Raw genomic sequence first — 287,387 nt, forward strand, 5'->3', positions numbered from 1 at the left:
CACCCAGTACAGAACAGTACAAAAAGACTTTGACCAACTAGAAGACCAGGCAGAAAATAAAATAAGCTGCATCTTGTACTCTGATCCTCCTCAGAGCATCTTGAATGCCAAAGACCATTCACATTGACTAAAGCCCTGGCAGCAGCTGGCAGAGTAATCATAGCAGGTACAAGATATTTCTGAAGCCCAGCTGAGGTGTCATTCACACAAGTTACTATTTCTTTTGGAAAAAATATGCTTAGTTTAGACAGGCTGAAGTGCCTTAGTGCTATTACGTACAGCAATAGCAGTGGCTCCATTCCTTACTATACCTCAGCTCCAAGTCCAGGGAGGTTCCCATCTGGTGGATCCTCCAGGCTGCACCAGCCAGGCTGAGAGTTTGCATGACACAGGGAGGTGCTCTGGTGTACATAAACATAACAGATGAGATGAAGCCAGTTTATGTTTATTTACAGTGGAGAACAAAAGTAAATGTTTAAAATAGCTGATTTTTACAGGCAAACACCAGATAACCCTCTCAAAAGTGACTCTGAGCCAATGAGCAAGCTGTGAACTCTGTTCCAGTTGTAACATCACTATGCATCACTCATTGCTGGCTAAGTCCTGCAAGGAGGTAAGTTACATGTGTGCAAATTTTAGGTCATAGCACCTTATAGAACCAGCTGTGCTGGCAGTGGAATTTTTTTTGTTGTTTTTTAGATGATTTTTGATGTTTAAACAAATGCACCAAAAGCTAGGAGATGGACAAAACCAGATCCTACAACAGCATTTTTTTCAATGTTAAATGCATTTTGAATTTCAGCTGCGTATGTTCCTAAAATTTCAACCAATCAGATGAGCTGACAGAGGTCTGAGTGACATTCCTCTTGATCTCATACCAGGTACTATGTCAATTAGTCTAACTATATGTGGGTACCTGTGGGCTCTATTCCCACTCTCAAACACATTGTGACCTGAATCAATTCCCCTCTGTTGCACTCATACATAACTCATTAGCATTAATGGTATTTGTAACCAGAACACTTCCACAGAAGGTTAAACCTTAAGAGAATTTAGGCTCAGGCACAAAAGAGATCACTCAGGAAAGAAAAATAGGTACTCATTGACAAGAACATATGTGAAATCTTAAAATGGTACGATTCCATTTCAATATAGCTACACATATTTGAAGGATTGGGGAAAAAACCAACAATCACAATTCTTATCAGCTCTAACAAGTGCCTAGCACGGCAGAATTCTTGCGCTATGTATATTTTTAGATTACTCTTCCAGTTATAATGTTCTGTCCTTACTGTATATCTTTTGTTAGAATTAGGATATCTGCTATAGCAGCCTGGATGACCTTTAGTCTGAGCTACAAAACCTTTAACAGTTTCCAATTATAACAGCAATCTTTCATTCTATAATACAAATAAACCCAAGTGTTATCTCAACACAGAAGACTCACATGAATACCCGATGACTGCAGAATGATTTCACCATTTTTTTCTCTACAATTTCCTGCTATTATTTCACTGGAGGTGACTGCCAAGATCCAAGCAACATAATACACTTCACTGTTTACATCTACTTTATTTTTGTTGTACTGTTGACATTTTAAAATGTTGATATGCAAGACTGAAGTTTTAAAAATTTAACATCTACTCTGAATTCCATTATATTCTTGGAGCCTCAAATTATTTTTCAACTCTCCCATTTTCTCCTGATTGTATTGTCTTATCCAGTTGAGAATGTCTAAGTGCCCCACTACCTGCCAATTTTAGAAAAGTCTCAACTCCTACAGCTTGTGCCATGGAAGAGGAGTTTCTATTGTTCAAAAAGGTATAAGACACATTAATAAGAGTACCTTTTCAGATATATGGAAATGTTTCCCCATAAATATAATCTTCATCTACTGTAACAATGTGGATTGAGCACCATTTTAGAGAAAGAGGTCATTCCATTGGGTGGTATAGCAAGAAACTAAGCAAAGACATTGTTAAAACAGTTGTCCTGCAACAACAGATGTTGGATTTTCCCAGAAGCCAATATCATCCTAAGAGTGTAGGGGTAAAATGCTGTTTGTTTGGATAATATGGAAAAAAAGACCTCTTGTCTACTTGGGGTTATTAATGACCACAACTATTCAAGACATCCATATCATCATTATAGTGTCCCTCCTAAAAGGAAAGCTATTATCCATGGCATCCTGCCCAGATTCCTCCAGAGCTGATTACATTCTTTATAACCTGCACTTTCAGTTCAGTAAAGCAATCTTGACTTCATACCTGGATGGCTGTGTGGGCTCATTTCATGCTCTGAAGCATTTACTGCCATCTGTCCTAAAGGCTGATCATTAGTGGTGGGAAGAACAATCCCGTTGTCTCCTGCCTCTCTTGCAGGATTATAGATTTTACTTGCTTGCTGTCTGTCTGCAAAATGTATTCATAGCCTTGCAGAAATGGCCCTTTGGGAGATTGCAATGCTAGTACTGAGCTCCAATGGTGTGTAGAAAACAAGTCCACATCAAAGGCAGGGTGGGAGGAGGCAGTAAATTGTAAGACGAAGTTTCTTCCCCTTAATAGACTTACTGAACTCTGAGCCATGTCACAACATGCAATTGAGAATTTTAGTTTTAGTATCTGTTGCTACACAGGAATTTGTATTATGAAGAAAAAGGCAAACTGCAATCCTTCTCCTGAACCAAAGTGTCTTACACCTGTCCTGACATGACACTGCATTTTGTCTCTCCTATAAGGAAAGGATGGGGATGGGCATATCAGACACACGTGCAGACCAGGGACCTCAACAACCCTGGAAAAATCTAGGAGCACAACAATGAAGAAAGCTCCAGACAGAACTGAAGCACAATCATCTCAGAAAAGACGTAACAGCAAGCAAAGCACACAAAGGATGAAACCCAATGGAAGGGGTATTTTAGAGATCAGTCATCGATCAGCCATGTGGTTCAGTCCCCTCCCTTGCACTGGCAGACATGGTGTGAGGAGTGGACTGGTTAAGGAGACTGAGCTAGATGAGAGCAAACCCAGCAGAAAAATAAGCAATGGTTTTCTTTGTCTAGCCGCCATCTCACTACTCCACACAGTAACATGGGCAGGCAGGACGCAGGAGCATTTAAACTGTGGTGAAACTTCACTATTTGACCTTGCAAGTGAGTTTGAATCAAACAGAAGGGTCTTAACTCTGATGAATAAAAAGTAAAAGGAAAGACATCATGAAAGTGCTTTATAATGAGCAAAGGTAGGGTAAGATACCACCTTGCTATAGGCACCAAACTGAGTGAAACCTTCCCCTGAGGTGTCAGTGAAAATACAGACATTGTACACTGACAAACGGTCAACAGAAATGAGGGTCTGGAAACAGAAATGAACACATCCAGGACAGAAGGAAAACCTAAAGAGCTCAATTAACTTAAAATATAAGTGTAGGACTAAAATTAATCTGTTTCAGAAAGCCTAGAATTCCCCAAGTTGAATGTAAAATAGAAGGTGCAAGTTTTTAACAAATAGACTAGAAAATAGCATACATAACACCTGTGTATCTAAGTTGGTGAGTGTCTTGGACAGCTAGAAGGCTCTAAGACTGATCTCAGCAACGTACAAGATTTTTGTTCTAAAAACAAAAGGATACAACTGAGTGATTGGACACTGGATAAAAACTAGCACAAGTTATTAACTATAGATTGCATCTGATGAGACTTGATACTGCTTACCTAATAACTAATTGACCTGTCACAGTAATGTCCTTTTGGATCTCCCTGTCCATTTGAATCAGAGGCACTCTCTCTAACATCCACCCTGCTGAAGGGAGAAGGTGAGGCAAGGAGAAATAAAAACAGTTTGAGGTTTAATGAAATAAAAGACCACAAAAATGTGCTGAATAACAAAAAAATGAGGGGTCACCACATTTTTTTCCTAAGGGCTCTAATCAGGGAGGAGGAGGAGGAGTGATTCTTAAGTAGTTTCTGCCAAGTCAATGCAGTACTCCTGGAGCCACATATAGTATTGCTATCTTTGAAAGGCTGAGACAAGATACCCTTTTCTAAAAAGGAAACATTTATTGGTTATTTGGAGATAGTGGAACAGATGAGTAAGCAGATACATACGTACATGGAGACTAGTCAAAATGGGACATCGGCCAAGAACACAAACAATATCTACGTTCACTGGCAAAAAGTCTCCATGAAGAAGCATAGAGTTGAGAGTTCATTAGATAATATGAGAAAAAAAAAAAGGACAGGTTATGAAGACAAACAATGCTGGCATCAGCTCCTAACCATTCCAAAAAGAAACATCTCTTCCAAAAAGATCTTGTTGGCTCCTATCATCCATTTGTGCAAAGAGATAAGGATTTTCAGACTGGGTAGATGGCCCCTGTGCAGCTGTGCTACATTTCATTCCCTCTTTTGTTGCAGAGACAGTTTAGTGGGACACACTCCCATATCCTATTCCCTTTCCTTCGCTATTCACAGCAGAACCTTTTCACTTAGCATTTCTAATAGCACCATGTAGTGCTGTCGTTTCAGGAAATGCCTGGCTGTATTCACTGCTAAATCAAGCAGGAGTCGTGCTGGCAATTCAAGGAACACCTCATCAGAGGAAGAAAAGCAATCGCTGCTGAGCTATTGTTTTCCATTTCATTTCACACACTCAAAAGAGCTCTGGTGACCACCCAGTGGGTGCCCTGAAATACAGATTCCAAGACACCTTCCTGAGCTAGAAAGGCACACGGGATTTACTGCCTACCCTCTATTGTTACTAGTTTCTCTTTTCCTGTTAGTTCTTTATTTTCTATTTTTGTACTTTACCCTGTCATTTTCAGTCCTTTTCAGGTTCCCTTCTGAGTTTTGTATGCAACAGTTAGAAAGCTTGTCTTCGGCAGAGCATGCTATGCTCAGAGAGTTTGCTCAGGGATATTCTACAATAGGAGCCAGCAAGACTGAGTCAGAATTCCGCAGCTGTAGCGAGAAAAAAGTCTCATATAAAGGATATGTTCATTAAGTTATTGTTCTAACTACTCTGTCCTTAACACTGATATCAGCTAATCTACTTACACAGCTACATTGCAAGTGGAAGCAGCTGAAACAACAATACTCTTCCCCTTCTTCATGTTTATGAAGCAGCACACGCTGGATTTGCAAAGCAGGTAACCATATACCAACACCCATGCATGAGCAAATGCTGGTTTTGTGGGTGTGAACAAACTACAGCCAAATAACAGGATAAAGAAACCTAAACACTGGAGATAGATCCAGACCTCTAGTAGGAAGAATGGGAGGCAGTTTAGCTTAACATTAGAGACAGATAACACGTAGGTAGAAAAATCTCACAAGAAGAGAAAACAGGCAGGCAGAGAAAACTGCAGGACGGTTTGGCTTTTCTCTTCCTTGGACTGTTTTAGGGGGACAGTATTTCCCTCCCTAGAACAGACGTGTCTGGGAAATTCCACCAGTGCTTTACGTGTGCATAGGTCTTTAAATGATTGTGCTTAATTTTTCAAAATGTAACTTTTACACAGTCCAGAAATGGTGCTGTTCTAATAGCATACACTCGCAGAGTGCCATTAACCCTAAAGGGTAATGAATTTTACTGACAACAAGTATAAATAAAGAAGAACCTAGTGGATTGTATTTTTAAAAGTAGAAATCTTTTCAGCCATGAAGATTTTGGCAAGTGAGAAAGTGAAGCTAGAAATGACGGATACAGCCTTTAAAATCTTAAACTTCCTAAGCAAGATACCACTCTCAGTATTGTGCTGAACTGGTCTAGTACTAAGTAGTTACCTGAATCCTCAATTATAGATAAAATTAAACCTGGATATTGATTTAATCTAGTAAGTAATGAACATCTAATTGAGGCAGTCAAACATGGACAGTGTAAATGCACTAAACAACCTCCAGATCTGTTTAGGAGGCAATTATTCGAGACAGTAGAGTATGGCACATACCAGATTGCACACCGTAAAACACCACAGTTCTCACCTAAAGTATGAAGTTACAGAATTATATTACAGCACAAGTTCTGCAACTGTTAAGGTTGATATCTTGTTTCCATTAATTTATGAATTTTTCTAAATGCTCTAAGATTTGCAGGACACCCTAAATAGCCTGGATAGCAGGCTTGCATCACGAGACTGTATGGCAAGAGTTTTTCAATTTTGAGATCACGTAAACAAAAGCTCCGAAGATGTAGTCTGCCCCACAAAGAGGGATTAGCTAGAAGTAGCCAAATGCCCTTTTGAGTTTCTTTGAACTGGACAGTTACCACTGGAAAAACCCAGAAGAAAACTGTTTGGAGAGCATTTTTTTTTTTTTTTTTAAACAGCTTCCATATAATGGAACAAGGCCGCTTCCAGTTAAAGATGATTGTCACCCTGTACAATAGGGAGAGGAAATTGTGGTCAGTGCATGTGTCTGAGGAGAGGAACGTAGCAGGGACTTTTAGAGCAAGCTACCCTAGCTCTAATTCTGTGACCTCCTCACAGGTGACCTATTTCTGATAACTGTAACAGCAAATACAAAACAGTATCTTAAAAGCACCAATGGTTTCTTGGCATCATCCTTTGAAGCAGAATAATTGAAAATATCCATAAAGTAGGCAGACATTATAAGATAACTTGCTACCTCCTAACAAAGATGATCAGAGGGCTGGAGCACCTCTCCTCTGAAGACAGGCTGAGAGAGTTGGGGTCGTTCAGCCTGGAGAAGAGAAGGGTCCAGGGAGACCTTATAGCAGCCTTCCAGTATGTAAACGGGGCCTACAAGAAAGCCAGAGAGGGACTTTTTACAAGGGCATGTAGTGATAGAGCAAGGGGTAACGGTTTTAAACTGAAAGAGGGTAGATTTAGATTAGATATTAGGAAGAAGTTCTTTATTGTAAGGGTGGTGAGGCACTGGAACACATTGCCTACAGAAGTTGTGGATACCCCATCCCTGGAAGAGTTCAAGGTCAGGTTGGATGGGGCTTTGAGCAACCTGGTCTAGCAGAAGGTGTCCCTGCCCATGGCAGGGGGGTTGGAACTAGATGATCTATCTTTAAGGTCCCTTCCACCCAAACCATTCTATGATTAAAAATACTCACTGCTGATTAGACCTATTTAGGCAGTGTTTTAAAAACACAGACCAGGTCTCTTAGAGAAATGACTAGAGCAAGATCTTTGCATCTTTAAATGTAAAGTCCTGTTTATTCTCCACTCTCCTGAAATGCTTTATTGTAACAGCCTCACTCACCTAAAAGATTTTCCCAAGCCACAGAAGGGAGTTCTGTCCCTCTCTCCACCTCCATTTATTCTAGTCTGTATCAATTTGAAAATGAATTTATTTGAAGCCAAAAGTCATTGTTCCTTCCAGTTCTGCAATGCCATGTGTGAAATAATATACAAATATTCGGGAACGCAACAATCCCTTAAAAAGAGCTACAACTTCAAATATTCAGGCAGATGGCTAACAGCAAACAGTTGCCACAAGACAGCATAAAAACCTGACGTGTATTCTACAGTCCTGTTAGAGTCCTGAATTACTACACTGACAACAGTGTTTAAAGAAAATACCATTTTGTATGCCCATTCCTTATAGGCTACTGATCCAGCTAGGCTTTCAGATCAGACAGGAGATAATTATTAATAGCATACTTATTTTGGGAGCCCCTTGGTGACTTCTTTCAGCAAATAAAAAAGTACCAAGAGCTGAGTGTCCCAGTGAATTCTTTCCAATTCAATGGCAGGTGCCTCCGATTTTCCACTGACATGCTGCAAATGAATGATTAAATGAAAGTAAATTCCACTGAGCTAAACAGTGGAAAGAGACACCAACACCACAGGGACTGAAAAAACAGACAAGCTGTATCAACGAGAAGAGGTGACTCTAAGTGCTTCATCCAGTTAAAAAGACAGCATCTCTTTTTGTAAGGGAGCATTACCTTTTTGCAAGGGCCAGGAAAGTATCATCTCAATTAAAACTGGTTTTGAAAAGAAAACAAAGGACTTGGAACATCACAGTACTTGTCTAACACAAGTAACCTAGTTAACATCAAGGAATACCCAGAGAAGTCATCTACAGTTCTTAAACAAGTGGCAGAGACTTCAGAGAGGAATGTTGTTGAACTGGGGAATACAAAAAAACCCCAGATCTCTTAATAAAATAAACCCAGATCCAGCACTGGAAGGAACTATGCTGTGATATGGCTTGCATATACATTTTACCTTAGTTTAGTTAATGATGTATGATTAAGCTTGCCCACAAATTTCTATATGGAAGCTCTCTACAGAGAGCTTGATTTTAATTCTAATTTAGGTATGTCTTCTGAGCCTTCAGCTCATTGAGAATAGCATGCAGCAGCGACTCTGCTAAATGCTTGTTTGTGGTAACAAATCACTAGACAACTCTTTATCTCTCATTATTGAGATCTTAATATATTGTCCAGATACATGACTCAGTAACAGGTAGCAAGTCAAAGTAAGGGTAGCTACCCAGCAGACACAACTGCCTTGAGGGGGCAGAGGAAATAAAAGTTATTCTATCACACAACAGCAGTGACTGGGAAACATGCATTCTGCGCTCTGTCAGACCCAGGACTGTCATGAAGTTGCATACAATTGAGTAAAAGATCTCTTGCCTACTTTGAATGTGTCTGACCTTTGTCTTGCTTCTCTAATTCTGCCACCTTCTGAATGACAAAAATCAAAACTCAAATGCTTGAAGAGAATGGGAGTCCAATCTGAAATAAAAGCTCATATAATTTTCTTTCCCTAGTGAAAGTTTTGTAATATTTCCTGCTAAGAAAGTGTTTATAACCCAAATGCTTGTGCATAAAGGTGGCACTGCACTTTACAGCTCCACCCTGGGCAGAATTTTTTCCTTAGTCCTTGAATCTGATCCAAAGGGAACTTCCAGTACCACCTTGAAGCCAACAATGGTACATGAGAGCCAAGAGGGACTTCAATTTTTCCATTTAAAGAAACAAGCATTTCACTTTCTTTCCCTCTGACAAGCCAGACTTCCAAAGTAACTTTCAGAGGAATGTTTTCAAGAATATTCCTTCTATGAGGGAATCAAAACCATCGTGACTGACATATGTACACATAGAACCAACAATCAAATGATGATGTTCTTGTTTACTGTCCTGAGAACAGTCCTGAGTGTTTTACATTTTGTTTCTTCCTCTGTTGTGATACTTTATTGATTACTCCACTTCCCTTTTAGTAAGTACTGTTCTCTACTACTCTCATCTTTGCAAGTTAGCATACCTTGAGTGGCCAATTCAACTCAACAAAGCCATCTTCAAAGAACTCCTGTACAAAAGAGACTGATTTTAAAACTTCCCTTTTTCAGACCTTAAAACTGGGGTACTCCAGGCTAGTGATAAGAGTCATCTCTCCTAGAAAGAAGTAATATTTTATTTCTCTTGTATTTATGTACAACTGAGGACTGGAAATGCTGTCCTGAAAATGGGAGTGGAAAAAGTGAAACTGAAGTATGAAAGATGTCTTGAAATATTTCAGAGTTAGCTTTCCCTTTGTAGTCTAAGACATTGAGATCACAGATTCTAAACATGACAATTCTAAGGTACTTTCCTCCCCACCCCCGTTTAATTACTTCTTTCCACAGGAAACCTCATGACTGTAGAAGAACAAATATATACCTTTGTAATAACACTTTCGATTGGATAATTTCAGAAAACAAGATAGATTAAACCTTGCTGTATATTCTACCTTTCACTTTCAAAACAAATGGCAGAATGCAATGTACAAACTCAAGATTTCCAGCATTTCTATTATGCTTCCCAGGACTTACCTACTTACAGTTCTGGTCCCATTGAATTCCACTTGTCAGGAAAGGAGTTGCCTATAATCTCTCTCTAGTGTATATTGGATTTTACTAAACAAACAAAGTTCTGAATAGCTTGTGGGAGAGCTGTTAAGACTGCAATGGCTCTTCCAGATCCTGCCACGTTTAAAAGTGATGATTGCTATCTACCAACATAGACTCAAAGTGATGATAGAACAGATAAAAACATCATACTCTGAAATATCTCTGATTTACTGCTTCTGCCATAAAAGCAGCAGGCTCTAAGAGAGTAGTCAGGGTGACTAATGGGAAGAAATAGCAGATACTGTAGCTATATTTGATATGGCTCATGAACTCGAGCCCATACTGTCATAGTATCAACCATATTTTCATATAAGTACCAAAGCATAAAAGACAGTCTGAGGATATACATACATAGTAGTCTAGATCAAGGCAAAACCCCCTAATATCTCCAAATATTCAACCCAGGAATATTTTCTCTCCTTCATATAACAAGTTTTACAATAGCAAGTAAAAATAGTTAATATTTGCAAAAGAATTTGCTTAGAAATCATTGTAGAGACTTTAACTTCCATTAACAAGAACAGAGAAAATATAAACAATAATCTTCCCCCCAAAATTCAGTTCTAAACTTGTAAACAGAGTTTATTAATTTTTATTTTACCATTAAGCTCTTTCACTGGTTTTGCCACCTTATGTTACCAAATGATCAGAATTTATTCTTCTTTCCATCCACTTATGCATCATTCAGTGATGCAGTCTGGATTTTTTTTTTTCTTGTATTTTTTCCTTACTACCATTTTTTTAGTGCAGCAGACTAATTATGCTCTTGCTTCGACTTAGAAAAATAACCACCAGTAAACAGATTACTTTCTGTATTTATAAGTGTAAAGTAATTCATATGGCAAAAAACCAACGATAATTTGGACCATTAACAGTCATGACTGAGATACTGGTGTTACACCAGCTAGATCAATTAAATCATCAGATAGGTACACAGTAGCAATCAAAAGGGCAAAATGAATGTTAAGAATTATTAAATAGAGGGACAGAGAAAAGTCAACATTATTATACTGTTCCATAGACTTGTGCACCCACACCTTGAATATTGTGTGCAGTTTTTGTTCTCCCCTGTCTGAAAATGACTTAGAGAAGAGCAACAACAGTAATCAAGATATAGAATAGCTCCTGTAAATGGAAAAATTAGGCTGCAGTTCTTCAGACTGGGAAGAGATGACTGTGGGGAATATAACAAAAATTTACAAAATGATGAATACACAGAAGGGTAAGGACTACAGAGCATCATATAAGCTAGCAATTGGCAAGTTGAAAAAAATACTAAAAAGTTGTAGTTTTTCATACAATATCTAGCTAGGTTACAGACCTACTAACTACAGAATATTGCACAGGCTAGAATTTTACAACGATTCAGGAGGAAGTTATCCAGGTTCACAGATGGCTACTGACAAGTTACCAAATACACAGAAACCACGCCTCGTTCAGGATGTCCTTGAGTACAAGGACTGGGAGAATATCTGTGTTTGTATCTGGAAGGAAGCATCATATGCAATTGCTTTGTTTCTATACTCTTCCCTAGCACCTGCTTTTGACATTGTAGAGGTCAAGATACTGATTAAATGGCCCGTTGGTCTCCTCCCATGGCTATTATTACTATGTTTAAAGTGGCGTAGACCCAGTAGCTCATTCATACAAGAAAGTTGTAGTATTTTTTCATTTTCATTTTTTTCTTAAGAGAAACAGTAAAGGAAGTAAGAATTAATTCTTACCCACTGCAACCTTGATGTTGGTAAGTACAAGGCTATTAAGTCACTATAATTCTTCTGGGAAAAGGGATTCACTTTAATTCCAATCAAATGAGGTCCTTACTGTGCAATTTCAATTATGTCCAAATTTATCACCCCAGAAAGAAAATGGCCATGAATCACTGTGCAGGAATGGTATAAATTTAGTCAGCTTGTTCAGCTACTTCAGTACTTTGGTTTTCAAGGATTTTCATTATTTTATTTTCTTAAAAAAACTAAAACATTTTAAAGGATTTGTTTCATACTTTTATTGTTCTCTAAAACAGATTAGCAGCAGCAGAAATAATTTAAAGAGCTCATTACGAGGCTACTATTACAGCAAGCAAACACAGCGGAAGAAAAAGAGTTACTGCAGCTCAAATATAATCCTTAGGGAATGTTTCTATTTGTATTCAGACATGGTTAGATGGAATGTCACCATACATCTAAGAGGTTAAGCCGATTTTTTAGTGCTCTAACTATTTATTTAAAAATGACTCGTTAGAGCCACATTTTCTGTTTGGGCAAATAAATCAAAAGCATAATAATCTCTTCACAAAGAGTTGTCAAGAGTTCTTGGCATGGAGTCTCTGTCCAACACTTAACTGTAAGAAGTGACCATTTTAACTAACCTACACAAAAGTTTCAATAAGCCATTCAAACAACCAATTTGCTGCTGCTGAATTGAGCTATTTTTATGTCTACACACTGGGGACTCCACAATTTTGGATCTTCCCATACAATGATTCTGCAAGTAATAGTAACATATTAATTGACAAACTCTAGCACAGAATAAACTACATATGGAGTATCTGATAACTATTTTACATATCGTAAAATGTTGACATGCAAGTTTTATCTATTGGCAGAGACTTCTTCAGGTTTCCACATAGATTTAGTAACTTTTCTACATAGCATTCCTGACTGATTTTGGGCCACATTTGGATGGCCTTGGGATCAGTTCAACAGCTGATCAATTCTAAAATTTGCAAAAGCATTCTTGGCACCCCCAGTAGATCTTGGGAAAACTAGAATCTTAAACCTACCCCCCCCAAACCAAAAAGCAATAAAAGAGGGACAAGGAAAACTTTTTCTCCATGTAATAGATCCACAGCTTCAAGCTTACACATCTGTTTGGAGGTTAAAGAACCTGCCAGTAAAGCAATTACCAACACATCCCAGCAAAAAAACCTAGCTCCCACTTCTCATCCTCCCAGCACGACCAAATATGCTTAAGCTAAAGGGTGCATATGCCTGAGAATTTGTCCATTTTTCAAGACATGACAAGTCACCTACTAAAACAAACACACAAACACTCCACCCCCCCCCCCCCCACCTCCTTCTTCATTGCAAGGCAGTATCTGTATTTATCATAACAGCAGGAGAACCCAAACATGCCCTGAAAGGGGAATGGAGTAAAAACATGAAGTTCCAGGAGAGTGACAGAGGATACAACAGCAATAAGAGAATTGATGAGATGAGACAAAGGGGTTCACACAGAGCTTCTACTGAGAGGATGGAGAAAAAAACCAGGAAAACAAAGAGCCCAAACAAGAAGATAAAAGTAATAGCTTGCTAAGGTACCCATCAAAACTATTCCAGGTATTGAAAACATAGCACTAAATGCAATTAAAGACAGAGATAGTAAGTAAACCGAGATGTTACATGCCCATGCTTTTTGATGCCTTCCTCACATTTCTTTTTCCCTGTCTAAAGGTTTTGTACAGGGAGAAAATGAGGAATTTAGTTGTTTGTTTAGGATTTCCTGATAGATGGCCACTGAACCACAAGTCAGAGATCCTGGATGTACAAGACCTCTTATGCATTTACTGAGCAAGCAGACTGTGCAAGTAAAAACTCAATTTTACACAGCACATATTATTCATTCCATGTACATGAAGGTGGTATCACACATTGAAGCACATTGTATTTACTGCTGCACATACCCATGTTTTCCTCTCATATTTACACTAGAAGCATGAAAGCCCTAAATATACGATATGGCTGAACTAAAGTTACAGTCATTTAGCGCTGTGGAAAAGGCAGGAATTCTTTTGTGACAGATAAGTTTAAGATAAATTTAAGAAATTCACTTAATCCACTCAGCAGTCTGCAACTGAAAGATAAAGTGAAAACATTTAGAAGTGTGCTTAAGTGTCACATAGACTCCTAACTCTTGCATTGTAATCATGGCTTGGCACTGGTATCAGTGTTCAAAAACCAACGTAAACTTCTGTGTTTCCATTTCCAGAGACTTAAAGCACAGTAATCTGCTATAGAAGTGTAATAAAATTACTGTATGCTGTGTACAGGCAAAACCCAGGGTACGCTGGTAAGGGGAATATCATTTATTGCCAATACTACATAGTAAACATGCAAAACCAAAAGGTGGCAGGCATTATGTTTTATCTTAGGAAGCACAATTTTTTGGCCATTGCAGCTTGGCACAGGGATTTTACTCAGATAAGATGACAACATTTAAAAAATAACTTTTTTTTTGGAATAAAAATACATAGTTTAATTAGCTTTCTGTTCGGTACATTTAAATCACATTTAGTATTAAATTAACCAGTATTAAAAATCTGTACAAAGTATGATGTAATGATATATAACCTTTACATATTAATTATAATACATGAAAACATTGAAGTCACATAGAATTCAAGGAAACACTGTAAGAAGAAAAGAATTCCAAACATACACATATACATACCCACCCAATGCACAGCAGGTTAAGTCTAACAAGCCATACCATTTCATATGACCAAAGTGAAATGAAATCTCTGTTATGGAACAGGATTGAGCTAGTCTGTCAATATTTATAATGCTACAGTCTACACATAATTATCATAGTATTTTAGACTCTTTCCAGGAAAATTATTCCCAAAGCCAAGCTACAAGTGACAATACAGTATCACAATGCATGACTAAAAATGCTTTACTGACATCAGAATTCCCCAGATTTTTCATTCGGTATTTGGCAGTTACTCAGTACTTGGATTTTAAAAGCCCTAAAGTCTTAAAACTTGTCTCACAAAACAGTTACTTCAATTAAAGCATAAGACCTCAACGGGACAGTACTAAAAACCAGTTTCAACATTCTAGAAATTCAAGGACAGTTTCAAAAAGTTTCTTACAAAAAAAAAAACCAAAAAAACCCAACCCAAACAAAAAAAAAGAAAAACATTCAAGACAATTTTAAAAGAACATGTGAATGGTAATATAATAGTAATATAAATATGGAACTTCTTAAAAACCTATTTTTTTGTTATTGGCCAACAACTAAACATCACAGGAGCATGTCTACTAATAAAAGCAGGTTTGACAAATAGAAGTCCGATTTGCAAATACTCCTAGTTGACACCTTTTGCCATTATGCGGATGGAATGCTTACAAAGAAGCAGCGTTCAATATCTGTGTGCTAAGGTTAAAATCCTTTTGACCTCCCAAGAGGCATAAAAACAACAGTCCAGGCCTGTACCAGTACATTTAAGGCAAAGCAAGACGATACATCACAATTGCAGCACCATGAGCTTTGGAACATCCAAAATAATTTCAGGGCATCTGATCCTCAGCTTCCAGCACAAGGAGCCAAAAAGCACCACTGTGTAACAAGGACAGAAGACAAACTGAAACAATCAGTAGTCAGAGTGTAAAGAAAGAAACAAACAGATGTAGAAATCTTGGAAGCCATGCATGACTATGCTGTCTAACAAACAACAATTGCAGTCATTGACCCACTGCTTCAAACTTTTGAGTAAATGGAAGAAGAAATTGTAGCTTTGACACCCACTGAAAAAAGGTAAGTCATATTGTCATTTGGCTAGGACTACCAACATTCACAGACTGTTGCCAAAGTCTTCACCTTACTCCTTTGCTTTTTTATATATACCATAAAGATAATCTTGTGAGATTACTTCACCCGTTAATACTAAAGACCAAATCTTTATGTAGGCATGAAAAAGCCATGAAGTACTTTATATACTTTCAAACAGTCTTACAGGTTATCTGAACAGACTTTACAAAACAATTTAGAGTTTGGCTGCTTCTCTGGTAGGAGGCAAGCTATCCCCACCCATCACTGCAGAATAGACGCACACAGAGACCAATAAAAATAGTTCATAATTGAAAAGCAGGGAATATCTGAAGACAATTGCAACAATTTGAGTGTCATCAAACTACAGTAGAATCTGGCTTGCCTTAAAGTAGCTTTAAAACAGACTTTGAACTAGCGTGAAGCTAATAGTCACAACTACAAACAGTCTTATATCCCCATCTTTATTCCAGATAAACACTACACACTAATGTAGGCTACAACCTTAACACTGTGAAAGAAAAATGCAAATTCTACATTAACATCAAAGCCAAGAATGGTACTGCTATGGCCAAAATTCCATCGTGAGCTCAAACAAGCCATCATAATTAAAAGTCAGTAACAGAGTATAAACTACAATTAGCCAATATCTCCATTTCTCTCAAAACAAACAGCTGCTCCTTTTCCAGCCAAAGTTAAAAAGCCACAAGTTAAGAACAATGGAAGAGAGGCTTAAGGATGACAAAACTTAAATAAATCTCTTGAGGAGAAAAAAAAAAAAAAAACGTTGGTAGGAGGCAGACAATGTACAAGCAAAAAGAAAAACAATTGTCTTTGTAAGAAACTCTTATCTTCAATTTATATTTTCACTAGAAGTTGTAATGTTTTCTTAGAACATTCTACAGATACTAACAGGTCACTAACTTTATTTGTAATTAATTTTTTAATTAATCCTCCTTACCATTAGGACAAGAGAGAAATAAGTGCATCCAGAAATTTGCTCCGGTCTTCTGTTTTCAGTTCAATTACTAAAATATGAAATATTTTATTGCAGGATACAAATAACTGAAGGATATACTAGATGTCACACTTGAAGAATAATAATTCTGAGTACACTTATTTACATTCTTAATCAACTTTAAGAAGGAAAAAAAGAAACTATTTGAACAAAATACAAAACACATCGTTTATTTTGCTCTTAGATTTCAGCAAACTGATTTCTAGGTGCTCACTACATGATATAGCAGCCATTTTTTAAATCTAGGAATGTTTCTGTGTATGTTCAACATGCATACATAAGTATGTATTGTTAAAAACTGCCTCTTTTGTAAGCATGTACAAAGATAGGCAAATCTCGTTCCATCAGTATCTCATTTTTCAAACAGACAATAAAAAAATGCATCTCATAACATCAATACCATGCTTGGTTTGGCTGCTAAATATAAAAAGCCTCACAGATAACCTCACAGATTTTAAACTGAAGTGCAGAAAATCATTACTCCATGCAAAATGTAGATTGTATCAAAAAAGATATGCAGGCCTCTGCTTAGTAGTTTATAATTTCTGTGCAAGACAGCACTTAGAAAAAAGGCTGACAAATAATGTAGCTTGTGTTTATACTAGACTCAGGAACAGCGTATCACATACACACTGTTGACGTCTGCATCTAAGGTGTACACAAATGAGTATATTGTCTACAGCCATGCTTTATGGAGGCTGCGTAAACACTGACCCCTAAAGGACTATTTGGTGAATGAAATAAGTGATAGGCAGCGTTACTCACTTGACATGTCAAAATGGTTGTGTAAAGTCCTAGAATTGGTACTGTCTGCAGCTTTCTCAAACGCTCTTCCAAAAAAGCTAGAAAATGAACAGAAATACAAATGAGCATTACAGAAAAGGATATATTTACTAAGGTAGAAGTATGGAACTTTTTTCCTTGCTGAGAGTTGAAAATGCCTTCCAGATGTTTTTCATGTGCCACGTATTCAACATACACATCACTTACTCAAGTGCAAAAATCTTAACATTGCAAGCTTTAAGAAATGAAGTCATGGGTCATATAGTGAACTATTTCCCTCTTTTTAAGATAAAAAAATAGTTAAGAGGGAGGGAAAAACAAAACTTGCAAGGAAGCTGTGGAACATCTGTATCCTCTCTCAAAGTATCTCATGGATACCATATACAAAAAGCGTGTTTTTAAGAAGGATACAATTCAAGTCACCATATTCAGTGTTAAATAGGTACAGGAAAGATATATTTGCTTCAGAGACAGGAAAAGTCTATAGATAACCTTTAGTAAGGACTTTTAAACAATATGCTTACTTCTTTTTGTCAGAGCTTTCTGTCTCTGGAGGAATCCCCACCATGATCACAGTTCCCTGTTCAACATCCATTGGTGCAGCCATTATCAGTGGCAGCAGTTTACAACGCTTATTTTTTGTCTGGAAGTCAGAAAGCTTCTTTGTTAGACAAAACTTAGGAAACAATTCAGTTTCAGCTCTCCATGTGAGATAGTATTGCAAATATTCATGTACGGATACAGCTATAATACAGTTCAACGGAATCCCCTTCTTTCTTACAGTAAAAGTCACTTTAAAGACCAACAGAAATTTCAATTCTTCTCCAATCTTGCATTCCGTTTTAACACAGAAATGATGTAGACAGACAAGATACAACTTACAGTAAAGAAAAAAGATCTTAAAAAAAAAAAACAAACCTGCAGGTATGGGTATCTAAAAACTTGGACTGGGCTTAATTTTTTGCAATAATCATTTTACATTGAAATATCACAGATAAAACATTGACAAATACAGTCTTCACTAGCAATTATTTTCCCGTCATATTGTTTTACAGCACTAAGCTGTAACTTTAACAAATTTTGTAATTTAATTAAATTAAAAAATAATTATGAAGATTTTAACATTTTTAGACACTTAAGTAAAAGAAGCAGAAGTTTGTTTCAAGTGTTCTGTTCTTAAGACAAATGTTTTGCAGTGAGTTTTAAAAATGCTGTCCTGCTCCTAGTGGCAGATGATTTATTCCCCATGTTTAACTTTCAAAATGAGGACAGACAGATGCAATCTGACAAGGATGGACCACGATAAGTTTCATTTACAAATTAAGAAGTGTTCACTGTGAGGACAGTTCTCAATCTTAAAACCTCATTTTTATCTGAATTGTGTAATAGCTCAAAAGATAAATGCAATTTAATTTCAGTTACATTAGTTGTAAAGATCAGAGGATTTTATTTAAACAGGCACAAAAATCTTTAAACAACAACTACAAGTCCTGCAATATTGCTTTTTTTTGTGTGTCAGGTTAACTTTTCAAAGTACATATTTAGTGATATGCTCCCTCAAAACTTATAAAACTACACAAAGATTTTAGATTGTAAGTATCTTATTAATGAAAACCCTTTCTAATGCTACAAAGTCTCGTACATCTCTTCCCTAGAGCAGCATTCACAGATGTGCTATTATCCAACCAATTAGCAGAAAAACATTATTAAGATTTTCATATAATGTTTTTAATAATCAACTGCAAGTATCCAACAAAACAATACTATGCAGGCCAGAAGTTATTTAGTCAAAAGCTTTTGATTTACTTACAGAGCAAACAAAAGATTTGAGTAAGTATTTACTAAGCAGGCACAGAGACACTGGTTTGGAAAACAGTTTCACGTCTGGCGTGCCCTAGGAAAAGAATAATTATTTCAATTACAATCCAAGATTATTCTTCTGCTTACTTAATTTTAGTATCTACTGACAAGTCTAAAAGTTTTGTGTGGCTCAAAGAACACTAACAAGAACCTTTACAATACAGGAGTTTAAGCTCACCCACTTGACTTTGAAATTAAGCCTTCCCCCCTTTAAAAGGACTGATTCTTCCTTTGGGAAGTTCAGAGTAGATGCCAGTTTTGACCCATCAGAGGACAGCTCAATATAGATAAATAGGTTCTTTCTGATGGAGTCATTCTTATTGAGTCAAGCAGTTAGGAAAACAGTGTTATTAAGTTATGATATAGCCAAAGATGAGAGTCAAATGAGACAGCCAAAAACTAGAATTCTGACCTCCATGAGAGAGCAATAGAGAAAAGGCCCCTGAGAAATTACAAGGTTGGTGCAAATACAGCTGGCTACTGTCTGCTGAATGGCACGTAACTGCTTTTTGGCTAGGTCCAGTCCTTGGTGCAGTTTGTCCAGGTTACCCCTGCAACAGAAAGAACAAAAATAGATACTTCTATTAAAAAAATAAAGCTTTTCACACAAAAGCAAGATCTAAACACTATTCACAGGGATATTTTGATTTTTCTTCAATGGCTTATACAGCATCAATGCATCTTTTAGATATGTAATCCATGTTCCCCAAATAAACTTGTAAAAGAATGAAGAGACATATTTTCAGTACCTGGAGAGACTGTCCAAAGCTTTAATGAAATTTGTTGTTTCAGGCCCCTCTTTCTCTATATTCTCCATGAGAGAAGCTGTTGCATAAACTATGTCACTTGCTGAGAACTTGTTCTTAAAGCCAAAGTGAATGCTGAAGGTCTGAACTCTTAAATCTTTCATTCTGCAAAACAAAATAAAACCAGTAAAGGTTATTAACATTATCAACATTATTATCAACATTGACCAGCAATCTCCTCAGTATGTTAATGTTAAGAACATGAAGAGAAATTATACCCTAACATTTGCAACAAGCCTAGTATTACTTTGTCAATTTAAAATGCATATTTTTTAAAACAAGACGTTACATCCTCTTCATACAGAAATATTTGAACTTAATTGAAAAGTATTTTCAGATAAAGTATTTGTATTTAAAACAATATACCCAAACTTGTTTGCAGATTCTTCAATCATTTCCCTAAGATTTTCTTTCAAAGACATGTCCATGGAATTAAACTTCTGTTTCACTTGCTTCAAAGGCAAACTAAAAGCAGAAGGAAAAAAATGCACTGACAGGTATTCCAGAAGAAACAAATATTTTGCCTTCCTTTCATAAGACTTTCTTAATATTAGATAATTTAGCAAGTTAAGTCTGACTAAGCTTGTTTGCATTCTTTTTTCTTTAGTCATTGAAGAGTGGATGTGAGAAAGTGTGGGTTACTTACTAATCTACTTTTCCATAAAGGTATACAGCTGAATTATTCCTCATACACCAAGACACAAGTTGTGTAACTCAGCTCAAAGAGACACTGCAACCTACTCAGAGCCACACACTCATATTTAAAAACAAGTTGAGTACTCACAAGCTATATTCTCAACAATTTAGAATCATAGAATGGTTTGGGTTGGAAGGGACCTTAAAGATAGATCATCTAGTTCCAACCCCCCTGCTATGGACAGGGACACCTTCCGCTAGACCAGGTTGCTCCAAGCCCCATCCAACCTGGCCTTGAACAGTTCCAGGGATGGGGTATCCACAACTTCTCTGGGCAACCTGTGCCAGTGCCTCACCACCCTTACAATAAAGAACTTCTTCCTAATATCTAATCTAAATCTACCCTCTTTCAGTTTAAAACTGTTACCCCTTGCCCTATCACTACATGCCCTTGTAAAAAGTCCCTCTCTGGCTTTCTTGTAGGCCCCGTTTACATACTGGAAGGATGCTATAAGGTCTCCCTGGAGCCTTCTCTTCTCCAGACTCAACAACCCCAACTCTCTCTCCTCCTAGGGGAGGTGCTCCAGCCCCCTCATCATCTTCGTGGCCCTCCTCTGGACTCGCTCCAACAGGTCCATGTCTTATTTTGGGGGCCCCAGTGCTGAACACAGTACTCCAGATGGGGTGTCACCAGAGCAGAGTAGAGGGGGGAGAATCACCTCCCTCAACCTGCTAGCCACACTTCTTTTGATGCAGCCCAGGATGCTACTGGCTTATCAGCCACATTGCTGGTTGATACTTAGTTTTTCATCCACTAATACCCCCAAGTCCTTCTCCTCACTTTCCCATAATTCATTGAAAAAAGACCCAGATTTTTATAACTCACCCCATGTCAGCCAAAAACTCCTGGAGCCTCTTCTGCCCTTGTACGGACCAAAGCTTAAGGCTAGCAGAGGTATATGAAGTGTTACAGAGACTTTCATATAGAGACCAGTGCTGATAAAGTGCCAGGCGCAGACTGAACATGAATTATGGCAAATAATAAACGCATGTATCGTTTGAAGTTACAAACAGTAACAAAATTCCACAACTAGTAGGTAAGTCTTCAGTTGCCCTTATATATTGCATCTCCGTGCTACATAAGATAGGTAGAAGCTGCAGGTGCACATAACACAAGACAAGCAACATTGACATGTAACTAATTCTGAAAGGTTAAGCTGAACTGAAGCTACATGAGCTGTTGAAAGAGGGATTCATGTTCAACAAAACATTCAAATTTCCATTTCTTTTAATTCTGTTCTCAGCAGCAGAGATGGTGCTGTGATTTTTTTCCCTAGATAAAAACTCAAATGGGGTTCACCAAGTGGGTAGGGTTCATTTTCCCCAGATCTTATGCAAGGATACTCATATTCAAACGCTATGCGCATGCAATCAATTGACAGAGAATTTTCTTCATCCTCATTGCGGTGGTTATGGCGAGACACATGACGCTGTAGGATTCCAATATCAGTCACATACTTCATTCTTGAACAAAAACAAATTTGTCACTTCACTTTCTTCCTGTGTATTTTTGTTCTTGATTATGAGAACACAAAAATTTTTCTTAAAGTTTACACACTGGCAGTCAGCAGCATGAAAATTGTAGATACATCTTTAAAAAAACCCAACTTGTCAAATAATGTTCTTTCAATATTCAGCCATACACCCAGGCAATTAAAGCTAAAATACAACCAATACAGAGACAGATAGACTGACCAATGAAATTAGGTACTTATTACATTTATCTCCTTAAAAACATCAGTGTATTAGTAACAATAGAACACCAGAATTAAAGTCTACACATGTACTACTAGAATTCTGAGGGTATCTAGTGGGAAATAAGAAACAAGGAAAAAAAAAAAAAGGAGAAAATCTGAAACTCGTTAACTAAAACTGCAAAGGAAGCTGGAGGATACAGAACATCCAAAATCTTTTTCTTTTAATAAAACTGTATCAAGTTCATATTTACATAAACTACTATTAAACACCATTTCTTCCTGGATCAGAAGTGATTTGTTTTATAAGTTTGTGAAAAATAAAGCTAGTTTAAATATTCTAAATAGTAGAAAAGGAAAATACATTTTTTTTTCTGATATCTATTCCCATTTTTGGAAGACATCGGATCACATTCAGTCATTAAGATGTTTAATGTCACTGTTTATTAATTTTCTTGTGTTATATTAATTCCCATATGTTTCCTGATCTGTATTAATTGCTATTAGTTACTCCTGAAAAAAACTTAAAAGATAAATAATAAAAAAAATAATAAAGGTAAATTTAAAAATCTTTCTTACTGAGTGATTTTATCTTGGACCCATTGGTCTGTTAGGCCAACAATAGCCCACCTAAAATTGGGGGGAGAAAAAGAAAAGAAAAAAAAAGTTAAAACAAAAAATATTCCAGTACAGTATATTATATTTAACCCTCTTAAGTATGTAACAAGTCAGAAACACTGTTTACCAACTGTACATAGAAGTTAATAACAAAGCTCTATACTATTATTCCCTCTTTAGCAGGGATACACATGTAGTACCATCCTCCCTTTTTCTATGCAAAATCTATTGGTTGCTTGTAATTAATTTACACAGATGTGTCCTCCAATTCAAGACATACATCCATTCATGAAATAAACCGGAACCTCATACTGAAATCAAACAGCTTTGGGAAATCTTGCCTCTCTTTACTATGGGTTTAAGCTTCTAGCCTCTATGAAAAATGATAATGGAAACATACCACAACATGTCATTCAAGTCTTTAGACATTATCCATGCCAGATCAAACATCACCATCGCAGACTTTATGAGGGAAAAGCAAAAAGACAGGATAAATGAACACAAAACTCTCACTTCATTAAACAAATAGAACAGTTACATTTGCCAAGTACTAGCATGTTACTAAAGCTCTAGAAATCACAGCTGAGTCTGACAGTCTGCCAGTGTCTTATTTTCCAAGACACTAAGTAGAAAGAAAAATATTTTATACAGGTCTGCAAACCTGCGTTATATAGAAAGCAGCACTTAACAAAATATAAATAGAATAAGACGAGGCCAAATAACAGAAGGAACAGTTTGATGTCCTAAGTGTTATGTTTGAAAGCTTTGAAAGGCAAACATGCTCCCTACATGCTAAAGTTTTTTTGTGAGAGTATTTTTTGCATAGATAGATACTTTTGTCAAGAGCTAAAAAAATTACACTATCATTTTTTTATATCAGCATTAAAGATATCAAACAACAAAAATGTTAATAGTTCTTGTTTATCATTTTCCCCCACTGTTAACCTTACATTAGCCTGTGACTCAGTTGGCTGTTGTCTGCCAGTCTACCAGTATTGTTTATGATGTATCTAATTCATCAGCAGTAAAACTGGATGTACACAACCAGAAAACATTAAACTGCTAAGTCAAACTACTTGTACATATATGATGTACCTTATATATAACAATAACATACAAAAATAACAAGCTATAATAATATTATAATGTATAGTATTATTAGATAATTATAACATTGTATTAGGTGATTATAACATTGGATATTGTCCAATTACCTTTACATTGGCACCTCGTGTTTTTATGGCAAAGAAGTTTGTACTTACTGAGGTCCCATGGTATTCATATTGCTCATAATCAAAAAGAATTTCTCGTCTAAAAAGGGAAAAAACCCACACATTTGACTAAGTGGTGAACTAGTCATTGGATCCAATTAAAAATATAAGCCTGGAATTGTGAAATATTTAAATTTCATTTTAGCAATTAAAAAAAATTAAACTTGGGCTAGAAATTGTTTTTCTGCAAGACAATTAGGTTTTAGTAGCAATGTGGAAACCACACTGAAACGTACTCATAAAATAAAAAGGAAAAATTTATTAAATCATTAGTCCTCAAATCACTTTTTCTTATCTGATTTGTTCCTGCTCATTCCTATTGACAATAGTGGGATTGTAAAGGAAAAAACCAGAGGCATAAATTTCACCATAAGAGAGACAAGTATACTACAGCTATTTAAAAGTGAAGCAATGCACCTATTACTACTCTAACTTATAAATTACTGTTTACAACTATCCTCCATTTAAACATTTTATTTTTATATAGTAAATATCTTTCTCCACTTTCTGAATAAAGTTAGCCCTAAAGCATCTTGCAAATCAAGCAGCATGGTATCATGTTTTTGTATTCTCAACAAGATTTTAATTAAAAAATAAGAGAAAGAGATACATGCAACAAAGTTACACACACCTGCGTGCCTCCCATTCTCGTCTTTGTCGCCTTTTCATTGTTCTCTCTATTACATCCTGTAAATTAATTTGGATGTTAAAAAGTTAGAAAAAATACTCTAGTAGATTAGCACCTACCCAGATACTTTAATGACTAAGTTTTCATTAAAAAGACTTAAAGTTTTCATTAAAAAGAATTATTCCTATTAACAACATCTAATGAGAAAAGTATTAGTATCAAATATTTTTCCAAGGCATACACTTTTATAAAGTTATGGCATCTTTCTCTGCTAGCGTTTATTTAGCTTGTCTTCACAAATAAGAGCCCCAGTACATAGTATTTTCTAGCAACTAGCAACATTGCATCCTACCATTTTTATAACACAAAGATGACACTGGTGAAAAATAAAGACGGGATAATTAGTGAAGCTCAGCAAAAGAGACACCCACTGTATATTTAAACTCCATAAATAGCACCATCAGCTTGAAAACTCAAAGAAATAAAAATGAACTCTGTGAAATATTCAACAGATTAGAGAATAACTTTTGTGTATACTAGTTATAGATTTTTCCTTTGAATTTCTGGCATCTGCTTTTGCTGAGTTAGTGCCCTTCATAGATTAGGAGGAAAAAATGTACAATGTTAATAGAAAAATAATATGAAATATATATTAAATCTGAGAATGTCTTTACATTTAATTGTCTCTTAATACTGCTAGCCTCATGCCTTTGCTTCCTTGTATGGTGTAAATAGAAAATATGCTACAAATAACATCTGGCAAATTTAATTTTTTGTCTACCATAATACACTTTTGTTAGTTTACTGCTACAAAGACAGATAAAATTTATTGCTAAATTATCTGTGACCTTCTCTCTTCTCAAACAATTATTTAAAAAAACCCCTTTGTATCTAAATAAGTTGTTTTGCTAGACTGAGAGCACATAGAGACAGATCTCTTCAGTTCACTGATTACACAAAGACAGCATTATGCAAAATCAAGTTCAAAACATTTTTTTATGTGGAGAAAATATTTCTGTGCAGTTCAGATAAATAAACATTTTGCCTATGTGAAACTCTGCTGGTCGTAGATTATATTTAAATCCTACTCTTGAATTTGTGATCTAATGGAACATAATTTTTAAACTCAAATGTCATTGTTATGATGATGTAAACTATATGTAATAACTGTTTTGTTTTCCTTCTTTTCACAATAAAGTAGCAGAAACACACCTCCTCAAAACGTCTACGTTTCTCTGAAGGTTCTGATGCATCACTTTCATTCTCTGAGTCCTCTTCTTCATCCTCTTCATCTCTGAAGATGTCATCATAAGCAGGAACATCGAGATCATCATCTTGTTTAACTAACAGCTTAATCTAGCAAGAAAAAAAAAGAAGTATTTCAAATAAAGTATCTTATTTGGTGATTAAAAAACATTTCAAATGACAAATGAGAATACTTCAGATAATAAGAGAAAGTAAAAATTCATTTTGGCTGTGATCAATTCCTGGCATAACAAAAGTAATGCTTTTTAATACAAAGACCATACTTGTTTATACAAAATAAGAGTAAAAAACAGTATTCCTCGATTACAGCATTAGCAAGCATAAAAATGATAATTCTTTCAGTAAAGTCATTTGTCAAATAATTTGTGCTTAATACTCAAATTCTCAGTGTTGCTAGATACCGAGACATTATACACGTTACATTCTGGAGGATGTTTATCCTCTGATTTGTAGCAGTTTTATTTATAGCAATAGGATTAACAGGTGCTTACCACTGACAACTATCACACTAACAGTATATATTTTATTACTGAAAAATTTTTTTTTTCTGATCATGTACATTATTACTGCAAATATCCATTAATACTGCTTCCTGACCTACTAGCTAACACTGTAAGCAGTTTTGCAAAATGCAGAAAAGCACTACACCATCTACCACCACATTGCGCGAAGATTTTTTATTATGAACAAGAAGTATTTACCTGTGTGTCATTGTAAACATTCACTACATTGATAGGTCTGTGGCTGTCACATACAAAAAAAAGAGTGTCTTCTTCAGGCTGCAAGATCTCCAGAAGGTCAACATTGGCACCACAATTAATAAGAACAAAATATTTGAACTGCAAACAAAAGAAAAATCAAACAACAACAAATGCTTTTTACTTCAATTAGCAGCAAACACAGAAGACTGAAAACACCTTTACAAAACCTCCAAAGCACTCATCATTGCCAAAACTTGTATTTACTTTCTGATATTTGATATTCGACGGACGAAAAAAATTTGTAAGGCCAAACACCAAATTCAGGGATGCTAGACATCCAATACTACCTTTTATATCTCAAAATGTGTGCAAACTTAATTTGAATCTATCAAAATTATAGCACGTTAGTTTGAGCTGATGTAAAAAGCTTGAGAAGTTTGTTACTGGTATGTTAAAATTTAACCACTGTTTTGAGGTAACCAATAATAATAATTAGTCTGAGAGATGACACTTCAAGTTGAGGAAAAGGAAGAAGTGCATGCCTATATAAGATCAGCTGCAACTTAAAATATTTCCAGTATTTCTTCACCTGATCTTTATGCTCGAGAAAGGCAGTTTCAAGTTCTTGCCATCCAGATACTGGGACAAGTGTATATTGCACATGATCACATTGAAACAAAGCCTGAAATGAAGCAAACAGCTGTTAGCAAAGGTGAGGGGAAACAACCTCTTCTACAGTGCTATACCAGGTTATAATTCTATTTCATACAAGTCTTTAACTTGAAGACGTCCCAAATGACAAATCTACAGGAACTTTGGGAGTATGACTTACCAGTTTTCAGTGTCATAACTCATGTAAAACATAAGTTACAAAAGCAGATTAAACTTTCACCCTTTCCCCAGTTCAAATCTATTAAAAGGATCCCAGGACATTCTTTTCTCTTACTGTTAGCCTACAGTGATAATGAACAAAGACTTACTTGGAGTATTTTACAAGCACATAATGCGTCAACATCTGAAGCAACAAGAAGAAGAACACGCTGCAAAAATAATGGAATAACAGTATTAAATATATTAACATAGGTACCAAATCTAATGTGCTGGTACATGAAACGCATAGATCACTGTGAGACCAGAAAGTCAGAAATTTAGGTAGAGATCATCATAATCATAAACCAGGATTGCTTCTGAATGGACACTGCAACCAAAATTAGCCTATTTGGATCCTTGTAAATGTAAACAATAACCCCACATACCCAAAATACATCAGCTGCTTTGAGGAAACGTAATTATTCAGACTCTTATAAACAGCACATAGTTTTCAAGGTTCAATGGTAGTCAGCTCTACAACTATTTTCATCATGTCTAGAAAGGCCTAAGTTTTCAGCCCAAGTTTTCACATAGGATCTGGCACAGTTTTGACTAAAGAAAATCTGTAGCAAAAATAGGAGAGCAAGGCAACTCCTGAAAAAAATTTGATTTAGGCAAAACAATTTATCTGGTGGGGGTTTGAGAGTTTTTTTTTTTTTTTTTTTTAGATTTAGCTCATAGTTGGAGAAGTTGAGGGAAATGCTTTCATTTGCACAATCCATAATATAGTTTCTCAGGTAGAAATACTAAAAGACTGTCGAACAAAAGCTTTACCACTGCAGCGTACACATCCAGTCTGAACAAAGTTAAGCAAACTGTGGGTTAAAAATGAAAGTAGACAACCAGACCTGCTACAAGAAAGACTGCAAGAGAAACCTCAAAGAAGACAGAATACAAGATTTAGCGCCTGGGCAAACAACGTCAAAACGGTTAAAAAGCTATAAAGAAAAAAAAAAGATCTAGAGATGTCTTTGTTTAACAACAAAAGATCCACAAGAACACGCAAAGCACTCGCGAGAAAGGAGGCGAACTGTAAGTAAAACCTCTGGCGAGACCTCGTCGCGGTGGCAGCAGCTTTGGCTCGGCTTTCCAAAGCCGTAGACAGGCTCGGGAAAGATATTTTTACACTCTGGGCTGACTGGCTGGCCCGCCGCCCGCAGCGCGGCCCGGGGCGTTACGTCCGCCTGGCAGCGGCGCTCCCCGCCGCCGACCCCCAGGGACGCGGGCACCCCCGCTTCCCACACCCCCCACGGCCCCAGGAGGACCAGAGCACCTCAGCCGCCGCAGACTGAGCCGGGGACGCCTCGGCACCGTCCCCGCTCCGTGAGGCGGCGGGAACGGCCGCAGCCCCGCGGGGAGCGGCCCGAGGGGAGACAGCTCCGCCCGCCGCCGGGACGCCTGAGGTGACACCACCCCCTCCCCGGTCGCAGTCCGCCGCTCGCACCTGGCTGACAATCACGTCGTAAAACTCCCGGCGGCAGTCGGAGATGAACATGGCGGCAGCGCGGGAGCGGCGGCGAAACGGCAGCAGCCACGGGCCGCCCCCACTCAAGCTAGGCGCCAAATCAGCGCCGCTTCTTATTGGTCATATCGTCACGGCGCGCTGGCCAGTAGAAAAGCGGCCGTCCCTCTTTCTCAGAGCGGATTCGACGAGCCGCCCAAACCATTCCGGGTCTTTGCCAATGGGATTGGTAAAAGGCAGTCGCGATACGTGCGGCTGGCCAACCCCAGGTGTCTCTTAAAGCGGAAGCACCGTGCCGCCTTTTGTTGCCATGTCTGCCATCTTTGCCGCGGGCGAATTGTTCGCTTTGCCATTTAAGTGAGGCCGACGAAGAGGCGGCAGGGACCGCACCAACACTCAGTGACTGAAGAAGCGCCAAGCGGCCAGAAAAGCCTTCCACAATGGCCGCGTCAGCAGGTGCGAGATCCCGCCTTCCGCCCTCACACGAAATGGCCGCCCGCCAGGCGGGCGCCGCGCGGCACGCTGGGAGGGGCGGCGCGGCGGGGGAGGGCCGTGGGGGTGGGGCCCGCGGCGGCGGCGGCCAGAGCCCCGTCAGGCGAGTGAGCGGCCCGGCCCGCCCCGGCCCGCCTTCCCGCGCCCCGCCGAGCCCTGTGGGGAACTCGAGGGCTACCGCTCTGCGCCTCAGCGCCGCCGCCGCCGCCATGGTGAGCCGGGGGTGGGGAAGTTGCCGAGTCACGGCGGGTGGGCGGCTGGGCCCCGCGTTCCTTCGCCGGTTGCGGCGATTCCGCCGCCGGTGGCCGCCCGCTCGCGAAACCCGTTTTCGAAGCCAGCGATTAGCGACGCTGGTGTGGAGTGCCGGCTGAGGGCGAGCGGCCGGCGGCGGCCGGCGGGTGTCGGGGTCTCCTCCGCGAAGGGCCGCCCGTGCTCTCTCCCGGGGGTGGGTTGGCCAGCCGAGCCTTACTTTAAGCGTAATCTGGAAGTGCGCTGCTTCCATTTTCTGTCTTCCCCGGGCAGCGCTTGACGCACAAATCCTTCCCCGGGCAGCGCGTAATCTGTATGAAAAAAGAAGGGCGCCTCAGCCGACAGGGAAATCAGCCCTACGGCTCCTCAGCGTAGTTTTAGCTAAACTTCAGGAGACTTCAGGGCAGTGCTGTAACACTTCAGTATGCTGTAGATACCTATTAATACAGTCTTCTCTTTGTGTTTTTTTCTCCCCCCCCCTAGTTTTCTTTTAATATGTTTGATCACCCCATCCCTCGGGTTTTCCAGAACCGCTTCTCAACCCAATACCGCTGCTTCTCGGTATCCATGCTTGCTGGACCTAATGACAGGTCAGATGTGGAGAAAGGCGGGAAGAGTATGTGCATGTTTTATTTTGACTAATAACCTGTTGGAAGAGTGTTTGTGAATAATATCAAGTAATACAGCTTTTGGCCAAGACTGCCGAAACATTGTTGAACACATGGAGACATACTGTTGGCTTTGTGGCTGGAGCTAGAAGAGCACCCTGGGTGGGGCTTTAAGAAGGAAGGAGGAGGGGTTTATCGTATTAGTATGTAATTAAAAAAACTTACCAAGTGAGTCCTGGTTTATGAGTATTAGAAGAAGACATTCTTCTTTTTTAATGTCTCTTGTTAAAATCCTAGGCCCATTATGAGCCATGGAAATTTATGATTAAGGACTTTTTCCCCCTCCTTGTTGTACCTCACTTAGCTTGAACAAAGAGAATAGATCAGCCAACTTAATTTTCAGGCTGTCAGACTAATGCTATGTTGTTTTGAGTTGGCATCGATTTAAGAGCACCTCAAAGCCCAAACAAATAAAATTACCTTTAGGAAACATTTTAAGTACTAGGTATTGTAAAACCTTGTCTTTTCATTTTTTCTGATTAAATTCTGAACTCTCTATGCTAGCAGGTGTATTTGTCACAACTGATTCTGCTGAAATCTCTGGCTCAAAAATGAATTTGCAGGAAATTTTAGGACCTCCTTTTTTTAGAAGAGATTTTGGAGAAAGGAATGATAAAACTGATGTTATATACTCTTTGTATAGTCATACTTTTCCTGATCTTACTTTCTTATTAATTTCTGCAGTAATTATGCCACCATCAGCTTTGGATCAACTCAGTAAGTGAATATTTTATTCTGTAATAACAACATTAGAAATATGAGCTAATGCATAAGCAAATGCCACAGTATTTATCTATTAAAATCTCACTTAAATAGAGAATATGAGACTAATTAGTTCAAAAATGTACTTTGGAAGTATTTTGTCCGTCAGAATTAATGGGGCTTGTCTGTCTTCAAGTACAGACATCTGAAGTGTTGGGCTACTTGAGGCATGAATCAATATTTATTAACTATTAATAGCGTACTCGGTATAATGGTTACAGTTGATCTAGTAAACTCTTAATCTCAACCTGCTTGTTCTGGACGCTGTTGTCTGGAGTAAAATTTAAAGTGATGATTAACTTTGAAATGGGGAAAAAGATAACTCAATCAATATTATTGGCCTTTTTAACTAAGGGGTTTTTTTCTCCCCCTCTGAGTTTTAGCCTTAATAGAATTTCTTTGAGAAATTAGTTTGGTCAGGATTTAATTTTAAAATAGGCAGGGCCTGTTAAAATTCATTAGGTAGGACCTAACTGATAATAGCACAAGGACATAACAGTAATAGATTCCTCTGCTAATACTCTCTGCTTGCTCATCTCTGAACTTGTGGAAATGTTGGAGAGGCATTTAAAGTTCTAAGTGTGATGGCAATACAGTATTCATGTATCTGGATTCTCTCCTGGATTTGTAGTTTTGAGCAATTGGAATAATGGTGTGAGGATAATCCTCTCCTATAGTCCAGCCCATGCTCTTGCTAATATTCGATCTCTGAAACCTTCAGAAATGTGTTAGTGGTTTTTAACAAAATTTTTTCTCCTTTCTCACCAGGCCGACTTAATATTACTTACCCGATGCTGTTTAAGCTGACCAATAAAAATTCAGACCGAATGACGCACTGTGGAGTGCTTGAATTTGTGGCTGATGAGGGCATATGTTACCTTCCGCACTGGGTGAGTTGTCTCATGCTGAACTGTGAAAACCTGAAGGGTAGGATTATTGAGTTGCCAGTTTAATATTAAAGAGGCAGAATGTTTCCTGAAAGTGTGTGCCTTTGCTAGTCATGTTCCTGCAACAGCTTTCAGTCACAGCTCAGGTTTCCCTCCATGAGAGTTTAACTAAGTAAGCAAAGCAGACTGGTTTTTGAGATGCACCTGACTATTTTTCCTGAAATTAGAACATGGTAAACTGGTGCATTTCAGGGAAAATGGTGGCTCCAGTGAAAATAAGCATATGCAAGGAAAGAGAATTAGAAACATTGGTCTTGCTGATAGTGGTTTGTTTCTTTGTTTTCATTCTTGCAGATGATGCAGAACTTGCTGCTTGAAGAGGGAGGCCTGGTGCAAGTGGAGAGTGTTAATCTTCAAGTTGCTACTTACTCAAAATTTCAGCCACAGAGTCCAGATTTTCTTGACATCACCAATCCCAAAGCTGTGTATCCTTCCTGTCAATTATGGAGCAGGGGACAAAAGTTTTCTCCCGAATTGGAGTGATGAAGCAGAGCTAGCTTTTCAGGTGTGGCTCATACCCTTCCAGTAGTAGGTAACTAGTACTGCTCCTTCTGAAAACGGAAAGGATGGGGAGCTTATGTACAGAGAAGTTGCAAGCTGCTGGCACAAAGTGTAGCCTGGAGTGAAGAAGCGTGAATCTTGGCTTAAAGTCCAATGAGTGTGAGTGTCCTTTAAAAGAACTTGTACACCCTAATGTTTACTAAAAGGCTGTCTACAGTACTGATGACTTTTAAACCACCTTTGAGAGACCAAGGATCAGAGTTTTATAGCATAGTAACTAAAGTTTTCATGTTGCGTTGAAAACAAAAGTTTCATCTTAACATACTCCAAAGACTAGAAAATGCATTGAGAAACTTCGCTTGTCTAACTACTGGGGATGTTATTGCCATCAACTACAATGAAAAGGTACAGTATACAGCACCAGTCCATGCAAGTTTTGTTTTGATACCATTAATTTGAGGAAATAAATTCTGCCCCATGTAAAAAAATACACTGTATTTCAGTAGATTTTGACCACATAAGTACTTTGACTAAATCTTGTGAGTAGATTTTATAGATGAGTATTTTTGGCAACATGAGCACATTTGATCACTTGGGGTTGTAGACTAAGCTCAGTTGTTGGGTGTTGGTGCTAAAACGATCAACACAGAGCTGTTGAAGCTCTGTGACAAGCTCTGTCTTGTTGACAAGTAATTCCAGATGGTATATTTCACAACTGATTTTCTATTGGAGAAATGGGGTCAGTTAAGTCTTCTCCTGAGCTGCTGTTTAGACTGTTTTTTGACTCATGAGAAAATAAATTTTTGTGCTGCTGATGTTCTTGCAAGTTCTTTTTCAGTTTTACCCTAAATTTGTAATTTGCTTTCAAAAATGCAGGTTAAGGTACAGTAAGAGTGCAGCAAGGTACAGTAAAAGGTAGGTTCTCTAGCTCCAGCATATAGCAATCTTCTGGGTTAAAAATCTTTGCTCTCATGTTCTGTAGAGACCCTGCAGTATCCAGTTCTCAACCTGAGGAGCACTTATTTCAACTTTCTTGAAGCCATCTGAAGGGAAAGGTTTCACTGTACTTTTCTTATACATAACTTGAGCTCTTTCATGTGCAATCTTAAAATACTCATTACTGTTTCAGATCTATGAGCTTCGGGTAATGGAGACCAAACCGGATAAGGCTGTGTCCATCATAGAATGCGATATGAATGTAAGTTAAAGCTGACATGGAAAGTCTGCTTTTACTGTGTCCTCCCAGAAGGAGAGGGTGTCTCGTTCAGTGATAGCACTGTACACCAAGCACCTCTGATGCTGCCGGAAAGGTAAAATCAGATGGGATAGGGAAGATGACTCATTTGAGAGTACCCCATGTACCTTTGTAACCACATCTGTGGTCTCGAGCTGCACTTCATGTACCATCAGGTGACAGTAGTGCCTAGAATTTAATGTTTAGATGTAACCTGTTTTATAATCTGAGTTTTATTTAACAGGCTTGTCTTGATTCAAACTCCAGTGATATTGTGGGGTGCTGTTTTACTGCTCTGTTTCAATTACATGCTAAGACTTGTTCCTGGGAGGCTTAGTCTTTTTAGTTCTGAGTTAAAATGTTTAACAAGCAAACCTCAGTTTTTTCTTGATCAAAATGGGAGTGATAGTTTGTGGGGTTTTGAGGAATAGTAGTATAAGGCTTATGATTAAAAGAAAAAATACCTATTGTGCTTATTTGCATGCTTCTTATGTAAATAGGTGGATTTTGATGCTCCTTTGGGGTACAAAGAACCAGAAAGAAGTGCACAGCATGAGGAGACCACAGTAAGTTAAGCTTCTGTTCTTCAATAATGCATTCTCTAGAAATCAGCCTGCCTTGTGGTGGAGCAGTGAGCTCCAACATAAGTTTTTTTTTCCTGAAACAATTTCTTAAGACCGAACTGTATTTACCAAATGCTTTTGCTTGTGTTACTTAGGAGATGGATGTTTACCAACTGTTTATTTCAGAAATAGATTATTCTAAAGTTTTGTTTGGTCAGAAATATGTGGAACTTTTTTCATGTGTTCTGTGTATCACAACATGAACACAATGAAGTGGTTTTTTCCCTCACAGGATGTTGAAGCAGACCATAGTGGATATGTGAGTGACATAGGATTTCGTGTAAGTCCCCTGTTTCTGCTGGTTTCTGAATGTTGTAAAATGCTGAGGGAAAGTTGTTCCAAACAACTGCAAAATACTAGTACCTGTTCTTAGAGGTGCTCCTCCTTTAACTGCGAATGTTTTGTGGTGCTTACAAACCAGTAAGCCAGTAACAGTATGACTTGCTGACCTTAAAGGGGCAGTCTATAAACAGGAGGCTGAAACATACTGACACAACCCACTGTACTAAAAAGAAACACGCTGAATCAAAGAAATAAATAAAAATTGTAGTAAGATATTACAGAATATAGTATCCCTGTGCAGTGTGCTTTCAAATAAAAGATATGGTTAAATTAAAACTCGTTATGTATACATAGGCATTCTCTGGTTCTGGGAACAGATTGGATGGCAAGAAGAAAGGTGTTGAGCCTAGTCCATCGCCAATTAAACCAGGAGACATTCGAAGGTATGTCTGTTTCATTCAGTTGTCAGCAAGTGAAGGATCAGTGTTTTAGCAGAGTGTTTTGTTGTTTTTTTTTCTGCTCCTGCAATATAAACAAGTTAATTTCCTCATAAGTTTGCATTTAGAAAATAAAGTCTAATCTTCTAGACTGACTGTGACGTCCCTGACGTCACAGTCCCTGCACTTAAGGTGCAGATCCTAAGTTAATGTTGCCAAAACTTGCTCAATCAACTCTGGTTCTATAGAACACAAGCGGGAAGAGGCAGCAGGTTTAGTCTGGGCTGGATCGAGTGACTCACAGAACCCTGCCAATTTTCTAAAGTGAAATTTGATGTAGAGTGAAATCTTTTTTGAGTTGTGTGGATAACCAAAGCCAAGCCATGTGTGAGCTTGGGGGTTTGTGTTTCTGTGTGGTGGTGTTTTTTTCTTAGAAGGAAACTTCTAAGACTTAGTGGAAGTGTGCAGGGATGTGGTTCCTGTGGTGTTCTGTCATCTATGCCTGTCACAGTAAAACTTGAACCCTTTCGAAAAGCGTGTCCTTGGCCCTGTGGGAACCACAGGCTACGTGGAAATGTACCCATAGCCAAGCTTCTGCAGCAGCTCCAGTATCTGATTGTTTACTTCATGCTGTGTATGCCTACCTTCAGAAAATAATTGAGTGGTTCAACTCTGGAATTATTTGGTAATGAAAATTTGCAGCCAGCGTTGGTACAATACTGATAGACATAGAATAGGTCTCACTGTGTTCAGTTGCATGGTAGGTATAAAATGTTTTCTTTCATATTTTTATGCTTCTTTTCCAGAGGAATACCCAACTATGACTTCAAGATCGGTAGAATCACATTCATGAGAAACTCACGTCCACTAGTTAAGAAAGTTGAAGAGGTAAATAAAGTTGGATCCTTCCCAATTTTGCACAGAATTAGAACATTAGAACTACTGTCCAAGTTTGTGGTTCCTCTCTCCATACTTGATTTTTCACAGCGCACTTCTGTTAAGTGGTAGTAGTTAAAAAGTGGTTTGAGTTAGGTGAAAGCAACCTCCCATGTCCTTGCTTGCAGATGTAAAAAAATTGGCCTGATGTAAGTTTGATAAGCCAGTGCATACTAGTTTCAGTTGGCTGAAAGGTCACTGAAATGCTCGTATTTTATTTTCAGGAAGAAAGTGGTTGTTATGTAGATTAAGGATGTGACATGTCTACAGTCAGTTGCTGCTCTGATGGAATGTTCTTTCTAACGGTCGTTCAGCTTTCATCACACACAAGCAGTGAGCACAGGGGTAACAACCTATTTTTTCCCTCTTTCCTTTTTCCAGGATGAATCTGGAAGCCGGTTTATTGCCTTTTCAGGAGAAGGCCAGTCTCTGCGCAAAAAGGGAAGAAAACCCTAAGTTGTGGTACCTTTAGTCAGTTAGGAGGAAAATAAAATAACAATTGCAGCATATTGGATCTTAGTTATTGCAGTTGAGAGGAGAGATCGTTTTGCAACACAGGAACGCTTTTACTGGTTTTCGTTTCGTGTTTAAAACCGGGGCTGTCAGACTGTCTTTAATTTTCAGTTGAAAATTAAGTTCTAGGAATTCTGAGGGAGTTTTCTGTATGTGTTGTAAAGAGGGAAGGTGTATCTCAGATAAACCTGAGAAGTAAACCCAACAAGGTCTACTTTCCTAAAAGGTCTGGTTCTTAGACTACATCCTCCCCTCTTACATCCTGAGTGATGATGGTCTTGTGTTGCTCTGTGCTTGATATTCTCCTCCCTTTATATATATTTTGCCACAATTTCAGGTAAGCTTTTTGGTGTGGTGCAAGTGAAGGCTAACACTTGGGTGTTTAGGACTCTTGTGCAGGGAGCCTCTTTGCTCTTAGCTTCGGGTGTTGGGTTATAAATCATCCTAAGCAATCCCCTTGTAATTGCTTTTTATATTTATAATTAATAACATGCCTTTTAATAGTTCAGATACAATAACCTACTGTAGCAATCTAATGGCATGTGTAGGGAGAGGCGAGGCCCAGCGTCTCAGCCTGGTGCCGGATGTACAAAGTACAAAGCCCCGGCGTCCTGCGCCGTCGGTAATTACCGGTGGGTGCCTCCTCTCGGGTACCGGCGGGTCGGTCGTTGCTGAGCCGTTAGATGGGGAACGCCGGGGGCAGCCCCCGTGCTCCCTCCGAAAGGCCGAGTAAAGGTTCCTTGGTTACCAGCGTGCGTCCCTGGTGTGGTGATTTCGGGGAAAAAAAAAACAAAACCCAAAGCAGCCGGGGCTGCCTCCCGCCCGCGGCGGGAGGTTTCACGGGAGATCCGCCGGTTTTGGGTGGGTTGGAGTTCGGGTTTTTGTGGGGGAGGGAGGTTGGGGCGATGGGGGTCACGTGCTGTCCAGGGAGCTCCGCCCCACAGGCAGCCATTGGCCTGGGGGCGGGGCGACTAGGCAGCCGGTTTGTGTCGCCTCTCGCCGTTGGCCGGACCCGGGGGTCTCCCCGCAAAGCGCGGCGGGGATTGGTGGCGGGGCGGTGGCCCTCAGGCGGGGGCAGCATGGCGGGCGGCGAGAGCTGGAGGGTGAGCGGGGCGGGGGACGGCGGCGGGGGCTGAGGGCCGGGCCGGGGCGGCGCGGCTCGGCTCAGCCCGGTCTCTCTGTCCCCCCGCAGCCGCCGCGGTTGTGCGAGGACTACTGGTGGGAGTGGAAGCACTGCCGCGGGCTGCGGCACGCCTTCCACCACTACTACGCGCACGGGGAGCTGCCGGCCTGCGGCCGCTGGCGGGACGACTACGAGGCCTGCCGCGCCTGGGAGAGGGGCCGAGCCGCCGCCGCGCAGGTACCGCCCGGACCCTGCGGGCTCTCTAGGCCGGTGCTGGTGGGGGAGAAACGCCGCAGCCGCCTGCGGGCGAGCGGTGTCGGCGGTCACCTCGGCGGGTGGGGCTGGGAAAGCAGGCGTCTGCTCGGGGTGAGGGGGGTAAGATGGTCTTAACGTGCAGCGGGAGGATTGTCAGCGTGCTGCTGTAAAAGCTCTTGATTTCAGTTACTGTAGCACTGCTTAATACGAAAAGCTGCCGCGTTACAGGCAAAAAGTATTCCTGGGTGTCCAGAAATGCTTCTGGCTACAGCCCTGTGAACATGGGAAGACGAGAGCCCTTCAGCACATCCTTTCGGCCACCTAGGACAACTTCTGGCGCGGAGGGTAGCACATAAGCGGTAGTTTTCTTCATAGTGGAGGAGTCAGAGGCAAAATATAAATGTGACATAGTTAAAAGCTTGTATCCTGGCTTACTTACGTAGGTAGCATTTGGCACTTCTATTTAAGCATGATAAATTCCTGTTCTTCACTTTATCTCAAATAGTCACAGCAGGAAATAAGCTCTGTAAGACTGAACATCCAACACTAATATTTTTTTCCTGTATTTCAGGAAGCTTTGTGCAAGAGTGAAAGAGCTCGAGTTATGGAAAAACAGAAATATGCTCCAGTGTGGACGCTCAGGAAGAGTCCACCACCAGAGTGGTATCTTCCACTTGACCAAGACAAACCAAATTAGCAAGACTGTTTTGCTGTGTTTGGTCAGTAATGTAATGCACAGTGCAGAACTATGCTGGTTTTTTTTAATTCCATGTCATCTTGAAATTACATACCTGTAGCTCTGTCCTGCAATACTTTAGTACTCATTCAAAAATACTGGGTGTTTATTTAAACACTCGGCATTTTTAAAGGGAGAATTGAGGTGCTCAGTTTGATTCTCATCTCTTACTGCTGTCTTACACTTTAGGATTTCATCTTGGCAGGCAACTCCCAAATCAGTGCATACATGACCTAGCTCCTCTTGTTAGACAAGGACCTCTTCCCCTACCAGCCAGTGTTGCGTGCTTTTGGAACAAGGTACCCACCCCACGCCTCCCAGATGGGAAGACAAAAGCAAGCTGGGACTCCTCCTTGCCAGTTCAGGACAATCACAACCACTGGCACTTAAAGGCAGTTCCCAGATTCATGATGGGTTAAGAGCTTTTTCGCACCTGGTGGGCTGATGTTGCAGACCCTGAAACTGCAGCCCTGCCCCTTTGTGGAACTGCTCTCGAATGGTGGTGTACGTTAATGGCAGTATTCAAAATTACTGAAAAATAAAGGTTTAAACGAATGGAGAGAGATCTGTTTTGTTATAGGGCAAACCCTTAGAAACTTAGTTATAAGTTAGAACATTTACATGGCCTATAAAAAAACCCCAACTTAATTTTGGCTTTGTCACAGTATGTTTTCCATCTGTTTTCCCTCTTAGATGCAAAAGTACTTCACTGAAGTCTGAAAAGAAAGGCAGTAAATGGTCAGCTGCTACCTCCCTTATAGTACAGACTGATGTGATGACTGTGACGTTCTTTCCTCATAGGATAGGAATCTTCCAAGTTACGGTTTATGCAGAACAAAAAAATGCTGCTCAGGAGTGTGTGGAGTGGTAAGAGATATAAGCCCAGAAAGATAAAATACTGTGTGAAATACTACTTCTTTGTCTTGTTCTAGCATGGCGCAAGTGTAAGGTAGTGTAGTTTCCTTGGGTGTCTCGCTACCTGGATAGCTGTTTAAAAGACCCAAACAAACAGATACTTCATTAATATGGTTTTTTTTACAGTCACACACCTACAGTATTTTAACCTGCAGAAGGAATTGTTTGGTTTTATTCCATTTTTTCCTCCTTCAGTCGGGTGAGTAGCTCATGCCAGATGAACAACAAACTCCTCCATCACTGCGTATACACTTTGGTGATATCAATGCATTTTCCTTCAGGGGGATCGTAACCAGGAAGTGGTGGGGTATAATTAGGTCCATCTCTCTCAAAGGGGAAAAGCCCCTCATCTCGTCTGATTGCTGCCTGATACAACTCCTCAGATTCAAGGCGCAGTTCCTTTAGTGCCTCTTGCTGAGCTTCTACAAGGGTCTGAATTGCTTTCTTTTCTGCCTTATCTTGTTTCTGCTTAAACAAACACCACTTTTTCAGAAGTAAAACTCTTCTTTCAGTCTCCTCAAACGACAGAGGGGGAAGACTTCGCACCCTGATAAAGAATAAGATAACAATGTAATAGAGAAATAGCCTGCATCCCAAAGAGCAAATTTAAAAAACCAAAACAACAGAAAACACCCCCACCAACAACCAAAAAAACCCTACCAAACCCACAGAATACATTTCATTCATGCAATGTCTGTGAGATTTTCCACGGTCATTCTAACAGGAAATTCATGTTACTATTTTTTCACTACTTTTAGCAGGAGCAAATAAAATTTGCTTTCCAAATTTTTGTCCTGGTCGAAGTTGGTAAGGTTTTGCACCAAGGCTGGCACTATATTGCAGTTTTGAAGAGAAAGAAATTGTGTTTCTAACATGAATGCAAGTGCATGGTGAAAGACAGTCTTACTTACCTGTTACTGTCTGAGTACTTAAGTGGTGTTATAAAATCCTCAATTGGAATCATTTCTGGGGGAGCTTTTTCCAACTTTTTAATCTTCTTTTTCATACGATCCTTCTGTGCTTGCTCTCTCTTTACGTCCACTTTCTTCTTCTTCTTCATTGGTTGTGCTCTATGAAGGAAATAATTATGTGAATGAAAGAAGATGCTTTGTCATTTAATTCAACACCAGCAACCTCCACTTTACTTTTCTAAGGACTGTTCCTTCCCATTGCTTAATTTGGTCCCTAATAGAAGTTCCAGCCATTAGCTTTATTCACGTAACGTAATTTCCAGGAGACAGTAATACGTCTTGAGATTTTCTGCAGAGAGAACTGTACTTGCCTGAGAACAGCACCCTCCAGTTTTGTGCTGAATATCAGAACGACCTGAGGAAGTTCCACAAAAACTGAGTTGGAATTGTTTTGTACTAGCTCAGAGTGCAGCAGAGCAGGTGACAGGTTTATCTGCAAATATTCCTGTCATCTCGTGTTAAAGAAGTGAGTGAGTGGTTTTACATGTGCTTTTAAAATTTCCACATTTGGAACCAAATTCAAGGTGCAAATGTTACTCTCCTGTTGTACTTCTCCACACAGATCCAGTATACCCTAGACAACATATGCCATGCTCCACAAACACTAATCCTCACAGTGGACCTGTGGGATATTCCTGCCTTGCAGACTGAACAAACAATCTTTATGGTATGAAACAGTACCTAACAGCTACCAGGATATGTTAAATCTAGTTGCATCAAAACAAAACATGGATACCAAGATGTAACATATATGTAAATGCGGCTGTCTAGTATACCACTTTATAGTAAAGTATTTTCAGTTCAGCTGGGCTGTCATTTCCGTTGTTGCTCAAAAGGGAATTCTGGAGCACAGCATAAATCCAAACATCTCCAACCACATTCTGTGGTTGAGGAAGCAAATACAACTACACACAAGGATAAAGCCATAATTATATAGGTTACCATTAAACTCTCCTCAAGAGGCCAACAGTTCTTAACTACTTTTACATATAGTGACTTAAAAGCAAACATCTATAGTTAAAATTTAATTTGGACTTGGGAAAACCTGTGTTCCCCTAACGATGAAAACACTGCTATGTAACTCCATGGAAGCTGCGCTCACCTCATGGGGAGAGATGCCCTGAACGCCAGCAGCGAAGTCTGCCAGTGACTTCCTCGGAACGGAACTGTCTGAGGCAGCCAAGAACTGAAGAAGGAAAAGGAACATCAAGCATGAGGAGCAACTGACTTGGATTACATTGATTCTGCACAACACAAGAGCTACTTATTAGTCATAAATTACAACGGTGAGATTTGAATAGTCTTTGGCTACTTAATTCATGACAGTGTACAGCGTTTGCCCAGAGCCGACAACCTCAAGCTCTTCAGCAAGGTAACTAAACCCAAAATTTGTTCAGCATTGTGAATCCACAGGGTACCGAAGGGTGAAGCGGATAAGTTTTTAAAATCTATGAGTAGGTTAGAGTAATTTTATTTTTAAGCTCTGATAATGGCTTCTTTGAAGTCCTGATTTTGGAGAAGTAAAACCAGCTCCGTTCAAGTTGGGAGGAGAGAGATGCCGTTTCTCCAATCTCGGCGGATGTCACGGGAGGCAGAACCGGCCCAGGTGCGGAACCAGGCCCGCGCAGACCACATCCCGACTCCGCAGCGCAGTCCCCGGCCGCCGAGGGAGCCCCGGGAGAGCGAGGCCCGCCCCGGGGAGGGGACCGGGACCAGAGCTCGCCGGGAGAGGGCGAGGCGGGAGCCCCGAGCAGGGCGCGCTTCGTTGGGCTCCCTCCCCGCGGGCCCGGGGCAAGGTAGCCGCCACGGAGGGACCCGGAAAGCCGCTCGCACCCTACCTCAGCCGGGCTCCGCGGAGCCCCCGGGCCGCTGCCGCCAACATGGCTCCCCGCCGGTGCCAGCGGTGCGCCCACAGTCCCCACCGGCCACGCTCCGACTCCCGCGTCCCCTGTTCCGGCTCACAAAGGTTCCGCTCAGGCTCGCCGCCCTGCTGCGGCCCGGCCTGAGGGAAGGCCCCGCCCCGCCCCGCCCCGCCCCGCCCCGCCCCGCCCCGCCGCCATAGCCCCGCTCCGCCCGGCAGGGGGCGCTCGCCCCTCCCGCCCGCCCTGGAGGCGGGGCGGCGGCGGTGCCTCGCGGGATCTCGCCCCCCGCCGGCCGAGGCGGGGGAACGCCGGGGTTCGGGGGCGGCTGTTTCCCGCCGGGCCGGTTAGGCGGTTGCCAGGCGCCGAGTTCCGGCGTTGCCGGGAGCCGCCGGGAGCCGAGCGGGGGATGCGGTCGGGCGGCGGGGGCTGCGGCACGGGCGGCGCCGGGGCATGGAGCGGCGCTGAGGCGGCTCCGGCCGGCGGAGGGGGCGGGCAGAGCGGCGCGCGGCGGGGGCCCATGGTGGCCGGCGGCCGCTGAGCTCCTGCCGCTCGCTCGGCCGCGGAGGCAGCCCGGGCGGAGCCGCCCTGGGGTCCCGAGGGCGGAGGCCGGCGGGGGCCCCGGGCGGGAAACAATGAAGCTCCTGAAGCCGACCTGGGTCAACCACAATGGTGAGGGCCGGCCGGGCAGCAGGTGCCGCGGGGGCCGGGCGGGCAGGTGCGGCGGGGCGCCGGGGGGGGGGGGGGAAGCGGGGAGGGAGGTGGGGGCCGGGGCGCGGCACACGCGTGAGGCGAGTTTGAACGGGGGCGTGGGGCGGTCGGGGCCGGCGGAGCCGGTGGTAGCTGCCGCCTCGCCGTCTGCGGGGCGGCCGCGGCGTGCTCGGGGCCCCGCCGCGCTGGGGAACTGCAGGTGCCTCGGGGCGGGCGGCGGCGGCGGTGGGAGCGGGGAGCAACAAGTTCTCCCCCACCGCCCCGGGTGTCCTGGTGGGCCTGTGCGGAGGCAGCGGGCTGGCAGGCTCGCAGGGGGATGGAGGTGCGATTTGTAGGGAAGGGCGGTTTCCAAAATGCGGAGTTTGGCTGCGTTTCGGCCGGAGCCCGTCCTCCAGAAGATGGCTGAAGGGTGCCGCGCCAGCGGCCGTCGGAGCTGTGCTGGCTGGTGCCGCCGTTGGGACCGTTTTCGCCTGTGTGCTGGGGGAGAGCCGCGGCGCGGCTCCCGGGCTCTGCAGGGAGGGGTGAAGTGCTCTTGGCTGAAGACCGAGCAGCTTTTAGCTTTTACCTGCCGGGCACGAACGCTGAGCAGCTTCATGCTTGTGAAAGTGGAGGGGGGTAGTTCGAATCGAGAGTAGTCTGGGCGAAAGAGAGAGGAGGTACCCTTTGGGATGTACCGATGTCCTGTGCCAACGCCCAAGACTGACAGAGCTTCAGCACTGGTCGTCTGTGCTGCTGTTGGCCATGCGGGACAAAGATTCTTCCGACAGAACTTTCCAAACAACTCCCTGAATTTACGCAGTATCCCGCCTGCCACTCCTCTAGTGATCTTTGCAGAGATCTTGTGAGCTAAAGCACTTTCAGAATGAAGTGTAGATATTGGCAGAAAGCTCTATACTTCCCTAGTGTGGCAAGTACAGGATAGCATCAGTGTTAACGTATTTACACCGCTTACGATAAATATCCAGAGTAACATCTGTACTGTTCCTGGCAAAGCAGTGAGGAGAAATCTAACGTGAAGAGCTCCCTTCTGTTTATGCAGGTTTTGTCCTCAAATTCACGGGTACAGCTTTATTTCAACTGCAAATTTCATACCCTGGTGTAAATGTCAATAGTTGGACTCTTCTAGCTGATTGGTATCTAGAACAAAACCAAGCTGGAGACCAGCTTATTCAAGCTGGAAAAGCGTGCTTTGGGTTAAAAAGCGCAGATGCAACTTTACAGTTGCCTTTCTGCATGCCTTGTTGTCTTTGTAATCATGCTGCAGATTTTAAGAACGGTAACTTAAGCCTTGAGTTGCAAGTCACATGCATCTTTACTTGAACTACTCTCCAGGGGCCATATAGTCAGCAGATGGACCTAGCCTTTTAACGAAAGGCTGAAAAAACTGAACTGAAAAAATGTGAAAGTGCTTTATTTGAGATGGTTTTTTTACATTTCTGGTTGGTTAATCTAAACAAATGTAGCATTTACATCTTAATCTCTGGCTGTCTGTGGGCAGACTGTCCTGTGCCATTCTGGATCTTTAGTGGGAAGACACTTATGAGCAGCTGAATAAAAACTTTTGGCCTAAATCTTTGCAGATCATAGAGATTAGATCTGTAACTTCTTCCCTTATTTCTTTAATGAGCGCACCTTTTGGTATGGGTTTCTATTTGAAATCTACAGCAATTTAAAATACGTCTCACCATTGCAGAAAACAGTCTTCAGCCAAGCGGTTTGCAGCAAGGCTCCATTTATAAAGCCCTGCGATACCTTGTCTAGTTGCTAGTGCACTACACAGGACCTCGATAGTCCCAAAGTTTATTCCCATTTCTGCTGCTGTCCTGCCGGGATGAGTTTGGGCAAGTCACTTTGTCATAGTTTCACCACCTGCAAAACAGACATTCATCACTGGCTTCATTTGTAAAATGCTTTAAGGTCTGCTAATGCATACAGGACTATATAACATTCATGTGTTCTTATCCTTGGGGCAAGGAGTGCAGGATGAAAACCGGTGAGTTTAGTTGGCCTCTTTTAACGTACCCAGGTTCCGGATCCTGCAGGCATTGGTGCATGCAAGTAGTCTTCATCACTCTTAATGGGCCTACCTATTTGCTCTGAAACCTCTCCAGAAACAGGGTAAAGGTAATTTATACTGTGTGTATTGGAGGGTCATTGTGATAATTTTTACTCCTTTTTATTTTCTCCACGGGCACAAGAGGCCGCTTCGCTGTTGTTGGTTTGTGAGCAAGAGTCCTGATAGCAAGACTGGCTCTTCCATACACCAGATCAAGGTGCTGTCATTCCAGCCTTTCCCTCTCCTCACTCAATTTTGGGGTTTGTACTTTACTGAATGGACTAGAATGAGTTTAATGATGCTTACAGGCATACGTTCTCCATGAGATAATAGACATTAGAAGTCAGTGTTGTAGCAGGGAAATTCAGTACACCTGGGAATCATATGCTGCTCAGCCGAGATGCTGTGCATTTACGGTAAAAGCACTTTAACACATTTTGGCTCTACAGGTTTTTGTCTTGGAGTTCTTAATGTCACTTTTTCTGAGTACTTATTGGAAATATTTCTTCCTCAGATGCATTTTCCGTAAGCTTTTCACACTCTTGATGTGGGTTTATTAGATTTTGCATGAAGTTCTCATTATTGTTGTGTTCTTCTCTCCCATGTTTATTTGACTTGGAGCAAGGAAGAATATTGAAAAGTGCAATCTAATGGTGGGGGCAGGAACGGATGACTGTAAGATACAGATGATGTGGTTTGCTTCTCTTTCGCGGTTTTCCATTCAGTACCTCTATAAAGATGCATCACACATCCAACAGTTGTATATGCATATTCAGCACACAAGGTTTTGAGAGCCCTGATGCTTAACGATGGCTAATGCGGGCAAATGCTGAGCCCCGCGGGAATGGAGGTCCCTTGCCATTCCAAGAAACCTGTGCAAACCCCAAGGTGCTGTTCGCGTATAACAACTTGTAGAAATTGGAGCCTGTTTTTGTTAAATGTAGGCACAGAGTTTATTATCTCTCCAAGCTGTAATGGTGGAATGTAAATATTTGAATTGATTTGTAAGTCATGTTAGATGTTGCGTATCAGATGGGCTGGAGGCAAAATTAGTAGAAACTCATTCGTATTGTGGTAGAAATTAACGTAAAATTGTCTTTATATTTCATTGATTATTGCCTAAAGTTAAATAACAAACAAAAATTACACAATATTTAAAGTTGCTTTTTTTCTTCAGCCGCTGTATTTTTTTAAAGATGGGACTTTCTTTTTGGGTTTGAATTATCTTACTCAGAACTTTTTGTTCCAACCTTGTTGCATTATCAGGTACATAATGTATATTTAGGTTCTTTAAACAAATAATCCAACAAGACATCTGGTCTGTCATAAGGTGTTCTGTATTTAATGAACCTGGTTTGCTTCTGTATGCCATGTGATGCTGGGAGCTTCAATAATTTAAACTCTTTTTTTTTTTTAGAAATTATTACAAGAGGGCAAAATGTCCTAAAACGCACTGTTAGATTTTTAATGTTACTGCTTAAGTATCACATTTTGGTTTGATGCATGATTACTGTTAGGAAATTCAACACATCTCCAGGTAGGAGCATGGGAAAGCATTCAGTCACTTTGAATCAGGGACCTTGTGCCTTTTGGCTCGCTTCAACAGGATCTAACAACGTAATCAGATAAAGACATGGGCCCGGGGAAGGAAGCAGTTGCTATCAAATAATGGCAGCTCCTCCATTTTTTTGAGAAAATGAAGGAAGTAAGGAAAAACCTGGTATCCGTGATCAGTTGATAAACCACAAGTAGTATGGAACAAGTCTTACAGCTTTAACCTGTGACAGTTATCCACCACTGTAAATGATATTCCCTTGATAATGGTACCCTGGAGGAAAGAGCCCCCTGGTAATGACTTTGTCTTGCTAAATTTCTGTCTTGTGATCACTTAATCTGCTCTCTCTCTTTCCTTTTAAATCATTTGACATCTCTAGATTGATAAAACTGGAAACCAATACAAGTCTTGGCTTACTTGGGCAAACAATCTAATGATTATTGAACTTGTTCTGTATTTTAAGGGATAGACATAAAAGTGTAGAGAGCAAACTTATTCAAAATGTAAAGAAATTCCTTCTAGATTTTGAAAGAGCTAATACACGTTCATAATATGTAGCTTTACTAGTGATTCCTTTTTTTAAATCTAAGTAATCTAATTTAATCGTGACAAGCCCTGTGTTTCTCAATAGCCAAGAAAAGCACATGCAGCTCTGGAGCAGGACACTGGGAAGATTTTCCTTTCCAAGTCGGTGCATTGGCGTTCTAATGCCTCTTACCCCTAATGCTGAAACTTTGAATGTGCCACTGTGAACTCCATGTGCGTTTCACCTGTTTCTGTACTCCTCAATATGAGTATGTAACAAAACTGGCTTGAAACTTTATGCAGTTTGTGCTGGATAGGAACTGAATGGTTTGTGACATTGATGTGCTGCTTTCTAATAAATAGTAAAGCTACAACTCCTTTCTGAGCATTGGCCAAAGGGTCCAGATTAGGTGCTCTCTAGTCTGGATTACACCACCGTGAGTCTCTATGCTTTCTGGTCCTGAAACATGCAGTAGCTCTACTACTGCCTGAAATATGGATATGAATGATCTTTTTAGCTGAAGTGGTAGAAGCTTAGGTTCCTATATCCAGTAGTTACTGTTTCCCACAGGCATCCAAACAGGGGTGCTGCTACACTTGGCTTCACCAACAGGTCATTGCAGCTAGAGCCACAAATGAAATCCTGGTGCCCTGTGGTCCTGAGCTAGTTCATAAGTAGTTGCTTTCCCTCTTTGGTTTGCTTGTCAGCTTAAGTTTATGCTTTCCTCCACTAATACAATGACTTCAATTTACAGTTGAAGTAGAAGAGCACAGTGAAAGTGTTGTGAACTGAAAACTGTGGGCTCTAAGCAACTGAACAGTCCATGTTTAATTTCATTACACCCGGATCTTGGAATAATATCCAAAGCCATTTGAAATAAAATCCAGACTGACCTGTAAATAGTGTTTCATCCAGGTGGACTTTTAAGTATTCTGTTGTGCCAGTATATGACATGGCATTTTGCAGTTGCTGTTTGTATTTTGATTAATGCAGAATGTCTATTAAGAAAAGGGTGTGACAGGTTGAGTCTGGGTGTAGTTTGACAGATTTCCTGTTTATGGAAAATGGAAGACTCTTATCTATACAAACTCCTAGAAGTTTGGAACTTGATTTAGTAAACTAATGTTTCTAGGGAGAAAAAGCATGTCTTTAAAGATTAACCACTGGATGCATCTGGACATTGCTGGTGAGATTGAGATGCATGAAACTAGTCCAATGTATTAGAAGTTATCCATCAGATGGAAACAATATTTACCTGGCTCTTACAGGAGATTAATTTGATGGGCCTCATGTTCGCAAGTCATTGTGCTTTAAGCTTATTGGCAAATTCTTGGGAAAAGCCCAAGTTTACTGGGTAGATCATTGTGTATGATTAGTTACCTGTGGAATAAGATCCCTTCCTGGATCACAGTTGAGCCATGTAGGAAACTTGATTTGTTGTTGAGGGCTTCGTTTATTACCGCCGCCTTTCCTGAGTGCAAAGTACATACCCTTTTTAAACTTCACATATAAAATAATGCCCTGTGACCTGACAATTTCCACTGAGGTCTGAGTTTTTAGGATTATAATAATTTATGAAAATATCTGCTCAGTGCTCATTAGATCAAAACCCAAAATTATGCTAGGAAAAGAACTAAAAAGAAAACGTTATCCTACTATATAAATACATGGATCATTTGCTTCTGAACACTGTCTTCAATGCCAGTTTCCCTCCGTGTCATAAAATACAGGAGAACTGAAAGAGGCTCGTAGTGGAGTGACCAGAATGATCAAAAGTGTGAGATGGCTTTTGTACAAGGAATGACTGAGTAGGACTCCTTGGGCTAGGAGTGGGAGGACTGAGCTGGAGACCTGATGAATGTGTGTAGAGTTGTGAGTAGCAGAAAAGCGGTGAATGTCAAGTGATTTTTGTTCACTGTTCTCCTGTACGAGAATTAAGGGGTGTTGAAGTAACAGGTAGCAGGTGCAGGATCCACGAAGTAGGTGGCTTTTCAGAGAATCCATGGCTGAGCAGTGGATCTCTTCATGTTAGGGGCTGTCGATGTTAATTATGGATCTGAGAAATGGCTGATTGAATTTATAGAAGAAAAGTCTGTTGAGGGCCTCTGATTCAAGAAGTCAGAGTTGGAAATTTTTTGGAGCTGGAAGATTATCCTAGGAAGAAGCATTGTGTGCTTACCACTGTTCAGATCCCTAGGGAGGTATCTAGTGCTGGTTTCTGAACAGTACTGGGCTAGGTGGACGTTTTCCCTGGTGTGGTGTGGCTAATTTTAAGCTTTTATGGTGAATTTGTAGCTAAGTTACCTCTGGCTCCGTAAGTAAAATAATTCCATCAACCCCATTTGTGGATCTGTGCAAAAACTTTGCCCAGAAGGAGGAAGAAAGCTGATGTTACTGCTCTTGTAGAGTTGTGCTCTTAAGATAAGGCAGAAATTGGAGAGGCTATGCTAGTTTTAAACACCTAGTAAAGGAAAGGAAAATGCAATGACTTCACAATTTTTCAGAATGTATAGCATATCTGTTTTGCCTGAAAAATGAGAAGCCAATGTGTCTGTCAGATAAATTTAGCAGTATGTGCTTTGGTCATGGCCACTTTTTAATGCAGACTTTTGAGAAGGAAGAGTGGTGGAATCGGAGCAGAGGAGGAACGAGTCTTCCTGTATGAGATGGCTGCATCTATTAAACCAATTTTAAATACAGGTTTGTTCAACTACAAACCACCTGAACTCTAAAGCCTTGTTCATAGGTGCTGTGCTGGCTCTGGAAGCCATAATTTCTCCTGATTATTGATGCCCCTGTGTTAGAGGTTACTGCTCCTTCTGATTTGCTGGGGAACTGTTTCCTGTTGGCGTGAATGATACATAAACAAAATGAGACAGGTTAGTACAATTACAAGGTCTTTGATAACTGGCTTCCTACAAGGAGCACTCTCCTCTTCATGTCTAATGGCAAATTTGAGAGTATAGTAAGTTGTCTTGCCCAAGACTGTTGATGCAGATTGAAAAGGTAGCCTCTTTCACCTATAAGGTTTATAGAATGACCTGTTTCCGTAAGTGTCGGTGGGTTAAACTATTTCAGATGATGTGCTGGGTTAATTAAAGGGAACTTCCACATCCTGGGAAGGGAAAAAAAATGTTTGTTTCTTGCCTGTGCATCTCCAAATATTCAGCTTAGCCCTGTATGTTGCATTCAAATTAATAGAATAAAAGATAGAATCAGGCACAACAAACTGAAGAAAAGCCACAGCTAAGTCTCAGCTTATGGCAGTCTAAAGGACTTGGAAGGAATGTGAATTGAGTGCCATCTTACTGTACTTAAGGTCTTTGCTTGGCTGCGTGTAAAAATTTTAAGGGGAATCACATGTCAGAGTTGCAATATAAATCCAAATAAAATAAACCTTAAAACAAGTCAACATAAAGAAAATAAAAATTGACGTGAAGCAAAATGCATATCCCTCAAAAAGTAAGAAATACTGGATATTTGGATGAGGGTTTTGTTAGCAGTTTAGCGTCAAATTCAGATGCTACAGTTGCAATATAAAACCTGTCGCTGCATAAATTCTCCAGGTTTTATCGTTTATGTCTTAATATATCATGAAGATACAGTGCAAGAATTGACATAGATGGGAAATTTATCGAGTAATCTTGGTACGTGGGTACTAGTTTGTTTGGCTGTTTGATAAATTGCCTTATTTTATACTGACATGTGTGTGATCTTGCTTGCAGAAGCATTCCAGTTTGAAAGGGTTGGGACTGCTGCCCAAAATTATTTGAATGTGGAAATCACATGCGTGTTCCTTCAAGTAATCCGTAGTGGTAGCTCTTTCAGCATCACTGAAAGGCAGTAAGCTTACTTCTCCCTTCTTCCTTCTCCTGCAAAGGTTAAAAGGAATGTGAACATATCGGAGAGTGTTTGTGATCCAGTGGTCAGAGCAGAATAGGCTGAGAGTGAGAGTTGTCTGGTTTCCAAACCTGTTTCCCAACTATGTTAGTTATTTGTTACAGAGTTTATGTTTTCATAAAATTACTAGTTTTCTTCTGAAAGATGTAGCATATGGAGAACTGAAGGATCTAAGAGTAATACTAGAGTTGGTTAGTCTTCCTCTATGGAAGTCTATCTAGTCTATATGGAAGCCCTAAAAATAAAAGCTAGTCTTTGGGTAGAAGAGTTTCATAACAACCGAATTTAAATTTGAGACAGGTAATTGTGTGACCAACAGATGCAGTCTGAGATTGGGGAGGATTTAAAAAAAAACAAAACAAAACCAAAAACAGAAACCAAAACAAAGCTTGCTTCGGGTCATCAGCTAATGAACTGTAGAAACCTGGAAGAAATTCCTTACTCAAATACAGTTTTGCCTCATTGGCGCTTGCTTTGTGGTATTATTTTGCTTTGAGGCATTTGGCATATCCTGCTGGATCAAGTGTCCTTGGTTATCACTGGTTTGTTATGGCACGATAACATCCATAACGCTTTTAATAGGCTGTCGTTTCTGTCATCAAGTTGCTTTCTACTCTTGTAGTCAACTGTAATTCTTACAACTATAGCTTTTAGAAGAAGAAAGTTATTTGCCAACCAGAAGAGTTATGGTTCTTTTGGTGTTACTGCATTCTCTTGACTGTAAAACAACTCAATACATTGCTGCTTGTTCTCTAATTTCAGGAAAGCCAATATTTTCAGTGGACATTCACCCAGATGGGACCAAGTTTGCGACAGGAGGACAGGGTATGCCTGCGTACTGATAGAAGGCAGAATTTTGGGCTATAATAATAATCTTGTGCCTTCACAACACTTTAATTGGTTTGACCCTTTTAAAAACACATCACTTCTAAGAAAGATAATTATGTAAGTCATTAAAATATATTGAAAAGTGCTGCTGTTACTGCAGAAGGCAGGGTCACATTTTCTGATGTACTCATCCTCTTGGACATCATTGAGATGGTACTTGCAATAATTGTGTTGTGGCCATACTGGCCAAATTTCTTTTTTATTTGAAGAGAAACTGAATGTGAAGTTGGGCTTTTTGACCTGCAAAATAGTAGAGCTATTTGGACAAAAAACCCCAATTATATAAATGGAATAGCTCAAGAAATATATGCAAAAATATTGTTTGGATCACAATAGTGAATAATTTTATGTTGGCTACAATAGTTACAATTTAGAATTTGAATATATCCCTTCTCTTTTAAAATACAGTCTTACTATAAGTAGTTTGTCCCTATAGTTGGTTATCAGTTATGTGCAGTATGATTTTTGAACAATGCTGTATGACTTTATTTTTAATAGCTTCAAGAAAAAGAAAACACTTCTGACTCAATGTAATTATATCACAATGGTATCTGTATTCAAATGTTTCCAAAGTTCCCACTGCAGTATTGCCTAAATTTTAGCATCTGTTCTGGAACTGAGATTAAGTTGAAAAGCTTTTTTTTGTGTATATTTGAAGCGGGGGTGGCTTTTTGTTCTCTTACAGGTCAGGATTCTGGGAAAGTTGTGATCTGGAATATGGCTCCTGTCCTGAAAGAGGAAGATGAAAAGAATGAAAATATTCCCAAGATGCTTTGTCAGATGGACAATCACTTAGGTAACAAAGCTGGAGTTTTTTTACTTTTCTTTTTTACTGACTGTTGGTAATTTGCCAAAGCTTAAGCGTTCCATGTTCATAATTACAAAAATCATGTCCTGTCCAGTGGTGAAGAATCAATAAAATGCAGCAGAGTGGTCTCATACTTTGGCTATACGCTTCTTTAGATATTCAGCAGAAAACATTGTTAAAATGTGGGAAAATGTACAGAGAAATATAGATACCTTTGGAAACCTCATCCCTATGAACTACTTCTAGCTGTGGCCTCAAAGTAATTGATAATGCACATTCTGAGAAACTGGGGAGCTCTGAAGGAAAGGGCAAGAGAAGAAATGAGTATAATGGCTGCCTGAACAGGCTGTCCCTTCTTTTCTTCAAGATGCATCTTTTCTTCAAGATATGTCTTTCCTTCTTTGCCCTCTTAATCCTTCCTCATTTACCACAAGCAGTTTCCTTTGTTAGATCAATATTAACTTTCTTCTTTTGAGCTACTTTTGGTGAAGCTTTTTTAAATAAAGAATAGGGTTTTTTTAAGTAAGAAGTTCCTCAACTGCTACTGAAAGATAAGTACCAATTCATTTATCTAAAGCAGACAGAATAACTGCTTTGAGTGGAAAAAGCACACTTAAATCCGAAATGTCTCCTGTCAAGTTTGCTTATTATAAACTCTGTCCCCAGTCCAGAACCACTTATTCTCATATTTCATCTTACAAACTTTCTTTTCTCCATTTCAGCTTGTGTGAACTGTGTGCGATGGTCAAACAATGGAGTTTACTTGGCTTCAGGGGGAGACGACAAGTTGATCATGGTGTGGAAACGAGCTGCGTAAGCATGTTTCTTCCTTTTTGATTTTATATTTTATTTCAAGTAGGTTAACTCTGTCACATCTCTTAGTGTTTCTTCCCTGTGCTGGCCTTTTGTAAGCTCACTGCTTCACCTGGTGTGTAAAGAGCTGAAACCTGTGACACCATATCACTGGTATTGGAGATTTGGTCTCTTCTGTCTCTTGGGCTGGAGACATGGGCAGTCTCTCTCCTCTCGAGGAGCTGAGGCATTTTCTTCCATCCTTGAAGAAAGCTTCCTGATGAGATTTGAAGAATTACCTTAAATGCGATCATTTTTTGCTAACTCTAGAAATGGTACATTTTATTAAAGCTGATTTTTTAATAACTGGAATTACTTTCTCTACAAAAATACTTTTTTTTTTTTGCTTCAGTTTTCATTGCAGAAGTAACTGACTATAAAATAGAAGTGTACCGTGCAGCTGATTTTCTTTAGAAAGAAGGTTTGAAGAACTTGAGGTGGTTCTGTTGGTAACTGTTTCTATTTTAATTAGGTACATTGGACCTAGCACTGTGTTTGGTTCCAGTAGCAAACTTACTAATGTTGAGCAGTGGAGGTGTGTATCGATTCTCAGAAGCCATTCAGGGGGTAAGTTAAAAGGTGCTGAATGAAGATCATGTGCATGTATTTTGAAAAAAAAAAAATTGTTTTTCAGGGTCACATTTTCTTGCTCAAAACATATATATTTGGTGGCAATTGAGAATTACTTTTAAGAGCAACAATGAAAACCTTAAAGAAAATGTCATTTTTAATCAAATGCTGATTTTCGTACAAGTAACTTCCAGCAACTATGTAGTAGAAAAATTAGCAACTAAGAAACTTATATTTTGCTATTTGCTGGCTTAAAAATGAATCCGAATAAAGGAAGCTAAACTGTATTTTTATTTAAATAAATGTTCACACTTGCAGTGAATAATCTCCTCATTGGCAAAAGTGAAAGTTTTTGTAAATCAAAGAATACTAATGTTTATTTAGAAAAAATAACTGAAGAGCAATGTGAAAGATGAATAAAATAGATAATTTCAAATGCAATTTGCACCTGCTGACATGAGCTATGATTAAAATCAAGATTGAAATCACTTTGATCACTCCACCTGTGTTGGAATAAAACGAGTGCATTGCAATAGCTGCTGTTGCTTTTTCATTCAAAACAAGACAAAGTACTTTATACAGGCATTAGTACTTGTATAATCACTAAACATTGCATTCTCTGCCTTGGATTTTTTTTTTTTTTTTTGTTCCCCATTGAACATTTTAAGTTGGAGAGCCTTACTCCCACTGGGTCTTGCTATGTTCTGTCTTACCTTCCACTCTAGCGAGATGATAATAATTTCTTGGTGATAGGAAAAATGTGCCATGCAAGTTCTTTTTAAAAAGATTTTTGGATTCTCTGATTGCCATCAACATCTTAAATGGAAACTTTTTTTAAACAGATGTCATGGATGTAGCGTGGTCTCCACATGATGCCTGGCTGGCATCCTGTAGTGTGGATAACACTGTTGTCATCTGGAATGCTGTCAAATTTCCAGGTGAGAATTCTTACATTTCAGATGTGCAAGTATGTAAAGCTTTGTGGCAAACTCTTCCCTCCATGGGTGTGTTTCACTGACTGTGAAAATCTCTCTGTGAGAATGGGTTGTCTGTCTTTTGAGATGACACGCTTGCAATCTGGTGAGTCAGTCCTTCCAAGTTTGGATGGCAATGAGCAGTGGATTCCACTCTGCTGTAGACAACAGCTACATTCAGCTTGTGCTGCTGGTTTTACATGAATGTTATTATTACATGTATTTTCTTTTTCACCTTCTCTGCAAAATCCCAAATAGATAGAACTTCAGCTTGATATTACATCTATACATGCATATATTTTTTACCTGTTGCCTTTGTATGTACAGGACTTTCCATTCATTTGCCTTTGGGGGGGGGCATTATCTTACCCCATTTTAAATGCTGCTGCTTAATAAGCAGTGTGACTTTACATGATGAAAGGGAGGAAGGACGGACTAGGGGAGCCTCGTGGCAGCAGAAGTTCTCAAGTCTTACATTTGATGGCCATTTTCCTTCTTCCATTGCTGCAGTGCTGGCAATTCACACAGTGCCGAGGCCTCTTGTTTCTCAAGGACCATGGTGCCAGGTGCAGCCGGTGCGCTGGACAGCTTTAGCTGACCTGCGAGGGTCTGTGGCAGTTAGGGAGCACGTGCCTTTATTTGGCTGCTTCTCACCACACAACTTGATGCAGGCTAAAACTCCCAATGTGTGGTGCCTAGTCACTACCACTTATTTTAGGGTTGTTTCCAGTCCTGATATCAGAGGGTTTAGGCTTTCAATCTAGCTGTGTAGCCTGTGCAGTACTTACTCTCAGCCTCTTCTCTCACAGTCTGAAAAGCAAGAGATTGACTGAAAGTAGGTTACCAGGTCTGCCAGGCTTGTGTGTCTGTTCAGTCACAACTTTGACGTAGTTCACATTGGTGCACAAAGCTGAATTTGTTGTGATAATCTTTGGGTGCAGAAGAAACGGTGAATGTTTAACTGAAGTTCCAGTTAAATTGCTGCTTTCCATAGCTTGAAAGTGCTATTCTGAAGTGCCTGGGCTCTGCTGGTCTTCCTGCTCTGATCTGTTTCTTATAAAGTTCTGCACCCCTTATTCTGGCCAGAGTTGTCTTTACCACTTTTTTATATCATTCTTAGCTTAAGTACAGGTTCCAGTTTGGTCAATAGGTGGTTGTTTATACTTTAAAGGAAGTTATATTTAATGTGCTGTTTCAAAAAGATCTTGTAAATCTCCTCAACAGTCTGTCCTATAAGAGATATCAGTAGCTACTCTGTATTCTCAATTTTTGCGTGCACAGAAATTCTTGCGACTTTGAAGGGGCATTCTGGCTTGGTGAAAGGACTGACCTGGGATCCTGTTGGGAAATACATTGCCTCTCAGGCTGATGATCGAAGTTTGAAGGTGTGGCGGACCATGGACTGGCAGTTGGAAACCAGCATCACAAAACCCTTTGATGAGGTACTTCAGAATGTGTGACTATTCAAAATGAATTCCTGTAGAATGAACAAAAATTATAAGAATAACTCTGATTCTGCACAAATATTAGTTAATTTAACAGTGCTGAATCAAAGGAAACTATCAGATGGCAGGTTCAAAAGGGGAAAAAAAAGAGCTACTTTCTCACACAACACGTGATTAAATTGAGATTTTCATTGCCATTGGATGTTGTGGATGCCAAAGGTTTACATGGGTTATGTAAACAATTAAGTAAATTCCTGGAAATGGAGAGGTTATTCCAAGGGAGTATTGACACTAATTACATTGTTCTTACATTCTTCCCTATGCATCTTCTATTGGCCGCTATCAGAAACAAGATAAGTACTTAGGAGGGATCTTTGGTCTGGCATCATAGGGCTGTTATGTGATGACTTTGGTCAAGAGATCAAATTTCTGGGGACAGAAGCTGGTGCTTAGTGAGTGGAGTGTATTGCACTGATCTTATGGTATTGTGATTAGTGCAATTACTCTTTGTAGTAGACTGTAAATGCCTAAATTCATGTGTGAGCTGGTGTTGCAAGCTGAAGTCTCAGTATTATTATAGGTATGCTGAAGCCCTGTCACTAAGACTGTGATGAATACTGAGTGTACAGTATCCAAAAAGACTTAAATTTTGTTTCCTTTAAAACAGTTCTCTGGGCTCCTTTTTCCCCCTTTTGGTAGGGCTTCATAAGTTACACTAGATCACTTGTAATGTGGCTGAAGTGCTGAGAATTGCATGTAATGTCATTCTTTTATATGCACAAAAACCTTACTTTGTAGTCCTATTCCCTAAATCTAAAATTTAAATACTTTGTATTAAAAATCCTTTGTTCACCAAACACTTTTAAAGCTCTAGTATGTTGGGTTTTTCTTGTCAGTGTGGAGGGACAACTCATGTGTTGCGTCTTAGCTGGTCACCTGATGGTCACTATCTTGTTTCTGCTCATGCCATGAATAATTCTGGACCTACGGCTCAGATCATTGAGAGAGATGGATGGAAAACCAACATGGATTTTGTAGGGCATCGGAAGGCAGTTACAGTAGTGGTGAGTGAGTGATAGTAATTTATGCCTGAAGTAAAACTTCTAATATGTGCTTTTTGGTGATTTTATGCATAAATGGGACGAGGTAAAGGTAGGTGTCAAGATTAGTAAAGCAAACGCATGGTGGTGATTAAAAGATGTCAACTTCACATGTTGGAAGCAATCAGCTTGCTCTTGTGAGAAAAGAACTGGACGTAGATGAACAAGATAAGGGAAAATACAGGAGCATGTTAGGAATGCCAAACACTAGCTTTGTTAGCTGTTCAGTGACTTGATTAAAGTGACTAGGTTTCTAGTGGGTTCCTGATCACTAATAAAATTAATAGTATTTGCTATTCCTGTTAAGGCATTCAGAAAGCCCCTTCAGAAAGCATATGTGGCTTTTGTCACTGCTCTTATAGTCTGGTTAGGGACTTTGTTTCTATGAAATGTTTCTTTTTCACTCCTAAGTGGGAAACTTGCTTTTAAAGCAGATCTCCTACTAAAATGTAATTACTGTAATAAAATTTGGGGCATCTCATTTGTTCAGAAATTCAATCCAAAAATCTTCAAGAAGAAACAAAAGAATGGGAGCTCCACCAAGTCAAGTTGTCCCTACTGCTGTTGTGCTGTTGGTAGTAAGGATCGATCTCTCTCTGTCTGGGTAAGTGGTTTTTTTGCTACCTTTGAACTAATGTGGTCATTTGGATAACTTGGGGGTTTAGCACAAAGGTCACATGTACAGCATTAGGTCTTATATTTAGTTTAATGTTTAGTTTTTTTCCTCATTGTTGTTACAGGATTAGCTGGGGGGAAGGAAGTGGATTGGTATTAGTTCATTTCTCTAAAGCCAAGAGCAGCTAGAAGCCAGTGGCAGAGTATGTTGCTCTGGTAAGGGGGAGGAACCGTTAAAGGAAATAATGTGTTACCACAGTTAATAAACAATTCAGCCCTCTTTTCTTCCTATGTCTTTTACTTGCTCTCCATGTGAGTGTCTTAAGAAAATGACTTTACTGTTTTTCCATGTTTAGCCCACCTATCCATTAATCACTCTCAGAGTCCAGCTTTGTTAGTCTTGCTTTTATGGGTATGAGGAGAATGTAGCAGGCACAGGATTGCTGTTTCTGAGCATATATACAACTCATCTTTCTGCTTTGTTCTGGCTTCAATCCCTGGCTTCTGTCTTTGCTATGGAAAGGAATGTGGAAGTGAATGAGCTTTTTAAGTATACTTTCAAGTTTTCAATATCTAGTTTGGGTTTTACTTTGAAATCTACACTAAAATTTTTACTCTGGCTAAGAGAAGAGTAGCTATTCTCACATTTATAAATGCAAGGCGGGTTGTTTGGCAACTGCAAAGGGCAAGGAATAAATTTAACTGGTTTGTAAAGCTTTGTGATGAGAACATGTGCCAGAACACACCAATTGCTGACTGCAATCTACTATTTATAGATTCCAGTGTGGTATTTATCCATCAATCGCTAAATGCATAACACTAAATCTGTTTCTGGCAATGCTACCAGTGCATACCCATATCAAAGTATCACTCTCAGTATGTTTTACTTTCTATTTATACTATGATTTCATTTAGGGTGCCTGTTGAGGTTATACTAGGTATTATAGAGATGCAAAGTTATAGGCAGTCTTTGCCTTGAAGAGCTTCGTAGACATGTATACAACACAGACCTATGGAAACATAAAAGAAATAACTACTGAATATGACTACTACACTACATCTGTGAACCTATGAGCGTGTAACATCCTAGACCACATTGACTTCTCCTGCTTCATTTCAGTTGTACTGTATACTATAAATATTAAGTCCATTGATTTAACATTAAAGAGCTTAGAATGTCTGATTTGGAACAGGTTAGTGGGAATTTTAATATTCAGTTCTTTATTACTAAGCTGATTTATAAGCGTAGAGGAATCCTCTTTAAGAAGAATTCTGTGTCAAGTTCCCTTTGCTCTTGATAGGCTTCACCTAGACAAGTAGTCTGAGCTAGGGCATGGAAACCTAATCTGTTTTGCATCTTCCTCTTGTGCTGGCAGTTTGCAACATCCTTATCTCAGTAAAGCTTAGCATAGAAGCTGTCTTTAGCATCTGCAGAATTATGTTTTGAGAGGTGGAGAGTATTCTGTGACTGCGATGTAAAGGCAAAGTTAGTTAAGAAATTCAGTCTGTGTTTCTGAAAGCAGGGGAGGGTTGAATGTCAGCTATTCTTCCCCAAAGCTTTTCTGTGCCAGTAGTGGAATGGGTAACCACGTATTTCAGATATACCACCAGGCATACAGCTGTATCCTGGCCAGATCTTTTTTTGGTGAATATTGATAGACTCTGGGAGAGTGTTGATGTGGCAATATCTGTGGTAGCGTAGAACTTCTAAATTTCTGAGCGTTCTTTCTTCTGTTTTAAGCTCACGTGTCTGAAACGACCTTTAGTTGTCATACATGAGCTGTTTGACAAGTCTATCATGGACATATCCTGGTAAGTTGATTTCTGCTGTTTGTTACAAAAGTCAAAGTGTTGCTATCAACTTTAGGTATACACATTAACTGGAAATTCCTTTAAACAGTACAGATTGTAGCTGTTGGAACACAAGTAATTGGTTCCTGAAGGTTTTGGTTCTGCTGCAACATCTTTGGTAGTAACATTAGCAACTAGCACGTGGTCACTTGAGGTTGTGTAACATTAAAACTGAATAAAACCTGATGTATCTAGAATGATGCAGTAAAATACCCGTGGAATGAGTTCCTACTTGTGATTCTCTGAAATTTTTTCATAGACTATGTATCTTATAACATGACATGGTGGACTTGGTGAGTTTTATGTGCATTATGTCTATGACAAGTTACTGCATTGTACAGTTACGACATTCAGGCAAACCTTCTAGGCCAATCATTCCTTCATGCCTAAAGACACAATATACCAAAAGAAAAAGTCCTTTTTCTTTTTTTTTAATGTTTTATACATACACTGTCATGGTTTAACCCCAGCCAGCAACTAAGCACCACGCAGCCGCTCACTCACTCCTCCCCCACCCAGTGGGATGGGGGAGAAAATCAGGAAAAGTAGTAAAACTCGTGGGTTGAGATAAAAATGGTTTAATAGAACAGAAAAGAAGAAACTAATAATGGTGATGATAACACTAATAAAATGACAACAGTAATAATAGAAGGATTGGAATGTACAAATGATGCACAGTGCAATTGCTCACCACCTGCCGATCGACACCCAGTTAGTCCCTGAGCGGCGATTCCCCCACCCCCACTCCCCCAGTTTATATACTGGGCATGACATCACATGGTAGGGAATACCCCTTTGGCCAGTTTGGGTCAGCTGCCCTGGCTGTGTCCCCTCCCAACTTCTTGTGCCCCTCCAGCTTTCTCGCTGGCTGGGCATGAGAAGCTGAAAAATCCTTGACTTCAGACTAAACATTACTTAGCAACAACTGAAAACATCAGTATGTTATCAACATTCTTCTCATACCTAGCTCAAAAACATAGCACTATACCAGCTACTAGGAAGACAATTAACTCTACCCCAGCTGAAACCAGGACATACACTCATTTATACACACATATGCACTACTCACTCATCATTTGAATTGCCTGAAGGATTTTCACGTATTAAAAAAAAGTAAATGCAATAGCTTTTGGTTTTAGTAAAAACGTAGTTATACCGTGTTGTTGCAGCACCATGTGAAGGGTGTAAATTGCTCTGTGTTGAAGAGTCGCAGAGACTGATCATGTAGCAAGTCTCAGAGAAAGGATAATGAACCTACTACACCCAACCACACTCCATCCACCCAACCACAGGACATAGTAGAGGACATAGTAGAAGGGCAAGTGCTGAGCTTTCCCAAGAGACTGCAGGACATATCTAGTGATTTGGGTTGGGTTGGACAACCCACTTTCCCAGCAGTCTACTGTCCCACATCTTGTTTTCCTCTTTCCGCATGCAGTTAGTGGTACTCTCTCCTCTCCTGCTTTCTTCCTAAGGCCTGTCATAAAAATGCAGAAGTTAGTAGTTCTTTAGTCACTGCAAGACTTGCATAATAGGGAGAAATAACCATGAGACCACTCAGTAAATGGTATTAAAAAAAATACTCTGCACCTATGCATCAGGTGGTTTACAGAGTTAAGGGTTCTGTACAAGAAAAGACTAATATTTTTTTCATGATAGGCATACAGCTGATTACATAGGTTGTCTTAATTCTAGCACTTCCTAACTTTTGAAATTCTACCTTAATAGCTGTAACAGTCTTGGTGGTTTTATGGTGTAAATTTTAAAGCTTACAGTTTTATAATTTCCTGTTTTCTGTGTGCCATGTGGATTTTGCCATGAAGCTCAATGAAGCACGATAAAAAGTTTTCAAAACCAAAATATTTTTCTTTCATTAATAGACTGAGGCTAGAAAGCCAATAAATGGAATATTTCATGAGAAGTGCTGCTATTGTTGTCGTACAATAGCTTTGAATAGTTTTGTTTTCCTGTAGTGTGTTTTATTTCTCCATCTGCAGTTTTCACATTTTTCATGGCATAAAGTCATTGGGAGTAATAGCTGGTTAACATTTTACAGTTTCTGAGGAAATGGTTTTGTGGGATATTTGAGAGACAAAGGATCATCAGGAAGCTTGTTATTTTATATCCTGTTTACAAATTGAAATGTATGGCTAAAATGTCAATAATATGGAATGTTCCCAGAAACATGCTCCATTCTGAAAACAGACTTGAGTAAATTCAGAGAAATCTGATACTATTATATTGTTATAGCTGTCTCATTTCTATTTTAGAGTTTTAGACTTGGATGCATCATCATAATATCTGAACATGATTATGTTTTCATGGAATAATTGCTCGGACCCAGAGGTCAATAGGGGCTCAGCGATTTTGTCTGCCAAGCAAGCAGAAAGCTCTCAACAAGACTTTATAATTTTCTAACTTGGAGTAGTGTTGGTTAATGTAGTTACATTGTGCTGAGGTTAACTTCTCTGGATGTGATGCTATCAGGACACCAGCCACCATGAAAAAAGACATTTTATACCTATAGCCATGATACATGTAATATATTAAGTCTTGCTGGACTAATTTGGATAGGACTTCAGAGTTCTGCCTGCTTCCCTTTCCTCTTCTGTTCTCTGTAACAAGTCATCTGTAAACCACTATGTTGCTGTCTCTGTGAGCTCTATAATTGGAAGTTACTGGGTTAGCAGTCAAAACTCATCAAATATTATTTTTTTCAAATGTGCAATAATAGGTTATATATGGAAGGTTATCATTCCATTAAGACTAGAATGTATAGCTTCTCCTCTTCTACCAAGAAAACCTTTTGAGACCTCCAGAAGAGGGTTACAATATATCCCCACATACAAGAACATGTGCAGTTTGCTTCAAAACCCAAATAACAAACAACAACAAAATCAAACATATGTTCTTGCCTAGTACAGAGATTTTTGGACTGCTCAGATGCACAGCCTGCTTTCTTTTTATTGCTGTCGCTTCAGGTGATGATAAAGAGGCATTACCCAACATAGAGCTTCTCTCTTAAGAGTCTCATCCCTTCTCTGTCCTATCTTGTTTATTTGGACTGTAAGGTCTTTATAGGAATGGACTGTTACTTGTTTCCCATGTGTGATGAAGCTTCATCTTCCATGGCCCCCAAAAAGCAGTTAATAGGTCCTTAAAAGCGTATCGATTGCTTATCTCCTGAAGGTCCCTTTCTTCACCCAGTTCTATTAGCACACAGATTTTGTACATCTTTTGAAGCAAATACATTTATAATTTTCTCTCATTGTTCATTGTGAACACTATACTGTTTTACCCCTACAGAAAGGTTTTCATGGTGTTGACCATGCCATGGGTAGGTGTATTGTTTTAATGCCACCTTCCTGTGTGCAGTCTCCAAAGGAATATCGGCACACGGAATCCTGCTGTCCATCACCCTGTCTCCTTGCTGTCCCACTTCTTTGGTTCCATCAAGAGTTGCAGTGATAATAATCTTATGCTAAGATTTTTATTGAGCAATTTATTGTATTGCCCCTTTGCATCAATGAAAGAGATTGAAAACAAAGATGGGCCTTTGTTTTCTTCAGGACCCTTAATGGACTCGGTATCCTGGTGTGTTCCATGGATGGATCAGTGGCGTTTTTGGACTTTTCCCAGGATGAACTTGGAGATCCACTCAGCGAGGAGGAAAAGGTACAGTAAGCACTCAGAGAATCTGTGATCATATTTAAGGGATGTATTGATTCAATTAAAATATTGGACTGTTTGTAGACTTATGTAGTGACTGATTTCCATATTACAGAAAAATGGGTTCTTGTCTACTTTACAAATCGTTAAAAAAGAGTAGTCAAGAAATGAGTTTGTGAAATTAGTTTCTATTCTGGAAGAAAGTCTATTTGGAAAACATCCACTTGCTTACACATCATTATACATTTGAAGTAATTATTTGGCCAAGGAAACAAGGAGTGGGTGCGTCAAAACACTTTAAAATTACTCTTTGACTTGCATATATGCAAGTCTTTTTAAACTGATTGCTGTTGGCTGTTTTTAATTCTCATTGCTATTAGCAACTAAAGCTTTGAATTCCAATTATTTTATGTATTGATTTAGTGCTAGCTGAAAATATAAAGAAAGAAAAAAAACTGTAGTGTATAAATGATACAGAGGGCATTTGCATTTTATGGATTCCATTAGATTCATGTGATTCCATTACATTATAATTAGTGATGTCATGTTAGCAGTTGTAGTCAGTCTTTTTGTGTGATACATTTTTAACGCCCACAGAGCAACATTCATCAGTCCACCTATGGTAAAAGCCTAGCTATAATGACTGAGGCTCAGTTGTCTACAACCATTATTGAGAATCCAGAGATGCTCAAGTATCAACAGAGACAGCAACAGCAGCAGGTGGAGCAGAAGAATGCGTCAATTAGGGAAGCATCTGGGACTGTGACAGCGGCTCCCAAAGTGGCAAGCATGGTTAATGGGGAGAGTTTGGAGGACATTAGAAAGGTAGGTGTTCTTGGATAGTCACTTTATAGTGTCAAGTACTAAGCTGATAAATATGAAACTGCTTATGATAAAACCAATTTCTGCTTGCTTATTTGTGTTGAATGGCACCTTTCAACCCATGAATGGTCCAGTTGATATTACTGGGACTCGCTGAAAAGTTAAAATGCTTTTAAGCAGAAGTAAGACTATGTGGAAAAAGGCTCGTGGATATTTCTATGATGGGTGCTAGATTTTTGGTGTGCAGAAGGGAAACTAAAAGTAGCTAATAACAGCCAAACTGTAGAACTGTGCTTCAGTTTCTCAGTGAAGGTAGTTGAAAGCATTATTTAATTCTCTCCTAAACATAGAACACAACTTTTAATGAAGGATTCAATGCGCACAGATGAGAATGTTTCAGACTTGATTCTAATGTGGAGAGCGGATTACATTCTCCACAGATGCCTTTTTCTACAGATGGATAGATCCAGAATTGCAAATGCGTGTGCTTAAATTAAAAAGAATGTTCAGAATCAGAATTCTATTGTACTTTGTACTGTATGAACTTCTACTTAAAAAACACCTACTATTGGTCAAAAAAAAAGTTGTGATATTAAAATACACTCGTGTTAATAAAAATGTGGATTGATTCTATTATGCAATAACAGCATGGTTCAAAGGCAATACGGAAAAAATATTTAACAACAGATTTTTAACTGAGGAGCATCTTTTATCTAATACACTTATTCTTGTCAGCTGGAAAAAAAAAAAAAGAAAAAAAGTGTTTCCTATTTATCAGAAATTATGATGAAATATATTTCCCAACAGAATCTCTTAAAAAAACAAGTTGAAACACGAACAGCAGATGGTCGGAGAAGGATCACGCCTCTCTGCATAGCTCAGCTGGACACTGGGTATGTTTGGAAGTAGTCTTTAAAATCCTTCTTTACCTTTTTATCTTTCTTTTTTTTTTTTTCCTGATACAAACTCAGAATTCTGACTTATTTTAATCTTATGGCATCTTAAAGCACTTGCTGGAAATACCTTGTGTCTACTTATGGAATATAGTTTCAACCTGTGTTCTCTTAGCTATAAGATCTCATTTCTAATAGATAAAGCTAATTCTTATTATCTACCATTATAGATGAGTGAACAATACCCTCATGTACTGCAGGTTCATATCTACATTAATACTGACTTTAGTGTCCTTTGTATATGAGAAATGACTCTGGAAAGTTAGGTGTTGGTGGTTTATTTATGTTGTATATGAGTATCCACATGTGGAAAAGGGAAGAATGGAATAAATAGTTCAGTTAAAGTTATTCTTTTTCAATTATTTTTAAAGTGTTTTTGAGAAATATATTTTTTGTCTTTTTGCTTAGGGATTTTTCTACAGCATTTTTCAATAGCATCCCAATATCTGGATCCCTATCTGGCTCAATGATGTCTTCTCAAAGTAACCAGCAGCTCATGTCATTAGATTCTAATGCAGCAAATTCCCTTAATACTTCAAAGCCTTCTGTAGAGCCAACAGCAGCCAGTATAAAACCAACAGATGATGCAGCCAATAAAGATGGGTCAGTATTTGCAGTTTTGTTTTTCATTTACATGACTGTTAAGTTTTTAATTCTTGTTTACAGTTCTGTAATCAAGCAATTATTAAAGTAGGGTCCTTACGACAAAACTTCAAGAATTCCTGAAAACATCGAGATTTTATTAGTCTTTAGTTACTTTAAATATGAATAAATCCATATGCATAGTTCTGGAAATGAACTTCAATGCAATGAGGTACACAGTTGATTGCTAATGCTCTAACAAATTGGCTTGCTTATAGATTACTGGGTTGCTATTAGTAAATAATAGAAGGTTTTCCAGCAGTGGAAGTAATGAAGCTTGTTTTCTGTCAAATTCTGTCCTGTGTCCTGTAGATCTCCTCACTTCAAACATGGTCATGCTTCTACCCTGTATAACAACCCCATCAGAGCACAGTGACATTGATGTGTCAATGAGCACATATGCTGATTGGCCAGTGTGTCTTTCGAATTATGGAACAACTAAATTTTACTTGCTTTTTCCTCAGTGGTAACACTGACTTGGCGGCTTCTCCTCAATGTGTTTTTATAGCATTTGGAAGACCGCAATGTCATTGGAACCTCTACCACTCCATCAAATTTAGTTGAAATTGGCCACAGATTAAAAAATGAGTGGGTAGACTATGAGAAATGATTGACAGATGAAACTATTAAGTCTCCTTTTCTTTGGAAATTGGACTTCTAACAGCTTTTTAGTACAAACATCAGTTATTTAGAGCTGTTCTTTCTTTCAATTCATTCTCTGAATGAATTGAAAAATCTCTGAAGTAAACAGCTATCCAAATAACAGATCCCTGGAATGCTTTAGTGTGGGGAAAACACATTCCTTTGCCTTAGAGTTATGCTTGGAAAGGCCTAATAATTAGTTTGGATTCTTCAACAACAAAATCAAAACCTGGCATGAATTTTTTCAGCCCAAATTGTTGGATTGATAAACAGTGGAATATAATCTTGTAATGGAAAATATTTGGTAACCTGATCAAGGGGTAAAACCAGGAGCCCCAGTCGTCATTTAAAATAGTGATCCTTTCCCTTTGGGTATGTAAGTACCAGCTGAAAGTATAATTTCATTCCTGAATTAAAAATACATAATGAATGAATTAGGGTCTTTTAATCTAGATATATCTATGCGGCCACATGAAGCTCTTAGCTCTGAGATGTATCATAAACAGCTTTTGAGAGTAGGCAAAGCTTGCAACATACTGATGCATGAAAGGGGAAAAAGCATATCATAATTCATGTATGTACTTGAGTGAAAGGTTTTCAATATGCTTTCTAGCCAGTATAATGAATGCTAGCTAGTTGTTATGAGCAATGCAGGTTACCAGTACTAAATTTCTTTCAATACTTGTTTTCCTGTCTGTTTTACTGACAGTGTAAATGCTACCTCTGCCTCAACTGCTCCTCCTGCATCATCTTCCTCTGTGTTGACAACTCCATCCAAGATTGAACCTATGAAAGCATTTGATTCCAGATTTACAGAACGATCCAAAGCCACCTCAGGGACTGCTGTTGTAACAAATACAAATCAGACTGTTGTGGACAGGTAAGACATAGCCTGGAGCGGAGGTGGGGCAGAAAAGTAATGTAGGGAGTTAAAACACTGATTCTCTGTGGTGTGGATGCCATGGTGCTGGCACTCTAGAAATTGTCTTGGGTCTCTTCCGCAGTTAGAAGGAAGGGGAGAGCTGCAAATAGCTAGATTATTTGCTGGCATTATCCCTTTGTACCTTTGTCTCTGGCGTTTGGGATCAAGCAGACTCTTCAAAATATTCTGAGTTAAAACTATTGTTGCAAGAGGCTATGTGTGCACGTGCCCCCATGTGTGGCTGCATGCATCTGTGCTCCTTGGAAGACAAAAATAGCCAGCCTGCATCTCTGTACAAGAGTGAGACTTACTTCAAGATAAATTACCATACATGTCTGCAGACAGCCTATCATCATAATAGCTGCAGTTGTATTTCAGTTTTATGCCTTGAAGGCACGCAGAGAAGACGCTTTGATTTTAAGGGTTTTTGGCTCTGGATCCACATGATTTAAAAAAAAAAAAAAAAAAAAAAAAGAAGAAAGCCTTTGGTTTTGTGATATAGCGTGTTATGGCATAAGTATTCCTGCTTCACCAAAACAAACAATAGAAAAAATAGCAGTCTTGAGAAAGATGTAGTTCCCCAACTTATTATCAATAAAACGTGTTTTTGCTGAATACCAGTACCTCAGAATTTTTATGTCAAAGGGTTTAACCATATGATGTGGAAGAAAGATGTATTAAATTACTCTCATAATTGCTTCTAATATGTCAGTAAAGTATGGATAAAAGTGTATTGTTTGGCATAATTCAGATGCCAAAGAAAAAAGGTCTGGGTTATGGAAGATATTTCTAGGTTATGGAATAAGTGGCAAAACATTGTTGTGAGTTAATAACCAGCTATTGGAGGGAATAGGAAGAGTATGATTAAATGACCTATTTTAGTGTATAATGGTTAACAAAAGAGTTCACAGGGAATTGTACTTTGTCATCTTTAGTTATACTGTATTCCTGAAATGGAAAATGGAGCAGTGAGGTCATTTGTGTAGTTTGCAAATATGTCTCTTACAGTAGTCAGAACTGAATAGGACAACTTTTGGGGATAGACAACAGAATGACAAATGAAGTTCTGCATGAGTAAGCAGAAAGTGTAATGTCCATTGGAGGGTAAAAGATGAACTACTCTTGCATCTTACATAGTGCTGAACTATTTGTATCAACCCAGGGGAAGAGATCTGATTGTAATTGGAACTGAATGCTAAAATAAAGTTGTTATTTACAGCTTTATCCAGTTTGATTAATTTTTTTAAAGGAGAGAATATGTCTGATCAGCTTACATATGTATTGCACATTGTATTTCTGCAGAGGATTTGCCATACCTCTTCAGCTTCCTCCTCTTGCCTTTGTGCATTTTGAAATACACTCAGATAAGCCTAAGAATGTATTTTCTTACCTACAAGAATGCAATGTGTAGGATATATGGCAGCTTTTGGAATCAGTTTATGTAAAACATGAAATATATTTTTTTTACTTGCTCAGACTGAAGGATCAGAATTTAATTAAAGACAATAAGCCCAAGGATATTCTGGAGAGCAGCAGTGACAGTGAAGAGAAGATTCCAGCTGCTAAGCCACTCAGTGCACCCAAACGGAAACTGGAACTTGAGGGAGAAACGGTAGAAAAGAAGAAAAAAGGAAGGCCTCGAAAAGACTCCAGACTTGTACCAGTAACTTTAACTGTTCAGGTGAAATAAATAAGATTCATTGTGGCTTTCAATGTTCATTTAATAAAGTCAGTCCCATGTTGACTTGTTCTATCAAGTCAGGGAAACACAAGTAGATCAGTCCCTCAGAATTGTTAGCCATCCTTCTTCCTTGCCTTTAAACTTATTCTTTTTAAAATTTAAGATTATAAAAAGTAGATGCATATGGTGTGGCAAATGTGTCCATCCTTTATATAAATATGTAGCTACTTACTAAATGGTACCAGCATGCTAAGTATTGATAGCCTGCCAAACGACTGTATAGAATAAAATGAAATGCCATCAGTTTTTGGTGTTCTTTCATGGAGAGTGGCCCGAGCACAAGAGAGTGGCTTGGATATGATGACTTAAATGGTTATGAATTTCCTAGGAACCATGAAGATGTAAGTTGCATTAGAGTTTCAGTCATTTTAGGCCATGTAGATCCCTCTGTTTTCAGTAGTCAGAGCTTAGCTTTTCCATGCAATATACCAGAATTTCCATTAATTACTTGCAGCTGAAAAGGGGTGGGCTATAAAAAAAAAAGACCACATCTAGTTTGTTTGGTTTTTTTAATTCTTAGAAGCTATATTAAAAAACTTGAATTTATACAACTAATTGGAAAAATATTAATATTTGTAATTGGCATTATTTGGAATTAAAAAAAAAATCTTTCAAATCAATCTGTATTATAGAATATCTTTAGGTTTAACTTTTACTAATGGAGAAATTTAACTACTTTTGCAATTTATTTTTTTTTCCAGTCCCCAGCTACACTGGCCTCTGAGAAGGATGCTGCTTGCATCTCTGCACCAGCATTAGCACTTAAACTGCCAACCCCAATCCCACAGAAATCGTTTACTTTACAAGTAAGTGAACTATAAGGGAAAAAAAGCTTAATACTTAAAAAAAAAATCCTGCCTTTTTTTTATATTCTTAGATTATCCAGATCCTTTGATAAATTAACATTTGAATACATGTATCTGTTCAAGCAAGCAAGGTGGTATACTTCAGCTTCTAAGAATATGTCTGTATGAGAAAAGTTAATGCCAAATCAGCTAAAAATAGGACACTTCTGAACTAGCTAAACTTCAAAGAGAATACCTCTGCTTCATCAGTCCCTCCTCCTGGTTAACCAAAGAGTGTTGTAAAGATAAGAGTCTCCAACGGGAGTAACTGCTGCATTGTTATTAGTTGTGTTCGTAGTACACTGCTGAAGAGAAAAAACAAATGTTTTCTGAGAGCTCTCTGGAGGTGCTCTATATCTGAAGAGACTGGCAAATAGTATTACTTCAGATATTTATGAAATAATTTTTCTGCGTGTTTAGGCTGTGGTAGTCTGGTTCTAATTGCAAGATTGTAGGGAGACTGGGCACATCTAGACTTGATCTGATGCCCTTAATTAGGAAGCACAGACTAGCACAACCTTTCTTTATTCCTATGCTCCAAATACAAAGAAATTATGTGTTCTAGCCAAGACTGATTTTCAGAGGTCTGCTTCTTTTGAAGTACCACAATATATTTTGAAGCTACTTTAAACAGAATGCCATACTTAAATCCATTCTTAAAGATGGATTTGTTTTAGATCTAATAGTAGTTGCTGCTTTTTTGAGTAGTTCTTTTCCTCTTCCAAAAAGTATCTTATTTTTTGTATTTCAGGTAAGTTCAGATCCATCAATGTATCTGGAAGTGGAGAATGAAATGACCACAGTGGGAGGTTCAAAGCTGAGCAGGTTAAAGTGTAATCGAGAAGGAAAGGAATGGGAGACAGTCCTCACCAGTCGAATTCTCACTGCAGCAGGAAGCTGGTAAGAGAGTAGTATATTTTGGAGGAAGAGGGTCCTGAAGGCCAGAAAACATTTTTAGGGATACAAAAGTACACTTTACAGAAAGTTAATTACATCTAAACCCACATATTTACAAATAAGTAGAGGCTTTAAAGGTATTTTTGTCTACTTATTTAGAAAAGTTGATTAACTGGATCACTTCTATTGGGGATTTTTGTGATTCTTTGTGCTTGGCTTAAGATGTCCTGTTTCTCTTCCAGCTAACTTGGTCTAATGCACTGATGCTTTTAAACTCTTATCCTGTGGAGTTTTTTGTAGGGATTCTGACTTCTGTTGACTACTGCTGTTTGCTTGTTTTATCACCCCCCTTTGTAATTTTTATATAATCTTTTATAATAAATGTTTTGTGGATAAAAAATACGTACTGCTCTTAGTCTTAAGACCAGTTTCACTCCAAGTATTAGCTCTATGCAGTCTTAAAGCATCACAAATTCTCATTAGCCCGTTACAGCTATTTTCCTGTCTAATTACATTTGTCCTTTAAATTTCTTCATTAACGTTGACTAAATCATGGTAACTGACAGTTGTTCAAGTGCTAACTACTAAAGAATGAAAAATTTTAAACAGGATGTTATCTGATGTGGAAGTATTTTCCTGAGTCTTTTACTATTTTTTTCTCTTTATTTTTCTCAACTTTGCTTAGTTCCAACCTCAGAGTTTAAACTGAAAGTATATTTCTGAAGCCTGAGCCATGTCCAGGTCTGAGAAAGAAGCAGCGGATTTTAAAGCTAAATGCAAGTACAGGCCTGAAGAAGAGCTTGTGTATGCCCAAAAGCTTTACTGATATTTCCGACTATGCCCCTGGTCTAATAAAAGATACTATCTCTGCTTGCAAACCTTCACTTGCCCATCTCCTTAGACCATCATAGTTATAATCAAATGAAAGAGGCATGGAATGCACATATACTTATATATAAAATCTGTCTAGTTTTTTACTCTAATTTTTGTTATGCAGGATTTTTTTAAAAGCTGTAATAGTTACCTTTTGGGGAATTAGCCCAAGTTGTATGATAACTTAAGAAATCAGTCTGGTTCTATGCTACTCGCATTTGACAAAATGTAAATGTTTCTATTTGATTTTTTTTTTTTTTTTTTTTAGTGAGATTGTAAGTGTAGCCTGTGAGAAACGAACATTGTCGGTATTTTCAGCTTGTGGTCGTCGCCTTCTTCCTCCTATAATATTGAATACACCCATTTCCACCCTACATTGCACAGGTTCTTACATCATGGCTCTCACCACTGCTGCTACGCTCTCTGTTTGGTAAGTACCATGTTAGGCTGCAGCAGCTGTTTTTTATAGGTAACTCTGTTCAATTGTGTCGATGCATTGCTGTTGAAATTTAGGCTTAAACCACATCAGCTCTGAACACAAGTCCACTTTTGGATATAATATGAAGAGTTAACTGGGCAGGACTTGAATCCTGTTTCTTTTCTGTTCTAGGACAGTCCGTAATATCAACTTTGATTCTAGAAGGAAGATAAAAGATCAGCTAGAAGTTACTAGTTTAAACAGTCTCCCTAGGATAGACTTGACATGCATATGGAATGAATTGAGGGGAGGAGGGGAAGGAGAAATATGGACGCTTCCAACTTCCATCATACTTAGCCAATAAAGTACATGAGTTTCAGGGTTAGAAGTACTCTAGCCATCTTCAAGATACCAGGATAAAAACTGCAGTAAATTGTTTAGTTGTTTAATTTAATCTAATGTCTCATGCCAAGTCAGAGCTCCTAAAGGAGTTATTTGGATCCTTAGTGTTTGTTTAGCTGTAATGAGGTTTCCTGATAAAGAGCCATAAAAGTTGTTTTCTGCTATTGACTTCTGTCTTGCTGTAAGGGGTTTGAGTTTGTCAAAATAATTTTGTCGAAGCAATGAACAAAATGTCAAAAAAAACTCCCAAACAACCAAACTCCCAAAAAACCCCACTTTGTCATGAATATTGAAGTGCATTTGTTAAATGATTTTGGAACTTTCAGTTGTTTGTAAACTGCAGATTTGTCCTTTTGTCTTTTTCAGGGATGTTCACAAGCAGACAGCGATTGTTAGAGATGAGTCTTTGCAAACAATATTTTCAGGTAATAAAAAGGGTCATTTAGTCACCAACCTTTGAGCCCACCTGTACTATTTAGTGCCATTTCTGAATAAGCTGAAATTTTACAAAACCTGAAAAGCCTAAGCAAATAATTTTCCTTTGTTATTGTGTAATAAAGGGAAGTCGTTGGCAGTGTTGAAATACTGTAGAAATAACTGGATGAGAATATCAGCGGGTAACAGACTTGTACAAGATTCTGTAGCTTATTATATTCTGGCTTGCTTCTGAGTGTGAAAACTCAGTGTTGTGAAGATCACAAAATATTTAATGCAAATCTGCTATTACAGCAATTTGTGTGTATTTTGCATATTTGTTATCTTAACGATGAACAACAATTTATTATTTTCCAATTTGTTATTTCAAAATCTTCAGTTTCTTCATTGCCAATATCTGGCACAAAGCAAATTATCAAAAAGGCAGTGTCTCAGAGTATGCTGGCTTCTATTTTAGCTTTAATCCATACTAGTACTATTCAAAATTGCCTAGAGATGTAGTTGTACTAGCAGTTTCCAAATGTCTTCGTTAGAAGTTATATGCACAAACCCTGGGCCTGGAATATGCTGGGGAATGAGAGACTCCAGCTATGCCACTTATACTACGTTCTTAGAGAGCACACTTTTCTAAATATGCTGGGTTTTAGAACTTAATGGGAAAAAGGAAGATAAAGCTTCTCAGGTTACAGAAGACATGGCAGAATTGCTGAAGTTTGCCCCTAGATATGGAGAACGTTTCCAATTAAGCCCATGTTCTGGATAAATTCCAGCATCAAGATTGATAATGTATTTTGTAAGAGAGTGATTTTAATGTTACTGTGCTGAGCCTGGTGCTTACCATCATTATCTTGTGTCTTGACCTTCCTATCTGTGCTTGAGAATAACATTGACTGAAACTTCTTCTGTTGGTTCCTATGATAATTAATGGTGGCTAGTATTTTTTACCATTATGGAACATTATGGAAGATTCCAAAAGAAATACTTTCATCTGATTTGACTTGTAGGAAGTGATGCAACTGTCTCTCAGATCTTGCTGACTCAGCATGGTATACCTGTAATGAGCATGTCTGATGGAAAGGCATACTGTTTTAATCCTTCTCTTTCTACATGGTAAGTTATATATTATTTCCTGCTTTTACAACTTAGCTGAACTGACGTGTATTCTGATTTACTGTTTCACTCCATATTTTGACGGTTAGTCTGAATAGGATTACACACCAGGCTTAGTTTTGCTTTGGTTCACTGTTGTATGTGTAGGCTTTACTCTATTATATTCTTATGATTTGTTATGTTTAAAATAAATTAAAAAAAATAAAAAAGTTAAACTACAGCTCACTTTATCACTCTTTCCTACACGGTGCATACACCTATATATACTTTTGCTTATGTACATCAGTTGAATCTGTCAAGTAGTTGGCAATGATTAAAGATAATCCAGCCTTCACATTTTATGTAAAAGAATGCAGTTCTGTAAAATTTGTCAAAACAATTTTCAGAGTTCTGTTGGGAGTTTAGACATGTTAAAATTATTTTGCTCAGTTTCCAGAGAAAATAAGACCTATGCGCTCCAATCCTGAGCGTGTATGTGCCTGACTTTGTCAGTCCCCATCACCCCTTAATTTTTTTTTGGATCTGATGACCAGTCAAGTTTGAAGAGAGCTCTTTGTCTCCAAGATTTAAAAGTTTAATGAAGGTAGTAAGTCAGGTAGGGGAGGAGGGAAGAAATCATTATACCTCGGAGAATTCCCATGGCAGAGTCATTACTGATGACCTGAACACAAGGAAAGGCTACATAAGAGTCTGTGTACTAATGGGTATCAGATAGGCTTTTCCCCTGGATTCTCTTACTTCTGTCAAGGCATGAGTTCCCATAAAAAAATTTCCATGGTTAAATTATTTACAGTGTCTTTCCAAAACAGATTCTTTGTTGTCTAAGTTGTTTCCTTCTAAGAGGAAAAGACACATTGCTGTCTTAATATAATTGTTGTACTTAAGTGTAATAAGCATGCTTGATGAAAGGGCTTATTGTTTTAAGTCCTCCTTAGAATAATTATTGTTAGTTAACTACTTGATGTGAATCCTTTGGAAAAGAAAAAACACCTTATTTGTTCTTTAGATAAACTGAGAAATTATGCAGAAATTTTCCCAGACAATAAGGAGCAGAGGACAGGCTCTCAGCCATAATTCTGAATTGGCTGTCATTTCTTAGTTTGTACCCCAGCCTTGGAAATATATAAAAGAGCAATCCTTGTAGTCATCATAAAAATGTAAACATGATAAAGTAGTAAAGAGTATTTTAAATATTTGTGCCATTTTACCTCCGAGCTGTCTGGAGGTCTAAACTTAGCATTGGTTTGAGCCAGTGATTCCCTTGGCATCTCAAACCAGTGAAAATTATATCCTTGATTAGGTGTGGAAATGCCAGCTGTAACTGTCAACTCCCTTCATATGAAGGAATAGCTGTAATGTATGCGAAAGATTGTCAATGTGTGTGATCTGTGATGACTTGTCTGGTGCGTGGGGGGACCTGACATGAGGTGAAATCAAGTTCTTAATGAGGTAGTCATTACCTGTGTTCACTCCAGTCTTCGTTCTGGGGCATGACTTCTTATTAGATGTAAAATGACAAGTAGAAAGTTCATTTCCTTCAAAACTAATGCTAAATCGTATTATACAATTAATGTTGTGAACTTTGGGGGTGGGAGGGACATTTCCATGACAGCACAAACAGAATTTGGGCATGGAGTGGGAACAGTTGGGGTCTGTGGAATTTCTGAGCACCTCAGTGATATTTTTTTGGTTATCTGTGAAAATACAAGTTGGGCTTTGAGGCAGAACAGAGCTGGATCCCTTGATATCACTGCCTACTCTCCTCAAACTTGGTTTTTATTTGTTTGCCTTTTTTCAGGAATCTTATTTCTGACAAACAGGACTCTCTAGCACAATGTGCAGACTTCAGGAATAGTTTACCATCCCAAGAAGCCATGCTGTGTTCTGGGCCCTTAGCTGTAATACAGGGACGAACATCAAAGTACGCACTTACTTGCTTCATTTAATCGGCATGCTTGTCTTTTTTTTTTTTCTTTTCCCCTATTATTTATTCATGTGCTTGAATCAGTGAGTTAATTCTTAAGATGCTAATGGGTCTGAAATTATCAGTAGCTCATAAAGTGTTTTTTTTAAACCTTTGCATATCTATAGACTGTACCTTAACGTTATTTTGAGATTGCTTGAGGGGGCAGGAAAGCATGCTCTAAACTTAATCTTTTTGAGGCTCTTCTTTATTGGGTGGGTAAAGTATTTGACAATTCTTTACATGTAATATTTTGATTAGCTAAACTGAGTTTCTTACATTTTACATTTTAATTTTTAATTTACCAGCTTTCTGGAGTAGGCCTACAAATTTTGAGTAGTTCAGTTGTCCTCAAGGGATTTATTTAATTAAGTCTTTGAGAAAGTTGAGTGATTAGTCATCTAATGCATATTTTTAACATCTGAAAATATCACCAGGGAATTGCGTGAGCCAGAACAGACTCCTGTAGGTAATTTTTAATAGCCCTTCCTCACCTGGATTTGAATTAGATTTCCCAGGCAGATTTCTGTGCTATTTCTGTCCTTCACATCTGAGTTTAATTTTTTTTGGTGAGAGAAACTGTATAGAGTTGTATGATTTTATTGCTGTCCTCTTGGGGTGGGGGGGAGAGGGGGTGTGTGGAATTAATTGGGAAAATATTTGACATCCAAAGAAACAACACTTTCTTTTTGAGAGAGAGAGAATACCAGACTGAAAAATTAGCGGTTTTTTTCAAAAAGGAAATAATTGGTTACTTTTTTCAAATTAGCCTTCTTACGACAATACATTTATTTGCAAGAAATCCTGTAAATGCTTTAGGAGCACTTGCTCACTGATAAGCATGTGTTTTTAAAGAGAAGACAGATGAAAGGAAGAGAAAAAGAACAGGAGGCAGAAAACCTTCCTTGATACTTGTAAATTGTCCAGTGGTGGGGAAGGCAGTTTGCTATGAAGTGCTGCCTTTGTCATTAAAAGTTTGAACTCTGGAAGCACTAGGTGCCTGTGAAATATAAGTGTAGAATAGCTTGTACTACAAAAATATATATTCCTTAAACTAGTATCTGATTTTATGGCTGGTATGTTAATTTTTTGGTTTTGTAGTTCAGGAAGGCAAGCTGCAAGATTGTTCTCCATGCCTCACTTAGTGCAACAAGAAACAACACTTGCATACCTGGAGAACCAGATAGCAGCAGCACTTATGTTACAGTCCAGTCATGAATATCGCCACTGGCTCCTTATCTATGCACGGTACCTGGTTAATGAAGGTGAGACCTGCCATGCTGTGTTACTTCTTTGCAGCTCTGATGGACTTTTAAGAAACACTTTATTCACATCATGTGTATGTATGATTGCACTTAACATTCTCGTTTTAGCACCTGGCTTCTGGACTCAGTGTTTACTTAAAACCAAAACAAACTGCTGAAGTGCATTTGCTTCCTGTAGTGCTCAGTACTCAGGAATCCTGTTTTGACACACTGACTGTGAACAGATCATGGTCTGGGGAAACAGTGCCATCTGCGGACTTCAATATAGGAATTGCATTGTAAAAAAGTCCAGTGGTCCGTCAGGCGTATCGTATGTATTATCTGGCAGCAACTACAGATGTTTCAGAGGAACCAGCAGCACCTTGTAAAATACGTAACATTCCTCAGCCAACTGATGATCGCTGCCTGATGTGAAATGGAAGAGTTGCTTGGTTTTTGACATTTTGTACCACAGCACATAAAACTGCAGAGAATTTGCATGTGTTACTTGCACTTTATACTTTTTTTACATTCTAAAATTTCAACAGCCTGTACTGTGAGCTCCACAGGTTAAATTCTGTGAGGAAAGAAACCCACAAGAAAGGTTGCTTCTGTCTATTTTATATTTGAATACACTGTATCTCTGTGCTATTATGTTAAATAAGGTTAACCAACTGACTTTATGCTTCTTGGATTCTAAAGATCTCTGTCATATCTCTGCTTGTCTGCATTCCAAATTTAGTAGTTCCCATTGTATTAATTCAGCCTTATTCCTCACCATGCGTAATCATTTTACACAGAGGGAAGCGAAATGGTTCGTGTTAGGCCACCTAATAGGTGTTGGCAAAATTAAAATTGAGCTCATTAATTCTTGTCTTTTGACCCCTACCTTATTTAACAAGAGCTTGCTGAACTGCATATGATTCTCTCTGTCCTTCCGCAGTTGAAATTAAAATGTTCATCTTGGGTCATATGTTAAAGAGATGGTTATACTTTCAAGAGTCTTCAGTAATTAAGAACCTCTCTGTTGTGTGTGCAGGGTTCATCTTGCACTGCACAAATGTCACTGCCTTGCATGTGTGTATACACTGGATGTCACTGCAAATTCTGCTTTGCCATACGTGTATTACTGTTTCACTAGTTTTATAGCTCTGCTAAATTTTGAAAATTGCACATCCTATTATTGACCCTTTATTCCTATGATGGTTTCAACATTTAATGAATTCTAATCCATTAAAATATTCAATCTATTATATACCTTGATTGGCAAGTTACTCTTGAACAGATGACTTTGTTGCTTGCAAAGGAATTCCCCCCTCTGATTTTTTTGGGTGAATAAAGCTGGCCTGGAAACTGTGTGTGGTTTTATTAAAGGTTTTCTTTTACTTTTTTTTTTAACTCTTGTGTATATTAATTGGATCCATTTTAATTTTGTTATAAGCTCGTTTGCTAAGGGTTTAAGAGATCTCTTCCAGTTAGTAATATTTTAATGTTTCAGAAGGATGTCTGATTTACTTTTTTTTTACTCCTGATTCCATTTTTCCAAATTCATATATTGCCATTAAATGCAACCTGACACTTTTCCCCTTCACTGGTTTTTCATCTTGTGGCTTTCCAACTCTTGTGATGTCTCTTTTGTATTAGTTCTCTGGCTGTTGAAGTGTGTCAGTTTTCCAGTGTTTTTTGTTTTGTTTTGTTTTAAAGCTGGTATATTTACGTGGGAGGGGGGAGTGAGGTTGAGATCAGGGCAGCTCTTAAAACAAACTGGAGTAACTACTTCAGTTTTTCTCCTTATTGTAGATCATCTTTAGTAGTGGTTTTGGTTTTGAGAACTTAAAATAAACCCCTTGGGAACTCTAAAATAAATCCTTTACAAATCATCTTAACTTTCCAAAGATTTGCTGTTAGAAGAAGAATATACTTTTTGAGAAACCAATGTTTTTGGCTTTATTTTATTCTAGATACTTGTAACTCTTTCCTGAATGTTGTCAGTTACATTGTGGAGTGGTTATATATAGTGAAATGCTTATGAATGTGATTTTATTTTCTGATAATATTCAGGGTTTGAATATCGTTTGCGAGAATTATGCAAGGATTTACTGGGTCCAGTCCATTACTCAGCTGGAAGTCAGTGGGAATCAACAGTTATGGTAAGTCCTGGTAATAGTTTAACAAAGAACGAGGAAGAGCTTCCCATGAAACTTACAGAACATGGATAGATAATAGAACTTAAAATATGATTAAACTTGGTGGCAAAAAGCAATCACAAATGATTTTTGCTGACCCTGGAACCCTTTCCGTACTCTGTTCTAATCTCATAAGCAGGCTTCCTCCTATGGCACTTGTATTTATTTCATGTCAAACTGTAGACAAATGCTTAGTGCCACAGTCTCAGCTCTGGTACTGTCTTGAGTATCACGCAGATGGAGCAGAGTTGCATGTTCAGGTCTCCACATTCTTCAGACAGCAACTTTGAAATAGCGACATACCAATGAAGTGCCTTCCCTTCTCAGAGCACGCCTGGAGTCTGTAACTGCAGAGGCTGCACCAGCTTCATGAGTGTGTATAAATATAAAGACAGTTTTTTATTCTGGGAGTCATGGAAGCAGAGTAAGAACATAAAATATACAGCCCTCTCCAGGCAGGAAAAAAGGCATGAATCTTAAGCAGCTCTATCAAATATATTCATGATGGCAAGTAATACATTCTGAGAATGCTTTTGTGTTTTTTGTGCAGGGTTTACGAAAGAGAGAACTATTGAAAGAGCTTCTTCCTGTTATTGGACAGAACCTCCGCTTCCAGAGGCTTTTCACAGAATATCAAGAGCAGCTAGACATCTTGAGAGACAAGTAGCATTTCCCCAGATTTTCCCTGCGGGGCCTGGTCCGAGAGAAACTGCTGAACAGCATTAACCAGAGACAGAAGAGGAGCAAGAGCCCGGCCAGTAGGGACACTCCTGAAGAGGGCAGTGCTGTAAGGGTCTCAGATGCTTCAGGAGTGACCTGCTTTAGTTTTTAAAGAAGCTCAAAAGTGGATTCATGAAAATGAGTGGATGAGCTAGACCGTTTCCCAAGTGAAACTTAACCATCGAAGCTGTGGCCTCTGTTTCTATGGAAAGTCGCGGATATGTACTTCAGGGGGGTCCTTTTGGATCTGGATCTCATTTTAATATCGAAACTAGCTGAGAACTGTTTGTGAGGTTTCTTGGATGTCCTGTGAAAAGCACAGTACTTCAGAGTACACTGAACAGCATATTTAACCCTGTTTAGGGTTTTTTTGCCTGAGGATTTATTGAGGCTCAACACTATATTAAATTAGATGAATGAGCCACGTAAAAAGAAATTTCATAAATATTAAGGTATTATGCAGCCAATAGACTCTTTCCTGTGAATATAATAATAATAAGAGGCTGTTCTAACACATGGACTATTTTTGTACTAGAATTTGCTAACTTGTAATATGGAATTTTATTTGGCCGATAATCAGGCTATCTCTACAAAGTCATCTTGTAGGAAATTTAACTCTAATTACAAAAGCTATGTTTCAAAATAATTCCACCAAATTAACATGTCATCATCTGGTTTTTAATTTTTAAATGTTTGTAAAAGGCATTTTGGGGGGAGGGGGAGGGATACAATGGGGTGGCTCTTTTTTGTAAGTACAAAAATAAATGAACATTGCATTGGTTTAAAAAACAAAAAGCAAAAACATGGTCTGGAATTATTACAAAGGGCACAGGCATCTCCAGAAATGTCAACACAGGCTGAATCTTGTTAACATGTCTAGAAATAAATAATACCATCTGGGTGATCTTTGAAAGCGTGATCAGACAAGTACTTGTGATCTCCCTAGACCAGGTATGTTTTCTTCTGGAGCCACATCTCAGCTGAGGGAGCAGGAGCTGTGTGGGAATGCTCATTATCTCAGGCAACACAAAGCAAAATGGGCTCCCCTGACCACTGCCAAAAGTGGTCAGCACTGCAACAAGAAATGAGCTTCATGCAGTTATGGCCATGTTCCTTGTGTGGCATTTCATAATAACAAAATAGTGCTGGTGGCCAGCCAGCAGTTCACTTGTGGAGTGGCTTTGGAATTCCACTGAAACCAAATCAATCAACTTGTTTTCTTCCCCAAGGTATGCCTGGTGCTGGGAAAGAAAAAAGCACGTGTGTTGTTTCTTTCCAGGACCTAATTCAGGTGTGCTTCAATTTATTGCCTTTGAGATCTTTTTGAGTAAGAAAGTTAGTATTGAAATGAGTAAGTGTATTTATACCCTTGTAAAAGGGCAGTTTCTCCCCTAAACTTCTAGTAGAAACAAGCAATAGCCTTTGCCCTTGGCCAGGACAAGGACTAGCTGTGCTACTGTGGACTTTGGCTGCAGGGGACTGACCCTCTTCAGAGAGGCAGCTCTGCAGTTACATGGTTGTCTGGATCCTAGAGGGAGGGATGTGTTCTTTAAGGCAACAAACCCCCTCATTTGGAGGGTTTTGTTGCCTCCTGTATGAAACTGCCAGACCTGATGGACACCATATTACTTCTTTGTACAGCAGTCTCATGTGCACGCTGGCTGAAGTGTCTTGAAGAGCAATAAAAACAACTGATTCAGCAGCTATTCCTCAGTATGGCATCAGGGAGTTTTCAACAAGCAGTGGGAAATGTAGTGACAGCACAGCTTGATTCTGCGTATACCTGGTGGGGAAAGTGAACGTGTTCGAAGTTCCCTTGACCTCTAGTCCAAAAAGTTTAATAGTACTGTGACAACCAGTCATAGTAGTGCTGCGAGTGATTCATATGCTGTTGCCCATTAGTCTGTACTCCTGGGAGCAGGCATTATATTCCTCATAGAGTAGAATACAATCATAGAATGTTTGGGTTAAAGGTCATCTAGTCCAACCCCAGTGAGCAGGGACATCTGCAGCTAGAGCAGGTTCTGCTCATTTTGTGCTCATGTATGCAGGCAAGCAACCCACTGAAATTATTAAAACAGGAGATAGACACCATGTTCTGGGGAAAAGGTAGGTCCAGTCCAAAGCCTGGTGCAGTCCATGGGAGTCTGGCTATCAGCTTCCGTGGATTTTGACTCTTGACTGTTCTGTGTAGGCAGGTGCCAGGTTGATGGTTTACTGAGGAAAGAACAAATGACCATGGATAGTTTTGGAGGTATTTGATATGTGAAAGCTCTGAGAGAGATGGCTGATTCCTCCCGCTAAAGGCAAGACGTTTGGATTCTGGCCATCTTCTATTCAGCCTTGTGCTGTTCATACCAGTCTTGTAATGAATGCTGTTTAATACGATTTAAAGGTAATTAGCTAAGGGAAAGTACATTCTTTGTCATTAAATCTCTGAAGAGATGCTGAAATACTTTTTATGAAGAGCTGTCTCCATATTAGACATGGTGTAGGTTTTTCTACCCATTTTTTCTTGGGAGGTTCTGTCACTGCCTGACAGTCCAGGAATAATATGATTTCAAATTCCAGGCAACAAAATATATTTAAATGAATGTGAACGTTTTTCTTAAACTGGGTATTTTAGCTTTTTCTGCTTACATTCAGCACTTTCTTTTTTCAGATGAGGGCTATGAAAACTCTGTTTAAGGCTGTATTACGCTATCAAAGGAAGCCTGCCGCTAAATCAAGGAGGAACACTTTTAGTGCGGGAGCAGGGGCACGTTGTTTTGAACAACCGAGGAGCTTTTATTAATTAATGGTTTGGACGGGGAAATGGGGAAGGTCACAGGGACGATTCGACGTTCTGGCTAGGTGACCCGGGAGGAAAACACCCGCCAAAACTCCCTCAGGGCTCCCCCGGCGTCCCTGCCCCGGCGCCGGTGAGGGTGGACCCAACAGGAGCTACCGCAAAAACTGAAATAAAACCAGATTTAGCTGGGCGCCAAGTACTGGGGAACGGTCTCGTCTTCAGACAGTGGAAAGGCCACGCGTACGTTTGATGCGTGCGCTTTATCCTGCCGGCGGGCAGCGGCTGGGCACCCACCGCCCTCCTCCCCTCAGGGTTTCCCGCCCACCGCAGGCCGGCCCGGCCCCGGAACGCCGCCCGCCGCTCCTGTTTCCGCACCGCGGCCTTTCGCCGCCGCACCCACACCGGAAGGGCGCAGCGGCCGCAGCCGTCCGGGCGAAAGGCGGCTCGGCGGGGCCCAGGGAATCGCGTCCCCGAGGGCCCGAGGGCTGAGCCGCCGCCGCCGCCATGGGGAAAAGGCAGCACCAGAAGGACAAGATGTGAGCGGGGACGGGGACGGGGACGGGGAGGGCGGCTCGGGGCCTCGCGGTGGTGCGCGGGGTGTGGGGAGGCCGTGGGTGTGCTGCGGCTGCCTGTGAGTGACCCCGCTGTCTCGGCAGGTACATTACGTGCGCGGAGTACACGCAGTTCTACGGAGGCAAGAAAGCAGGTAAAGGGGTGAAGGGTGCCGTCGTCCACCCCCATTCACTCGGGTGGGGGGGCTGCTGAAGTGACCTCCCCGAGCGGAGCATCCTCTGGGAGCAGCAGGGCTGTCCGAGCTCCTCCCGAGCCCCGGCCTCTGAACCGCTGGGCTGTGCGGCTGGGGATCCCCAAATCCGGGGTGCTGGTCGGCGTGAAAACGGCAGAAATTCGAGGTTTAACGCCCGGGTGAGCTGTTCCTGCCTTCAGCAAGTTCTGGGAGGGCAGAGCTTGAAGGTAGTTACAGTGTTCATCATACAATTTAAACTCAGTGCTGTCTGTCTGTCAGAGCTCTGTTTTGATTTTTTTTCTGATTGTGAAATTTCAGTTGAGGAGTGTACTTGCGCTCTGCAGGAGAGGTCCGGTTTTAGTTACAGTTTTGCAAGGTTTAGCATATTTATCCTTGTCATCAGTAAATTGCCACCATGTATATAGCAAAATGTAACTTTCAAGTGTTTCTTTGTTACCTAGAATACTATGCATTTATTAAAGTTCTGTTGTGGTTTTTGTTCATAAACAGACCTTCCACGGACTAATTTTAGACGTTTATCATTTGATCACTGCAGGTAAGACAAATTTACATTATTATTATTGAATGACACATGTTTTTATCAGGCTGTTCACATTGAACCATTACTGAAGCCATGTTTTTCCGAGGCAGTTATTTTCATTGACTTGTGCCTGCTATGATAGTAATGCAGCAAGAAAAAATTCAATAAGAATGGAAACAATATCTATACTTTCCATGATTAGTGTCTGCAGAGATTGGAGCTGATGGCTAAAAGAACAGTGATAAAATAATTCAGAACAATTATCGTGTACGTTCCAGTCTTTCAAATCTGTGTAATCGGGGCTTGGATCTACTTTTCCCTGCTCAAAATATGCTTGGTCAATCACTCATCTTTCTGAGGCAGTGATTAGGTAAATCGGAGGAATATTTATGCTAATTTTCTTGTGTTTAGAGTGTACTGCCTGAAGTGCTGGAGTGAAAGAGGGGAGTTAGTAGAGGTGGGTTAGAAATCCTCTTGTAAATTGAATAGTTCAAGAAGTTACCATGCACATCTACGAACTACTGCTGCTTGGCTAAAAGCTGGCTGGATTATGGAAGCATCCCTAACAGGGGATGCTGAATGTGATTGCCAGTTACTCCCTAGCCCATCTCAGTGCAAAGACAGTGAGTGTTTTTGCTTGAACCATCTTCTGTGCTGGTGCGGCCCAACATGGCAATGGGAGCAGGCTGGGGAGTATTACAGCATCCTGTAGCTCTATGGCTGTGAGTGCTGGCAGCTACACATTACTGAACTGCACCAGTTCCTTTCATGGATTTTGTTATTAACCTAATTTATGTAGCATCAGGTAGTGGGTATTGGCAGCCACTCAGTATTTTCATTGGTATAAGCCTTGCTTTAATGTGCAAGTGAATCAGCAAAATGTTATTTGCTTCTGTCATCATGATTTCTGGCTGATTTTGCTAAAAAGAATGTGTACTTTTTTTCCTAGTTTGTCTCTGCAGCCATTTGAATACCCAGTTTGCACACCAGATGGGACAGTCTTTGACATACTGTAAGTTACTGTCTGTACTTGCTTTACTTTTGTGTTGCTGAAGTGGTTACAGCAGTGTAATCATCATTTCATCTTAGCAAGTTGGCAAAAATAATCATGCCCATCAGTAGAGATTTCTGATGGTGCTTGTCACTTATTACTTGATTCTTTCTCTTTTCAGGAGCATTGTTCCTTGGATAAAGAAGTATGGAACCAACCCAATCACAGGAGAAGTAAGTAATGATGGGTGCATTCACATGATGTCTTTGCTTTCCTTATGCTCAGTTTCCTATTTAATGTGTGGGAGAAACAAAAATGCCTTAACGAAAGCAAAAGAAGTAGAATGGGAGTGCTATTTTGAAGTATGATATTTGTGAGATCAGCTTTGCTGAAAATAATGTAGACATTTACTAGAGATCTCTTTTTAGCTAAAAAAAAAGGGGGGGGGGGCTTCTGGATTTGAGATTTGAGACCTGATATCCCCTCACTGTCATCTTGCTAATGATTTTTGTAGTAGAAAATAATCAGCCTCGGACTGTGTGTGTGGAAGAAAGAGGAGAGCTTTTTTTTTTTTTTTTTCCATTGGATTGTAAATAGTATGGCAGAGGAAACGTGCAGTTCGTTTATATAAACACCCAGGGTATCTAGCCTTTCTTACAGGTGTGGCATAATTAAAATCTGTATAGATGGAAATACGAGCTCTTTTGTTACTGCTAGTGATGCCCAGAAAGCCTGACGGAAAAGACTCTGTACTGCTGCCTCATATAAGCAGAAATCTAGTCCGTACAGGGCAAGAGGCTGGCAAGCTCACCTCTGCATCTGTGATTAAACTTGCAGTGATGCTTCCTAACTAAAAAGATATTTGGCTTTATGCAGATTAAAGAGATTAATAGATAATATTATGAATGATAAGCTTAAGCTGCAAAATCTTTTGAGTTATCTTGACAATATATTTCAGAAAGCTGCTGACCTGCCTCTGTCATGATAGTTCACTGTGAGACTGGGATTTCACACTATGCTCAGTGCCTTGGTGGTTTTTCTCCCCCCTTTTTCTGCATAAATTATAATTACGAAGGGATTACTTTCTGTAGTAGCGTGAAGTTGTAAAGCACCAGATAAATATGAAGTACTGGAAATATTTCCTTGCTGGATTTTTTTTTTTTTTTTGGTGTTTAAAAGAGAGTGCATTGTTTGTGAGGGCATAGAGGAAAATTTTAAACAGAAATTGTTGCTTGAGCTACTGGAACTTGTCTTTTCCTTCAGTAAGTGCAGTTACTTTCCCGAGCATTAGGTGGCAGCCATTGCACAAGATTGTTGTTGGTTTGCAGATGGCTGTGTGGCATGAGATTACCTTTGAAACATCTTGTGTTTGATTAAAGATTTTCCCAGCAGACAGATACGAGAAGAAGCTAAATACAGATGCAGCATTCCAAACTCTAAACATGAACAGGCTGCCTGAGACTCAATATCTTCAGTCATAGCAAACTGCAGGTGTGTTTGTGCGATGGAGAGATGATTGAAGGTCTTTTTTCACACATGAAGAGGCCAATGTATTGTTGAGAAGGAATGGAATTACAGCTATTTCTTTGTTTTCGCCAGCCTCTTACTGCCTTGCTGCTCTGTGCATCAGTTGGGAGTTTTGGGGTGTTGCCAGATCAATTTTTTTTCTGCTTGGAGCAGCTCCATGACACGTGTTCTCATTTCAGACTGTGAGCCGTGATGTGGTTTAAAATTACTTCGGGTAAATGCTAAGCAAGAGGTGTAATGTGTCCAGTGGTTTTGTGTAATATCGAGAAAGGGAGATTGTGCAGAATATACTTGGTGAACCATAAATGCTCAAATGAAGTCAGACTTTGACATCTGCTAGTTTACCCAGACTTGTGCTTCTGTAGTTGATCTGCAGTGCACCTCCAGCTCTCCTCAACATTTGTCCCCTTTTCCTCTATGTCACTCTGGGGAGCCCTTTCTTTTTCCCTTTTATTCCCTTTATGGACTTGTGCTGTACAGCTCTGTCCTCCACAGGACCAAGGTGTTCCAGACCACTTTGAAGAAAAAGGAATGCTTGCTCTCCAGAACAGCACACAGCCCTGCTGAATCCAGCCCTGTGGAGCTATAAGTTGAAGAGTGGGATCGAAGGAAGTGTTGTAATTTAGCCTTTGTTTCCCAGAGGGCCAGCTCTGGTTTTCTGAAGGGGAGGATGGCCTTGGGCAGGAAGGGGATGGGAGTGCTGGGACGAGGCAGGGTAGGTGGTGGAGGAAGTCAGTGAGTTGAGCTTGTGCATCTCTAGACTGTATTCCCCTCTATATACTCTACCACTGTGTGTGCAACTTCTTTTACTTGTACAGCTTGCTCATTGTGGAAACCAGAAAATATTTTCTGTAATGAGTTGACTTACAGAAACTCAAGACTCTGAGTTTGTTTAAAAAGGAATTGAGCCAGAATAGCTGCAATGCCATGTTTTGTACAGGGACTTAGGAAGTTACTTTGCACAGATTGATGATTCCATCATTGGTGATGAGGCTCTGGAGAATTTTTCCATTTTTTTGTCCTAAAGTTAAAAATTATGATGAAATCCTTTGTGGCTTGTACTTCTGTTGTTATGGTTTGCTACAGGCCAAACATTTTAGGGAACTCAATAGGCTACTTGGAAACAGCATTGTTAATGGCGCGTTCTTGGTACTCACTAATTCTGCCTAGCTGTCTTATTTCTGAAGTGGACCCCTCAATGGAAAATTGGAGAGCCTTGCAATCATTAATATATTTATCTTCACAGTGGTCCTAGGGGGTAGGACTGTGCTAGTCTTTTATTAATTGAATGTTTGTGAACTGATCTACAAGTGACTTCTCTGATTCTTCCAAGTCCTAAACTATTGGACCAGCCTTCCTTTCTGAAGAAATTTTGCAATGCCAAGATCAGAGTTGTTCTTTGATATGTTTAAAATATTTTAAATTTTTTTGCTTTCCTTCCCTATAGTTTCTCATGGTTTATGGTTTATTTCTTCTTGCTTTTCCAAACATTCTCCTGAGGTGCAGTATGAACACCAATATCCATTTAGGAGAAACAAATCACGATTGGCCTTTGTCTAAAGTTTCCCATGAGCTATTCCAGAAAGTGGATTTAGATATTTTTTTTCCCCTTTTAAATAATGCATTGCAGTAAAAAATACTTCTGTTACTACACCAATAGTTTTCAAAGAAACAGTGCATCTTTTGCAGCTGAACTACAGCCTGTCAGATGGGATTGGCTCACTTACTTTTTTTGTCAGCTTTGTCAAGATGCTGCCCTAGCTTATGTCTACACTACAATTGCATAAAGTGAAGAGAAAAGTCATAGTTAGCTCATTCCTTTTTACTGAGAACAGCACTTGGCTTCTTGGGCTTGCAGATAGTTGCAAGCTTGCCAGAACGTTTCGTGTAGCGGAGATATGACAGCAGTGACCAGCATGCCCACACAAGTCAGCCAGCTGGGCTCAGGAGTACCTTTTTCCAAGAAATGAGATTGGTCAGAGTGCGTCTGGTTTGTTGGAATCTCAAATACGAACAGATGATAGATCTGCATGAAGGTAGCAGCATGCCTTTTGACAGGAATTTCAAGGAAATTGTTCTTTGTTGCATTGATATGTTATATGTGGGCTGAGCTATTTTTCTCCTTTGCATTGTAATGTTTCTGATATAAATACCTATTTTCTCAGTCTGGTTCAATAACATTCTAACTGCATGTGGGCAGGCCAGATTACTGTGGTGTACTTCAGCTCCATTCAAGACTGGCTCTCTATCCTTGGGCTAATATCTCTCTTCCCCTGTCTCAGAAATAGCTATGGTCTTTGTCCCTTGTTTCCCCTTTTCTGTGGGAATTCAGTTCTTTTGGACAGTTGAAAGTCAGTTCATCTCTGGTGTTTGCTTCTAAGGCTTTGGTCCAAAGTCGATTTTGTGACTGTTTTAAGTGCATCTGCTTTTAAACTCATACAGAGGGCTCACTTGTGTGAATTGTTTCTGCACTGCTCAGAGCAAACTAAAATCTGTGTGTCTGCTGATACCGCATAACCCAGAGAGGCAATCCTCATGTTAAGGGCCACGTGCAGCTGTGTGGTTGTTACCTATGTATGTCTTGAAGGGCAAACAGGATTCAGTCGAGTTAATTTAGCTTGGGCTTAATATATGCCTAAGAGTCAGGTTAAGAGACCTGAAGATGCTGTGTGGTGGATGTATGAGACTTGGAGTGACATTTCTGGTCCAAATGAGGCAGAGCACAACTTGTGTTGTGCTCTGTCTCATGCAAGGTTAGGATCCAGACCTACAGGCCAGAGAGAGCTTTTTCTTAAGTGTCACAAGATTTTAGCTTCTTACTAGGTTAAATAGCAAAATTTTTATAAATTCTGAGGATTTTTTTTTTAGGGTTGGGAAAGCCTTTTGCTTGGGCTGCCTCTGAAGATAACAGTAAAAAGGAGTCTGGGGCATATAAAGAAGTAGTAGAAAGCAGAGCTACTGACATGGAAAATGAGGACTAACTTTGGAGTCAGAAGGCTGAAAATCTCTGATTTTTCCCAGTAGGACATCTGCCTTCTTAAAAGAGAGTGCTATACCCAAAGTTTTGCTCTGTGTACAAGATAAATATTTGCTATTTTTCTCCCACACTCTTAATCCTGTATTTACCAAACAAAAATGACTTGGGGTGAGATTATGACTAATATGATCAAATAATTGCGGCATTACAGGTGCCTGCCTCATGCAGTAAGCCTGTCTGATCCACTCTTTGAAAGCACCCAGAGATGCACATCTTGTACCTGCAATGCCCTGCAGCAATGACAGAGCCTGTAGCGGACACCTCCTCCCTCCAGCACTGCTCATGTAGGAATGTAAGCAGTGCCCTTTTTTTTTAATCATTTGTTTGAAATAAGGTTGGTAGGATGATGCTTGCCTGAATAATTACAGGCACTTTCAAAACCAGTAACTTCTTACCTTCAAAAGAAAAAATTGCAACCAAGTCTGTTATTTCAAAACTTTGGAAAGTCATTCTCAAATACATTCCTTAAATATGCTTATTAGCTAATTCCTCTCCCAAATGCTGGTGGCTATTGTTACTTCATTTTATTGTGAAAGCATCATTTCTTTTCAATTTGATCAACTAGATTTCAGTCAGTCTCATAGAAATCAGTTGCTAGTCTTGCAGTGAGAGAAGCTTTCTGACCAGGTTAATGGAGAGGCTATGGATAAAATTACTTTGTTACTGCTGAATTTATTAATCCCACTTTAAAAATGAGCAAACAACCTTACAGCACTTTTTTTTTATGCACTAAAAAAGTCTTTGGCTGTCTAAATAAGGGAAATCCTGCCTGAAAAGGATGCAGAAATTAGAGCAAAGGTAAGACTTCCTTAAACTTAAAAGTGTTTTTACTGTGTACGTATTTTGAAAGCACAGAACAGAAATAGAAAGCACTGATAATTGTTTCTTCACCTGAGAAGTGAATGTAGTGACAAAGAGGGCTTAGGTATTTTTTTCTTCTTTTGCAATATTCTGAATAAACAAACTGCAGCATGTCAGGAGTGTGGGAAATAACAAATACTGTAGAAACAGGTGTTAAAGTACAGGTTAAGTTCCAGCCAAGGCTTTATAGTTCACTACAAATTGCTCTCCACCTCTATCAAATAATCAGCACAGGGCCTGTGTGTTTCAGGAATGGATTCCTGTAAGTGGGTTGCATGAGCTTCACACATTGCTGAGTCAGAGGTGTCAAGATCAAGATCACAAACAAAACTCATCCAATGCTGAGTTGAGTGGGACGGGTTTGCAGCCTGAACGGAGGAGAGGACAAGTTCAAGTTTCACGTGACCCATATTGGCTAAATCAACAGTGACTATGGCTTTTAACTTGGTTCAGACAGTCTGTGTGGTAATTTGCTGCAGATTACTGCTTTAATTGTGTTATTCCAGGTGTGTTTCTAGATAACGAGCAGCAAATAATGGATGTCATCAGACAAGGATCTGTGGTTTGAAGGTGACCTCTTTCATGCCAGCATAGCAGTAGCTGCTGTTGGAATACATTGTCAGGAAAATGTAATAGCTGTAGATAATGTTCAATGTGATGCATTTTCAGAGTGCTTGTCTAGACCTTTCTGCAACATAGTGGTAATACTACCTTAGGATTTTGAGGTCTTCTAAAGATGGCACACTGCGGCAGGAGTCAGATTTTCCTTGTGACTTTTCATCTTTTTCTCTTGGAAAGTTTTCTTCATTCTTACTATTTCCAGAGAGATTATGCTTACTCTGAGCATTTTCATTCTTTGTCTAGATACAAAATATGAGAGGAAAATGCTGTGCAGCCCTCCATAGGCAGGCTATCTACACATCCATTTTCCATATCTTAGAGTGCTGGGACTATCTAATTAAGAGCAAAATAGTTTGACCAATTGAGATATTTTTCATTATGTAGAAAAATTCAGGAGTGAGACATATCCCCTTTCACTGTTTTTTTTCCTCAACATCAGAGCACAGCACCTGAAATCCAAGTAGTCTGCTATGTTTTCTCCTTGGGGCTTTGGAAATGAGTGATCATTTAGGTGGATCAGTAACTTCAGGTCTCATTTGGCTGTAGCATAACTGATGTATAAATGAGAATTCTAATTCCTCTCTAAAGAACGCTTTTCACATACATGTCAGAAGTCGGCACATCTTCATCTTTGAAATTCAAAGTATATTTCTTAATTTGTCTGATGCAACTCAGTCAAGTCTTCAGATATTGCATAGGTTTAAATGCCAATTACCCCCTTTTTTTCTCTTTTGTTAAACTTAACCATATTTTTTCCTGTACATTTGAAGTGAAGGAGGGAGGTTTTTTCTTGTTTATTTGTAAGAAAAGTTTCAGTGGGAGGTGGGAATACAGTTTTGTTCTGGGTGAATAATAGCTTATTACAGAGCAGAGAACAAAGCTTACAGAAATAAAACCAAGGGAAGCTTTGTTGTTGAAAAATGATTCAGACAAATCCAGCTTAGTTGGTTTTTCATGTGTTGCAGAAAGAAGGGTGGAATGATCAGGAACAGAAAACTGGAAGACTCTCTGAGGTCCTCGGCTCTCTCACAGTCTGCTTTGGAAACTGCGTGCTCTGTCTTGAACCAGTGTTTGCTTTCTTCCTGCTATGACTGCCGAGAGGTTCTTCTGATGGTTTTTCATCTGATAGATATCTTCTGTAAATTTTGGGTTTGACCAGCTTAGTCTCGTTTGTATTTGTGCCAAAACTGTGCTTGTCTCTGTTAGTGTTTACAGCTGTGTATTTGGTACAGAGGAGTTTAATGCTTTCTTGACATTTTCTTGTTGAGACTTGTATTTTCCTGTTAGATGTTCTTCTTGCCTTTAAGTTGTCTATATCCTAAATGGTCACAATTGTCCTTCTCCGCATCTGTTTAATTTATCTTCTTTGAACAGAGTTAATCTTAATTGTATGCAGTAAATGCTGGGTGAATGCCTGCTACAGTGGTGGGAATATTTTCTAATCTCTTCCTGAAATACTTTTCTAATACTTTGATATATTACACATGATAGTGTAAGACAGAAAACAGTTTCGGTGTATGTGTTGAGACAAGAAAGGTGCTTTCAGAATATGATAATTTGTTGCATTTTCTCTTGATAGCTTGGGTCATTTCAGAAGCAGATACTTACTTATAAATAAGAGTTAGCCAGGATGAGCAGTGGTTCTTCCTTTTCTCCTTTTGTTGTTGTTGTTGTTGTTTTGTTTCTGGTTGAATGTTGCTGCCTATATTTCTGTGGCCTGTAGCAGTCTTTCAGGCACAGGTGGTTACAGCCATCATCATCCAGCATCTCTCTCTAGGTGCATTTTTGTCTGGGGGCAGCAGGCACAAGCTGCTGCTCAAATGCCTAGAATCTACTTTGAACAAGATGAACTCTTCAATATGCAGCAACTGAACCATGTCGTCTTACCTCATTTGCTTCAGAAATTATTAGCTTTTAGTCAACAGTCTAAATGAGTTAATATTTGACTAGTGACCATAAATTTTCAAGGCCCCTGGATAGAAACATATGAGGACATGATTACTGCCTAGAGGAATGACCAGAAAGTCATGTGTCATAGCTGGCAATAGTCATAAAACACAGGGGGGTCAAGGGGATGAAGGTCCCGGTGAGGCTGATGACCTGGAAGATGACTCCTTTTTTGTTGCATTTTCTGAAACTTTCCCACTCTCCTTTGTTAGTGGCGAACACGTGGATAGTTGGTTGTTTCTCTTCCAAAGTTGTATTGGTGTGTTTTACAGTAGTGCACCCAGCACCACCAAGAGATAGCCTTTATCTGTCCTAAAAGGGGGATTTATTTTTCAATTCCCTGTATCTTTGGGCAACAGTTAGAGCAAAGAAGATGAGATTTGCCTAGACTTACTGTTCAAGTGCTTTATCAAAAGGAGATGTTTAAAACCCTCCAGTGTCATGAGTCACTGGCCAAGCTGCTGTGCCTCCTTCACACCTTGCTGATGGGGATTGTGGTGGTGGTGATGGGCAGTGTTTTATCCAGTAAGCCAGCTCTGGATGCAGGCAGATAATGTGTCTAGCATTATTCCTAATGTATTATTTCCCTTACAGCAAAAACGTATTTACATCTAGGTTTTACAGACTGGACAGATGGTCTCTTTTTTTTCCTTTTCTGTGTTTTGTGGAATTGTGCACATTGGATGGGGTTTTGTGATTGTGACACTTGAAAAACTAGCAGCTGTGAAACGCTCTAGCCTTAAATGAGATGCAGCATGAGGTTTCCTACAGATCCTTACTTGCCTGTTTTTCACTAAAATTGGAGACTAGCTTTTTGATGCTTCTGCAAAGCTTTATTTTCCATGAACCGTGTTGTATCTGGCTGTGGGTCTCTGGATTGATAGGCTTCTGACTGCATTAAGACTACAGGTTTAATCTTGTAGATGAAACTACGCATCTTCTTCTCATGGTAATTTCTGTTAACGTGCTCTTTGATAGAGCAACATTACTGCTAGTATCTGTAAGCCATGTGTGTGTTATCAAGCATATCTTTATGATTCTCTGGACAAGGCTTTGGTGACCATATGGTGTCAGTTTAATTAAAATCTAAATATGGAAATACAGTGGTCTGGAAATGCGTAATGAAGGATCTTTTGTGTCCATTTCCATACCAGTTCAGTAGTAGATGAAAGCTGCAGTTGAACAGCAGCTTCATCCAAGAATGTGCATTGAGGATATCTTTTTAGCATTTGGTAGACCATTGCCCACATGATAAATATCTAGCATTTTTGCTGTTGAACTGAACATAGAAACAATACCTTGAATCATGAGACTATTCTGGCCTCTTGGCTGCTGACCCCAAATTTTTCGTGAAATACGAAACTACATGAAGATGGCTTATCTTGTTAAAACAGTGCTGCTTTTTCCAATCGCGCTCCCATAGTGTAGACTTCCTAAGGATTTCCAATGCCTTTTATCATCATTCAATCGAATTACAAGATCTGAAATAAGTAACATTATACATGGAGTTATTCCAATACTATTCATTCAATTCATATTCCCATATTTCTTGAAGGTTTTATAGCAGAGAAAATTGTAAGAGGGCTTCTTAAAATATGAAGCTGTATGCAAAGAGCAACAGGTCTCATCTTTAAAGCAACCAAAGAAATTGATACAAAATTCATTTGCTGCTAAGCTAAATTTGGTACTTGGTAGGCAATGTTGTGTTTTAATATTAGTATTTGGTTTGGCTTTCTCTTCTATTTGAGGTAACTCTGTGTTGCTTGTTTTGGTGAGATGAGAACCCACCAAATGGCCACGGCAGCACTGGATGATTTTGTCCTTGTGTTGTCAACCAGTTCAGATGTGACACACAAATTTTTCCCCACAATAGCTTCACTGGATTATTTTGCATTCCTGCCAGAGGCCATTCAGATGTGTGTCCGATCCCCAAGTGTTGAATATTTTAATGCTAACTCAATTACTGTTGATAGAGTGAGAAAGTCTGTATTTACTAAATACAACTCTTGCCGCACATCACCAGCTCTACCCATGTGTGGGTAGAAAATCAAATGAGCCCATTTTGATTGCTTTTCAGGCTGGTGCGTATCCAGCAGGGTCAGAGCCTCATTAAAAAGAAGAACATGCAGCCACAGACCAAAGAGATTCAGAAAGTGTAACTAATTGATGCGCGGGGATTGTAGGTCATATCTTCATGAGACACACAGCGATGACAGAGAATGATTTAATTTGAAATAATCGGCATGCTTCATCCGTGAGCTGCCACAGTGCCCCACTAACCTACGCATCGTAATAACCTCTGCTTTGGGTATCAATAAAGGATGCTGCCCTTTGGGATCCCACAGGAGCGAGTGCTGTCAGCTGACAGATGAGACCGTGCAGGGCGGTGGGGCTTCTTGCTGCTGCAAGAAAGTAGGTCATGGCCAAAAGTAGCCTTGGCTGCCTTTGTGGAAGTGCGCCTGTGAAAGAGGAGTCAGTGAGAAAAGAGCTTGCATGGTTTTGCATTTGGTTTTTTTAGCCCTTCCTTGCTGTGGAGCAGCTGGCATTACGCGCCGTGAAATGTGTCTGCTTTCCAGTATTCTTGCATTAAATATTTTTAGAAGTGAATATGCAGCTCTTATTTCTGCTTAGGGGAAGTGGCGGATGCTTGTGGCCTTTCATTTTCGTTAAGAATTTAGAATTTTAATTAGATCAAGTGTTTTTAATAAACATTGGTTTTTCCTTGCTTTTTTCACTGGAGATTGGCTGAAACTGGATGGTAGGTGTGTGTCAGGGCAACTCAGGTTGGAAATAGTTTTGAACTTGAGCTGTGTATGCAATATTTGAGCTCTCTTATGCTTTATTAATAATAAGAAATGCATGAAAACAAGTACTTTAACTCATTTTAGGACTCATTCACTCCTGGTGTCTCTTCCTGTGAAGGCTGGCACCTGTTTGTGGCATAATGGTCATTTCCATGGCAACAAACTGTGTGATGATGCTTGGAAAGCTTTGACTTTTGATGGAGAATAAATAAAAGCAGACTCACCGACATGCAAGATAACCCAGTTTTCATGTGAAATGAAAAACTTGAGAGGGAAAAAAAATATGATACAGGTTTCCTATGTCATGTCCTTTTGTAGTTTCCTGTGTAACATGTAGGTCTTTCAAAACTGGACCAACTGGAAGTCCTGGTGTGTGGGCTGGACTCCCTCCTCTGTGGCTGCTCCATGTGCAGTTGCCCAATCCTGCAGCCTGGTCTTGGGCACTGAGCTGCCTTTGTAGGCCATGGCAGTCCTTTGTAGCAGATCATTGCCTGGTTTTGCCATTCTGGTGCTCCAAAGATTTCCTTTGACAAAACACTAAATCCCCCTCTTGTCTTGACGTGCGTTAAGACATGTCAATCAACTTCTCAAAATATTTTTGAGGTGTTGCCCTAATTATATTTCCCCCACATATTTTCTCATATACAACTCTTGGTCCATTTCCATCCCTTTTCATAAATACATTGCACAAACAACATCCTTTATCAGTAGTGGGAAGTTCCCTCGTGATACGGTGTGGGAGTGCTTGGGCATGAAGCTGTTGCCAGCTCAGCTGAAGTGCAGAGCTGCTCCAGAGGGTGTGAGCTGACATGCCAAGGTCACTTCTTCAATGCAAGCTTGATAGGGCGCTAGTCTGTGGCAATAGAAGTTTATAATGTTCATACAGCACTTCAGGATACAGTTCTCATCCTGGAAGAAGAATCCAGGCAGTGCATGTATTTCAACTCCTATATGAGAATCACTATTTTTTTATTTACTGTTGACATACAAGACTGTATAAGTCTGGTCTCAGTGGGGAACAGATGCCAGCACAAGCAGCTGATGCACCATGAGTAACTGATGCTGAAAACTAACCTTTTTCCATATTATGGAACAATGTGACCTGAAATACCATACTATTTCCCTGGGTACAGAGTAGGAGTCTGAGGATTTGGCAGCACTTCTAACAATACATAGAATCGCAGAATGGTTTGGGTTGGAAGGGACCTTAAAGATCATCTAGTTCCAACCCCCCTGCCATGGGCAGGGACACCTTCCGTTAGACCAGGTTGCTCAAAGCCCCATCCAACCTGGCCTTGAACACTGCCAGGGATGGGGCATCTGCAACTTCTCTGGACAACCTGTGCCAGTGCCTCACCACCCTTACAGTAAAGAACTTCTTCCTAACATCTAATCTAAATCTACCCTCTTTCAGTTTAAAACTGTTACCCCTTGCCCTATCACTACACTCCCTTTTAAAGGGTCCCTCCCCATCTTTCCTGCAGGCCCCCTTTAAGTACTGGAAGGCTGCTATAAGGTCTCCCTGGAGCCTTTTCTTCTCCAGGCTCAACAACCCCAAGTGTCTCATCTTGTCCTCATAGGGGAGGTGCTCCAACCCCCTGATCATCATACGTTGACAGATGAAACAGTGTAGTGCAGCTTTTGCTACCTTTAAAGTCTGTATAGCAGTTTAGTCTGTCTTTTCCACTGAATTTCTGTCAAGGTATAAATCTGAATCTTCAGTCATGCTAAACTGTTTCTTAGGGAACTGTTTCCATTTTTGTTTAAAGATGATCTGCTCATATGTTTAGGGGATAGCTCAAGTCTGCCAGGAAGATAATTTAAAGGCCTTCCTTCAAATTATCAATGTTTCCAGTGGTTGTATTTCTAAAGAAGCTTTTTCTGGAACATAATTTTTGGGCTGTTGCACAGCATGTGCACAGATGGATGCTGCTTTGTGTTAATAAGTTGTTTAGGTTGATCAGATCTGTCCAGGATCATATGTTCATTTTGGCAACTCTGCTGTTCCCATACTACTTCTGTGACAATTTTGTTCTTGTAAGAAGGTAAATAAATGAATAAAGCTCTGCATTCAGTTAGTCATTTCAGAAGATGCTGTTGCCTTTGCTGTCTGTCTTTGTGCCCCAGCAGTGTGCAGTTGTTGGGGTTTGGGGCTTATTTTTGAGAATCCACTTAAGGAAAAACAGCGGCACTGGTCTTTGATTGCCTAACTAAATATAACCTAACCTGGCCTCTTTTTCCCCTTCTCATCTTATTCCTACTAGCCCTCGTTGCTCTTCTTGCTAATAAATTAGAGAGATGGCTACCTTTCCGGCAGCATATGAGCCTGCCAGTTGGCTGAAAAGAATTTGAGATGTGCCTTTCTATAAACGAATGAGTCCAGCTGTCATAATGTGTACTCTCTGAACCAAGAATATGAATTTTGATTAGCCAGAAAAAGCCCACTGACTTAGTTTCACATGATTTTGTTATCACTCTTTGCCATAATGATTGAACTCACAGCATCGGCACCGTGGCTGGCAGAGCTCCACTCGTAGCTGTTTATAAAGAGCTGTCTAGGTTATAAAAACCTCCCTAATCTGCTCAGGTGCATGTTTTGAGAAGAGAACCGATTGTTTCTTTTATAAAGGCCTGTGCTGTGTGTGCTTTTAACGATCAATTTGGCAGTGAAACTGTCTCTGGCAGCTGATAACAATCAAAAGGTTTGTTGGTTTTTTAATGTATCTGAGATCCTGACTCAGCCTTGCAGCTTACTGGGCTGGACTTTGTCTGCAGCTGGGTGCCCCAGTTGAGCACTACCTGACCGTCCTGGCGGGGTGACCTCGGTCGTGGTATGCCCTGTCATGTCATGCCAGCGATACTGACCCTGTGAAATGACTGGCGTATGTGGGCCTGTCCTGTCGTGTTACTGAAGGCTCACTGTTATTTTGGGTGTGTTTGCAGCTTTCATGTCTTAGGGAAGGGTGCGGGGAGGGAGCAGCCTGATCGTCCAGAAGTGTTTGCCAGCCCGATAGCTCTTCCCTCCCGATGTCAGAAAGCCCCTCCGGAGAGAGGGCAGCAGAAAAATGCCATAGACATTCTTCTGATGAAGGATGGGAGAGCAGGAACTAGCTTAGTTTGCGGTGTCCTCTCTGGAGTCAGAGAACATTACCCCAGCCTCGGCTGCTATCTTAGTTCCCTGTTCTGTGGAATTGCTACCTGGGGATTAAGTAGCCGAAGATCCCTCCTGGGACTCCCTTCATCACCTGAAGTGCCTCTCTAGAGAATTTGTACCTCCGTGTCTGCTAGTTATCATTTGGGCTCTGCTACACGTTTCCTGAAGTAAAAGAAAAATGACAGTTATTTCAGAAAAGGTAGCAAGCTTGATTGCCAAAAAGGTTTGCTGGCTTTATGACTTCCATCAGAGGTCCCTTCTGAATTGTCATTTCTGATCAGCAGCAATGATCTTTGCCTCTTAGCTTTTCATGCAGACTCCCTTTTCAGTTTGTGCTAAGACAATTGTGTGCAACTTCTTGAGCTTATTCACTCTGGTTAGCACTGTACTGTGTCAAACTACAACACTGTAAATCAATGTACCCCAGTTCTCAGCCTCGGTGAGCCTTGTTTTTGTGGGCTGTCTGTGACTTAAATTCCCAGGGTTCTGGTGATTCAGAAGACTTGCAATATATTATTAATAAATTATGTACTATTAAAATCCTAACACTGATGTTACACTTTCCTTTTATTTCCATGGTTAAGTTCTGTTGTGATTAATTTTTTTAATGCTTCATTTTCTTTAGAAACTAGATGCCAAATCGCTTATAAAGCTGAATTTTGCTAAAAACAGTGAAGGTAAGTGTGGTAATTCTCTGTGGTTTGTGTTTTGTTTGTTTTTTTTTTCTTAATGAGTGCTTTAATAAATCCTGGTTTGTCTTACTCATGGTAAAGTTATGTAGTTTGTGTTCTCTATCATGGTTTTTGTTTTTTGAGTAGAATAACTGCTTCTTGTGAGTGACATGTTTACCTTTAAAGTTCCATTTCTGTTTTTCTTTACACCGGGGAGCTGTAAATTATTCAGCAATTTCACTTTACTATAGCTGCTACTGCAGTAAGGTACTGTTTACTTTAAGGAGAAATTTAAGAAATGGCTAAATTTCTATGATATGTTATCTTTTTCTAACTTGCCTGGGGCAATATTTGCCGTTCACTTGATTTTGAACAACTTTTTGTTTATAAAATGAATTAGACTTAAATGAACATGTGGGATTTTATGAATAGCAGAACACAAGACAGCAGTCTCAAGCTTTATTTCTGCAGGGTTAAAGATATAAAATCTGCCATCTAAGAGAGGATGCTAAGAATAAAAGAGAAAAGCGGAGATGAATTCATCTTTTACAAGGCAGATAATGATTTCTTTGAAATTAGAGTGGCAGGGATTAGGTGGCAATAAAATTCTGGAGTGTCTGTCTCCTTACCAAAGTCCATGGACTACAAGGTCTTATCACTAGCTGATGGATTTCTTCTGCATTTTGTGTTCCATCTGTCTCAAGAGCAGGGTGTTAAAAAATGATCAATAGTCACTGTGGCCAAGGTTTTTGAAAGGTACTGTGATATTGTGCTTTCCTTAAAGAAGTCTAGTTCATAGTGCTGGGTTGGAATGATGGCAGCCACACAGTCTTAGAAGCCTTTTCCTTAAAAAGGTGCATGCTATGTCATTAACTGATCAAGGGAAAATGCAACAAAAGGGGAAAATGTTGCATTTCTGTCTATCAGCAGACTTTTCTTCAAATCTTAACATGTAGAATGGTTGCTACATATGTAGGATCTTCTCGGTTCACACCTGTATGATAAAAAGGTCTTCAGATATTGCAGTTTATTCCATTTAATGATCCCTCCTTAGCTGAGTTCCTTCTATCCAGATCAACAAGTGTGCGCACTCAGCAGCTCTGCTTTTGCTAGGACTGAAAACATGGTGATTGGCTCTTTTTTATGCAGCTGGAGTGAGGCCTCACATTTTACCAGCATGTTTCTGTATCCATTAGTTGGGCCATACCCTGATACCTTTTCGAAAAATCCCTTTCTAAACTTCCTCTTGAATTCCAGTCCCTTGTGGCAATGGCTTTTCTTCAGCTCTGGTGGTATTAATAGAAACAGTCCTCAGCTTTTACTTGCATCTGCGTGCTGGAGGTCAGAGTTCTTCCTCTGGCTTATCAGTTAACAGTAAATACTCTGTAGGTGCTTGCCTCTCCTGCCTTTGCAGGTGCTGTGAGCAGTCTCTGTTATGGTCTTACTGCTGGTTTTGATTTTCAGATGGTAATTAGGAAAAAAAGAACCAAATAGGGCCAACCTATTTAAAAAATCTCACTCAAATCCCCAGGTCTAGCAAACTGATCAAGTATTAATAACCTTCTTCTAATTGCTTTCTGCTGAGATCATCCAGACATTTTTCTTTTTCCTCGTACATTGCCTTCCATCAGTTTGCTTGTTGTTGACATGCTTAATATTTATGCTGACCCTCCTGGGAAAATTCACAGCTTGATTAGAGCAGAAGCTGGGTTCCTTATTGAATAACGTGTTCAGATTTAATGGCATTCTGCTTGCCACATTTGAATACAAAATACTCTCCTCTCCTAAAAGCACAACAGCTGCTGTGAACTTTTTTGTAGGACATAAGCTAAACTTTTATTTCTGGGAACAACACTGAAAATAGGGCACTGGGCATGTTACAAGGTACAGGCTCATGCTATCAATAGAGCTTTGATTACAAAAATAACAATTGTATTGTGGTACTTCATAGATATCAAGCAAGTTGGACAAAGTTCTGTGTTGAGGGATTGAAGGCAGTAGATTTCAAAACTGCATTTTCATTGCTTGCTTTATAATTCTCGTGTTAGTTTTTCTATTTGGCACTGAAGAATCATACTGTAGTTAAAACACCGTTAAATACACACTGAAGTTACATTTTATGTTAAAAATTAATGTAAATATCCTTCACAGAGATAACAGAAATTAACTATTTCAAAACAGTTGCAGGACTTCATGCCAAATTTAAGCTTTTTCCCCTCCATCAGGTAAATACCACTGTCCAGTGCTGTTTACTGTATTCACCAATAACTCCCATATTGTGGCCATCAAGACAACTGGAAATGTGTTTGCCTATGAGGTAGGTTCTCTGTTGCATTTCATTATTAAAATTTTATACTTGATGCATTTCATTCAAGATCACAAAATGCTTTAACAAGATAGGTAAGTTTTATTCTTGTTTTACAGCCAGGGAAATTGAAGTATGAGGAGAAAAGAGTATTTTAACTGAAGCTGGGGAAAGAGCAGAGAGACTGCCTTAATGGACACTTGAACTGCATTTTTATTTGTGTTTTGTGAACGTTTGTGTTAACCCAGGTGGAATTTTAGTTTTGACTTGTTTGCATAATCCTTATTGCAAAAGCAAGGTTTGTTTATTTTTCAGTAGCAAATAAATCCTTCAATTAATGGATCCATATCCAGAGTTGTAAAAAGTCTGAACACTGAAACATCTGCTTTTTGAAATCTGTTGATGGGAAATTCCAGTAGGACTTTCAGATACTGAGAGAGGAGTAAGCTGAAACCATTGCAATCAAGGAAAAGGCTGGATTCATCACATTTTTGAAACTTGCTCTGTTGTAGTTGAACTGTCTTCATTCCAGCTGTGAAAGCAGTCAAGATTAAGTTAAAATAGAAAGTATTTTCTGTTCCTTCTGGAAGCATGATCCTCTGATTGCTGTGGTTAAAAGGCAAGAATGAGTTTAAGAGTAGTCTTTGTTAAATGCTTGTTGATATTGTAAAACTATTGCTCAGTTTACTACAAGTTATAATACCGGGCTTCCTAAACAAGCTGCGCCAAGAGGGTCTGTTTCTCTTGTGGTATACCAGTTGAAGCAATAGCATTTATTGGTTTTTTTTAAGTATGGAATTAATTTATGGACTCTTGGAGGTACTAGAAAAATATTATCACTTTCATCTAAGGAGAATAGAGGACATTTGGGTGAATAAGACAGATTCAGTTTTTTTTCAGGTAGACCTCCATAATCATCACTCTGTATGATGTATATGTTCGTAATGACAAAGCATTTATTCCACATTGATTCTCACTATGAAATGACACACTGCTGCTTTGTTGAGCATCGTTTAATTTTCTCAGGTGAACAGAAGTGTTGCTGCAGGCTAGGTGCAGCAGTCAGGGTGGACAGAATGTGAGGGGCTAATGCAACTCTGCTGCGGTATGAGCTGGCCTGGGACACGCGTGTCTCCCTGAGGGGTGCTGACAGTGGGGGAGATAGTGACCCCTTGTTAAAGCTGCCTGTCTTATACCATCTGTAAATACTTAACTTAGAAAACTGCAAGCAAGTTTTTTTATTTTGGCAATATTTTTATGATGAATTTGGATAAAATTATATGCATAACTATGGAATGGAGACTGCAAGGTTCTTTCTTTTTTTTAAAAAAGCAAACAACACAAAACTGTCGAGTTTTGTAGGGATGAAAGACAAAAGCTTCTCATCTGTTAAAGCACATAATGAAAATACTGCAGCTGTGAGTTGAGAATGAAGGCTAAAATTGTTTTCATCATTTGTACCTTAAGGTTTTATTGGTATCACATATTTACTTGTACTATTTACGCATTAGAATCCAATTTTTAGTATCTATGTCTTTTGCCTGGCTGTTAGGCAGTTGAGCAGCTGAACATAAAACCAAAGAGCTACAAGGATCTTTTGACAGATGAGCCCTTCACTCGGCAAGACATTGTGACACTGCAGGTAAACTTTTGTCTCTGTACATGTCTTACTATACAGCTTTTTTGCAGAGGATGAAATGTTGCTATGTACACTGTTATAGCAGGAATTTAGAATAATTGAACAGAGAAACATTGTCTGTATGTGTGTCTTGGAGGTGGGTAGAAAGGGAACTGCTGTATTTTCTTTGTTATCCAGATGAACCACAAAGATTTCATATAACTTAGAGCCTGACAAATCTCTAGAGTGATTATTGTGTGCCTTGTAGATAAGCAGATTGTTCAACTTTGTAAACTGAAGGAAGAAAAAAAAAAAAAAGGTACCCAGAAAAAGTCAAGGATGCCATGTAAAAATGTGAATTTTTACGAATGTATTTGCGGTTGCTCACTATGTCACTGTATCTGACTAAATATAAGACCTTGTGCATAATTGTAAGTTTTAGATATCAAACTACACATAAGATTTTTGGGGTTTTTTGGTTAATCTTACCTGAAAAATTGCGGTGACACCCCTGATTTATTGTGAGACTTAAGAAGTGCATTGGGAAAAGACTGGGTAGAGGAAAGGTAAAGATATGTCTGGAATCGTCTTCAGCTCTAGACAGCCAACAGTACTTGGTCTATGTTATCAAAAGAAACATGTTTTAGAATGTAAAGTCTATAAACTTTTAGGAAGTCAACATGTTACATTAAGACTGAAGTTGATTGTCCATCTTACTCTTTTGATGATGCCTAAAAAAGTCAAAGCTTCAGAAAAGCATTTTTTATAGAAAGTTTCTCTAAATGTAGAGTAAAATAAGCAGCAAAACAGAGGATTTTCTTTAAGTGCTTGCTTAGAATGGTTTTATTCTGAATAGATACCAATATTGGCCTTTTACTGATTTTAGCAGAATTAAAACCTAAATTAAAACAGCACTGTAAATTTCACAGTGTAAAAGATAGTTATTTACAGATGATGTTTAGTATCAAAAGATCTAAAAAATTTGTTTAAAAGTAGGCATTTTTAAGCTTGCATGATTTCAAAATAGGGGAAAAAAGATTCAAAGATCATTGTTATTGGAGTCACGAGTTAGTGTGCATCTCATGAACAGTTAATTGCCACTAACCAAGACTAATACAGTCTAATTTGAATAGAAAAATATTTTTCATTTATGTCTAAATTTAAATGAAATATATCCCCTCTTTCCTACTCCCCAGTGCTGAACAGCATGTTTATAAATATTTTTCCTCTATTCCTTTGGGCTTGTGGCAGTTCAAGCTAATGCAACAAAGTAAAATGTTTTTAATCCAATGGAGGCAAAAAACATAGCTTTTTCAGATTGAAAGCTCCCAACAGAATGTTATTTGAATGTAACTGCATGGTTGCTAATGGATTTGGAACGGTAAAAAAAGACAACATGAGTGACTAAAAATGTTTCTGTGCATCAGTGTGGAAAACCAAATTATTTTGAACAAATAATTGAAATGTGCAGTCATTTAAAAATATTTCGGTATGTTTTGTAGGTTTGGAATTGAATGTATGTATAAAGAGTGTGTTCCTGTTACATGCCTAGCTTTGATTTTTCATAAGAGCAAACAGATGCTATAGTCCCCTAAATCTAGCAATAGCTAGCAATTTAGATGTTCCCTATGTGGATTTTTATCAATATTTTTCATCTTCATTCTGTTCTTGACATGTTTGGTTTCTTTCTTGCTTGGACGAATATGTCTGGTAACAGAAACTAAGTAGATTATGATAGTTGTCCAGTCACTGGTACAGTCATCCTGCAAGCTACATGAAGGTCACAGCCTTGCATTGCCTGTACCTCTCTCACCTCCGTTTAGGATGATGTTGGTAATGCGTTGAGTAGATTTGTTCCTCTTAAGTAAACAACTTGTTGTGGGTTGGTGTTAACTTCTGTAGTGTACAATCCTGTGGTATACTCTTCTCAAGTAAGTTTAGAAATAGCAAAGGTACTCTCACCTTGGGATTGGACTGGAAGAGATTTTGACCATCTGAATGCTGTTAGCCAGCTAAAGTTTGACCCTTCACCCAATTAGCTTTTAAATATTTTTTTTCAAAAAAGGATTTTCAACAAACAGGCTAAAATGGCTTCAGGGTGTTGAATGAGAAGTAAGCCATTTAATATACTGCACAACACCCACTGCAAACGTGCAAGTATACCTTGATTTCTCCTAATCAAATGGTGCCCTACCCTGACTTGCTTTGTTGAGGCCAGAATGCAACCTAAAGTGGTATGACCAGCCTGGGTATTAAAATTGCTTATGTATATGTGGTATAGGAATCTGTCGTTATTTTCTCATCATATTTTCTTCATGTAAATTGTTGAAAGGCAGACCAATGTCTCCTCCGCAAGCTCTCTTGTTGACAACACTGCAGGCAGCATGGTGGCTTCCTACTGCCAAGCTCTACCACCTGTGGCTTTGTTTCTTAGCCAGAGTTCATGACTGCAATCTGTTGTGTTTCAATTTGTGGCTCTAGAGCTCTATCCCAAATCCCGCTTCTCTTAAAAACCTTTCAATTCTGTGTTGAAATTTATCACTTTGTTGTTTTCCCATTCCCCCATGTAAATTGAGTACTGTCGTATCTGAGAGAGCTGGAATAGAGTGAGTTGGTAACACTGATCCTCCTGTTTGGCAAAAAGGTAGATATAAAGGAAGTTGCTATAAAAAACATTCTTTGCTTTGCAAATAACAGCTGAATAGGACTGTCTGTAATAGCTGTGTTTATCAATAGGAAATCGCGTTTCCAGAGGCTGACTCTGAATGTCCTAGGAAGCAGATAGGGTACCTGTGTTTGCTAGTGAAATACAACATGATAAATGGAAAATTTGAATAATGTATGTTTACAGATTATTTGTATGATCACTTTTTTCCTTGTTGATACATAAAGGGCAATCCTACAGCTGCTAGGGATGTTCTACCAGAATAGCTATTGACCTCAAACTTGACCTCTCTCTCCTAATGTATATAATTAAAAACAAAACCAGAAAATTTTGCTCTTTCCAGAAGAGAGAGAATTGCATGAAATTTTTTGTTCTGGTCTTGCTGCTAAACATTATTCAAACAGTAATCATAATCCATCCCTGTTATCTTTTCTGGTGAGCACCATCTCAGCTGGTCGCTTTGCTTTTAGTGATGGTTAATTGTGTCCTATTAAGTTTACTTGTTAAAAAGGACAAATTATTTTGGATATGGAACTAAAAAAAGGAAAATCACAACTTTACTTGTTAATAACACTATCTTAGATCTATGATGTACTTCTCTTTGTAAAGGAATCCACAGTGCTTCCTGCACTTACATATACAGAAATTGCTTTTTTCTCTGTTGAAATGCAAATGTCCTGGGGTAGAGCATGGCAGTTTTTCATCAGCATATGGTGATATTATCCAGCCCCTCAGGGCAGGAGGTAAAGAATAATACTATATCCTGGTGTGCAAGGTACATTACCAGAACTGGAATGTAGTTATTCAGGCAAAAGATGTCATGGATTCTGGTTTAATATCTTGCTGATAACAACAGAAATACACGTGGCATTATTCCATATTAAACTCTTCCTAGACACTAGCAGTCTTAATATGACTGGATTTTTTAGACTGTAGCTCTCTACCCTCAAGTTGAAATTTCGTTTTCTTAGCTGTGTGGTCTTGCCACAAACTCAAGTCAAGCTTTCCATTTGTAGTGCTGGTGTTACTTTTTTCCAAGTTTCTCTCTCCTTATGGTTTATTATTATTTCAGATAATTTTTGTCTCAGCTGTACTGGTTCATATCTCTTCTAAATGGAATATTTCTGTTGTATTTTGTCTGTGTTTCCTATAACTCTAAACCCACTTGTATTCTTTTACCTTGAAAGATGATCAGCTCAGCCTAACTTAGCATCCCTTGCAAATGTCATGAATGTGCTACCAGCTGACAGACAGCTAAAGTACTTCAAGATTTATTAGTTACACTTAATGTGTAAGGTATGATGTAAAGCACTTAGAGACCTGTGGGGACAGGGTTATCTGTAATAGGAAGGCTGGTATTGTTGAAGCTTATTTGCAGTGTTCTTACTCCCCTCTTCTGCTTCCCATTCTGGTACAGTGCTGTTCATCATTTCACTTTGCAACTGTTTTAAAGGTAGGATTCAGTATAGCTTTGAAAGAGTTTTGACAAAATAAGATTGCATTAGAGTGCGATTCAGAAGTAGGTGATTGTTTCAGTCCCATGTTTTACAGGTTTTCAGCTAGTTTTCAATCTAAATGTTTAATCTAATTTGAAGTTATCTTCCAAGTAAATTTTTTTGGTGGTATAATTCAGGGTTAGATCTCAAGGTCTGCTGTCCACCATTTAATCTTTGTGACAAAATCTGGTCAACAGTCTGGTAGAAATTATTATTAATTACTGTTACTGTAAATTCTTTGTGTGTTTCAATCATATATTTTGCAAATTATTCTTTGTGTAATGATGTGGAACTTATTAGCAAGCACATAAATAAGTATAATCTGTATTCCCTTGTGTAAGAGTGGGCAGGCTGAAGCACGTGCTTGCCCCAGCTCAAGATGCACAGAGAGAAACAGCGTGAGCTAGTGCTTTGCTGGACACGGTGGTGGGCTCTGAGAGTCCTGTGGACTTCTTCCCATCGCAACAAGTGTGAGAGGATCCTGAGGAGAGAATACTTAAGAATGCTGCAATACCCTACTTTCACATCCCATTTGGTAGGAAGCGTTCAGAACAACTTCCCCTTTAGCCCCCTGTCAATTCTTCATCCTCCACTGTGTCTCTGTTCACAAACCAGAAACCACGGCTCTCAAATTTGTGAAGATACAGCAGAAATTATTCCTGCTCTGGAAACTCTTAGAAGCTATAGCTGGGCTGTATGCTGGCAGGGGAGGGGAGTTGGTGAGAAGTGTGGCTCTGCTCAACCGCAGTCCTTGCAGGTAAAGCAGAAGCAGATGTGGTCTGTCCCTCTTCACCAGAAGAATTGCAGTAAACCCCCCCGACCCTGTTGTGCCAGTGGTAATAGGCACAGTCCTCTGATGGCACCCTGCTGAGAGCCTTCCCTGATAGATGCACGCTCACAAATGCATCCACTTTGCACCACAGAAATGGAGGGTGGTTCCTGGGAGAAATAGGGAAAAAAAAAAAAAATCTGGGTAGAATGCAAACAGGTTTGCTGCCATTAAAGGAAAAAAAAGGCTCATACTGTTACGTGCTTCCTTATGTCAATTTTATTGTTTCTGTATAACCTAATCAGCAATGGATAAGACATGGTTCCCAACAAGCTGTTAAACACCATTGGCATTTGTGGCAGGAAGCATAACTAATGAGCTAAGTTGGAGGTAGCTGAGCTGCACACTGTTAATTGATATTTCACTCCTCAGCTATTTCTTGTTTGCTCTTTGTGTGACAGAAGGTCAGAGCAGATTTCCTCTCGGTTGTGGATGAGGGCTCTCTGAGAGTGAATCCTGCCCCAATGCATGTGCAGAGTGGCTGGTAAAGAAGTGACGTGTTGGGACATGGTCAGCGTATGAAAGTAACAGTCCTGAAGATAATTAGGGGTGCAGCATGGCCGAGCAAATAGTAAGAGAGGAATCAGGCCTCAAAGAAATCACACAGTCTAAAACTGCACTGGTTTTAACCTGCTTTTCTGGGGGGTTGTGTGTATGGTGCTTAAAATTAACAGAGTTTAAGCTGTTGCCCTAAGTAGGTGAAAGTGGAAAATGATAGGAAAAAACCAAGTGGAATAAAACTTGAGATTACTTGTTTTCAGAGCTCAGCTTTCACGAAAACGTCAAATATGAGATTTTTAATAGTCATGATAGTTAGCAACCCTTTGAAGTCTGTGTCTGTGCTAGTAATTTGCTAAACTGAAGTTTATGGTTTGTAACCTTAATAAGAAAAACCCTGAGACTGCTACCCATAGTAATTTGAATACATACTTTTAAACATGCTAAGACAAACAAAAGTAGGCCAATTTACTCTTCATGGTTCATCCTCCTTTCTGGTTTCTGCACACTTACACAGAACTTATTTCTTTAGGCCTTTGGGCTCTAGGCCTTAATCTTAACAGGATTGGGAGCATCCCCGTGCTTTTTCTGGCCTTTTCTGACCAGGAGAGGCCATTAATTCATTAAAGCTCAAGGCTTTGACAATGCGGGTACGTCCGCCTGCCCGTCCCTGCGGTGTTTTGGTTAGACTGCTCTGAGTTTGTGCCCAGTAACTGTCATGGATGCAATGAGAGGAACTTGGCAGGCTAATTATTAGTGTTTAGACAGTTTTCTTCCTGAAGTGATATGTCTAAAGACCATGTGCACTTTTAAAATTTGCATAGACCTACATTTTAAAAATGTGTATCTTGTGTTGTAGGACTACGTACCATCAGTAGGGAAATGGTTTGTGTCTTCTGTTGCACAGGTTGGACTGGTCAGATGTGTTTCTGCTCTTGGGGATGGTAGAAGCAAATGGTGTCTTGTGTTTAACTTAATATTCATCACAGTGCTGTCACACATGGTATGCACATTTGTCTAATTCTAATCAAACTAATTCTAATCAAACTTCTAGTGCATCATGATGCAGTATTTTAGAGGGAGGAATCAATATATCAACTGCTTGTCCTAGGTGTCCTATGTAAGATGACACTCAAATTTCAACTTAAGGAACCATTTTTGAGAGTTTTTTCCACTGACAGAGGGAAACTGGTTTTGGAGTAGGCGCGTGGGTTGTCTGCCTTCTCAATGCGTGTTGAGGTTCCTGCTTTGCAGAATCAGGAACACAGGGGACAACACTGTAAATCAAACCTGTGTCGAGGTTTCCATTTGAACAAATGGCCCACCTGAATGTGATGAAGGACCTTGTGCAGAGGACCTTTGTCTCAGTTCTGGGGCTTGGGGTTGTCTCGGGTCTCTCAGAAAGCAGATGGATGGCTGTGGTCTGCAAGGAGAGGGAGCTGCCCTGTGGCCTCTGCTGTCCTTCATACCATAATGGATACGTTGCCTACGGGGAGGTTAGCAGCGATTTGGAGAGCCCTGAGCAATCCCTTGCAGGGAAGGAGACACTAAACATTTTTGCCGGAGTTAACGGCATTGCTCAATGCCTGCAATTAGGCTGGTTAAGCCAGGTAAACAATTGAATGAACTGTGGCTGTGAAACAGTTTGAAGTAATCTGATTCTTGGTACCCTGAGCACAAAACACATGGTTTCATAAGGCACTGGCAGTTGTTATATCCTTTTATTTCTTTTTAAACAATCAATGAATCAGTAAATCAAGAAGCTTCATTTAGAGGAATATAGTGAAGGTGTTTTCGGGTTCATCTTTACTGCTGTCTCCTGCCCTCCCTCCTCTCCATGAAAAGTCAGCTTCAGGAGTCAGTCTTGCCCTTCAGCTTTGCCATGAATGGCAGACATGTGGATTGTTATAAATCCATCTGTCTCTATTAATATTAATACACAGATTTTTTTTTTTTTTTCTTTCCTGGAAAGGTAAGCAGTCTTACTTCCTTCACCTTTTGAGGTGGTACATTTACGTGCAAGGCAATGATTTCTGTCTGGGAAAGCTACAGCTCACGATTACTAAAGAGTATTTGGAAGGAGGCAACCTGTGTCTTCTGGCAACACACTGAGCCCTTTCTCCAGACTTTCTCCATGCATCTTGTTGACTGTCAGAGAGCAAGGCTGAAATTATCTCTATTCATACATACATAAATATGTATGCGAGGTAATAAATAATAAATACACCTAAGTGCTGGTGTCAGAGGATACAAAAATGGTTAAAAAACAGGTCCAAATTTCCTATTCCTTAGTAGTTTTATTTAAAGATTATCTGTTTCTAATGCAAGATCTTAAAGATAAAATATCTGGGGGTTTTGGCAGTCCATGTCTTGATGAAGATCTATTGGAAGGGTAGAGTGGGGCAGGAAACAGCAGAAAATTATTATATAGTGGTTGGGAAAGGGGACAGCAGAAAGACAGGAGGTCATCTTTAGGGTACAGAATCACACAGCTTGATTTCATAAATGTGTTTTGGTTTTACTACCCGCAGTAAAACTAAAAATGCACTTTCTGGTGGAAGCGTACCATTTCAGGGATGAATAAAAAGCATAATTAGATCATTTAATAAGTGATGGAGCTACCAGCTCTGCTTGTATTAATCGTTACTTTTACCAGAGATGGAATTGTCAGAACGTCTTACTAACAGTGGTGGTCTGAGAAGCTTTGTTAAATTAATTTAGGATAATAGTATTCATGTCAGTGTTATGGTTCTTTGGATAATATGTTGCATTATTTTTATCCTGAACTTGAAACTATTGCATATTATTAAGATATTTTGGTATTTTAGATTTTGAATTGTTTCTGTAAGATAGAATTTCCAGAAATGACTGGGTGTCCTGGGCTGATGTTTTGACCTTTCAGTTCTTCAGAGGAGCTTGAGGAAAAAACCTTGAAGTCATTGTAAGAAGAGGATTAAGGACTGTTTAATAATGGTATAATGTAACCTAGATCACCAGTAGGCATTCCTTGTCTCACTCTAACAGAAGGTCAAAGTTATGCAGAAAGTTGCCTAGAGATAGTATAAAGACTTACAGTTAATGGACTGTATTTTTGCTGTTTTCCTTGAGTGGTCACTCAATAAAGTTTTCATAATGCCACTTTTTGTTGCTTTTTATTTTATTTTTTTTATTTTTACATGTAATTCTGTAAGCACAGGTTTCACTAGTAAAAAAAACAAATCGAACCAGTTCTGACTGCGAAGACTTACTTGCTCTGAGGTTTATTTGTATTTTGAAATGCATTACAAAAGTTCATAGAGCACGTGCAAATCAGGCACACTGTTATAAATAGAAGGAGATAGCTAATGTGAATTTGCATAGATCTTAGACCAAACGACAGAATGAAGCAAAGAATCAGGCGGTTGCAGCTTCTCATTGTTTCTTCTCACTGGGAAAGGGTAGACTCAGCTTAGTTCTGTTAGTAACTTTTGTAGGCAAAATATGTGTAATATGTTTGGAACTAAGTTCCAGATCCCTAAGGAGCCTACTGTGAACAGGCTCGTTGCTGATGTCAGTTGGGGTTGATTGCTTTATATTTTTTTTTTGTCTTTCTGTGATTTGGGGAGTATGGAAATTATTCTGTCTCTCCCTATTCATTTATTTTGGTGGTGTCTGCCCTTCAAACTAGTCTGTTGCATGGAATGGGTGCGTACCAAGCTCTCTGATATTTGTTTTTTTAATTATTATTTTCAGGATCCAACAAACCTGGATAAGTTCAATGTCTCAAACTTCTTTCATGTTAAGAACAACATAAAAGTAATTGATCCAGGTAAGGATGAACTGAAGGTAGGCTGAGAAAATACCAACCCAAATATGCAAATTCGAAAGACGTTATGGAATTGACATTGTTTTCTGGATGGACATCCCTCAGTGGCTAGTGGTAACTTTGAAAGCTTCTTGGAAACATGAATAGCTTGTTGAAACTGTCCTTTATGCATCAAAAGGTGTTAAAAAATTTTGAAGCAAAGACATGATTCTTTGAGAAATCATTAACTGTCTCTATTGAGTGCTGTGCGAACACAGAAAGCGTTCCATATCCTTTAAGAGTAGGTAGATGAGAGAGAAGTCAGGAGGAAGAATAATTTGCAAAAGGTCCCTTAGCCTTGTACCAGAACCAAGACAAGGAAACCTACATCTTCCATACCTGTCTGCTAGGCTCTCTTTCATGTGTATCAACAATGTATTACCCATCCTTCTGTCTGGATAATAATGGACATCTTCCAAGTTAAACATTGATATAGATTTTTCTAAAACAGTATCAAAATAATTTTAATAATAAAAAATAAAATGTTCTTTTTTTTCTCTGTTCTAGATTTCTAAGAAATTTACTTCTCAATTCTTTTGTGATTTTTGGATAGCTAAATGCTTAGTAATATCTGCTAATATTAAATTGCTGAAGATAAAAAATCTCCTTTGCCCTTGTGGTTTCCATTAGAAATGTTTCTAATGAGGTCTAATTGCTGATTCTAAGCATGGTGTGTTTTTCTGGGTCTTATTATGCTCATCTCATCTCATCTCTTTTTTTTTTTTTTTTTAAAACTACTAATTCTGCAAGCAAGCATCTCTCTTTCTGTTTACCTGCTAAAAATAAGTGGGTATTATCTCAGAGATGGAATATTTAATATCCAGCAGATAGTAGGCATACCAAGACAGAGAACAAGTGAAACTTGTAAAAATAAAAAAATTAAATAAATTAAAAAAATCAATTTCTACAGTCCAGTCCACCAGCCTTGTCCCCCTGGTATCACATTAAAGAACTGATCTTGGGATTTTTGCATCACAGGCCTGGCCATTCAGTGACGAGACAAAGGACAGAAGTTTATATCGTACCCAACTATATCTTGTCTTTATTATTCTATGAAAATTTTACAAGACTTGCATGGACTTAGATACTTTCTAGTGGTTTCAAAGGAATTTTTGCAGTAGTTGATTTGAAATTGTTTTTTTCTTTTATTATACTTCATCATATTGGCATTTATTGTGCTATATTTCAAGTTATACTGTCATTAGTGTTATGCATTGCTATTTGTTACTGTTTCTGCAGGAATAAATATAGTTACTAGACCTTTTTATTTAAAAAAAAAGTAGAGATAATATCAGGAAGATTTTTGTGTAACTAGATATGTAATAAACTGAAGGAGAACAAAATAGAATTCTTCTTTTAACTCTGAATGATTTAACTTTGTCTTATCTAGATGAAGAAAAAGCAAAATTAGATCCATCTTACTATTTAAAAAATACAAATACAGAGACCCGAGAGACTTTACTGGAGCTTTATAAGGAATTCAAAGGTGATGATATTCTAGCAGCTACTATGAAGGCTCCTGAAAAGAAGAAAGTGGATAAACTGAATGCAGTAAGTTGACTTAATTTGTAGTTTGGCGCTGACTGACTTCTTCAGAAATGGTAATAGATGTTTTTCAGCTTAGAGGCCATATTGCAGTATAAACAGACACTACTCCTTCTGGTTTCTGTTACATGGAAATTTGTCATAGATGAGAATATAAGAATCATTGGGATTCCTTAGAAATACATTGTATGTGTCAGTGAGTTTCTCTTTGTTAAATCATTGTACATGACCAAACATTTTAGAAATGGAGCACAATAAGAAGGAAGAATCTTTATGATGTGGTTATGATGTATATGTTGGCAGAACCTTTTTTCCCAGGTTGTAATCTCTTGCTTTGAATTTGTGTTATTATTGCTTCCTGCAGTTATTGGCAGAGAGAACACACCTTAAGGGCTGTGCAAGTGAATCACTTCTGGTGTGGTCAAATATATAAATCATCCACAGCTGCTTCTCCATCTTTTTCCACTAGAATGCAGGATTTTTAGTGGAATATTTTAAAGGATGTTCTTCCAGGTGCATGTTACTGTGTGTTCGTGGCTGTCAAGAGAAACAATTCATCTGCATCTAGATTTCCTACATCAAAGGCTGTTTTTAATGGGCAAGACACAGTATTCTTCTTTCCTTTAATAATTCTGGGATGTTTGTGTCTTCATGCTTTGATTACACTTACACGAAAAAGAATAGCAATGCAGCATATGGCTTTTAATGAGGAGGCTTAGTGACAGATAAGGGAGTATATGTGACCATGGAGTAGGATCACATTTGCCCCTTTTTCAGGGCATCTTAGTGTTATAAGAAAACAAAAGATGTAGGGAGAAAAAAAGAGGTGAGAGACAACGATGAGCTCTACACATGTTGGAGAGTCAGATTGTCAGGTAATGATGTGGATGGGCATAATTATAAACTTGCATAGGATGCAGTGTAACCTTATTGACAAAGCATTGGCCTGACCTGTATTCTTTACTAATTCTTTATTAGATCTTTGTAATTTACTACAAAATCCATGTGTGACGTTCACATTTCCTTTCTGCAGGAGAATTACAAAGCTCAAAATAGACATTGGGAACCATGGGACAGTGCCTCTGCATGCAGAAGGGCTGTGTGTGGGAGGGGGGTGGGTGGTTTGCTTTCCTCCACCGTACCTCTGCGGTTCACTCGATTTTCCTTCCACTTACTCAGCAACGTTGGAGAATTTTACAGATGTCTTGCCAGCAGTACTCCTTTCATATCTCCACCTGTGGACATACAAATAAATTCTGATAATAGAATCTTTGCGTAATGATGTATTAAACTGTAGTGGAAGCAATAAGCCCCTTCAGCTCAGCACATGGGCAGCCTTAACTAGAGTTTCATCAGAGCAAATATTACGGGTAACAGATAGAGAGTTATCGCTGCATCATGCATTTGTTTGTTTCTATAGGAGCTAGAGCAGAAGTCTGCCTTCAGAAGGATGACATTTATGTGTTTCTAGTATATAGTATCTTTAGTAGATAAATTCTAAGATCTAATGTCTTTTTCTCCTGCTTTTTCCTCTGTGAACAGGCTCACTATTCCACTGGAGCAGTAAGTGCTTCCTTTACCTCCACTGCAATGGTGCCTGAAACTACCCACGAAGCAGGTACCAGAACTACCTAGCTACAAGTTGTTTATTTACTTTCCAGTTTTAAATGTGTTTCCTAGCACACATACATTTATGAGGACTGAAGGAATGCATTGATAATTGGTCAGTACTGATGCCACGGAAATGTGTTCCCTGAGTAGATATATCCTTACTTTCCAGTGAGCTCATTCTGAAAATAATGGAGCAATTATAAATTAGCTTTGTCTTTGAATGGCAGTTACTTATGTTGGACTGAAATGAACGAGGTATTTTCTATGCCTGGGGACCACAAAATGGGATATCCACTTATGTAAGTTAGGAATTAAGTATAATCTCTCCTCAAATAGCACACAAAATCTTTACCCCCTTCCTGGCCTAACCCAGTATTGGTTAGAATGACAGCAAATTTTGTGGTGATAACTTTTGATTGACGGCTATTCAAGGTTACACAAAAATGCACTTTAGTACAATAAAGTTTTTCTTTCATTCTCCAGCCTAAACACAAATGTATAGAATTTATTTAATTTGAATATTGATTACATAGCTGAGTGATTAGTATTCCCAGTTGAAAAGAAGGGTCTGGCTTTTGGCACTAAAATGTAGGAAGTATGTCATACACTTAGGCAAAGATTGAATACATTGCTAAAACTACTTTTACCAAGTTCAGTTCCTTTACTTAGTGGCTTACAGTGATTTGCAGGTGACTCTTTGAGTGTTGAAAATATCTGACTAACTGGACATTTTGACAAAATGGAAGTGGAAACATCCTAGATTAATCCTTTGGTTTGACTTTCCAGTAATGTTTCCAGTAACAGCTTCATTTGTTTTCAGAACTGGGTAGGTCCTCATATGTCAGCAATTTGTGGTTGACTGATGACTACCTGCTTGGCTTCCAACTTTGACAAGAAACAATTTGGTTTCAAAGTAACTTTCGTGATTGGTAGACATTACTTGAAAATTATAGTTTGTAATATTGAATGCTTCTGTGACTTAAAAATATAGATGATATTGTTGGCTCTCGAGGAGTTGGTGGTTTTCTATAATGGAAAGTGTTTTGCACAGAGATTAATATGAGGTTATCATAGATAAATTGCAGACTACAATCCCTGAAGACCTAGTACCCCAGGGGAAGAGGTCAGACAGTAGAATCTAGCAATTTGTTTTCTCATGATTTCTAAAGATCAGTGAGTAAGCTTCCAGAGAGCTAATTATTGTCTTTTGCTTTGATACAGCTGCCATTGAAGAAGATGTTGTAAGATACAAATACGTGAAGAAGAAGGGCTATGTGCGACTTCACACTAATAAAGGAGACTTAAACTTGGAGCTGCACTGTGATATGGTACTGTGTGCCCCATAAGATGAATGTCTCTAGATAATGAACAGAATGTGAGCTGGCAATGGAAATGTCCAAAGAAAGGAATAGTGTGTAGTTGTAATAGATATGGACAAATAACTAGCTTTCAGTTGTTTTGGTGTGTTTTCATACATACACAAAACTCCATTGTAAAATGTATATACATTATTTTATATATTATACTACTATATGTATAAATGTTCTCTGTAAGTAGTCCCATACATTTTAGTGGACTACTTACAACATGTCAAGGTACATGTTTAGAGCTTCAAAGGGTCAGGATTATAGTGACCCAAACAGTGACAAGGAAGGTAGATAGAAAAAAGAAGAGCACACAGAAGAGAGAATAACCCGAGGTTACACACCAGGTTACTGGCAGAACCAGGAAAAGAACCTCAGTGAAACTGAGAGCAGTCTGTCTGCCTGAGTACATGTAGTTAAGATCCCCAGAAATGGTTAGATTTACTTCTAAATCCTGAGCTTTACAGAACAAACCTAAATGAAAATCTTAGAATATGTTTTTTGCTTCCTGCTGTCTCAGTTTTGAAGGTCCCTGTTTTCAAACATCTTCCCTTTGCCATTAAGAGGTAAACATTCATTTAAAAAAAAATGGACTAGAGTTTTTTACAGTCAATACAGTCTGCTTCTCGTGGAAATCTGTGGCTCTTAAAATAATAAACATGGCAAAACTTATGATAGACGGATGAGTTGTGGCGACAGTGATGTCTCAGACGTCACTGCTTGCTAGTGTGCTTGCTTATTTATGTGTACAACCACATCTATAAAAGGAAAAGAAGTTTTCAATGTAAAAAGCCCAAACCTTCCTTTGTTTACTGAGATTTTCATCTCAGGGGATTATAGGCCTGAAAATAGATGGTTTAGGAAGTTGAAGGATGTGAATAGGAGTTTAAATGGTAAAACTTCTGCTTGTTGTGACTCTCACAGAATTTAAGGACAGTGGTGCTGGCTAGGAGCTGGGGTGCCTGGTGCGAAATCCAGAGATGCACTGGGAGAGTGCATTCTTTTTTGCCTGGGAGAAAGAAAAAGGACAAGCCTGCTAGCTTTCCCTTCTTTTCCTTGCTCTTGCGTGAGTAAGGAGCAGGATAATGTGTAAACATCTCAAGCTGATCTATGGAAACAGTATGAGAATCTCCACAGCAGCCTATCATGCTACTAATTCTGTAGGTCTCTGTCATCCCTACAGGTGTTTTCCATGCTCTTAAATAGTAACACTATGTAATAAGGCAAAAAGCAGAGGATGTTAGTACAGCAATATTTGGGGGAAGCAGCAGAATGAGCAGATTGCATTGAATCATTTGTTTTGCCATATGTTCTCAAACTGGCTCCTGGCTAATGCAGGCTGACAGCAGCTATTCTTATCAGCGTGGGTTTTTTGGCCACATGAGTGACCAGTGTCACTCAGTCCCAAGGACCCAGTCTCAATTGCCCATTATAAACTTCCTGTATGATATCCATTGTGTTTCCTTTTTTCCAAATGAATTCCTATTCATCTCCCTTTCACACACACTGCTTCCTCATATACACATTGGAAGTGTGCACTGTTTTACACAAACAGACATGCTTGAACATTGGCCTCTACCCATCTGTTTCTTTCATTTCTTTGTGTCGATTAAATCTGTGTGAATTAAGCAGACCTTTGGCACTGCAGAGGGGAAAAAGATATATATTTAGAATAAGTAGGAAAAACTTGCTGCTTTAAGGAGATTTTCACAACATCCACTTTAGGTCATCATCCTAGGTCTATTAAATCAGTTCTTCCGGGAGGCACTTGTTTTTCTCCCTTTACTATATAAGGAGTTTGTGCTTCTAACTTTGGTTTTCCTGAATCACACTGAGGTTAGGCACATAAGGTAGCTTAGTGCAGATAGTGCAGACATCTTACAAACATATACACAGGTCAGCTACAATGGATCTATTGAGATTGCAAAGACAGACATAGAAAATGGGGAAATGCCAAAATCAAACCTTTCTAAACACATCCAGTTCACTCTGCTTGTGAATATGCATGGTAATAGTCTTAATTAATCATATGCTGAGTTTTTTTATCAGCTCTCCTGGCTTATTCAGTGCGCAAGCTGAACCAGTTCTGGGAGCTATTTGGAACTATGTAGTGAAATGGTTTATATGCAGGATTTGGTTTTCCTGCAAAAGTGTAGAATGTGGGTAAGGTCCTTGAATGCAGTCAGGGGGAACTGCATTGTATCATAATGCTCGCCCAAATTAATGTTGCACAGGCTTTTTGGTGCCTGACTTTTCAGCCTTCATGATTTTTTAACATAGTCGGCATGGGTAGTACCCCAGCTTTTCAGAAAGAAGTGGAGAAAAAAATTTCAGCCCAGAGTACTGTATTGATACACACTGAGATCACCAGCAGATTTGGGACCCCTGGATTTGGCACGCAGAACTGTGCTACTTGACTGAGTGAGAGAGCCAATAACAGTATTAGGTTGTCATTGCTGTTTGAATTCAGACAAACTGTGTGTGATTTGGGGAATTCATACATCTATTCTCTCAAGCAGTACAACTGCAGGAGCAAGTATATGATTTATAAGCCATATTACAGTGGTGCTTAGCTTTGCTTTTTAAAGAGTGAACACTGCCTGCCTGGTTGTTGTCTTGACCTGACGACAGGCTCCTTTTTTTAATTGCTGACTGATATCCTGTGTTCTAGTTATTATGGAAGCCACCCTAGCAGTGGTTGTATTTGCACAGTACTGCAAATACATGATCGTGAAATGCTTTAGGAAGCTTGAGGATGAAGTTGCTATATAAATATCACAAATGAATACCTGTGTCTGGAGGTAGAACTTGCAAAATTCAAATTACATTTTAAAATAGTCTTACAGGTTAGATTTCAATATACACTTTGAGGTGAAGTCTTCTTGCTGAAATAGAGAACAGCAAGTGACATACTTGCTGTCTTAAAGTTTATGTCAACTGAGTCTTCGATTGTATTTTCATGCCTATGGGCTATATTTAAGCAAAATATTCTTGCAGTTGTGCTCTCAGCAGTCTGCACTGCTTCTGAAGTCTACCCAGTATCTCTTTGTCTTCAGTACGCTGCTTGGGTTCTTACTCTCTCTCCCTTCACAGCTGTTCTGTCTCCTGTTCTTTCTTTCCCCTATTTTCTGTGAGCTATCTGGCAGTATGAATTGTTTGGAGTTCAGTCCATATGTACACGTGGAAGCTTTTGTTTAAAAATAAATCTAGGGATCTTCATATACTTGTACTTTAAGGTGCCAATCAATAAGATTGATAGTGATGGGATTCGTCCTAGCACCAAAAACCTAATCAAGAAATGTTTTGTATTGATCCAAGGGAGGAAATCAGTGCTGCAGTGTGATTGAAGTCATCAGTTACTTTGTGACAGGATTTAGAAAGAGAGCATGAAATAGGGCTAGAATCCAGGTATTTTCTGTGTTTGAAATTACTTCTTCAGAGCATCAGAAAACTTCACTTAGGTTCCAGAAAGATGATCTGTGGTTTAAGTCATTGACCTGAGAAAAGGCAATAAAAAGGCTTTGGAAGATAAGCTGGATTTTTTTCCATCCTTTTGAATTTGTGCCTCAAATGAGCAAAGGTACACTACTGTTCTCTCTTTGCATTGTAGTGGTGTGCCTAGTACTCTTTGTTGCCATTTGTTTTTCTCTCAGTCTTCTTATTCAGATACAGTATGTTCCTCCTGATGGGGACTAATCTGATGGCCATTTGTTAGGGCCATTTTCCAGGAAGCCGAGTTCAGCTGGGCATAAGCAACATTTGTTGTATACACTAATTGGAAACAAATTTACAAAAATTGTACTTGCCAGAAGTAATTCTGGCAAGTACAGAAGATTTAACAGCATCCAACAAGTGTTATTCTTTCAGCTCTAGTCTTATGCATTGCCAGACAAATAAATGATGCAAGGCAATGAATGTTGCTGGATTTCTTGTATTTTATTTACTGTGATTTTTCTAGTCTCCTCAAGTCCTTTTAGCTGCTTTAATCAGGATGCTGCTGGGAACAAATGTCTATATCATCCATGTGTATTCTGCTGTATTAGTCACTATAGTGATGCAGTTATATCTTGTAGGTGGTGGAGCAGCCTCCTAAGGCAGGGTGGAGGCTTTACCCTGTGCAAAGTCAAATTGACTTGGATGAGGGAGTAGAAAAGTAGTGTGTTGTAATAGCTAGAGTGGAGAACTAGGAGCTAGTAAACCCTGAATTCTGTGCCTTTGCCACAGACTTGCTGCATGATGTGGCTATGTCATTTGGTTACGGATTTTAAATCAGTGGCATCCCATTTTTTATTTCACAATGAGCAATAAATATGGGCAGTAACATGTATCACAGATGCCTGATTGCTGGAGTGGAGCTGCACAAATAACCTGGGCTGCCTGTTGGAATCAGCAGCCCTGCATAAGAATAGACAGAGTAGCAGACTCCTAGTCTCTGTACCTGCCTTTGCCTCTAGGTTGCTTTGAGGCTTTCTTGTTCAGGGCTTGTACTTTTTTATTTTCCTTGCCATGGAAATATATATATGTAAAAAAATTTAACACTCCAGAAGACCCTGTCAAAATGATGAACAAGAGATTTTGTGTACTATCTCCCTTCTCTCTTTTTTGAGTTCTCCTCATACAAGTGGTCACTCTGGGATAATGATCTGGTGGTTAAACACAAGCCGATAGCAGTAATTGAATACTAATCCGTAACTGCCACAACAGTTTTTGTAAATTCGCCTGTCTCTCTCAGGCTTAATACTTTAAGGTTTAAGGGCAAGTTGGCATAACAAAGAAGAACACGAGATGGATTTCAAAGCTCCATCCAGCACTCCACAAATGCTTTTTGAGGTTTTAGGACCTGGCAAACTCTGCTTAATGATGATGTCTTGGCATAACTATCTGAAGAAGCCATTATTCTACAACCACTGATGTTTTAATCTTTTGAGGCCCTCTGACCTGTTAAATATGCCTGTGATCTATAAATGTGTAATCCAGCCCATGTTCTTTGAAATCATCTCTCCTTTTGTGTGAGGGACTGCTCTGAAGATCAGAAGCCTGTGAACTTATCCATTTCCAGTGGGAAACAAGCGAGTTGCTGAAAAAACCCTTTGACCTCCTGGCATGACGAGGTTCCCGTCTTCCCAAATATCTTATTTTCTTTCTGATTTAAACATCCATTCTACTCACTTTCTGTCAGCATCATCGTGGCACTGTCTGGCAAATAACTGGCTGATGTTTTACCAGTGTCTGTTCATTCAGTAGTATGTTTGTAGGGATGAAGTTCAGTGGTCTTGGCATGGTTGTAAATTACTTATTTCTTTTTTTTTTTCATCAGAATAGGTCATTGTAGGAAGAGCTGCAACTTCCAACTTTGAAAGTTCTTGTCAACAGAAACTAAAAACAAACAAAACTGTTCTTTTCCAGTAGGAGAACAGCTGGATAAAAATGTTTGTTAGAGAGGATGTTGTTATTTTTCCTCAAAGTGCTACAATGGCAGACAGTTCTATTGCTCTTCTGTGTGATTGTGAGTAGAATGGCTCTGCACAGCCATATTGATTAACAGGTTGCTTATAGGTTGTTCTTAAGTGACTAGAAGCTAATATTTTAAATATTTTTAACTTCGGGGGCATAACAGCCATGCTTGAGAAAGGAGAAACATTTTCATGTGAGATATTAGTAGGAAATGCCTTATCTGGATGCTGCTATCGTGCGCTTGTCCTCAGTGCTGTTTTGCAGCAGTGAAGAGGCAGTGAGAGTCCCTGATGTCCCTCCCTGCCCATGCCTGAATGGGACATTCAACATGGAGTTGAGGAAGGTGCTCAGCCACCTCCCTGTGAACCTGTCCCTGCACCATGGGGCTTGCTGCCCTTGGCTGTCTCTGCATAGTTTCCTGGCAGCCTTTGGCGTTGGGTAATCAGTGGGAAAGCATTTTGCACGTTTGGACCTTTCTACCTCCCCAGCCCCCCTGACAAGCTGTATGTGGGGAGGGAATCGATTGTTATTGGATTCTGTTGCTTGTTTTTTGACATTTGACGGTGCAGGCATCCCATACCAGCTGTGTCTGCCACTTAGTGATCCCGAACCCGAGGATGAGGTGGGCGGTTTGGAGTTACACAGCTGCTGCTCTTCATCTTTCTCTGACATGTTTCTTGTTTGTACCTTCGCTCCTCTGATGAGAGCAGGGTGACCTTGGGAGGCTGACAGCTACCAGAGCTTCACTGTCTAGTGTGGAAGTGGTTACAGGTTGCGTCTTCTGAAAAGGTGGAATTTATGTGCAGTCAGTTGCAGACTGACGAAATGCCAAGGAGCTGCCACGGAACCTGTGATACTCCCAAGTTTTACAGCTGCTGGAGGTTGCTCAAGCAATTAAAATTGCATCCTCGTTTAGACTTTACCTATCAGTGCTATGTCATGCTTGTCAGCCCCATCCTTATCAGCACCCAGCCCTGCATCGCACTGTCTGACAAGCTCTTCAACCATCATGTGACTGACAAATTTGAGCAGGGGGAGAGGATTGTTTTCTTTTCTACCACTGCAATAAATAAAAGTTAGAGGAAAAGTAATGACCGTGGCTAAGGATGATGACTGTGCCTCTGGAGAGCTAGTAGTTAACATTGACAAATCAGATGAGTGAATTAGATGCCTTGTTTAACTTGAGTTGTGCTCAGCTAAACAGATTGATTGTCCCTGTATTTGCAAAAAAGTGAAAAATAAAACTGGAGTATGTAATTTTTTTATTGGCATCTTGTCTAAGCTGAGCATCTTGCTCAGACTTTGAAAGTTCTCGGTAGCATCATTAATGTCAGTACTGTGGAAGAAATGCCTTTGAAAAATGAAATTTAGCTATCTGCTGGAATCTTTGCTAAATAGCTAATTAAATTATAGTGGGTTTCTGTGTAATGAGAATGCAATAATTCTGCTCTTTGTTCTAAGCAAACTTTGAGGCTTTGAGGTAGCAAAATAGGCAAATATTTGCTATCAAGTCAGCAATCTATTACCTGAGGCATAGTTTGCTTGTTCTGATTCTTTTTTAATATGAGTCTGGCCAATTGTTTTACCCCACAATGCCCTAATGCTTTCATCTCTCCCAGTGCTCTCTCACTGGAACTGTGCTCTTCTTATCATAGATCACAAATTGACCCAAACACATTTGCTCACTGTATGACCAGATTGAGAATGGTGTCCCTTATATGAACTGTGTCTTTTTTGAACTGAACCACCGTAGGCAGCTGTTGTTTGCCACCATAACCTGTCACCGGCTCAACCCCTCTCGCACGTAGGGGAACTGTTAGCAGGAAAGTGGAGCTGGCAGGGGGTGATGTTTAGGTCTATAGTAAATGTTCTCCTGCAGGAAATGTCATGGGCTTCCCGCACTGAAATTCTCCCCATGCTTTTGCAATGGGCTTTGTGGAGTTTGGGATTTTCTTGTCCCTCTTGCTCTGAAACAAATGGAGTGTACTCCTAGTCCATTGGTGCAAAGTAGGGTAGCTTAAATTGCCTTCCAGTACAGTATTATGCATTGAAATGCACTGACAACATTTGTATGTCTAGTTTGTTTCCATGATTTAGTGGGAGGAAACAGACACTTGCACCTGATAGATGGCAATTCCTGAAACTGCTCCATTACAGTTGCCTCTGACTAAGCCCTAAATAAAGCCAAGCTTTTATTAGGGCAGGTTCTTTCCTGTGGGATGGGTAGGCTGTGAGGATTGGAGATTGAAAGGGATAGGGAGAACTGAGTTTAAACCTTACCAAATCAGCTTTTTATGGGCTCACGCATTAAAAGAGTTGCTAGAATCAATAATTACAAGAGTGAAAATGCTCTATGTAAAAAAAAAAAAAAAGGTGTGTAAATGGACTAAAGCAAAACAAAATCCACCTTGCATTTTAAAGGAGATCTATGTTCAAAAAATTGCAGGCTGCTTTTGAAGCTTTAGAAATTTCCATCACTAGTTCATGCCTCTTAGTAGTGGGATTCTGGCATTTGTGTGATAAGATGAAGGCTGTAGAATGCAATTTTAATTTGTGAGGAATGAGCTTTTCATTATTTCAGATTATTTCTGCTTTGAAACATAGGGTTAATGAGCATATATCAAGGCTCTGTAGTTTAGTGAAAGTGCTACAGTTCATCCAATTTAGAGAGACAAAAAGAAATAAAAGGGAAGTGGAATTAGCACAAGGAAATTACACAGATGTGCGAATGACAGCTTCTGAATCCTTAGTGTGAAATTTCTCTTCAAGGTTCATGCAGATCCTCAAGGGATGAAGCATTTTGAAATTATTAGCTCTTCCCATAGTAAAGCCTTCTTCCTTGCAGTCATGGCAACGACTCAGAAGCTCTTCTCTTTCCCATCTCCTGTACCTTGGCAACAGGAGCGCTGCAGGTTTTGAATCTACTTCTGGTTGGCTCTTCAGCTGCCTAATACAAATTCTGAGTTAAGGTAAATTTTACAAATGTAATGACCCATTTTAAGTGATGAGAAAGGACAGCTGCAAACTGAGAAATCAGATTGTGACCTGGCTTGGTTAGTCTTACCCCTCAGGTCTCGGGGTGCAGCAAGAGAGATGAATTTTACCTGGATTGGAGCCACCCTTGCTGGCAAAAAGGAAACTAAAATTGGCTCGGTTAATACTTAAAAGTGGAACCAAATTAAATCTGCACTTCTCCTAGAACTTTACAGTCAGGGTTTTTTTCTGTTTTTCTTTGGGTTTCTAAATTGTATATTCTTTTCGTCAGTGTTTCCCCAGTATCCGTGATTTCACAATCAGTCTCTTGTCACTGTTGTGCTTGCATGGTCATTCTTAGTAGCAATCTGTCTTTAATTCTGAAGTTTGTCTGGGCCTAGTAACTGGTAGAGTGCTGGTATTTCCATGTAGAGTTACCTGCTAAGTGTGTTAGCTACATGGAGACTTAAACATAATTAGAAAACCATTGGGCTGTTGCCCCATTTAATATACATGTCTGTTAGCCAAGAAAAGCATTTGTGTCATCTTCTGGAATAAGTATTCTTCTGGATTTCTGTCTCAAACCGTTTATTAAAATTTTACCACTTGTCTTTGGTGTGAATTTTCAACAGTTGAAAGGCAGTTATCTGGCATCTACAAAATAAATAAGGAGCATAGTTAGAGCGGGAGACTAATTTTCGGTATTAATAAGGGGGTTTTTCTTACTGTCATTTGGAGAGAGAAGTGTCTTTAAGTTGATGGACATCATACAGAGACACTGCGTTCACTTACATGATCTCAGCTTGACTGAAGTAAGGGAGGATTTCTCAGGGCTGTCCTACTACACTTTTTGGAGAGAAAAGTCTTCCACAATTTTTAAATTTGACTTCTTAGGACTGTCACTGCATCCTTCTGAGAAGATACTGCAGCAGATTTAAAACATAACCTTTTTTCTGTCGGTGTCTTTCAGATCAACAGGTTAACAAATTAAGGTAGCATTTGTCCCTTGTCTTTCTTACATATAAGCCTAAGTCATAGTCAGCAGATTAAAATAATTTAAATCATTTCCTGCTTAATGTAAAAGGAATAAAGAGGGGAAAGTTAGCTGCTGCTGTTGAGGTCAATTTGGGACAAGAACAGCCAGAAGTAAAAGGAGAACCTGGAGCCCATTGTCAATAATGAGGCAACAAGAAACCAGCATTGCCCCTGCACTTCTGCATTTCCAGGTGCCTTGACCATCTCTTCCTCCTTCAGAAATGGTGTGAGGCAAGTGGTGTGGAGGAAGTTTCTGAAAAAGTAGATAGTTTTGCATTCCAAGACTGTGAGTCTGACATCTTCTACAAGATCTTACACTCAAATAACAATGTCAGGTTTGTTTATATATATTTCTCATCAGTCTTTGTAGTTGGAACAAAGACTTCAAAGTCTGGCCTTGTTTATATGGTCAGTGCAGAATGCAACTTCATTACTGACGATCTACACCTTCCCCATAAACCTCAAGCCTTCTCCTGCTTTGGACAGGACGCTGCTTAAAAAAGTGTCTGAAATGTGCTTGGCAGTGTGAGATTTGGCAAGAACATTAACTGCTTTGAATAAATCAGATAATCTGAGCCAGATATTGTAGACCAACTGAAACTGGGATTTATTACTGATTGAATGCAAACCTTTTTATTTGTGTCTACTAAAAAGCACCATAAAAGGTAATGGTAACGTTGCTAAGGAACAGTTTACCTGCCAAATGTATCTGTATGATGCATGAGGTGACCATGGGAACCAATTTGGTGGCAATTATTTAAAGAAAACCTTGCAGTGAAATGATTATTGCATGTATACTAAATATTTCTGCAGTTGCATTTGAAAAGCTTGTTTCTGGGAAAAGGTATATAACTAGAAATCCATTCAGAGAGAAGGGTCAGCATAGGTCCTGCATAAAAAAATACATTACTAGAGCCAGTTTTTCTGATGTATATTTTATAAATCATGTTTTGAAAATAAATAGGAAATCTGTATTTGGTTATCAACTTTGTGCAAATTTAAAACGGTTTGGTATGTATTCCTAGGGGACTCAGTCTTTTGCCTGATTTCATTTTTCTTAAAAAATTAATTACAGGTTGCTGTATTCCCCCCAGAGAACTTATTAACTATGTCTCTCCAAAGAGTGCTTGGTTCTCATGAGATAAAGTGCCTTAGGCTAAAAGCTGCTGATTCCATTTCTGATTCATAAAGAAATTTTTTAAACTTATTTTTATCCTTAGTGACATTTTTCATGAGTTATAACTAATAGCACTACATTAGGATCAAGGTTGGTATGATATTGTCTTATAAACGAAGCATAGACTGCACAAGTGATTCTTCAGGGGTTGAATTTTACTTGAAAGGTTATGTACAAAGATTATTTTCAAGCATATATGTCCAATTCAAAGAAAAAATTTCAAATGTGCTATAAACATTGAAACTGTAGGAAAAACTCCTATTGCTTGAAACAATTTTTATGGAATATGTTTACTTAGGAGTTGCCCTCTGGATGCTACTGAAATACATGTCCTAGTGGCATTCTACCATAAACCCATTATGGTACCATTATCATTTTAACCCAGTAATGAATTATATAGGAAATCTGAGATAATAGCTGATGTAAGATTGCATTAGAATTTGTTCATTTTTCCAGTTATGGCCAAGCTGACAACTGTCGTCTATATCTGTGTAGAGTAATTAAGAAGGAATCATTGTGAAGAATTTATAATGGCAGGTAGAGTTTGTTTGGATAATTAAGAGACAGTGTCAATAAAGAGGGGTGAGAGTGATTGTGTTTCAGATGAGAAAATACAGAAAATTGAAGTTCTGTATGGTTCCAGATGAATACCTTTATGGATCTGCTTTTAAAAAGATAGAGGTTATTTCATCCTTAAATGATTGTAATTGGGCTTGCCCTATTTTTTTGCTTTTAAGTCACTTCAGGTTGCGTGGTTCAGTCTCACCCTGTCTCTCTGCAGCTCTCAGGCCAAGAATGATGTAATACCAATGCCAAGTGAATCAGTGTCTTTCAGAAAGAGGCTTCAAGTCTTGTGTGTGTTCATTTACAGACATTGCAATTCATGCTGGGGCTTTACTTGCAAGCACATACAACAATAAGGATATTTTCAAGGCCTGTAACAACTGAAAATTATTTAGATGTATTCTTTTGTAAAACTGGAATATATTTATGCACATAATCCACAGTGGGGTCTGGAAAACATGTCCAAGTATAGAAAACAGGCTGTTTCTGTACTAGTATTTGTACATCTGAAAGTATTTTAGTATTGCAGAGGAAAGAATCCATACAATTACAGTGGAAGGATAATTAGGTAGACAGTAAAGGTTTTCAGAAGGTACTGTTTGTATGCCATGGCTCATAAATTCAAATAAATAGCTTTAATTTGCACTGTAAAAGCAAATGAGAAGTTGGCAATATATTTAGCATCTTTTTTTTTTTTAGATTTTTGAAAACAATTTGTCTGTTTTATTTTTCCTGTGGTCCAGTGAGTTGTGGGTTCAGTCCCATTTTTAGTTCCAAATGGTGAAGAGGACCAAATGCTTCTCTCCCAGTTAGCTTCAGTGTGCTCACTTTGAAACAGTGGAGCAGAAAAGTCAGATTCTTTCTTACTCTGGGAAATTAACTTTTTTCAGTGCTAGAAGTCCCCCTTTAGAACAGGAGTATGATACAGTGCTGGAACTAAGTTACTTGAAAGTCTCTGACATTACCTGCTTTCACCATTATTATGTCCACTGGGAGCTCATGTTACCTGAGCTAGTGTTCAACACTTCTTTGTGCTAATTGGAAGGTCTGGGTTTAATTTATTTAACACAGTATGTGTCTCTCCAGTATACTTTAAAAGAGCATATATTACTTTTTTTTTTCTGTAGACATAGACTTACTCCTCTTCAAGTCCTGCATGATTGTTTCTTTGTACGGCACGAATGAAAAGTGATTCTTGTAAACAATGTAATGACCAATTTCATTGTCTAAAGGTATTACTTAATTAAAACTTAAGTTTGTCTTTCAGACACCTCGAACATGTGAAAACTTTATCAAATTGTGCAAGAACAACTATTATGATGGAACAATCTTTCACAGATCAATTCGTAATTTTGTGGTAAGTATTGAACAAATCCTGTGTAATGCACAATATGTGATGTCCTCAAAATATTTATTTAGCTTAATTCAGTCTTAGTTTCTTCCATGCATGACAACTTGCAATAGATGTATATCAAATATACCATCAGAACTAGGATTGTCCTAACTTACTAAATTTGTACTTACTAGTCTTACTAACAACTGTCTCTGACTAATACTGTCACTTGGAGCATCACTGCAGTAGTAGTGCTTTTGCTGACATTCCAGACAAAGCCTTTGAGAGTCATTGCCTTGGCAAGGCTCTTGTTATCTTCCCCAAGCTGTGGGTGGGTGGTTAATGAACAGAAGGAGAGAGAGGGAAATGCTAATTTGGATAAGTAATACTGTGGCCTGTTGAAATCCCATTCAGATGAAACTTTAGAAAGCAGCTGAATTTCTGTTTCAGGTTGTGGTACTTGGATACTGTCAGATCATCCTTTCCTGAGTGTGCTCCAGGACTAGGTGCCCAGCCTTTCTTTGTGAAGGAGTTAGATCACCTGGTGAACCAGAAAGTTGACTTTGGTAGTCAAAGATCTTTATTTACATAGGTACAGTCTAGGCAGCTTAGGATATTGTAGCTGTCCTGTAACTTCCTTTCAGACAAATTAACAACCTGATCCTGAAGGCAGAGCACATCTTTTAGGGGACATCATTGAATGTCACATTGCATCCTGTCATCCTAAAAAAAGCTTTTTTTCTTTTGACAGCACTGTGTACCTCAGTTCATAGTTAAACTCACAATTAAAATTGTGCTTGTGTGCTATTACTGTGAAACTAGTCATGTCACACTCCCTCTACTGGCATTATAATACATAGAATATTATTTCTGTAGATCCTGCACGTATCTACAGTGATTAATTTTGTTGCTGAAAGATTGATTTCACATGAGGATTTTCCCTACTGCAGATAGTGAGCGGGATACTGGGAAATACAGGTTCAGATACAGAAAATATTCCATATTACCTCATTTCTTGCCTTCCCATCATGTAGAGGATTGGTAGCAAAATGCCTTTTCAGTTCCAAAAGCAATGCATCATCAGTTAAAAAGCAGGTTGTGACTCAGCACATAACAGAAAGGATGATCTGGTTAACCCATTTGAGACTGTTTATTTTCCCTATTTACCCACAAGAGACCTATTATTTTTATAAAACTGTCGTTCTGCTCTTGGATAAGTAATGTAGGAGATGACAGCCAGCTGATAAAAGAAGCTCCAAATAAGTAGTAATGGTTTCCTTGTTGCTAACTTGTCAACATGACATGATACAGAAGGAAGAAAATTGAGCAGAATTGTTTTTTATGGCTTGTATTTAATGTCTTTCACACAGATATATATGTAACCTATTGATTTAATTTTAATTCTGCAGATCCAAGGAGGTGATCCAACTGGAACAGGAACAGGTAAGGTTGAGTTTGAATCAAGTAAACTGTTTTCACTTCATGCACTGTTGTTACATTTATTTCCAGACACCTTGTAGATTAAAATTCTCTAAATGATGATATGTAGTACATTGTGAGTATTTCTACTTTAAAGCAGAGGTTTTATCGCTATATTTTATGACTATTTTAACTGTGCTCAAAATTTCATCCAATATATTCTCAGTCTAAAACTTGGGCACTCTTCCATGCAGAATTCTTGTTGGGTCTTTGCTTCCTTTTTCTTCCAGAAAATAAATAAATGAAAATTGTAATGATTTTACAGCTGGTCTTCCAGGGCAAAGAACAAAGGAAGAAACACATTCATGCAAAGTTGCTTTCAAATTCAGCATTAATGAAATACTTGAGACCTGCCTTGGAATTGGTGAATAGCCAGATACCATCTGTTCTCCCAGCTAGCTGCCTTGTAAAGCCCAAGCTGCTCTTTTTCTAACTTTTAGGGGTCACTGTTACTAAATTCTTCTGCCCATTCTTTCTCCCTTAGCTGGTTAGTTGGAGATCTGCATTAATGCTCATATCAGAAATGGTGAGGAGACATAGCAGCTGAAGGGTGCTCAGAGCATTGCCCACCACAGTAGATATGTCATGTGATATCTCTAGATACTGCTGTAAATTTGCTCATTTTCCACCTGCACCTTTTATCTACCCACTTGTAGATGTCACCAGCCTCCACAGCTCCTCACCTGGTCCTGTGGGGTTCTGTGCATTTTTATTCTAGTTCATACATGTGTCACTTGTATGTGCAAGCACTATAACCTTCTGTGTGTGCTCACAGGTCATCCAAAAAAGATGTCTTTGTAGTTGTTAAATACTTTAGCTCTATTGACTTTGTAAATGATGTTAGTGTGAGTTGTCCAACAGCTTTTCTTCTACTGCCTGCGATAATCAACAGTTGCATACTCTAAGATTTGAGACTAGTTAAAGGTTCTGTGTTTTGATGGCAAAAGCCCATTAACAAGATTTGTTGCCATATATGCTTGGACTGTCAAAAGAAATGTGAATTGATTTTGTTATAAGGAAAGTTTCAGTTCAAATCCCAAAAGACGTAATTAGGAACATCTTTTAAAATGAGAAATTAAAGAGGTGTCAGGAGACAGGAGAAATTTAATGGGTTGACTCAGACACCTTTCACCCTTGTAGGGTGGAGTTCAGATCCTGCAGTGGAATGAAAATTAACTTCCTGGTGTCATTCTTGTCTCTATTTGTGCAAATGGTAGAAGTATTGTAAGACAGCACAATTAATAGTTGGCAGAAGACTGGCAGTGCAGCTGCATTGAAGGTCAAGACTCAGCTCTACTGGCAAAGCAAGTAGGAAGTAAAATGCAAATAAGTCCGTAGGAGAAAAAAACTCCTATGTGTATTCTTTTATTTAAAAAAAGGAGTCTAATGACCTCTAGTCTTTTCCATGTTGTTTTCCTCCTTGTCATTCTTAATTAAATATGAATATATTGCAGGCGAGATGTCTTGCAAACATCTGTCAAGACTATTAAAGTTCTAATAAAAGGGACAGTGTACACTCAAATAGATATGAGTGTTGCAGATTTTGAGAGACTATTTGCAGTTATTGTAGAGTCCAAACGATACAACTATCTTCTTTGCAACGGAATGTTTTTTATTCTTGTGAAGACAGCTGCATTTTAGATATCCTTATTTAATCACTTATTGAATATGATAATGTCACCAGAAAATGTTGTAAATGGACAGCCTGGTGGGCTACCAGATTTCTCTTGAACTGTCATGTCTGTGTGTTTAATACTTACTTAAATGAAGCCGCTTAGACTGTTCACAGAGGGCAAGTAGTCAGGATTTGTTCCTGACTACCTGATAGATCCTGGGCACTTGAATGTGAGGCAGAAATTTCACTTGCGTATCTTGAGCTACATGCTGTAAGAAGATGGCCAGACCTAAGGTGTCTGCCTGGCTTTACGTTCTCTCCACAGCAGCGTGGCCAGAGGAAGGTGCAGCTTGATAGCAGTGTAAGAACATGGCAAATGTAGTGATGCTCTCCTAGGCTCCTGTGGTGTAAAAATTTTGGTCCATTGGTTCGCACCTTATTAATGTGATCACAAGCATTCGTGTTAGGAAAGCTTTGGAGTAAAGCACTGAGATTCAGTACTTTGTACCTTTTTCACCTTGGTTTTGTATGTTATTTGCAGTATAAATTCCCCTTTTTATTTCTTCTGCCAGCTGGAATGAATTTCAACATTTCTTTGACTCACTGCTTCTTAGAAAAAAAAGAAGAATATGCATCTTTGAAAGCTAAAAAGTCTGTAAGATTTAATGGTCTTTAGAGGTTTACTGGGGGTATAAATAACTTGGCTTCTGTAATATCAGAGAAGCATATGAGAGTAGAACAGGGCTTTCTTCCCAGATATTCCAACTGGCAATAGGGAAGACTATTTGGAGGCTACCTTTTAAACGTCAATATTTTAAACTGCCACAATTGTTTCTGTTAGAGCCTTTTGTAGGAAGACTTCAGAAAAAAAGAACATCCTTTGTTTCCTCTTCCAAATAGAACCTTCTGCTTTAACTGAAATTTTCTGGCTAAGAGGTTTGGGATAGTTTTTTGCTTGCTTTTTTGTTTGTTTAAAAAAAGAAACCACCACCTTTTCCAAACTGATACATGGAAGGTGCATTAAGCCTGTATATATTTTTGTTTTGTTATATTTATTTAATTATTCCTGTTGATCAGCTCAGGAACTAGAACAGACTTGTTCAAAAATCTTCCCACCATGTGGTTTCTGTCATCTGACATTCATCCTATGTTCAGCAACAGGTGTCAGGTTTATGGTTGCATCATCCAAATGCTTCGATGATCACCCACTCCATTGCTAACTAAGCCCAGGACTGTTTGGCTTCTGGGTGTATTTGGGCACATTCAGTACAACATGACGTAAGGTTACATGTCATACGTACATAGACTGCAACTGTGCTCTTGGCTCACCTAGATAAATGTGCTTGTGTTTTGGAAACATTTCACAGATGTAAAATGCCAATCTGGTTGTCACTGGCTGTCCACTTCCATGGCCACTCTGGCTGAACAGTTCTATCCGTAAGCAGCACTGATCCTTATTTCTTTTTCATTTGTTAGCACCCCAGTGTGTCCTTTTTGAGTCTCTTGTTAGCCTGTCATAAAAGTAACCGTGACCCAGCAGACACATGAAGGACAGCTGATTCCTGGTACTCCGCAGTTAACCTTGAGATGGAGGAGGGTGGAAATTAGCATTATGGCATCTAGAAGTTGAGATACCACACTGGGAAAAGAGTGGGGAATAGAGTTTTACCTTAGCTTAGCTGGCAGACTTGCATTGCCAAAGCAGTTAGATATAGTCCTGTAAGGTTGACACTGATTTAGAGGACCAAACTAATTTTCTACAGCCTTCAACTTAACATTTCATAAGACTACTGGGAGAAATTTTGTTGTGCTGCAGCAGCTTATTTTTTTTCTAACAAAATAACCACCCATAGAGGCAGTATTCAGAGTAATAAGCCGAGTCATGGTCATTCGTTGTAATGATTAATTATTTGAATATGAATTTTAGATTTGTAATGTATCTTTTCCTGCTGTTCGTAACAACTAAGTGGTTGAACATTGTGAGTAATTCTGTCTAACTTATGCTAGTGCAAGTGGAGCAGCTGCTCTGTATTTTCAGTGTTCCAAATAATAGAAGAAAATTTGCATGTAGGAAAAACAGGTTTAATATCCTAAACCCTTTGTATGAAAAAGGGAAAACTATACGCAAAGCATTAAATTTTCAAAGTGGCACAGGCATTTTTCAGCTACTCTTACTTGCAACCTGTTGGAAGGTCTCGTGAATCGACTTGTGTGTGCCTCTATCCATTTATGAATGTAGGAGGGCACAAAGGTGGCATATAATAGCTGTAAAAAGTCCAAGGTAAAATACCGCTGGTAGATGGGAATTACATTTTGGATGGCAACAAGCAGAGCAAAGCACTTTTTTTTCCCTTCCTCTGAACTGGCAGTAGGAAAGGGACTGTGGACAAACTTGGTCAGTTCTGCAATGTGATTTCCTAACAAGGCAAGTTCCTAAAATGTAACCAGTTTTAGAGCCCCTTTTCTTGCATGATTCAAGCTCAGCAAAAGGACAAGAGTAAGTCCTTTTTATCTAGCAATATACTCCTTTTAGATTGCAGCTTCTCTGAAAATCTAACCCTTGGTATGTAGGGTTAAAAGTACTGTGTCCTCTTATCTGAAGGGAGAGAAGCACTTACTGGCTGAGCTAAGACTTTCATATTTGCAAAATGATTTCAAGAATCTCACTTGGAAAGCTCTATAGAAGTGTCAGATGTTATTATGTACCTCGTTGTTCCAAATGACAAGAAGAAAATTACTGAAAGTAAGCCATCATTTTTGTGAATCAGAGCCCTCCCACTTCCTTACCACTGCTTAGCAATTTTTACGCCAGAAAAAGGAAGGATTTCTTTAAAATCACAACTGTCATGAATGATGATTCCCAGCCCACACCTGGCTTTTGGAATGCTACATTTCTGAAGCTTTAGGTGCATCTTTCAGCTCTTTGCAAGAAGGTTGTACAACTTCTGTAATCTTACCCAAAAAATTACTTTCTGAAAAAAATGCCTTTAGAAGGAACAAAGACTACCAAAGAGTAACCTGTTTAAGTTCAAAAGACAATCTGAAAATGTGGCTTTTTTCTGTGTAGTTGCTAATGTGTCATTGCTTCAGGTGTCAGTTTAGCTCTATTCACCTTTTCACTATCAGCACAAGATGCAGATATGAGACTGAATAACTAACTGTGCTTCAGTTACAAGCTAAATATATCTTGCCACTCTGGATAGCCATGGAAATGATGAATACGCTCTAATTTTTTCTATGAGCTGTGAGGTCTGTTTGGTTTCATCTCTGTGTGAGAATTGGGTAAACACCTCTTTAATTTAAGAGAATTTTTCTCTTTTATTAAAAATGTGGGGAAGTGGCTCCCAGCTGCCTTCAGCTTTGAATCTTGGGTGTCTGGGTAGGCATGTGATTTTTATTTTACAGAATTGTGCAAAAACTGTTTCTGGCTCCTGGAGGCTTTGATGTTGTACAGGTTAAATGCTGTTAGAAGACCAGTGTATTTCCGTGGCCAATCCCAAGTACATTTCCAGCTTTGTGGAAACAGGAGACCCCCATATGCAGGTTTATAAATACTGCTCCCTTTTGCACTCCCAGCACCAATCCAGGCAGTGGCAGCACCCGCATGGGGCCATGTCTGCTGCCATGCGAACCCCTCTGATTTTTAGCACAGGATTTTTTTCCAGCACTTTTTCTAATAGGATCTCAGAAGCATTTGCAAGTCCAGTGGGCACACAGCTCCACTGTGACAGAAGATAATCTTATCAGGGAGTAAGCTGAGAGGAAGGTGAAGTGACAGGCAGTGCTGCCCGCTGTGAATCTAACACCCAGAGTCAATTCTTGTTTTCCATGGGCTTTGCTTGTAGGCTGGTACATCAGCTTCAGGGTGAGGTTTTTGCATCATCCTGACTCCATATATAGTCAGCGGTGATTTGTGTGCTCTCAGAGGACAATTCGTGGAATATAAGGAGGAGCCTTCTCTCTTTATGGCATATATGGGGAGTGTAACGAGAGAGGGCTAGAGCTAGACAGTGCAACAGTCCCACCTTCTCTGTCTGTCTGCATCCATTCTGCTTTTAGAAAATGAGAAAGATGGCACAGCCACACCTCCCAACTGTGTTGAGAATAAACACAGTAATATCTGCTAGGTACTTCCAAATGCCTCCTAATTATTAGCAGTAGGTTTGGAGCCTGTGAGTTATTTTTCCAAGTTTACAATGAGCTCTACCATAGAGAGCAAAATGTAGGGATCTAAAATCCCTGTTCCAGACCCCCCCGGCTGAGCATTGTGCTGTCATGGCAGTAGACTAACAAGGGATCTGTACTTAATCTTCAGAGAGAAGGCGATTGTGGTTTTCAGTAATTAAAAAAATGTATACATTTAACTCGCCATCTTCTGGCTTGCTCTGTCTGGTCCTGCTTCAAGCAGCTACTTGAAGCCTGGAACGATTCCAGGGGTTAGCAGGAATTTGACAAACAGCACATTCAGGCTATTTTTAATTTAAGGAGAATACATTTGGGTTTTTCTTTTTTTTTTTTTTTTTTTTTCTTTTTTTCTAAAAGTATTCTTAAATTAAAAATCGGGGGTTTTTTTCTTTAAAAAAAACAACAAAACCCCCCAAATTGTTCTTGTACTGCTGTCTTGGTGCCTTTGCAGTGTCTCCACCACCCCTTGCCAGTCCGTGCTGCCAGGCCTCCGCAGACACTTCAGCTATGTCCTTTATAGGACGTCTGGCCTTTCAGGCGAATGTTGCACAGGCCATTCTCTGTTCTTGCTGCAGCTCCCGGGCAGACAGAATTAGCCTTGGAAACAGCTGTATGGCAGACAGAGAGGGAGGCAGGGACTGGATGTCATGCTGTAACTATCTACTATTTCCAGAGAACTGGAATGAACTGAAGTTAGCCTTCGTACATGCAAGATTATTCTGACCTGCAGTGCAAGATCTGAAATGAAATCATACAAAAATAAATATTCCAAAACCTAAAGACAATGGCTCATTGCTCCTGTCTGCAAGCTCTTGGGTCTGGTTGCTTGTTGTGCCAGAAAGAGAGAGTCTTTCTGTCATTTACAATTTTTCTCTTTCCTTTTGCATTGTTTTTCTGACCAGCGAAGGCTTCAGGGTTGATTCCACCCTCCTTCAGCAGCTTGACAATGCTGTAATTCCAGCATCAGCTGAAAGCATGTGAAGGGTCTAACGGTCTCAAGGGTTTGGCCACTTGCTGCTGTGTACTATCTCAATAGGATGTGTTCATGTTTGCATATCATCTGAAAATTTCTAGACAGCAAACAGTCCTCGAGGTTAGGACTCATAGCAAGTGCATCTGCTTTACAAATAATTAGGAGTTCCTTCAAGAGGTCCTTTGAAGCAAAATTATGTATTTCTCTAAGGGAAGTCCAAGTGAAGTTTGTTACTCCAGCCATGGCAGAGAACAGAAATGCAGGGCGTGAAGCAATGGCACCGCAGCGGCGTGGTGCTGCAGGCAGGCAGCCCGTCCCCGGTGCTGCTCTACCAGGCCAGATCGAAGCGGAAAGGTGAAAATTGTAAAAGGCAAAGAGGGAAAGAGAAGTAGTGCACAGAGCATAATGCTGTTGATGGGCAGTGGGTCTGCTGGCTTTGCAGGTGTGTTTCTAGTTTCGGGCAGCACCTGTTGGCGTGGAGCCTTGCTATATTCTAAGCGTAACTTGTTTATTTACTAACCTACAAGAACTTTGTTTTTCTGAACAAGGCAGGTAACTAAGGCACTGCACAAGTAACCTGTCTTAGCAAATAGGAACACACAGGGAGATTCATTAGCAAAGAAAATTACTGGCTTCTGGTAAGACATTTTCTAATAGGTTGAACAGTTTGGATTTGGCTAGAATAGCTGGGGTTTGGATCCATCTTCAAGACAGTAGAGCTGGCTGCAGCTGTACCATATCCCTTTCACCCACTACTGGAAGAGATTGGCATATGAGATCAAGCTGATGTAATTTAGCGCATCTTAAAATATTCAATAGCCGAAGATTGCTGAAGTAATCACTCCTCCTCTACTGATTACAGAAAATCCCTACAGGGTTTGTCCCCTTTTGCTGCCTCTTGTCAAACTGCAGAGCAGGCAACACTCAACTCTATTAATAGGTCTTTTGAACATGATTAATTGGGTTTTTATGTGGGTCAGTTTCTTCCAAAATTTCTCTCTTAGTTCCACTTGCACTTGCAGCCATCCACCTGTGATGCTTTGTTTTCGTGGTATCATCTGAAAGTCTTTTCTCATTTGATGCACTATTCTGATTTTCTGCATAAGGTTTTCAGTGGAGCATTGTTTTACTCCTCAATTTTATTTGCTGCTTGCCTGTGCAGCTGTATCATCAAATTGCTTTGCTGTATTAGATGTGCAAATAGCCGTTGAGCACTACAGATCCTTTACTGACCTCCTGCTTTGCAAGTGATAAAGTTACTCTAGAGGATTCTTGAGCCAGTTGTGCAGATGGCCCAGTCTTGCTGCCTGTTTGGCTAGTTTTGTTTGGTTTATTTTTAATACTATCCTAAGGTGAAATATTTTTTCATGGTTTGTCAAACCAGATTATGGATTTGACTGTAAAACTATGACTCATCTCAGCCTTCGTTTTTCTTATTAAGAATGATCCTGGAGGAAAAGTGCACATGAAAATGTCAGATCTGTCATAAGTAATGTAAAAATGACAGCCAGGAGGAGAGGTCTCCCGGACCCTCTTTCTATCCACAGACACAGAAAAGAAATCAGTTTTGGAGGGCTGGGTCTGCAGCTTGTGCAAAGTTTTGTCATCCTTTTGACTTCATTGCATTTAAGTGTTTACATCATCCAGGTATCTAGTCCAAATACCTAATTTTTGCCTTTTATTTTGCAGGAATATATGTCATCGTTATTCATCGTTTAGCCAGGAATTAAGCATTTGAGCTTATAACTCCTATTCTTAGTTGATTCTATGAACATATTTTATCTCCCTGATATTTTATTTCCAAAAGCAATGCTATATCCAGAGTGCAATTAAACTAGTAATTCTTTGCTCTCTGTTTTGTCAGGAAGCCACTTTTAAAGATTTAATGTCTCAAAAAAGAAAAATTACGGTGGACCAGCAGTAAAAAATGAAATCCTTGACAGTTCTTCAGCACACAATATATAATGCTGTTGATAAACAGTCTGGTCTGTTGTAGTTGATAGTGTGGGGGCACAGAATTGTGTTGCCAGTTACAAACATCTGATTTCAAGGGCATGCTCAAATACTAGCCTAGTGACAGGGATGAGGTAAAAATGTGTTATAGTGATCAGAAGTGCCAGAAACCTTGAATTTAACGTCAGTGCCTGTTATAAAATGTATTGGGAAACAAATGAAAACAAACATTTCTTCTGTCATCTTTTCTTTTTTAAGGAGGAGAATCTTACTGGGGAAAACCTTTCAAAGATGAATTCAAGCCCAATTTGTCCCACACGGGACGTGGTGTTCTTAGCATGGCCAATTCGGGACCCAACACAAACAAATCGCAGTTGTAAGTAGTCACTTGCTTTTTGTGTTTTATTGTTTCCCTCTAGACATTGTGTCTTACTCTGTTAAGAAAACAAATGACATTTTACGAGCTACTCTTTAAAGTTCAGTCAAGTGAAATATTCCATTGAGTGCTGCATATTGAAATCAGGGTAGCTACAGCTGCTGTTACCCAACCTAAGAGCAAAGTGAAGCATGGCAAGAAGATCTGTAGGTTTATTATATCATCATTAATTTGTCTTTTCTGTTTTTATGATTTGAAGTTTTTGTTAATTTTTGTCAGTGTCCCCCCAGTGTTATCCCTGTAAGATCATTACACCTCTCCACTCTGTTTAAATTTAGTCCTGTATTGAACTTTTTGAAAGGGCTTAATGAAATTAAACATATACTCTATGGAAATGTTGTTTCTTTTTACTCGCCTGATTTTAAATTAAAGAGAAGAGTGTTGAAATGTGTACAACCCAGACACAGCAGAGTGCAGAATCTGGCATTCAGAATGACTTGTTTTTCAATGTACGAAAGCAAAATGAGGACTAACATGAAGAAAAAATGAATGAAGAAGCAGGAAGAAAAACGAATGAAATTTAAAGATACTGAAGTTGTAATAACCTTCTTTATGTGTAACATTAATACAGGTATTTGCCTGCAGTCTTTTGAAAATGTTCTGTGTCACTTTGAGCCAACTATTTCTTGGTTGCTCTCTACGTACTGCAATAGAAAAAAGTTGTACTTTCATTGGGAGCCCCAGGAAAGACAGTGTGTGTGGTGTGTGTACAGTACTGTGTGTTGGGACTGGGGAGGGAGGGATGGGGTTCTTGGTGTTGGTCTTCATGATGCTAAGTATTATTATGGCTTGTAAACTATGCAGTAGTGTGGTTAGCTTTAATTAAACTCAAGTGCTTGTCTCAGGGCCTTTAATAGGCTTACTCACATATTTAAGACTAAGCACATGTTGGGCAGTTTGCAGGATCGAGTTGCTGTAGAGCTTATTTTGGATTTGAATGTTATTGCCAGCACTCAGGTGCTAAATTAGTGGAGAGTAGAGGCTTTTTTTTTGGAAAAAAAAAAGGATTTAGAAACAGACGTTATAGAGGCAGTTCATGAGTGATGTACCATATTGAGTCACATCATCTGCGGCTGTAAATGTGATCATATGTTTCCCTAAAGTTTGCAAATGAAATATGAAATTCCTTTGTATGTGAAGTCCTTGAGAGATTCCAGCTGCCCATATTTATAAAGCTTCCTAGGCACTGTTTAGGCACTTCTGGCAACTGTTGTGACCTTAGGAACTGGGTGAGTAGCTCTCCCCATAGGTGATAGGCACTGCAGTGCAGAGTGAGCTGGGTCCCCTGTGTAAGGTGATGCTCAAATAATGCTCAGGACATTTCCTCTGGGATCATCCTGAGTTATGTTAATTCCATTGTCCTTAATTTTATTTTGACTGCAGCGATGGATGAGAAGCTTTCTCTGTATATTTGCTACTGCTCAGATTTTTTTTATTACAATGCTATGTAACTGACTACTTGATAATCTTAAGTATTGGATATCTGGGAATGAAGTGGTGGAAAGTACCCATGCACAAAGCTGAGTTGTAATGATTGCCCTGTGTAGGAGTTTGCATTCTGCACAGCATCTCAAAACTTTCCTAGGGCAAGCTACGTCTTAATAGATTGTCTGGCAGATTGCAGCCCCTCCTATTTGCAATCATATAATTTCCTGAGGCAGTTGCTTATATGGAAAAGTGCTTTTGGAATGCTTATATATTTTTAGCTGTCTCTAATGTAGCGTAACAGATGGAGACAGGGAGGAGAGCCAGCACTGCATGTCCAGCCAAGATGGTCCATCGTGGTCTGCAGATCACAGTGTGGAAACCTCTGTCTCATATGCTTGTAGTCCAAGTCTTCTAAAGAAGCATTAAGCTTTAGAGAAAAGGTTTAGTAGTAAAGGTTGCTTTGGATTTGGTATTTCAGTTCCCACGTTTAAGTTTAAAAATACAACCCCCAAAATTAAAAGTCCAGTTAATTAAAAATTAAAAATCCAAGTTTCACAGGTTTTAATTACTTTTGACACTTTGAAGTACTCTTCTGCCATGTTTGTATCTGAAGCACAAATTTGCTCTGTCCAGAGGAGAAATGGATCACCGACAGGCCAATTTAATGGAAGAGAAATGCAAAAAGTAAATATCCTAAAAGACAGAAGGTTACATTGGCAGAGACTGTTGTGTTATATAACTGTATATGCTGGATACAAGCTCCCAATCATGCACAAGAAGTGCACTTCTCAAGCAGGATGCACGTCTCCCTGTCCTGCATGAGCTTCCCAGAGTCTGCATGGCCAAGGAGGCAGATGCTCAGATTAATTTTGGACTTTGTGCAAGTCACCATGCTTGGAGTACTGTTTAGGGACGTTAGTAAGGTGTAAAAATGAGAAGGCAAAACTCCAGAAATCCAAGACAAAACCCACAGAACAGAGGAGTTAAAGGATGTTTGGCCAGCGGGCCTCCCAGAGAGGAGCCAGAGAGGGAGAGGGGCTTGTCTTCTCTCAGAGAGCTTTTGCATACACTTTCCGTTTTTAAGCATTACTGGCTGTTGTTGAGTGTCAATGAGATAATATGCTAACTGTTATGTCTTTATTCCTTCCAGCTTCATCACATTCCGCTCTTGTGCATATCTGGACAAGAAGCATACGGTTTTTGGAAGGTAAGTGAAAGATATTACGGGCAGCAGTATAGCAGACATGCTCTCCTGTGTGTCTGAAGCCTAAAGAGAAGAATCTAGTGACTGTTGCAGTTGGACTGGAGCAAAATCCTAGCTCACAATCCAGTTTTCCTGGTCATGAGTAGGTGGCCAACATCACATCAGTGCCAGTCATCAGGCTCTGCCTTTTTTTCTCCTTCCATCACTGTAAGTTGCCTTACTTCCTTTCTGTGGGTGGCCCTCCAGGGAGTCATGAACAAAGTAATCATGATCCTGTAACCAACCATGTTAATATTTGTGCATGCTAATTTCTGGGACACAAGAGATTACCTCTTCAACACTGCTTTCATCCTCTTATGAGCTGTCAACCGGGAAATTAGTCATGACAGGGCTGCTCTTCATCATGCCATGGAACATAGAGCTTCTGCACAGGTTAGGTCTTTTGGCCCTTTTATTCTTTTTTATTCTGTTCTTCTTTTCTTTTATTCCTGACAATTATCATCTGTATAAAATCTGTATGTTTGTGTGCGTATGTGTGTGTACATACATACATGTTTATGTGTGTATATATAAAGATATTACCAATGCCAAGACAGCAAGCGAACTTCTTTATAAAGAAGTCTCTTCCAAAAGTCTTTTCCAGTCAAGCCCTCACATGATAAAGATCAAGGTATTTCTTACAGAAGATATTACAAAATCTTTATGTTACGGTTTGTTCTTTGCTTTCTCTGCTGCAGGTACATGGTATTTACCAAGTCTTGCATAGCTGTTCTGACAAATGCCTCGGTGCAAATGGCAGGAAGGGGAATTTTACTAGCCTGCTTCACTGGTAGCTCCTGAGGATTTTACAGTCTTTTTTAAATGAAGATCTGTTTTTTATTCTTTTCATAGTTTTATCTGTTTGAAAGGCAACAATTGAAAATAAATGCATGCACTGTTTACTTTGATTGGATGTCATACAATTGTGCTGTACAATGAAAGTGATATATTTAATCCATCTTTTCTGCCTGTGAGTTCTTGAGGCAGAAACTGGCTTCATTTTAAACAATTATTTTAGTGCCGTTAGTTCCAGTACTGATTCTGCAATAATTGCACCCTTTGAAATATATTTCTTTTTCTTTTCTCAGGTTTGTCCTAGAAAAATTTAAAAGTTCCCTTGTCATTTGGTGAAAGCAGATAAATAAAGCAAATTCTAATACTGAAAGCTGAGAGCAAGTATATTCTTGGAGGAGTTACATTACCCATATCTTAAGACTATTTCACTTAAGCTGCAATTTGAGTCTTCCTTGCAAAAATCCCATTAAATCCCATACAGTAATACTGTTAACCTGAGCTTGCCACCTCATCAAATAGTATTTGGGTTAGGACAGCTCAGCTGAAAATGTGACTGTTCTTCAGTTCTGGATGCAACCTGGCTGCAGTGACCATCCTGTATAGTCCTCTAGTGTCTTTACTGTGTTTCCCCAGTGTGTTCCAGTTTTACCATAATTCACCAGGAATTTAGAGAGTAGCTGAGCTTACTGCAGTGGAGGGACTGTGCTCCCAAAAGCCTTCACACCCTGTGTAATATCTCAAGTACCTTATGAGCAAAATAGCTCAAATGATGTTTTACAGTGTACCTTGCCCTTTAGAGAGGAATTATTTCAGTCCAAGTAAATCTGGTTAAGTGTATATAGCAGAGATTTATAGCAGTTTTAGCAGAGACTGTCTTAATTTTTGAATTGTTCCTGCTACTACAGAAATCTGAACTCAGTTGCCAGAGTAAAGAAGTGGTGCTGCTTTCTCAGCACTGCAAATATTCTTAGCTGAAATACAAAGGAAAAACTTTATTAAAAATGTTGGTTTAGAATCATATTTGGCTCCCTGCATGAAAACTGTGTGACATCTTCATATGAACACAGAGCAGGTGAATTTTACTCTGGACTCTCTTGCATGTAAATGAAGATTAATTCAAAGAATGTAAAAAATGAAGATGCTGGGATAAATGCCTTCCAGTTACTCTATATTAATCTACAAATTGAATACCTGAATAATTGAATTTACCTACAAGTTTAATGTAAAAGGCTGATGTGTGCAGCTCTTAAGATCTATATTCTCTCATCAAAATCCTTCAGCTGGTTTTACCTGCATTTGTTTTTAAAAGCCATAAAAGCCAAAAGATTCCAGACATTGTATCTCTAGTGAAACTCCAGCTTCAGTTTGATATTTTAGATCCTGGGTGTTTCCAGGATTTGGTGACTGTATCTGATCTCAAACTGTATAGCACAATAATATCTGGGAAGCATATCTAGTAATAATATCTAGGTTTAAGAATAGAATGAACCGATTACATCAGAATTCTTTGTTTCCATGAATGTTAAACTGGATTGTCTTAATTGGATGCTTACTGGCCTGTTGTGACTTTCATATAGATTTGAGGATTACTTATTTCAGTTAATATAAAAACCTAAATACTCTGATCTCAACTGTACCCTCAGCTTTCTGTGTGGCTCTGTTTCATGTTAGTGAGTGTCACATATGTATCTTTGAGAGCAGGATTTGACCTGTTTGTAATTCGTATAGAACTTTTCAGCAGGCTTTCCATACTTGGAGAACAAAAAAGAGTGAAAGAGCAATCATTCCCCACCCCTTTCTTTATTTTTGGTCCTGTGTGGGATGGAACATTGAAAAGTTCCTTCTCTGGAGCTGCATCTTATTCATGTCCTCACTGGTTTGAAACACAGTTTTTGCATAGTAGCCGCTATTAATGTTTGATGTTTGGCTGCTAAGTATGTTTGGAAAACACACCAGCTGCAGGCAGTGGGACTGTGAAGAGCTGGCACGTGTCTGGCTTGGTGCACTGGAATTTTCAAGTCTCAGGAGAAGGCTGTGGCTGGAGGACAGGGAAGGCATCTTGTCATGATTGTGCTGCCCACCATGGCAATAATGAGGATGGATGTTACTGAAAATAAAGGAGATAATTTGGCATGGATGGGGAGCAAAAACAAAGGCAGAGAGTGAGAGAATGATGCCTTCCCTTGGAGGTGTGTTGCACGCTGCATGGATTTCCTGCTCCAGCAGAGCTGCCTAGATTAAATTAGTAATTACCATTTCTAGTAATTACCATTTCTCCAGACTTAGAGAATGCTGTAATTAATGTGAAAACTAACTGGTGGCTTTTGTTGGCTTCTAGCTTGCTGGTAAGATGTTTAATTTAGAAAAAAAATGTAAACCAACCAACACGCATTTGCTCTGCACAGAGTGGATGAGAAGCATTTACAGGGGACTGCTGCATGGGGAAGGTCCAGTCTGCTGCTGTTGTGGGCTGTGTGCCTGGGGACTCCCTCTTACCTATGCTAAAACTGGGAGTTCAACTGTTGTGTGAGCTGCATGAATTACAGGGATGTTACAGCCAAAACACCAGTATAGGTTTACATTCCTGTCTGGTGCAGTGTATGAAATTTAGATGCAAGCACATCCCATCCATGTTGTTATTATATTTTCTATTACTCCAATGGTTCACAGCTCCTGTGGATCAAAGACCTGGTACTTTTGCTTTTTATAAGCAGAAATAGAAACATAATCTCTGTCCCAGAGAGCTGTGTAAATAGAAAAGAGACTGCGTATAGATACAGGAAAGTTGCGACAGTGACCTGTTTCAGCCTACCTTTCACTGACAGTTTGCACTTTCTTCAGAACCAAGGAAAAAGAAAGCCCCAGGAAAAAATTAAATGGCTTTGTGGATGTTTTTGGGGAGCTTGTTCTGAAGCTAAAGGGACACATGAAAAAGTGCATGTTTAAAATGATAGTGGAAGGTGATCAAGCCATGCTGATCAACAGGAGAGAAATGCTGTCTTGGAATTTTGGGTGAGATTTAGGACAAGCAGAGCATGGTGGGTTTGAAAGTGGGGGCAGGTTGCAGGTATGTGATGTGATAAAAAGAAGGGCAATAGAGGGACCAGAGAGAAAACTGTTGTGGTCAGAGTGGCAAAGCTGGAAATGATCTGTGCAGCAGTTCTGTGTGTTTATTAGAGCATCACTTGTATTTGTCAAGAACTGAGAAAAAGATGTGGCAACTGAGACAGGAGATGAGTATACGGAGGACAGTTTTCCCCTTTGTATGTGGCTGTGCGTATCTGCTTATGCAGATAACTTTTAACTGTCTCTCGAGGTTTCTGCTGCTCATTCTTCAATTCTCTTGTTCCTGGAAATAATGAACAAGGTGGTTTGGGAAACCTCAGACTTGGTCAAATTGGAGGGACCAGTCAGTAGCTGACATGCACTCAGCTTAGTCTTCTCTTTTCTTCCCTCCTCCCCTTGCCAGATGCTTTTGTGGAAGAAAGTTTTCTTTCCTTGGATAAGTATCACGCTGTATTAAGTATTCCTTAACCTGTTTAATGCTTTCTACTGCAATTCTCTAGAATGGGACAATGAAGGTAACTCTTGTCCTCTAAAGTAGTTAGCTACATAAAACAACTACCAGGTGTTATTCAGTTACCCAGGTACAGTTAAATAATGCACAGTGTCTGTTTCCACTTGCAGCATTTTCTGTATGATTTGAATCAGTGAACCCCAGTGGCTTCTAAGCTGGGAAACTCATGTTCTTGTTGCTCTTCTGCTTTAGTACATCTGAAGAACAGAATTGTGTGATAGCAGAAGAGCTGATTCTGTTGTTGAATCTGTGTAGGGAGCCTGACCTAATTTTGCACTGCAGAATCTGCTCCCCAGACACCAGGATAGGAGTGAAGAGCAAGGTGGGAAAATAAACCAGGCCGCCCTGTGGAAGCCGTGGCTGTGGTATCCTGTAGCACATGAGGACTGGGCTGTCAGAGCTGCATGAGGGCTGCTATCATTTCCAAAACAGTTGTGTGATCTCTGAAGAGGAACCTGTGCCAAAGCAGAGAAGTCCTTACATGCCAGGTTCATCTGCTGAGTCTAGTTTCAAAATGCTTTTTTCCAAGTTGTTTTATTTTTTCAGCACCCTTCATTACTGCGTCTTGCCTGCTAGATTAAGCCCTTATGAGAGATTGAGATGTTTCGACTACGTCCTTGTTGCAAGTTCAGATTGCTTGCTCCATTTCAGATGGGGTGTATACATAGAAAACATTTTGTTCTGAGTGTACGTGTTTGTGCATGTATATATTGTTCTCTCTGTGTGTGTATATAAATGTATGTACTCCTTTTTATAAAAATAACCTTGAGGGCAGAATGTGTTTACAAAACAACAAGTTTCTTTCTGGTTTCTGTTTCTAGTTTAAAGCATTTTTTTTTAAAAGTCCAGACATTGTTCTTGTATCATCTACTGACCAGGAAACTATCATCTTGGACCGTTGCCATCCCCAGCATTACATAAGGCTTAATTCCTCTAATTCTTCTAAACAAAAATATGAGAAATAGGAAGTCCATGTGTGAATATCTGTGAGACTGCTAGGGAGCTGCAGTTTTCTTTGGGAGCAGCACTAACTAATGTACAGCGAGACTTTCATTGACATATCGCAAATGGGTAGAGCTTGCTCCAGATATTTCACCTACACTTCATGCAAAGACATTGGCAGTGGTTATGAAGCAAGGTTACTAGTTTGCATAAAGGAGCCTTAACAGGAAGTAAGATTTTAAATAACATCTCTAAATTTGAAATGCAAAGATTTCCAGTGCTAACTTAGCTTAGTTTTCAAGAAAACAGAATTGCATGAGTAAGGGCACATTTTTGTTTTCATTACTATGCTAACAGAAAAAAACCCTAAGTGTACCTACCTTGTCGTCCATGCTTAAATGTAATGCAACATTTATCAAGCTCCTCTAAAAATACAACAAGCTGTCTCAGGGATGCTGAGCTAAATATATAGTTGAGATCATCATTTCTCTGTTCAACGTCTCCTGGAAGTACACAGCAAACCCTTGGTTTCACTGGTTGTTCTAATGTAAATGGTGTCTTGAAAGTATCATCCTCTCCACTGTAGGATGTCAGCTGAACGTCTGTTTAAAACTCACTTGGTCAATTTAGGACAAAGCATGCGTGGCACCTTATAAAAGGAATAGAGCCAGGAACAGTGGAAAAGGTTAAACTTGTTTCTGCCCTTCTCCCTTCCCTTCCCTGCTGTCCTCCCAACTTAGCACAAGTGAGAGTGCGTGAGAAAGGCTAACTTGTGTGCTCTGTCACTGTGTAACGTACTTAGCACACGTAAAGAGTATAAAGGGGTATTAGTCTGAACTTCTAGAGTTTGCATTTTCATTTAATGAAAATGATGTACAGAGTTCCTTATGCCGAGACTCATATTTATTCATAGAACAGATTTTATCTCTTTTTGTGCAAAGTTAGTGAATATTAGAATAATATTAGGTAGTAGCACTTTCTTTAGAGGGTTTTTTTTTAATGCTTTAATGTACTGATCTGATGGTCTTTTCTACATATAACTTGTATGGGCTTTTTTCTTGGCAACATGTCTGTGAGCTTTTCTTCTTACACCCAGAATATGTGTTGTGGGACAGGCAAAGAATCCCCAAAACTACTCTGGCGTGTTGGTTTCCTCATTCATTGAGCAGCAATTGCTGTAATGGATGCCAGCGCATGGGCTAAGACACATTGTATCTCATCAAACTGATTTTAGTGCTGCAATGTAACATTGTGAGATTTGATGATAACAGCATGTAATGTTTCGAGAGCCTGCACGTACATCGTTTCTCTACTTAGACAAATCAGAGGAAAGTTTGCAAAATCCTTTATGGTTTGAGACCTTAAGTTGGAATATTCCATTTTTTAGCATCCAGCCATGACTGCCCTGATTAGTGTGTAGTTCAGTTTTTACTGGCTGGGTGATGTTTGCAATCAGATCTTGTCCTTTTTGGATTTTAATTTTTACTGATGAAGCACCAGCCTCAGCTGTGCCTGATCCTTGACAAAGCTTCCAAGTGCTCCCTGAACAAAAGTGACTAGTAAATTATTTCCAGTTCCTCTGGTCAGAGCTCTCTTCTCTGAGCTGCTGGTTTGTATTCAAATTCTTTTTTATTTTTTATTGGTATTATGGCAGTGTCTAAAGACATAAACCTCTATTGAGGGCTTACTGTGCTGACACTGTAATATGCATAGAGATACTCTCTGTCCAAAATGTTAGAGAATGCAGGGGTGTAAAAGAAAGCAATTTTCCATTTTAGAGACAAGAAGCTAAGAAGAAAAGAGAATTACATGGTCTGCAGGCATAACAACTTTGTCTTCTTCCCCCTTAGCCCTTTATAATCATGTCAAAATAGACTATTTGGGTCATTTACCGATGACCTGTGAATGCCGTGTCTATCACAGCCTTTTAAAATGTACAAGTGACAAAGTATTCCCAATGAAGTTTAATTAGCATAGCGACTGAAGATTCGTGAGCATCGCCAAAATGCATTAGGGCTAATATTGTAGGAGGTCTAGCTATGGGCTAAGGGATTACTCAGTTGAGATTGCCAGTGCATAGCTGATCTGGCTATTTCAAATTATCAGAACCTAATTAAATGAAAACATACGAGCAGATAATGAGTGGAGCTGTTGGCTAGAAAATCCTCCAATGTTAAATCAGAAGTTTCCTTTAGGGGCAATTAAAATACAATGAATATATCTTAGGCTGTGTGTTAATCATCAGTATTATAAGTGAATCTGATACTGGCCTGGAGGAGGATTTTAAAATTGAGTTTTTCTTATGAACTTTCCAAAGTTCATGCAAGGTCTTCAAGCCCTCTGCAGCTTTCCCCAGTGTGCTACTTCCAGTTGCAAATGAATGAGGCTGTTCTAGCCTGCGTATGTGTTTTTCATTTGTTCTTAAAAGTCACAGCCTGATTACAGAATATCGTCAGGCCCTTGGGCAGTAAAGGGGAGAAGTTTGGAGCAGTGCAGCAGCAACGAAATGTTAGCAAGGATGGCTCTGCTTGGGGCAGGTGCTGAGCAGCACCCTCTCTGACTTGCTTCATTTTATTTTCTGTGATGGGGTCTGTCTTTTTGGTCGTGTTTAGTGTCTGTCCCAGCCCATGGGGCGGCAGTGAGGGGCAGTGGTGCTGCACTAAGCACAAGGGGTATCAAATGAGAAGGACCCACTCGCCTCTCAAACCATGGTGGTCAGCCTGTTTCGCTTGGTTAACGTGGCTCTTGGGAGGAGTGCGTGAGGCATGTAGTGTGGTGCGGAGTGGTAGTAGACAGTGTATTTCTCCATTGGATCAGCTGAGACCATTGCAGGTGATAGCCAGGGGCCTCTACTGGCGCTGGCTGGGCAGACTGTCATGCCGGGACTGGAGAGGGCTGCCTGGCTGTGAAACACCTGCAAGAGTGAGATAGCCTAGTAGAAGTATATAATGGTGAATGTGAATATGATGTGTGTTTTGGTTGAGGTATTGCTTATTTCTTTGATGTGAAAGCAGAGTTAGGTGATAAAACACTCTACATATTCCACCAGTTTGATTTTTTTTTTTTTTTTTTCCCCACCAGTTTCATTTAATTTGATTTTCCTCCATTTCATCTGCCCAGCCCTTGACAGCCTACTTGTGCTGGTACCGGAGTCCCAGTAATCCCAGCAATCAGGGGGATTCAAAAAGTTGCCACAGTTGCCATTCAAAGCAGTTGCCACCCCATGAAGGCTGGAGGATTGCTGGCTCTCGGATTGCCCTGTCCCATGGGCTCCTCAATGGCTGGCTCCTGCCCTTGCTGCTGAGCTCCCAGCCCCAAACTCCTCTGGCTCCAGGAGCAGTTTTTTGAGAATTATGGCTGCTTCTCATTGTTCCACAGCCATTAATATGGGCTGTATTTTTGGTTCCTGGCCACATGGCTTGGCTCTATTAAAACAGATGTTGTCCAGCTACAGCCTGCTTTTCTAAGGGATCTGGATCCCTCGGCATCAACGGCCTGTCTTCATTTTTATTTACTGCTCTTCTAAGTATAGCTGTTTTCAAATTTAATTGGGGATGATGATGTGGATAAAAGTGTTAAATACCTTGGGACCAAGATCTGATCCCAGCGGGACCCCGCTGGAAACTCAGTGGTTCTATTTAAAATTAGATTTTGACACCTGTCAGCCAATTTTTTATTTAATGTGTGCTGTGTTCACTTAATATCATTCTGGTTTATCAATCAAAATATCAGCCGCCTTCCAGAAGTCTGTTCCACGGACACTGTTATCCCTGTTAACCACATCTGTTGTCTCAAAGATAGAAGGCTGTTTGACAGACTCTGTTTTCCACAAAACCTTGTTGATTGCCGTTACTTATTTCCTTTCTTTCTTAATCATGTCCTGTCTCTGCTATTCCATTATTTTGCTGGGATAGATGCCAGGATGACAGTCTTATAATTATCTGGGTCACCCTATTAATCCTTTCTAAATATCCTTTTCTGGAACTTTCCCATTGTTCCACGCTTTTTGAAAATGAACATGCAACAGTCCAGAAAGCCTTCAGCCTTTCTTAAACATTTTCAAGCAAGTATTTGGACACGCTGACTTGAAAAATGAGAGGCCAGGGATCTAACATCCTCGTAAATAAAAACTGCAGTGAAAAGCGTCCCAGCATTATCTTGTGGCTGTGACTTGATGCTCTGCTGCTTTCCCAGAGCCCTCACAAGCTCACGGTTGTGATGTGCTTTCGGAGCAGTCCTGCACTTTCTGCATTATTGGTGTTATTATGGACAACTCTGTCACTGCTCTCCAGTAGTGCTGTAGTTATGATTCCCTTTCTTCCTAATATCACTCTTTGGTCTGATATACAATTTAGAAAAAAAAAGTAAAAAATCAGAATTTAATTAAAACATTTGCTTTCTTGACCAAGTCTGTTAGGTTATTTTTCAAAGCTCATGGGAGTAACAAATGATCTCCAAATTTATGGATGTAGCATTAGCAAGTGAACCCATTTTGAAATGGGTTTGTGTCTTCTTGCACAGACGGCTGTCCACAATCGCTCGTTCTCCATCTTGCTTATTTGTGTGGCTACTGAGTTTTTGGACAAACAGCTTTGCTTTGCCTCTGAGTGTTTGACTTTTCCAGGTTCTGTTTAATTTTAAATTCAAATCCCAGACTTGAGAAAAAATTCTTACCTTCCACACTGAATGACATTATCTTAGGTATTCCAAATACAGTTGCTGATTCCCCTTCCCCAAACACAATGGTTTAAAAATTTGCTAGAGTAATGGCCATAAATTAGATATATTAGATGTAAGGGTGCAGGAATATTTTGAGTGTGTTGTGACAGCTGGAAATCGTGTCCTTCCTCTTTTAGGGTGGTTGGTGGCTTTGAGACTCTGACTGCTATGGAGAATGTGGAAAGTGACCCAAAAACAGACCGTCCCAAAGTACGTGTAAAGCACCTGGGGCTGTGCAGGAGGGAGCGAACGCATATGGCCTCACATGGCACTGTGGTTCACCCCACTGACGCTTCTCTGAAAGCCAAACTTGGGGGAGATGGCGCAACTTAATCAGCAGATTGATTTGCTCTTCTTCTTCTGCTCCCAGGAGGAAATACGAATTCAGACAACAACCGTTTTTGTTGATCCATATGAAGAGGCAGATGCCCAGGTGAGGATAGTTGGTTGGTTGGTTGGTTTTTTTTGAAAGGCCAAAGCTCTTCTCTGGAGAACTTTGTAACTTAATGCCTTTTCTGTGAACATGGGCAGCCCCTGGCCCATATGGTTGCAAGCTAAGATTAAACAGCTGCCATTCAGCATTGCCTTGTGTGCCAGGATCATTGCCGCTCTTTCAGCGGAGAGGTCTTGTAACTGAGTCTGGCACAGCTCCCAGTCCATCACACTTACAATGGCTTCCTTTCCAAATGCCCACAGTAGTTTCGGATAGCTGCAGGTGGGAAGAGAGGAGTTTTGTTATAATGGCTGCAGAAAGCCTGTTTGTAGTGGCCCTTGAGGTCTGTCTCCTAAAGCCTGCCCTGTAATCATAGTGGTGCTGATTGCTGTTTTAGAGTGCTTTAAAGCTTCAAAGAATTGTATACATTTTCTCCTTACTCTGGACTAGCTCTTGCAACAGATTGCACTCTCTGCTTCCCACAGGTTGCTGCAGAAAGAGAGAAGGTCCAGCTAGAAGAAGAAGCAGCCAAAACAAAAGCTGAGGCAGTCCCACCAAAGAAAGAGGTCCAGACTCCTAAAACTTACCGGCAGGGGATTGGAAAATACATTAACATGGCTGCAACGTGAGTTCCCTGCCCATCTGAACTTTGAGTGTTTTAGTTGCCTTTCCTGCTGGACACTGACCGTGGCCAGTACCATTGCTCAGGTGTTTGGTTTGTACCAGCAGACTTTGCAAAGACACCTTCATGCAGTCCTAACAGTCAAGAGTTCCCTCTACTTCTGTAGTTTTTCGAGATTACAAGTTAACTGAGCTTTTCTTTCAGCACTTGAATGTGACCGAGTTGGTCTTTAACAGCACGTGCTGACTTCAGAACTGTGGATACGTTTCCACAACTCAGAAGTCCTTAAGGAACTGTATTGTGTCACTTCCTATATCATCTTTTATTCTCTTCCTCTTCTGCAGCTATTTCTGAAGGCCACAGTCCCACAGATGTTTCTCTTTTAGCAGCTTCTCCCCTGCACAAAGTAGTTGCCTTAAGCCCATATCAGTCTGCTGATCTGGTTCCCTGTTCAGCCACATGAACAGTTGTAGCAGCACAACTGAAATGGCCGGAAAGGGGAGCAGGTTCCCAGGCTTGCCATGGGAGCACAGGGCGTCTGGCGAGTAGCTCCAGGGTGCCTGGCTGGTTGTACAGGCTTGTCCTAAAGTATCCCCTCCCAGACACCCTTTGTACACCCGTTGGGATTGGCAGCATCACTTGCTTTCCTAAGGACAGTACAGAATCCCACCTGAGTGGCAGCTTTGCATGAGTTTTGGACAAATTAAAATAGATGCCTTCCACTTGATTTTTTTCAGACTTCTCTAAAAGCATTTGCAAAAATGCTGTTGTCTGTCTGCTGCATAAAGGCGTGTATTTATGCATCCACAGATCTGGACAGCTATTTAATCAGCTTGTATGTGCCTGCGTGATTTACAGGCATTTGCATAACTGTGAGAACAAAACTATGTTAGCCCGTGTAGGTCAGTTTGGTGTGTCAGTTAAGTGTTTTGGTTACAAAATATTGCTTGTCCCTTAAAATACTATGTTTAGCTTAAAATTGCTGCCATTCTGCACTGTATTTAGAGAGGAAACCCAGGCAGAGTTTGCAGCTCTGTGGAAAGGGCCAAGTAGCACAGAAAGGACTTTTCTTTCCTAGTCCTTCACTCATTGCAGCCTGCCTTGAAACTGGGAGTTTGGGCTGTAGCAGCCCTTTGGCAGGTTCAGGGCTCTCCCTATCAGCTACTGATATCGGTCAATAAAACCACAGCACGTGAGCTGGCTGAGTAGTGTTTCCATGGGGTTGCAAACTCTGCTCAAGAGAGGCTGTGAACAGCAGCAGCGACTGCAACAGGCTGTGCTCAGGAAACAGGAAAGGATCTGAAAAACTTGCCCAGCCGCTTTACACCTAATTCCCCATAAATCCTTTTGCTGCCACAAATGCAGGTGAGGATGCAGGGAGAGAACTTGTGGCTCACATTGTCATCGTGACTGCTAAAAATGTACAGCTGTTAAATCTTCAGCTCTGACCTGGAGAACTTGTTGGGTTTTGAACACACTCCTGGAAGTGTTCAAAGCCTGACCCAAACCATCCCCGCAGACTGACACACTCTCCCTCTTTTTGGGTATACCAAAGGCCCCCATCCCCACCCCCCTTGCAGTCCCCATGCTGGCATGGAGCTTGCACTCCTCTCTAATTGATAAGGGATGGGCTGGCTCCGATATAGCCGTTGCTGGGAGAGGAAAGGCATCCAGCTGCCCTGATCCCACCGAACAGTAAATAGTCCCTGAGAGTTGTTTTCATTTCGCCTCCAGGAAGCGCAGCGTGGAAGATGACGGGCCCTCAACCAGCACAGCTGCGAAGAAAGAGAAAAAGAGCACAGGCTTTGGGGACTTCAGCTCCTGGTAGCAGCACGGGGAGCCTAGCACTGGAGCAGCACAGCAAAAAAAGAAAAGGCGGCCTCCCACATGTCCCCGAAGAGCCCAAAAGACAGTCTGTCCTGGGGAGGGAAGGCACCAGCCTGCCCTTCCACTGGGAAAGAAAACTGTTGCTTTGTTAAGGCTGGTTAATGTGGCTTTGTTTTCTAGAGAGCTGTGTTCCCCCCACTGCATCTTCCTCGAAGGCCTTTTTGTTGTTGTTTTGCTAAGCGGGGAGCAGGCAGCCCAGCTCCGCTGGGGATTAGCTGGAGCCTTTCTCTGCTTGGCTGGCAGCAGACCAGGCAGAGCCCAGCCTCACAGGACGCTACTTCAGTGAACAGCTACATTGGTGAAAGAGCTCCTTTTACAGGTAATCGTTTCCAGACAAGCCAACTCTGCCAAATGAAGGAATGAATTAATGTGCTGGGGAAGCGCCTGTGCTGCTGTAGCGCTTTCCGGAGGGGAGGAGAGGGCTCCAGCCTGTCCTGCCCTTCCCTTCCAGCTGCCTTTTGCTAGTTCTCAACAAGGACCAATTCTGTCTCTTGCTCATTGTGGGCCTGCCTCCTGGCTGGACTGACTGCTCCAAAATGAGCTCTCTCTCTCTACCCGTTTAAGTCTCTGACAGCCTGAGAAGCAGCGAATCTAGATAAGGAGGCTGGGGTGGCTGCACCACTTGTTCCTCCCAGTGGCTGGCCTTCCCTGAGCCACTGGGCAGTCAGGTGGGCCAGGACACACCAGCTCAAACCTGCCCTTGGGTGCCGGAAAGACAGCCTGGAGCAACTGAGCGGGAATAGAAACAACTTTTTTTTTTTTTTTTTTTTAACCGTCCCTAAAGCCTGCTCTTTGCAGGGGAACACACACTGTAGACTGCCCTGACATCAGTCCTCCCATCATTAGGGAAAACCATATAATATAGCTGACAGGCATCTCGGATATTTCCGTTGCATACCCACAAATTATTAGGAAGCTTAGTAAAGGCCTTATGAGGTAGAGATATATCAGCCTGTGAAGTTTTAATCCAAAAACGTAAGTGTGTTACCATCACTTAGATGTAGCAGGCTAGATCCTGAACATTACTTTTCAGTTCATCTTGGGTGTTTTCAGATGACAGAAATACCCTTCCTACCTCTCTGTGTGGCTGAGGAGATAGTTTTGTAATCAGCTTTGTAACAATACATTTATATTGGTGGTTTCACATTTTAAGAGAAGACTCCATTTATATGAAATTGCTGTAAAAACTTTTGGTAAAATGTTTTGCATTAAATGATTTTATTTTCTTTTGAGTGCTTGCCTTTGACTCTTCAACTGTCATTTCCAAGATCATGGTATTGCAAAGCTGATTGTCGTAGAAGGAAATGATTCATTCCTACTTTTTAAGATGCTCATAAGGAACTCTGGGATCTTTGCGGATATGATTACATCTTTGTTATATCATAGGAAGTTCAAACTAGTTTGAAAGAATAATAGGGGGTTTTTGTTTTGCAGCATTTTGCAGCGTGTAAGTTTGAAAGAATGTGTTTGATTCCTGGAACAGGGGATATGATGGTACTTTCCTCAAGCTGAGTTTCTTGTGTCTTATTGAAACCTTTTGCTTCTCCTGGATTGGCCTTTTCCTGATAAATTGTTATTGATCCCTTCTACCTAACTTCTACTTCAGCACACTTTGAGTCGTCAAGTTCAGTGTTGCTTGAGCTGGAATGGGCAGTTTAATGAAATCCATGAGAGTAAAATGCTTTTTTGTACTTGATTAAAATGGAGATTATGAAAGAAAGGAGCTTTTGATTACAAGGAAGGCAACAGAGGTGTGGCAAGGACTCCTGTTTCAGCAAGAGTCCTTGTTACAGATTGATATAAGGGACAGTTTCCTTTCGAGGCAGCAGGCTGCAGAGATAACTACACGCTTTCCCTTTCTACTTGTTTTTTGGCAGAGCTCACTGCAGCCCATGAAGGACCACTCCCGTGCAAAGTGCAGACAGGACTGCTGCCCTTCCAAGCACTGCCTTTGCGCTGCCCGTTTTGTTACAATTTCCCACCATAACATCAGACACAAAAGAAAGAGCAATTTCCTGGCTTCTAGGAAGGGCTGAGCGTAACCGTTTTAGTTTTGCTCTAAGCAGGGGTGAAGCTCTTCAGCCTCCGTTCACCGCTCAGCCTGAATTTGGGCTGGTCTGCCGGTGCTCCCTGCTGTTGTTGGTGGGACCCAAGCTGGGAGATGCTGGCTCTGGCTCATCCCCAGGGTGCTGCAGTGGTGCGCGGAGGTCGAGCAGTTTGGCCGAGGCTGTGTGCTGAGTCAGCAGCTGGGCTGGGGTTTGTACCAAGAGCAAGGCAGGGCAGCAAGCACATCGGTGCTCAGGCAGCCAGACCCTGCAGCAAATTTTTGTTCTGAATTCCCACCTCTCTGCTCCCTCCCACACCTGTACTTTCGCATACTTGGTCAATTTTTTTTTTAACTTCAGCTTTTCTTCTGATCAGCAGAATCCACAGGGACAACGTGACACAAGCTCTTCTCTAAAAGATGAGGGAAAATGTTGAGCCATATTGACAGGGGCACAAGGTGGGTGCCCAGAGAGCAAGGCAGTGTGGTGTAGCCCTTGATTTTACAAAACCTGGCTCTCTGCAGGGTGACAGGCAAACTTTCCACTACGTGAGTCAGGAAAGGGGAGAAAGGAGGCTTTGCTGAAACCTAACCTTTTCTGCCCCTTTCATCGCTTGGTTCTCCAGCAAGGGTGGTGTGTTAAGAGGAATACCCAAAGCAGCTCCTGCCGTGTCTGGAGGGATAGGCAGGAATTGTGCAGCCTTACTACAGAAACTCACTCCTGGGAACCACTGTGCTATTTGTAAGCACATTTTTACATTCTTTGGCTTTGACACTTTTCCAGTAAATGTGCTTAGAGAGAAAAAGTAGGATTTTAACCAGAGGCTGAAATAGTTTTTGTCTGGCCTTGGCTAGAATAATACCAGCACTCTCTTACTTTGCATTGCTCCATACCTGGGTCATTTTGCTGAAAGGCAGAGGCACTGGGTGACCAGTAAATTCATCGTTTCCTGAGATCTGGCACTGTAGCAGGGAACACCACGAGCACAAAACACCCTCAAGAAGGTGGTGGCATGTGGTGGGGCTGGCAGCCGTGACCATACAGCCGCACAAAGACGTGGGGCTTGCGGGAGACTCAGTTCTTCACCTTTGCTTTTTTTGGCATGAATTCAGCCTGGCCCCTCAAGGACCATTGTATTGTCTGTGTGGGAAACGGCACTAAATGAATGGTTTTCCAGCTAAATAGCTGCAACTCTGTTTCCATATTTACCAAGAGAAAAAGCCCAAAATATTGTTGTTCAGTTTAATTTTGCCTGTTCCCCACTGACTGGAATTGCTACAGCCCACTCTTCTTGGAAGCGAGAGCTCATACAAGCAATTGCTCTGCTTCAGCATCACGTGGTAGATCATAGAGGTACCCATCTCACATGGGGCCATGAATTGTGAGTAGTCAAACTGTGTTTCAAGGTCTCCAAGAAAATCCTGCTTCTCCCTCCAGCTCCTTTCAAGAAAGGGACCAGGCAATGACCATTCCCCAGAGCCCAAACCACCCTCAGCCGTATGGGCGAGGGGCTCAATGGGGTGGAGCAGAGAGGTGCATGCAGAGTTCAGTCCAGCACGGCTTGGCTCACTTCCCATCTGTGCTAAATTTACTACTTCTTACTGTGAATTAAAAACCACACGGAACATACTTCTACCAGGTACTGCTCCAGGATTTGTCTGTCGTGTTCTCTTGACCCTGAATGGTGGGCACGTGGAAGATGTTCGGGCCCTGGACCGGCTGCTGTTGGGATGCCGTTGGTACCAGAAGCAGAGCAGAGCACGGGTAGAGAGGAACGGACAGAGACAACCTGGAGGAGCCTGTGATGGTGGGTAGGACGGGGATGGGGACAGGAAGGGCTGCTGGCTGTGCCAGGACTCCTCAACGGAGCCTGACATGTGAGTTGTAGCTACCAGACCCTTGAGGTGGCTGCCATACCTGTGGGGTGAAGGAGCTGAAGCAGAGGAGGTGAGAAGCACCCGGGACTGCCTCCTGGGGCACTCCTCGCCTCACAGGTTTGGGAACCCCGTAGGGCACATCACAGAGGTGGCACGTCCCTGTCCCCAGGCAGCCACCCGTGCTGTTGCCTCCACCTTGCACAGGCATCCTTGGGAACCTTGCAGAGGGGGACCAAATACTTGAAGAGATCCATTTTGCTCTCCGGGTCCTTCCTGACCAATTCCTGGCAGTTTTTCGCAGAGGTTTCTCAACGTTTAGTGCTTCTGTGTGCCCCTGCCACAGGGCTGTGCCTGTCCCTGTGGGCCATGGGGTGGCATGTGTCTGTGTGTTGGCTCCAAGACAGACCTACTGACCCCAGCCTCTGCTGGGGCTGCTGAGCTCCGTTTCTGCATTTTCCAACCCGACTTGGCCCCAGAAACCTCAGGGTGAGAGGCCAGGATGAGCACTCGCTTCCTTGCCCAGGCGAGGGGGCATTTGTGCCCCTTTGGTCCCCTTGGCTTTGTCCCAGTCTCCACGATCTGAGCTTCAACGCAGCTTCGGTTCAAGGGCAGTAGTCAACCCCCCTCACTGGCTGCAAAACTTCCAGCAGAAAACAAAAATCCACTTCTCAGGTCGTTGCGGGGTTCCTGCAGGTGCTGCGTGTCCCCCCCGGGGTGAGCTGCTCGCCAGTGGCTCTGGGGCAGCTGCGTCCCTGCTGCCCTGGCACGCGGGTCTGCACCAAAGGCCATCTTGTTGAAACCAAGGGAGCATGCTGAGGCTTTGCGTCCCTCAGCTAGCAGGAAAAGCATAATTAATAGCAGAAATAAGCAGCAGCAAAAGCTGCTGTTCATCTGCCCGATTCCCTTTGGAAGAGCCCGTGGTCCCGTAGGACACATGCAGCAGCAATGCTGCATCCGGCATGGCTGTGTAGTGTGGCTGCCTGGGAGATCTGCTCTGAGTTGATGCGGTTTGTGCCACTGGCCTTGAGGCTTTAAGGACAGTGAGGTAAAGGTTGTCTTTAGAGAGAGAGAAATAGTTTAGGGCAGCTGCAGGTTTTATGGTTGCGTGTAGATGGGCTTGCAGAGAAGTATGGGGTTTTGGTTCAAAAGCAGCAGTGTGTTGGTTTAACACTGTCTACGCTGGCACGTCGAGGGCTGGTCTCCACTGCCCAAATCCTGCACGCGGGTGGCAGATGCCCGTACCACTACCAGGGCTTAAGCAAAAGCAGTGAAGGGCTGAAGTGCTAAATGCAGCCAAGTCAAGGCCAAGCCCTTCAAAGGAAGGGGGAGGCTGAGCACACTGGAGCCGACGGGTGCCGGAGGGTCAGTGCCGCTGGCTCCACGCTGTTGCACACGCAGCCAGGCGGGCACAGCATCGGTGGGGGCAGAGGGCTCTCACAACCCCCCACCGGGCACAGGTGACCCCGGCATGGGCAGTGTCGGTCCCCTCAGCCGGCGGCGGAGCCACAGGCATGGCCACGGCCACGGCCACCCTGCAGCTGGTAGGAGCAGCTGGCAGATAAACCTAGCGCTCGGACGCTGGGTTATAAGTATCAAATATTTCTGGGATCCCCCCACCACCCCTCACCGGCGGTGTTTGGAAGGAACAGCATGCCGGAAACCTTGCGCCAGGAAGCAGCTTTTATAAGCAAGGGAGGGGATTGCCAAACACCCCCCTCCAAGTTTCAACACTGCTTTGGAAAAGGCAAACAAACTAAATCGGACTGCACAGGAAGGAGGCGGGCAGCTGCCTGCCCTGGCCGGCAATGGTTTACACCGCACAGCGCAGCCGGGGATTTCTCGCTTCCTCTCTTTCTTCGGAAAGTATATTTGTTATCACGGCCGTGGTGGAGGATTTAACCACCCTGTGCTGTGACTGCAGAGAAGGGACTGGAGCCGAGGCTGTGCTCAGAGCTTGGGGAGCACAGCCCTTCCGCTCCAGGACACCCACCTCCATGGCAGTGACATCCAACCCCATCAGCTTAGACCTGGTGTCCCCCATTCCTGCCACCCACAGGGACCGGGATCCCCGCTGCAGTGCAAGGCTGTGACCAGGCTGCAGGAGTGGGGGGGGGACAACGGGGTGGCATCACACCCTTCTGCCCTGCCGTGCAGCCACCCGCTCATCCCGTGCACTGCTTTAGCTCACCGATCTGGCACAAGCTGCCAGCAACGGGTTTGCTTCTTGGGCCTTAAACCCCGCAGCAGAAAACACCTCTAAAAAAGCAAAAGGAGCTCGATGGGTGGATCGGAGAGGAGAGGGGCTCCCAGTGTCATCAGTCCTGCTGGTGTGAAAGCTGCTGTGGCAGCTCAGTCCCTTCCCCGCTCCCACAGCCCCCACCTCCCGCACATCCTTTGGGCAGCCCGGATGGGTTTTGGGAGACTCCAGCCGTGGCTGCTGGTGCCCAGCGAGCAGCAGTCGTGGCCATGCAGTCTTGTGGCCGACCGCAGTGTGTGTGTCCCACGCTGGATGCCTTCGTCGGGAAGCAGTGGTAGCTGGTGAGCTGCGGTGCTGCGTTGGGCCCGACGGCCACAACACGGCTGTTCGCAGCCGAGAGCGTGTATGAAAGTGTGCATAGGGATTTTTAAACAAAAAGCACATTGTGACCACGGGCTGGGGCACCCTGTGGTGCTGGGAGGGACGTTCCCACTGAAGGGACATGTGGCCTTTTGGGACAAATGCTGAGATGGCTCTGAAAAGCAGCTCCTCGCTGCTGCCTGGAGCTGGTGGCAGTGGGACCGTGGGGGGAAAGCTGACCCCGGGGGGCATCCTGCAGCGAAGCTGCTGTGGGGCTGGGGGGCCTGACACCACTTTGCTGCAAAGCCTGAACCCCGCTGAGCTCGGTCCTTGTGCATGGCAGCACTGCCACGTTAGCATGGGGCACGGCGGGGGCCGCGCACGGCACCTCCGCAAGGCCGGCACTGACTCACCCTCCGCTGAGCTCAGGCGCTGCAGCCCAGTGACTTCATCCGCTGGAAATAGCAACCGAGGAGGAACCGTCTTTCTGTCACCACCATCCATACCCATATAGACACACAGGCGCTCGCTGCTGCCTGTGCTGCTGCCTGCACCCCAGTCCCAGCAGCGGGAGCTGGTTGAGCCCCAAGGCAGGGGCAGCCCTGCGGTCTCCCCCCCAGCGCGGACACATGCTGGAGCTGCTCCGCGCGGGATGGGACAGGATGGGGTCCTGTGGCTGCGCGGGGCTGATAGCATTTGACAGCCAAGGTGCTGCCAGCCCCGCGAGGGACAGTACGGAATGCTGCTGCGTGAGTCAGTGAAGGGTTTCAAGGCCAGAGAGATCACGGCTTTATCTACTCCACCTGCTTGTACAGCACAGACGGTACAATTTGCACTCAAGCCAGTAATGGTTTCTTGGCTAAAATGTGTTTTCCAGAAAGGCACCGGGCTCTCTGTGAAGCCTACAAGGGAAGATTAATCCCACAGTTCCCCTGGTAGCAAAGCAAAGGCATCGCAGCAGCCTGCAATGACTGTAGCAGATAACGGGGCCCCTGTGCCTGCTCCCTGCCTGCGCTGGGTTCTTGCTCTTATCACGGATGAGCAGAGCTGTCCTGGGGTTTGTACAGGCACAGCACTGCAGGGGCTGCTCGCAGCAATCCCTGAACAGCTCAACTCTGGTTCTGCCACAAAGGCCAGGGGTGTTTGAGATCCCACGGGGACACCCTGTGGGTCTGCACCCTGCTCTTTCCCAAGGGGACGGTGCAGGGACAGGGCTTATGGAGCCAGGGCCAGGGTGGAGGGCTGATGTGGGCACAAGGCAGATGTCCTACAGGCACCAGTCCCTGCGTCCGGGACAGGGCTGTGCCAACTGCCTCAACGGCTCTGCCACAGGACACGCAGGAGGGTGCATACGGGCACGACGAGTGTCCGTCCATCTCTTGCTCGGGGCGTGAACAAGAGTTTTGCAAAGTCTCGGGGCTGCTACAATGCCAGTGCCAACTTTGCTCCCGCTGGTCGCCGTTTAAAGGTCAGTGGGGCTGAGGCAAGCGAGCTCGGTGCTCGCTGTCACTCGTCCCTCATGTACTTGTTCATCCAGGTTTGCTTTTGTAAAAAGGAAGGAAAACCAACCACCTCTCCCAGACCCCTCTGCTCCCTCCACTGGGGCTCTTCCCACGTCGCTGGCCCGGGGGGTTGCATCTCTGCTGGGTTTTCTTCTACGCATGACTCCAGGCTGGTTGCTTTGATATTTTCCAGAGATGAGGAGGGTGCAGGGACATCACATCTTGCTGACCACGCAGTTCCCTGGGCTGGCTCTGTAGGATGTAGCCCGCTGCAGCAGCCCTTCGCTGGCCGCTGCCGGACAGGCTGGCAGGAGCTGCCGCTGCCAGCACGATGCCTTAACCGTGGTGAGACCAAACCTCCCGTGTCCCCGGACTGGGGCATGGCTGTGGCGAGGGGCCAGCACCTGCCTCCACCCCTCCCAGCATTGCTGGGAAGCTTTGGGGATTAAAGCATCCCTCCAGACAGGCTTGGTCCCTGCCAGGGTTGTGAAGGGCAGAGCGGGCACAGAGGGCTCCAGGAAGGGCTGGCATCGATCGATCTGCCCGAGGGCGGAGGAAGCACTGGGGATCGGGGTTGTACCCGTGGGGCTATGCACGGGGCAGCTTCCCAGGCCCCTCTGTGGTTCCTGACGTCACGGAGAGGCCAAATCTTCCCTTTTACACAGAAAAAAAGGCTCATCTGCAGTCACAGCGGGCCACATTTGACAGCTCATAACTTAATGGCTTTTAAAAAATAGCCACAGCCTGTTTTAAACACTGGTCGAGGTCTCCTCTACCTTTCCCCCGGGAAAGCCTTCTGAGCTCTCACTTTTCTGATATTAGACACTTTCTCTAATCTTTGGCCTTCATTTATTAATGGCTAATTATATCTATTTGCTTTTGCGCCAACATTGTCCTTTAGCTTGAATAGCTTTTTTCCCTCCCTAATGCTTGCTTCCCGGTGCTATTTATAGGCAGCAATTGTATCCCCCCCGCAGCCTCTGTTTTGCTTGGCTACACAAGCTGCGTGCCTTCAGCCTCCTCAAAACGGCCCCGTCGCCCTCCTGCCTCCCTCCGCGTCCCTTCCTCGAGCCGAGGGGGTTCAGACGGGTGCCCAGCTGGTGCCGGCGTCTGGCAGAAACCAGTTGGGTGCCAGCACTGGCCGTGATGCTTTGGGGCAGAAAGCTGGGGGGCAGAGCCACGTGCCACCGGAGAGCCCCATGGGGTTATGTTTTTTAGGCAGCCCCATGGGGTTATTTTTTAGGCAAAGGCAGGGACGGCTCCAGGCTCCCGTTTGCCTTCCCTGTCCCTCCTAGCCCATTTCTTTGGAGGGAGAGCGAGCGCCCGGCAACACCTGGCAGCGTGGCCCACCAAGGCAGTGCACGGAGTTGCGTGATTTCTATCGGCGCTTTCATCCCGGGATGAAACGGATGATAGAAAACATTTGTTTTTATGATAAAAGCAATTGACCCTGGAGGAATCTGCCTCCTCAGGGCGGCCTGCAGCAAATCATGGAGATAAGGCACCGACATGTAGCAAACGCCAAGTGCTTCCAAGCTTCTGAGCGGCTGCAGAGCAAATCCCTTCCCACGTGGAAGGAAACCTGCGCTGGGTTTCCACAGCTGCTCCCGAGCCCGGACAACGCAGCCGGTGACGATTTTAGTCGATTTTGTTGGGGCCGGGAAGGTCTGCAGAGGAGGACACTATTTATTTTTTTTTAATGAACGGCCAGATTTTTTTGTTACAGATATCTTCGCCACAGATCTCAGTCGAGATTTTAATAGATGGGTTCCTCGCCAGCGGCAATTGCAAATTGATTGCAGCAGAAATGGCAAGTGAAGACAAATATAGTGCAGGCTGCCTGCAGGGAGAGCGCACGGAGGAAACTTCAGATGCTATTTTTGGTGCTTTGTCTCCACTGCTTACAGTATTTCTAATCGTTGTTTCTCCTTAAAAAACATGCTTAGGGTTGGGATTTTTTTTTTTTTTTGGTTAAAAAAAATTCCTTTCTCCAGAGAAAGGGTCGGATGCCATGTCCGTGCCTAGCTCCGCAGAGCTGGTGGGTACCGCAGCCCTGGTCGGCTGGTGGTGGGAGGGCAAAGGCATGCTGGTGATGCTGCCTCCATCCCCTCCACTGGGACCAGAACCGGGCCCATCTCTCCCAGGCACTGCGCAGGGGCCAACACGGAGCCAAACCCTGATTTCACCCCGATCCATGGGAACATCGTGGGGAGTACGGGAAAGTTCAGCGTGCTCGCTAATAAAAGAAGGCAACTCTCCCACGCTGCCGAGCCATCGCTGCACCATGGGGGGCCGGCAGCGGATGCCCCAGCCCTGCGGCGAGCTCCTCCGCTCGGCACCAATGCACTGAGTTTTGCATGGTCCCAGCCAGCACCAGGAGCCGCAGCGGCCGGACGCTCCTGGAACGCAGTGGGATCCAGCTGGGTGCTGTGGGCGAAGACTCGCCCTGGAGGGGAGCAGCTCCGGGCTGCAAAATCATAAAATCCAGGCACGACCGACAGCATGTACACCGGAGCCCAACTGCAGGGAGACGGGGAGGAGAGCGCTGGAAATCTCTCAGATTACTTGGCAGAGTGGAAAAACACTCCGAGTTATTGCCGTGTTTGGGGAGCCACGGCTAGATGACACTGGAGTGATGTTAAAGGCTTTATGGCACTGATGCCCTAAACTTCTCGGTCCCGGGGGATGATCGGGGACACGGTGGCAGATTGAGGCACATCCCCAGGACGATCAGCCCCCGGGCGCAGAGGCGTCTTGCTGACACGTGTGTCCGTGGGTGTGAGAGACGAGGCTGCAGTTATAAATAAAGGAGCAGAAACGCTAATAAAAGTGACAAGCAAGATCAGGGAAAATCTGGGTTTAACCACAGAATGGCAAAATAAAAGCAGCTCACGGCAGGGCTGGCCGTGACCGCAGGAGCCTTGGTCCTGCACTTTCTGTGTCCGCCTGGAAACCTGCGATGTCTGCAGCAGCAGCTCGGGGGGGGGTCTGTCACCTTCTCTGAGGATCTGGCAGTGCTTGGACTGTGGGGTAGGGTTTGTGTTTGCCTCATTAGGAGGCTTATTGGTATGAGAAGCCCCGGATGCTCTTCTGCCGTCTTTTTACACATCCATGTTTGTGCAGACCCCATTTTGCCTTGATTTGATCAAGCTGCAATCTGGTGTTCACAAAAAAAATTCCCTGTTTCCTATGTTTGCTTCCAAATAACATAAAAGGCCCTGCTCTGCCAGCATGCTGGATGGTGCTGGAGTTAAAATAAAGGTAACAAAAATGGGAAGAAGAAATTGTTCATCAGTGGCTTATTGAGCCCTTTAGCAGAGAGGACCTGTGGCCCTTTCATACCTGGCCACGTTGATATTGCATGTCCAGCACAGCGCAAGGCTCACACCCAACAGCTCAGGGTTGCCCACCCCAAGCTGGGGTGGGCTGCAGCTGCTGAGCACCCCCTGGAAAGAGAAAAAAAAAAATTAAAAAAAAAATTAAAACCCCCTTTTTTAAGGTTTCTAAGGCAGACACTAACGTCTCCTTCTGATAACTCTGATATAACCCATGTCCCCGGCCCCAGGGTGTGCAGCACTGCCTGTCCTGTCCCGCCAGGCATCTCCAGAAGAAGGGGCTGGGTGCCACACCAGGCACATGCTCTCTGCTTGGTGTTTCCCAACTGGGAAGGTTTTCAGCTGGCCTTGCCACGGCTGGGATGTGCAGATGCACCGGGGAGGAGCGCAGGAGTGCTTGGGAGCAGTCCAAGGTAAATGCATGTATTCGGTGCAACACGCGTCTGCCCGGCACCGGCATTGGCACCGCACCGCTACGGGACGAGGCTGCAGGCGATCCCATCGCTTACTAGTCAAACCCCCTTTTCTGGGGCCGCAAAGGCGGCGGGGGCAGCACGCGTCAGCTCAGCCCCCCCCTCCCCAGGAGGTTATTTCGCAAGAGAAGTCAGCTTGTGGAGGAGGTTTTTATGGCTGGGGATCAAAGTCCTTGGCGCTCGCCCAGTTTCCCAGTATTTAGCTGTTGCACAGCCCAGGGTTTGCAGCTGGGTTTGTGGGCCAGCGTCACGGCGGGGAGGGAGGGAGCCCAGGGCTTGTGGGGGGAGGAAGGTTTAGCCCGCTGGCCTCTCCCACAGCCGCTCTCACCGCCGGACACCCTGGGTGGCACAGAAATGGGGGTCAGGCCCTCCGGCCACCCCCGGCGAGGGCAGGGGGAGGCAGGGCTGCTGGGGAAAGGGGCTGGTGGTGGTGAAGGGGACTCCCAAGCTTCAATGGTCAAAGGGAAGCTGCTTTTCTTTGCCCAGATACGGACGCATCGTGTCCGGGTCCTGCAGGCATCCCGGCTAGCGGGAGTGTGGCTGGGTGCCGTCCCTTCCCTGCCCCGATTTGGGCAACACCAGCCTCACCCCGGGCGATAATCCTGCTTTCTCCATCCTGCTCCACTGCCACCAATCCTGGGCTGTCTCTCGGTCCCCAGCATTCCCAGGTCCTCAGCTGAATAAGCTCATTTTTCGCTGTGCTTTATGGCTATGGACCTTGCGGAGATCTGCAAGGAGGCAGGCAGAGACACAAGGAAGACGTTAACCAACTTTTACAGCTTTGATTATTTAAGAGCATATATTTACATCATGAATAACCTGGAGGGTCACATTTTAAGACACTGATGTATTCCCCCCCACCCCGCCCATAAGGCAAAGACCGTGCTTATCCACGCCAGGTCTGTGGGGATGCTGGGCGGCACTGGCCACGGGGTGGGGACCATCCAGGCAGAGCTCGGCTCCCTCGCCAGACCCGCACCCAGTGCAAACAAGGAAACCAGTTAACACAAATCAACTCCACCTCGCCAGGGCTGAGTCAAACTTTCCCGGCTCCTCCTCTGCCCATCACGGCGGGGATTTTCCCAGGTCTGGTCTTGCAGGGGTGCAGTAGGTGCTGCCCCACCAACACCCTCATCCCATGGGACCAGAAAGGCTGGGAACCATCATCTTCTTTCCAGAATAAATGTATTCCCGGAAAATTCCCATCCTGAAGCACTGGCCTATAAGCCCTATCTTGTCTGTGTTGTTTTTGCCTTTCATCTGGCCATATTTCCATAAACAGCTATTTTGGGATGGGGGAGGCAGCTGTCACATCCCAATGACTGCAAAAGGCAGCAAAGGGCCGGGTGTCACCCACCGTCCCCATCACCATCTGGGGCTGAGGGACCATGGCTCGTTCCTACCATTGCTAATCCCTGGCTGCATCGCTGCTGGACTCTTTGTCAGCAGACATTGGGCTGGCAAGAAACCAGGCTGGCACTTGCCCCAAAAAAAGGGTAGAAAACTGACGGTTATGGGGCCAGGAGCTGTTCCTGCTGTATTGTTATTGGCAACCTCTGTTATAAGAAAAAAAAAAACAAAATTAAGAATAGATGTAAAGAGCAACATGTTTTTTTCCTCCGCACAGCTGAGCTGTCGTGAATAAATCATTGGGGTTTTTTTTTGCAAACACTCGGTGAGGCTGGGGAAATCTGCTGGGAGCCGGAGCGCTCAGGTCAGGGCTGTCCTGCCAAGAGACGATTACAGCCTGTCCTGGGGATGGAGGAGCAGGGATCGGAGCCAAGAGCGGCTTCGGGAGGTGTCTAAAGTCCAGGAGTAAGATTACAGGCTGCAGGGTCAGCAAAACCCTCTCACGCTCCGGGCAGCACCCGAAACCTTTCCGGAAAGGAAAGCACCCGGCTCAGCACCGCTGCACCCGGCAAAGGGCTCTCCTGGCAGGGGGGCAGAGAGGCTCCAGCAGCCCCTGCGAGGAGGCGGCAGATGCTCGGGGAAGAATTAATCAGTCGGTAATGTGGCATTTCTACTCAGCACTGAAATGAAGGGTGTTGGCTCCTGGCCATCACATGTACCCTGTGGCAGGGTGCTCCCCAGACCTGTGCCTGGGCTGTGTCCCACAGCCGTGGGGCTGGGGTGCTTAGATGTGGACCCCCCCACACACACTCCCAGCCTCCTGCCTGGAGATGTGCAGAGGCAAGACAAACATCTTTGCAGTCTGTGACCTCCCCATAAAAGCACAGACGGCAATTTGTGGCGTGCCCATCTTTTAGAAAAAAAAAAAAGGATCGGAAGAGTAGGTTAAATGGCCAGTTCAGCAAAGTGCCTGGGGTGTATTGCAGCAGTTAATCTATAACAAAACAAGTTACACATTGCTAGAGCTTGGCCTGATTTATTTTTTTTTTAGCACTGTGTATGTGTTTTTTTCCAAGGGTAAGGGCTTGCAAGCGCCCCGCTCACAGCGGCAGGGCTGCTCGCTCTGTCGAGGAATCGGCGCCAGCCTGAGCTTCATTCAGCATGGGGCCGGCTCTGCCGCCACCGCGCCCCTGCCACGCTTTCATCTTCCATTAAAATCAACGCAACGAGGCCGCGGGGAGCAACAGCGAAGCCAAACCAGATGCCACTCAGAGCTCGTACCAAGGAGACATCATTCGGGGCCATGCAGAGGCGGTGGCAGGGTGCTGAGCGATGGGGAGCAGAGGGGATGGTCCTCAGGTCCGCATCCCTACCCGTCGGGTGGCTTCAGCATCCGTCCCGTAACCTGCCCGCGTACAGGCAGGTCCCTGCCCAGCACCCCGCACCCCAACGGGGCTGCAGTAAATCCAGGCACAGACATTTTCAGGCAGCGTTGGAGCCAGGCGGTGCTGACTGCGGGGAGATTTCCCTGGGAGTTCAGCACCCACCTCCACATTTTGGTCCAGCGTCTCAGGGGATGAAACATTTGTGCAGCTCGGCTTCATGTAAAAATGGGAAAAAGGGGGAAAAAATGGGAAAGAGGGGTAACCAACAGCTCTACTGATACTGCTGCTGGCTGCTGGTGCCCGGGAAACCCAGCTGGGCCAGCCCAGGGGCACATTTCACTGACCCTTGAGGTGAAGGCTGGAGACGCTTGCACAGCCTGGCTGCTGCTCTCGCCTCTTGTACATAATTCAAATTAGGGACCTACTGCGTGGCTCAGAGGAGGTAAGCTTGGCTTTCAGAGCAGACATGCACAGAAACCAGAGAAGTTTCCATGAAGCCCTTCACACTGACAGCGTTGGGTAAAGCTCCAGCTCTTGTTACAAGTCTTGGGATTTTTGAGTGGCAAAACCGCAGCGTGTTAATGCTCGCTAACAGGCGCCAGACCAACAACTCGTACCGTCAAAGGGCTCGGATGTTGCACCTTGAACCGGCCGGGCTCCCTCCCAGGCAGACACAGGCATCAGCGCTGCTCCTTCCCCCGGGAAGGGGTCGTGTCCCAGCCAGCAAAGTCAGGCCATGGTATTGCTGGACACCAACATCTCACAAAGCCAATAACTGCTCCCAGGTGTCAAGCTTTGTCTGATTGTGGCAGAGCAGAAAGGGAGAAAGAGCCAAGGAGACAAAAGGGAAAAAGAAAAAAGAGAGAAGAGAGAAAAAAAAAAGGCAAAGGGAAAAGAGAAGCCAAGAGACGGAAAGAAAAGCAATGGCAAGGCGCAGCGTTGCTGCGAGGTCAGGGGTGCAGCCACAGCTGGAGAGAAGGGCTCTGGGGGCTCCCACCTCCAAGGACAGCTGGGCACGCTGCCCGCAGCCCATTGCTGCAGCTGCATCTCAGGTTATGTTCATTGCACTGAAACAGTTTTTCTTTCAATGCCACTAGCCTGAGCATCTAACGGCCCCAGCGCAGTGCCTGGCGGCTTGTTTCCCTGGGTCGGGGCTGGTTTCCAGCAGGAGCTCCCAACGCCTTCCCCTGCCGCCCCGGGCTGCCCGGCAGCCTGCCCCACACCAGGGCTGGCAGCGGAGGAGCCGTGCCCAGGCGCTGCAGGACACAGGCAGGGTGTCCTCCTGGGCTCCAGTGGGCAGACACAGCTCAAACACCCGATTTGCCCGCTTGTGCGTGCAGGCTGTGTCCCTCTGTGCCGTTTTGAAGGGCTGCTTTGCCTCAATAGCTCAAATGGAAAAAAGCAAAGATTAAAAAACATCCCCCCCACCCTCTGGCACAGCTGCAAACACTTCGTCATGCAAATCTCCGTGTAATGGTCACTGCTGTGTTGATTTAACAAGCCCTGTGGACTGGGTTTCTGCTTGCCAAGCTGGCCACTGGATTTCTAGGAAACCAAGGGATGAGGCAGGTAGTTTTGCTCCAAGTTTGTGGCCTGATGCGATCAGACACTGTGCAGTGGACAAAGACCACGACCGCCAGCCACCCTGCGCTGTGCCGGGCGAGGAGCAAAAGCCCTTGATCAAGCGAAGCCGCTGCTGCCAAGGCGAGAAACGAGCAAGACATCCACACCCAGAGCCCCGAGCGGCAAAATGAGTCACTGCGCTGTGCTGGCAGCATCCAGCACCGGGGACACACCAGCCCTGCACCCCTGTGGGCTGTTCTCGGGATAGGGACGGGCAGCTGAGCAAGGTGGGGGCTTTCGTTTTGGCTACACTACGCAGGGCTCCAGCCGGCAGGACCCACGGTGTAGGGCAAGAGCATGATGCCAACCCTACACCCGGCCTGCTCAGGGCCCCGTGTTAACCTTCAGATAACATTTTTTTTCCCTGGACAGGCACGGACAGGCACAGGTTGATGTTGGGAGATGGGGCACGGAGCCATCCAGATATGGAAAGCATGGGAAAACAGCAGGGGCTCTGGGCTTCACGGGGCATGGGAGAGTTCCCGGGCACCGGCTAAACGATGTTAATAAGGGCAGGGGGATGGGACGAAAAAAGGAACGGCAAAATGAGGCTAAAATGTATGGACAAACGTCAACAGCGCAAGGTGACAGCAAAACCCAGGGGAAGGCCAGCTGATCTGGGCGCAGTGTGGGCGCAGTTGGGTGCTGGCCGAGGGCTGATGGGGCGCAGAGGCTGCTGCAGTCTTTGCTGACAGGCCGTCAGCTGCAGGACGGGGCTGCTCTGGACCCCTCGGCCCCCGCGAGCTCGGAGGAAACCACTGCCACCAAAGCGGTGTGTCCCCCCCCCGCGCACGGACATGCGCACATAGGCCCAGGCGGGTAAACAGCAAGCTCAGTAAAACCCAGAGTTCAAGACCTTGGAGCCTCTCGGGAGGAACATGCTAAATAAAGAAACGAAACATGCTGTGTTTATCGTCTTCCCCATGAATGTGTGTTGCAGCCGGGCTGCTGCAGCATGCATGGCTGTGCTCCAGGACGGTGAGGGGAGAGGAGGCTGGGAGGCGGCGGGGGCTTTTCCTGGAGAGGAACATGGTTGTGCACATCCCAATGATCTTAGCGGTGCTTGGTTATCTGGGGGTCTCACACATCTCAATTCATTTCCAATGTTTTATTAAACTCTTTTTGCCGTCTGGGTTTGGTGTTAGGGAGGTATCTCGGTGCAGCACACTGCTGCTCACCACCATGGTCTCAGCGCACGGTGTCTTTAAAGCTTCCCGTTGGTTACTGTATACCCAAGACTGGTGGTAGTTCTACTTAAAATGGCTTCGCAGAGTGGGATGTGTGAGTGGGATGACAAGCCCTGAGGCACAGAAAACACTGCCCACCCGCCCGATCTCCCTGCCACCTCCCCATCCTGCTGCACCCTCTCCCAGCTGGGCAGGGACACCAGGCTGCACGGCACAGCCATACGGACCGGGAACCACCAAGGCAAATCCCCAGATGGGGCTCGGCCATGGCATCCCCGCCACGAGCAGCCAAGACACAGCTGAGCACCAGGACAGCCCCCGGTCACAGTGTGCCCACCGTCCCTGCAGCATCCGCCAGCTGAGCCCCTTTGGGAGCCTGTATCTCCTCAACCAGAGCCTCAAAGTTTAAATACCCTGGGATGCAGGGAGTCTCTTAAAGCTCCTCTAGCAGGAGGCGATTTAACAGCCCATTGCCTCACTAATACCACCTGCTTGTGTACAGCCGTGCACGAGGATTTTGACTCACTCTGTGAGTGATGAGTTTACATTTATATGCTGTCCTTTGCTGGAGGGATCCCCATTAATACTGCAAATACTTGTGTGCAAGCTATCCACATCAGTCACATCACCCCACCTCCGCAACTCATCAGGGCCTCTGAGACAGTCAGAACCACCCAGGGAAAGAGGGGCAAGAGGCAAATACAATTACCCCAGCTGGAATTTAGCCAAGATACAGGGGCAAAACCTCCACCCCGGTGAAGCTGCCTAGAAAGCTTTGACTGTCGCATGTGTTTAGGCCATTTCTATCCAATTCAAAAGCGATCGGACAGGACCAGCTATTGTGTTTGTCTCCAGAAAAGCAGAGATTGCTTTCAGTCCTCAGAAAATACCAAATTAGGAGCTGGTGTTGTGTTGTATTTCTACACAGACAAGTCTTCGGTAACATCCAGCACCCACAGGTAAGGTGCAGCCAGGCCATGGCATCAACCACTCACTCAGATCTGTCTCACAAAACATTTGCAGCTATTTCTGCCCAGGCAAGGGTTGCCATCAGTCCCCTGACCCAGTAAATGCTGTAACGGAGAGGGGTTTCTAATAAAGGCCTGGGAATCGCAGCACGTTACAGTATGGACAGCTTTGCTGGATTAGAAACCTGATTAATGGCCTCGGGGGAGATTAGAAATTGCTATTTTGAGAGGGGGTTTTCATAGCAGGCTCCCTGTAATCGCCAGCCCAAGCAGGACGGTGTTATCCTGCGCTGGCTGTTTTCTGGGCAAACGGACACTTCTGGGAGCCTGGGGAGGCCAGGCAAGGGAGTAACATTTCTCTCTGCTAATAGATGTGTTTATGTTTTCCGCAGTGCTCGTTGCTGGCTGACCACAGCAATTACACGGGGGAGTCATATTTACATGTTTTAACTCTGAAACACTGAGCAAACAACAAAAGATAATCATTAACTTCGGGAGCTGTTAACCTTCAGCATGAGTTTTGGCCGGTGAAGGAGAGGTCTGCCAGAGCAAAGTCTCTGTTTTAGTAAACATTGAAAGAATGACGTGAGAAACCCTTTGGTTTTGTATATTACGGGTAGGTGATTAAAGGGCATTAATTTGCATCTCCATCCTTTATGCTGCGAGAAACTTTTCATTATAGAATAGAGGGCGAAAGGGGAAAAAATTGCTGCTAAAACAAAATCCATTGACTTCGTCAGCCTGAGGGAGCAGGAGGAGCAGAGGCGATAAAGCACAGCATTGCTGGAGGGCTGTGGGGCTGCAGTTCATCCATGCTCATTTTCTGTTGGCCTCAAACCTGCTGCGGGATTTCAATCAGTAAAGCAGTGATAGGTTAGTAGCAAAAAGCAGCACCTTGTCCTCTGCCCCCGCGGTTTGAGGACTGGCTGTGCTGGCTCCCCGGCTGCACGTCCCGCCGGGGCAGGGTGGAAACACGGTAGCTCCCTCTGATTCAGCAGTGAATCAACCACCATGAAATATCAGTCTCGTGCCTGGCCACAAATTGTTAATGCTGCCCCTGGGTTAATGCGTTCCAGAGGGGAAAGAAGAAGAACAACAAAATGCTGCGGACTTTGAACTGTTACGGGTATCATAAAAAAAAGTGGGCAACTGAGGATGAAAGGAGATAAAGAGGAAGAAAGGCAGGGAAGATAATTTAAGTAGACAAGCAAAAGCAGATTTACAGTCTTACCAGTTACACTAGGTAACAAAGTGGAGCGTGCCATCCAGCGCAATAGTGCTTATTTGACCATCAGTGGGAAACAGACGATCAATTCAGGCCTATAAGGAGATTATGGCCAGCAAGAGCCTCTTGCCCCAAAGAACAGCTGTTTGTTAGGAGAGCTGTGGGTTTCCCAGGTGAGCCTGGCTTGGGGCAGCGCGCTACGCAGCGCGGTGAGCTGCAGGAGGCATTGCCTCGCGCCCAGCCCAGGTGATGTTTAGCCAGTGAGCGGGGTGTTGGGCAGGGCACACAAAAAGCACTTTCATTTGCCATTTAACACAAGGCATGGAGATGAATGGCTTTTGGGGGACCCGAATAGTCACAAAATTTCATCTTTTCCCATTGATTTGCACTTGCACTCTTTCTGCAGGGCAGGCTGTAAGAGATTTCTCTTTTACAGACTCAGCTTTTTCCCAGGCGGCAGGGCCACCCTCCCAGCACTGCAGAGATCCGTACCAACCCCTCCTGTCCCAGTGCCCTACATACCTTTCCAACCCTGGCTATAGGGCACTTTGCACGTGCCTCTCGAAATGGTTTCACAGTGTACAGCAGCTCCGGATCAACGGATCAAAGGGTCGCTGCGATAATATCCACAGGTTTCCCCTGCACAAGGCAAAGGATCTAGTTATATATTTGTTTAGGAAAGCCCCCAGCCCTCAAAAAGCACGTTTCGCATCTGCAACCCAGCTCCCAGATGTAGCAATCTTCCCGGGCCCAATTGCAAAACAAGCTCCTCTCGCCCTTGGCAGCCCTGCTCCCTGTCACAAGATCCCTGACTTCTAGAGGGCTTTTAAAGAAAGTTTTGGAAAAAAGTTTGTTTGCACAGACAATGCACAGAGCTCCTGGAGTTGGGTTTTGGGGGTTTTTTCACTTCTAGTGTTGCACCTGTGTGAGAGTGGCTTTATATGATTCAGTATTAAAACATTTTAAATAACCTTTCCTGCAGAATAAAGCTTATTTGATTTTGTTTTTAAATGGACAAATAACTTGAATCACAATTCAAACACAGCTGACTATCAATGCCACTCAACTCAAAGCTCAAAAAAATTAAAACTTCTACCACATTCAGTAACATGCCTTCCCTGCTCTCATACCAACAAGGTGAGCCTTCAGCCTGAACATCCACGGACTGAAGGTGCCTGTGCAGGTGAGCTCTTGCTTCTAAGGACAAAGAAACTTGAAGAAATCCAATGTGTGATCAGAAATGGATGTAGCCAAACTCAAAGATGTTATTGGTTGTAATCTTGTATGACCTAATAATCTGCCTTATGCAATAAAGTACAAGGCTACCAGTTTTGACATACATATTGTACAGACATGCGCAGAATAGAAAGCTTAGCAAAATCAGTAGCAATCAGGCTGCTGTTTAATTCACTGAAGTTTTAACTCTACAACACTTGAAATGTAAGAGCAAGAAATCTTTTTTCAGACACCCATACACCATTGCTTCACTGTAATCAGCTCCAGGTCTCAAACTGGAGGCTTTTGCTCATAAATGATTTTGTAAAACTAACTTAACTTTCATCAGGTGTAAAATAAAGCAGGTGATCATTGCTAATCATGTCATAAAGGTGTTCTGAAGATTAAATAACATTCACAACCCTTCTTGCAGGTAAAGGGTGAGCTGTGATGTTCCATGCCATGATGGAATTTGCATACATGTATATATTTTAACGTGAGGATCCATTTTGAATAAAGGGCTAGTTTAGTCCTACCATTGCCTTTGCTTGAGCTAGAAACCTGTGAAGGCTATTTGGGCAAGAAGGGAAGTTAAACTATGCTATTTACTACTGACATACAAAAAATCAGACCATGCAAAACCTGCCCATTATTTCGTTAAGTACTGAAAAACCTGTATTGTCTGCTTTTTAGAGCAATCTTTACTAAGTAAAATCTTCGGGCAATCAGTTTTTTTACATAATGCAAGTATAGATTAAACTGCTACCAGGATCATAGAGCACCTCAGATCCTCAGCTCTGCCGTTAGCGACCTCAGTTCGAATCTTATTCAGCAACACTATAGAAATGAATGAGCCGAACCCTCAGATTAACTCAGCCTTTACTAGAGGAGAACCAGTTAATGCTCATCAATTACATGGCTCAGCAGAGCTGCTTCACAGCCAAGGAATTACTTTGTCCAGCCTCAGTTAATCCACCGCTGCTTTGCTTGTCAGAGGCGTGAGTGCCGGCAGCAGCGCAGGTGCTCCGCTCCGCTCCGCTCCGCCCGATGGAACCATCCAGGGAAGAGCCAAGGGGAGGGTGCAGAGGAAGAGACAAAAATGGAAAGAAAACCTCACGTGGGCAGATCAACCTAACCGGAGCCCGTTTCAGAGGTTAAACTGAGCTTTCGTCACGATTGTTTCCCTGGTTAGGCTAACTGGATTTTGTAAATACAGACCTACTGCTGTCCCACTGCAGCTTAACCTTACCGCTATGATGTTTCACGCATGGGGGAAGAACCCTCAACCGAGACCACTATCTAGTTATTTAACAGGGGGAAAAAGACATCTAATTAAAGGTTCCCAACTTTTAGATGAGGCATCTGCCCATCTCCATCTATCTGGAAGTCAGAGATCCTCCAGGTATTTTCCAGCTGGTAAGACACAACACTGGAGTTCACATTTCCAGAATTATTCTGGTAATCCAACTGCTGACGGTTGGTGTTTTTACAATCCCTTTGCTACACCAAAATTTAATAGGAAGTTACTATGAACATCTTGATTATGAAAGATACTTCTGTGTTATTTGAGTCGTCATTACTTTGATTAAATCCATGTCAAAACCCAGGTTTTTATTCAATGAATACCATACATCTCTCATAAAATGCCATTTTTGTCCTTAAAATTTTTTCAGATCTGGAAAGATCCCTTTTTCATGCCCTAAGACAGTAAAGCCAAAAAAAGGTTAAAAAGGAAAAAAAAGGAGTCTATCTGAGATGACAGCTTATAAGTGCATGATTAAAACAAAGTGTAGCAGGTTATCTTCCATTTTTTCTCAGGATGGAAGTATCATATTTGATCTCATATGTAGAACATCCCCATCCCTTTGTGAGATGAAATGATGGATTATTGAAGAAACACTGAATAACATTCTCAGCCTCAGGCAATCTAAAGGGGTCATATTTGATGCACTGTTGCCAATGTTCAATAATTGAACATTCAACTAAACCAAATAAAAACCAAACTCCACCCCAAATCCTGCATGAGTCCTTGCTACCAATTTCCTAATTCAAAGTGTTCAAATGCAAACAACTGATGTTTTGTATCTGAATTCTACATGCCCTACTGGTTTATCATGCTAAAAATAACTGAATGATCACAATGACATAATTTAGCCTACCTTGGAGTTAGGAGAATTTCCAGGAAAATTTCATTAACACTTTAATACTACCTAGCACACACCTACATCTTGTACTAGCAAGCAAGTCTGATGTGAAGCACTTCCTTGAAAATTATTTCATATGGTTTAATGTGATTAAGGATAATCCTATACCTGTTATTATACAGAAGAGTAAACTAAATCACTGCAATAGTCCCTTGCTACAATCTTAAGAAATTTTAAAGGGTATTTTTACTATCAGTAGAGAGCGCTTTTGGGGGGGATTTGTTTAAACTGAGGTATTGGTTGAAATCTTTCAAATTAATATGAAGTCTTTCAAATATGAAGCCTTCCATAATGAAGTCCCAGTTTACCTTTGCTCTTGTAATCACAACCATTAAGATCAATATGACCATTTTCAGCTTAATCTTCAGGAGAAAACATCACTTTGCTTGGCCTACCAATTTACTAAACCATCGATGAGTGCCATAGACTGGATTTTCAAACTGAGGAGGACCTGGGGGTTACAGTGGATGCCAGGCTGAACATGAGGCAAGCGTCCCCTCACTGTAAAGGAGCAAACTACATACTGGGGTACAGTAGGAAAGTAGCCAGCCTATCACAGAAATCATCTCCCTCCTACTTAATCATCCCTTCTTATCCAAACTTGCTGGTTTGGACATTTTATTTTCTGCTGGAGAACCTGAGAGCCACTGTCATGCCTGCTGCTACATACAGCTGGTGATGAACTGACATAATCTTTAGGGAAAAGTTCCTGTTTGAATGTTGGTGGGAGCCCCTCAGTTACACATGCAGCACATTGTGCCTCCTGCAAATACACAGGTGGAATAAATGGGTCAATATGAAGCCCACTATGACCTGGGCTCTTGGATAGAGAAGACCCATCTTCATCACAGCCTTGTTACTGACTCACAGTGGGGACTTTAACTCCACTAACACATGAGAAGACCCTTAATCTGATTAAAAGGAACTACAGAAGTTCCTCCCAACTAAACCAGAAACAACAGATTGAGTGCCTGTGCTCAGAGTGCTCCTCTGGTCTACAGATGACCAAGGTAACGCAACAGAAAGCATACCCAGACTTCCCACAATTTCTCTGAAAGTTAGTTTTGGGGTGTGCACAGACTGACTCTCTCTTTGAAAGCACTTTGCAGAGGTTCCACAATTGGCTCAAAATGGACAAAAGCCCTAAAAGTAGCAAACACAACTTTCTGTATTTTGGAAAGATTAGTGAAAGGAAAAAAATGTTTAGTGGCAGTCTTAAAGCCACGTAAAAATCAGATTCAACCCACATTCAGAAGTTTTTAAGAGCAACTAGGAGCACTGTCTTTTCTCTTGGGCTTTATCAGAGAATAAAGCATAAGAATTTATTTAGGAAGAAAAGCTAGCACAAAACCAACAAGTAACTCAACAAAACAATCGAAAGCTTTTATTGTGATACCTCAAGTAGATACAATATAGTGAAACAACAAATGATGTACAGTATTGCTAGGACAAAACAGCAACACAGCCATGTCACCTGTAAAAGAAAGCATTGTAAAGAGTTTAAGAAACTATGAGGCACAACTCAACTGCCATTTATGACTCATGCTTTAGGCCTTAAACCATTTGTAACAGTCCTTTTAAAAGAAACCTCTGAAGTGTCTGTTCCTTTTCCAGTAAGCGTTTATACTGCTGGTTGGCTTAACATGAGTCTCAATGAAGTACAATAAAGTGTCCAAAAAGTTTAACAATAATTTGACAGCTTCTTCCACTCATCGCCATTATCACAGAACGGAGATGTTTGAAATTTGGCCTGAGAGACTGTAGGTCACTACTGTTGCAATCTGACTGCTGAGATGAGCATGCAGAAAAAGCTCTACAAGCGTTACTCAGAGGGAAGCGTAAGTCCACCAAAAATGGTACACAGCGTTCATGAACTCTTGCACTAACTTGATACACCAATAAGAAATACAGATGACCATTTGGTTATGGGCACAGTGATGACTATTTGTCAGAATCTCTGAGGCCAGATCTTAATTCAAAGAAATTTCATAAACTGTATTCCCCCTCCTCTCCCACGGAGTGTGAAAGACAGCAAGCATGCAGGGCATACCACTCAGAATGGCCATTATACTCGGCCTTGCTAGTGGGAAATTAAGATGGAATTATAATAAACTTCATTAATACAGTTTGTCATCATATAGCTTACAATGAACGAGGGAAATTCATATTCTGGCCCTTTTTACTGGCAGATAAAATTGAGATTACTACACTGCTAAAAAGCATACAGCAAGAGTGGTTAGGTTGATGTGTCAGCAATCCCTCCCCCAAATTCTGCAGCTTATTTCACAGCAAGTTTGCAACTTAACAGAGTTTTTATAGATGGCAGCATTGCCTTTTATTAATCAAAAAGGTACTTAGAGTGACCAGCCAAAGAATAAAACTCTAGTGTTTGGAGGCAGACTCAGTCCTGGAACACCATTGTTACAGCCATTATTTTGGACCTAGACAGAGAATGTGTGGTCAGATTACTGAAGTCACATCAAATTATGATTAATTATTTTAGGACAGGCATGGCTTTAGAGGTTCAGAGGAAAAAACTTTCAATACATGTACGTTTTTGCTAGCAAATTCCTATGCATCCCAATGAACATTTCTTCTAAGCCAGCTCATAGTCAGTTCATTTGGTCCAAGAAAGAGCCAGCAAGAAACAAAGGTTCACAAAAGCTTTTTGTTACAGTTTATAAAAAACAAAATACAAAATAAATGTTAAGACCAACAATAAAAATAACCAGTACAAGTAACAAAAGTGCTCAAGTTGGAGGGGAAGTAAACTTGCCCAGAGCAAACACATACAAACTTTAAATATAATCTTTAATATATTACAAAAATTGGTTAGAGGGAAAATCCTTTAGTAAATTTTTTTCAAGTAAGTTTATTTTTCTTTCAAATGACTGCTGGAGGGTTCAGTGACCAGACTGACCTCTTCACATCAGCCAGCAGCCATTGCTATCTGGATTCTACTTTCACCAAAACCAATAACAAGAACTCTCTACATCTTTACAAGGGGAGAAAATAATCATTGATGCTGCCAAGCAACACAGGAAGAAAATTCATGTATTCCCTCAATAGAATGAGCCTCAAGAATTGTTACATGGCAGCATGAAATAGCAATTCTGTACTAGTTCTACTCTTTACTCCTAAGCGTCCACTCTTAAAAGACCAAAAAGAATATTGCTTTGTTTGGTTCTCTTAAAAGCCATAAACATCACATATAGATCATTAACTCTTTATGCCAGTAGTCTGAAGCTCTAGGTGCTAAGCACTTGATGAAGTCCCAACCTTTGGCATCAAAGTTAATTAAGGTTTTGGTGAAAATGTCCAGTTTGAAATACAAATAATGCACTGAAGAAAGAGGTTGAATTTAAGTAAGAATCAGACTGTGTTACAGGCAGCATTAACTTACTAACAGAAGATAGCCAAACCCCCAATTTTAGAGAAAAATCTTTAATACTTTACATATTTTCTTTAATTTCAACTCTCTACTGAAAAGCAGCCATTACTTTTGTCTTCAGTCCAGTGTACTGCTTCAACAAGCCCATAGCCAGGAAATAAGAAAAGCCCAAAGATACACAAACTTCACATAAGCCTGTTCACAAGTATCAACGTTGCAACTGGACTTTGAAGCCAACACAAAATTTTTGCTGATAGAAGTTTTAGTGCCTTCTTTGTTGGCAACATACATTACAATGGAGGAAAATAAAATCCCAAGAATTCCAGGTCAAAAAAGATCAAGAGACAGGCAACACCAAAGCCCATCTTGCATCAATGACATTGTTAAAAGGAGACTTTGAAGCCTGATGATGTGAACATGAAGTAGTAACATGTAAGCCACAAAATCCAGATTGAACACAACTGTACTACCTTAGGTCTCTGGACTGAAACCCAAGAGCTTTAACTACTTCTCTAATTCTTACATTTTTAATTCATAGGTATAGATCACTACAACATCTTGAATGCAGTTTAACCAGCCTGCATCAGAGAACGCATACACATGGGTGAACTCTCTTCTCTCTCTTCCTCTCCACAAAGACACCGGAAAGCTGGTTTTAAAGGATTTGTATTGCCCCTACCCATTGGCATAGTTTTTCATGTATGACAAAATTTCTAAAGTGCAGCAGAGTTCAGAAAGCCTATCGGATTCCCAAAAACGTTACAGCAGCAACAGCACCTATGACTAATTTTGCAGGTGCCATATTAGAATTGTTATTGAGAGAAAATGATTTTGTATTGCAAGGCTTCCATATTGTTCAGTTATAGTACTTACGTAGTGTTAAAGGGTTTTTTCCAAACATTTTGTCCTCAAGCATTAAAAGGATTAAAATACAAAAAGTCTTCAGAGACTGTTTAATTTGCAAATAAAGTTAGCAAATTTACGTAGAGCATTTCTTTCACAGTTGCTCAGAATTTGCACGCACAGATACCAACAGCTAATATTGTGCATACACTGTCCAGAATTTTCTCTCATTGACTCATTCCATTTCAGAAACAGCATGAGAACAAAAGAGAAGGTGAGTTTCATATAAATTTTTATTATAAAAAAGGTACTTGGGGATGATTTAGCCAGCAAACCAAGAAACCCTTTCCCCACCCCCAAGTTTTAAAAACTATCTTGTTATTTTATGAAAAACCGAGTCAAACTTCCCTTCCCTCTTATTACCCCTCCTTTTCCTACAGGTACTATATTAATTTTCATGTCATAGGCTCTGGCCATTTCTCACAAAAATAAATATTTTTGTTCAAATGTAGCAGAAGCAGAATACTTCAACAAGTTTCCTTGATATCAACCTCTTTGTCCAGTGCATTAGGACTATACAGTTACATGGAACCAGCCATAAAACTTTACCGATGCACAAGTCCCTGTTACTGGCAAAGGTACAGTACCAAAACTTTTTTTTTAATACACTGACTAATTTTTTTTTCCAAAATAGAAGATGCATATATTTTTCTGCCTTTTTAATCTTGCAAGCTATAGTTTTATAGTTTTTATTTCTTATCCAGCAAACTCCTTAGGGAATATGTTGGTCTTAAATGAACATATTCTATAGCATTACTGATTTAAAATCCTTCTAAGGTATTTCATTAAGATACCAAACCTCTAGCATAACATTTCCTAGCAACTTGAGGCTGCTAACTTCAGTCAGTGCAATTGAAATATTTTTTTTAAAGTGAGCACTGTACCTTTAACCGATTCACCTACAAGATGTACATAGGTTGTGGTACACTCAAATTTAAAAAAAGAAATTAACTACAATACTGCATCCTCTTCACTGCCAAACACATCAGAAATTGCTACATATAAAAAAGCACCCCATCCCATACATTCTTTCGGACTGCTCAGATATAGAACTTCTACAGGACTGGAGTGTAGGTGTTTAGGCAAGAAGCATGCACAGCAGAAGGTAGCATTAAAGGCATAGGTCAGAGATAGATGCTAACCAGTAAAATCCGTTTTCAATTAGTGGACTGTTTCTCTAGTTTGAGAGAGTTTAGAAAAAGGTCATCCAAAATGTTCCAAAACAACTGTTCACACAATAATACACGTACAAAAAGAGGGAACTTACACAAGGAGAAAAGGCAAACATGGCCTGAAATAGCCACTTACACTACACTACTCATTTGTGAGGTTTCAGAGTTCAGTGATATTCTCAGGGCCACTCTAGCCAAGCTCTTCCTTTACTTTGCGTTAGTCTTTGTAAAGCATGTTCCACAGAATATTGTCCAAACAGAAGGAAAAAGGTTATGATTCACTCCCAGCCATTGTCTTTTATCATGTGGGCAAGTTCAATGATAAATTTTCCTTCTTTGTATTTCTGACTGCTCTCAAAAGCATGTTCCTGGAAAGAAGAAAAATCAAGACACTGAATTAAGCTGGGGAAATTAAGTCTTTTAAACATCAAACTTGCATTAGAAATACAAACCAGGAGACGTTCCAGTTAACATCCCATATCTGTTACACCAAATCAAGGGCGGGAGGGAGGAAAGAGAGGATAAAGAGGGTTGAGAAGGAAATAGGAGTAAACTTCTCATCGGCAGATCGACTGCAGAACAGATCTTGTTCTCTCACTGCTTAGGGAATTGTAACGCTTTTTTTAAGTGAAGGTTAGGAAACAGCGTTATTGCATTCAGTTTCCTCATTCACAGAAGAAATGTAAAGAGAAAATGGAAGCCTTTTCAAAAGCTCTCCTCTATATTCATCATCAGAGGGAATGCATTAGGACAACTTCTTTCTAGAAGATCTGAAGCTATACTGAATCAATGAAAATCCTACATGCAACACCCAAAATCTAACATTTTCAAAACATCAAACTTGCAACACAGCTGCAAGTGTTACAGTTAACAGTGCAAGTGCACAGATAACTTTGCAAACAACAGAATCAAGTTCACATTAGTTGTAAACAGTGTAAACATGCTCAGTACCATTTATCGTAATTCATATTTCTGCTATATGAACCAACTTTTGCAACACAAGAAATTAAAGACCCACTTTGACAATTTCTTCCATCCAGTTTAGTGTATGTCATTGGTAATCTTGCAAAAAGATATTACAGAAGTATTAGATAACTGTAATAGCACCTATAGCTCATGCTTGTTTTGCAGTCCAGAATAAAGTTCTTATCTACTACAGCATTCCAGCGGACGTAAGGAAGCAAAACTATATTACAGTCTGATATATACAAAAGCACTAGAGCTAACTCACCTAAACTATCAGTACAGGTGCTACTCAATGGCCTAACTCAAGTATCTGTCCTTCAACTTATAAACATTTATTGAAAACTTAAGTATATTGCTTACATATTTCCATCCAAGAGTGGTTTTACAGTTTTCACAATAGATATCTGCTACAGCATGTAAACCTGTCAGAAGAACTCTCTCCTCTGCTGGACCACAGCCCACATTTACCCTGGGGGGGGGGAAAAAAAAAAAAAAAAAGAGCAATTATATTTCTTACCTGTTACCCACCTTTTCTCCAGAAGACAAAAAATAGTTTAAAAAAAGTGCCTAACTTATTCAATGCCGTCAAAGTAACTTCCTCTGTTACACTGAGCTGAAGGACAGGAAGAAAAAAGGGGTTTTTGTTTTTCAAGTGGCTAGTCTAAACAGCAAACTGTTGGTGATGCCCACTTACTCCCATCAACAAAGACAGGCTAAATAGTTAAACTTGCAGAGAACAGAACACTAAGCAGTAACTGGATGCCTCTGCAGTTTGGGGCTTTTCTTCAAAAACAATTTGAGACCTCTATAATGGAAGTCTGTACCAGTAAATGAGCACCAACAGCTGAATTCAGAACCAACTCCAAAATAGCAGCAAGGAAAAAGCCTCATAAATATTTCTTTGCTACAGATCAGCAGACTAAGTCATGATGAATAAACAGAAATATCAAAACAAAACATCCCATGAAATATTGCATCAAGCTAGTTTTTTCATGAGTAAGATTCTATGCAGAAAACGAGGCAAGACTAAACCAAGTTTTTAGACAGTGTTACACAAGAACAAAATTTTGCCATTTTTGCTGTTGTATTACCAGATTCTTACTACTACTGTTATACTAGAAGTCCCAAGTCACCACTAAATGACTACATATAAAAAGAATTTCAAGGATCTACAATCAAATCCTTTGCAGTTATAGTTCCATTATCTTGGTCTAAAATAGACTAAGACGCTTAACTGCATTCTTTTCCCAAAATGCTGCAACACAAAGAACTGCTGAAAAATAAATACATCCATTAGCAAATTCAAAGAGCCTTATATCATGGGTAGGACATGCCTAAAATTGCAAATACTAGGCTTGATAAAATCACCTTTTGCCTCTAGCACATTTGCATTATTCAAGGTCATTTAAGATGCACCAAGTTTACTGAAACATTAACCTGTAAATGTATCTAACTATCACACCGGAAAATTCTTCTTTAGACTACAGCAGAGTTGTCCAGCATGACTTTACAGTCACACAATATATTTTGACTTCTGGAATATCTCAGAACGGCAACTCTTACTCAAGACAGTTACCATTCCATACACAAATGGAATTTCACATTAACACCCACCCCTAAACTTTCATCTATTAGCAGAATTACTTAAAATATAAGATAGACTAATATGTGCAAAGGGATACTTGCTGATCACCTCAGTAGTCTTTAGTAACTATTGCTGGTCAGTAAAGCCAGCGTTAAAAAGAAAAGGGCAAAGTGCAGTTACGTTAATTCCTACTGTTTTCCACTTATGAAGCATACCAAAAAAATTACACTCTGTAGGTAGTGTGCATAACCATAACAACATACTTACACAGAATTAAAGAGGTAGGCTCGTCCCTGGCTTCCCTGGAAGGACTGCATTAAAAAAAAAAAAAAATTGCACTTGTTAAAAAACACAAAAAAACCCACCAAACAAAAAAATAGTTCCAGAAGGGTGCGTTAGTAAGCATATATACATAATACAGATATAAACTATTTCAGATTAATTACTTTATACCAATTCTTTACAGGAAAGCCTGGTCAAAGTTTTCACCCTTATTAGATTTTCAGCAACTATTTTAAGTTGTAACAACTGTATTGCTGTTCAAAATAAGTCTTCCGTAATGCAAACAAAACATATTTTTTTCCTACCCCTCTGCAAGATATCAATGCTTATTTTCCTAGACATCATGCTAATTAAAATAACTTGCTTTTAACTCAAAGGGAATTATTTCCATCTCCTCTGTCCCTTCCCGGTGCACCCAAAAGTTGATTTATTTCAACTTCACTCCATCATTTGGTGAAAGACCAGTGAAATTCTGGACCAAGCATAAAACCAGTATACTGTTATTCAGGAAATGCATCTGATCAGTTTATAAGCTCAGCTTTATTTTAGTAAAACAACTGTTATCATCAAATGCCCAAGCACAGCCATATGCTTTCCCATCTCTCACATTCCTGATAGACTATGGACAAAAGATGACTGTTAGACTTTCTTGGCTGAATCTAAATTAATGTTTTAGTTCAGAGCAGTAGCACAGTTCTGAAGTAAAACCCCTAATCAACCACACTTACTGGGGGTTGGTTTGGCTTGCAGAGCAGTTTCAGTGTCTGTGAACTACATCTTTGTTCCTTCTGTACTGAACTAAGCCAGAAGCTCTTCTACTGTGCACTCCACAAATGCTAATGAAGACATAAAGGCCTGCACCTATGACCAGACAGCCTTGAGCTACAAACATCCTGGCAAAACTTGTGAGCAGACTAGATTCAGCCATAGGTAAAACATTCCAAATGTATGTAAGACACATCACTGCTTTCATCTGTTGATTTGTTCCTTCTCTGTTGAACTACTTGATAATTTAGACATAGCCATTATTTCCCATTCAAGCAGGATCATACTGAAATGTTTTAATTTTTTCTCTTCCACACTGAATTCCATTTAAAAAGATCCCAAAACTGTCTTAATTTCTTTTTTTCCAGAATTTCCCTTCCCTGACCTACTTTCAAAGAAAGTTAACAATTTTATCCAAGCGGCAGAGAAAGTACCATTGTTTTTAAGAATCTTTGCAGTTCTAATATTGAAGATCAAAGACCAACTTTTCTGAAACCTACATTAGATCAACATGGAAGGTTTTTGGAAGGAAAATCTCACCTTGAGTATTTTTTAATTGTTTTAGTAACATTAGGCATGGAACCATAGGTAGAAGGACCCTTCTGCAACGGATTCTTCTTCTGACATGTATTTAGCTATATAATTAGAAGTCACTTAACACCAAAATAGAAATTTTGCCAGTCGAATGATTAGCAACACAACACCAATAACTGTTGTAGCTTAGCTACTTACTCAGAACAGTTTGCAAAAAAAGATGTAAAAGGGAAATGTATAAAAATGAACACTTTGATTAACATTAACCAGATTATATACTGCAACAAAGAATGTTAAAAGAAATCCATGACTCTGGACTACTGTAAGTAGCAATGGTGGCAGCGTAGTTACATACAGCCTTTAGCTACTCATAAAACCTCACCTTAAGATGAGAAGTTCTACTTAACAGTTTATAATGTTAATATTTTAGTATTATTTTAGCAACCACTTAAAAGAATTATTAAACAGATTTTTATCGACAGAATGTATTTCTTCATCTATAGCAAAGACAAAAGAAAAAGTACTCTCTGCATTAGCCAGAACTGCAAGTCTTATTTTTCACAAGGCAAGGAAAAAAAGATAGACTATGCAGTACAGTGAAAGCTAAAACTCCAGGTAGGACTGACCCTGAAAGGAGAGACTCAGTTGAGTACAGAGTCTGAACAGCTCTGCCAGAAAGTAATCCTTACACCTACCTTTAAAACAAACAAAAAAACCCCACCACCACTAGTTCAGTTCTCCCAAGATACTTAAACACGCATCACAAAACTGGCAGAATGTACAGAAGCTACAGTCTGTAGTTTCTATAGACTAAACACTGCTCTCTAAATTAAAGCCAGTGTCTCACAATCAATAACAAAGCAGAGAATGCTTACTGCAGATGAAAACAAAAACTATTCATGCATATGCTCTCAAAAACTGCCCATTAACAAATGAGTAACTAGCCTGAGTCAACTACACATGAATTTAGTGACAACTACAGTTGTGCAACCCCAACATTTAAGAAAAAGCAAAGGAAACACTTTAAAGGTCCTCTTATTCATTAGAAGTAAACTTAAACTAGCACTTCCTTGTTCCATGTACCCGAAATGAAGAAAGAGAACTTTCAAAGCCATGATAACCATTATTTTTGGTTAAGCTATTGTAAAAATTCTTAAATAAGTTGCAGCCATTTTTCCCTGCTTTAGAAACTGTTGTGAACTAGAATTCACAAATCCTTTTTCAAACTCCACCAAGAAATACTCTCTCCTATTAAATTAATCATGTGCTAGTTTCTCTATTTACATGTAATTACACATGCCAATTGCATACAAATTGATGGGGGGGGGGGGTGTCAGGTCCTACACAGTCACTTTTTAAACAACTTACATGCCATACTTGAAGCTCCCCAGCTAGCTGAGAAGATGACTCCAGAACAAATCAACATTCAGAAGACCTTTTGAACTATGTTATGCAATTATTTCTGCCAAGTTTATGTTTAGTCTTGACTTAATATCACCTCATAAAAGTTCTCCGTTGACCCTACATTTCTCAAAATTAAGCAGAGGGCAGTAACAGGATGCCAGGAATAGCAGAAAAAGCAGCTCTTCCCCCCTCTTGTTCCATAGGCTGAAAAAAAATTCTAGCTAAATGTAATACACAGGTTGGAAAGTACTGCTTTAGTTGTTCTTTTTTCCCCAATCTATTTTTAAAGATTACTTTTCTTCTCTTGCATCCTTTGCTTTGTTGCCCTCAATAGGCTGTACTCTCCTAGGTTTTTTTCCCCCTCAGAAATGGCCATCTTCATTACCTTCTAATTTTCAGGATTATCAGGGTAGAGTGGAGGGAGAAGCAACACAAAACAGAACCTTTTCCTGGGACAGTGGTTTTAGAAAGAAAATCTGTTCGCAAACATCCCACTGTGAAAAGCCCCTCCATTCCCACCTTCTTTAGCTTCCAGTTAGTGGAGTTTGGCCAATTCATATCATACCATCTTTCTTAGCTACATACATGTTTAGAGGCTAAATATTATATTTACATGCCATAGAACAATCACTTCTTTGCCCAGCTGTGAAGGGCAAGTTCCTCCACGTTTACATCACTCACAGATAACGTGACAGCAACCTGTAGGAACTTGTGTTCTTGCCTTCTCAAATACAGAACCTGGGTCTAGGCAACTCAGACTTTCCTTTAAATTCAGTGTCCAACCACTACATCAACATGTCATTGAGCATTTAATGGTCTGCAATCCACCCATGTGGAACTCTTATACACTGACTGAAGTGAAAGCACTGTAAAGATATCAATTTTTAAATTCCCATACCTTTTAATTTTTCTTATGAATTTCTTAACTTGTCAGAGCTTGGCAGTCATTGTTTCTTATTCACATGAATAGCTAAGGAGATTTTTTTTTTCTCCAAAAAAACCTGTATTCAGACAACACAAAAAGGTATACATCTGTCCCATATGCATTCTCTTGATCACAGAATGTTGATTAGGTATAAGAAAGATTTACTATCAGAGCTCTACTTCCTGATGCATCCTATTACTAGAAATAAAAAGAAGACAACTCATTTTGGCACTTGAACTGCTTGCTAAGCTTGTAACTTAGCTATAAACAGTATTTTGCATAACCAGAAAAAAAATAATACTGAACAAACATTTGTTTTTACCAGCACTAAGTTTCTCACACTCTGCACTGTATGATTCAGTTATACTGATAGGAATTTTAAGAGACTGACAGGTTAAACGCCTTGTGTGTCAACTCCTCAAAGGAAATGAAAGAGGAGAGAGTATTTTAAATGGCAATGTCAAGGACTAACAGGCATAACTGTTCAAACCAGTCTCCAGACAAACTGCTCTTCTACAAAATAAACATCACCTATGCAAATGCAAACTTTTACTTTGCAAGATTTCTTTAGCACTTCCAAGATTGCTAGCACTGTACATAAATCATAAATAAAACAGAACATTCTATTAAAACTGAGTCTTAAATATGCGCCTCACCCAGTAGAGAGGAACTGGAAGATGGTGGCAAGCGTGACCAACTGTCATCAGTAATGACTCCCATCAACCACTATATTTCCTTAGAAGCTGGGCAACTTATCAGTTCAACTAATATTTGCAGTTAAATTAAACTTGAAGTCTGCTTTTCATAGTACTCAATTAATAACATTACATTGATTTATGAGCTAACTTTTTCCCTAGAAAATCCACATCTTTGACTAGCTGCCCATTCCTACAGGAAGATCTAAAAGATCTGTAACTTTTTCCTGTTTAAGCACAGTTCAAAAGTATCTCGAATGTCTGATAGCATAAGCAAAACTGTACAATGGAGCTTAGGAACTATACTAAGGTTGACTGCAAGAATAGTTTCGTATTATGATCTTTCCAAGCCATCTGACAGACCTCTGTCATCAATACATTTTGTAGTAAAGAAACTTCATAAATGTTTCACTTACACACTAGTACATACCTGCAGAATTTGATATGATCTATACTTCTAAGCTAAACCCATCATTACCTCTAACACCAGGATTAGCTATTTTACCCAGGAGAAAAGGAAGTATCAGTTAAGCAGAACATGTATTTACTGCCCTAAGGCATACCTAAGGGCATGGGTGGGGGAAGGGAAGCTACTAAAAAGCTTATGTAATTAATTATTCCTCACAGATGGAATTAAGATTGCATGGCTAGAGATCATGCTCCACAGAAAACATCCAGAGAAACCGCCATTTTAGCATGTATTAAAGGTATGGCAGGCATTATTATCAGCAAGTCAGAATGGCATTAACAGTATCTTCCTTAAGCACAGCTTGCAAGATACTCATAACATGGAAAAATAATTTTAAAGAATGGAAATGAAAGAAGTCCATAGGGGGTTTTTTGCTTCACTTTGCATTTCCTTTCATTTGCTAGAGTCCACTTTACAAGCTAAGATAGGTCAACCTGAATTAGTATTCTGAACAAATATGCAATTCAAAGAAATATTACTGCATGATTCAGAAGACAGCATTCTTAGGGGCAGTATTCTTAAGGTAAATCAGAAACACATACAAGTCCTCTGATGTCTGAAATTATCTTCTCAGTAAGATGCATCGGAGACTAAGGATATCCTGTCACTTCAAGATTTACAAAAATAAATTCAGAAAATTGAATTCAACATAAGCTACAGACAAAGAAATGTATCAGGGAAAAAAAAGATTTGTTCCATCTGATATTACTCTCAGATCCAACTCCTCAATACTGCAGACTACTAGAGATAATGCTGCTCAGCTGCTTACTACGCAAGTTCTAGATGACTCCATGGTAAGTATTAAAAATTTTTTTTGAAAGTACATTTTCATTCAATTATTTACTGATTTTAATAAAGCAAGTTATAAAGTTCAATATGCAGAGAATAACCTTAAAAAAATTCTATCCCAAAAACTGCAAGCCTGAAGATTTGGCAAATGTTATCTCCTGAAGTGAAGACTTTGTCAGGCTGGACAAGTTATCTTGAGCTATACAGCATCTTGAACGTATTTCAGAAATAATTATGCCAAAACACCCATAGAGTAGAACACTTCCCTTGCCCACTTTCCAGTTCCTTTAAGCCTTCAAATCTATTCTTGGATGTTTTCCAAAGATTGCTTCTCTTCCAAAAACTAGATTATTCCCCCAAGAGGAAAAAAACAGAACCGAAAAAACTAGAAGCCTCTTAGAGAAAAAAAATTACCACCAGAACATTTATGAAATTCAGCCCGTTCTCCAACTTTTTCAGCAGGGAACAAAAAAGGCCTTCAAGCATACAACAGGCCCAACTATCTTTCCAAGTACTTCTTCTACCATAAGCAAAGGGGGATTACCAAATTGAATCAAGCTAAGAACAGCACATTTATTTAATGACAATAAACCCTTAAAAAAATTCCTCTTGAACTCATCAGTTAGAGGAGGGCAAAACCACAGATTGCTAAGCAAAGCTAAAAACATTCTGGCATCTATTTAAGCAGAAGACTTTTCCTTCTTGTCAATAACATAACAGCAGGCATACTGAATGCCTTGGAGAACTAAATTTAACTACCAAGATTGTTCTTTTACCCATAAGGTGCAAGGATTTCCCAGTGAAGTCAATGACAGTTAGTTACGTATATATACCTTTATGCAGAACTTGTTCTTGGAAATATTGACACATCTAGTCTTGTCTGTGACTTCATATGACTTTTTCCCCCTCTGGTCAGATATGCTTTGCAATGAATGAGACAGAAGAAAGTGACAGTATTTATACAGGCATCTATACAAAGTAATCCAAATTTTCTTCCATCCCCAGCATTAAGGCACACTGCAAGACAATTCAACGGTCTTTCAAGCAGTTGAGTAACAAAGCATTATCCTTTGCAATATATCCACTAGGTTCCAAGATTTCTATTACGTATTTATATTTCTTTGTAATTTCTTGGACCATGCCTGAATTTCTGAACAATTACTGGAACTTAGTGGGTACAAGCCATTCTCAAGTGCTCTGGAACTTATGCTCTTCAAGCAACATTTGCCTCCTATAAAATCAACTACTGCTAATAATCACTGCACATTCTCTACCATTTCCAAAGAAAACAGAAGAAAGCTCTTTGAGTTAAGCCTTTCACAAAACTTACTGTAGAATTGCTTTAAGAGCGGCATACATATAACATTTTGTACAGGCCACACAAGTGGCAACCTCCCCTGGACTTCAAAGAGTCTTGTAGAAGTTTTCCCTCAAAACTTAATTATGTCAATTTTTTAAATTGTTGTGATTTTTAAAATTATTATTATTATTAACAACATATATTATTCGGTTGCTTTTTATGTGCCATTTGAACATTTTAAATCCAACAAGCACCTCCTATGGCATCAATTTTTTGCCTTGCTCTTTATTAAGGCCTTTCGTTGCTTGCTGATACAGGTTACTTCTCATCTGTGCCTGTAGTCAGTAGTAGGATACGATTCTAAAAATATCCATTTGCTTCTTTAAAGAAATAAAGCTGCAGGTTCTTCCCCTGTCCTCTGAACGTCCACCAGTGTAGTGAAGACCTGTATACTCCTTCTAATAGCACTTTTTAAAAAAAATGTTAAACATTCACTTCAAAGTCTTCACCAAAAGAAACAGAATCCAGTACTTGCAGACTTGTTAACAATGCCAACCAGTAGTGTCCAAGACATGCCTAACACCACTTCAAAGTTACACTTATTTCAATTAGAACTCATCTACAGTTTGTTAGTTCTCTTATTATGTATCCTTCAAATCAGCGTTTCCCCCAAGATGGCCGAGTTCTAAATTATGGCAACTGTTCATACGTGTGTTCAGCTGTACAGACTAGTGTTTGTCAACAACTCTACTGCTGATGACCTCCTAGTTTGGGACTCCTATTCTCAACCAGCTTTCTTCTTATTGCTCCCCTTTCTCCAAGTTCCTCCCTAGATGCAGAAAACACAAGGTTACAGAGTGACAATACCTAGAAATGTATGCCCTAATCACTAACATCCAAGCCGATTTCAACACTAGGCAACACATGGAGTCCTTTCATAGCTGCAGAGACAACTAAAACTACAGCTAACAATGAATTCACTTGTGCAGGTAGCACATTTTTATACTGTCTTATCAGTCTGCATTCTTATTTCAAAGTCATTGCCAAGACTCCTGGTTGCCATTTTATCACCAGCAAGGGCACAAGAAAAAGAGCTTCATGATTAATTCTACGGCAAGAAAGAGATCCTTCTGCTCAAACAGAACAGAAATAAAATGAAAAGGTGATTCGTGTATGCTGCCATCCTTGTCAGACAATTGGCATCAACAGTTCTCAAAAGCAGAACTGCGAATCTATATTGAAGTCTGGTATTCTGAGGACCAGAATCAAAGGGATGATTGGCAGAAATACACAGCGCTCTTTGCTTTTCCATGACAGACCAACTTTTAAGAGAAACACCACTCATTTCACAGCATAGCTTATCTTTTCATCTTAAAGCTGGAAACATTATAGTGTTCAAGTATAACAAATGCTTATACCTCAAAGCACATTAAAAAGCTAGTTGTAGCTGCTTTAAATTAAGAGTGCACCATGTATTTTGGCTCTCTTTCCCTGACCACATGTAAGAAAGCAACAATCACTACACACCAGGAAATGCAGGGTAGGGGACACAATACCCAAATGAAGCACTTACAGCTAGGTATCAAATACTGTTTGCCTTTATCTGCTGAAGAGTATTTGTGGCACTTGGGTTCTAGAGTGAGGTTGTATAGCAAGCATTTGGAAAAAAAGCGATACAATGTGTAACCAAAAATTGTATTTAGTAAGTGTTACACAGAGCTTTAGCTTCCAACTAGACCCTCAAAGTAAGGCAGGGGGAGAAAAAAAAAAAAAAACCAAAACCAAGAACCAACAAAAATCAGGTTGAGCAGTCCAATTCTCTGCTCCATCAATAGATCAAAACCAGCACAGGAACTGCACTGTTCTTAGTTAACTTTAGATTGTATAGAATCAACTTGCTACACTTCAGGTTATTTTAAGTATTTTTGCTGCAGCTGGGTAGTTACAGTAACTAGGGTTCTAGATATTGTTAGTATAAATAAAAAAATACCTCTCTCATTGTACATAATGTGCATCAATGAAAGGACTTTGAGAAATTCAGAAAAAAAGATCCATATAAAAAACAGTACTGAGGTACACTCATCTGTTAGTCCTTTCACAGTTCCAAGTTATGTCTACACATGTTGTCTAGGATATTTCTTCAGTTTTTATTTCACAAGTTAACCTGTGTTTTCATTGAAAACAAATCAAATCTTATTTCCTCCCACCACTCCCCCTGCCACCCCCCAGGCCAGCACTACTTATTTTTAATGATCCAAGTGTTATCTCACTATTGCTTTGCAGTTGTTTCCATCAGAAGATCTTCTCCAATGTTGGAATATATACAAGTTAAGCTTAAAGGAAGGTGGGTTTTTTGAAGCTATGTTCCAAATACAAGTACAATAGATGAGAAACATTCTTTTTATTTTACAAACATACAAATGGATACACCTCACATTTAAATGTATTTCTTATTATCACACAGATTTAGACAATAAAATATGTCAAGAAATCTTAAGTTGACAGAATACGCATCAGCTGTCAAATAAGCATACGGTCAACCTGCAAGTACAGAAACTTCTGTAAGATGTCTTCACAGAAGACTACGGAAGCCAGAAATAAAGCAGAATCCATATCTAACACCCTTCCCAACACCACTAGAAACAACCTGGAAGTATCTGTATTTACTATATAGGGTTTTTTTGAGTTCTCCACATTCTTTGAATTGAAAATTTGATTTTTTTTAATGTTTGAAATTATTTATGAAGCTGTAATATGAACACATTACTTGCTTAATAACATATTCAAAATATTCTGCTGACCAAAACTCCCAAGACCTTGGAGAACAACTGGCTCCGATGGTAACTGTGGCAGTTTAGTCAACATGCAAAAAAAAAAAAAACCAAAAAACCAACAAACCAAAAAACCCCAAGTCCACTAAAAGAAGAGCTTCTTACTAAGTAATGTGTGCTTGAATTGCATTTTCTCAATGAAGTTATACATCTCAAGAGACACAGCTAGCAAAGTTTCATTCTTCCTGTAGGCAGCTACAACCTGAAGTTCAGGAAAGATTAACCACTCCCACTAGCTTTTGGCCCAGGACACGCAGTGAATAATGAAGCTATGATTGCTTGTAATTTAGAATCCAGTGTTGCCAAAAAGACCCCTTATACTCAAATTCTGAAATCAGCATGGAAACAAATGAAATTCAGATGCATTCACATTACTATTTTAATATTTCTCTTGGTTTTGCTGACCTTAAAATGAAATAAGATCAATCACTATAACAAAAGTGAGGAACTTTTTTCAGGTTAATACAAGTATTTTCTTCACATCATTTTATATATGTTGCTAGCTCACTGTTTCAGATTTGACGTGTCACATTTGCAGTTCCATGCCTCAATACATGTACCAAGGTGAGGGAAAGAATCGTTTTGGGGAAGAGACTGCAGGCAGAGCAGAAGTAAGCAACCAATAAGCAACACTGCCAAGAACTGTCACCAATTTTACTATTTGAATCAAAAAGTTGTCTTGAGATCTAAGCAAAGATCAAAAAGATTAGTAACACGAGAAAAACTGTATAGGGAAAACCCATTATCTCCTGATAACCCTCTAAGGGATAAGCAAGGATGTGTACTTTCTTCTCGCCCAAAGAAAACCTCCATTCAGAAGTAGAAGCATTCTCAACCCCCCCATCTCTTCAGCACTCAAGAGCAGCATCACCTTAGTGCTGCTGAACACACAAACAGGCAGGAGCAACAGATAAAGTTAGTTATAAAGGGTTTGTCACTAAAAATTTTATTTGACAAAATAGTTATATAGAAAGCAGTTTGTATTAAGAGGTTTGAAAAGCAACTGAAGTGTTTTCTCCAGGACACGATTAAGAGCAAATTCATCAGGAGCTTATTTGAAGCAAAGAATGAACCAGTCTGTCAAGTAATCATCCCAAACTTCACGTTTTCCTACATATTTCATACATCACAAATCTTGGTTTCTTCAAGCAACAGATAAGAAGGACAAGCCTAGCCTGTTTCAAGGATCCACACATCCTCTATGTTTAGACAGTCCAACTATTTTGAACATCTCTGGCTAACCATATTCCTTAGGAACTGGTATACAGCAGAAGTAAACATCTTTACAGATTCCATAATAGAAGTGGAACATTCTGGAAACACCCAGTTTTGTGACCATCAAATAGAGTCAAAAATAATCTTTATCTGGAATAACCATAAACAGAATCGTTTCCCTACCCAGAGATACCCAGAGATCCACGTTTTTCTTCTGACAGTTTTCCTTAGCAGACTTTTCAGGTATGACAGTTCACAAGTAGTACCTACCTGACAGTAGACAGAGGTTGTTAATATGGGGAATATAGTAGATCAGCCTTTATGTCACATTCAGAAGTTTCCAGAATATATCCAGTCCTCAGTACACAACATATATGACCCAAGAGTGAACCCAGGGAAGATACTTTGAAGTATGCATCAATTTGCATCCCTTATCTACTGGAAGCAGTGATACAGTAATAACCATTTTGGTTAAGAAATAATTCATGAGGTCTCTAAACAAACCACTTGCCTTGGAGATCAATTCATCATGATTGGCTAGATGGGCTCTGCAGTGGATACAGCTGTAGGTTCGATGACAGTTTGGCAGGTAAGCCTGGAACGTTTTTGATTTTGTCATTTTTACCATCTCTGCTGGTGGCTCCTCACTCAGCTCAGGGCTGGCACTTGAAGAACTACAACTTTGCTGAACTCGCTGACAAAAGAAACACTGGAATATGCAAGCAAAAGCCGTTGTTGTTCTGGAGTGTGTGTGGCACTTTCCACACAAGTGACAGAAGAGAAACAGTCACAACCTGTAGGTGGAAAGAGCAGAACAATTAGCAGCTTACAACAAGGCCAGAATAAACTTGTTATTCAACAATTTTAGACATAAAGCAAAGCGTTATTTAGAGCAAATGCCTGGCTGCACTACAGGCCCCTTTCTTCCATGAAGCTGTGCAATTCAAGTTCCATTCAACCCAGCAACAAGCAGTTCTGTTCCACTAGTGGCTTCTATTCCATCACACTTCTAATGAAGGAGGAGATTCAAACAGTTCTCCACAAAACACAAGCACCTTCTACAATATACCAGGTACACTCTTTAAGACATCCATGCAGAAAATGACAGCAAAAAGGCATGGGATTAGAGAAGGCGAGTTGTCTTTGAAGTTCCCGTGGTCAGTTCCAATATAGCAAGTGACAAGGCATCTTGGAGAACACTTGCCTTGTCCAACAATAAACATACAACAGATATCTGCACTTCAGCTGTCAGCAAAAATCTTGCTGTATCACATCTGGCTGTAAGTCAAATACCAAGTAAGATGCTGCCACCCTGTTCAGGGATCTGTGCCTCCTCTTTCAAGCTCAGCAGAATTATGCCTTTAGGCAAAGGCCTTTTTGACTAGTATCCTGATCAAAGTTAATTAGATACTTCCCCACTCTACCAGAATAGCCTTAATGGATTCTACCAAAAAATCACAGTCAGATAATAAAAGCTAAATTCTACACAGAGAATACCCAATTGCATTCTTCATTCTCAGAGTGCCTTTAAGAGACATTATATGCACTGAGAAGGCCAGACCATCCTGCTATGCTGGAAAGCAAGCCTTTTTTAGAGTTTGCCCCAAAACTTCAGATTCTAAATATTCCTAATAACATCTACTGATCTCTCAAAGGCCATCAGTCACCACACTATATGCATCAAGCTAATGAGTAATCCAAACACGAACACTGCACAGTCACTTATGTCATTAGCTATCAGATGACTGACAGAGTAGGTCAATAGCACAAACACAGAAATGAGAGCCAATATAAAGAATTTATAGTATCTTGATCCAGCTATTAAAACGAGCATGCAAAACACTTATCACAGTTGTAACTACACAACTACACAGCTACCCCACACACAGTTTAACCACTCTTCTAGCAGTAGGATACTAGTAATACAAATAGAACAGATAATGAAAGCCACATACATTAAAGATTGTTTATAGGAAGCAGTCACTGTGCTTCAATAGGTCTTGAGAGAGTAATCTGTACAGCAGGCCTAGCACAAGAGACAACCACAGCAAAATTTAAAGGGTTTTGGTTTGTTTGTTTTTTTTAATCTTCAGCTAATGATAGCAGCAGAAGAACAGACTCAAGAACTACTGAAGGACTTCCTACAAGAAAATTTCTTACACAAAGAATTGCAAAGGCAGAGATAAGTCACAAACAAGACACGTAGCAAAATATATGCAATCCAAAAAATAAAGCAACAATGGGAACAAGTTGCCATCCAAAGCACATATCTACACATCAGAATGATTGGACTTTTGTTAGTCACTGAAAAGGAAAACAGATTCGATAAGGGATACATTAATACATTTGAAATATTAACCCAGTTAGCACGAAGAGCAGAACTTATAATACACTCATCTAAACAAATATTATATACCTGTTGTCCCAAGATAACTTAATTATAACTGCAAAGGGAAGAATGATTACAGTGTTTGGAGAAAACAGCTTGCTGTAGAACAGCTAGATATTAAGCCACATTTATTAGAGTTAAGAAATTATAGGAAAAAGATGACACAAGAAACACAATCCTGGAAGTTAAACGTGCGGTTCCCTTTAAATTCCCTGCTTGAACTCTTAATGCTAGAAAGATACAGATCCTATTTAGGTTCACAGGAATGGGGGGAAAAAAACCCCCAAGGTTTCAGAATGAAAGGCACCACAAGCAAAGATGTTTTGACTTTACTTTAGACACTTTCGATCAGTAATTGAAACATCAGTTCAATGCTTGCAGAAGTTCAGCAAGTTGAACGCAAGGGGAAAATATTTTTCTTCATGCCATTCCTAGAAGGTCCTTTAATTCACACTTCTAAAGGCAATCTGGACTCTTTCAGACTCAATATACTGAGTCCTTCAACTACAGAAATCAAAGAATTCCAGAGCTTTTTTGACAAAACTGTATTTGATATTGCTCTCTTCAAAAAGAAAGCAATCCTAAGTGTTTGATATACATCGTAAGAACCACAGAATTCGTTGCTTTGTGATGTTAAGGCAAGATTCAAAACAAACCATTTCGTCATTGCTTTAGTAATGGTGAATAAATCCAGTCTTACTCCACTGTGATAGTTATGAGCGGTAGCAGGTTCCACAGCTGCTGTTCAGTATTCTGTGGAGACCCGTGTAAAAACCTGAGGCAGCTATTTCGTTCTTACTCTTAGACAACAGCACAGTCCGTGCTTTGGTCACGCACATGACAGGTAGGTTTCCTCAAGATCTAAGCAATTCAAAAGAAATGGCAAAAATTACATGCAGAAGCGATCGTACAGGTTGCTGTCTCTCCCTTTCCAAATGGCTGCCCAAACCCTCTGTCGGGTGACTTGTATTCGTACCTACCGGTCTAGAACCAAGAGGAACCTCTCTGGAAGCCCTCACTGTATTCGCCACCGGCAGCAGGAACCAGAACCAACAGATCTCTTCGCCTTCCTCGCAGGGGCTGCAGCGGGCGAGGGGGCTGCCCCGGGCACGGTCACGAAGCAGCCTGCCCTCGGGGACGCCCCCTCGCCCCGAGGGGGACGCGCATCCCGACGGACGCCCCAAAAGCCGAAGGCCGGAGCTGGGGGGGCGGGGGGGGAGAATGAATGATTAACAGCCCCGTCCCGCCACCCCGCACCTGTGACGTCACCGGGGAGGGGCGCCGGGCGGCCAATGGGCCGAGGCGACGGCCCCGCCCCCCCGGCTCCCGGATGTGTAAACAAACACCCCGAGAAGCGTGGCGGGGGGGGGGGGGGGGGGGGTCGGTACGCGGGCCTGCGGGATCCGCTCCGGTGAATGAGCTGCCTGCCGGGCACCAGCAAGGAACAACAGGGGGGAAAAAAAGAAACAAAAAATAAAAAAAAGGGGGGGGGGGAGGCAAACATCTTCCTTATCTGCTCGGGGGTGTTCGCACCGCTGCTCGGAACCACGCACAAGCGTTCAGGGAAATAAAATGTGTAAGAAATTAGCCTTTCCGTCATTCCTTCTGGGCTCAACAAAAAGAAAAGTAGTGACACAAAATAAGCTTCAGAGTCTCTGACTGGCTGCACAAAGCCGGACAAAGCCTACGCGCGCACTCTTGGTAAGCTGCGATTTGATTACTCCAGCAGGGAAAAACCTCTCAAAGTTAAAAGATTCGAGACGCAGCAGCCGCATTTTCACTTTAGATACAGAGAAATAACGGGAAAAAAAAGATGCGAGGAGAAAGTTACCGGCAGAGACAGAGCTCGGTTTCCCCGCCGGGAGGGAGCAGCTGCTCCGTGCACGTTGAAGCCTCCTCCTCCTCCTCCTCCTCTCTCACCGAGAGAGCACAAAGCCGCCGCGGCGGGTGACGCCGTTCCCTTTTCTCTCCCACTCGCAGCGATCCCCGCAGGACAACGGCTCATTTCCCCCAGACGGCCAGCACCCTGCCAGGCTACAACCGTGCGCGCCCCCCCCCCCCCCCCCCCCAAACACGGACCAGCTCTCTTCCAGCCCGCCGGCTCCGTCCCCGGCGGACCCCGGCCCAGGGACGCGCCGCACGGCTCCTGGGGCCCTCGCAGGGCGGGAGCGAGCGAGGGGGGGAACCCACCGGACCCCAGCTCGCCGAGCTCAGCCTCGTCGTCCCCGTCCGTCCCCCCCCCCCAATTATGTAAACCATCACCACCCGCCCTGTAACGAGGAGGCTACAAGGCAGCCAGCGCTGCCGTCATTTCCAGGCGCTATAAATAGCGCCCGAGCCCTCCTCCCGCCAGCAAAGTTGCCTCGGCGGCCCCCAGCCCCGCGCACACGGGAAACGGCGGCCCCCCCCCCGGCCGGACGTGCAAGACGGGGCTCCTTTCGCAGCCGCCTGTCCGTCCGTCCACCCCCCCCCCAAAAAAAAAAAAAAAAAAATCCCTGCGAAAGGGAGAGGGGCCGGCTTCTCGCACGCTCCGGTACTCACCGCTGCGCCGTGCCGGCTGCGCTCCCCAGCCCGGACCCCGAGCAGCAGCGAGCCCCCGGGACACCTTTCCCTCCGGGTGTGTGGGGGGGGAGGCAATGGCAGGAGGGGAGGCGGCACCCCCGGTCCTCACACGGCGGCCAGCGAGGGCTCAGCGCCGGTCCCTCACCGAAAAACAAAGGGGGGGGGGGGGGTGGCTCCCCTCGCCTCGAAGCTACCTTCTCGGCGGCGGCGGCCAGGGGTCATAAGCGGGGGCTGGGCGTGCGTCTCCCGCGCTGAGGGCCGAGGGGCGGCCGAGGCATCCTGCCGCCGACCGCGCTGCAGCTCCCGCCCGCCGCCGCCTTTGTTTTGTGTTTTCTTCTCTCTCCCCCCCCCCCGCCCTCCCCGGGCGCCGGGGGTGCTGCGGCCGCTAAACCCGCTCCCACCGCCGCCGGTAGCCAATCACCAGCGCGCGCGCGCGCGCGCCCTCGCGCCCGCCCCGCCCCCTACGGGCGGGAAGAAAGGAGCGGCGGCGAGGGGGGGCGGGGCGGGGCGGCGCGCGCGAGCTGGGGGCGCGCGGCGCTCCTCCTTCCCCCCTTCCCCTCCCCTCCTCTCCTCCCCCGGCTTCCTAAGGGAGGGTGGGCGGGGCGAGCGCGCCGGCTTGGCTCCACCCCCCTCCTTTCGCTCTGCCCCCTGTGCTCACGGAGGGGCGGGCGGGTGTGGGGTGCCGGGCGCGTGCAGCGAGCGCCCCCCCACCGCCCCCCCCCCACCGCCTCGGGCGCGCGGCGGTGCGAGGCGGGAAGCGGCGCCCGCGCGCGCGGAGGGCTGTCGCCCGCCCGGCCCCTGCTGAGGGACGGCGGGGCCTACCTCTGTGGCGGCGAGGAGCCGAGGAGAAAAGGTGCACGGGGTGGGGGGGAATAAAACGGAACACGAGGTAAATTCCCAGCCGAAGCAGCCTGCTCGGTTATGGTTTCATCCCGGGGTATTTTCTGAGAGGTTTTCATACGAAGGCACTGTAATAAGCAGTGTAGGATTGCTCACACTTTTTTTTTCTCACCAGAGCGTATTTGTCTTCCACGTTTCTGCTGAAAGTAGGTAAAACTCTGGAAGATGACACAGGTCTGTTAAAAGTTCAGGGCTGTAGGAAAGCCATTAAGAAAAAAAGCCCGGTTGGAGATTGGAAGATAAGTAGGATAGGTCAGACCACTTGTTTCCGGAAAGGCAGTTTTGCGAAGACCTCATTGCTTAAAAATATAAAAATACACAGGTTTTAAGGTACAAAAGAACAATTTTGAAGATGAAGGAAACCGAAATACAACTCACATAAAAGTAGTTTCCAAAGCATCTGAGGTCTGTTGGCAATGACCATGTTTTCCTTAAAAGAGTAAAAACTAGCTCCTCGTTTATTTTGGCTGGACTCTTCTATTTCTACAGGCAAAGAGTATAGAGATACAAACTGACAAAGCCTGTGGCGAAGCTGTCATTTGTACCCCAAGGCAGGGCTCCTTTGTCATGCTACACAAATGCAGCATCAATAAAATTTTCTTCGCCTCCTTTTCTTGTCAGTACTGACATCTTTCTTTTTCAAATCTTTATCAAGTGGGGTTTTTTTACCCAAGGGGCCTTGGTACTTTGCAGAATATTAGAGACATAATCCATTACAATTCAGCTAGTGGCTGTAATCAATAAACCGTGTGCTAGTTGATTTTGTTCTGCCTATCCATTTTTTAATATAATTCATATGTTTATACATTTATTGTCATATGCATCTTCCTTCTTAATGGCAAATTAATGGCCATTCTTGAAGAATAGTACAAAAAAGTCACGCTTGCACAATAAAGAAGAAATATGTTTTGGCAAAACAGCAGGAAACAAACATCTGTGAGAGTATTTCCATTAGGGCTTTTATTGCAATTTTCCCATCATCTCTCTAGCTCCAGTGCTGGTAGTTGTAGTCTTGTAAAAAGGAGAAAGGTGATAATCTTTTTGACTGGCTTAGCTACACTTCAGAGTGCACCAAATCAAGCTTCTTAAACCAGTTCCCTCAGATGAGTTAGATGAGGTGTATGATAAAGACATACAACAAGATAATAACTGGAATGGAGAAAGAGGCAGGGATATAGCATAGTTTAGCAGAGAAATTACATTAAATCTGATACACTGCAGGGAGTATGTAAATCTTGAGATGCTTCTTGAAAAACAGCTCCAGCCTGTTAAAAATATCCCATAAAGGGCTTTTACAAATTTGTAATAAGCTGGTTCTTTTACTTCATTTTGAGGGGTCCGTTACTACTCTCCCTTAACAAGATAGACTTCTTAGTCTGTTCTTCTTTATCTAGTCAAAAGATATCTGACTAGGGACAGCTGTTGTCATCTGGTATGGCTGATCCTATACCCTATTTACGCAGCTGCCACACAGTTGCCTATAAAAAATACTCCTGTACGTATGCTTTAGAAGTAATTGCTTCCACCTTTTAATAACGGTTAATACTTACATTGTATTTTACAGGTTCTAAGTCCTATACCACAGTATGTTTACCATAGTTCCAACTTTTATCCTCTTTTTAAGGACTAGGACCAAGGAATATTAAGCAATGAGCAGAAAGTCACGATAAAAACAACATTGATCTTTGCAGGTAGTCCTCCCAACCCATGCAGTGAGGTGTCAGTCCATGTAAGTCATGACTGACACCTCATGACTGACTGAAACCAGTGAGGTATCAATCATGACATACATGGAATGACACCTCACTGCTTCACTGAAACTGGTGGCAAAGCTCTCACCATAATACACAACCCCTGAACCTCAAAGGCAATGATACCACACGTGCACAGTCTTCTTCAGGGATCATAGCTGCACAGGGTCCTGATGTTGAAATGCGGCAAATGCTGCAATACCTCTCGCACTCTCTGAAGTCTTGCTGATGCTCTGATTCAGTACCGACTCGAAGAAGTGCAAACTTGGAATTACTAGTGCTGCTGTATATGCTTTTCTACAGATACAAATGCAACATCGGGTTTCTCTCTTCTATGTACCTTGAGAGACATGCTGTGATGTTGGTTTAGGTGTTAGGAACTGACCAGGTTACATGGAAACAGGAATTAAACTCTACATGAGGAATAAAAAAATAACCAGCAGTCCAATCCTGAATATAGAAGTGACTCTCCTTTTCAGAGATGACAAGATGGACAAGGAGGAGAAAGAAGTGTCTGTCATTCAGCGAGGACAGCAAAGGATTCCGAAAGCTGAACAATGTTTCCATTGTTTTAACACAAGCTCTGCTTCTCCACTGAAAGATCTAAACGACAAGGACACTGAGTGTTTCTTTCTCTTTGCTGTTTGTTTCCCTAGTAACAAATACACAAGCTGCACTGTTAGAATACCATCCTTTTCTCTTTTTTTTTTTTTTTTTTAAGATAAAGACATGTCAAGGATGTATTCAGTGCTTTCAGTAGCAGGTTAAGGTTGCTTGTATGAATGAACCTCTGATACAGCATGATGTACTTGAAAGTACTGCCTGTAGTCCACTGAGACAGTGAAATAAAACAAAAAGCATGGAAGAAATTAAATGCTTGCATCTCGATTTCTATACTGTTTAGATTGTGAACTCTTAGGGCGAAATCTGCCTTTCACAGTGGGGCTCTGATCTTGATTAGCAAAGCAGATGGCATACTACTACTACTACTAAATCCTGTGTAGTGTCCTAATTATATCACAATCATATTGTCATCAATAATATAATGCGCACCATTTTAATGGGACTGATTTTGACACTGACAACTCTTGCCTATGTTTTTGTTGTGAGCTCTGCATAATGAGACTTCTTTTTAAATATAATTCTGTAATAGGAGGGTAGGGTCTTGCTGTTTCTCGTTAGGATTCTAATCAAGGTTATGGTCTGTAGTTCTGGAATTCACTGAGTTACAGGAATTGGAGAGATGGCATGCAGTCATTGTCCATGTGGCTTAGCACATTAGAAATAGAACTGGGAGGTGAATTGTATCCAAAAATATTAAAAGGCCTTCTGAGAACAGGTCAGGCATCTAAAGGCATCTAAACTGAGAAAGAATGTCAGGATCGTTCCTTCCTTTGCTTCTTCAGGGTATATTAAGCCTCAAAAGTTTGGAGACTTTAACAAAATTAAAAAAAAAAATTGATTGGTCTTAGAATTGTCAAGCTCCATGTTCTCTGTTTTAGCTGAGAGAAGACTACTGAAAGAAGGAAAAAACATTTTTTTAAACAAAAATAACTTATTTCCTATATGTTTGCCATAAATGTGAGCTTAGTAATTAAAAAAAAAGTTTGCTCTTCTCTTCCCAGTTACTCATGTTTATCACATTTTGTTCTCTGAAGTTCTCTAAGGAAAAGAAATATGCATCTCTTTCTTGGGACATGGCAGCAGCTGGCCTAAAGAGTATAATATAGAAATAACTGACAAAATTAATATCAAACTCCTGATTATATAATATAAAAATATAACATTATGCATTAATTGCAAAACAGCTTGTTGCTACGTCATAAATTATACTGGTATTTGTCACAGCATATTTTAGTTACTTGTCTGGAACTGTGTGTGTAGGGAGGTATTTCAGGTGAACAAATAGATTAGTATCTTTTCATTTGGGATGATTTTTGAAACCAGTAGAAGTATTAAATTGTACTACATACGCCAATGTAAAACCTGGAAACCCAGAAAAGATGCAGTGAAGCTATTGCTTCAGTGGATCACGAAATACCAAGTGATATGATCAGCTGTCCTGAAATACTTTGATGTCTCAAGCTATCCTCAAGTGGGAAACAGGCAGAGGAATTTGTTTGGGGGCTATGGATCAAACAAATTTGTATCATGATTTTTATAGGAGGTAGACATCTGCTCATATACATCTAAATGGATGTGGGGTAGAAAAAAGTCTGTATCACCCAACTCTAGATATCTGATTCAGGAGTATGTATATTCTCTCTAATCAGAGCACTGAAATATACACCACTAGAGGGTGATTTGTCATCTGCAAAATCTGAATTGCTCTTTTTATCCCCACCATCACTGTGGAAGATCTACTTTTATCTCTTGTGTGACTTTTGAAATAGCAAAACCAGATGTTAACTAAACTTTTCTAATATTCAGACTGACAGATATACAAGTGTCCTACCTAAAGCAGAGAAGCTCACCAGGGAATTAGCCAGCATACAAGCACTTCAAGCTTCAGCATGCCTTAGTAGCTAGGGTAATTTTTTTTTTTTCCCCAGAATTTGGTTTTATAATACTTAAATATCTACTTTTGCTAGAAAATCTAGACTTTTCACTGCAGGATAACTGTAGTAGGAGCTTATAAGCGTTCAGGTTTTGTTATATACTCCTTTTGGTCTTTAAACAAAAATATAAGGTCAACAAAAGGAATCCTCTTGATATAAGCACAGTAATGAAAATGGTGATCATAAGAACAAGTGACAGTCATATTTATTACTGAAAATTGTTTCTTGTACTAGCCAAGCTGTGGAGAGAAAAAGATACTGGATCCATGGAGTTCTGACTGTCTTCAAAAGCAGAGGCAGCTGAAGGGACTGCGAGCAGCTGCTTGCCTAGTTTGGTAAGTGGGGAAGCCCTGCAACTGGTTGTTTCTGCTTTTCCTGCTAGCTGTTGTTGGATTTGCAGAAAGTCTTTCAAGAGACTGAAGAGCAGAACAGACAATCGTAGTGTGTGAATACACGTGTATATCTCTCTCTATGAAATTAACAACAGTGTTTTTCTAGTGGGAGAATTTATAACTGTTCCATTTATGTATATATCTGGCACAGTCAATCAATTACAGCCTCTGGAACTGTAGGATTCACAGATCAGGAGCCACAGGTGAGATACAGTAGAAATGAAGTCCTAAAATTGGGGACACAAGTGTTTCAACTTATTCTAATATGCTTTAGACTACTACAAAAGAAGATTCAGGACCAAAAAGCAGTACCAAAAATATACATTAGAAGGTCTTTCTATTTTATTTAAAACGGTAGATTTAGGCAGTGGTGTGAGCTGTACATTATATCTCTCAGTCCTAACTCTCAAATTCCAAATCCTACTGTCTATGGGCAATCTACCTCAGGTTTCTCTTTATGGGAAATAAGCATAAGCATTTTATCTATTGAATACAGACTCGTTTTGATAGTTAATGTTGTGAAAGCACACTAGAGATGGAAAACAGGATTAAAATGGCAGGCAGTCTTAACTTTAGTCTGCAACCTGTTTCAGAATTCAGTATTTGGATTTAATTTCCAATAATGGAACTGCATGGGTATAAATTACTGGACTGGACAAAAATCTGTCAGTGAACTAGAGCCTAACCCAGTAGTTCTATAACTTCTCCCTCATCTCTGAAAGAGTAGTAGTTAATTTAAACTATCCCAAACTCCTTTGGGAGGGGGGTGTCTACATCATATCCAAAGACTGAAAAGACACAACTATTTTGAACCCCTGATAGTGGCTGGGTAATTCTGAATGCAGAGAGGCCTAGGTTGTGCCTCCAGCAAGATACAGAGACTGTAGACAAGAACCAGGCTGCACTTTACCATGAGACTGGAAATGATATCATCAGTTTTGCAGCTATTCCCTCCTCGTAAGTAAATTACACAGTACGGTGGAACATTTGAATCTCAATTTAGCATGCAAGCTGGAGTGGCAACACAATAAACCAGCACAACACCACATACAAACTAATTGCACTTTATGAGGACCACAGCATTTTAAAGGCACAAAAGCAGATGCTTGCATGTATTGTCTGTATTTAGCAGTAAAGAAAGCAGAATACACATTTCTCTAAGGCAAAAGGAAAAGGTAGTAGAATAAAAAGAAGTACATAAGCTGTTCAATGTACACATACATATTATAAAATCCACCTTTATATAGGATTGTCATCTGCTTCATGCAGCTACAGACTCCTTGGCTAATGTTGGCCAGCTATTACTTACCGGAGAAGTTAAACCTGTGTTTTGTGAGCCATAGAAAAACAGAGATTAATTTTCTGTTGTTACATGTTTTGTATAAACACACTCTGCATACACTTGCCTATATATGCAAAACAATTGGCTAAAACCAGGGATTCAAGCTTTTTCTGGTTTAGGTTTCTTTGGTTTCTTTTTTTTTTTTTTTCCTTCCTCCAAGAGGTGTGTTTCTCATCTTAAAACCTAGACTTACATATCCATCCTCATTTTATATCCTGTCCAGATTAGGGCATCCAGCACAAACATATTCTATCATTTCACAGATAAATAGGGCCAAGGAGATTACTGTAATCGTGTAGTACAACTCACTGTAAGATAGAAGCCATGTGACTGGTGATTTTACTTGTCATTTAAACCAGAACATCCCTTAGGAAAACATCCTAGAACATCCTGTCTCTACAAATTGTTAATTCCTTGTTCCAGTCATTAATTACTCTCATTGACAAATATATACATCTTATTTCTCCCTTGAATGTATTTGGTTTTATCCTTCAGCTGTTTTTTCCTTCATCTGTAAGACTGAGGAGACAGTAAGACTCACTATAGATATAAGACCAAGTCATCCTTTTGAGTAATAGCATTTTATAAAGCACATTTTTCAATTTCTAAGTTGTTTCTATACCTCTTCTCAGATCCTTCTCCAAGTTATCAAATGATTTCTTGAACTGTGGATTCCAGCAGTGATTTTTGTTGCTGTCAAGCACAGGACCATTCTTTTCTATTTAGACAGTCTGATGATCATATCTATCTGTTTGGTTAATTGCTGGGCATTCAACTGATTCTTCATTAACATCCCCAAGGGCACTTCAGAATTGCTGTTCCCACTTCAAGAACATAAATATCTGCCTATTCCCACCTTTCTTTCTAGGCAAGGAGATCTGCAAAGTTTAAAGCCCAGAGAAGCCTTATAGAGAGGGAGACAAAATCTTGATGAGTCTATTACCTTCCCTGAATTACAAATAGCATTTCAGATACCTCAGAGACACCGAGTTGAATTTTTTTTTTTAAGTTGTAACACCACTTTCAATAACTTACTAGAAACATATAGTAAAGTTTCTCTAACAGCTTAAATGCAAATTAGATTTGAAAATCACTGATGTTTAAGAGAATGTAAGCAAAATGGATTTCTGGGAAGAAATTACATAGTAATTGGTCTAGTAAAAATGTTAGGCCACCCCACAGACTCCATCTTACAGATGTTTTTAGACAATGATAGCTTATACAATGCTAAGAAAATATATTTCTGTTACTGGAAATATTAATCCATCAGCCTCACAGCAACTATTTTAATAAATTTAGTTGTTTGAATAAACAATATATGAAAGATAAAATGAGTGCTACAGATGTTTAACTTCTGTCTTTTCTACAAGCAGTACCATTGCGCAGATCATATATTATACAAACATATCCTTTCTGAAGTTGAAAGAAGTGGGGATGTGACTGGCCTGTTCATGAATGCACTGACACTCTAATGAAGACTTCTGCTACTGAGAATCTTATTATAAGGGAAAAGCAAACAAAAAAGTTAGCTAGTTGATTGTAAAAACGTTTTCAGCTTGTTAGTGTTTTCTCCTGAATTGGTCCAGACATACTGTAAAAGTTAAAAGCTTGGCTACATTCAGGAGGCATCTCTTGTCAAGAATGACCAGCAGGTCGCCTGAATTTTTTTCAGAGGTGAATCAGAACATAGGTTTCCTCAGTAAAGCTACACTCTCGGAAAAAAAAATAGATACCCATTTTGATTAGGAGGATTGACTTCCTCTGGTAGCCAGCCCATTGTTTACAGGGCAAAATGCAACAGGGTAGGGCAAAACTTCAAGACATCACACTACTCTCTAGAATTATATGAAGACATATTATTAGAGAGCTTATTCTTTCTTGCAATGTTGAGGTGACTATACAAAGTAAAAAGTAATGTTGGCCACGGAGATTTTCTATCAGAGAAGGACAAAAATAAAAGCTTTTTTTGTAATTGGTATGAGTTTAGTGTAACTTTGACACTGAATGAGAAGGAGACTGAAGAGAGCAGCAGTAACACGAAGAAAATATAGATGCTCTGTAACTGTCAGAACACAGTTATTGTACACTATAACTTGACACTGCAGGCAAGCCTGACTGATGAATTTCTTTTTAATAACTTATCTAACAACTAAAAAGATTGCTGGAAGGAGAATGTACAGAGCAGCCCCTGTGTTCCTGTCCTGCTCACTGGGATTTTTACTGTATTAAATTCACTGTGGTAGCTGCTAGAGCTGCCTCTGCTGTTTTATTACTTATATTGATACACCTGATTGTGTAAGATTAAACCAAGGGGCTTATTTGCCAGCCTTTCATTTTTCCCTCCTCTTAATCTTTCCTTCTTTCTTTTCCTCAAGTCACTTAATTCCTTAAACCCCAGAGAATGCAACTGAGTCTAAAGACTAGTTTTATTTAGAGTCAAGAAAGAAGCATCACTGATTTTTATTTTTCTTGATCAAATTAGCTGTAAGAGTTTCATTTGTGGGTTGGAATGATTTATATACGAATTCTGTACCCTAACTACTAGATATTTCTGGGGTTTGTTTTCTCCTATGCTCTCTCAGTAACTAAAGTGAGAAGCGAACAATCCTCTTAAAGCTGCTGAAGGATTTAGGGACAAAATAGCATGTAACATTTTCTTCATCTGGGAAGATGTGCCTGGTACTGTACTGGCTCCATCTTGTGGCTGAAACTCTACTGATTTTTTTTATAAAACAGGTTGAATCTTCTTACCATCATCCCTATATGAATATTGACAAATAAAGGTGTGAACTTCCTTTATAACTTTTAGAACAAATGGGTCGAATGTTTCTGGTAATAGGGAAATAGGCAGAGTGGTTAAAGACAAGACTAGCTCAAGCAAGCATTGCCTGTTTCCTTGTGTAACACTATCAATCATAGCATTTGATTACATCCTCCTCGTTACTGTTAGAGAAGCCTCAGCCAGGCATAGTGAGAACAAGTGCCTATCAGCACTTTTTAACTCCAGCCTGCAATCATGTTGCTGTTCACTATTAATTTGGTGTGACAAGTGAAGTAACTTGCCACTTACCTTCAAGAACTGCCTAGAATTTCTACCAAAACATAAGCACAGATGAATGTTGCTTATTTTAGCAGCATTTTTTTCTTCTCTAAAACAAATATTTTTCAGCTGGCTGTCATTAAATAAAATGCTTGCATTTGAATGGAAGAAAAAAGCAGATACCTTTCAATTAACATCTTCCTGCCTTCCCTGAACTAGAAGTATATTCAGTAACTGCCCCGATTTGACTGCTTGACCACCCAAACCATGAACTCAGCATAGGAAAGGACAAAACACACAGCAGAAATTACAGGTGGCCACCAACACCTGGACTCACTGACCACATAGCTCAGCAAGTCCCTTGTTCATATCCCAGTTATGTAAGTTCATACGTTGGTGTATAGCACAACTATATATTTTCTTCAGACTGCAAAAAAAGTAAGTAGTTCACTTTTAGCACCCTCGGTCTTGGCAGCAGGAAGGCAGTGAGCTGACAGGGTGTGCTGGATTTTCTGTTCTGTTGTATATCAGCTTGTATATTACTGGATAGAGCTTCTAACTGCCACATTAGAAATTGCATTCACCTATCTAAAAATATTGCCAGAGATGCAAGATTGCAGAGATCAAGAGAATACAAATTATGTTTCCAGAAACTGGTAGAGTTGGTTACTGGGTACATGACAGGATGTGGCTAGCTGCACATGTATTTTGGCAGTCTTAGCATGAAAGACATATCCCTTGATCCATATGACGTGGAAACAAAGAAAGTGCCTGTTTCCAAGGAGTTGCAGGCCCCAGCAGAATATGCCTGGCAAGAACAGTCTCTCTTGCTGTGTCATACAGAGCATCCATGATATCCAACAGTGAGGGACTGTTGTGGTTTAACCCCAGCTGGCAACTAAGCACCACGCAGCCGCTCCCTCCCTCCCTCCCCCCTCCAGTGGGATGGGGGAGAGAATTGGGAAAAAAGCAAAACTCGTGGGTTGAGATAAAGACAGTTTAATAGGACAGAAAAGGAATATGATGATGATGATGATGATGATGATAATAATAATAAAATAATGATGATAATAAAGGCATTAGAATATACAAAACAAGTGATGCACAATGCAATTGCTCACCACTCGCCAAATGATGCCCAGCCAGTTCCCGAGCAGTGGCCCCCAGCCAGCCTTCCCCCCAGTTTATATACTGGCCATGATGTCATATGGTATGGAATACCCCTTTGGCCAGTTGGGGTCAGGTGTCCTGGCTGTGTCCCCTCCCAACTTCTTGTGCCCCTCCAGCCTTCTCACTGGCAGGGCATGAGAAGCTGAAAAGTCCTTGGCTTAGTATAAACACTACTTAGCAACAACTGAAAACATCAGTGTGTTATCAGCATTATTCTCATACTAAATCCAAAACACAACACTATACCAGCTACTAGGAAGAAAATTAACTCCATCCCAGCCGAAACCAGGACAGTGACAAGCCTTACCTTGTAATGTAAGTGCCCAGCTGGAGCACATTCCATATCCAGAATTCCATTTTATATCCCCTGCAGACGTGCTCAGAAATCCGACAATAGTGCAGGTTTGCAAGACTGACATATAGTGAGTTAACAGTATCAAAGTCTTAGTCTTTCTGCTGTCCATCATATGCGTTTCATTGCTCATAGCTGCACTACGGTTTTATATGAAGAATTCCTTGCTAGATTTTGTACCAAGAAAAGATATTTGCATTAAATAAGTGTGTCACTTGGTCAGAAGGCACTATGCACACAGTACATACACACTGTGCTATGTACTGTGCCGTACAGCTCCTGAATATTCTCTTCTGCTCTGGTACTTACATGTTAAAATGTTTTCTGAGCCTGGCACAGTCACCAGCTTAGCTTGTAGCCCAGTGAGGCAGCACAGGGAATAGGACAGGAGAGGAATGGGGTGGCCAGGCTGTTGCAACCACAGCATGGTTAGCATTTTAAATGACTGGAACAAGGGTGGGAGGAAGCTATAAAAGACTATCTTACATCTACTCAAGACAGCAGCATCCAGCACTAAGCATAAAATTTACCAGGCGTATATCATAGTATGCAATAACAATTACTTAAAATAAAGACAGAGGTAATGCTGCTGCTGCTTCACGTTTTGCAGTGCGCTAGGGTAGAAGATTGACTGGTAATACAGGGATGAAATGCAAATATTGCAGTGCTATCTCAATCAGTATCTAAGTTTTGGAGAAGACTGCACTCAGGTGTATCTTATCCACACTGCATATGGTCACAGACTTAAGCATCTTTTTCTGCATCAGTGTATTTAAAAAAAGTTGCGTCGATGTTGGCATACCATGCAAAATAACTGTCAAAGGTGCACTTGCCCTTTGCTTTTTTGAAACCCATTTTGCATGCTGAGTTTTGTTTTTGTACTCCCTGGTATCATTGTCAAGACCCTGTTCAGCCATCCTTTTTTGCAAGAGCTTCAAAAATACCCACATTCCAGTGCCTCATTTCTGGGGTATCTCAAACATTTAGGCTCTAAAAAAAATGCCACCTGAGACCTCTGCATGGCTCAGGAAGGCACAGGACAGGACCAAACCAGCTGCTCTGGCAGGACCACACAAGCACAAGTCAACGTAACTCACATTTAATCAGAAAAGCGGTATCTGCTCTTTTGTCAGCTCAAAGAATTACAGAGCAGGTAGAGTACCTATGTGAGCAGGGTGCAAAGCAATGCATGGAAAGCATTGCAAAGCCTTCAGAATAACTGTCATAACCAGCAAGATCCCCTGAGCGTTGGTATCCAGAAACTTCCTGCAAGACACTTTGCTGCTGCTACAAACAAGATTCTGCAATCCCTTGGATATTATCACAAGAGAGAAACAGAGTCACATATAGGCAGGGGTTTTAAAACACAGCAACAGTTTAGTAAAGTTAATTTTTCATGTTATCAAGCTACCATACTGTTTTCTCTCAGTCCTTTATCCTGAATTCTCTTTTGATACTTATGTCAGTATGTATGAAGAGGGGTGGATAGGTATGGAGACATGAAGAACAGATTGTACAAAGTTTGACAATCGTCACTAGCATAATAATCATCATTAATATTTACATTAAGAAAGCACCTGATGCTTCACCTTGCTTCTCTGCTTCATTCCCTAACATGGTGGTGTGCTTTATTTATAGGTGGTTGGAATTGCTTGGACCCACACCAGAAATTGGGGAACAAAGAGAAGAATGATCAAATCAGTCCACATGCAACTAAATTTTCTTTTAATCCTCATTTGTACAGCCTTGACCAGTCATACTGCACACCCACTGTGAGCCTCAGCTTGCTTAAAAAAAAAAAAAAGAAAACCACACACACACACAAAAAACAAAACAAAAAACCAAACCCAAACCAAAAGAACCCCAAAACCTACCATGTAACAACATGAATCATTCACTAATAGTTTGAGAGGTACGTTCCTGCTCTAAACTGTCGCTAGGTTAGCCTTTGATAAACATTGGAGCTATAATTCTAGAGGATTTATATGATATTTTTCAGAACGCTCTAGGTAGTATTATTATAAATTTTGCTCTTTAATGATCATGTTTAACTATCGTTCAGCAAGGTTTTTATTTATATAAGCGATATTCATGGCAACTATCTACCAGCAGATGGCACGACTACAGACCATAACCATTCCAACAGTTCTACAATTAGAACAGGCAGGAGAGTTTGAAGCACATAGGTCTAAGCTGCAGTTGTGCTTTTCCATTTCCTTTAACAGCTTTTTATTTGGATTTTCATGGAGGCAAGCTCTCTAGTGGGAGGCTGAATAAGTAGTATTATTACATCTTTTCCAGGACCAATTTTGTCTCTGTTCTTTTTCCTCTCTGGAGACTATATAGCCCTGTTGCTGAAAAATTTGATCTGTGGACAAAATTAATAGCGAATGTTACTCAAAATGGCTTTTGATTTCTAGAATATAGGTTGTCTTTATGTGTAAAATCCAGTGCTTGAAACGTGCAAACAGGTAGCACAAGAAGAATGAATGCTTAGCGCGAGAGCAGGAACAGCACAAACTATGGTGCTGGCCAGGAAGGGCAGCCTGTACAGCAAGGAGGGGTTCACTGTTTGCATCTCTGTGGTAGCTAAATGCTCTGTACAAAAGTGAATTACATTCTTTGCAATATCTTCCAGTCAAAACAGAAAAAAGGATGTTGTGAGGGGTAGCACCCTGTATAGCCTACAGGCAACGTGACTGAAATATGGGTGAAAATAAAAGTGCAAGGGTAAATTCCATGCCTAAATGTCTGACTTTATCACTGTATTTCTTAAAACCTGCAAAAATTAGCATTGTAAGGTATAATCAAGTAAGAACTAAAGATATACATTCTCCTTCTCGTCCTTGAGTAGGTCTTCTTCAGCCCCATGCAGTCCAGAGGTAGTCCAGGTCACCACATCTTCATTGCTGTCAGCAGGGGTTGGACCAGGTAACCTTCAGAGGTTCCTTCCAACCTGAGTTTTTCTATGGTTACTTTCATTAGCTTGGCATACATTTGACAAAAGCTAGAATATAATTGCAAAGAATTTCAGAAAGTTCTCATGATGGGCTGCCTGTTCTCCAGCTAAGGCTGGGCATTAACCTGACCTTAGGACAACCTTTAAGTCTGAAAGGACTAAAGAAAAAGACAAAACAACAAGAAAATAACTGATTACAGGAGACAACAAATGGAAAAGGGGAAAATCATTGAAGAGGATACCAGGTAGAGCACCTCTGACTGTGCCCATTACTTCCTGAAGGAGACAGGGCACTGGGTTAATCCAGCTTTTGGGCTGATATAATAAAACCAACACGGCATCGGAAAAACCACGCAGTAGCATTGTAACTTCTGCTAACTACCAAGCCCTGGAAGCTGACAGCCCATGGTTTAGTCACCAGTAGGATGTAGGAATTGTGTTTATAGGAGAGCATGAGCTGGGTTTACATTATCTATTTTCCTCAAGCTTTTTAGATATTAGCTAGCTTTTCACTGCCTAAGTAGGTGCAAAGGGTATCCCTGAACAGACCATACAGAGAGTTTGCAATTTTTACTAGTTTACCTGAAGATTATTTTATTCTAAAGACATTCCAGGGCATGGAAGGGTGCACTCCAAAAGAAAAGCAAATACAGTTTCCCCCTGCACCAAATTCAAGTACAGTTAGCAGGCAACAGCAAGGCAGGATCCCTGAAATGCAGCTACACTTCTTTTCACAGTGAAAATTACTAGGTGTTCAAGTGATTCATGCATCCAAGTAAAACCAAAATATACACATGCAGAATTTCAATCATTTAACACAAAAATGTCATCATGAATCCATTCTCAGTGCAAGTGAATGCCAAGGCAATACTTGAATACCCTGAATAAGCACCTTAAGAGCTGAAATGGACTCTCCTGGTTAATTAATTGCTATCTTTGTTTGAGAAGGTGTGTGGCAATTTGTGGATAGAAATGTTTATACAAGAAATTCCATAGGCTTCATTGTTGCTGCCCACCTCTCTACCCACAAAAAAATGCCTGGTTTATAATCACCACCTTCAGACAATCTCTGTTGCAAGCATGAATTTCATTCATTCAAGCACATTGCTTCTGAGACATTTTTGTTTTCTAGTACCTGTTTTTTGGTTTGGCTTTTTGTTGTTGTTGTTGTCAGAGGTTCCGTTCAATAGCTATTATGGACGTGACATTTTATTCTGAAAAGGGTTGTATTTGTTTGGAGTATGTTTATTCTTTGAACTGTTTAGTTTAATATGCTTGCTGTAAATAAACTCAGCTACCCCTTACGGTAAAAGGCCACAAGCTCCTGCTTTGAGAAACTGTTTGATCCATGTTAAGTGAAACTGTTTCCAGGTAAATGTTTCCATGTGGTATTTGCCTCTTAATTCACTTAACTACCTTTAAAAGAATCAGGGTCCCAAAGACTGTATGTAACAGTTGCAGGGAAGGAGATTTAAAGGGAAGAATAAGGTGAATTACAGGAGCAATTGAAAGCTGAGAAGCAGAAATATCCAGTCATTGTAAGTCATGAGCAACACTGAAAGGTCATTTCTTTCTTCCCCAGCTTTAAAGGATTGATCTGAATGGAACACAATTTTCTTAATTACTTAATAAAAGTATGAAGGGAAGTTATAGTCAAAAATACATGCGTTAATACAGCCACTTTCAACAAACTATGACTGGCAGTAACTAGAGTGATGGAGTCCGGCCCAAGTGTTGGTTGTCCGCATCTTAAAAGCGGAGAACAAATTATTTGTTCTTTGCTTATTTATTTGGCACTGTTTAAACTCTGAACATAGCTAACATTATTAGACAGCACCACGTAGCATTTTTTGGCTCACCAGTGGCTTTTAAAAGAGCTACAACTTCTTATTTGCTTTTCCCCTCCTGGGCAGTTTCAGGAGAACTCCAAACTACATGTTGTGCAAGTGCTGCATGCCTGTCACTGGACCTCTGTAGCCTGTCCCTTCAAATAACTGTACTTGCACTGCAGATCATTACGACAATTATTTTTAAAAATGAGCACACAAAATGTTTGCTAAACCTGAGCAGTTTTCTAAAAACAATTGCTTCCAAATTAGCATGCTCTTGATGACTGTCACCACAATACACAAGGAAAGCAAAAAATCTGATTTATCTGTCAACTCCATTGTACAAAACCAAGTAAGCATAGGCAAAGGTGCTTGCCAAGGTTTTCATTACTAGGCTCACAAGGAAGTCTCATTTGCCTAGCAAAACACTCAACTCTGTAATAACTACCAAGAGTTTCCCCCCAACGAAAAAAAAAAAAAAAAGGAGAAAATAACTGATTTCAGAATTAGAGTGAATTCTGCTTCCAGATGAACTTGAAGAGTGGAAGAGGGACGAAAACCTAATCAGTCACAGACAAGGCATTGACAAGCAACATCATTTAGTCTGCACCAACAGGAAAAAACAGGGGATGAAGCCAGAGGGCCAGGGAAGAGAGAACTGCAGAGGATGATTCCATAGAGGTATCCCAACAGGAGGAACAGCGTTAAGGACGGCGTATTTCGAACAGCCTCTCCTGCTTCCCCGTCCCACCCACCCCTGCTCAGGCATGCTTTTCAAAAAGATCCTGTTGCCATGGTATGGAGTAGAATGTGGGTTTTACCTGCATACACAAAAGACAGCTGACTGGAGCCTCAGGTAGCTGGGAACGACAAATTGCTTACCGCTCCAGCACTGCAGAAAATTCAGCCGTTTGAATATTTTCTTCAAGTGTTCCATAGGACTAAAACATTCATCCCCCAGAGAAAAGGCATGAAAACCCTTAAACAATTAAATTTTATCTACTGCTACACCAACAAATGATAGGCTGTCCACAACACATGCATACACGAAGGCAAATTGTTCTGAAGAGCTTAACATCTGACTGCTAATTAGATCTCCTCAGGACTGTTTTCTAGAAGAGAAAGGCACTATTGTTCATAAACACGTCCCCACCAGCTCCTGGCAGTGCCCGCCATACCTTTTCTCCTGCCTGCACACCCCTGGAGCCAGCCACACAGCGTTTGTTGCTCCATTTCTGACAGCATGCCAGCCATGAAGGGAACGCAGCAGAGCAGTGTGTCTGTTTTTTTAACTAAAACATAGCACTTCGTGTTTTCTACACAGGTCAGACCTCTTCCACTTTTTTCCACCACCATCTCAACTGGATAGGAAACAGACAGTCCTTTGCTAGAGCTGATAGGCTCCAAGGACAAAAACGCCACCACAGCAGCAGTTTCCTATCAGCTTCCAACTGTAAATAATCTTGCGTTCTCTACTTGCTATACAAATTGTTAGAGATATTTACATAAAAATGTATTATTGCTCCACTGACAATCAGTTTGACGTAAATGTTGATTTGCTGTCATCTAGCAAATTATGTTGCAAAGTTACTGCCTAGAAAGAATTACTGTCAATGCTATAGTTGTCTGGAACTTGTTACTAAGACCAGATTGCTGTGGAGGCTAGTCACCGAAAGGTTTTTTGTAAAAGGCACAGACGCTGGCTTTATAATCACTAAGTGCAATGTATAGGTCCTTCAGGAAAGCGCAGTTAAGATTTACAGCTAAGGTAATGTCACACATTTACAGAGCAGCACCACAAATAACTTGACCATGTGTTTACAGTAATTTTATTTACAAGTTACCACATGACACCTGTAGTACTACAGTTTTTATAACACCATTAGCAGTAAAGTAAGTCACATCTAAGAAGAGTAGGAGGCAGCAGAGAAAAATGTGCACAGAGAACGCAGAAAAGCTATTCAGTTATAACTGAAAGTAGGTATTTTTCTACAGACTTTGAAAGTGAGGAGGAATATACACATTAAGAAAAGCAAGTTCTTCAGCCCTGTTATTTCTACAGCATTAAATTTTTTTTACAGTGACATTTTAGTATGATGAATACTACACACTAGCAGTCAAATGCAAGTGGTGGGGAGATAACTGTCTCAGTATCTTGCCCTTTTGAGCACCCAGAAAGGAAAAACAAAGCTTCCCTCTTTGAAGGGAAAGTTATCTAGGGGTGGTTTACTTGCAGAGCCAGTAGTGCAGAATTGCTACTGGGGGGGCAGGAGGGACAGAACTTAAGACTAGAGAGTTCCCATGCATTGCATATTGCCTGCGCGGTCTTATCTGGTCTCGAGTTAAGTAGTTGGTGAGCAAAACCAGTTGCAGCATTCCGCAAGTCTTTTTACAGTGCCGTGATCTAATAAGGCTGAGCATAGCTTAGCAGAATCCCAAAATCAAGCAGAGAAAAAAAAGCGCTTCCGCTCTCTTATAATCCTTGGCTCTAACGATGCTGGTGTTGAGCCTGGGCCTTTCTCAAGAGGAAAAATGTGGAGGAGCAATTCCGGAGAAACACTCTAGATCTAGATGTATTCTGATGATAAGACTCAGAAGAAAATAAGCTTAATGCAGCATCAGATGCAACCCTTTTCTGCTTCAAAGTACAGCAGCAGCTTCCAGAAAGCAAACAAGTGTTATTTGGGACCCTTTTATTCCCCCCAGACATCTTTAATAGCCTGGAGCAACTGTCAATGCGCACGATCCATGTTAGTGGCTGGAAAAACAATGAAAATAAAAGCTGCACAGTAATAATTATTTCCACTACTAACTACACACAGGATATATTGCTTTTGGTACAATGCCATTTATTGTCACAAGAAGAAAACCAGTGATTAAGTTGAGCACACATGAATTATGCAGACCTTTGCCATGCTGGAACAACAGCATATTATACTTACAGAAATGTCACCAAGTCAGCTGTAAAAACAGCTTAATACAGTTCTCCCAAAATACCAAACATACTCTCAAGAACAAGCTTATAAATTAAGTTTAGCTACAAAAGAATGCTTAAGAAATGGGCACGGTTTTTTACCTTAGTCCCTACACTTTTTTCTGGAGTGCTGCGCTTATGCTGCATGTGAGAGCAAACACAGAATTAGAACATGTAGCTATAGTGATATCAACAATATTCATTATAAGTATTTTTGAGTGTGTAAGGTGGCCTGCAAAAGTTTGTGTTCCTTCCACATCTGTGGCATACCTATTCAAAAAGCCTGCAAAAGTATATACCTGTACAAAAACTAACGAAAAGCTTTTTAAAACCACAGAATGCATTAAAAAGTCTAAAGTTTGAACTCTCGAGTCTATGATGTCTCAACTACAAGTTAGAATATTTGTGAGTTTTAACACTTCCAGGAATATAGAAAGGGTTTTCTTTGTCAAAATTTCCTTTTAAGTACTAGCTATTGAAATTAAAGGTGAACTAGGAGAAAGGCTTGACTAAAAACCTTTCGGCTCACTTGTGATATAATCAGTACAGCAAGTCTCAAGCCAAAATTCTGAATATTCAGCATTTTTGCATTTGCAGTTTTAAGGCAGAAAAACATCTTCAGAACAAGCCATTTAGTCTTGCATCTAACAAACAAAAAAAAACACCAAAAAACCCTACAAGGTACGTCTCAAGTCTTTTAGTAATAGCAAATTTAAAAAATTCCTATGGCATTCTCTTACAGCTTTGGGTTTTATTATTTTTTTGCTAGAAAAGCCTGAATTTTGAAATCAATTTTCAGACATGCTGAAGCATACATCATGGTTAGCGAGACTAAAATTGTTATTTCTGGGTTGTGTATTCAAGGTCAGCATTAAAATGATAAGGTGGAATTAACAGATCATGACACCGCACAACGCCTTAGTTGGTGCCATCCCGGGCACTGCAAGGACTGACTGCAGGAGAGGAGCTGCTCTGCGCTACGCAAGTTTTCTCCCCAAAGCCAGCCGCTGTAACCAGCGGCCCAGGAGTCAGCTGCCTGTAACCAGAGCCCAGCTTTGTGACAGCTGTGTCCTCGGCTCAGCTTTACAGAAGAAAAAAAATTTAAAAAGCAAACAAAAGTTGAGCTGTGAGACTGTAGGTAATCTACAGCCATACAAGAAAAAGAAAAGCAAGAACAAAGCAATGAAGTCATCAAGTCAGTCATAGCAGACAAAGGACTTTGGAGAAAAATACCAACATGGAAAGTGTAAAACCCTGAGGAAGAGACATGTCGCTGGAAGACAGTAACTCAGCAAGATCAAAGGTCAGCCCAGTCCAAGCAACAATGGAAAGAGACATGGAGAAGTAGTATTTTAGTCGACAGCTAATACAGTTGAGCATCGCACAAAGTCACAGAAAGACTCACAAGATAAGTGAAAGTATTTCTTAACTCCATATTTTTAGATGAGAAAATGCTGCAAACCCAACATGCTGTCAAGGTATTTCTTGCTCTTTTCTGGGAAATCAGAAATAGAATACTTCAGGGTTCCTTTTTTCAGCCTTCATGTACAAACATAAGCTACTTCTGTACCAAGTAAAATGAAAAGCTAGAAGGATCACACATTTCTCTAACATGCTAATTAGGAAAGGGAAGGAACTTAAGGAAAATGGGCTCACTATGCGTGTGTGTGTATTGAGATGCTGAGAGGCAATTTTAGAGAAGTAGCAGGAAGCTTTCTGTATTCAGAAGGTATCTTTAGAGTCAAAAAGAGGAAAGTTTGAAGCAGGCACTGTTGGACTTCAGGCAGAAGTTCCCAAGAGCAACAAAGAAACCCAGTAGAACTGGGTTTCATGCCACATCTTAGCCAAATGCCTTGTTCCTTTCTGTTCTTTATGCCTATTTTCATACTGCCTTCCCAGAAATCCACACACAGTTACCAGATCCCCTGCTGTGCTTCCAACAGAAAGAGTCTCAGGAGACCTTCCAACTTTCTTGCTTACCTCTTCACTGGATTTACATCAGTTTAACTAAGGGGATCAATAATCTATTATCACCAGAAATCTCACGAATCCTATAGCAGAAAGATTTCTGGAACAAATGGACTTGTTTAGACTCAGTTTGCTAATAGGAAGACAAAAAGAAAAGTAAATTGTCAATAGCAAGACATACTGAAAAAACAGGCAGGTTCTGGAACACACCTGAAGGAAAGTCATCAGCGTGAGTAATTTATAAAGGGGAAAGACAGAGGGGTTACAGAACAATTCTCATTTCTAACTTCCAACATTAGCCTTCACATGAACACTGCATGAGTGGGGCCACATTTCTGACATGGGATGTGAACACTGGCCACCTCTTGCACCTGGCAGAGCACCAGGACATTGTTTTGCAGACTCACCAGAGCCACCTTCAGAACCAGAGTTCAAGCTCTAGAACTCTCCTGAAGCTAGCTGAAGAGTTTCTTTTGTGGTGAAAAGACACATCAGAGCAAGATAACCATCAGCAGACATGGCAGGTATTGATGCGATGAAGTTTGTAAGTCTTCTACACGCCTCAAATGCTTTTCTTACTTTCCAAGCTTGTCAAGTGTTACGTATATGCAATTTAGCAGAAAGAATAACTGAAAATGAAATGTGCACAACACAGAAGCTGGCATCTTCGGACTGCAGAGAAAGTCCTGGGATCAGAGCTCTGCAAAGCTTGATGCCATCAAACCTACACTAGTATCTCTTCCAATGAACAGGGCTCGTACTCAGAAGCAGTTCTTCACGAGCCTTCGTGAGTATTTGAGTGCACCACCTCCCCCGGCGCAGGCCGCTCAGCTTCCGGAGCACCCAGAGGGCTCTCACTGAAACAGGCCAGCCCACACCCCGACCCAAGCGCCCACCTCTACCCTCTTTGACTCCAACAGTTTAAGAGTGCCCACTATACTTGAAGCTTACAGATGGAGAAGATTCAGTGTCCAATTCTGGTGAAATACAGGAAATATGCATGATATTTCAAACCAACCCTACTTAAACAAGGATTCCAAGACTGTTAAGTTGATCAGTAGCTTGTCAAAACCTCCACTGAGACAAGCTGCAGTGTAGTTACACCTTGAAGTAACTCACTGAAGTACATGCTACTGTAAATACAGTGTTCTGCTGGGGGAACAAAGAAAGCGAGAGGCAGCTACAGTCAACAAAAAAGTAAGAACGCTCACAAACCTATCTATGGCAAAAATTAAATTATATAACATACTGGGGAAAAAATTACTTACTCTGCTGTGAAAGCCAAAGAGGGAATGGAGAGATGAATTTTGACAAGCCAGTTCTTGGAGTTGTTACAGACCTGTCAGTTACAGCTAAGCTCTCTTTAGTTTCAGGTCACATTTTGTGTGTTTTCATATCAAGAGAAGTTTCTAGCTGCCATTATCCAACTACACCTTCTAAGGGTTCGGTTCTTTGGCACAGCCTGATTTTAGGCTAAAGAAAAATTTTTTCAAAATTCATTAAAAGCCCATTACAGTGATGTAAGCTTACTTGCATTGCTCCCAGCAATCACGTTTCAAACCCTTGGCCTGAGAAGAACCTTTTCATAGTAAAATGAAAACATTTGGTCTCTAAGGATTGCTTGAGTAATTGTTTTCAAGATTTCATGGGAAGAGTGCAATAGCTATATGAATACCAATATAAAGAGCATCAAAAAAGCCTGTGAATCATCAGATACACTGGAATCTATTTGCATTACTCTCTGCTCAACAGTTCAAAATACTGATGATTTCGTAACTTTCTTGCACCAAAGATAAAACATTTCTGCCTGTCTATAAAGAAACTTCACTTGTGGTTTTTTGGATGGCTTCCTTAATTTAATTTCAAGCTGGTGTAGTCATACAGCGGAACTAACACACTTGAGTATTTACAAATACTAAATGTAGGCTACTCATTACCGCAGTGTTCAAGTGACAGTCATTTTTTTAGATAAGCTAATGTAATACACATCAGTGTATTTATGGTTTATAAAACAGCAGTTCATTTTAAAGCAAAATTCCAGTCATTCTACATACGCACAGTACTATGCTGATTTGGTGATACAGGGACACAATTTAATGTTTTTCTTTGCATTTGTTTTTACAAGATTCAGATGCCAAAAACAAAACAGAACATTAAGTTACCTGATTTAAAAAAGAAAATCACATACGTTTACAACATCAAAAGAATAAGACGAAATATAAACCTTTGCTACTTACAACTGATCTATACAGATTAACCAAATCACAAATCTGTCACAATATAAACGTTTAATTGTTACAATGAGTAAGAACATACAGAAAATGATTTTTTTTTTTTTTATAAAATCTTCCTTTGCTTTTTTATTTTAAACTTACCATTAACTAAATTAGCTATGCAGGACTTGTGGGGTACATGACTAAGAAGGCACCAACAGTACAAAGCAAAGACAAAGCAGTTCGAGTATTTTTAAGAGTGCTCTACACTGATACAACACAAGAAAAGGCAACAATAGTAAGTAAACCAGCTGCAACCTTTAGAAATTTGTTCTAGATTTACAAAGGTAGTCCAACTTTTACATTTCCTCCAATGTTTCACTTAGTTTGATCACAGCACATGCTACAAAAACCACTGTAAGCTTCACTTTACTAATGTGCACTTTTCACTAATTTAGTGTCTTGATTTCAATCGTTAACTAAACCATTTTGAACCACAAATGTATTTAAAACTTAGTAAAAGGATTGTTTGGACTTTTTTGTTTAAACCACTGCATTTACAAAAATATTTCCCCTAAAATCTGGGATTGCTTGAAGACATTGCTGTACAAATATAAAAGTACTATGCAAGGGACCAAATTCGTGGTATATGGTGTGTATGTATAGACCTATATTTATACCATATCACTGTGCTGTAACAACACAATAAATTTATCAATAACCAAGGACTATATAAACTACACTAACATAAGCAAATATATATTAATAAAGTTTAAATCTATAGTACAGTTGCTCAGCAAACAACTTCGACATGGTATAAATATATCATAGCATATTACAGTGGGCAGCAACAACAGGTTTTTCTTTTTCTCATTCTGTAAGGAAAACCATGCTCAACTCCTTGGGTTTCATTTGGCCACTGCCGCATTACGTCATCACTGCTACTCCTGAAAGCTCCTAGTGCACCACACCGCTCAGCCCATGTAGTGTGTTGTACACTTCAGATTTGATATAACGTGCGATATTGATGAGGAAGAGTCTGGCGACAGTCAGGGCAGCAGAGTAAGATGCTTGTTTGCCAAAGCATCCATGAAAATTTTATGTTTGCATATTTTTCTTCAGCTGTAAGGTTGGAATGTTTTTGACAGTGAACCGTTTACATTCCTTATTCCCAAAACATCTTTACCATGAAATATGCATGTTACTTTGATTAAGAGTTGCTGTTCTCCGCTCTAAAATATAAAAACTACATGAAGGAAAAAAAAAAAAATCAATGTAAAATGATGAAATAACCAACCTAACACAGTGTTGTTATAGGCACCTTCTTTTAAACTATTTCCAAAATCTGATAAAGAAAAAAAATCACGCTTCTGCATTTGACGCATCAACAAATTCAACCCAACAACGTTTACTGAATTCAGTAGAAGATTGGTGAATGCGGTTACTGATAGTGATGGATGCCAACTGGATTCAGCAAGAATAGCTAAGGAAGAAAGCCCCAAAGCACCAGATGTTAGGTAAAGCAAACCCTCGGCTTCTCACTTGGAGAAACAGAACGGAAGGTAAGTCTACACCTCCCCCAAAATCCAAAATTAACGAAAGTATTAAAAAAAGAATCAGGAAAGAGAAGGATGAAGTAAGCTGCCAAAGTTCTCCCTTAATAAATTAAAACTGAGGTGTTACAAACTAATTTCAGTAACAGTCGTCTTTCCAACTATGCCAAAAATGACTCCTGTAGTAATGATGATCGTACAAGTAGCAGAGATTCTAGAAATATTTCAACTTTTCAAAACTGAGTGAGAAAAGTGTTTTGGTAAAGATGTGTAGAAATGTCAAGAGAAATTTCTACACTAGTATCAACAGTCAAGTGCATATTTCTATAGAAATGTTTTTCGCATAGGTTCCATACCACGATTCCATGATCACTTGTGCAGTGTCCTGACAATGCTCTTAATATGCTCCCCGCAACAGAGATTTATGTACCACAGGAACTTCCTAAGAGAAAATGCCCTTTAATGATGAACCCTTGCTTATTAAAAATTAGTTTTGGCAGACTAACACTTAAACTAGAGGAAAAAGAAAATTTTGAAATGGAATCTTGTAAGCACCCTTATCTATTGAAGTCTAAGTTAATGGCTTTCTAGATTTCTTTGAAGAGCAGACTAAATGGTATGAGGAAGCCTGGAGTTATTAACCAGCAAGCATCCTTATATACTACAGTAGCAATTGAACCTGATTTCCATTCAAACACATTACCCAAGATGAAACCAAAAATTAATTCTTAATGTTAACGTGAAGATATAAGATTTAAATTTATTTCCAGGAATTACAAGTGCATTTTGTTCATATTAGCAAGCAGTCTTTATACAATCCATTCTTCACTGCTGCCAAAATAAAATGAGAAAAAGACAGCAGAGATATGAAAAGCTAAAAATAGAACTATTTTTCCTAAGTTATTTGTTGAATAGCATTTCAGTTGAACACAACTCAGAGGTAACAATAGATTATTTTTTTCTCAATCATAGGCATGTGGCACTTAGACAATCATCTTTGCACAGAAAGCTTTAACAGTCATGCGAGGGCACAGTAATTATTTTAAACAAGGCAAATTTCTCACCACAGAGAGCAGTGGGGAAAGAAAAGGAGGCACTGCACTGGAACATAACACCTAGTAAACTCCACATTATACAATTTCAGTAACAAATACTTGAAAAGATCATTAAAAGGTATACAATTTTAAACATTATTTAGTGCTAGCTTTGTTTGGTTGTCCTAACTCAGCATTATCAGAAAAGTTTGATAGTACTTGACAACAGAACAGTACTTCATGTCACGAGCTCATGGAGGCTTGATTACAAATCACCAAAGTGTAGGTTGCAAGAAATGAACTTGAGATGCTGACATGCTGTAGGAGCAAAAGTAAAATCAAACTTTCTCATTTAAAGATGCAGTGTTCCTCTCTGCAAGAATTCTGAATGTCAGTGATTAGATTCAAATGTAAAAACTATCAATCCTCATTTGAAGCATTTCATTGGTATGCAGGATGCAGACTGAGTTTATTATCATCATATTTTGGTTTCTCGCTTGCCACCACATATGGATGCCTTCCACAGAGAAAAGCATTCACCATTAGATCATCATGCCATTATGTTCTTTGTTAATCTTCCACCACACGGTGAGTAAATATAAGTTGGCGAGCTGCCACTCATTCTCTTTGCACAAGTCTTCTAAACACTACTACGTGGTATGAACTTTGGAAGTACTATGCCTCCAACATGGTTAAACTTTAAATGATCTCTTTTAGAAAAGGCAGGGAGAAAAAGGTACAAATTTTGTCAATACATGGAAAAAATGTGTCTTAGATGAATTCAATTAAGTTGGGTTCCTATGTGGCTCTTATGCTGTATAGAATACCTGTATGTACAGCACAGGACACCCAAACAAGTGCATAAGCAAGATTAACATGAACACGACTTATGCTGTAATCCATAGCATAATGGTATAAACTCCGCTGGATGCTAACCATTTCTATTTAAAAAGGAAGTGCAAAAAAAATCTGGGATGTCACTGACTTAAAGTGCCCTGAATAGTAGCTTTTCTAAAAAAATGCCAGCGACTTCAGTAAAGTCAGAAAAACATAGTTCATGGTGTAAACTTCTTACAGGTTAATGAATGATCTTCTTGGATATTGATCCAGGAGTGAAAGGAACCACTGCATCTTTCAAACCAGAAAGCAAGCAGTTAAAATACGGCCAGCAGTAGGTGCACTTACAGTACAGTACTGCAACAGGTCAACAATGGGCATTACGCATAGGAGTGTCAATTACAATTCTTCAGGCTTAAAAGATTCATTGAAAGCATGAAAAGCCAAAACTACCAGGAACTGCCCTCCTGAATGGCTCAAAGGAGTTAGTGGATAAGCTGAGAGAGGCCACAAGACATGACCAACAATAAAGAACTGGGAAGAGGAACAGCAACGTTTGAGCATGCCCAGTCCTTTAAGTCCTTGCCCTACAAAAAAGAGCAGAGACATATTTTAGTGAAGGAAGTTTTAACATTGCCTTTTAAAACAAGCATACTTTCCTATTTCTGCGCTTTAGGTACACTATGTTTACCATAGACAGCAGTACCAATATATGTTTTAAAAAAAAAAAAAGTGAGTATCAGTACATTACATTTTAAACTAAAATTTTACTTCTTCAAAAGATTAGGAAGATTAATCGTAACTAATGAATAAAGTACATTATTTGGTTATCTGAAGAATCTGTTATTTCCACATTGCCTCTCAATTCCAAAAACTACAGCCAAGGGGGAAGTTTTGAATCTCAAGAAATAAACACACCAAGAAGGGCTAGCTGATAAAGTACAGGGGGTGGTGGGGGTGGTGTAGGGGGTACAGAAATGCACAGGAAGAGACCATTACTGTCCATTTTAAGCCAACTCCTGGGGACTAGCCTTCCCTAGGATGTCAGCTACTTATGTTTAAACTGTTGTGATGTGGAACAGCTAATAATTCTAACCACAAATGACTAGGACAAATTACCAGCATATCATTATCAAGCTGAGTACAATATTTAAACTTCAGAGTCGCATCAGCCAAATCAACTCTTCACAGTAGCATTTAAAGGTAACATTTTTAGCAAACCAGAAATTTCCATTAGCACCAGATCACTGATATCTTTATCCCTAATCCCTTTATCCTTTAATCCCTAATACAACCTAGGTAAGTATGGTCTGTGGGCAAAGAGGCAAGCAGGAGAGATCATAAACTATGATTTACCACAATGTTAGCTATTTGCTCTCCCCTCCTTCACACTATGGCCTATTAGTAACAGGTTTCATTTTACTCCTCAAAGTTTATGTCATTTTCTTCCAGAACATGTACATGTACTGCTAGCGCCTCTGGTACAGAATTAGCTTTAGAAAACACGGATGGGAAATAAGCACCATGCATGTTACCGTGTCCCAGGGTCTAATTCTATTGGTAATGCCCAGCTAATAATAAGAGCCAGATTTACCTAACTTTTAATTATTAAAATAGTTTCAAATGTTAGCTAGTAAGCTTAAATAAACAAAATACAATATTTCTAAAGATCAAAATGACTTCATTTGTGAACGTCTATACATTTGAATATTCAAACCAGTGGCAACAGAAGTTACCCTATCCAAGTAAAAACTGTATTTTCAAAAGTTTCCTCCACTTTTTTTTTTCCCCCCTTTCTTTCACAGATTTCTTGCAGTGAGGAAGTTCACTGGCTCAAAACTTAACCTTTCTGCTGGAACCGCCAACCAAAAAACCAGTGATTGCAGAATGCTGCTGTTGACGGAGAATAGCACAGAAACTACTTTTAAGACCATAAAACAGGCAACCCAGATTAGGCTGTCTTCTTTTGTTTGTTTTTCTTTTCCAGTCACAAAACTTTAATACCTCAAACTATTAGTATCACAGAAGTTTCACAAGACCAGATATAAGGGAGAAGTTTTCTACGATGAGGGTGGTGAAACACTGGCACAGGTTGCCCAGAGAGGTGATAGATGCCCCATCCCTGAAAACATTCCAGGCCAGGTTGGACGGGGCTCTGAGCAACCTGCTCTAGTTGCAGATGTCCTTGCTCGTGGCAGGGGTCTTGGACTGGATGACCTTTAAAGGTCCCTTCCAACCCATACCAGTCTATGATTCTAAGTATTACAAAAATTATTCAAGTCAGTATTTGACCAATCTTGTATGAAACTACTGAGACTTCCAAGTGTCATGGTATATGAAGACCAGTTAAGTTCATTGATTAAAAAAAGAAAAAAGAAAGAAAAATAAAAAGTCAGAGACAGTAAATATCAGTACATTACATTTTAAATTAAAATTTTAAATCTTCAAAAGATTAGGAAGATTAACCATAACTAATTTATGAATATTTAGATACCTATTTCTATTTACTCTCACTATTTCAGAGGTACTTAAAACTGAAGTTAAATCATACTGAAGGTTCAGAGGGGTTTTTTTCCCCTTTAAAATAACTTAAGAGATTTCTCCTCTGTATGTTACATTTAAGGAAGAATTTTTTTTAAAGCATTTGAAGCCATATGACAAAATAGTCTGTAACATATGAAGAACATTGCCCCCTTAAAATGTTTTTTGAATAAAATTTGCATTTCAAGGTGTTGACACAGCTTTTATTCTAAGAAGCACTATTTAAATGTAATTCTTATTCCTTAAATGTAACCTAAAAACTAGGTAAACATCTCAGGCAATTGCCTGGATTCCCCGTAAACACTTCAGTGTTGCAAGCAAAACTAAACGCTTTCTTCAACAACAGAACAGGACTGAGGTCAAATGAATAAGCATAAAGCTATCCTTTAACAGGTAGTTATCCTATCAATAGAAAAGGTAAGTTCTACATTTCACTAGTGGTAAGAAAGTTCCAAAATTCTTCCCCCTGCCCAAGTGGTTTCGCATTGCTGTGACTTTACCTATGCACAATTTAAGATCGATATCCTGGCTGGAATCTAGCAGTTTCCTCAAAAATCAGTTCTTTCAGCTTTTCCTTCGGCAAGTCATCCAACTCCATATCAAACTTGAAGGGTGCTTCAGCTACAGGCTTAATAATATAAAGAAATATTATTACTTTTTTTAATATTACTGTTCTGTTGAATTTCATATAGTTCTTGTATGGGGGAAAAAAATCTGAAAATGCGCTTCACAAAAATATCTAATACTGTGCAGTCTTCAAGGAAGAACTCACTCTGTTAATCCTTTGTGTGCATTATATATTAGTTTACCAAATTTTAAATCAAACCATAGTAAGTAGCTACTCAAATCTAAACCACAAGTTAAAATAGTTGTTAAAGGCTCATAACTTAGTATCTACCTAAAGAAAAATTTATCTGAAACATTTGTATTTCTTGGAATAAACATATCTTCCTTAAGGAAAACTAGCTTATTTCCTCCTCCCCTACTTCTTCACTAAAAGTAACCCGAAATCTCATCAGAATTGCATACTAAACTTACAGTGAGTTCAGATTCAGGGGTTTTAAATGTGTAATCTGATGGCAAACTCAGTTATTCTTCTCCTTTATCTCAGACATTATGAAACAAGACCATAGCAAGCCAAGAAGTTCCATTTTCAGGAGAGTACACCTTAGCATCTATTTATTGTGTTACGCCTCCAAAATGTTGTACTAGAATAAGAACTACAAAATTTTGGTAAATTGATGCAATTCATTCCTCAACTCCATTAGAGCTGAAGAAACACTGTCCTTAAACTAATGAAGAAAATAACCTCTTGCATCATTTAATCAACATTTACATTTTAACAATGTCTTTACCTCATCACTTGGATCATAATACTGCTCCAGATACGGATGGGCTAAAGCTTGCTCCACTTCAATCCGCTTATGAGGATTAAAGGTCAACATTTTATCCAACAAATCAAGTGCTAAGAGGAAAAAGTGAGCAAGAGTTTAATACACACTCCAAAGTACAAAAGTGTTGTGAACACTGGTATTACACAGAAAATACATGCTACCCTAAGTTTTGCACTAATTCCAGTGTATATCTGGAATTCCCCAGCTGTGGTAGCAGTAACAGAAACAGCAGATTGCTTCTTACAACTTGGGCAGAGTATCTTCTCCTGCCCATCTTATCGACATTCCCTGGTTATGGTTTCCTTTGGCACGATCTGGTCTAATGGAGGCATACCCTTTCAAAGGCTGTTCAGCATCAGAATGAATGTCGAGGGAAGAAATGCATAGAACCCTATGGTATAATCTGTTTTTAACTACAGCAGAAATGGAATAGGTAAGGCTTTTTCTTCACTCAAATAGATGCTTTGGATTTTTGTGCCAAAAATCCAAACCAAGATACAGCTTTTCTGAAATGAAAAAGTAATCAAGAATATGTTCTTATTCTGAAAAGAAAACTTGGCTGTTTACTGACAAAAATGTCATCCAGAAGTCATTAGGAGTTCTAGACCATCACAGTGAACTATTCTAGCGTAACTAGCAGCCCAGAAGGTACTCTCCACCTAAGATGCAAATATATTCATGTTGATGAGATTCAGGCAAAATCTGTTGAAGACAACTCGTAAAGAATCCATAGAGAACTTGAAGATCCAGTAAGACAGAGAGTGAGGTCTGATGAAATTCTGGACAAATGTTACAAGTCAGAGTTACTGCAATTGTTCAGTTACTTTGATTGTAACACATTTTCCTTTTCCAAGACAAGGAAACAGAATGATTATAGCAACAAGAAGCCCAAAGATATCTGCAGCATCCTAAATTCCACTCCATTTCTTCTCCTCACCACATCATTTATGACACAGAACTTACATAGAGGCTTCTTACTGCGGCAAAGTAGTTGTAGCTTTGCATCAGAATGAGATGCATACCAAGCATTGCAGAAGAGACAGACCTTACCACTGCATACAATGGCAGCTTGGAAAAGCTGCAAACTGGCACAGCAATTAACGTTAAATATTCTGATGAGGTTTTCTCAACACTGGAAACTCACATGCTCACTCCATGCTAAAGCATGTCCCGCACAATGCTTTTTACTGAAATGATTGACAAACAGCTTTTTGAAAAACTGCTCTGTCAAAGCTACTCTGAAGATCTAGATGAAAAGGTGTTGCAGAAGTCATGCAAACGGCATGTTCCCCCAGCAGCTAAGTGTATCAGCATTGCTACAATTTCAGCTGTCAGAAGCCCACGGTAAAAATTCTCACATTGATGAGCACTATTATAAAAGCAGAATAAATCACTGCTGTTTCTCTCAATGACAAGGATAATCAGCTCTACTCAGTTCCATCTGCAAAAATCAGCTTTTACATGGTAGTTCAGTACCTGATCGTATTCACTAAGAATTATCTAAAATTATCAGTTTAAAAAAAGGTGGCTTATGAATTGTGTCAGAGCAGGTAAAAGAGCACTGTACTGTGAAGACAACCACCCTTAAACTGTGTGAAGTAGAATTTAAAAGGCAAGTCAATAGCTATCTAGCAAAACAAAATCATATTTACCCTCTAATCAAGCCTTGCTAAGGCAGGCAACAATTATTACATTCCTTGCTTTTATAACTTTTGCTCCACTTATCATAACTGAATTTTTTAACCCATTAAATTTTAACCTTTCATACTGCCTAAGGACCCACACTTCGATTGATATTATCCAGTTTGATCTAGAACTGACATGCAGTCTGCACAAACTATACTGAGTTCAGCAATAAGCAGCTATCTCATATCTGATTTTAGAAACAAAGTTCAAGATTTGTTTGATGCCTCTCTCAAAATCCAATACCTATGTTCAGTACTTGAGTAATGTATCATGCTTTCAAAGACAGTAACAAGAGTTAGGATTTATGTTTTACATGTAAGTTAATGATCAAACACCACAACATGTAATCTTAGAGTTACTAAAAATTGCTTTAAAAAGATACGCTAGTATGAGGGTTTCGTGCTGGTTTATGACTTTATATTAGATTTATACTGCCATTTTAAGGGACCTACATGTTCTATTTCCAGTATAGATAAATTCTTAGGGTGGTTTTAAAAATCCCATCCTGCCATTACTTTCTGATACAATGTAATAGAGCATAAAATACCTTTGGGGTCAGCATTTGGGAACAGCCTGTTCCATGGTACCTTGTTTTTGTGTGGTAGGGAAAGCAAGTAGTTTCTGGCCTTTAAATTTATTATACAATTCAAATCTTCTTGGGAAGGGGATCCAAGTATACCTAAAAAAAAAAAAAAAAAAAAAAGGCAAAACCCACAAACAGTAATGCATTCTGTGAAAAGCATATTAAAACAGTTATATGGCATTTGCTAAAACTCAATATTAAAACTGCTGGTAAGAAGATTTCAGACTAAATGTTTTAAGAGTACAGGATACTTTAGCATTCTTTTAGAAACCTTTACTAAAGAGGTTTAAGTTATTTTTTTCTTGTAAATAAACAAATGCATTTGATTTTTTTTTTTTATTTTAAAAACCTCTCTGCTGATGTAGTAAATAAATTGCTAAGTATCCTCTAGTTGCCCCCCAAATCAATGATTTGTTGTAGAAATCACTGCAGAAATAACTACAGGGAACAGATGATACACCTACAGAGCCATACGTTATATACTGACCAACAAGAGAAAGAAATGAGCAACCAAGACCACTCTAGCTGGTAGAAAAGGTGGAGAGAGACAGACGGATGTGGAAATGTTACTTTTCTATAAAGCTTACCAAGGATATGGTTAAGTTGGTCAAGGTAGTGTTTTCCTGGAAAGATGGGTCTGTTGGAGAGCATCTCTGCCAGAATACAGCCTACTGACCAGATGTCAATAGACTTGGTGTAACCCTGCAAGTAAAGGGAAAACACATTTTTGCCAAAGAAATTTTTGCATAATTGCAGCAACATGTTACTTTAGTACATGTTACTTTAGTAAATTGTGAAAGTGCACGCAAATAAATATTTTTTTTCTTAGATGAGTAATGCTTGTTCATGCTCTTTGGTTTTTCTGTACAGAATGAAATAATTAAGAATTGTATATCAAAAACACTACTTGGAAGGGGTAGCAAGAACTGAAGTATGCAAGATATGCTTTTCCAAAAGGATTCTCTAAGTTTAGCTAAACATAGTACCAACCGCAAATTTTTGAGACTCCCTAATTTTATAGCAAATTTAAACTAACAAATTTTGGAAACAAGCTATTCTTCTTAATTCCATAGCTCCTAACAGTATGCTAAATGTGGAAAAAAAGCCATCCTTCTTCCTAATAGGATCTAAATATCACACAAGTAAGCAGCCTTCAGCAAAGGAGCGAAAGTGCAAAATAGATTGCTGGTTAGCTGATTTGTAAAACATGACAGGCAAGTAAGTAGTAAAGATGATGTGAGAAGGCCAACAACAGTAAATGGGATATATATAAGAAGAATGGAACAAATGGCCATATTTTCATGCGTATGGATAACCTGTGTTATCTGTAAGAAAAGGCTCTCATTCAGAGGCACACTAGTTACGCTAGTGCCTGGGTAGCGCAGGGACGAGTTTACCTCAAGAGCCCCTGGCCGCATGAGCTCCCTTGCCTTACTCTCCCATAGCCCGCTGCCTGCTACTCCCTCTCCCATTAGTAAGGAGCTTCCAACAAAAGCTAGTAACTTTGCTGAATCCACAGCCACCTTGGCTCCAGCTTCTCAGGACATGATCACTTGACTATTTATTTTCAAGGCACTGTAATTCTAAAAGGAATCGGGCTATATGCCAGGAAAATTGTAAGTTGACCACCTCTTACACACAGAATATTTTCTTGTAAAAGCTGCTGATAAAGGATATCCAGAAATAAGGTTAAGTTGCCCTATATTTATGGCCTCAATGTGAGTTTAAAATACAAGAAGTTGGGAAAAAACCTCCTCAATTGGTCAGATGACTATTTTCTAAAAGCACATTAGACACACTATTGCCACAACAAATCAAATCCAACAACCAATGAAGCAGTAATCCTACAGAAACAACAAAGTCTTCAAGGAATATAAAATACAGACCCAGATGTCACATAGGTATTTTGCTAATGAGCATACGGCTGTAGAAACTAATGCAAAGGTTATGAAGGATACCCATTACTCACACCATACAGGGACTGGATACACCTTAAAACAGCCACAAGAGAACATAAGAATAATTCCAAGTATAAAAAAAAAAACCAAAGGGATGATTTCATTAAGACTACAGGAATGCAATTAAGATTGACACACAACAAAGATCACATGCCTTCAGAATCAGTTTCACCCTCATTATACATTCTAAACCTAAATTAAGATGTCAAGATAACATTAAGGCAACATTTGCAAGCCTTGATGAAAGCAGCAGTAAAATGCTCTCATTACTAGCACTTCTGTCCTGCTCTGTGGAAGAGCATTTTATGGAAAGAAGCCTCATGATTGGCAAGGAACTAGACGCACATGGGAACTCACGCACATGATTATTCAGTTATAGCATCCAATAATTGTATCTGGAATCACAAATTTATTGCAAACCAGTAGCTGTACTGCAAATCCATTACCACATTTCCTCAAGACTATGCACGCGTTCTGATCCTAAAAAGATGGGGCGGGGTGGGGAAGCAAAACTGGTACTCGCAAACGAATAACCACCAACAGAAGCCTCATAGCAGTGCACTATGGTTCTTACCTTAGAATTCAGCATGATTTCAGGAGCCCTGTACCAACGTGTGGCCACGTATTCTGTCAAGAATCCTGTGTGATCATGATCTGGATCTGCAACACGAGCCAGTCCAAAGTCACAAATCTGGATTTAAAGAAATTAAAAAAAAAAAAAAAAAGCAGCATATTAGACATACAGCTTCCAATACTACAACATTACTAATTCACCTTTCCCTAACCCATGATGTAATACCTACAAATACAGTGATCGTAACCTGTATTTTTAAAAACAAATTATTGCACTAAGGTTAAGAAAAATGTTTTGGATTAAGTACAAAGAGTATCCGATTAGGCCATGCAGGGGCCAGGAAGAATAAATGGTTTAGGAAAAAAAGATGTTCCTTGTGCACAATTTATGTTGCACTACTTAACACTTTCTCTGCCAGATAGGTGGCAAGATACACTTCTCCAACCTGTTATTAGAAATTTACCAGAAAATGAAATGAGATTAAGATTTCCAGAAAACAAAATTACCAACCAACACGTTTGTAGCAAAGTTCAATACCCTTTTATAAAAAAAGCTAGCATCATAACTACATCTTTGCACAAGAAACATCCTATCCAATCATGAGATAATGCTAGACTGGAAACATTATAGGTTGCTGAAGGAAGCATGATCCTAAAAAAAAAAAAAAACCACAAAAAAAAACCAAACCAACCCACAAGAAAATATTTCTCAACCTCTATCAGGAAAATAGTTGTATCTAACCATGAAAAGAAAAATAAACTCTGATCTAGACTAGTGAGTTCAGCAAAAAGGAAGTGTTTTTATCTATACACTAGTAAGGAGGCTCCATGGCTTTCAGAGCTATTCAGTTCTCCAGAGAGAAATTAACAGAACTGAAAATGTGAAGAAAGACAGTGTTCCTTTCTTACCTTCCAAAAGGCAAATGGCAAGCTTGTTGAGCGGCACATTAGACACATTCATATGCTTTTGCTACCACCAAACAAATACCAGTTTATGATAATGATCAATTTCCACAGAAAGTGTATTTGCATGAAAGAATAAGCACTCTCAGAAAAACAAGGCATCAAACGTAGGAGTGCCAAACAGTTAGGAGGTTGCTCTGATGCATACCTTTTATAATAGTTTACTCTTTGATAGTTAATTGTGTACACTAATTATATTAAAAATGTGAAGTAATAATATGTTGTAGTCAATAAATACTGTAATTGATAATCCCACCAAAACCACAGAAACCTCATTGTACCCTGGCAACCTACTCCTTTATTCTCCTGGAGGGACAGCCTGTGAAACAATTGATAGATCAGTCATGGAAGAAGTGATTCAGATGACTAAAAGCTACATCTGAAAGACAAGATTCAGCAGCTGACTGTTAAACAGAGGGACTGAAGAAAAGGCAATGATGAAATTCATAAGCCAGGCTGCATGGGATGACTCCTCTGACTTTAGCTACATAATAAAACAACCCCAAACCCTGAATCCTTAGAAAACAAAACCAAAAAGAACCCTTTTAACCAGGTCAAGGTTCTCCCAGGCTACAGAAACAGAGCAGCTGCCTTGTGTGCAATTAGCAGCTTACATAAAGAGAATCAGTACAAATAATCAGAGGAGTCTCCTATAAAGACAGAAGCGAAGAAACTGTAGAGAACAGCTTTATGGACTTCAGAAAACAATTATGCGGGCAGACAAAATTGTTGCAATCTCTCCCTCCTAACCTCAGAAGAAAAAGCTAGATAAGACTATAGGCAAGGAGACTTGTGCAGAATTATACTATTACACATGAGCAAAGTGCTAGGATTTGTTATTACTAAGACAAAAGACGACAGACATTCGTGAAGAGAACGAACTGAATTACAGAAGGTGTCTGTGAATCTCTCAACTCAAGTAGAAAAATGCACATGGGATGGAAAGTAAGATTAATGACAAAGAGAGCTCATTAAAATGACAAAAAGCCCCTGCTGACTAGAGCAGAAACAGGTTAAGCAGAAAAGAAGAAGCACCATTAGTGAGAAAGGCATCAAGGTTGAAGCTGCAAGAAAGAGGCTTTTGGCTGTTAGCAGTGTTTTCACCAGCTGCAGAGCTGACCAGGAGCATTAGCAGGGCAGAATAAAAGAGAAGGTGGAGAGGCCAGCATTCTGCCTGAAGTCCTGGGTGCAAGGGACAGAGCACAGAGACTGACTGTACCCTGGTGAGGGCAGACGGTTCTTGCCCTGCGGCAACAGAACACATTTAACAAAGCAGCTACCCTATTTATGGGAGGGAAAAAAAGATTGCGAGTCCACTATGCCTGTTCAAATAATAATTGGTAAAGGTCAAGGGACCAGAAGAAGGTAGGCTTCTCAATCAGAACTAAAACAAAAAAAGAAAGAATCTGTGACAGCAACATAACGACAGGCAAAATATTCTTGGCATTTTGACTAAGTCACAGCAGATAATAAAAAACTGCATAATGAAAGACCCAGGTATGTCTGTCAGTGCTTCATGCCTTGGAGAGACAGAACAGATGCTACTGAGAGAGATGGAATAACCTCCCCACTAAATAAAGAAATTTTAAAAATGCCAGCATCCTATTTATACATTTAGCTTCCATTTCTTGAAAACAATGTTCTTGTAATCAGTATCAGGTATGCTTTTTTTTTTTTTAAAAGAGATGGCTTAAAATTGGATGAAGCTATCAAACAGATGGGAAGATTTATGAGGATCATGTACATATGAGCACTTACTAAGCAAATGAAATGACATCCAACAGTGCTACTAATATACTGAAATATCTGAAGTTGTATTGTTGAGTAGTCTGTGTGTATGTATATATTTATATAAAAGGAAAAGGAGAGGCTTCCATTAAGTGTAGGTGTTAATGATAAGATGGTAGGTGAAACAGTTGCATCTCTAGAGTAATTGGTAATATCCTGAAACAAACAACAACTTGCAATCTTCCTCCAAAAAACCCTCTCATCAGCCTCCTTTCAAGTCTTTCAGAGTCTCTAACAATTCTTGAATGTTTAATACTTGGCAGTATTCACTATGTGGATAGAAAAACACAACTGTATTGGCTTTGTGTGGCAAGGTTTTGGTAGCAGGTGGGGTTACAGGGGTGGCTTCTGTAAGAAGCTGCTGGAAGCTTCCCCTGTGTCTGACAGAGCCAGTACCACTCAGCTCTAAGACGGACCCGCCGCCGGCCAAGGCCGAGCCAATCAGCAATAGTGGTAATGCCTCTGTGATAACATTTTTAAGAAGGGAAAAAAGTTGTTGGGACAGACAGAAATGGCAGCCGGAGAGAGGAGTGAGAACATGTAAGAGAAACAACCCTGCAGACACCAAGGTCAGTGAAGAAGGAGGGGGAGGAGATGCTCCAGGCGCCGGAGCAGACATTCCCCTGCAGCCCGTGGGGAAGACCATGGAGAGGCAGGCTGTCCCCCTGCAGCTCAGGGAGGTCCACAGGGGAGCAGATATCCACCTGCAGCCCGTGGAGGACCCCACGCCGGAGCAGGTGGGTTCCCGAAGGAGGCTGTGACCCCGTGGGAACCCCGCGCTGGAGCAGGCTCCTGGCAGGACCTGCGGATCTGTGGAGAGAGGAGCCCATGGAGCAGGTTTTCTGGCAGGACTTGTGACCCTGTGGGGGACCCACGCTGGAGCAGTGTGCTCCTGAAGGGCTGCACACCGTGGAAAGGACCCATGCTGGAGCAGTTCGTGAAGAACTGCAGCCCGTGGGATGGACCCACGTTGGAGAAGTTCATGGAGGACTGTCTCCTGTGGGAGGGACCCCACGCTGGAGCAGGGGAAGAGTGTGATGAGTCCTCCCCCTGAGGAGGATGAAGCAGCAGAAAATAACGTGTGATGAACTGACCATAAACCCCATTCCCCATCCCCCCGTGCCACTGGGGGGGGGTTGGTAGAGAATCCAGGAGTGAAGTTGTGCCCGGGAAGAAGGGAGGGGTGGAGGGAAGGTGTTCTGAGATTTGGTTTTATTTCTCATTACCCTACTCCGGTTGATTTGTAATAAATTGAGTTAATTTTCCCCAAGCTGAGTCTGTTTTGCCCATGACGGTAATTGGTGAGTGATCTCTCCTGTCCTTATCTTGACCCACAAGCTCTTTGTTGTATTTCCTGTCCCTTGTCCAGCTGAGGAGGGGGAGTGATAGAACAGCTTTAGTGGGCATCCAGCCAGGATCAACCCACCACAACAACTTATAAATAAAATTGCTATAGTGTGTTAATGTTTTAACCCAGTCAGAGGAGTAGATCCTCAGGCAGAGTAAACTGCTACACTGAAGACACTGCAATATACTAGTTGAGAACCTGTTTAAAATAACTTTGACCTCATTTTCTGAAATATCAGTGCCACTGGTCTAGGATAATTATATGGTCATGAGAGTTTTTATGTAACTTATTTCATTTACAGAATGAAATACCTGCAAACCAGGTCAAATTGTTGGGTGCAGATAATCATGAAAGCATGTGAAAATATTCCTAAAAATGTTAGATACCATTTTAGAGTATATTCCAGCCTGTAGCATGTCAATATACATTAATCTCATTCATGGGAAAGATGCCAGGATGCAAAAGAGAAGAACATTATCTTTATTACCCAGGACTCTTGCTGGAGAGAGATTCCAAGGTAGTAGTTTTCATGGACTCTCAAACCTAATCTTTCACTGAAAACGTGTAACAAGAGACAGTAGTTAAAGTCAAATGATGTACTCACAAACTTTCATTCACTATGTGATAAGTCATATTTAAGGTCTCATTTAAGTCTGTAGCATAGCCTAAAGAAACAGAAACAGCTTTAGGTTCTGCCCTTCTGCCCTGAGCCTTTCAGCTGCTTAGAACAAGCTATAGGGTTCACAGACAAATTTTGTCAATAGAGACTCATACATTCCTTTCCTGGAAATGGAATCTGTGATCCAGAGGTCAAGATCATGTTCAAGGGAGAAGAAAGAAGGAGCTCTTGTTACAACCTGTAGGATTCTGAGCTCCAGAAGAGATCAACAGCTTGCTCTCATAATGCATTAAAGAAGCTAACAGCATTACCACTGAAGATGAACAAACTTTCTATTTTCCTTCTTCCAAAAGTGTGATTTGAAGTTGTTCATTTTCACAGTATGCTGTGTTTTGAGTTTACGTACAATAAACAACTTTGTAAGCATGCATATGTACATAGCTGACACAGACTTGCAGAACGGCCCTAAAAGAAACAAGTTAGTACAAGTTCAACATTCATCAGACAAGGCCTAACATGTACTAGTTTTCTCTCCAATTCTGTTGTTTAAAATTTAGATGTGGTATTAATACAACACCAGAGTTCCCTTTAGGTTATGAAAAAGCACATGGTCTGTCATACAGACTACCATATTCTGAACTAGGAAGCACATATTGCGGTGGCATTCTGTTTTTTAAATCTTATAAAGAAATTGTAACAGTACTCACTAAGGTCATATTGTATTATTTTGCCATACAATGAGCTTACCTTCTTTTTCATGACCATCTTACTGGTGTTAAAACATTGCCTTTTATTATTTTATTGTCTTTAATTGCACATAACACAGAGCTACACTCAAACTGTTCCTTCCTGCTTCTATCACACAGTCATTGTAGATTTTACTCCATTTCTTTCATGAAGAGGTTAATGCCTTGAAGGGATCCGATGTAATAACAGCTGCTGAAATCCCATAGCAAGAGTCAGAGGTGACCAGTCCAGCAGTACGATGCATTAGGAAAAGCTGACAAGTAGCAGTGGGAATGTAAAGCAAACTGATCGTGTAACCAGTATTTAGAATGGACCAGCATATGAACAGCAAGGACTTTTCTTGGAATTGTGACAAACTTGTACAGCCAGCAACTGGTTTACATTTTGAAGAGGGTATTTTTGGTTTGCCCTTTTTTTATTTTAAATGAGAAAATTAGAGCTACTACAAAAAACAAAGTGTAATTAGGTGCAACACAGTATGCAACAAACACAGTTGTACCACCTCAGATCAAAGTAACGTAAGTTCCGTCATCTTGCTCCATTAGTGGCCAACAGCAAATACAAAATGTAAAGTGTAAAAGGGAACATACTCCAATGCTTCTCTACTAGCCTCTCTCATCTTCCATGGATTTGCCACCATAGGACTCTCAACCAGAGACAGCATTCAGTAGCTTTTTCTTCTACTAACTTGCTTGGTGTTAAGTCACATCATCTGTAATATCTACAGTGCTCTGTGGTACCAAATACCACAGCTTAACAATGCTGCAAGTTAACTACTATGTCCTTTCACTCTGAGCATGCCACCTGCTCCTTTCATTCCCCCCCAGCCTTTTTAACAGGTAAAGACAGTGAACAACTGTTCTGTATTCACCTTCCCTACGCCACTAACAATTTTACCAAATTCTATTGTATTCCTTCATTTCCTCAAGCAGTATCTTCCAGCAGGTGAGACCTAGGCTAAATAGTTCTTCCTGATACAGAGAGAAGTACCTTTAAGTCCTCGTCTCCTCGTTTTAAAAGGATACCATAGGGAGAAGTGTGATAACTATGGTCACACAGAACTGAAGACTCAAAAACAACAGAAAGCTACAGAATGGCATGTTTTCTGTTTTATTCTCTATTTCTGTTCTAATTCTTCACACTTGGTTTCCTTTACGGAATGCCACTAAGCATTGAGCTGACATTTTCCAAGAATGATAACAGCTCTAAGATCATCCTTCTGTAGTATTAACTAGTAGAAAGCCCATTACAGGAAATATAAATTAGGAATGTTCTCTCTCCAAGTAATTGCTAGGCATTTAATCAGCACTGAATTTCACACACCATTTTAGTTGCCCACTAATATGAAGCCCTTTTCCAACAATGAACACTTAGCAGTTTAAACAGAGAAACCAAGACTTGAAATATACACAGTTTCGAGTTTACTTTCTAGGTAAACACAATTCTGCTTCTGATAAGTATTTTCACCTAGCTTTCACTTCTACTAACTTTGAGTACTGTGTTCAGTTCTGGGGACCCCAACCTAAGACATGGACCTGTTAGAGCAAGTCCAGAGGAGGGCCACAGAGACAATCAGGGGGCTGGAGCACCTCCCCTAAGAGGACAAGATGAGACAGTTGGGGTTGTTGAGCCTGGAGAAGAGAAGGCTCCAGGGAGACTTATAGCAGCCTTCCAGTACTTAAAGGGGGCCTGGAGGAAAGATGGGGAGGGACCCTTTAAAAGGTAGTGTAGTGATAGGACACGGGGTAACAGTTTTAAACTGAAAGAGGGTAGATTTAGATTAGGTATTAGGAAGAAACTCTTTACTGTGAGGGTGGTGAGACACTGGCACAGGTTGCCCAGAGACGTTGTAGATGCCCCATCCCTGGAAGTGTTCAAGGCCAGGTTGGATGGGGCTTTGAGCAACCTGGTCTAGTGGAAGGTGTCCCTGCCCACGGCAGGGGGGTTGGAACTAGATGATCTTTAAGGTCCCTTCCAAGCCAAACCATTCTGTGATTCAAAGAGGCTGTTTCAAAGTCAGCCTCCAGATGGAAACAGTGATGCACTCATTAAAATAGCATAACAGTGAGTTCTTAGTCACTCAAATCTTAATAATTATTTTATCAAAAGCAATAATGTTTTGGCAACCTTTCCACGATAAAAATCACATTAATCCCCAGTAACAAAACCACATAAACGGTTATAGCAGGTAGTTTATGAAGACCATGGGAGCAAACTTGTAAGAAATTTCAACTAACCTTGAGATCACAAGTGGTGTTAAGCAGCAGATTTGAAGGTTTGAGGTCACGATGAAGCACATTGGCTGAATGGATATATTTTAACCCTCTCAGAATTTGGTAAAGAAAATAACAAATGTGGTCGTTGCTGAGGTGTTGAGTCTTTAAGAGCTTGTAAAGATCTGTCTCCATAAGATCTTGCACAATGTATCTGTAAGGCATCAGATGTAAGGCAGCAAAACAAACATGGTGTCATATTAGATATCAACATACAGTACCCCAATGAAACTTCTGCAACAATTTTTCTCTTTTATTTTCCTGTTTCATGACGATTATGAAACTATGTAGTTGCTTCTTGCAAATCAATCCTGTTACATTATGCAGCCCTTTACAGAATTAGGAGGCACCAGCATGTGGTCCTCTCAAATTAATCATCATAAACCTCTATTTCTTTACATTAGAGCCCGATTTTTATTGGAACCTTGATATGATCAGATTCCTATCCTGCTTGCCAAGAAATAAAGGCTGGGTTTTAGTTTAATGAGTAATAAGCTTCTGAGGTACTTGCTTCTGGTTGCATAAAAGCATAAAGGTAGAAGATCTGATCATTTCTGATGAGTCTTCTCTGCCACCTCTCCATCTCAAAAACTCAGCTGTTGTTCTCCTTTACTATATATTTATTATGCTACATTGAACACAACAGTCCTTTGCTTACCAAAATTAAATCCTAATATTTTTCAGTCAGATTATTTCCCCCCCCCTCCCCCCCTAAGATTGAAATGAACTTAAAGGGAATTTTTTCTGCTTTGGCAGGAATGAGTTAAGTAAAACTTGCTTCTCCCTTAATTCAATTTGGCTGCAAAACCCTTGGGGTGTAGTTCCATGATCACTTTTCACCGAAATAGGATTTCGTGAAAACACACTACTATTGCCATTCCAGTTGGGCGTTCCCATCCTATCCTCTGGGTATTCAGATTGGATCACACAACTAGGACATCTTTTTATAGGCAGCATGCACTTATATTCGTCAAAATGGCCACAGAAATCCAACCTGAGAACCCCTAAGACCAACTGAACTCAAATAATATCTTGACAATTTATGAAGTGAAAACATTTGACCTAGATTCAATTCAATTTCTGCCTGCATGCACTTATGCATTTTATTTGGCAGATATCTGCAAAGACCCACAAAACCGATAAGAACCAATGCACATGGACTTGGGGAAATAAAGCTGGTTGACTCTAAACTAGGCCTTGTATCTCACATTGAGTCTTCCAGCTAAGACTACTTCATACGTTAGATATCTACATGAAGTCATACCTACACAAAGCCAAGCTTCCCATGAAAAAACAATTAGTATAACAAAAAAGCCAGATTTGCACATACTAATCAAGCATGTTTATCTGCCCACGTGCAGTTTCAGACTTTTCACATATGCAGAAAGCACTGCAAAACTGCAGGTTGTGTTTTGCTTTATTTTAAATCCCCCCCCCCAGATGTATCTATTCTATTCTTTAAGAAAACTGTAGACAATTAAAGCAGAGTCTGGCCATTTCATTTTTTCCTCAAAGCAATCAGTTCTAACAACAGCTCTATTAAGAGCAAATATAGTTTTAGGATTAAGAGACTAAACTAAGTCATCTCCACAATGTTGAGTTCTTTGCCTTGGAAGATAAATTATCATTTTTTTCTTTTCCTAAAAAAGAACAAACAAAACTAGTGTTCACCTACATATCAAATCTATCTATGTATCTATAAACTGACCAAACACTAGGAACTTCCCTTTAAATTTACAATAGTAGAAGCCAACTTTTATTAAAATTTAGTAAGGAAAAGGATGAAAAGGAAGAAATAGTCAAAACAGAGAAGGCAGCAACCAACACTGACTACACAGGATAACTTAAAACTTCAAAAGGATACACATCTTTCATTTGTTCAATAGTTGGAGCTCTGATAATATCATTTATTCCAATAATATTCTCATGCCTGAAGCGCAGTAGGATCTTAATCTCTCTCAGAGTTCTCTGGCAGTATGTCTGATGCTCAAAAGGACTGATTTTCTTTATAGCAACTCGAACTTTGTTGACGTTATCATAGGCAGAACTAGAAGAGAATCAATAACGTTAGTTAAAGGAATATTAAATTCTTTCAATTCAGAAAGCAAGAATGTGAATTCAACTGAATATAGGGGTGGTGCATTTGTTTTATGTTTATTTTTATCAAATGAAGAGAGGTGACAGCAGCACATATCTCTTTGTTTCATCAACAGACAAAATACTGTTGTTCTATCACCAGCCAATTTGGGTATCTAGAGGCCACTAGCTTTCCCAACTTACTTAAAGCCTGCTGATTCTCAGGTACCTAAACAAAGAAAGAAGTATTCATCGTCTTTATCAGCCCGTGGAACAAACAAGTTTGAGTCTCTTTCGATATGCTATAATCAAGAAATTTGAGAGAAAAAGTTCATCTTGAGTTAAGCCATTGACTTTGGGACGCAGAAAAGCCTTCAGAAATCACCTTTCAAGCAGCAGAATTCCACATCCTGTATCTAACTCCTGCAAGTAATTCCAATTGTCACAACCTTTTACTCCTCCATCGAGCTACACTGTCGGCACCTCCATGAAGAACATGGAAGAACAAAAGGGAGGGAGAATTTGTGAAAACACCTTTCCAAGTTCAATTCCAAAGATAACAGAGTTCGAGAAGAGAAAGAATGTATCCAACTACACACACGAAGTGAAAGCAAGCAGCAGTACAACGAGGTAATATGCTGATTGTGACCCATATTAACAAACACGCTGGCTGCTACATTTACAGTACTGTCATTTCAGAAGCTCAGAACAGCATTCCTAGCTATACCAATAAAGCAGTCTCAGCATTTCTGTTCAAAATGCCTATGCATTTATGAAGAATATCACAGCCTGAGCCTAATTAAAAGGCTCAGTAAAACATACATAATTTTCTAAAATTTGGACTCAGGTTATTATTTAGTAAAAATGTTATGAATCCTTACAAATTTTAGGATGCTTTCTATGGTCTTGCTTACATGAATGAAAAAGCATCTCATAATAATTTCTCTTTGTATTAAAAGTATATGGTAATTTAATTAATTAGAATTTAAATGTGTGTATGTGATTCTTGTTCCTTTCAAATTTCTTTTTGCTCACTACTGCATTGTTTGGAAATTAAAAAATAATCAAGCCTACATTTAAACATTTCTGTTAGCCTCAACAATTTAATATAAAAATATAAACATACTAGCCAAACAGGCTTTACATTCCACCAATTTTCTATAATCAAGTCCCAGAACATTCTTTGAAACTCTCTTAACTGGCCTTACTCTGCTTAGATGTCCAGGTATCTGGTGATCAGGTAAAGCAGAATGAAATATGAAAATCCAATTAGAAAAGAAGACCTAAAAGGAATTCAAATGCCTGGTCATGTCAAGTTTCTTCTACCACTAAGCAGATTTATGGTGCAACAAGCTGTTTTTGAGACAGTACTGTTACCACTGTAAGCAAAAGTGTGTAACATTTCCCACTTTCATTATTAAAAATGACATAGAACTTGTGCTGCCAGTAAGATCTTCATACAGCTCACGCATATGTAGTGACATCCTTTTTGCATGATTTTTCCGCAGATTCACTTTGACCTGTCTGCATCTGTAACTCTGGTCTATAACCACAGACAGGCTGCACAATTTATTTGCCTCTAGAAACACTGAACTCAAATGCTCCACAGGGTGCTTTGAAATTCCACATGCTAAGCAAGTATTCATTACAACTGTTGCTATTACATATGTATAGATAACACATTAGCAGTTCATAAGTCCCAAAACAGATAATAACAAAGTGCCACAAGTGGAATTTGGCATAGCCTTCAAGAGCACTTCATCTACAGTAATTTTCTTAGTTAATCAGTTAATCACCTGCGGTGTTTACATATATACCAGTAAGATAAGTCACAAGCAGAAAACAAAACTAGAAATAATTCTGAAACATGAACAACCTGTATTTGGGAAAGAAATGAAAGTGTCCTATGGAGCATTTTATCGTTACAAACAAACCTCCTACCTCCTTTTTTGTATTGACTTAAGCATATTCTTTTCTCCCACAATGCAGAATCTTACTTCCTTTCAAAGTACTGGACAGCAGCAGCTATGCAGAGCAGAAAAAGGCAGTATTTACCAATTGATGATGCTTAAATAAAAGCTCCTAGTGTCTTACAATACTTGATAAATCTCTAAGTTATTGCTTCTCAAGCAAAGGTTGCTTATTGATGAAAAACACGCATCTTTCCTTGTACAGATTCAACGAACTTGAATCCATCAATTAAATATGCCAAGATTTCCTCTCTTGTAGCTATTTCACTTATAGTTCTTGAAGCATTTTCTTAGCAAAAGGTTTATGCTGTTATTTAAAAAAGGATGGGTAATTTTGCTTTCAGATGGTTCAACTATAAAACATGTGATTCAGTGTGGAAAAAAGCTGACTATTTGCAGCAAAGATGCAATCAATTTCCTCTCCAGTGTACATTCTGCACACAGTCATTCTTCTGTTCGTATCAGAAGATCTCACCATGCTAATGTAGCTAAGCATGCATTGCTGTTACCACTGCAAAGCCTCAGCTAAGAAGAGCAAAACCGAAATACTATCTAGCTGAACATTAAGAGAGACACTGGATTTATTTCTGTTGTCACACTTTCTGAAATATAAGCTTTTCTGTAACTTCATTAAACATATGAAAGATTATCTAATTCCTATGAGCAAGAAGCTAATCATACAAGTAGTTAGGTACACTTGCTCATGCATAGTATTTTAAATATCATGCATAATACAGGTACACAGAGGATCTGTATTATAAAGTTAACACCATTTCACAGAGTCAAAGCCCTCAAAGCAAATATAGCTTTGAGTAAACTCTGTGACCCTTTAAAAAACAGTGCTTTTACAATTTGACACATGCTATAGAAAACTGTAAAAGCTACATATTAGACTGACCTTCAGTAGAACTGAAGACTTATGTGTTCTCTCATGCACATATGCTACAATCAGGCACCTATTTGGCCTATGAAACCATATAGCAGTATCTATTTCACTACCTAGGAAACACCGTAAACTAACAAAATTGGGTCCTTTGTAGGTCAGACTGAACCATTTCCCAGAGCTTTCCCCATCCCTGACAATCTCCATCCAACCGCCATCAACACCAGATTTACCCACTACCCTCCAGAACTCTGCTGAAGAAATATGCTGCTCATACACAGTATCCATTTGTAGTGTTCACAAATGAAACAACTATAAAAAGTGCAAATCCAAACCTCGATGCATTAACTCAGTGCAGTTAATATAACAGCTTATCACTTAACGCAGGATTCACCTTGCTTAGCCTTAGCTAGAATTAGAGATCTAATTTTATGACTAATAATCACCTGTGCTCCCCCTACAGTCCAAAAAGGAATAGCTCCACATGTACATCCCATCCACCACCCAGCGCATCCTAAATTTAGATTATTTGCATTCTGGAAGTGCTGTCCCAGTGTGCACAGTCTAACCTAGTTGTCTAGATTTCTACTAGAAGCTCCTGTCAGCTTCTACTAAATCTCACAACAACTGTTTAGATTTTCACTGAAGCAGGTAACTGTGACTCCTTCCAAGCACAAGAACCTTCTATTACCTAGACTTTTTTCCAGAGAAGTTATAAATCTGTAAAGTGGGAATAACAGTTCACAGACTAACAACTTTTAAAGCACTAATTTATAGCTTTTAGTTTCTAATCATTAACCACATGTACCAATCACTGCACATAGAACTTTCACTTCAACCGTCTGTGTGTTATTCACATTATGATTAATCTAGTTACTGACACTTTAAATATTCAGAAGGAAGGATTTCTTTCCACCCCAATGATGTGCAGCTTCACAAGCTGATGTAACCATTCAGCTGTGAGTGCTATTTATCTGTAATGTGATAAATTTAAATATAGATTTTGCAACTGCCCAACTCTAGTATACACAACATTATTCCTATTTCGAGCTGTGGTTACTATCCTGTGACAACCTGCAATAGCACCATTATTCAGATATTTTTAAAGACACCACGCGAAAATCAATACAAGCCCTAGCAGTACAGTTTATCATTCCTAATATTAAAGTATCTTGTAAATATATAACAAAGTTTTGACTAAGTAAAACATCTTGCACAGCTGTACAAAATAAACAAATGAGCATTTATAACCCAAGAAGCTGTGCCACACAACTTTTAAAGCCAGTGTTTTATCCTTCTACTGCTCTGGTACTAACTTCCTTTTTAAAAAGGAGTCCAGGGTGGGGCTGCTTCCAAACACGGTAACCAGAAAGTGCACTGCAGTATCTGAGCGGCCTACAAAGAACAGCACACTAATTGCTCAGATGAACCTGTAACATGTAGCCCCTCTCCCATTAACTCCTTCTCAAGGAAGGAAAGATTTTCACCAGACAGATCGGGACAAGTGCCAAAGCTTAGCTCCTTCTACCCACAATGGCTGCTGCATGTTCTTCCATCCATTTCTATTCTTCACATGTTTCATTTCGGAGCAGAACTGGAACAAGTGAGAGCATGCTGCAGCTGCCGGGAGGAAAGGAGCCAGCTCCTGGCAATAGTTACATCCCACAGAGGGCTATTTCTTCATATAACCATTGAAAAACAACTGCCTACTCTGTCGGCACCCCCATCCTCAGTACACTGCTCTGCCATGCTGCCTGAAGGCTTACCCCATCCTGGGATATTCTTCCAACACTTCTAGGATTATTCACCTTATGGCTGTTTTACAGGCTGCTTTCAGTATATGCATACATACACATAAAAATACACAACGCTACTGGCAAACATCCTAATTACAACTCTAAATAAAAGACTGATTTGAAGTTTAAAAGGGATGTTTTATCAGTAGCTTTGTGTTGCTGTGGAAACGAGATTCCAAGGGCATATCCAGGGATAAGAATCTTTCTGAAATACTGAATAATTCTGCTTGCAACCAGGAGAAGAAAGGCAAAAATAATTCCCAGCAAACAAGATGATCTATGAAGATCTTCAATCTTTTTATTCAGTCTACATTTAGCTCAATTGTGGACATTTCTACAACATGCTGACATTTATCAAGTTACAATGCAAATAGCTTAAACTTATTTTTAAGACTGCTGTAAGTAAAATAACACAGTATTATGATATAGTAATAACCAGCAGTACCATAACAGCCTGTTCAACAATTTTTGCGGGTGGGGGAAGGTGGTGTTATGGGTGCAAATTTGTGGAGGGGACTGTTTGGGTTTGTTCGAGGTTCTTTTTTTATAATCAGATATTAACCCTTTCAGATTCTTCAGAATAATTAGTTTCTGATTCTAGATTATTGGAATACAGGGAGCAGCTATGCTGTATTATCCTTTTAACAAAGAGGAAAGACTGGAAAAAGAAAGTAAGTAGTCAAAGACAGTTTCAGATTTGAGGACATCCAGTAATATGTCATTTTTATACCGCTGAATATACTTTTTGTCCCCAACTGTAAACACCTATGTTTACTAGAAATATTTGTTACTTTGTTCCATTTATTCATAATATTTTTGAAGATAAATAAGTATATTATTCATTAGACCTTTTTTATTGGCACTAACTTCCAGAATCAGCACCTGGTTTTAAAAGGAATAGGTGCCCATTCATATTAGGATATATTTGCCTTGTTTTAACAGACCTCAGTTTATGAAAAGACTGCCCATGTCTTGCTCAGAGTTTTCATTTTGATTTAGTAGCTTTCTCTAGAAGAGGTTCTCCACAATGGAGCACCTCCCAGCCTTCTCAGTTGTGAATTCAGGAAATAAACTATACAAATAAGGGCATCTTAATACGCTTCTAATTTTTTCCATTAAAGATTTAATTTTGCAGACTAATTCCTACCATGTAGGAAAGTTAGAAGATCCATGAAAATGGAGAGCTATCTAAATATTAGATTCTTAAAAAACAAACCAAAACAAAACACAACTCAGCCTTGAGACTCTAGTTGCTTTTCAAGCCACGAAAAGATTATAACAACTTTAAGAACACAAGCACCACATACTTTTTCATCCTACTCTGAGGGACAAAAATCAAATAAGTTGTAATTCAGCACTCTTGAATTATCTATTGGCATGCTGCAGACACTCCCCATTGATTATTAAAAGACAGCTGTACGTATTATCTTCTCAGTCTTTGGGAAAAATGCATAAGCACTAACAGCTTAGAATGAAAGAAGAGGACAAAAATCTTGAATTCAAAATTGAGATGCTTCAGAGTAAGCTTAGATACAAGAATTACATACTGAATTGCCAAAAGTTTGAGTGTTTAAGAAATGGACCTCTTCTCATCATTATCTGATTGCTGAATTCTCCACCATTTGTCAAGTGTGTCGGAAAACTACCTCAAGTTACAAATTGCAGGATGACCTCAGATTTATCTTAAGTCTTGTTTCTGCTAAGGAAAGAAAGAGCATATGCACTGTGCTGCGACATACGGCTGCCCACAGACACTGAAACTCACTGACAATTTCTCCCCATTTTCTTGCATCTCGTGCCACAAAAATGGCAGCAGAGGGAGACTGAGCAACAAGAGAACATTACAGTAACTGTACAGTAAATGTGATCCAATTTGCATTAGTATTAATCTGGCCCTACCTGAAAAATTCCTAATTGCATGCTATTTGAAAATCTTGGTTTTGTTTTGGGGTTGTTTGGGCTTTTTTTAAGCAGTTTGTCATTTGTCAGGATTCTAGTATCAGTGGATAGATCATTGCTTTGGGGCAAAGAAAATATGAATCCCTGTTTCTAAACTTTTTATCATGACCCCTCTGCAAAACAACTGTCATACATTACAAACTCCTCATGAGTTTATCCATATTCCTAACCCTTCTTGTATGTTGCTCACCACTGCTATGATTTTGGTTTTTTATTATAGAAGATACCTAAACAAATTATTTTTGTTTGCATTTCTAATAAAGTTGATTTTTTTTTTTTTTCCAACAAGGGGGAAAATAAATATCCTTTCTAAATCAGTGCCCTTTATTTTATCACAAGTCCATAGCAAGGTGCCCAAGTAATCACTGCAGACTGCTCTATCATGCTTTTAGTTAAGCTCTGAAGCTTACTGGGTCAAAATGTAACTGCATTACCTTGACCTTTACCACCTACTTTTTCAGTCATCTTTCTCATAACATTCCAAATCGATCCTAATATTAAAGGTTTCTGGTACAATTATGCCAACTCCCATGACAAAAGTGAATTAATTACTCATAAGTGATTTTACTCTTCGTCAGTTTCTGATCTACTACAGGTTATTGCCCTTCACACCACAAATTCTCAAGGCACTTTTGTAACCTCCTATAGGAGATTTGTTTTCATGTATCTACTTAAAAAATTCTAATACATTACAAAGGCACAATTTTATTTTTCAGAATTTGAAAAGCAGAATCTGATGGAACCTTCCAAAGCATTACAATTTTAAACTATTTACTATGCACATAATAATGACTTAATAGTTTAATTCCTTAGATCACTCCTAGTATTTTGAAAACAAATAGCTAGTCCTGCAAAATGGAATCTGTTAAATAAATTACTTTCGCCAGAAGCTCAGGCAATTCATAATCCCGGGTGTGGCAGACCAGATGATTTGTGTTTTGTTAGCACTGACTAAGCAGAACCATGAAGAGCAACAATTCTAGAACTATACCTTAACATTAGTATTAGAAAAATATTAGCTATTTCACCCAGGGTTCTGTATTGTTTGGCTAAAGATGTCATTTAACTTGATGATGTTTTGATCAATCTTAGTTGTTCGGGGGGGGGGGGGGCGGAAATCACATTTCTCAATCTCTTCCAGTATGTATTTTTCTTTCTATACCTTTAGCTGTGAAGCACTGTGACTTCAAATCATCATATATGCCTACTATATTTTATGCCACTTCAGTTCAAGTTGGTCTTCAGCAAATATACAACTCTTACCTCTTAGTATTTTGTCTACTTCTTGCCTTCCCACTTATCCTCCCCATTTTAGATTTACAGGTTCTCTGCTGCCCATATTTCCTTCGGCAGCATCTACACCAAATTTAACATTTAGGCAAACTTCACTGTTATGTTTAAAGGCCCTCTGGCTATCTGCGAAATAAACCCCTCATTCCAAAAGCATCTATTGCTTTTGATAAAATATTATGATATTAAATACCACTATCTTTCTTCTCTCTATATAAAGACAATTCCTGTGGGAATCAATTTCAGGGTAAAATTGTGAGAGCTCAACGACATCTGAGACAACCTAAGAGCTCAGTGTACTAAAAGGAGTGGTTGTGGTTCACTCTCTCTCCTTTTTGTGCCTGACAACCCTGCCCCTTTCTCACTTTTTTGGTTGGAGCGGTGGCTTTCTTTGTGCCAGTTCAGAGAACTGAAGCAGCTCAAAGTCAAAACAGCTTACAAACAGGAACAGTACAGAAGTCTTTACCTGCGTATTCCTATTCCCTTCCTGCGTCAGCACTAACACTCACAGGGTTTTGCGTCAGTCACATCAACTTACCACCTTTAAATTTTATTTTTCATGAAGTAACTTTTCAGGTAAATCAGTTTTCCAACACAGCTAACTCTACAGGGGTGTAAACACCAGCACAAGAGTGGAGGAATGAATGACACGACCCAAGGCATGGAAGGAAAGGCTGCCCCTGTAGAAGCAGCACAGCTTGAGATCAGCACAAGTCAGTCATGGAAACCACAGCTTAAGTGTCTAGGCCCAACTGTCATGAAAACTAAACCTCCACACACGAGCCGATGAAGTGCTGACTTCCTCCTCCTGTGCTTATGGCTTCTCGAGAGGCATCGAAAAGCCACCAAGACAGGGACAGCAGGTCAGTTACATAACCAGTGTTACTCCAGAGCCTGGAAAACAACCACCACCACCCCCCAGCAGCAAAGCAGGCACTATAAATGTGCGTAGGAAACATTTCCCCTTTCCTAGAGAGAAGGGAGAGCACCACCAGAGAGCCGTGAGTGGTAACCGTATTAGCAAAACCCCCAAGGTGGTTTACTCTTTTGTTTAATAAGCTTCTAATTCGACTTATATCCCAAATACTCCTTAGATCAGCTTTAGAAAAAAAGAAAAAAACACAAGATCCAAGCAATTACTGTAATTTTCAGTAATTAGCTTATTTAATTGATTCCCCACAATCTAAATCTTAAGAGAGAGTTCACAGTATTTCACTCCAACAGAAAATAAAGAAAGAAATCACTGAAGAAAATCATTTATGCATACTTAGAAGCAGAGGTTTTCCTAAACCCATAGAAACATCAGCGCAAAATTAAAACGATCACAAAGCACTAAAGAAAGCAAGCTCATTGCTACTGTCCACGCTGCCATGGTTAGTTCAGTATTCCACTTGCAAAACAAAACACAAAAAAACCCCAACCCACTAGCAGCGAGTGTGCATCTCACCCCTATCAGAAGTTACTTCCCTTCAGTATCAACTTACAAGGCATTTTTTGCACGTTTTTTCCATCTTTTTAGAAAGACATGCCAACAGTAAACCCTAGCCCCTCAACATATTAACAGTTTTGTGTTTTGTTCAGACAGGGTATCAGCATTAAGACGTGTTGGCTACTGTAACTAAAAAGAAGATATTTCACAATTATGAAACACTCAGAAAAATCCAATAAAAAAGTCAGCCTGAATGTCATTTGGGGTACTTTGCACCATTCAAATCCCAATAAAATTGGGCAAATTCTGGACTGAAGCAGTTTGGGGAGTATTGATTTGCGGTGCTTAAATGACTTCAGGTTTTATTCTGGACACATCAGCAATATTTGGTAGAGCAAAGTGCCTTCCCTCCAAACAAGCGAGAAATAAGGTACTGCAGTGACAGCTGCTAATTTTAAGAAAAACTGCAAAATGAAGTAATTGCATATTATAAACTGTAAACCTAATTGCAAGTTGCTGGTACTTAAAACATACCGACAACACAGACAAACTACTGTCTACCATGTAACAAAAAACTCTCATTTGCATTCTAATCACCACAGTGTATTTCAGTATTTTATGAAAATTCTCTTAAAATACAAAAGAAGAACTTCCAAGAGAAGAGATTTTCCCTTAATAGAACTTAGGTTGTTGTGGTTTTAGGTACTGCTAAGCAACATAGTAAAAACTCATGCACAACTCCACCAAAAACTGGACCGTCGTGAAGATTCTGCCCAAATCTAACAGAACACTATTTCTATTAAAGCCTTTCTACAAGCCACATATTATTTTTATTTTTATACACACACACACGCACACACACAAATCAGTATTTCATCCACTGCTGAGGGGCAACTGGGCCTGGGGAGGCACACAGCAACCTCTGGGCAGCCCTTCCTTCAGCCAGCGTGCAGGGGCTGCCAGGGCACCAGCAGCCTCCTGGGTGGGAGCCTGGGCGCAGTCCCTTCTGCAGGGGACACGGGGCTGGCTCCGCGTTAGCTCTCACCAGCGGACAGGGGTGGAGGCAGGAATGCTCTCTGAAACAGAAACCAATCTACTGCACACCAATGCGGTACGGGAAACCTCATCTTGCCAAAGTATGTGCCAACATCTCATCAAATAACCCCATCTGAATTAATGACATTTAGTACTACTTGGATCTGATTAATCTACCTGGCCAAAGCTGATAACTGATAAGTAATGCATATTTGGCTTCTAATGTACCTTGCAAAAGGATGAGTTTGAGAATAGCTTCTTTATATGCCTGAAAGTTGTAATAAAGCAAAGGAAAATAAGCTCCCTTCTGAAAAGGAGATTCATTCACAAGCAAACAACTGTCTTTAATAACTGACCTAACAATTGATAGCATCTAGGTTTTACACAGATAAATCACCTGAAACAAACTACTCCCTGCTGCATTTCACATACACTATTAATTTACCTTATAACACAGTAAAAGAAAAGTTATATTCTAAAATATGTTTATGGCTCCATACGCTTCATTTGAGCGATTTGGAAATCAAAATCAAATACAATTGAAATCACTTAATAAAATGTTGCAGGGTTTGGGTTTTTTTTTCCCAGACATTATTTGAAAAGTTCCTAAAATACTTCACTTTAAGCGCAAGTAAAAGTATTTTCTAGATTACCAGAACACCACCCAACTTCATCCATTAGCAGCGCCTGCTCACAGCAATGAAGGCTAACCATGGACTGGGCTGTGTTGTTAAGTGTGTGGCCAGCAGGTCAACCAAAGTGATTACTGTTGTGACGCCACATCTGGAATACTGCATCCAGTTTTCCTCTCTCCCAGTACTGGAGCAAGTCCAGCAGAAAACCATTAGGATGCACAGGGGGCTGAAGGACATGTCATACAAGAAAAAGATTGAGGAAACTGGGTTTGTATAGGCTAGGAGGTGGAAAAAAAAGGGGGGTGGAAAGCATCTAATTGCTCTTTTAAGTTACATAAAGGGGGATTACAGAGAAAACTGATTCAGACTCTTCTCAGAGGTAAAAAGTACAAAGGACAAGAGGCAACGGTCACAAGTTGCAGCAAGGGAAACTCTGTTTTTAAGGGCAAAAGTTTCACTGGGCAATTGGTTTAACACTAGAACCAGAAGCTGCCCAGAGATGTTGCGGAATCTCCACCCCTGGAGTTTTTGGAAATACTGAGTGGATAAATTGAACAACTTGATCTAATTTTGACATCAGCCCTGCTTTGAGTAGGAGGCTGGAATACATGACCTCAGGAAGTCCCTTTCAACCTACATTATGCTGCAAAATATTCCACAGCAAAATGTCATAAAATATTTTTATTAAATATCAAATTGATCAGTTAATTTCATTTTTAGATCATAGCTGAAAGCTATGACAAAGCATCAACATAAAAAGCATTTAAAAAATTACTATGTTGGCAACGTATTAGTTTTCAACTCAAGTTGAGCTGTACACCTACTCAGTTGGTAAGTATTAACTCTTCTGTGGGCTGTAGATCCCCACTCCTAAACAGGGAGCTCGCTGAACTAACAGACCCTGGTGTCCTACAAATATGTATTTCTGGTCTCAAGAGCACCAATAAATCCATCTGTGAAACTGGGGCATCTGTCATGTCTCTTTGGGAGAGTCTGACCTCTCATATGTGACCTCCTGATGCAGTCTCTTCCTCAGTGGAGCAGCATATAGGATCTCTTCACTCTAGCAAAATACCTATTTTTAAGAAACTTGCAGAAACTTGCCATCTTTAAGACTTCTACCATTTGTCAAATTTGATGGAAGGCAGGCAACAAGTTCAAGAATCTCATGTAGGGGTACAGGAAACAGACTGATGCAACCACATACAGATACTGTGAACACATAAGCCTTATTTCATAAGCCATAAATCATGCCTAAAAAAAAATAACATGAGTTATCTCTATCTGTTTCCGTGGGCTGGACTATGCTATGTTAAGAAAATGTGTATTTATTTATAAAATGCAACTGTCCCCGAGCTGCACTCTTCAACTGTTAAGCCAGTATCCCATTACTCTGGGCAGACAGGAAAAGTTGCTACCTCTCATCTTCCATAAATCTTAAAGACAGTTCTGATACAAACAGAGAGTGAGTAGCTGCTGTCCCATCCCTGATGCCTGCTGCACGGCTTGCAGACCACCTGTCCCATCACAGGGGAGAGCAGGAAAAGCAGCTCCAATTGCTCCTTTCCTCTTTCCACGAGAGGTTAAGCAAGTGCGAGAAGTCTGAGTGACTGAAGGGAAATGCTTACCTCAGCCTTCTCCCCAGAGGGAAGAAGCCGATAACTAGCCACCAATTACATTCCCTAATTCTCTACTCTGATCCTTGCACTGAGGAGGACATATTAGTGTTGGCTAACTTGTGTCAGCTCCCTGTTCTCCTTATCACACAGACCAGAACATGTTAATTACCAGATATTGACACCCATACACAACCTGTGCTCCCTAGAAGCACATATAAACAGGGACATGAATCTCTATACTTGCTCCATCATTAAAGGGTACTCTCTCCAGATCAATGCCATAGTTAACAGAAAAAAATTACAGGCTGTTTCTGATCCTTACCACTAAGCAGTCCACCCCAGATCACCAATCTGACCCTCACAGAGGGATGCAAACGCTACCTTGCTACCTTTTTGTGTAATATTGGACAGTCTTGAAAGAAAATATTACGCAACCATCAGTCCATCAAGTTGTTTATTTTCATCTTTTAATGTAAATATCTATGCCTTGCAGATCATTCTATTCCTAATTTTTTTCCTGTTTTGAGTCTTTATGAATATACTTCTCATATTTCATTTTAAATTATCCATCCTCTAAAAGTAGGACTCTTCCATGAAACAGTAGAAGGGAGCAGAATTTTGAAAAAACTACTGCCAAATGTTTTAAATATTCTTTTCAGTATCACTTCAACGTTCTTCTGCTGACTACCTTAACTTCTAATATAACTGTTCTATAGCACAACAGTAACACAAAGATGTCTTTGTAACAACACAGTCAAATTCAGGCCAAGAAATGCAAGATTTGAGCTTCAAGATTGTTTTCTTCCAACTGCATTCATCTTTATTATTGATAGGCAGTTATTTGCAGCAGTGATAATACTTCATATTCACATTAAGCCTGATGACAAGAAGGGCTTCCAAAACCCAGAATATAAACCAGAACATCCCTATCACATTCCCATTTACCATTTCTTTCCAAAAAGATTATTTGTTTTATACTGTCAAATTATCATCCTTGCCAAACTACCACTGACCAACTGGATGAAGAACAAGTCACACTGGAAATTTAAAGCTCAACCCTATCATGTTTTTAGCACTGTTTCAGTGTGCTTAAAGTATGGCCTGTTAACAGGTTGCCTTTCTGCCCCCCCCCCCCCCCCCAAGAAGAAAACAAAAACACACATTTGAGGAGGAGGAGACAATCTTAAAAACCATTCACATTTTATTGTGTCTGAAAGGTAGTTCTGAAACTTTCAGACTTGGTCTGAAAGTCAGTCCCAGCTGACTCTGAGGTTGATAATCCCCTATCACTGAAAGACAGGGAAAGTCACATAAAGAACTTCACACCAAAACCCCTCAAAACAACTCTTAAGCGAAAGAAAGGGCGGGGGGGGGGGGGGGACACAACACACCACAACATCCGCATATATTTGGATAAATTAATTCACAGTAACAAACACGACTGTATGACTAACTAATTGCTCAAAGAGTGACCTGCAGTCCTAGGAAGTGCTGAGGATTTTGGCTAAAACTTTGTTTGCACTCTGGTCATCCCCTAGTTTCACATGCAGAAATACTGAAAACAAAAATAGGTTAGAAAGGGACACTGACATGGATATTCACTGATTAACCACTTCACCCCCAGCAACAAAACTTCCGAATAAGATGCAAGCCTGTATCAAAGGATGAACATTTTTAGCGGAGCTTAACTGAAGGACGTTAAGATGGGGTTTGCCTGATAACATGCCTTTTCTGCTTACGAAGCTGAGAAAGTACAGCCACAACATAGCAGTAAATATACTACTCTGTTAAGTTTATTTTTACTCAAAACTTGATTATGTTAAAAATGACTGCTCTAGGGAAAATAGTTAAATGCCTTTAAGGGCTTTCAAATCCAGATGAGAGGACATTCACGTACAGTCTATTCGGTCAACATCTTCCTCTATTTCCTGTGCTGTTATTTTATGTTGTGATCAATATTTCTCAAACATTATTTTCTCTGCTGCAAAATCAAAATGGAAGACCGACTGTAACAGCACTATCCTAAGAATACTTCGTTTGCCCTTTTATTACTATAATTAAAAGAATATTACTGTTTTCAACTCCCTAATCCAATAATCCAGAAAGATAAGAATTAGGAAAAACAAGGAAAAGAATGAAGGATTTTAAGAGTTAAGTCACTTGTTTTCCATTTAACAAGCCTTATGGCACAATGCACTTGTAAATAACTAGCATCTCCCAAGTCGTACACATTAGCTGTGGGTCTAAAACAAAACCATCAGAGCCTGCTTTGCTTTCCTTCAGTGTACAAATTTAAATGGATTTTGCAGTTGCAGGAAACATCTCCATCTGCACACTCACAGCTTGCCCTCTACCCTGCCCCCCAAGGGAGAAGCTTCTGCAGATCCTCACTGTATTAGCAATCAAAGCAAGATAAGAAACATACAGTATTAAACTGCATAATGTATACGTCTGTTGATTGATAAGTAACCTTATTTAATCATAGTAGCTTGTATGTTAGGCACTACAATACATTACAGTTGCTATGGCATTTAACCGCAAGTGCATCCAACACTTTCCTTATCAAGTATACAATATAAATTGAGACTTTGTTCCCTGTCATTTCACACCCAAGCCAGAAGAGCAATAATTGAGAGCACAACATACCGAATTTAGTATTTCACATTAGTAATTTCATAGCAGAAAACACAGGACCCAAGTTCATATTTCAACTAAACCGGAGATTTGCATTTTTTGTTAGTAATTTTGTACAGCATTCATAGCAGGCACAATTTATTAGAGTAAGTTTTAAAATAAAAGATAACCTTATATAGTTTTGGAGGGGAAACAGTTTCAGTATAGAACTTAACATACCATTTGGAGGGGCAGAAAGTGGCCCCGTTTCCCCTGTATCTGCTCACTAGCATAGTGATGCCAAAAAAGGGCATCAACTGCCATCATACTGCTTCTTGTAATCTCTGATCTGTCGTGCAATATTTTAGCTTTAACATGTTGTCTGTTAAACACACTTTTAACACCCCGTTGATATGAACTGGACTATACACAGCATACATCTTGGAAGTACTATTCCCAAGTACCTTCCTAAATCGGGCTGCAAGTGTAAAACCAGCACAGTTAGCACTGAGATTATCTGCATGGGTTTACTTGTCCTAGCTCAGATGATAAAGTACGCTGTAATAAAATACAGCCTGTACCATAAGCTACATTAACAAGTTTTGGACTGGATATATTGCTGTGATTTCTAACACTAAAACAATAACAAGGATATTTTTACACCGTAAATAGGTTTTCTGATTTACATTTTGAAGGTTCTTCCCACAGCAAAAAAGTGAAGGCCGCAACCCAAAACTTTGTAAGAGGCTCATCTCCCAGCTAAATTCAGGCCTAGATGAAAGCTTCCATCCTGACATACAAGATGACTTCATCTTAACAGGCCAGCACAATTCAATGACTATATGCAAAAACCTATAGCTTATAAAAATCTGTAACATACAGCTGAAGGCTGTGAAGAGCCTTAGCTGAGAAATGCACTAGTTTACAAAAGATTGAGCATCAGAGAGAGAAATTAACGCTGATAAAGCTTTCATGAAGTCATAGCCTGTAAACCTCACTTAGTACCTCTGGTCAAAAAACATGCTGAAGAAACAGAAGCAGTGTTGGAAGAAAGTTAACAAAAAAAGTTTTTCATCTGCATCCCTTAAATAACTTCAGAAGTAAGTTTTGGTTTTTCTAACCTGCTTTACTAATATAAGACAGAACATGAAATCCTAAGTAAGGTCACTGAGCATGTCAGATTTATAACCCCGTCACTAGATATATCATCACACAGCATCATCCCAACTCATTTAGATTGCTAAAAAAAAAACCCATCTCACACTCTTAATCCAGTTAGTTCACGTTTTCAGTACTTTTTAGTTCATTCACCTCGCTCTTTAAGACTGATATTTACCAAAGCAAACACACACAATCGCTTTTTAGTGAGACTTAGTACCTAAGTCTTCGTGATACAATATAACCAAGAGCTAGAACGGCTGAAGAGAACTTTCACCTGTATACATGTTAATTTAGACACTAATCTGGCAGGCTATGCAGCACAGACAGCACGTCCTAAGAGAAGGCAGGTAGGGGCAGCAACTTGTATGCACAGATTCACTTTTTTTATCAACCGTGACCTCAGGGACATGCCGCCAGGTGAGCCTTCGCACGGGCACAAAGAGAAACGCGGAGCTGCGAGCAGGATTTTACGACCTTTTCCCCTTTTTGAACGCCTGCAATCACACTACAGGGACGGCAAAAATAAAGAGAGCAACCGACTCTAGAGGCAGGGACAAAAAAAATATTCAAGAAAATAAACGCACGACTGAAAGGAAACGAGACGCTCAGCTGCACCCATCGATGGAGGAATTTGGGGCGGGGGGGGGGGAGGCGGCAGCGAGGGAGGGGAAGGGAGATGCCGGAGGGACAACCTCGGGAGCACGAAGGAAAAGCAGAGCTGAGGAGAGCGAGGCAGAGATGCTTGAGCCCCCGGCTTCCCCTCTCCCGAGGGCAAGGAACAGGCCTCTCCCCCCCCTCCTCTCCGCAAGGGCGGGGCCGGAGCCCGGGGCCGGGCCCCGGGGAGGCTGCGGCCGGGCAGGGCGGCGGGGAGGGAAGGAGGGAGTTGTTCAGGGCAAGGGCGCTGCCCCAGCTGGGCTCGGCAGCCGGCACTCACCACACCATGCCGTAGGCCCCCTCGCCGATGTAGGAGAGGTTGGTGTAGCGGGGCCCCACGTCGAACACTTGGCCCCGCACCATCTCCGGCCCCCGGCGTTAGCAGAGCCGCCCGCAGCCCCGGCCCCCGACACCGCCGCCATGTTGTCCGTGCCGGGAACCGCGGTGACTGCGTGCGGGGGGGGGGGGGGGGAGGGGAGGGGGGGGCGGAGGCGGGGGAAGGAGGAAGGAGGGGGACGAGGAGAAGGATGCGGGAGGGAGGGAAGGGAGGAAAAGAGGCGTCGCCCGCTCCGGAGAACCAGCCGCTGCCGCCGGTTCCGAGGCCCCGTCAGCGCCGACCCCGCCGCGGCCGCTGTGAGGAGAAGCTTCGCCGGCCGCGCGCGCGCGCATCGACCCGGGCCGAGGCGGGGGGAGGGGACGGGAGGAGGGGGGTGGGGGCTCGCGCGGAGGGGAGCGGCGGGCGGGGCCGGGCCGGGCCGGGCCGGGTGGGGGTGGTCAGGGGAGGGGCGGGGTCAGGGGCGGGGCCGGGGACTGCGGTAACCGCAGCCGCTGGGGAGGGGAGGGCGCGGCGGGCGGGGTCACGTGGTGGGCGTGCCGGCTCTGCGGGGCGCGCGGCCGCCCGGCGCCATTAGAGGCGTCAGGTGACGGCGGGCCGCGGGCAGGAAATGGAGCCCGGGCCGGGCCCCCGCGGCCGGGCCTCCTCCGCCGCCCTCCCGCCGGGACGGGCCCCGCTGCCGCGGCCTCACCGGCATCGGGCGGAGCGGGAGGCCTGCGTGGTGCCGAGCGAGGCTCGGGCCTCTGGGCCGAGGGGCGCCAGCCGGATGGAGGCCCTGAGAGCGGGGCTGGCGGGCCCGGTGTCCCGCGGGGGCCTTGCGCCCCGCCTCAGCACGGGCTGACCACGTCCCGCGGGCTGCGTGGGGAGCCGAGCTGCTGCAGAGCGCGGGGTGACCGGCAGTGAATCAGCGGCAGAGAAAGAAAGGGCTTCGCTTGCGTTCGAGGCGCTGGTCTGAGAGGCAGGAGGGCCGTGCGCTGCTCTTGGCTAGGCTACAACCTGCTGATGTTAGGCAGCACGAGGTTATTGTGCGCGAAAGCCGGATTACTGTAGGGAGGGCAAGCTTATTTCTGACATTTCCTAACTTCAGCGCGTAGTTTTGCAACCTCTGTTTAGCACGCTGGTTTTATATAGAATTATACTTCCCTGTTAGTTGTTTCCCATATAAATGTAAATAAACTGAAGGTCTTGAATGGGAAGTGAAAATGTAGTTTATGGTTTGTGTCACGCCACGGTCACCGCTTGCAACAGCGCCTACCTTTTCTGTTTTCCTAAAACAGCTTTTGCTTGATCTGGAAGTTTGCAAGAGTTATGCACGAGGATCTTGACTCCACTTCTGAATTTTTTTCTGCAGTTCTCTAATGATCTTGAGCAAAAGTATTAACCCCCGATCCAAAGTCCTGCTGTTACTTGCTTCAACTACTGTTGCCGCAGCTGCTTGAGATGAGCTGTGTCTTCTGTTCCTTTGAAAATTTGTTGAAATATGTATCTTTATACATCGTAGCGTGCCACTGTCTCCATGTTTATGCCCATCCCAGTCTGTCAGAAGACCCCAGTGCAGAATTATCCGATTACCCCTCGGCTATCAAGCTTTTTTATTATAAGTAGTTACTAATTTTGCATTCCTGTGTAAGCTCTCGGCTGGAAGCTGTTACATGACAATCCAGTTGCTTTCAGGTTCTCACTGGTTGTACTTTGCCCTCTTCTTTCAACATTCCTTTCTCAGCTCTGCTCTCTCTTTCTATTGACATTTTTACTATTGACATCTCTCCTGGCAACCCTGCTGCTTCATGTCTGTCTTTGCCTTGAAGGTACCCCTGCCAATGTACTCTCTCTCTTCCTTCTCCCAGCTGCCAGAGGGTCATTTCTGGCATCCCACCTTCTTCTGTCTCTACTTAACTGCAAGCCAGCTTCCTTTGCCATCGACCGAACAATTGCAGTTTTCCGTAGCTGCTTCCAAATGCTGTACAGTCTCTTAATTACAACTCATTAACATCCCCCAAAGCATCAGGCTTGCTGTTTGACCAGAATTCGAGAGGGAAGAGTTACTGGTTTCAGCTGCAGCCAGTTAGCTAAACTGCAGACCGAGGACGCACCTTTGAGGCAGACCTACGCAGCAGGGTCGGGGCTTCGGAAGCAGCCCCAGCCTAGTTTGATGGAGTGAAAGCTGTCATGGATGACCAACATAATCTAATAAACTCCCTTCTGTTTTTAACAGACATTCAACTATATGGCTTAGTTTTTTATGTATTTGAGTGGCATAATGCTTCTGATGTATTTATTTGTATATAATGCTTTCCTTTCCAACGTGGTGTTCTGCACTTTAGAAACACAGCATTATTTTTCTCAGAAATTTTAGACAGCAGTAAATGTGAATAAATGTTTAAATTTTCTGAAACCAAATAAAATATTATTTAAAAGGTTCTCAACTCTAAAAATGAAATTATGCTTACAGTTCTGATTACATACATAAATAAATCTGTCATGAGCAAATACAAAACAAATTATTGTGGAGAATCTAGCTTAAACACAACCTGTCATAGCCAATTTAATTAAAAACTGGCATGTACCTAGATTATTTTCTACCTTCACGAGGATGTGTCTGATCAAAAAGGAAACCAACCAGGCAGACCAGGAAATCGTGGAAAGACTGTCAGCTCCTTTGAGTGCTGTGTTCAAATATATGTCTAATCCAATTAAACCCAAGTAAGTGGTCAAAAAGCTATGTCATGCTTTCCCAACAACCTCTCCTGTGACAAAACTTACCATATGTACTTCAACGAAGCACTACAGTTACTGAGATAGGCAGACCAGACAGAAGCGTTACTAATTGCTTTTCAACCTATTTAAATACACTGCCATTACCTGCACTTAATGTTGGGTCTTTTGCCTTAACAAGGTGACATTAAAGCCTCAGTTCTGGAAAGAAGAACAACGTAAATGTGTTTTAAGAAAATTATTAGTTCCGTGATCAAAATAAAGGGAGGTGATACTTACTAAAAAATGATAGCAGATAATGAAAAGCGGGAGGGAAAAAAAAAGCTTTTATTTCAAACAGAAATAAAAGTGCTGCTAAGAAGAGTTTGTCCAAACAGAAACGCAGTATCTTCAGTTTGAGAGCTATATTAGGAAACAGCTAAGCCATACAATCGGTCAGTTTAAATATGCCATGGTTTGGACTATCTCCATCTTCATATCAAGTTCAGGAGTCACATGGATGAGTTCATCCTACAATCAGGGTCTAGAAAGTCTTTGTACTGTTACACATATCTACTTTAACTGTTAACTTCGTGTTCTGTAAATAGGTCTCTTGAAAAGTAAATGTCATCCTACGAAAGGCCCTACGAGTCCTGGAAACAGCATTATCAGGTTTGGGCAAAGGACAAACACTATGTAGCTGCCCTACTCGTTATTGGGGGTGGGAGTGATTTCAAATTCTTGTGCTAATTTAAAACTAAAGCTACATCTCCCAAAATCATCATCATTATATTAGTTGTATTATTTGCGTGGGGACATGAAGACACAGTTTTCTTGGTAGCTGCTGTAGGAGCACGGCATTTGCTTTCAGAGTACCTCAGCATGACCCTGAACCTCCCCATCGTCCCAACAAAATGCAAGCATTAGGTATATAAAAAAACCAGCTTTCCCAGCGTTATCTAAAAAGACCTCAAGCCTCTGTGCGGGGGTGACAAAAGAGAGAAATAAGACATGTAAGGTGTTTTATAAAGATATATTTTAACTTCTAAGGCACTCAGGAACCATGGTGATGAATGTGACACAAACTTAAATTGCTTAGATATGAGCTCTGATCCACAGGGAACTATCCTAAGATTCATAAAGAGCATCAGATGCTAATAACTTCCCATCAGTACCTACCTGGGCTTGATTTAACTGGTGACATACAGCTGAAATCCCTTGAGACTGACTTTCATTTAAATGTCGGCCACTGCTTTGACAGTATAAAGTGACCTCAACGAAATGAGGATCTCGCTGTAATCTTACGCCATTGGGAAGTTAAAAAGTCTCTCACCCAAATTGCTGGGCAACTGATGCCAAAACAAAGTTACTTTTTCCCCCCCAGTATTTCCTTTTTTCCCCATTCAACATTCTGACTGATTTTGCAGGAAGCTTATAGTGGCTTATACACCACGGTGTTAAAACTAGTAAACAGATTGCTATGTTTGTTTTGTGCATGCCAAGGGGAGCACAAAAGATTATTAATTGCAGAACTATACTGTCAGTAACAACCTTGATCTTGCACTGGGTATCATTCTGTCACTGTCAGAATCTGTCACTGTTGTAGGAGATGTTCTTGTGAGATTTGCTGTTCACAAATACAGTTTGAAAACACAGTTGCAATTTCAAGTCATTTTTATGTTCCTTAGTTTTGTACAAGTAGTTTACAATTATACTCTAAATATTTTAAAAGGGATCCATTTTTCAGCAACCTTAAAAGCTTATTATATAATTCTAACAATTTTCATTAATATATGGACATTTTGTTGCTGTCTATACAAAATTAAGTTGCTTTTATTTTTCAACTGCAGTAGCAGCAGTATCCAGGCACTGTCCTGCACTTCAGTAATGGAAATTTCCCAGCCTCAAAGCGCACTCTGTCTCAGTCAGCTGCAATAAAACTCTGAGTGATTTCAATATTGTTGTGTGCTTTACTTGTCCTCAGTTATCTGGAGCTTCTATCTTTTGAAAACCAACTACTCCTCATGAGCTTGCTTCACTTTGCCCAAGACTTAAAATTCAGTAAACAAGCTGTGGATGATAAGAGAATTGAACCACCAGATAAAAAAGTTATTTTAGAGGACTGACAAAACAGAACATACATATAGTCAATATTTATACAGAATGTTACAGTGACTTGTGAGGATGCCACTGAAGTCCCGGTATATAACCGTTGTTTCCTTGTGCCGAAGCTTTATGCACTGGGACGCTATTAAGTTTTTACAAAAAGATTTAGCTAGTGCATAATATCAGTCTCTTGATCTCTGTATTTCTGATATCATTGATTGCTAGGAAAATACGTGAAAATACAAAAAAGGAGATAAGATTATTACAAAAACCTCAGAAGTCTAATAATTTACAAATACTAAAATATGCAGTCTGTTTTGCCCACTTGTTCTCAGTTCAGCTGTAGACAGGACAAGCGATGCCTCCAACAGAGGCAGAAGTCAAAGAACGTAAACCAAGATTAGTAGGGTTTTATGTTGTTCAGATATTGCAGTAACTCTGATTTTAATACTTCTTGCTCATAGCTAAAAAAATAGGGACCATGTGTGATGAAGAGGTTGGCTGATGTGAGGGCAGAGGAGAAAAGATGAAGAAAGAAAGAATAAAAGGTAATATGCGGGGGGGGGGGGGGGTGGAGAATGTAAAATGAAAGTAAAATGACAGGTAGTGGGAATGAACTATGGGAATAGAAGGGTTGCAGTTGGAGGGGTGATATCCAGACCCCACTGCACCTGGCTTTGTGCAAGTGAAGCACTTGGCAGACACACAAGTCCCTTCGTGAAGAACCAGTTTGGGGAATGATGCCAGACCTTCCAAAAAGAGCTTACCAGGACTTGCTTTCACTGACGTTGTTGTCAGCTGGGGTGATGTTCATCACAAATACACATGTAGCTAATGATTTTGTGATGGCACACATATACTTCCTAGTTTTCTGCTGTTATTATATTTAGTCTAAATGATGGGCAGTGGCTGAACAGAAACAAGTGATAGGGAACAGTACACTAACGGGATTCTGAGATTTTCACGTAAAAGTCACCAGGGTTCAAAATTCAGCCAACATTGATACAACATCATGTGACAAGTGCACGGCAGCCTTTATGAGCAAGTTGGAGGCCATAGCACAGTTATTCTGCGTATAAGGTTCCATGTATGAACTGTCATACTTAGCTTTCCTGTTGCTAGTCTTGGCAGAAAACAAGGAAACAGGACTGCCTCTTCTCCTTTACTGGCCAGATCCTGGCCTTGCCGACACTGAACTGCAGAAAAGGCACCTCCAGCTTTATGGCTGAGACACACTTCAAGCACCTGCAGGGAAATCTGCATCTTTGCTCTCTAAGCTGCACCTGTGCTGCGGGAGGGAGGGAAGGTATCAGTTTCTTCTCCTTGCACTTTGTTCAATCCACTGACCTGACAGCCCGTACTGCATATTTTTAACTGATATTATATAAATTACAGACATCTGTTTCTACAGTCCAAAATTGATGAATCATCATTCATTTTTAAAACAACCATTTCTTTTGCAGTTTTGCATATCTACAGCAGATAAGAGCTGTGCAGACAAGAGAGATTTCCTGAAGGAAGTGGTGTCACAGTATTTTGAAAAAAAGAGCCAAGCTGTTGGAATCTGTGTTGCGTTACAGGGGCAATGCAATACCTCTGAGCGCTTCCTGTTTATCATGAGATACAGTTTTCACCACATCATAAAACTTTCAAGCATTTGTTAATAAACACTCCTAGAGAAAAAATAATATCCAAATATACAACCCCCTGTGGCATCTGTCATTATAAACAAAAGAAGGTTTTCATTACATATATCAGGGGACTATTTGTGTGAGAGAAGCAGATTCTGAGGGCCCCATCCACCTCCCGCTGAAGTCCATGTTGCATCTCTCATTAGGTCATTGGACCCCTGGCATATGATTTTTCTTATGTGTAAACAGCAAGATGTTTGAATGAGCAAATGTAATTTTTTACTATCGGCATTTGTCATTTTTTTAAACGACGCGGGTATTCAGAGAATGAACACCTGCAGAATTACAGCACAGAGCCTTATATAAAAACGGCAAAAGTAAGATTTGCTTCTAACAACAATAATCTGCAAGTGCTGAGGTACCTAATCAAATATACAAATTGTGCAGATGTTCAGAGCAGTGCTGTCTCGCTGTGTGGCCTTTCTCACTCGACAGCTTTGTTGTCTCTATTAATTCTTCTGGATAAATTAACCTAGCCTGAAAAGGTAGATCTGGGGAGCAGAAGGGTGCGGATTTTTCAACACCAGCAACCTCGATGGTGCAATTCGCACCCCCAGCAGATAAGATCTTTGGCAAGGAAATGCAAATTATTGAGACTGATTCAGGATGTTCTTGTGATCATGGCTAGGACTTGGTCTGCAGCTGACAGGCACACGGGGTGGGGGTTGGGGACGAAAGTCAAGGGTTCTGCCAATTCTATAGGGAATAAGCATTTTGATAGGTAACTATACAACAACAATGCAAAGACAGGCCTTGGGTCTCCTACAGCTTCACCACTGGAAAAGGCTCCTTAAGTTCCGAGCGAACTGTAAGGCTTATCTGTTCAAGCTTTCTGGGACAAATGGGAACATCTGAACTGCAGTTTCATGTGGTAATCCTGCTGCATGGAAATTCAAGATGGGTAATGACTGTACACAATTCTTACTTCTTTAAATGGCTATAACATTTTAAACTCTGCCACATAGACTGTTATCAGGTAGACCAGGGGAAAGACTGAACCTCAGAAAGATGTTCCCTCCGGCCACCAGCACTACATCTAGCTAAATAGAATTAATAATTAAGGCATTTGTAGCTTTTTGGATTTTGAAAGTTTTAACAATGGCAAAATTATCTGGCTCACATTACTGTTGTCTTACCTGACATATGGTGGTTATTACTCCAGATATAAAAGGCATCTTTTATGATTAGGCTCTGCGTAAGTGCAATACATCCATTGTAATCAAGCACTACATTTATCTTACCGCATTACTGAGTCTCTGGGTTTTGTACAAGTGACACAAAATTGTTGTGAGGATCTATTAGCATCCTGCATCTCAACTAACTTTTCAGTATGATATTTCATTTCCCAGTGATGTTAACAGATCCACACTGAATCCCTGGCCTGGAAATCCTGAGAGAAAGACCAACAGCAATGAAAAGTATTTTTTACTATTACAATAAAGACTGCTTAAAAAAAAAGAAAGAAAGAGCGAGCAAGAGAGAGCGCACCGCTCTTTTTGAAAGATATGGCAAAATATCTGTAGGATGATGCTCTGCATCCAATTTCACAGGTATCATTAATGGCGGTAGGGTAAGATTAAGTGATTATGTGCTGCCAAACAGTATGTGTGGGAGAGCAGACAGCAGATGTCCAGCCACTTAGGGCTATGCCTTGCACACCAGACTGTGGTGTGGAAATGCATGTGGCTATTTAATTGTTATTCAACTACAAGTTGCCTGGATTTATGAGTCTGGGAAGCGCATTTGCTGCAGTGAGAAATGAGTGTTTATTAGCACAGTAGCTGTGCCGGCCTTTCCTGCAGAGAGGCAAAGCACCCCTGTCTATAGAACATGGATTAAAAGGGGGCAGTGTACCACTCATGTCCCATTTACCTTTGTGAAGTGCAGCTGGATAAATGCCAATATATGGATACATTTCCATCATGAACTCTGAACAGCTTTTACTGCTGCTTGTCACAGATAATAAAAATGCAGCAGCTGTGCTCTTATCAAATCCCAATTTGGAGAAATGCATATCTAAATAAGGGACATAAACAGGACTCCTCCTTCAGGGACAGCTACATGGATACACGAGAATAAACCCTGTAAGAGCTAGATTAGGAAGATGGGACCATTGCCCTGTATTTAAGCATTTTTCCAGTGCTTGTTGCAGCAGCCTTCTGCGGTCACTCTGAACGTATCCTCTGTCCTTCTCGGTTCGTCTTCCACTGCTCTTACCCATGACAACATCCTCCTGGGCTCCTGCAGTCCCGTTCATTCCTTTCTCTGCCATGTGGGCTGGTGCTACTGGATGACCTCCCCTCCCCATCCAGTCAGCCTCCCCGATCAGGCCGTGTTCGTCTCGTGCCCTTTTGAGGGAAGCACCACCTAGGAGGTGAAGTGGGAGGTCAGATGTAGAACAGCAGCGAGGCATCCCCCAGTCCACCCCAAATCTGCAGCAAAAAGGCTGATGTCTGTACTTCTCCCACTCATTGCAGTTCCAGTCTCCATTCTCAGAGGGTCCAACTCTCCTCCTTTCCTGGGCTGGTATGTTTTTTACTGAATTCATTTTCTTACAGTTTATTGAGCTGCATGAGCTCATCAAAGGGCCAGACAAGCACCAGACCTGTACAAAGAAAGCAGCAGGGCTGGGAGCAGAAGTGTCCTTTTTGATACCAGCAGTCCATTAGATTTGGCTCAGTTGCCATGTGATATCACTCCCTAAGACTAGTTTCTTCTGTGAAACAGGGAGGTTTGACTACACTGCTGAGAAGCCTTCAGACACTTCTTTTGCCTTTGCCATCCTTTGCTGCACTTTTCTCCGTTCTTGAAAAATGCAGGAAAAAAAATTGTCATGAGGGCAGTTTTATAGCAACTTCCTTACCACCTCCTTTCTGCTCGTCCTGTTCCTCTCCTGTTTCTGCTATATACCCTTCCTGAAATCTTTCTGCTGTAATTCTCCGTACTCCTGGTGATCTTGTCCTACCATCTCACAAGCAGCTGTTGACCTCTAGAAACACACTCCTGATCCAGGATCTTTTTCCTTGCAAACACACTGCACGAGCAAGACAGACAAACACAGGCCTCCTTTCTCAGGACAAGCGTTAGGAAAAAAATATTACACAATCCATAAGACATGCGCATTACTCACCAAAACAATCATGGGTATCCTATTTCTGCAGCCCTGCCTCTCAGTGCTTGTTTCTTTCCAGTATCGTGCCAATGCACTGAAGCCAGGACCCAGTAACAACCGTGTATGTATAAACCTAAAGCCTGCAATGGAGGGGACTTTCTTGTACAGCTATAGTAATGATCAGAGGCCGTCCTACTGTGAAGGACAGAAGTACCGTGCTGTGCTTGTTTTGTGATGTGGTCTGATCATCTATACTGTTGAATTAATAAAAATAACAAGATAGAAGCTTTCCAAATGGAATCCATTGCTAACTGTCGTTCATTGCTCTATTCTTATTCCACGTACATTAGGAAGTGCGCATTATCTGATAAATCAAGACATAAGAAACAAATAAATGCCTTTATATTGTAAGAAAAAAAAAACTTTCTAGAAATACTGTAGAAACATTCACATCCTCTATTTCTGTCTTTTATAAAAGGCAGGCTGTGTCTTATTATCATCAAGGAAAAAGTAAACAAACGTAATTTAATCAGTTCTGTCTTTCGTTGATTTGCATCAGCAAGAATAAAAGACAAAGGCAGAATGGAAAACAGCAGCTTTGTGCTAAAAGTTTGAATGCACAAAATACTCCTTTCTCCAGCTGTCAAACATTAAAAAACGCTATGCATACCAGTAATAATAAAAGTGTCAAACAATTGACCACAATGGGAATCACAATGCTTCATTAAAAGCTCCAAAGCAGAGTAGAAAAGCTTCCAGCCATTTGTTAAACAGAACTAAATGCTAAGATACTTTCCAAAAAGTGTCAGAAGATGCTTTCATCTAGTCTAGTCAGTCAGATAAATATCTCCTTGCTTATTTTAGCCCGGTCTCGGAGCTTGCACCGATTCAGCAGTAACAGCTGTATGTGCCGTTTGCTTTCCTGAGACTGGGGCATCTCTCAGTAAAAGAGAAAAGGTTAATGTCCTTTCCAGTGATCAGGCCTTCATTCCATGTGGTGCAGGGATATAATCAGTAATTTTCTATTTACATATGTAATTATGTATTATTTGGAGAACCTAACCTATTTGTTCAGCTGACAGGCAATGTTGTGATAAGGAATTTCAGCAGACAGGATATTTATAGACCCTTTATCTCTACGTACAATCAGAACTAAAATGTCAAACAATACCCCGAATGAAGGGTTGTTTCAGTTCAACTTTTCTCCATTGTTGCTTTTTCCTTTTTTTTTCTCCCTCTGTCTGGTTACTGCCTAAAACTTGGCAGTGAAAGAAAAAAGGGAATGTGACTCACACTGACGACTTCATTTGCTGTAAGAGACCTCAGTAATTGCTCTAACCCACTTACAGGAAAGCTACCCCTCCTCTTTCTCTCTTCCTCCACCCTTAGATAGACAGAGGCAATATTTGTAACAGGAGCAGCCCGGCTGATCTCAGAGGTCATGCTATCACTTATGAAGTAACCAGGCCTCTTTCTTTCCACTTTTCTTCTTCTGGATTCAAGTTAACCCCTCACAAGAACTTAAAGCAGCTTCAGTTTAAGGGGCAGCTTCCTGCCACGGATTTCTCATGAACCTAATAACCAGGCTTTGCAAAGGACTCACGGCTCAAACGCAGCAGGGTTGAAGTAGCTGCTCCCACGACATGCACCAGCTTGGCAGCCAGCACCGCAGCTCCAGGATAAAGCTACCGAGGAGTCAAACAATTGTCCCCTTTTCCTTTTCTTATGGGATGGGGGCAGGGGACGGTAAATAGGAACAGGAGAAGAATCAGCACAGATGCCTATGCAGCACTCTACCAAAATATATTTTCATTTTTAATTACATAATCATCATAATGAGAGCGGCATTCCTAGTGAGGTGGTGGAACAGATGGCAAAGACTTCGTTTTCAGCAAGACGTTAATTAACAACAACTCTGGTTTCTGCTAGAAAAGGGGGTTTGTTCTGCTCTAGCAGGGTTAAGACGGCTGCTTACTACATAAGACAAAACTCAGTTTCCAAACACAGAATTGTAATTTTTTTTTTTTTTTTTAACCTACATCCCTGTTGAAATTTCCAGGATACTCTCTAAAACACAGCAACATCCTACCTGCAAAGCCGTATTGAAAACCAACACGGTAGCTTGGCGTTCTCCTTGCAAACACTTTTGCATGCTCTGTGGACATATAAGTACAAAGAGGAAAGGGAAGAAGAGTTGATACGATTAAGTGAGAGCGCTTTGTGCAACTTAAACTGCAGGTGAGGCTTGTGTAATACACAGCAGCTTCACAGAGATGTGGTTAAAGCTAAAGCTTTCTTAGACGCTCTGCATGAAGTCCTCTCTCCTCTTTCCTCTGTTCCACACGCTCGGACTTAACATCTTCGGCACACTGATGCAGTGGAGTTGGAAAGAGCTAACCCAAGGGGGACCGAAGCAGAAAGTAGCTATGAAAGATATTTATTAAAACCACAGGCAGAGAATACATCACCCAGACACAATGAATAGGGAAATAGCACATGCAGCCGAAAAGTCTAGCCTCTATTTTTTGTCTGATAAGCTGGCTGGACAGCCAGGCACACCGAACAGCCCACAAACATCCAGCTCTTCCCTCCCTGCGCTGCCAGGTGACGTGAGATTGCTTTTTCCTGCTTTGCATTCACCATCAGAGGCTCTCCAGAGTCACACGCCCAAGTCCTGCAGAGGCCTGTGGGCCACATTCCTCCGGGGATTACATCCATCCCCAGCAGGAGAGAGGGAAGAGAGATGCAGGCCAAAAGGGATGGGCAAGCAGTGGGGAGGGAGGAGCTGGGGGGAGGTGGGGGAAGGAGCTAGCTGTAGAGAACGTCAGGATGAACATAGGCAGGAGCTGGAGGACAGTGCTGCAGGAAAGGGAGAGGGGAAGCAGTCATATACTATAACAATATTATATAAAACAGGGCAACAGGGCACCTAGATTCATGTGCTGTGGAGCTTGGAAATGAACCCATTATTCCCACGTCTCAGCACTCATCCCTGTGCTGCCAGCAAATATCTAACAGCTGACAAGAAATGTCTCTGCCCATTCTAGTGACATGCACATCTAGAAAGGATGCTTCTCCATTACTCCCACTTACTCCGTGCAGGCAGTAGATGGTTGTGAGTCTGCGCTGTAAGCTGAAAATCACACCCCTACTGATTACCCAGGGGGAGTGAATGATATGATTGCAGATGATTTTTTATTTTCTTTCAATGTGTGTGTTAAAAACATAGTTGGGAGGAGTTAAAAATTACATTACAAGAATATTGCAGTTATGAAGTCCAACACTAAAAAGTGAGTATATGCCTGAACTAAGAATGTCTGTTCCACCTTTCAGCAGCTACTTGAATTCAAAATATCAGGTCAGGCTCCCATGCCATATTGTTCTCAGCCATAAGAAAGTGCATCCTGACATCGTTATACTGAGCATAACTAACCTGCAGAACTGTACATGATTTGGGCCTCCATCAGTTCACGTTGTGTTAAACCAGAAATGGGCCATAGAGAGGAACTCAGTATCTTGCATACATCAGATGGCAGAGATTCTTTGCAGGATGACTTTCAGGAGGAGTGCCAGATATCACCGAAACTGTGCTTAGGAGGTGCAAAGTAGAGGAAAGAAAAGAACACAAAAAAATTATATTCTGCTTAGCCTGTCCTCCTTTCAGAGCGGTTAAGAGGGAGATGTGAGAATCAACAGAACTGCATTTGTACTTACAGCTACTTTTTGGGGGAGAAGAGAAGGGTGACTAAAAACCCTTTGCAGATATTACCTTTAAAAAAATAAAATCAACATAACAAGAAGTTAACTCTTGAAGAAAAAAAACAGAAAGAAAAGCGACCAACAGATGCACAGACAAGCAGTGACTTCAGTGGAGCTGCAAGGCTGAATTTGGCTTGAATTCTGTGAAGTACTTTCAAAGCAGGAGCATACTGCATACAAATGAGCGTTAAATAATTCGCATCATTAAGAGAGCTCCGAGCAGCTCATCTGGACTTTGAAAAAAGCTAAAGCAAATGTACATTGTTTGAATACCATTAGGGACAGTCATTAACTAGCATTAAGACATCTACAGTATCGACACTTAGTGCTGTAATAAGAGACCCATCCTCCTTTCCAGGTTATTTTCTTTATTGATTTGTAGAATTTCTTATACCCAAGCTTTAGAGTTCCACAGAGCTCAGCAATTCACATAGGAATACCCATTAAAGAACTATATAATTACTTCTTTTTTGTATTGCATCTTTTAATTTTCATTTTCCAGAAACATAGTCCTGTTTGTTTGGTGTAGATACCGTAGAAAATTTAAACACCAATATATATCAAAGAAACAAAGACAGAAACAGGTAAATGGATTTATCCAGGGTGACACAGAAGGACACCCTGTAACAGAAATAGACTAACGGGTCCGGATGCCCAGTTTCCTGGTTTAACCATTTCACTCGATCAGCTCTAAGCAGAGCTGCTGTAGGACTAGGATAAACTATGGCCTCATACCATATCTCAAATGCTTGAAAAGATGTTTCAGAAGTAGCAGGGACAGTACAGAACAGGTCAGGTGAAGAACGCAAGCTGTGCAAAGAACCAAAGGTACACTATAGTTTAATATGGTTGAAGGCGTTCGAGTGCCAGAGCCGCAGGAGTTGAAGGGTGATGGAATACCGAGAGCTAAATATGTGCAGCAGAGTGCATAGGGGGAGGCAGGGGCAGGCTGCAGCCTACAGGCAGTTGAAGGGGAGCTGGAAGGAATCTTTAATGAAGGCAGAAATCGTTCTGGGTGACTCAGAATATTGGTATTCACAAAGAGAATTGAGAACAGGCAAAAATAAATAAAGCTGAAAGCAAACCCCAAAGGCCAAATCCCTCTCAATAGCCAGAACGCTGATATAATCTGAGCAACCAAACAACAGGTCCTTGTGAAAACCTCTCTCCGGCTGCTTCCTGCACACCAGCCTCTCTCCACGGCTGGCAGTGGCTGCAGGCAGCTCCCACTGCCCAAGCCAGGGAGCTTTGCGGGCTGCTGTTGTGCTGACACCATTTTTCTTGCACAAGGCAGCCCTGGTGGTCTTCCCTCCACACCCCCAGCCCTTGGCTTCCCCGTGACATCTCAACTAGCGCATTGTGTAACTTCACAAACTTCCCTTGAGCCCCGAGCAGCTCAGCTCGGCTTTCATGAGCTGCCAGCTTTTGTACATGTCACAGGCACACACATCGGTCACTGACAGATTCAAAGTCGCAGTAGTTTTATTTATGAGGGCAGTTATGCTAGCCAACTTCCAGATCCTGCTGCCATCAGCCCAAAATGTATGCAGACAGCATTTAACTAAAAAACCAAGTTCTACAAGTTTTACAGTGGAGACTGAAAAACAGATTAGTTTCAATTTTTTATACAGGTGTGATGGCTTTTTGCCTTTCTTTTTTGATTTTTCATTAAAGAGTGGTCAAAGAAGTTACAGTTCTGTATATTGGAACTGAGATCAGTAAGACTGAAGGACAGGAAAGACTTCCTGACAGTGAGATCTATTAGTCAATGGAGTAGTCTCCCAAAGGAGGCAATGGGAACACAAGAAGTGCTTTAGCAGAGCCAGTGTTAAGTGCTCCAAAGTGATGCAGCCAACTGCTAGAGGATTGCCATGAGACACACAGCCTTCAGCAATGCAGGATGCCTGCTATTAGCCTGCTAATGCACATCCTGGCTTGGCCAATTGCTGTTTGGGAATAGCTCATTGACTTAAAATTTCATTAACAAGAAAATATTAGAAGACAATTTTCTAATGGTAGGGGCAGGCCTTTGCAACATATCTGCCCACTACAAAAAGTGATTATTAGTAGGGGTAAGAAATGAACAGTTTTCATTAGTATTTGTATTAGGATTGATTCATTAACCTTTCCTTAAACTACTTCAAAGCAAAAAAAAATACTGAATTGCTTGGATCCCCTTTCTGTCTCTTTTACCCTGCAGAAAACAGCCACTTTCCAATCTCTTGCTAGCTTTACCAAATAAATAAAAAAGTAAAAGCCACCAGTTACGAAGGGGCTTAAGATTGAGAATACAGATCCATAATTTCTTTACCTTAGAAAGCAGACAAAACCAAGACTACAAATTGAGATACTAAAATTAAGGCAAAAAACAGACTTAAAAACATTTCCAGGAGGAAGAACATAATGGGGGATAAAAAATTAGATTAAACTATTTTTCAAAGGTTTTAATGTCAGTCCAAAACCAAGCATTTGAAATGCTGTCAGCCAGTAACTTCCAAATACACTGTACTTAGACTTTAAATGTAACCTTAATACTGAACGTCTAGGGTTTGATGTTTACTTTAGTATCCTCATCAATCACCAGTACAGGCAATCAGCTTTAGATCTGTAGTGAGAGGAAAGTCTGTCCATGTATGATTTGATATTTCTAACATTTTGAAGTGATGAAAATCCATCTAAGGGTGGGACAGAGAGGAGAGGATTACTTTTTGTTTTTAAAAACAGGCTTGCAATGCAACAACAAAGCCTGCCTACACCGTTGAATTTGACCTCTGCCTCAACTGCAACGTTTCATTTCTTCAGAAAGATACGACACTTCAGGTGACTGATACGATAGAAAGGGGGAATTGGCAAAGCCATTTCAGTGTCTAATTCATTCTCCCATCTCGAGTCCCTCAATAGCAGGGGTTCAACAGGAGCAGTGCTAAAGCAGCTGTGCTCCAGGGAGTCTTCTGAGAGCCAACACTAAGGACATGGTACCTTTAAAGACCAATGACATTTGGCCAGTTAAGTCTGTCAGGGAAAACTGACATGCATCCACGCTTCACCCCATGCCAGTCATTCCAGCTGCTGGAACAGTTGTGTGGAATTAGCTGCATCAACAGAAAGCAATTGGGTGAAATATCTGATGTCAGTGGCCCAACTCGTGTTACCTGTGCCTGTCTGTAACCTAACAATTAGATCCATCGTTAGCAGCTTGGCTTAATTATAACTTAGAACTTCTTCAAGCATAGACTTTGCACATGATTTTAAATGACTATAATTAATTATACAGAAAGCCCGAAGTGTCTTCTGGTCCATTGTTAAAATTTTTTTTCCTTTCCCCACACTGACACCAGAACTTGGTTTCGTAAAGGAACTGGGCTGTAGACTAAAAGAGAGGTATCTCTTATAGCCTGATAAACACACAGAGAAATACCTTTTGTGTCTATATAAAGAGAAACAAGGCTTCAGATTTTTTTAATCTTGACTAAGAGATGAGAAAAGGAATATTATTCTAACCTATACTTGTTTAGTCCCACTCTTTACATGAATGACTTCTTTCCTGCCACCCATGTAAAAGGCTTTTTGCACTCTCCCCACTTTACTGCTGTTGGCCATTATCAGAGATCTGGTATTGGACAGCTGTACCCCAGCCTGAACCAACTACTTGAATTTTAACCAGTAAAAAGCAAAACACAGAATTAGTGCCAGAAACACTGCAACATCTTAAAAGATACGGGGAAGGAAGGAAGGAAGGTATCACCATGCAAAGAAACTTTTCCCACTCAGCTTTCCAGTGCCTACCTGCCAGATGAAAATATTATGGGAATGACACAATACGCAGACGGCTCTTTTGAACAATTTGTGGCAATGGGCAACATCACCTATCTTTTCCTATTTGTTCTGCTTTGGCCAAAGGAAAGAGGGAGCCCTCTAGGGGTAGAAACACAAAGCCCTGAAGGAATATTCAGACACCTGCAGAACGATTTGCCTTTTCCATACCGAGACCCTCCTTGCCTTACCTTGAGATAGGAGCGGTTTCCTGTCCTGTGGAAGGGCTCAGAAGCCGAAGGTCTACGCAGAAAAATCAGGCTGGGTAGAAGGAGGTCACAGGCTCTTTCCTGGAAGTGCTTACTCTACAGCCTAGAATATGATGTGGGAAGTAAGTCTCTTTTCTATCGTTTGTGCAATCTTTTTCAGGGAAAATAGAACATCACCGAACTGCAGACTGAAGTGCTGTAGCTAGTCTGGCCCACCACAACATAGCTAGAATTTTTTTCTTTTAGGCTATGCAAAAGACTTGGTTTTGCCTTACTATATGCCTCAAGCATACAATGAACTCTTATATAAAATGAGCAGGTTTATGTTTGTCAAGGCATGTTCAGAATATTTCTTTCCAAGAGCTACTTCTATTTGAAGGCTAGATAACAGCTGCACCATTTAAACATTTAAATATTTTCTCATTCTAATGAGAACTTAAGATTCTTTCCAAACGGCTCAACATAACATGAGAATATGGCAAACCCAAACTTCAAAACATTTTAACTCCAGTAAAAAAAACCAAACAAACCCAAATTGCAAGTATCAAAAAGCATCTAACAAGATATCAAGAATTGGTTGTAGTGCAACAGGTAACAGATTTTGTTAGATAGCCAAAACAGAAAAGTTCAAGAACAGCATAACACTTTGAAAAAATTGGGGTTTTTTATATAAGGGATGTTGGCTGTAAGACATCTGCACAGTTACATATGCAAAACTGCATTATCAGTTTGGTGAAACAGGTAAATACCCATTACAGTCTCTACACATAATTTACAAGTAACTTTCTGCATGACATATTCAAGGTTATTCTTGATTTCTTAAAAAAAAAAAAAAAAAGGCAAAAACTTAGAGACAGTAACATGAAAGCCTGTAATCTACATTAGTGCTACTTGAATAGCAAACTTGGTCTAGATGCAGAAAACAATGTTTTGTCTGGCCCTCGCCAAAGAGCAGAGACATGCTAAGTCTGCATTACTAGAGGACGGCCCATATTTCTTAAAGATCTCCTAGTCCCTGAAGAAGCACTTCTGCTCACTCCATTTCCCAGGTGTAGAGGACAGGCATTTCCAGACTGATCTGGTAGAGCTGAAGAATTAATTTCTGCATAGCAACCCCCAGTAAAGTTTCCTAGAGAACCTGGATGAAACCAGCAAATACTAGTCAAGGTAAACTGAGGGGCTCTACAAGAATTAAATAGCCCTCATTTGTGTTGTAACAGTCACTAATTCAGTCTGAAACAGAAACATCTGCCTCATCACCACTGTTATTTCATTACTTTCTACAGCCTAGGAAATGAGTGGCTACAGATTTTACAGCACATTTTCCGCAAAGAAACATACATCAAATGGGGATAGTTAAACAGGACATGAATATTTGTTATTCCTTGCTTAAACAATTGAGGTGGATAATGCTTCTGTGTCATGAACCCCATCAATGGCATCTAAGTTTAGCTTCACGTAGCTTTAAATCAAAGTTTTACATTTATTTCCATGGGCTTATTGATTGCTTCTTGCTCAAACCCACGAGGAACAGAGACTGCATATGACTGATATCACAGAGCAGAAGGTTGGCTATGAGCCCCATGGTCTATTGGAGATCTGCTAGATGAAAAAGAAAACATTCACGAGTAAGATAGCACAGCCAGCCAAGAATCAGCAACGTCTGGATTTCACCTCCTACTAATCAAAAGGAGACAGTAAAGCCAATGTTGGGCACCAGCAAGGAGAAACAATAGTGATGTTCAGTCCTGTTCTCACCTGCAGCTGGAATGGGCTCAGATCTATAGGAAGACGGCACCCTTTGTTAGGAAGTACCAAAGATGCCTACAAGACACTGCAGTGATTTTGTTCAGCTCTGTGTTGTTATCAGCAAAGAGTAGCTGTAGTTGCCTTTGGATTGTGGAGTTACCTGGCTGATGGACTCCCATAGCTGCTTTCCATAATCAGGAAAGAACAGCAGCAGTTAGCTGTTGCTTATGCTCCCTGGTGAGCTAAGTGAATCACAGGCTAGGGAACTGCTGCTAAACCTAGTCAAGCAAATCCCCAACCTACACTTTTCTGAGAATTTGCTACTTTTCGAGAGATTATTACAAGTGAATTTTCACCCCTGGAATTCTGTTAAAAAAACAGAAACCAAACCAACAAAACATTCAGAACCATGAAATGGAAGATATTTTTAAGACATTTGAGGTTTGATCTGAAGTAGGTTCAAGTATGCCCACAGTATCTTGAGTAGAATCTACCTGATGATTATTATGGTTATCCTTATTTTTGTATTTCAAGAAATACCATATCTGCTTCCCTCTGACGCAGCACCCTGGGCTCTTACTAGATTTTTATTTTTCTTCTTCACTAGGACAAGTACAACAGCATTTAGACAAACTGCCTGAATACTGCATCTCTCAGATCCCCAAGACTGTTAAAGCTTTCTTTTTTTCAAGTCTCTTATCCCTGTCCCGCTCTCCTTACATTTTCCTTTCTTGAGGATATGAACACCAGCACTTCAGAAACAATCACACAGATTAGCTTAGCTTCCAAGCCATACTTACATTTTGAAAGTTACCATCCTTCTCAAAACTTCTCTATGTTCTGTAGTAAATTAACCTTAACGTACTCCAGGAACTCACTGTCCACCCTTCCACTTTGGCAGTTAAAAGACCACTTCTTTAACAAGTATGCAAGTAAACAACAAATTGTCATGATCTCTGCTGCAACAGGGTCTTTCAGATCATTATCCCATTACTGTAAGACATTAGGTAGTACACCAAACAACCTGCATTATTGCTGTTGTTAGCTGGTAAAAAGAATGAAAGAAAACTTAGACCAAATTAATTAGAAGTACACAGTCCACTTCTAAGATG

At 40.7% G+C, this 287,387-nt stretch overlaps 8 protein-coding genes and 1 long non-coding RNA gene across 22 annotated transcripts; 4 read left to right on the forward strand and 5 right to left on the reverse strand.

The window, feature by feature from the left end:
• Window positions 1-14,003: 14,003 nt before the first annotated feature.
• CDC45 (cell division cycle 45) lies at window positions 14,004-29,565 on the reverse strand. The gene is made up of 19 exons (XM_052796470.1): window positions 29,077-29,565; window positions 27,743-27,802; window positions 27,352-27,444; window positions 26,763-26,900; window positions 26,008-26,151; window positions 24,799-24,854; window positions 24,159-24,207; window positions 23,297-23,358; window positions 22,858-22,908; window positions 21,929-22,048; window positions 21,411-21,542; window positions 20,255-20,353; window positions 19,832-19,993; window positions 19,495-19,633; window positions 19,033-19,116; window positions 17,747-17,865; window positions 17,205-17,281; window positions 16,383-16,449; window positions 14,004-15,211 (listed from the first exon to the last, which is right to left on the reverse strand). Exons 1-18 carry the CDS (start codon window positions 29,125-29,127, stop codon window positions 16,385-16,387), a joined length of 1,701 nt encoding a protein of 566 aa, XP_052652430.1. The 5' UTR covers window positions 29,128-29,565; the 3' UTR covers window positions 14,004-15,211; window positions 16,383-16,384.
• A 69-nt stretch (window positions 29,566-29,634) lies between these two features.
• UFD1 (ubiquitin recognition factor in ER associated degradation 1) lies at window positions 29,635-37,488 on the forward strand. 2 transcript variants are annotated; one of them, XM_052796472.1, is made up of 12 exons: window positions 29,635-29,798; window positions 30,319-30,451; window positions 31,188-31,220; window positions 32,034-32,155; window positions 32,507-32,637; window positions 33,046-33,118; window positions 33,843-33,911; window positions 34,448-34,513; window positions 34,803-34,850; window positions 35,207-35,295; window positions 36,096-36,177; window positions 36,607-37,488. In XM_052796472.1, the coding sequence occupies exons 1-12, from the start codon at window positions 29,796-29,798 to the stop codon at window positions 36,679-36,681; spliced, it is 924 nt and encodes a 307-aa protein (XP_052652432.1). In that variant the 5' UTR covers window positions 29,635-29,795; the 3' UTR covers window positions 36,682-37,488. The 2 variants fall into 2 exon arrangements, with proteins under 2 accessions (XP_052652432.1, XP_052652433.1); XM_052796473.1 differs by lacking the exon at window positions 29,635-29,798 and having other exon boundaries at window positions 30,319-30,425.
• Window positions 37,489-37,631: 143 nt separating this feature from the next.
• Window positions 37,632-39,407, forward strand: C9H22orf39 (chromosome 9 C22orf39 homolog). Its single transcript, XM_052796474.1, has 3 exons — window positions 37,632-37,841; window positions 37,931-38,098; window positions 38,688-39,407. Exons 1-3 carry the CDS (start codon window positions 37,644-37,646, stop codon window positions 38,811-38,813), a joined length of 492 nt encoding a protein of 163 aa, XP_052652434.1. The 5' UTR covers window positions 37,632-37,643; the 3' UTR covers window positions 38,814-39,407.
• Window positions 39,408-39,909: 502 nt separating this feature from the next.
• Window positions 39,910-42,717, reverse strand: MRPL40 (mitochondrial ribosomal protein L40). The gene is made up of 4 exons (XM_052796475.1): window positions 42,577-42,717; window positions 41,841-41,924; window positions 40,679-40,837; window positions 39,910-40,314 (listed from the first exon to the last, which is right to left on the reverse strand). Exons 1-4 carry the CDS (start codon window positions 42,618-42,620, stop codon window positions 40,005-40,007), a joined length of 597 nt encoding a protein of 198 aa, XP_052652435.1. The 5' UTR covers window positions 42,621-42,717; the 3' UTR covers window positions 39,910-40,004.
• Window positions 42,718-42,940: 223 nt separating this feature from the next.
• LOC128145878 (protein HIRA) lies at window positions 42,941-81,786 on the forward strand. 2 transcript variants are annotated; one of them, XM_052796655.1, is made up of 25 exons: window positions 42,941-43,269; window positions 52,108-52,170; window positions 52,919-53,029; window positions 53,764-53,854; window positions 54,366-54,460; window positions 55,306-55,401; window positions 56,719-56,879; window positions 57,779-57,946; window positions 58,473-58,586; window positions 60,339-60,409; window positions 64,018-64,123; window positions 64,715-64,942; window positions 65,747-65,832; window positions 66,301-66,495; window positions 67,886-68,056; window positions 69,575-69,779; window positions 70,541-70,645; window positions 71,436-71,584; window positions 72,723-72,884; window positions 73,641-73,699; window positions 74,714-74,819; window positions 76,618-76,740; window positions 77,884-78,047; window positions 80,088-80,176; window positions 80,763-81,786. In XM_052796655.1, the coding sequence occupies exons 1-25, from the start codon at window positions 43,233-43,235 to the stop codon at window positions 80,877-80,879; spliced, it is 3,072 nt and encodes a 1,023-aa protein (XP_052652615.1). In that variant the 5' UTR covers window positions 42,941-43,232; the 3' UTR covers window positions 80,880-81,786. The 2 variants fall into 2 exon arrangements, with proteins under 2 accessions (XP_052652615.1, XP_052652616.1); XM_052796656.1 differs by lacking the exon at window positions 42,941-43,269 and adding an exon at window positions 45,509-45,581.
• A 2,330-nt stretch (window positions 81,787-84,116) lies between these two features.
• PPIL2 (peptidylprolyl isomerase like 2) lies at window positions 84,117-158,452 on the forward strand. 5 transcript variants are annotated; one of them, XM_052797868.1, is made up of 20 exons: window positions 84,117-84,259; window positions 84,380-84,429; window positions 84,979-85,024; window positions 85,959-86,021; window positions 86,182-86,233; window positions 100,577-100,628; window positions 102,848-102,939; window positions 104,480-104,569; window positions 113,766-113,841; window positions 115,268-115,428; window positions 116,965-117,040; window positions 118,255-118,361; window positions 130,856-130,957; window positions 132,343-132,376; window positions 141,397-141,514; window positions 144,153-144,209; window positions 154,416-154,488; window positions 154,649-154,711; window positions 155,197-155,336; window positions 157,068-158,452. In XM_052797868.1, exons 1-20 carry the CDS (start codon window positions 84,228-84,230, stop codon window positions 157,159-157,161), a joined length of 1,578 nt encoding a protein of 525 aa, XP_052653828.1. In that variant the 5' UTR covers window positions 84,117-84,227; the 3' UTR covers window positions 157,162-158,452. The 5 variants fall into 5 exon arrangements, with proteins under 5 accessions (XP_052653828.1, XP_052653829.1, XP_052653832.1 ...); XM_052797869.1 differs by having other exon boundaries at window positions 130,868-130,957; XM_052797872.1 differs by lacking the exons at window positions 113,766-113,841; window positions 115,268-115,428.
• A 9,078-nt stretch (window positions 158,453-167,530) lies between these two features.
• On the reverse strand, window positions 167,531-177,422 carry LOC128146467 (uncharacterized). Of its 3 annotated transcripts, XR_008236773.1 has the most exons (4): window positions 171,641-171,843; window positions 170,367-170,565; window positions 169,598-169,737; window positions 167,531-168,647 (listed from the first exon to the last, which is right to left on the reverse strand). It is a non-coding gene; the product is annotated as an uncharacterized LOC128146467 (long non-coding RNA). The 3 variants fall into 3 exon arrangements; XR_008236774.1 differs by lacking the exon at window positions 171,641-171,843 and adding an exon at window positions 177,270-177,422 and having other exon boundaries at window positions 167,531-169,737; XR_008236772.1 differs by having other exon boundaries at window positions 167,531-169,737.
• A 4,102-nt stretch (window positions 177,423-181,524) lies between these two features.
• Window positions 181,525-204,715, reverse strand: YPEL1 (yippee like 1). Of its 6 annotated transcripts, XM_052795825.1 has the most exons (7): window positions 204,323-204,715; window positions 202,762-202,981; window positions 201,348-201,418; window positions 199,904-200,186; window positions 188,451-188,494; window positions 186,959-187,067; window positions 181,525-186,000 (listed from the first exon to the last, which is right to left on the reverse strand). In XM_052795825.1, the coding sequence occupies exons 4-7, from the start codon at window positions 200,018-200,020 to the stop codon at window positions 185,911-185,913; spliced, it is 360 nt and encodes a 119-aa protein (XP_052651785.1). In that variant the 5' UTR covers window positions 200,021-200,186; window positions 201,348-201,418; window positions 202,762-202,981; window positions 204,323-204,715; the 3' UTR covers window positions 181,525-185,910. The 6 variants fall into 6 exon arrangements, with proteins under 6 accessions (XP_052651785.1, XP_052651786.1, XP_052651784.1 ...); XM_052795826.1 differs by lacking the exon at window positions 202,762-202,981; XM_052795824.1 differs by lacking the exon at window positions 201,348-201,418.
• A 22,934-nt stretch (window positions 204,716-227,649) lies between these two features.
• Window positions 227,650-267,499, reverse strand: MAPK1 (mitogen-activated protein kinase 1). The gene is given in 10 exon segments (XM_052795558.1): window positions 227,650-231,802; window positions 234,257-234,384; window positions 235,112-235,221; window positions 237,384-237,515; window positions 238,007-238,121; window positions 239,952-240,068; window positions 247,653-247,842; window positions 249,553-249,735; window positions 267,089-267,182; window positions 267,185-267,499. Coding segments are annotated over 9 exon segments (1,104 nt in total). The 5' UTR covers window positions 267,231-267,499; the 3' UTR covers window positions 227,650-231,802; window positions 234,257-234,267.
• Between the last annotated feature and the right edge of the window lie 19,888 nt (window positions 267,500-287,387).

This window comes from Harpia harpyja, chromosome 9, assembly GCF_026419915.1.
Source record: "Harpia harpyja isolate bHarHar1 chromosome 9, bHarHar1 primary haplotype, whole genome shotgun sequence".
NCBI lineage: Eukaryota > Metazoa > Chordata > Aves > Accipitriformes > Accipitridae > Harpia > Harpia harpyja.

What these genes read in the sequence shown, in the direction of transcription:
- CDC45 (XM_052796470.1), bottom strand. Translation starts at nt 29,127, where the DNA reads ATGTTCATCTCCGACTGCCGCCGGGAGTTTTACGACGTGATTGTCAGC. An exon ending in AACGTAGACGTTTTGAGGAG is followed by an intron (nt 24,855 to 26,007) that starts GTGTGTTTCTGC and finishes ATTAATTTACAG; the next exon opens with GATGTAATAGAGAGAACAAT. An exon ending in ATGAATACCATGGGACCTCA is followed by an intron (nt 23,359 to 24,158) that starts GTAAGTACAAAC and finishes TCCCTCATAAAG; the next exon opens with TCTGCGATGGTGATGTTTGA.
- LOC128145878 (XM_052796655.1), top strand. Translation starts at nt 43,233, where the DNA reads ATGAAGCTCCTGAAGCCGACCTGGGTCAACCACAATG. An exon ending in GAATGCTGTCAAATTTCCAG is followed by an intron (nt 55,402 to 56,718) that starts GTGAGAATTCTT and finishes TTGCGTGCACAG; the next exon opens with AAATTCTTGCGACTTTGAAG. An exon ending in AATCCTTCTCTTTCTACATG is followed by an intron (nt 74,820 to 76,617) that starts GTAAGTTATATA and finishes GCCTTTTTTCAG; the next exon opens with GAATCTTATTTCTGACAAAC.
- MRPL40 (XM_052796475.1), bottom strand. Translation starts at nt 42,620, where the DNA reads ATGTTGGCGGCAGCGGCCCGGGGGCTCCGCGGAGCCCGGCTGAG. An exon ending in CTCCGCGGAGCCCGGCTGAG is followed by an intron (nt 41,925 to 42,576) that starts GTAGGGTGCGAG and finishes TTCCTTCTTCAG; the next exon opens with TTCTTGGCTGCCTCAGACAG. An exon ending in AAGTACTCAGACAGTAACAG is followed by an intron (nt 40,315 to 40,678) that starts GTAAGTAAGACT and finishes ATTCTTTATCAG; the next exon opens with GGTGCGAAGTCTTCCCCCTC.
- YPEL1 (XM_052795827.1), bottom strand. Translation starts at nt 200,020, where the DNA reads ATGGTAAAAATGACAAAATCAAAAACGTTCCAGGCTTACCTGCCAAAC. An exon ending in GCCTACCTCTTTAATTCTGT is followed by an intron (nt 187,068 to 188,450) that starts GTAAGTATGTTG and finishes CCCCCCCCCCAG; the next exon opens with GGTAAATGTGGGCTGTGGTC. An exon ending in CCACTCTTGGATGGAAATAT is followed by an intron (nt 186,001 to 186,958) that starts GTAAGCAATATA and finishes TCTTCTTTCCAG; the next exon opens with GAACATGCTTTTGAGAGCAG.
- PPIL2 (XM_052797868.1), top strand. Translation starts at nt 84,228, where the DNA reads ATGGGGAAAAGGCAGCACCAGAAGGACAAGAT. An exon ending in GAAATGTGTTTGCCTATGAG is followed by an intron (nt 102,940 to 104,479) that starts GTAGGTTCTCTG and finishes CCTGGCTGTTAG; the next exon opens with GCAGTTGAGCAGCTGAACAT. An exon ending in AAGACATTGTGACACTGCAG is followed by an intron (nt 104,570 to 113,765) that starts GTAAACTTTTGT and finishes TATTATTTTCAG; the next exon opens with GATCCAACAAACCTGGATAA.
- UFD1 (XM_052796472.1), top strand. An exon ending in ATCACCAATCCCAAAGCTGT is followed by an intron (nt 32,638 to 33,045) that starts GTATCCTTCCTG and finishes CATACTCCAAAG; the next exon opens with ACTAGAAAATGCATTGAGAA. An exon ending in AAACCAGGAGACATTCGAAG is followed by an intron (nt 35,296 to 36,095) that starts GTATGTCTGTTT and finishes CTTCTTTTCCAG; the next exon opens with AGGAATACCCAACTATGACT.
- C9H22orf39 (XM_052796474.1), top strand. Translation starts at nt 37,644, where the DNA reads ATGGGGGTCACGTGCTGTCCAGGGAGCTCCGCCCCACAGGCAGCCATT. An exon ending in CGGGCGGCGAGAGCTGGAGG is followed by an intron (nt 37,842 to 37,930) that starts GTGAGCGGGGCG and finishes GTCCCCCCGCAG; the next exon opens with CCGCCGCGGTTGTGCGAGGA. An exon ending in GCCGAGCCGCCGCCGCGCAG is followed by an intron (nt 38,099 to 38,687) that starts GTACCGCCCGGA and finishes CCTGTATTTCAG; the next exon opens with GAAGCTTTGTGCAAGAGTGA.